This window comes from Styela clava, chromosome 1 (genome assembly GCF_964204865.1).
Source record: "Styela clava chromosome 1, kaStyClav1.hap1.2, whole genome shotgun sequence".
NCBI lineage: Eukaryota > Metazoa > Chordata > Ascidiacea > Stolidobranchia > Styelidae > Styela > Styela clava.
The window spans coordinates 14,863,764-15,082,500 of NC_135250.1; the positions used below are offsets into that span (position 1 = coordinate 14,863,764).

The 218,737-nt window shown below is 35.3% G+C and overlaps 10 protein-coding genes and 2 long non-coding RNA genes across 21 annotated transcripts; 4 read left to right on the top strand and 8 right to left on the bottom strand.

Annotated features, from left to right (window-relative positions):
- Nucleotides 1–8,981: 8,981 nt before the first annotated feature.
- LOC144425064 (uncharacterized) lies at nt 8,982–13,652 on the bottom strand. 2 transcript variants are annotated; one of them, XR_013477240.1, is made up of 4 exons: nt 11,963–13,652; nt 11,507–11,874; nt 9,871–9,943; nt 8,982–9,152 (listed from the first exon to the last, which is right to left on the bottom strand). It is a non-coding gene; the product is annotated as an uncharacterized LOC144425064 (long non-coding RNA). The 2 variants fall into 2 exon arrangements; XR_013477239.1 differs by lacking the exon at nt 8,982–9,152 and having other exon boundaries at nt 9,172–9,943.
- A 2,400-nt stretch (nt 13,653–16,052) lies between these two features.
- On the top strand, nt 16,053–20,696 carry LOC144411618 (uncharacterized). The gene has a single exon (XM_078110371.1). It carries the CDS (start codon nt 16,128–16,130, stop codon nt 19,704–19,706), a length of 3,579 nt encoding a protein of 1,192 aa, XP_077966497.1. The 5' UTR covers nt 16,053–16,127; the 3' UTR covers nt 19,707–20,696.
- Nucleotides 20,630–24,578, top strand: LOC120348646 (uncharacterized). Of its 4 annotated transcripts, none has more exons than XM_039418829.2 (3): nt 20,630–20,765; nt 21,326–21,533; nt 23,234–24,578. In XM_039418829.2, exons 2-3 carry the CDS (start codon nt 21,428–21,430, stop codon nt 23,956–23,958), a joined length of 831 nt encoding a protein of 276 aa, XP_039274763.2. In that variant the 5' UTR covers nt 20,630–20,765; nt 21,326–21,427; the 3' UTR covers nt 23,959–24,578. The 4 variants fall into 4 exon arrangements, with proteins under 4 accessions (XP_039274763.2, XP_039274764.2, XP_039274766.2 ...); XM_039418830.2 differs by having other exon boundaries at nt 21,326–21,515; XM_039418832.2 differs by having other exon boundaries at nt 20,639–20,765; nt 21,371–21,533.
- Nucleotides 24,579–31,040: 6,462 nt separating this feature from the next.
- On the bottom strand, nt 31,041–55,463 carry LOC120348547 (uncharacterized). Its single transcript, XM_039418705.2, has 25 exons — nt 55,317–55,463; nt 54,826–55,061; nt 54,321–54,437; nt 53,887–54,051; nt 50,671–50,801; nt 50,103–50,266; nt 49,796–49,896; nt 48,547–48,728; nt 48,023–48,232; nt 47,611–47,807; nt 45,260–45,481; nt 42,987–43,130; nt 42,403–42,601; nt 39,063–39,176; nt 38,867–38,959; nt 38,127–38,294; nt 37,716–37,851; nt 37,167–37,392; nt 36,577–36,729; nt 35,931–36,106; nt 35,179–35,267; nt 33,577–33,687; nt 32,485–32,718; nt 31,632–31,790; nt 31,041–31,448 (listed from the first exon to the last, which is right to left on the bottom strand). Exons 1-25 carry the CDS (start codon nt 55,331–55,333, stop codon nt 31,305–31,307), a joined length of 3,888 nt encoding a protein of 1,295 aa, XP_039274639.2. The 5' UTR covers nt 55,334–55,463; the 3' UTR covers nt 31,041–31,304.
- Nucleotides 55,464–60,022: 4,559 nt separating this feature from the next.
- Nucleotides 60,023–80,922, bottom strand: LOC120348546 (uncharacterized). The gene is made up of 27 exons (XM_078110411.1): nt 80,588–80,922; nt 79,738–79,899; nt 79,313–79,392; nt 78,818–79,053; nt 77,991–78,107; nt 77,581–77,745; nt 77,304–77,434; nt 76,729–76,892; nt 76,373–76,473; nt 75,477–75,658; nt 74,871–75,080; nt 74,461–74,657; nt 71,023–71,244; nt 69,998–70,141; nt 69,424–69,622; nt 67,908–68,021; nt 67,664–67,756; nt 66,962–67,129; nt 66,556–66,691; nt 66,134–66,359; nt 64,887–65,039; nt 64,158–64,333; nt 63,406–63,494; nt 62,693–62,803; nt 61,660–61,893; nt 61,274–61,432; nt 60,023–61,095 (listed from the first exon to the last, which is right to left on the bottom strand). Exons 3-27 carry the CDS (start codon nt 79,327–79,329, stop codon nt 60,952–60,954), a joined length of 3,888 nt encoding a protein of 1,295 aa, XP_077966537.1. The 5' UTR covers nt 79,330–79,392; nt 79,738–79,899; nt 80,588–80,922; the 3' UTR covers nt 60,023–60,951.
- Nucleotides 80,923–81,467: 545 nt separating this feature from the next.
- Nucleotides 81,468–107,130, bottom strand: LOC120348548 (sarcoplasmic/endoplasmic reticulum calcium ATPase 1-like). 2 transcript variants are annotated; one of them, XM_039418706.2, is made up of 22 exons: nt 106,943–107,130; nt 106,144–106,161; nt 105,712–105,794; nt 104,564–104,668; nt 103,860–103,998; nt 102,665–102,745; nt 102,304–102,389; nt 102,019–102,174; nt 101,717–101,821; nt 100,335–100,538; nt 94,808–95,002; nt 90,390–90,521; nt 90,146–90,281; nt 86,935–87,140; nt 86,294–86,629; nt 85,700–85,920; nt 85,073–85,275; nt 84,085–84,170; nt 83,447–83,580; nt 82,980–83,097; nt 82,444–82,561; nt 81,468–82,005 (listed from the first exon to the last, which is right to left on the bottom strand). In XM_039418706.2, exons 1-22 carry the CDS (start codon nt 107,058–107,060, stop codon nt 81,971–81,973), a joined length of 3,015 nt encoding a protein of 1,004 aa, XP_039274640.1. In that variant the 5' UTR covers nt 107,061–107,130; the 3' UTR covers nt 81,468–81,970. The 2 variants fall into 2 exon arrangements, with proteins under 2 accessions (XP_039274640.1, XP_039274641.1); XM_039418707.2 differs by lacking the exon at nt 84,085–84,170 and adding an exon at nt 84,788–84,873.
- Nucleotides 107,131–121,562: 14,432 nt separating this feature from the next.
- LOC120348591 (uncharacterized) lies at nt 121,563–124,668 on the top strand. The gene has a single exon (XM_039418751.2). The coding sequence runs from the start codon at nt 121,672–121,674 to the stop codon at nt 124,402–124,404; it is 2,733 nt and encodes a 910-aa protein (XP_039274685.2). The 5' UTR covers nt 121,563–121,671; the 3' UTR covers nt 124,405–124,668.
- Nucleotides 124,669–125,535: 867 nt separating this feature from the next.
- On the bottom strand, nt 125,536–140,256 carry LOC120348592 (polypeptide N-acetylgalactosaminyltransferase 2-like). The gene is made up of 13 exons (XM_039418752.2): nt 139,935–140,256; nt 139,402–139,814; nt 138,806–138,975; nt 138,401–138,466; nt 136,269–136,478; nt 134,600–134,687; nt 132,070–132,173; nt 131,233–131,359; nt 130,235–130,327; nt 129,823–129,906; nt 129,402–129,537; nt 128,870–128,992; nt 125,536–127,361 (listed from the first exon to the last, which is right to left on the bottom strand). The coding sequence occupies exons 1-13, from the start codon at nt 140,043–140,045 to the stop codon at nt 127,209–127,211; spliced, it is 1,878 nt and encodes a 625-aa protein (XP_039274686.2). The 5' UTR covers nt 140,046–140,256; the 3' UTR covers nt 125,536–127,208.
- Nucleotides 140,257–146,783: 6,527 nt separating this feature from the next.
- LOC144425066 (uncharacterized) lies at nt 146,784–149,215 on the bottom strand. 3 transcript variants are annotated; one of them, XR_013477247.1, is made up of 3 exons: nt 149,151–149,215; nt 148,451–148,913; nt 146,784–148,104 (listed from the first exon to the last, which is right to left on the bottom strand). It is a non-coding gene; the product is annotated as an uncharacterized LOC144425066 (long non-coding RNA). The 3 variants fall into 3 exon arrangements; XR_013477251.1 differs by having other exon boundaries at nt 146,784–147,802; nt 147,988–148,104; nt 148,451–149,201; XR_013477241.1 differs by having other exon boundaries at nt 148,451–149,201.
- A 4,555-nt stretch (nt 149,216–153,770) lies between these two features.
- Nucleotides 153,771–155,882, top strand: LOC120345780 (uncharacterized). Its single transcript, XM_039415332.2, has 4 exons — nt 153,771–153,920; nt 154,028–154,198; nt 154,423–154,664; nt 154,927–155,882. Exons 1-4 carry the CDS (start codon nt 153,912–153,914, stop codon nt 155,054–155,056), a joined length of 552 nt encoding a protein of 183 aa, XP_039271266.2. The 5' UTR covers nt 153,771–153,911; the 3' UTR covers nt 155,057–155,882.
- Nucleotides 155,883–156,558: 676 nt separating this feature from the next.
- On the bottom strand, nt 156,559–177,132 carry LOC120345764 (DNA-directed RNA polymerase, mitochondrial-like). Of its 2 annotated transcripts, XM_039415312.2 has the most exons (26): nt 176,813–177,130; nt 175,517–175,587; nt 174,674–174,931; nt 174,293–174,382; nt 173,954–174,141; nt 173,798–173,878; nt 173,189–173,342; nt 172,611–172,757; nt 172,049–172,178; nt 171,792–171,933; nt 168,425–168,587; nt 168,070–168,249; nt 165,636–165,783; nt 164,882–165,024; nt 164,323–164,426; nt 163,591–163,714; nt 162,059–162,143; nt 161,751–161,899; nt 161,342–161,506; nt 160,767–160,832; nt 160,333–160,511; nt 158,513–158,660; nt 157,867–158,027; nt 157,410–157,508; nt 156,993–157,148; nt 156,559–156,742 (listed from the first exon to the last, which is right to left on the bottom strand). In XM_039415312.2, the coding sequence occupies exons 1-26, from the start codon at nt 176,898–176,900 to the stop codon at nt 156,619–156,621; spliced, it is 3,543 nt and encodes a 1,180-aa protein (XP_039271246.2). In that variant the 5' UTR covers nt 176,901–177,130; the 3' UTR covers nt 156,559–156,618. The 2 variants fall into 2 exon arrangements, with proteins under 2 accessions (XP_039271246.2, XP_039271254.2); XM_039415320.2 differs by lacking the exons at nt 156,559–156,742; nt 156,993–157,148 and having other exon boundaries at nt 157,447–157,581; nt 176,813–177,132.
- A 6,550-nt stretch (nt 177,133–183,682) lies between these two features.
- On the bottom strand, nt 183,683–205,059 carry LOC120346591 (homeodomain-interacting protein kinase 2-like). 2 transcript variants are annotated; one of them, XM_039416364.2, is made up of 19 exons: nt 204,691–205,059; nt 202,216–202,350; nt 196,480–196,638; nt 195,992–196,183; nt 195,542–195,723; nt 194,876–194,999; nt 194,549–194,755; nt 193,980–194,161; nt 193,508–193,709; nt 193,264–193,361; nt 192,847–192,979; nt 192,274–192,410; nt 191,687–191,812; nt 191,262–191,387; nt 191,027–191,155; nt 190,120–190,349; nt 189,780–189,922; nt 189,469–189,676; nt 183,683–189,096 (listed from the first exon to the last, which is right to left on the bottom strand). In XM_039416364.2, exons 1-19 carry the CDS (start codon nt 204,895–204,897, stop codon nt 189,029–189,031), a joined length of 2,988 nt encoding a protein of 995 aa, XP_039272298.2. In that variant the 5' UTR covers nt 204,898–205,059; the 3' UTR covers nt 183,683–189,028. The 2 variants fall into 2 exon arrangements, with proteins under 2 accessions (XP_039272298.2, XP_039272290.2); XM_039416356.2 differs by having other exon boundaries at nt 189,780–189,940.
- Nucleotides 205,060–218,737: the final 13,678 nt, after the last annotated feature.

The window sequence follows — 218,737 nt, forward strand, 5'->3', positions numbered from 1 at the left end:
CACTGTACGATGATGATACTGTAGGCGCCGTTGGTTCTATTACTCTATTATTCTTCCACCTCGCTGACATTTTCATGTCTTTGTTGGGTTTTTTTATGTTTAATTAGGCTCATTCTTTTTCAGAGTTTTTCTTCCTTTCTAGAAAGACCCTTCCCTCCTTTTTCGAATAAATTAAACACCATTTTCTATAAATGTATTTGGAAGTTCTCTTGATTGGAGTTTTCCACCTGAGGACTGGTATTCTGAAATGGTGTGTAGGTTCTTCGGTGATGCTTCAGTAGCCTTGTTCCTAATTATTACTTATTGAATTATTTAATTAGGTTAGGAAACGACTAAGGCTACTTGCAGTTTGCGTTTCCTCGAAGTGCTTTCTTTCCACGGTGATTTTCTTGACGTGGTGCAGTCTTTGTCAAGATTTTTTCGGTATTTGTTTCTATAGTCATCCTGGGCGAAATCAATATTACCTCTCACATACGTCCTATACAACTTGTCCCATTCTTGTATGATAAAATCCTCTTCGAACGTTTCAGACTCTTGATTATAGCCCTGGAATTTGCACATCAAATCTGTTTTGGCAAGATACCTAGTTTTGTTTTCTGCTATGGCAATCCGCAACCAAACACCCTTAATGTTACTTTCCCAATTCACGGTGTGACATCCAGTACGAGGGATAACAGGCAACCTCACATCAGTCGGTGAAATCCGGTAGCTTAAATCTACTACCAAAATTTGGAGATTGAAATAATCCAGATGATCGATACCTACTTTCGGCTTTCTCGATCTTCCAACAATCGGTTAGTCAAGAGCCATTGTATAACTCTGTTTAGTTTATCTGTGTCCAAGGAGTATTTTCGTCGGCTAATTTCCAATGTGACTCATTATTTTGATTAGTCGTTGAACAGTCGTTTTCACTTGTTTACCATATATTAACAATACGAGTAGTGTAGTTAATGATTATTTTGCTTTACTTGCTATTTTAAAACTAATCAATTGTTACACTTTCCTTTAAAAATTATTGGGAACGTTTAATTTTACGTGTGGGTATTTTCTGCGATTCTGTCAGTCCCAATTTCGTGTTTTGCTGCTAGCTTCACAGAGATCAAAGTTTAAGTAAACTTAGTTGGATAAACCTTTCTTTTCAGATATCAATTATCATGAAAATTGCTTGGGGCAAAAATTAACCTCCTTCAACAGTTCCTGAGTTCAGAGAAACAGTAATTTTATGATCCATCAGGGTGGTCCAAGGTTGCGAGGTTGAAGGGCCGCAAATACATTTGAGGAGGTCTCGCGGGCCGCATTCGGAGAAAACCCAAAAGTGACCAAAACATCGCGAGTTTACTCACTTTAAATATATTTAAGAATGAGACTGTATCGTTTTAATCAGTTTTTCAAAATAACTATATAAAGCCTTTAAATATTTTAAAATTGTTTCCCGAGAAATATCGGGTCTTATGTAGTTTCGTACCTACAGACCTAACGTACCGGTGCTAGTACGGTACTGTAGTGCTGACAGACAACTCGACTACACGGACAACTCACCAGAGACAACTCGACTAGCTAGAGGCCTGGTGAGTTGTCCGTCTTTTGGCATTGTCTACGGTGGTGTTTTAGAGAGAGATTTATTAATTTTTCAACCAAAAAAATTGCAGTCATCAATACAGTAAAAAAGTTAGGTCTATAGAAATGCGTTTTTGATATTTTTGGTGCTCAAATGTTGAGAAAAATACATAAATATGCTCTAGAAAGCATTTTTATTTGTATAAGTGGCTTATTTTGATCATGTTGTATGAATACAAATACAGTCTACAGACGAAATTGGAGTAACGTTAGCGAAGTTAGACTGTTGACTTATAGCAGAGCCATTATAAATAGCTCTGCTTATAGGACTGTGTTCGTTTAATTTTTTGAACTTTATTGGTATTAAATGTTTTGAATGAGCACCTTCAAATATATTAAAACCTTTAGACTTCACAGTAACACTTAAATATTAATGAATGTGAGCTCAGTAGTCTATGGTTGCAGTAGTCTAAACTCGCCTACGGCAGTCGCCCGACAGGCCGTCAACTCACCAGTCGAGCAAACGCTCTGCGACGTGACGTCATCGATGCTCGAAGTGAAGACAACTCGACTACCGAGCAACGAGAGGCAGACAACTCATCAGTCGAGCAATCGCTCTGCGATATCGATGCTCGAGGAGAAGACATTGCTTTGCAAAACGCAGACTCAAGAGTTGCATAGCATTTACTTAGTGCCGACTGATATTAATTGTAAGCCAACTCACCACCTGAGTAGTCTACCAGCCGACGGCTAGGTTCCATCTGCTGGGATACAACAATCGGGTTGGAGTCATGATGGGTGTCATGGGCCTGGTAGCAGTCCAGGCACTCCCACTCGAACGTGACGTCCTGTTTTTTTAATAGCCTGTACTGTTCCCTTGTCATTGCCACACCTGAATTATTAAAACATTTGCGATGAAACCAATTTCGACAGACGTCACAGATGAGTCCCTCCTGCTTCATGGAAACGTTGTCGTCACATCTCTTGCCCATATTTGGAGTCATCTTGAATTCTTGCGTAGTTTTTGTGGAGTTAATATACCGTTAGTCGTCCTCGTTTCAGTATAAAACTGTAATGAAAACGACTTCGGCTAATGAGTATTTACGTTTGTAAGGTGTCAGGCCGGCGATAATGAGGCTTTGAACTCGGCGATAACCGAGTAGTAATCTAGGCGCGCGGCTTCATTATCACCGATCTGGCACCTTATCTAATCTCCGTGCATGAATATCACTTCACTCAGGCCATCATGAAGAATGTGCGTCACAATAATTTTTTTGTTGCCTTATTATTGAATCGGACAATAAAATACCTTCGGCGATAGCATCCCCCACGTCCTCATCAGGTTAGTTTAAATAAATCGACGTTCTCGTGCTGTGAATCTGAAATTTCAATGCTGTGATTATCATATTTGCATTATCATATATGGATTGAATATTACGCTACAAAAAAAGTCATAGGCTATTTTAACCAATGCGCAAACGCGGCGACCGCTCGAAAGGCATTGCATGGTAATTTGAGATTCCCGACGTTGATGCGATTTTACTACCCCGACTTATTGGCCGGTCATATGCAAAAACCCATTTTCAGGCTTAAAAACAGGCCTCGTCTTATTCACCGGGTAGACTTATTCGCCGGAAAATACGGTAATTAATATTAATGAAAAATTTATATTCTGGTAATTAGTATAGGCCATTCGTTCACGTTTATCATCTGAAAGACAATCATGTACTATATATTGCGTAACACTAACTTGATTTTCAGAGATCAAGCCATGCTCCAGTCCATGGAAAATTATTGGGACAGGCGGTAGAAACTCTTATGCTACAAGCTACGGCATCTGCAACTTTCCACTGATTATAGTGTGGACTCGGACATACAGGAATTGATGAAATTCATTGTCTGATTACATTTTGATCCAGAATACATTCAAGGATGAAAAAATGGCTCGTAAGTTGAATACTTTTATAGGCTGATTACATACACTTTACGGCGGTGGTTCCCAAACTTTTTTTTCCGCGACCCCAATTTTTGTAAAATCACAGACTACAGATACTTGCGACCCCACAACGAGAAAACATTAAAAATCAATTTATTCTATTTAATCATTCTGATGAAAATCGACTGTAAGTATGCGGGGCGTCGGTGTAACGTGGTTGTACTTAACTGTTTAGTTCAGTGGTTCCCAACCTTTTTACCCCAGCGGGCAAGCAAAATTTAAAAGAGTTCGCTGACCGGTAACACATGCCATCGTATGAAGACCCCGATGTAAAAATCTCTGAGATTCAGAATATTGGTTTAGTTTTAGTAGAATGTTAAAATATTGCAGATTACTCCATAATTAATTCGAAAGCTAAATAGAACATGAAAGTAAAATAGGTGAAATTACCTTTGCTGGGTCTCATCTTATTGAGTGCCTTTTATTTTTTGTCCAGGGCTATAATCAAGAGTCTGAAACGTTCGAAGAGGATTTTATCATACAAGAATGGGACAAGTTGTATAGGACGTATGTGAGAGGTAATATTGATTTCGCCCAGGATGACTATAGAAACAAATACCGAAAAAATCTTGACAAAGACTGCACCACGTCAAGAAAATCACCGTGGAAAGAAAGCACTTCGAGGAAACGCAAACTGCAAGTAGCCTTAGTCGTTTCCTAACCTAATTAAATAATTCAATAAGTAATAATTAGGAACAAGGCTACTGAAGCATCACCGAAGAACCTACACACCATTTCAGAATACCAGTCCTCAGGTGGAAAACTCCAATCAAGAGAACTTCCAAATACATTTATAGAAAATGGTGTTTAATTTATTCGAAAAAGGAGGGAAGGGTCTTTCTAGAAAGGAAGAAAAACTCTGAAAAAGAATGAGCCTAATTAAACATAAAAAAACCCAACAAAGACATGAAAATGTCAGCGAGGTGGAAGAATAATAGAGTAATAGAACCAACGGCGCCTACAGTATCATCATCGTACAGTGCCACCCCGGCCAAGAAAGCACTCTCTCAAAGTCATGGTGGCCCATTCCGGGATCCCCGAATGCCCAATGATAGTCTTCGAAAAAAGACTTGACCATCAAAAAGTGAAGACGATATATAAAAAAATGACAGACAACATGGGTGTGTTTACGGCAGTGGGCGTACCAGGCCAAGATGTCATCCCCGATAGCAGAGTGCGCCGAGGTTACCTATTAAGAACACCGGGAGTAGAAGAGGAAGGCGAAACAAGAATGTTGCCATCCCAACAAGCAGCGTTGATGCCGAAACGCCAAGTGGCCGCGATAACGCAATGAGGAGAGTGCGCCGTAGTGTTAAGCACAATCAGGAGTCCCCAAAACAGGACTCCGGGTCGATTTTTTAGGATTAGGATCGGAGCAGGAGTGCAGTTCTATGCTGTTCCCAAGAGTCAATCAGGAGTTTCAGTCGACGTTCTTTCGAAATTTATTTTAAAATAAAGAGAAATCATTAATATAATTCATTTGGGTTGCTTTTGGCGTTTTCAATTTAGTCTCTTTTCACTGTACTCACACTCACTGTAATGTAACAAATTTACTTCGTATTTACCGTGCTTAGGCTGACTCGTAGAAAATTTTTCGTCGCGGGCGGAAGCCGCACGTACTGACGTACGGTACCGGTATACGAATAATTTAATCAGGTGTTGATTTAAGGTACGGTTGGTCTAAACTTCTAAATTCTTGAAATCAATACTTAGGAGAGCACCATACCATCGTTGTCTTGGTGTTGTTTTACCTATCTCGGCTCGGCGGTGTGGCGCATCGTGCTAAGCGTTAGGAATACGCTCGCCACCGCATCTCTGATTACCCTTTATGGGTTCGCAAGTTCGAATCCCATGCGGGGATGATCATATGCGAGAGGATTGCTGGACTCCTCGCCGCCGTAGGGTGGTTCACGTAACCGCTGGTCGGTTACGGCTTCCTCCATCATCAAGTCCATGTCTTCGAAAACAAAATAACTGGCTAATTAATCCCATACCCGGTAACCGGACGAGAGGCCGTGATTCGCCATATGATTAAGCCGTCTTATCGGCTTTCCTCTCCCCCTGGATAAATATGTAAATCCTATCCTATCAGTCTTACGGTGATTACAAATTTAAGATTACTGCACGGTACCATATTAGCAAGCCACTGACAGAAGACCATGCCTGAAATTGGTGATATTGAAAGAAAATTAGCGTCGGGAGATTCAGTTGAAAGAGAGGCAAGTGGGAAAAGTGCAGCATGGGAGAATTGTGTTTTGTCGTGCAAGAAGTGGTACTGGGCATATCATAGCACATCAAACCAATTGTGCCAAAACAAGAGATATAGGCGGAAATCAGAGACATAAAAGAGTCACAAGTTTCTTTTCATCAAATAAAACTATAACGCCCTCATTGAAGAGAGAGGTGAACCATGCAGCAGTATCTCTCATAGCATCAGATATGAGACCAATACGTGCCATTGAAGGTGATGGTTCACTAAAACTTATAAATGTTAGCATAAAAATTGGTGCGCAAATTGGGAAGCTTGAGGCCAAAGATATTTTTACCATCTCGCTCCACTGTACAGCGAGAAATTGTGAAGCGTGCTAGCGAAGTGAAGTCAGATATTTCTACAAAGTTAATTAATGCTATTTCTGAATATGGTTTAATTGGATTAACCATGGATATGTGGACTGATATAACAAGAGAGCAACGCTCAAATATATGGACACGTGGACTAGAGCGAAGCAGGGTTTACCTTTGACGTTACCGGTACCGTACCCTCAAAAACTTCCGGGTTTTCAGTCGCAAGAATTTTCACAGTGGGCCGTCACGCTTGGCGGATTAAAAACCGTGTTCCCATAATTAAAAATAAATACAGCGCAATTTTGGATGAAATATTAGATCTCATAAAATTCAGGAATAAATGAAAGTAATAGCCTTCTGGCAAAAAAATCAATCTTGAACCACTGAAAATTCCAAAGCAATTGGTCCAGTATTCGAAGAGAAAAGCGATTTTTTAATGATAATGACGAAAGAAAACAAGAGAGCTATGCTCAAATATATGGACACGTAGCGCCACCCAATGGCAATAATTTTGATGACGTCATAGCGAAAAAAAAAGTAATAGCCTTCTGGAGAATTTTATCTTCAAATTTCAACCACTGAAAATTTCAAAGCAATTGGTCCAGTATTCGAAGAGAAAAGCGACTTTTTAAAAACGTGTCAAAGAACAAGAACAACAACAAGGATAACAAGAACAACAACAACATAATATTGAAACGATCGTTATGTCCACTACGTGTCCAAAAATAACAATAACAACAAAATTTTGAAACGATCGTTATGGCCACTAAACGTGTCCAAAAACTATAGGCACTATACAAGCCTCACTGTTCATAATTTTTCCAATGATACATTCTAGTCCCCCAGGTGTTGGCAGTGGAAAAGTTTCTAGATGAAGCTAAAACTGGAGTTAAAATAAGAAAATGCTTGAATAATATTGTAAATCAATTGGGAGTTTCTTTCCAGTATATGGCACAACATTCTTTCTATGTCACTGATCAGGGCAGTAACATAAAACTGGCATTGGCTAATGTCAACCGTGTCCCTTGTTGTTGTCATATGCTGGCAACTGTGTTACGGGCTTACGGCATACTCTTCAATTAGAAAAAAAACAGCACTGTTAATCCAATTGGCACTGAAGAAGAATTTGTGTATGTGGAATGTATTCGGGCAACGATCAACTGCATTAAAACCGTAGCAGCATACTTTAAGCGCTCCGGCTTGAATAACAAGATTAGTCATAGTCTTCTACAAAGCAATGGAACCAGATGGAACTCTACTTTCATGATGCTGGAATCATTTAATAAAAATTACACTGAAATTCACAATCTTCTTGAAAGTGAGAATCAGCTTTGGAGAATTGATATGGTTGATATGGCCAATGTTAGAATTTTGATTCAATTTTTGTCACCATTTTATGTTGCTTCAAAATATCTTGAAAGCGTATACTATCCCACCATACACAAAGTTATTCTATGGCTTGAGAAGTTTAAACGTCATATACAGGTCAAGTTTAATGACTCAGAGATGTTAAAATTTTTGAAAAAAAGGTGTCAGGCATGCCTAATATCGAAATTTGAAGTTCCTGATATACATTATTTGGCTTTATTTCTGAACCCTAAATTGAAGTCACCGATCGCTGTAGATGAAGAGAAAAGAAACAGCATCCATGCTTACTGCCGTAATTTGCTTGAAGCATTATTTCCCCAAACTTCCAGCAGTGCTGCTACCAATGATAACGACCACTGTTACACCACCCTTCGATGCGAAAAGCGCCAAGGCTCGATTGATGATGAATTTATTGATTGGCAAAAGTGTCTTGAGCAGCCACCAGTAATGGATGAAGTATCGCTGTATGTTTCATTTTGTTTTGAAGGACCAGAAGCTACGCAATCTAATGAAGCTTGTGGTGAATTCAACTCAACAAATTAAATTTTTGGCAATTATCCAGCATAAAAAAGCGCTTTCTATTGCTTTGTCGATTGGTAATAGGTATTTTATCTATTCCTGCATCAAGTTCATCTAGTTAGAGAGCGTTTAGTGCTTGCGGGAACACAGTTACCAAGATAAGGGCAAGATTTGTCTGCAGCTTCAGTTGATTCTTTAATTGTATTGTATTTCAGCATGAAGAAGTAGCATGTCATAGTGTAATAATCTATATAGTTGTTTCCAACCAAACTCAAGTTTACACGAATTGCTTACAAAAGTCATATTGAGCAGTAGCACCAAAAGAAACAGGAGTCATATATTTCCAGCTTCGGAGTCGGACTCCGATTTTCATTTTTGGTTTCGGATCAGGATCGGAGTCTGAAATTCTTGACTCCGCTCATCTATGGTTCGCCGTACAGTGGTTATTCCAGTACCGTGCATGGAAACACCGGCTGGCGGAACTTCATGGCACAGGGATGATGACTTCTTGAGTCCTGATGGCGACGACGAAGAAACGCCGTTTGGAATCAGCTCTCGAATCCCTCAACTAGAATGATGAGAAAGTGATGAGTGACTTTGCAAACAGTTACAGAAAGAGGCTCTTGTTTGAGATACATATGGCACTGCGCCAACTAGATATACAACTGGAGGACGAAATAAGGAAGACCCAAACGGAATTAGACTATTCCGTAATCTCCGAGCTAGATTATCAGAATCCCTCAGGATATCGATGCAAAGCCGCGAGAACTACACGTGAAATGATGTATCAATAGAATTGCATGCGTTCTGGAATTCGGAGTTATTAGATCTGTTTATTGGTGTAAATTAATGTTTTATTGAACACAAGCAATACTTAACATAAACAGATCAGTTGTCACTACAAATAATAGAATATAAAGTTAGACATAAGACACATGTTGCCTCTTTTTTTTTTTTTTTTCTGTTATACCAATGACATTAAACAACATGATAGGCAACTCTGACGTCACTCCATAAGACTACACGCGAAAGATTGTATTTCATGATACGCTCCAATGCACATATTTCTCGTCGCCTTTCGCGACGGTTTTCCGATTGCTTTTGCTACTCGGCGTCTTCTTTACGTGTAGTACCTGCCTTTTTGCGCCTGTAACGAAAGAAAATAATCTCTATATCTGAGAAGTTTTGCTCATTTGGAAAGCTGGAATGGCAGACAAGCTGTAAAGAGTAATTCTGAACATCATAGACGTTTTTTTATCAGAGAATATTACAAACGCGATAGCGTAAAGATTTGTGTGAAACATTTTGCAGATAATGACAAAGTTCAAAGTTAGTAATTTTAATGTTTGCGCTTAAACATTGAAATTTCATTTAAAGAGGTTTTGTCATACAAAACAGCAAAACTGTTTTTACTTCTCTTAAAGGTGCTGTGATACAATTCCATAACACAAAGTTTGCACCTATCGAACTTGTTTTAGTAGGTGGATTTATTAGACATATTACATATTCAGTTAATCGTAGGTAACATTACTGGTACATAATGCCTCGTAGATAGGTTTGTGTCTAAATTTAGGAATTTAGCTCATAGCCCGCTAATTAATATTATCTTCTATGCAGGAGATTGCAGGGCTGATTCAACTTGCAGCCTTACCAATCACCTGACGATGCTCATTTAGTTTGTCTCGAGCAAGTCTTCTTGAAAGACTTGTGTGAATGGAAACTACCTATATGTTGTGCCTTCCTCCGATTTTAGAAGACAAATTCAATCTGAGGAATTTTGCATATAATTCTCATTGATTGTTGGCTGTTTATAATTCCTATTAAATGTGAATTCTGATTATATCAAAGAGTTAAACATTTTTTACGTAATTTACGGGCACTTTTTTCTTGTCAATACTCCAAGCTGAGGTAATAAGCAAGACAATACATTCATGTCATCTGCAAGCAAAATATACACACTAATTAAAAGTTTGACACATTGAGATAATACATCATGACAGAAAATACAAAGATACAGTATGTATGACCATCACATGGTAATTAAAATTAAAAAAAAATTAATAGAGGCTGTGGAGTATGGAAAGTTCAAGACAAAGAAAAGAACAAAAGTTCATAGCTCATGAACTCTCAATTCTGCCTCCATTGCTTTGTGAAGGCCAATATATTCCGAGTGGCTGAATTGGTTTACCTTTATGATAGCAACGGTTTTGTATTTAATATAGCGAGATTTTTTTCAATTTAATTGAAGTGATATTATTTCCCAAAGCAATGCTTGAATCGTCTAGAATAGATCAGTGGTGTCAAACTCATGGGTTTCGAGAGCCGCATTGCATGTGGAAATTGTAAAAAGGGCCGCAAACAGTTTTTGATAATGTATACTCGAGAGATATTTTTCAGATAGTTTTAGTTTGTGACATATATTGTGATGCAACTAATCAGTTGGATTAAGTTTCATTATTTTCTTTCATATTTCAAATGCAATTACATATTAATATTTGCATTCCACTATTATTGCAAGTTACTGTATAAAATTCCATGTACAACCATCAAAATCATTTTTGAACAAGCCTTGGTTAAGGAACGAATAATATATACACTAAAAATGACTTAATCTAAATATATGAACCTAAAATTAACAAAAATACTACAGTATAAACTCAATGTTTTTTAATTACATTTGTCCTGACGTTTGGCATCTTCTTTGTGTCACCAGCATACCAAGGCCAGGCTGAAATGATTTTATAGTACCAACTCTAACTAACGAGGTCACATGATCATGGGTTAATCTGTATCTTTGCAAAAGTTTAATTAATTCCAGTAATGCAAAAAAGTTACTTTTATCATTTCATGTATAGATCAGTAAAAAAACAAATGACAGATTTTTTCGACAAGACATTTCACGCTACATTGCATGGCATAGGATTGCTTGAATTATTGTTGATATTGATTTTTAGTAACTAAGTCGTTGTATATTTATATTAATATACAAACACATGAAAATTTTCTGTTCGGAGTTGGTCTTCGAATTTGTCATATTGACTGCTGAGCTTATTGTGTTTTTCATTGTACTGATGGAAATATGACAAATTAAACAATGTGCTTCAGAATTTTGTGAAATGCAGAAATATTGCAACTCCCATTTTCTTCGAAAATGCCACCTTCTTCGTGTACTTTAATTTAATCACTCAAGTGTTTTATTCAGTATTCTTTTGCTAGCTTGATGTGTATTCTTAATTGAGTCAAAATGTGAACAAAAAAAATTAACTTTCTAAAACTACTTTCAGTAAATTGTTTTCTGTGTGAATATTCAATTTCACTTTAAAAGGTTTGAAAAATCTTTTACATTTAAATAAAAAAAAATTCCAAAATAATATTACAATTATTGTTAAGCGTTCGAGGGCCGCACTGGAAGTTCTCTGGGGCCGCGAGTTTGACATCCCTGGTCTAGATTGAAGTTGTCCAAAATATATAACATTATTTTATCATGAATCATGATTATACCCTTTTCTGAATTTCTTCTATAGTACTACCAAAATTTGATGAACCAAATATAACACAGGTGTAGTCAGTGAACCGTAATCCTCATTTTTCAAAGCTGTTTTAAGTATGTCTGGCATATTTTGTGCCTTTTTACAAAGAAGACCGCTTATGCAATCTTACGCTTTGGAATTTTTAGTTATTTCCCTCAAGCCCTGCAGGATGTAGGGGCCATACACAACTTTACCGGAGGGTCAAATGTCTTTGCATTCCTCCATAGGTTGTTCTTCTATTGCAAACATTTATGGAGTATTCTAATCATATTTCTTGGAATCAAACTGTCACTGATATGTCGCCAGACTTCTGATATCGCCCCTTCAGCTACAGTTGTCCTGTGAATAAATAATAGGAAATTGAGGTTAGATGAATAGTTGAAAGTTTTGTTTTATGTCGGCCTAATTTCTTGATTGATATACTCACTATTATTGCTATTGCCTCTTGTGCTGCAGGAGTCTCACAATGCTTAGACAGGTCTGTCCACAACTTTCACATCTGTAGGAGAGGAGATGTATTAATTTTCGTTAAGAATAAATAAAGCAGTCTATATGATTCAGAATGGAAAAGCTAATAAATCCAATATCTTATGTTTTTTGTAAAAAATGTTTTACTGAATTTGGTATATAAACCAACTAATAAAGGGGTTTAGTCAGAAAATTATAAGCATTCGTGGCTCCAAATACCTGAGAGATCAGACTATACAATATAGACCGGTATGAGTGAAATTTTAGGTGAACTTGTTAACCCGTTGATCCAATACGCAAATAAAAGTGAATGAGCAATAGTATGTTACAGCAATAAGTATATATCCTCACTGATTAAAAAAATCTAAATGGAGGTGCACGAACTATTTGAAACCATAAGGGGTAAGTAAATATGCAATTTCGGCAAATGGGCAACTACGTACCGTACTGAATTAATAACTTCGTAGTATTTGACAAAAGCTGGCTTTTCCGCATGTACTTAACAGTGCGATGCCCGGGTGTGATATACAACAATAGTATTTACCTTACTTTTTTCCGATTTATTTTTACCTTCAATTTTCCACATATCATTAAAAACCACAACAATTGTCGAAGCAGGCTCGAACACCATTCGTGCTATGCCTTGAAAGCTTTAATGTCATTGGTTATACGGATCAGAGTTTGCCGTTTGCTCGACTGGTGAGTTGACGGGCCTGTCGGGCGACTGCCGTAGGCGAGTTTAGACTACTGCAACCATAGACTACTGAGCTCACATTCATAAATATTTAAGTGTTACTGTGAAGTATAAAGGTCCAAATATATTTAAAGGTGCTCATTCAAAACATTTAATACCAATAAAGTTCAAAAAATTAAACGAACACAGTCCTATAAGTCAACAGTCTAACTTCGCTAACGTTACTCTAATTCTGTCTGTAGACTGTACCGGTATTTGTATTCATACATCATGATCGAAATAAGCCACTTATACAAACAAAAATGCTTTCTAGAGCATATTTATTTATTTTTCTCAACATTTGAGCACTAAAATAATCAAAAACGCATTTCTATAGACCTAAAACACCACCGTAGAAAATGCCAAAAGACGGACAACTCACCAGGCCTCTAGGTAGTCGAGTTGTCTCTGGTGAGTTATCCGTGTAGTCGAGTTGTCCGCCTCCCGTTGACGGCCTGTCGGGTGACTGCCGTAGGCGAGTTTAGACTACTGCAACCATAGACTACTGAGCTCACATTCATAAATATTTAAGTGTTACTGTGAAGTATAAAGGTTTAAATATATTTAAAGGTGCTCATTCAAAACATTTAATACCAATAAAGTTCGAAAAATTAAACGAACACAGTCCTATAAGTCAACAGTCTAACTTCGCTAACGTTACTCCAGTTCTGTCTGTAGACTGTATTTGTATTGATACATCATGATCAAAATAAGCCACTTATACAAATAAAAATGCTTTCTAGAGCATATTTATTTATTTTTCTCAACATTTGAGCACTAAAAATATCAAAATCGCATTTCTATAGACCTAAAACACCACCGTAGAAAATGCCAAAAGACGGACAACTCACCAGGCCTCTAGGTAGTCGAGTTGTCTCTGGTGAGTTGTCCGTGTAGTCGAGTTGTCCGCCTCCCTACTGTAGTACCGTAGCATAGCAAAATAATTTTTTCACGTGTCAATCCTAACCCCCACCTGATTACCGCATCCAAAAATTAGGTCACTACGACGTTGCAGTCACGTCATAGAGCTTGCCATGGTCAGCTACTAGAAGTATGTTAGGTACCGGTACAAACGGGTGGAGGCTAACTCGCCATGAACCACTCGCCATGCGACGGCGGTTAACGGGTTAGCCTGCAACTGTCCATGGCGAGTTAGCCGTACAAACTACCGTACGGTACCGGTACATGAGACCCGAAATATCGTGGTACGGTATTTTCGGTACCGGTATCATTTCTCGTGTTTGGTTTTGTAATTTTGTTCAAAATTTATATTCTGTCGTGACGGATACCGGTACCGGTATTACTTAAAAAAAACACCAGACACTGTTTTTTAAGGAAATACGTTTACTTGGGTCACTTTTTTTCGGGTCTAGTATAGTTTAGTACCACAAGTACTGAAGTACTTCCAGGTGGCGTAGCATAACGAATTTGGCACATGTTATTCCTAACCCCCACCTTCCGGTACCGGTATGCCATTCGAAAATTACCTGGTACGTCACTACGACGTCAGAATCACGTCATAGAGCTTGCCGAAATATAGCTACGATCGGCCAAAATGGCATCTGTCTCATATCGGAATCGTTGCGACAACAAAACGAGAGAAATAGCTTGCTCAATCGCCTGCGCGTTTGGACGACCATCCGTATACTTCGGGAGGATCTTATTATGCCACCATGACGTCGTATTGACGTAATTTTTTGGTGACCATACAATAATATTTTGATGAACGATACCACTTTTGTCGCCGATACCGATCGGATACAAGCTAAAAACGCCGATACCGGTACGCCGATACTACAAAAAGGCCGATATTCCGATACCGATACTACCGGTATGTAATTTTACCTAATTAGGTGTGCTGTGTAGGGCAGACGGGTTAAAACAATGGTCTTTGAGCGTTGTTCATAGTACACAATATTTCTGATCGAATGAAGAGGTATCTCACATAATATGAAATTGATGTTGTGTCCAGATGCTTTAACTGACTAAGATACATTTGTACAGTGACGCTAGTAATCTCGGTGTTCAATTAGAAAGCTCATAAGCCGGGATGTCCAATTTGAATTTAATGTTAATATCGCGACCTTTGAATATCGTTATTCGTGTTTCAAAGAATATCGAATATCATCCACACATTCTAGCGCCTACATTCAAATTAAAAGCATTTTACAAATATTTTATTTTGTGGTTAATCGTAATCGTCGACGTAATAAATCAAAACCAACATGAAAGAGTATCAATCAGCACCGACAAGAAGAAGGCCTACCTATAACCGTCGAGGATGTTTTTTTACTTTTTTACAATTGCTATCATATATTTTGAGACAGTCTACTCTAGGTGGTATAATTGTGTGGTGGAATTTAGATTATTGATGTCGACGGACTAAATGACACTTGCATTTGATGACAAACAACAGAATTTATAGCCCTGCAAAAAGTGCATGTGCCGTTAATAAGGACTCCAACTCCACTGTATGATTTAAAACTGGGCGCCTAGTTGCTTTTTGTTATGTGCTGTGTTGATATATTTTTTCAAAATTGTGTAGTTAAACAAAATTAGTACTTGCGTAGAGGGATAATTGTGTCGGAATTTAGTTTATCGATGTCGGCGGACTAAATGACACTCGTGTTTGATGACAAACAGTCAGAATTTATAGCCCTGCCAGAAGTGCATGTGCCGTTAATTCATTCTCCTTTCACTGATCACAGGACTTCATTCCCATTTCTGCATTTAGGATATATATATCTCATATATATATCTTGACGTTTATAGATACAACAATGAAATTCCGTGATTTCAACAAACATCGATCCCGATATCGAGATTAGGAAAATGACTATTCCCAGTTGGAATAGTTTAAAAATAAATCAAAATTATTCTGCTAATGGTTTAGTAGTGTACACTAAAATTGTTCTGGGGGCCGAACGGAATGTGTCGTCGGGCCGCAGCCATAGACTGATATAGCTGAAATTTACTAGTCTATCAAACATCAATAATGCAATATGAACCATCACATGTGCGTTAGTTCTTTGATGCAAATACTGAAATATCCTACAGTAATTAATCCTCTAATCACACCAGTAATACCAAGTAAACTATTGTTATCTGATCCCATAACTTGTTAGTAGCATTCTCCAGTACCTTGTGACTGTCACCTTAAGTCCAGTGTTTCGGATTGATAATTTCGCAGTTTCGGATTGCAAACTTCAATATTACCAAAAATAAACTGATAACTTGTATTGTGTCTTTGTTCATTGGGGGATTTGTCATTGATGAATCACAATAAACATTTTACCAACTAGAAATTTAGTAAAAATATTCTACATTTGGTTTCAGGAAATTTAGAGCTGAAATTGTCTGATATACAAATCTTGTAAATTTCAACACAATCATGCTGGAAATAACTGTGAAAACATTGGATTCCCAATCACGCAATTTTTCTGTTCCGGATGATATTACAGTTCAGTCATTTAAGCAACACATATCACAGACTGTGAATATTCCTGTGGAAAGGCAAAGGTTAATATATCAAGGAAGAGTTTTACAAGATGCTGTGCAATTAAATGCAAGTGGAGACATCAATGGAAAAGTTATTCATCTTGTTGAGCGTTTACCGACAGCACATGTTCAAACTCCAGCTGAGACCGCAAGGTCAGGCCCGAGGGTGCCTGGGCCTCCCCCAAGGGCTGCGACCCCACGTGTCCCAGGACTTGCAGGAAATATATTTGGTCCATTTCCTGTGCCAGCTCCTGGTCCTAATTTCAACTCAAATCAGTTCGTGCAGCAAATGCTGCAGCAAGCTCTCAGTGGTATGTCAAATCCGGTTGGGCCAACTGTCGTCAGAGGTTCGGTACGACATCCCCATATGTCGGAAGGTGATATGCGAACAGAAATTCAGATTCACATAGGTCCGCAAGGTGCACAAGGAAGTCAGAGCAACCAACCAAATGTGAACCAGGAACATAGACACCCGGTTCAGCCTGCCCAGCAAAGCACGGCACAGAGAAGAGTTCAACCTCAGCAAAATACTGCTCCACAAAGACCACAGGAAGTGTTGAGCGAGCCACGTCGTCAGCTGAATCATGTTGAATATTTACTGATTAAATTAGAAGAGCACATCGTATGCTTGGAAACTGGTAATTTTCCCGAAAGTCTTGGTGATAATACCAACACCAGCAATACAAATTTATCAGATTCAACGGGGACTCAGAACCAAGCATCAACAAGTGGCACAGGTTCTATTAATTCTGCAGCTGGTCAAGCAACTTCATCAGAGCCAAACAGTACTAGACACCCATCATTGCCAGATGTCGGTCATGTTTTGCGGCGTGTTACAGAGCTTGAGACTAGGTTTTTACCATTTTTAATAGAATATACAAACTTTCTTGAAATTGACCCGGCCTATTCAAGCACAGAAAGCGCAGAATACAAACGAATGATGGGGTTTGTAACGGCAGTATTGAAATCTCAAAGAGCATTGAGCGTCATACATAGAATTTTCTCTTTGTTGGTTATTCCATTGTCCGAAACTCCACCACGGTCAATGCTAATACAAGGAGAATGCTCGAGGCATAGAGCTCCTCAAGGACGAAGACTCCACAATGTTGCTACTGCTGGGCAATATTTGAATCAACCTCGGATGGGACAAGTTCATCAGGGTGGATCGATCAGAATGCCCATGTTTTTGGGACCATTTCGTGGAACTGCTCCAATGAATATGAGACCAGGGATGATCGGGATGGGGCCGATTCCCCAATCCATGCTCAGGTTTAATTCTCCACCACAGCATCCAATGCCCCAACAAGGTCATCAGTCTGGATTATATGGCCATCCAACTTCCCAGCAGACAAGTTTCGTTGGTCGACATCCAGTGCCTGTCCTTGAACAAACTCAGCCAGCTGCATCAGGCCCTGTTCAAGTGTCCAGGAGCACAACCTCATCTGAACCTGTCAGCGTGGCTGGAGGTACTACTGCACCCACTAACGACTCTGTTGTCAGTCAGAGCAGTGCTAGTTCTCATGGCTCTACTAGAGTTGACATTGCACCCACCGATTATGCTGTCCAAATTACAACTCATATTCAGCCTAACATAAACATTAATATAACACCAGAATCAACTATTGGAACCACGATCCAAGAAGGAGAAATCGATGGGATTGTTGAAACCTCTTTGGAAGAGGGTGGAGATGCTGGTGCTCATATTGATCCAGCACATTCAGATAGTACACAGGCATTTGGTTTTTCTTCGTCGATGCAAGCGGATGACCAAGGAAATATTTCAATACCCCAAGAAATGCAACTTCCTTCTATTCCTGGATTGTCTCAAGAAGCAATGCGCCAAATCATTCAGAGTGTTCAAGGATCTGTGCGGCAAGTCATGAATGTTGTAACGCAAAACAATGGTACAATGACCGGAGAAAACACATCACAGCAACATACTGAAAGAGTGTCAATACAGGGACTGCCTGGAGGAACTAACCAAATCCCGATTGAAATCGCTAATATCATTGGTCAAACTGTTCAGAACATAATGCTTAATCATCTCACTAACTCTGAACCAAATTTTCAGGAAGACCAAGCAACAACTGGAGCGTCAACAACTTCGTTGTCTAGCGGCACAACCTCTGTTAGCACAACTGCAAGTGCTACTATCACACCAACTTCTTCTAATACCACGCCATCAGTTCCAACTACTAGCAGCAATGCATCCTCTGAGCAGCCAGTTACTGAAAACAGATTGGCAGAACTTCTTGCAGAAATTCATAGAGGACATTTTGGAACCATCGCGAATCAAACGTCAACTAGTTCAGAGTCACAACCAGTTGGAGGTACAAGGGAGAGGGTTGTTGGTCAAGCTGGGAATACACATAGAAATTTGCCAAAAATTCAACGAACACCAAATTGTGTGAATGATATTGTACGGGGTCAAGGTTACATGAGTGAGATGTGCCTAACAGGTAATGAAAACATCATTGAACTTGTGTTGTTTTATTGCGGGGAATTGTTATCAATTCCAGACTGCATTGCTTTTATGGCTGGTGCTTCAGAACCTGGAAACCGACTCAGAGGTCCACTGAGACGGGTCCTTTCTGAACGCTGGTTTGAAGGATCTGTACCTAACAGGGATCAGATTGAAGCTGAAGTTGATCGTCACTCGGATGAATTAAGGCCTTTTATTGAAGAGTATTTTCACAATGAGCAGCCCAAGTTACAGGATGTCAGCGTTGTAGAATCTAACTTATCTCTTTATCGCCATGTTTTGCGAAGACTTCTGCATTTACTGTACATTCATGATTCTCAGAATTTTGCTCGTGACATTCACAATCATCTCATTAATAGTTTGGCACTTGCTTTACAACTCAACGTTCATATTTTGCGTGGAACTGAGGAAAGAGTGCAACAATTAGTCATGAGACAATTAGGAGCTGCTTTAGATCCGTTTTCAACTGGGGCAACAAATCAACCAAATCCAATGGTTGAACAAGTGCGAACTATGATGGGAAACCATCTCATACCATTTATCCGTAATCATTCTGTTAATCAAGATCAGATTGACCAGTTTGTTATGAACTTCCCAGCTGAACAAGAAGCCACACTGACAAATGAAGCAACTTGTAGTAATATAACAAATACTTCGAACATGGACGAAAAAGCAAACAAATCTGAAATAGCTCATGATAACCAAGGGACCTCTGAGTCACTCCTACCAATGCCCAGCGAAAAGCAAGAAGAAAGCGAACAACCAGAAAAAGACTCTGGAGATGCTGATGTGATGGAAATTTCAGAAGAATCGAGCACAGAAGATCTAGATGGAGCAAGGGATGATGTTGATTGGACAACTATGGTTCCGGAAGAATGGGTTTCTGTCATAACTGCTGATATCGAGAATCAAAAGAATGTTGTGGAACAGCCACCATACAGCGATGCCTATTCTGTTGGAATGCCTGCTAACAAAAGGAGAAAAGTATGAGCTGAAATATTTTCAAATCATTTACGGAAATAAAGAGAACTTTTATTTTTTCTTGTGGCTGATAAAACTGTGTGCTATGAACATTATAATAATTTGTGTTTGATAATTTCTAACATTACTGCTTAATTCAAATAATTCTTTTGAACTTTAGTTCATCCTCTGATTCTGGCATGATTGTATTGAAATGTAGGCTACTGTACAGTGGGGATGAATGCACATATTTAGTTTGAATTTTTCCATAAATGTCTGTTCTGGTCTTTCTCCATTTTGAGTGAATTGTCATTCATGTGCAAGAGCTGAAATTGGGTTAAGTTTTTCACATCCTCTTATTGATTCGGTTAATTGCAATTCTGTATATTACAATACTTTTTTTCATTGTCAATAGTTGCCGTCCTCAATATTTTATTCGACAACACTATTAATAATATATGCTTCACTTAATAAAAAGAAACATCAGCATTGTCATCAGCAGGTCTATCAGCATTGGAAAAACCGATTGAAGCAAGATGAAAATTGTGCTTTTGATAATTTTATAATTATCATTAATGCGCCAATCCTTTTAGTGATAATAGATAAGGACAATATGTAGATTTTTGTCATATTTTCATGAATCGCTGATTCATAACATTCGTCAATTTATAACTTGTATTGTTTTTATTGGTTTCAGATAGAAAACCCTGCTTTTAATGTCTGTTCTTTGGCATTAACTAATAAAATAATCAGTTTATGCATATCTATTTTATAAGTTTGGAACAAATGATGTTTTTCATGATATAGGAAAAAAACTCTGATAACAGCTAAATTTATTTTCTGATTTCTTCTTTTTGTGAGATATTTTGTTTAAACATTAAAAATTCTGGGGAAGCATTTGTATAAATATTAATAGTAGTTTGATGCTTTTTGAGTCCTATTATGCCATGTTTACTTGACTTACAATTGCTTGATATTCTGTTTCAAAAACATGTAATGTAATCTTATTTCATTTGTCAGCATGCTTAGCTAATATTTGTGTGTCCTATACAAGTAGAAATTTTTTTGGAGTAGAAGAATGCAACATAGGTATGTAAATGGGAACTCCCGAAGTATGTGAACCAAGATGGCAGACACCGGAATGTAGTATGTGTACCAAGTTAGGATTAGGCCATAATTTCAGGTACAAATACAAGTGGAGTCACTCGGCTAGTCCCAAACCCGTAATGGAACTAAAATAAGGAAATTTGGAATAAAATTATGGCCTAACTTGGTACACATACTACGTTCTGGTTTCCGGTTAACATACTTTGGGAGTACCTGTAAATGTATATTAAAGAAACCTTTTCAAGTCTCAAGGCGACCAAAATTTTTATAAAAAATGTTCATGGCATCGATGCATATAGTAAAGTAAAATACACTAAATATAATACATTTGTGGAAATATAAAAATTTCGTACTATGTTATGTTCTGATGCTAAATTGAACGCCTGAATTAGCTTATTGCAAGGTTTGTGACATTTTCTGCATGGCTTTTCGATACCTAGACAGTTTTAAAAAAAATGAGGCGATGTACAACCAGAATTTATATGGAGTATATTTAACTTCAAACCCACATTTTATGCTAATAATTAGTTTTAACTTTTTAGGAATTGGAAAGTTGAGTTCTCTTCATAAAATTTGTAAAATCACAGAACATTGGAATATGTGAACCGACTTGAGAAGTACTTGCTGACAAGGGAAAAACTAACATGGCACATCAGAAGACCAAAGATACCATGCCATCGGATGTGCCAAAGATGCCATCGAATATGCATTGGGAAATAATGACTTCAAATAGTACGAGATCTGATTCAGGTTTTGATATTTTTTGGATGAATAGAACTCTTTATTATAAGGTAATGCGGGTGTATAAGGCTCTCTAAATATGAGTGTAAAGAAAAATATCACATGCTTTTGTTTCTCGCTGTACCTGACAAGCCATGTTTTTGCTGTCTCTACTCTTCGTTTATTTACATTTAGCTTCCAGTTGGGTTATCACATTTCATAATGCACTCCCCATCTAATGACTGGACTTTCACGTCAGGTTATCAGTGGATCTCTCATGAATAGAGCAAAATAGTTTTGAAAAATATGTACAAGTTTCAAAATCGCTTTTCAAAAAAGCGTATGTTGAAGTGTTGGGGGGCATGGCACCTCCTGGCATGGCTATGTACAGGACCGCAATTTACTGAAGTGTTTTTTTGGTTTGGTATCAAAAATTAGTTGAAATTTTTGTTGTTAGTATGTGGGAGAAATTTGGTACCGGTAGTTGGTCCTGCAGAAACCCAAACCATGTGTTTGTTATCAGTGGGATAAGTTTGTGTGATTTTTCATTAGTTTCGGGTTGTAAGAGTGAATTTCTTTCTAATTTTGTACATATTCCATTGCTTCATTTATTACATCTTCTTTGCAGTTTGTATGGCCTAACTGTTTTAATACGCTAGGAACTTCACCAAAATGATTCTCACAATAACAACAGAATTACAAACCCCACGTATACATATATATATGTATGTCAGGAAAATTCAAGACCAAATAACATTTTCTCAAGTTACTCTGTCCAAACCATCGATATCCTGGCATTGTGTTTAGCTGGTAGCAAAAACTTGGAAAATGCCAGACATCCGTTATACACAAATTTAAACACATACATTGTGTTACATCTGTGGCAAGCTGCCAATTTTTTATTAATCCATTCAAAACGATCGTAGGCGTATTGTTTATTAGAATATTACCTTGCAAATTTCGGTACACCCTCCTTAACTTTTTGGTACACCCTGGGGGCCTGGGTGTACTATACACTCTGTTGATGAGCACTGCTTTTTAACAAGTAAATCACAGATTGACGAGGTCATTCCGAAATTTTTAAACTACTACTGTCACCCGAAAATAAGACCTAGCCTGAATTTTAAAAATAATTTTAATATAAGCCTACTCAATAACGTGATTTTTTTTTTTGATCTACTCGATAGCAAGAAATCTTTCCTACACGTTTTAAATGATTGAATCTATGCTTTGCAGTTATTTTGAACAAAAATGTGTTATTTATATGTAAACAGATCTCGGTTTTCATAGTGTGTGTATTTGAAAATCTTGTATTTCTCTACTTTGTAATTTTGATAAATGTTTTTGATGAATGAAAATATAAGACATCCCCCGAAAATAAGGAAAATAAGCCCTAGCATTACCTCGTTTTCGCATTTTAAACCTCATTCGTTAGTTTTCAGTTGTGTTTCGGAAACTTAAATACAAATCAGATAATTCATTCAGAGCCATTATATAACGGATCTGGCTCTGATTCATTGATCAGGGTGGTTCACGTAACCGGCCCCTAGTGTTATTTTTTTCGGAAGAAAATTGAAATAAGACCCATTCTTATTTTCGGGGAAACACTAAGTCTGAATTTTTGTCTAGAAAAGAAGACTATCAGTCTCCAGACACATTTCAAGTATTAGTTTGTTTCATACCCTACTTGTAAGTGTCCATTAAAATTATTTTACCCTTTTTTTTAATAGATGATGGTGTTATTATTACTCCACATGGACTTGTCAACGGATCACATTGTGCTGCTATAATGATGTCTTTATACTTGTTGCATCAGCAGGATCTTCATTGTGATTTTTCGATCATTATTTTACCATCCTCGCACAATGGTTTGAAGGATCCTGTAACATATACTGTCCACAAGCTGATATTTTCAACTTTATCGACTCGCATCCAAGAATTGACTAAACCAATGATAAAAATTGGTGGCAAAGTGACATGCCAAGGAATTGAAAGTGTCATTGAATATGTGTATACTGGCAGAATTACAGACATCCAGATACTTCCTATTGAATTGGCTATTCAGATAAACAGAGCAGCTCTTGCATTGGGAATTCAACTTAAAAGTTATCTTCACAAACAGCGAAATGACATGGTTGAAACATCCACAAAGGTATACGTTGGGCAACTTCACGAATCGGGTAAAGATACAGTTATAGAAAAAGCTAAGCTTACAGTTTCAATGGTTTCCGATTCTGGCAAACTGCTTCCTATGGACGAATGTGATGCAGACACTGTAGTATTGCCAGAAGGTGATGCTAAACGAAAGAAAAGTTTTTCAAAACAGGCTGTAGAAATGCGCCGGAAGCGTCTTAGAGAAACTCCTCAACAAAAATCAATCAGACGAGAAAAAGACAGATTAAGAAAGCAGGAATTCCGAAAACGCCAGCGTGAACTTCCTGACATTTCATCGTAATGCTTAGTATCGCTCTATTGTTGCTTTAAACATACATGAAAAATATTCATATATATTGTACTTCTTCGAATATTTATGGATCCAAGTACGTAACTAGCTTAATTTACTTATACTCAAATCAGATCAATATCATTAAATTTAATAACAAAACAGTTTAAAATGAAAAATTATGTCACTCAAGTCTCATCGCGCCTAAGGAGAAAATAATTGGGACAGTTTTATAGCGGTACATATATATATATATATGAAATTCCAGTCCTGTCTTGTGGGTGGTCTTGATTGAAGGCCAACTACATTATTTCTCTCTCTGACAGATACTTGACAAAAATAATAAAACAGTTTTCTTTTTGTTATTGATGAAGTTGTTATTTACGATGATATGCAACTTTCAGGAAAAATGTAAAAGCTCTCTAGAATATTTTTACCAAAGTTTACAGCCGCAAATGAATGCGTAAAACTGTTTTTCTCTAGTGTCTCTTATTTTCCTCTCGAGTACTGGTTACAGCACTTGTAATAAACCTTCCCTGGGTTTTGCATATTTGCCCGTCTTTTCGTCACCCTTGTTTGTGTTTTTTGTTGTAGTGTAGACGAAAGATCGAAATAAAATTGCATTGTATTTAGGACGTTTCACGATTTAACCAAAGTTTTGGTTGGGATGGGAATTTATGAAAAATATTATAAATTTCTTACGTGTATTGTGAGTTGTGACGTCGTGCAGATGAGGTCGTAAGTTTGGTGTTTTTGTGTATGAGACTACAGTTTGAATACCAATGCAGGTAAAATTATAAAAAAAACTGTTTTTTTGCGGCCCGCTCTATAAGTTTGTAAGCAGACTTTTTATGTATTTACCATGTTATATTTCAATATATACGCTTCTATTTCAATAAGTATCTTTCGTGAATTTGGTTTGATTATTCCTGCCATCCATCTACATTCAAATGCCGGATCAAGTCTTGCACTCTGGTGGACATCGACGTCAGTTATTTTTTATTTCCTCGCATAACTGAGCGTTCTGTTCGACGAACTCGAAAGATATTGTGCGATCATTGAGGACAAACGCTGAGCGCAATTATAGGAAAGAATTTGGAGCCTAAATTTGCAAATTAATTTATTCTGATTGTTTTCTTACGTGTCTGCTTTGATCGTTTTTATTGCCAACGTAAAATAAAAGTCAACAATATCTTTGGTACTGGTCCTGGAACTCGTTGTCCCTTTATGTTCGTATTTTTATCTAATGTTTGGGTTAAATAAGATTTCGGAAATGTCGTCACTGCGTATCCGTCAATAATTCTGATGAAATCGACTTAGTTGCATTGCTGCATATTGGTCACAAATCAGTATATATAGGATATTCGTCCAGAAATCTTTGTAATGTCACTTCATTAAATACTTGTATTGGTGTTTCAAATTTTACGAAACGACCCACATAACTTGATATTCCCGCGACATTGTCGCACATTATGCTCATTTAAACATTGAGACAGTATCATAGCTACTGAAAATGAATGAATAGAAACTCTATAACGCAAATATACCCTCCAATGTCGGCGTGATGTGTATGTTCTCGCGTGGTCGTCAGAAAACCGCAAGTGTCATGTCCACGCCCCGTGTTACCAGTTATTCGATAGTAAACTGCTACTCTAATATTCGACTTGATATTCGAATAATTTGCCAGTCCTACTCGTAACCAGAAAGCAATTTTTAAATTGATTGATTTTATCTTAATAAACTTGCCTTTTATGTATTATGTAAATTACCTACACCGAAATCAGGACTTAGCTGGTATTAATGTTTAGTACAAACGTTTGCGGCCCGCAACGAATTTCGTCACATGAAAGTGGCCCACAAGACGAAAAGGTTGGGCAGGCTTGCTCTAGACCAGGGGTCGGCAACCCCTGGCACGCGTGCCAATTCTGGCACGCGAGAGGATTTCTCATGGCACGCCAAATGATTTGGGGCAGATCCAGACATTTATTTTAGTACTTCGACAAGCATTCTTAATTTAGACAAATAATACCAATTCGACAAATATTATTAGTTAATATTATAGGATTTATATTAAGAGCTTGGAAGCTGCCTTTTCCGGAGTCCTGGTGATAATATAAGATAATTATAAAGTCTATTCAATCAATTTTTACTGTACTAAAATAAATTTTACTCCATGAGATTTTATATCAGACTTGGGGATTTTCCCAATATCTTTTTCGTTTATATTGTCGAAGCAACCGCAGGTTGAATTGAAGACAAGTAAATTATAATAAAGCAAAACACTTTGAATGGATTAAATTATTAAAAGGATTGATAACTTTGCACAACAAAAAATCATTAATATCCGTCGAAAAAGTCGTTCCGCGTGGATTTCGAGGCGATAAATATGTATTTTTGATGTACTTATATACTTGTACATATGTATTCAATTTTACTCTACGATATTTTTATTACAGATTTTGAGATTTCTCCAGCGGCGATAACGAATTCGCAAGATCACAAAAAAGTATCGAAACTAAATATATACAATTAGGCATATTTATCTTATATTTTTATACGTCAACGGATTGAGAGGTATTTTAGACTAGTAATGTTTATATATTGAAGCAAGAAGACGCAACCGCGAGTTACGTTGAACAGTTAGATCTCCGCCATTGCTTGAGGCCCGCGTAATTTCAGTTTACCAACGGATAATAGGAGACATTACTAAAAATGCCAGTTCATTTCAAACGCTGCACGTTGCGTTGACATACTCGCGTGACTGATGTGTGGCTAAGAATAAATAAATGTTCACTAAAATCCCTAGGGATTATCCAGTTTATAGAGTATCGAGACCAAAGACGACTTATTGGAAAGAGTATTATGCTATGCGGAAGGTAGCGTTCTTAAAAATTTCCTAACGATCAGCGCGTTTTTCGTTGTTACCATGGAAACGAAACCCATTTCCGGACTTTCTACGAAACGCATATTACTAGGGTGACAAGATAACCCACGTGAAAAGTTTCATTCAGATTGGTCCAGCCGTTAAGACGCTACATCAAAACAGACAGACAGACAGAATGACTGATAATAAGGGTCTCCTAGAAGCGGATATCCAACAGAAGGAAATTTTATAGATATTCTCTTAGCTGTCATGAATATTTTACTCGACATAAGAGTCGGTATAAGCTGAAAAGGTCAGTTTTTATACGAGCGCGTACCGCGGCGACTGTTTCAGAAAAGAATGGAAATTTCCTGATATTGCACCCCCCCCCCCTCTCTTTTTGAAAATCCTGGCTGATCGAGTACCTCACGGAAGCCAAAATTTTCACCATTTCAGCGTGAGCTACATGTAGCTCTAACAATAATGATGGACTAAATTTTATCCTCTTTAGTTATTTTCGCGTTCACATTGTTTCTGGCTACAAAACTGAGTGGCCTTCATACCTATTACTTAAGTCGTGCAAAAGACAAGTCGAAGGTAGAGATGCCGTAAGCCGAAATCTCTCGTGAGCTAATTTACATGACACGCGAAGGTCCTCATTATTTACAAAATGGCACGCTGAGTTCAAAAGGTTGCCGACCCCTGCTCTAGACCAGGGGTTCTCAAACTTTTGGCGTTGCGGAGCCCTTGAAAAGGTTGACTATTATTCACGGAGCCCCAAAATAAATGTTAAAATTGTTACTTTCCGATTAATATTCCTGAGTAAGTTAAACGTACTTTACTCAATTTAAATACTAAACCCTTTTAATAGGGTTAATACAAGTCATAAATAAATCTAAATTTCAAAGATAAATTGTATAATACTAAAGCTGTAAATTTGACACATGACAAACATATTAATAAATTAGGCGACGAATCTTTTCCCCTCTTGACATTTTTGGAAGACTTAAAAGGTCGCTAATAACGTGCGCGATTGCATTTTGTTACAATCGCCGATTGTTTTCGTCAGCATGGCGTGTTTTTAAACCACAAACATCTTTACGCCGGTGTTTATTCTCACTAAATCAAAAATTTCCTTCGGCATATACATGTATTGTTCCACAATGACGACGATAATTGCTTTTTCGTTCTCGTGGGGAATTACAAGTTCAATGTGAAAAACATGTTACCATATTATAATCATCGGCGACGAAATGCTAAAAATAATAGTTAATAAAGAGGTAAATCCGCAATTCAAATTTCTTGATTAAAAAGCGTCATTCTAAAATATTAGAACTAAAACTTAAAATGGAAGATAACACTATACGTTTTGTTTCAGCAGACTCACGCCAGAATAAAATTTTTCCACTCTAAAACTACCGACGGAGAACAAATCAAGTTTAACAAATCCCAAGATCGCAAAAATACGACTCCAATTTATTTATAGTTGGCAGTTTATGTTATTTTAGAATAGTATTCTTTCATTTTAGTAATCCTAATAGTAATCTGGAATCGAACGTGAGTAACGATGAGCACAATTAAATTATTATGACAAGACACGCTCACATCGGTCATGAATTGAATATTTTACGCAACAGAAATCTCGTCATCCGTTTTTTTTGAATCGCCAAGAATGTTGCGCATAAATTTCCGATTCCAAATTTGAACCTCCTCCCTCTTAAGAATCCTGGCTGCGCTCCTGCTTATAAATAATGTCATTTTTTAAGTCCGCCACTTTGCCATATTTCGAGGCTATATTGTTGTTAAATTTTATCAAAGCTGTTATTGCTTCTAAGAACAGTTTCAAATTAGCCAAGTCAGTATTTTGAAAAGTAATCGAATAGCTCGCGGAGCCCCTGGGTTTCTCTCGCGGAGCTCTGGGGCTCCGTACGGGGCACTTTGAGAACCTATGCTCTAGACCAACCCGTGGGCTACGACGGTTTCCGAGTGGCCCGCGCGGTATTATTCGAAGCCCGATGTCTTTCACAAATCTGAGCCAGTATTGAAACCTCTAATTAATATTCCTTGTCGTTCAAACGCGCGAGAAGCACCACCAAGCCATCGAAAGCTTTTTAAGTCTCTTTGTGGGCGTTATTGCTAGAGAGAGATATTTGAATGTATTTCAATCTGTTTTTCTGTGAAGCTAGAAGAGACAGTGTTCATGACCCCAATATTTAACAGCACTTACTTGTACTAGCAAGTTTTTTTCAGGGATGAATCATGTCAAATCCCCCACGAGATCCCTAATTTCTGACAGTCCTAGGAAAAATTCGCTTCACATTGCTAAAAGGAAATGGGAATATCGGATAAAAGCAGTGCCATACTTCACATTGAAATATCTATGTGTGGTAAAAACTTCGACTTTATTGTATCTTCGTATTTTCATTGCTCTTGTAATTTTGATGTGGAGGTTTTGTTTGTTTTTCCATCAACGATTCCAGTCGGTGTAGTGAAAACTAGAATATAACTACCATGTCAAGTGGCCTGCGCAATCATTCGTAAACTACATGTGGCCCTTTGGCCATAAAGGTTGAACAACCCTGCTTTAGAGAGAAACTCAACTAAACTAGGTGATAAAAGCGAGGCAAAAATGTAATGCATGAATAATTTTAAAGACTCGATTCCAGTGGAACCATTTTCAATTCCTAAAATTCCCACACTTAGTGGGGGATTTCCAAGCGATGTCGGTCAAGAGAGCAATTTTTTTTTTCTAAATTTTCTGGAATCAAATTTTACTTTTAAGTCCAAAATTGAATTGTCCCAGATTCTATAGCCCGTGGCCTACCTTGGTCTTCTGTTTGTTTCGAAAGATACCACAGTTCCTCTACCGAGTCAATTTTTTTCCTTAAGACTATGTATTACCTTGTTCTGTTTCTTTCGTTTGTCATCAATATTTTTCTGATGTTTTATAAGTTAGTATTTAATGTTCGACTTTTTTCCTCAGTATAATTTAATGTTAGACTTCCTCATAGGTGACGATGCTCGATAATCATTACTGGTTTATCGCGTCTCCCTTCAAACTGAAATGCATTTTTTTATCGTTCTTTATCTGTTTGTACAATGTGTATTTTCAGCATGTGTAAAAAGAGACAGCATTACATGGTCCTGTTATTATCAACTGATTCCCATACCGCAACCAAGTTTGATTAGGTAATACCAACTGACCATTCAACGTATTGTTGATGTTACCGCTTTCTACGACTTCTGAGAAACCAACCTTGCCAAACGAAGCAACGCCAGGAATCCCAGTACACAACACGCCTCCACACCCCTAGAATGTAATCTGCTTGGTTACCACGTTTACCTATTTGTTATTCTAGATACATCCCAAACATTTGTCAGGTGGAAGAAATAGGTCGAGTACTTTGTATATCAACTGTTAAAATCGAACGCACCATTTTTCAAATAAAAATACTACACTGGGGGCAATATTATTGATGAATATTCGGACATCTTCGGGCTCTGTGCGGATTTTCGATGCCCCAATTACCAACAGCAATTTGTGCGAAATACACCGGCCTTCAGGCACCGTGCCGTGCAATAAACGTGCCAATGTTGTAGTGCCCTAGTATAGTCTATATCAATTTTATGATAATCCAGCGATGCTGAACTTTTAGATGCAAATTACAAAATCGGGAAATAGCAAGCCCAGCTACACGCTCTACCGTAGTTAGGGCTGGGAATGGTTAACCGATTTTAGATGGTTGACAATAATTAATATTGAATCAGTTTTCGGTCGAAACAGATTGTTCACGATTTTATTACAAAATCGTATATTCAATGTCAACAAACAAGTGCGTAGTTGATGCTGTTTTTCTTTATTTATCTCAAGGTAGAATTTGCACATTAAACACTGAAAATTTGTCACATGAATGACATTTTATAACGGAATCGGGTTTTAACAAAATACTTCCATATGTCCTACCCACGCTGCATATCTCCTGCAGCAGAGCGATCACGAAACTATCTCGATTCGTGAATAATTTTGAGCGATACCGGGATAAGGTCACGCGAAATTGTCTTGTAACCATTGTGACGTCACAAGCTAAAACTATAAATTATTATGTGAAACGTTACGCTGCGGTTAAAGTGTTTTCCCTGAAATTCCCAGCCCTAACCGTAGTATCTAGTTGTTTGACATCTGCAAGCTAAACAACAATTTCATGTTTTACTCCATTAAACACTTCACCAATATGCTTTTATAATTATTTATTGCACATGTTGAGGCATTTGGGGAATCAAATGCAAAAAATAAATTGCGTTTTTAGCGATAATCACTACAAATTATTTGTACTATTTGTCTGAGGCAAGTGTCAATTTTGTAACGAATCATATTCGTAGGAATTTACGAACACCGTGTCACCGGAATCTCTAAAGACAGAATGTTTAACTGAATTGAAAAAAATATATATACATCGTGACTTAACACGAATGATTAACAACTCGTGAAGGCGTGTTATATTGGATTCTCTCTGGGCTCAATCAGTATTTCATTCACTCCGACATGATCAGGTTGTGTTACTGCATATAAGACTGCTCTGCCAACATCATCCGGATTTAGTATTTCGCAGGATTCACTCCCGTCGTATGCATTCTTCGCCTAATAATAATATACCACAATTTATTAGTAATGTGCCAAATTAGGCAAATTATCGTCCACCATAACTATGAGCTAACATATTTTATACATAAACATCATTCCTTCAGAACAAATTGTTTGAATGTCCTATGTAATGATATAGTTATATTATAACTGATAAATCCTTGCTAACCAACAACTCACTTCGTGGTCTTTAGTATGAGTTAATAACTCTGTTTTAACATCGCCTGGTTGTATACAAGTCACTCTGATGCCCTTTCCTTTTACTTCTTGTCGAAGACCTTGTGATAGACCTTCTACAAAAAACTTTGTTCCCGAGTAAACTGCTAGGCCGGCAAATCCCTACAAAATGAAAGAAAAATTGGCAGCTCCAAATTTACGATAAGTGCTACCTTTCAGGCTTTTCCTACCCTGGAAATGTTATGGAAAATGTATCGCAAAAAAATTGGAAAAGTAGCCATATTAGATTGACTTTAACTGAAAATGTACGCTAACATCATATTCATATACAATCAGTGGCGTAGCAAGACTCTCGTGGGCCCCCCGCAAAAATATTTCGTGGAAATGACCCAAAAAACTCTCGGACATAAGCTAAAACAACGCTTTTTTTATTTCGTCAAAAAGCATAACATGTCGCTATTAAAAAACCTACAATTTGCCGTTTATCTTGGTTAATTTAAGTTTTTTCATACGTGCTTCCTCTTCTGCCCTTTTTCTGCGTTTCTGTGCGCCACTGAGAGGTTTTGCTTTCGACATCATTCTGACAGCCTTCGTAATTTTGCCGGTGCGATGAAACCGCAACACGCCGAAAATCGACGACTCCCTGGCATTGTTACGTGACAAAACGATTTGAGCAGAACTAACATCAACGTTATAAGATGTGCATTAATGGTTTTGCAATGCAGCTTTTGGTTTTGCGGCTTAAATTTCTAAATTCTAACCGCTTGTGCCCCTTTGCGCTGTGGGCCTTCCCGCGACCGCGGGGGTTGCGGGGGTGGATGCCACGCCCCTGTATACAATACTTTACAACCCGTACCCTTCTTCCAGCATCAGAAGATGTATTGACAATATGTCCACTGCATTTCTTCAACATTCCCGGTAGAACGGCACCGATACCATTAGATACCCCTCTACAATTCACACTTATCATTTCATCCCAATCGTCCATCATTAGGTTGTGCATATGAGTATAGTACATCAGGCCAGCATTATTTACGAGGATATCGACACTTCCCAGTTTATCTTCGATCGTTTTGACAACTTCTTTAAACTGAAATAGATTAAAACACATTTAAGAGTAACTATATTGAAATAGTTATGATATGGATGAAAATCAAGTGGGAAGCAAAGACAGGTGTTTAGTGCTTTAGAATAAAATTGGCTAAGAAGGATCAAATATATACTGTATATCTAAATTTATTCAATAGACTGGTTAAATTAAAGTATGAACATACAAACACGGCGAACTTCCGTGTTTAGAAACGTTGCAAACTTCTAATATTAGTACTAAAAAATGTAGAGCCTCTAAAAAGAGTCTAAAACAAACCGCTTGGTCGGATGGGATGCGAGCCCTTGACAACACAAGGGCTTTACATTTGCACAAATCTACTGACGTAATTAGAAATTGAGCTTATTTAGCCAAACTGAACAAATCAGTTATCACAAAACATACATCTTGGTCACGGTATTACCCACTTTAGGTTTAGGAAAGATTGAATGTAAACGTAGTTGGATTTAAATTTTACAGATCTGAGATAAACCATGAAAGTCGTGAACTGACAGCACGCCATTTGGCGGATTTTATCATCCAAAGTCGTTCCTATTATAGTTCTTATGCCCATCTCGATCGAAAATACTAATACATTGCACATTTTGCGTTGTATAGTTTTGTTTGTTTCTTGAGAATCTTGTACTTCTTGTGTCGGACTTGTAGAACCATTCAAATCAAACCTAACTATATAGTTCTCGATTTTTCCTCTTGCAATGGAGAGCCAAATAAAAATATGTATTTTTTTTAAATAATAACGAGCAAGTACGATTTTCCTCGCACAACTTCTCCAACTGGTTTTGCATTGAAAACTATGAATAAATAGATAAATATATATATATATATAGACGAATGCCCTACCTGTTTCCTGTCGGTGACATCGAGAGAAAAACTTTCTGCTATTCCCCCATCGACGATAATTTCTCTTTTTATTTCCTCAAGTTTATCAACTCGTCTTGCAGCAATACAGACCTAGATGAAACGCATACTTAAATACCCCTTATGAGATATATTTTCTGAGTATAATAAATCTTAAATATTTAAAACTTATATTTAGCCGCTTGAGCTCGAAAGCGTTGGCAACGCATTATGCAGATGCAGCCAAAACTATGCAATACACACACATAGCCATTCAAGTGACGTATCGTTACACGCTTTACGATATTAGTGAGTGACTGTTCTTTCGTCAATTGATTGGACACGTTATTAAGAAATGTTAAAGTGTCATTATTACTAATTACATAATTATTACTGCACAATAAGCTTTAAAATTGCAACGACAAGAGAGTAATGCTCAAATATATGAATATATGGACACGAAAGACAAAACGAAGTAGTACGGGTACAGAATCTTATAGTAGTCTACGCCTACGGGTAACGGTAAGTGCGAAATCCTTACTGATGGTGAGACATTTTGAATTTTTGTGACGTCATCACACAAAAATTCATAGCGAAAACGAATCCAATCAAGCCCATAGAAATTTTTGCAAATAAATAAAAGTAATGGACTTTTCCCCGAGCATCGACTTCCTTGTTTACTTCGTGACATTGGCCAATCAGCAAGATGCAAAAAGTGACGTAACAATGCCCCCTTTTCGCATCCGCTCAGACACTTTTCTCACTCAGACAGATTTTCAGGCGTGGTTGTAAACATTACCTCGTTTTCGCGTTTTTGAACTTTATTCGTTAGTTTTCAGTTGTGTTTCGGCAACTCAAATATAAATCAGATAATTCAATGACCACTCTGTCTTCCTAGAAGTTTAAATTTAATTGCAGTAATAAAAATTAGTGTAGAAATAGCTGTGATAGACTAGCCTGAAATTCTTTACCGGTACTTTTAAAAAACAGATTGTTGTATGCGATGAATCATAATGATGGTTTGAAACACATACCCCATTTTACAGGCGCCAACTCGCAAAAGCACTCCTAAAATAGCCCCGAAAATTTTGCTATGGTAAAGTATAGGAAGCATTTTCCGGGGGTCAAAGGTCGGGGAAAGGTCCATAGCCTTCTAGCAATAACAACAATCTAACCACGGTAAATTTCAAAGCAATCGGTCCAGTTGATGAATAGGAAGGCGATTTTTGCACAACAACATGAAAAATAATACTAAAACCAACAACAACTTAATAACAAAACGATCTAAAGGTCCATTTTGTGTCCAATAATAGCCGCAACAATCCGTAACCGAGCATGTACGTGGCCTGCAACGAAATTGACAATCACCGTCACCGATCCATCAAGCGTGATCAAGTAAAATGTTTTAGCGATCACTTTCACTAAGCATATAGAAGTACACGGAAAATAAAATAAGATCCCAAACACCGGCGCCTCTCGGCTGTGTGTATCAACATATGTCTAATTTCGACAGGGAAGTAAAATTGATACCACACCGCCAGTGCCTTTGTAAACAAACAAAAACTAGAAAATGTCATACAAATGTAAGTAACTCAACTGACTTACCTTCGCGCCAGCTTGCGCTAGATATTTCGCAACGGCCTTCCCTATACCACTTGATGCCCCCGTAACCAGAGCTACTTTGTCATGTAAATCTGAAATTGAGACAGACATTTTGCAGATTTGAAATAAGCGAACATCCACGCCATGCAGCGTCGTCAGTCGTGTCAGTAAGCAATTTCTACGCTGTAACTACAATCACCAGAGCATGACGTGACAGGGTCGACCTGACTTATTTAATTACTGTTTTTCTGACCGACTATCGCAACATTTAGTTTATAATTCTAAATTTTCAAAACGTTTTGCAGCTTACACCGCGACAGACGATGTAGTATTAGGTCATAGCTCTTGAACAAATCCGTTCTAATATTCTCTTGTCATTATTTAGTTTGACACGTTGAGACTTACACTGCGCGAAATCATTTATAACTGTAGAGGATGATGCGGATTTTGTAAGATAAAAGTGTGTAAAACTGGAGGTACGATGCAGTATAGGTAAAAAAGGTTCGTCTCTCACCACACTAATGTCGTTTTCATGTTTATAGGAAGATGTTCTTGCCTGCTTATAACTGGCTACATGTTAAGCAAATAGGTAGGACATGAAATTAAGTTTTAAATATCGGAGAAAATTTCTGTCACAGGAAAGGAAAAAAATCAATCAATAGAATATACATACACAAACTGTTACTAATTTTGGGTTGTGCATTCAAAAAATGTTTTCGAAAAATTCGTGCGAAGATTATCTCAAATAAACTTACCTCGTCCGTGACGGGGTTTTGGTGTCGGTATGAGTTTTCGCCTCGATAAATTCTTCAAGTAATGATCAATCAGGTTTTGATTCAGAGTTGGGTATTCTTGATTCAGTAGCGTTTTCATAACTTTGTTGAAAACTGCGTTGTCGTACGTTGTAACAAATGAAAACAATGATGTATCTCTGGAAATATTGCAAATCTTTTATGTTTTATCTACGCAAAACAGTATTCTTGAATTCTGCATGGGGGTCATAAAAGGCTCAAAAAGCCGAGGTCATGAGTCGGCGCCAAAGAATTTTCAAATTGAGTGGGTAGTCGTAGTTGATTGTAAACTGTCTTACATGTCGGTGTTCAAATTGTCTTTAATCGGCAATCTTCTATTTGAAGGTTCGGAACTTCGCTCTTCTAGTATATATACCGGTATATGTAAAGCCCATATCTCAGTTTGTTTCATTTCAGAGATCATTAGACTGGCAGTAAAATCCTATACAATATAGTATTTCATTTGGAAGTCATTCCAGTTCAGCCCTTGTAGCTTTTGGCCCATGGGTTTTGACTCCACATTTTTACAATGACGAAAAGGATTTGTACATAATGTTGCTCTTGAACCAGATTTATCGATAATTATGTGTTTGTATGAACGGTATCTTACCTCGATTGAGTGATGGGACCTAGCATTGAACGGGGCGAAGGAGTCCCGGGAGCAAACAATTTTTCATCCATGCCATCAATCGCGTCACACCAATCATCAAATTTAACCATTTGCAACTCGTATCCAGCTGCACAAATCATGGAGAACAGGACGCTTGGAACAAACATATATATATATTATTTGAACGCGGAAATTAGTAACAAGATATTATATTATACTCCATTGAGACTTAAGGATGCAAGATTATATATCAAATATATGCCAAGCCATTATAAGCGATCCGAAAGCGCATTTATTGCATGCGTTATACTATAGAAAAGTTGCGCAAATGAACAAGAGAGCAGAAATAGGCGCATTAAATAAAACCAGCGAAAGTCGAGTCACTTAAATGCTCTTATCAGGTCGGCTGGAGTTCATTTTCATAGAAGTTTTCAATAGGAAACAATCTTGCATCTAGAGTATGATTGTATAGGCTAGGCTCCAACAGTTTTATTTAGTGATTTTTATTCTTAGTTTCATTTCTGGCAATATTCAAATCGAGCATATTGATATTTATATATATAAAGATATTATTGAATGTACTATCTTACCTAGAATCAATAGCTTTGGGGTTAACCAGGTGAAATACTTTATGCATCGCAATTGAAAAATTTTGACTGAGCTGTACGACCGCATTGCTCAAAAAATCCACAGGAGTCATTTCAACACTCCAATTTATATCTGGCCACACTCCAGTTAATATACTCGCTCTTATAACGAGTAAATTGAAATCAGATGGATTCCATCCAGCATTTACGCGATCACCGGACGCGTTGCCTGAAAAATACAAATAGAACTCGTCAGTGAACTTCGATAGTGTTTCACATTCGATAAATATATATATAAAATTAAACGCTATAGGTCGAAGATGTATGCGTAGGTTTTACTTCGATTGCTCCTTTCAGTACGACTAAAGGAATGTAAACATCACCTCTAAAACTTCTATTCATATTTATATATATATATATATAATATGTAACTCAGGGGAATTTTATTCATATTCATTGAATCCGACCAGTTAAGTCACTTCAGTCAAAAAGCATGTAAGTTTATCATCTACTATGTAGAAAAGTGAAAAAAAAATCGCTCCTAATGCTCACCTGGACGATATATTGTGGCCGGTAATCCTCTTTCGATTGCGTGCATTACGAGTTGTTCCGCGACCCATTTACTTTGAGAATATCCATCTTCTAGCTCAGATTTCACAAAGGCAGAAGAAGTTTCTTTGCAGCTTTTCTGTGTACATAAGTCCAATTATATATACATACAAATATACTGAAATTGTAGATATACGTAACAGTTTAGATACGCAAGCTCATGGTATATATATGTCGCCAGGCATTTATTTTCAATTTCATGCTTATTTGGTCTGTTCCCGGCACCGTCACCACCAAACAAGAACCAACGCTTGTATTATATCATATTCGCATTTGATCTTTTGTAATGTATCTAAATACCAATAAAAAAATACTGCATCTATAAAAATGTTTTATAAATTCATGCAACTTCACCTGGTGATTGGGAAACACAGAATTGGTGCTGATATAATGTAACGCTTTGATCTTCCCTGTCTTACAGAACATAAGCACATTTCTTGTGCCATGCACATTAGCGCCTTTTAATGCTTCATATGGATACAATAAGTTGACAAATGCAGCTGCATGAATTACATAATCAATCTGAAAAATTAAAAATACGGCGATGTTTTTTAAATTAATGCCAGTTAGCTATTTCACTCCTCAATTTACACAAGTCAACACTATTATTTCTGAGTTTATCATCACACAATTCTTGTACATTTCTTGACCACTCGGATTTAATTGAAGATGATAAAGTAACATGCTGACATCTCTATAACTAGTGCTAATCATAAGTGAATTATCATACAGAATTGAATTATACCTATTTTAGAAATGAATCAATATTCGAGTGCAAAGTTAAATGCTGACTAAAACAATTTCAGCCTCCTTCGAAAAAATGGAACCTACGCTAATACTCGACAGTTACAGTACAAAACCTGAAAATGCGCTTCAAATATTTGTACAAAACGCACTTGAAAAAAAATTTTAACCTAACGTTTCTCAAGTCATCTCCATTTTGTACTCTCTGTCACAGGAGGTGGATATGCCGTAAATCAAATAATAAGAGAATTGAAAAAGGGAAAGTACACTTGTGAATAAGTTTCAAATTTGATATTGAATAATTTTTTTTTTCTGCTTTAAAACATTCGTGATTACAATACTACACTCACTTCAAACGAGAGATACGCATAATCTTCTTCTCCCATCCCAAGATCCAGCAGAGCTACGTCGCCGGAAATTGCGTGTACGCGTGCATCAAAATCCTATTCGAATCAAAATATATTGGGAGGGTATCAGCACTAATAAAATTTGATAGGAAAAATTTCAAAATACACATGTTGTGTTATTTATGAGGTTTGGGCTAACCTGCTTGAGTTTGGCAGATTCGTTGTTGAAAAACTCATAAAACTTGAAAGTATTTCGTAATCTCTCGGCATTGTCTTCTTCTCTACCTTTTCTCACCAAGCAATAGATTTGGGCCTGATGTGAAATTACTAATTTTATTAACTGGCAATATTTAAAAAATATATAGTTATATATAACCAACGATATGCATGGAAAGTGATTTCATGGTATAACTTTTCACGGTATATGAAAACAACCAATTAATATATATCGCTGATTCAATTATATACATCGCAGGTATACACGTGGGCCCTCGTAAAATGCTTGATTATGTCGTATGCGGACGGAAAGATACAGATACAATAACTCTATGACGACACAATGACTACAAATGGTTCGTCTTGATTTAGTATGGGGGCGACTGCATACCCATTTGTTAAATTTTCTCTTCATTACAGGAATCACCACATTCGATTAAGCAATATTATTTTATACTAAGAGCTACTGCTATTAATATTTGCTATTACTCGGCCTAATACTATTAGCGCGTAATTTATCGCTTTAAAAGTCAGCGAAGCTGACTAAGTATAGTCCTGTCATCATCAAGCGCTGCAACAGGAATACAATTCCTGACAAAACCAATAACGAATGTCTGAGAACCAATGACATTCTTCTATAATGATGATAAAATATTGCCCTCGTTAACTTGCAGGTTCCAGGTAAAAATGCCGAAAGATCTGAATAGTGTATCACGCCAATGGTTTGACCGGTACAATGTCATGTCCTCTACAATCCTTAGCTATGGCGGCCATACATTTGAACCCATGTGTATATCCGCGGGTTCAATCTATATGCGGGCAGAGGCGTAGCCAGCATATTTTGCGCCCGGGGCAAAATATAAAATTGGCGCCCCGACCCCCACGTTTGATCATGTTTTCCATTGCATTTAATTGTATACGTAAAAACAAATCATATATCGTCATGCTAATAACCGAATTGCGTAAGTCATTTTTAGCTGTTTTGAGAAAAACGTAAAAAAAACTTCCTAATGATATTGCTATGCCATTGAGAGTCATTAATTTGTCATAGTTCAACTTTTTGATCGTAGCCAGATTTAAGATAATTTATATGACGCAGTCATTTGACGTCATAATGGCGCACTGTGACTTAGGCAAAAATGTGTCTATGACTAGGGGACATACGCAATTTTGCAACTTGACTATATGTACCAGTCCTGAAAACCAAACAATCCAAAATTCCCAAAATAGCTTATCTGTTTCAATTACATTATTTTTTATGTTTAAAAATATATATTTCATCAATATAACACGTTCTGTACACCCACCGAAACAGGACTAAGATTAAATATAAAGAATAAAACAGCAATGCACCCAGTATAAAAGTCAACCAAGGTGAATTGGACTCAGTGAATATCACAAGTGCACGTCTTCCTATACTGTAGTATAAATTCAAATTAATACGCGCTAAGCTAGAATCCGAGATGCAAAAACTCGAAAATCCTTAGACGAGGTTATTTTGCCTTTGTGACGTCACAATAGTCCTGCGTTAACAATGATAATTCATTATGACGAAACAATTGAACAAATTTGCATATCATACAAAATCTCTATTTTTATGGGTTTCGGAATTCTTAAAATGAAATCTGAGTTAACAGACAGGTGCGCAGCATTACATAAATACCTATTTTATGAAAAACTCAAAACCGCCAAAAATGACTTACGCAATTCGGGTATTAGCGTGACGATATGTGAATTCAAAATTATATGTATTTATATATTTTATTATTTATTCAAAAATATATGTATATGTAAATTCAAATTTTAATGGAACATTTTATTTAAAGAAGAAGCAAAGCTATACAAAATAGAGCATATGTCCCACTCAGTTACTGTCAAAGATGATTTACATAGTCTACAATAAATTCCTTTTTTCAATTTCACTGTCGTAAACTGGTTAACACGTCATCAAAATCTGTTTTTTTTTCCCAATGTTTCTCTTTCAACACTTAGAAGTGCAAGATCACTGAGACGATCCTGTCCCGTTGATGCACGCGAATACGACAAAATAAGTTTGAATTTGCTGAAAGACCGTTCACAGCTTGCAATTGGAACTGGTATTGTTAACAAAATTTGTAGAGAAATTCGCAGATTGGGTAAAACGTCGTCTCCAAAAGACACAATAAAACCAAGAGCCAAAGGAGTTTCTGGTTGACCTACAGTTCTGTTACTGAGCATTTTGCAATCTCCAATTTCGGTGAAAAGTTCGTGGCCATTGAGGTCCGTGTCGAAGAAATTTGCAAAATCTGTGCAATCTCGACGAATTGTCGAAAACGGCATTGGGGTCTTTTAGAACAGTATAATATATTTTATGTAACTTGACAACAAAATACAAAACCACGTATTACTCAAATCATGTATTACCAGCACTTCGCTGTTTAACATCGTTCAACCAAATTCCGTTGCCTTTTGTCTTCAGCACAGAACTAATATCAACTTACATCGGAGTGCGCAGGCAAGAACTTAACGATACAGAACCACGTAATTAACCCGTTGCATTTTGTTACCTAACGTTACCAAATCAAATTTTGCTTTGTTTCCCGGTCAGATTTTTTGGCCATGTAATTACGATGGAAATCTCACCGTGCGCGAGCTATGTGCGTGATGACGTCGGCAGTCGTAAGTGGTCTGACCAAGTGTGCACTTTGCCAGGTACTAAGACTAGATGTCTGCCGCCGGTGCGATCTTGCTTGTGACCGTTTTTTACCCTTGTTGTGAAATTTTTGCAAGCCCCATTTTGGCGCCCCTGTACCTTGGCGCCCGGGGGCATATGTACCCCACTGCTCCCCCTAAGCTACGCCTCTGTATGCGGGTGCTAAAACCCATGGGTTAGGGATAGTATGGGTTCAAATATCCGCCAAACAAAAAAAAATTCCATAGGTGCAATAGTATGCAGGTGCAATTGTCGTGGGTTCAAATGTACGGGAACCCTTAGCCATATGACCCGGTTGTATTGTTAGATAGTTGGAAACTCGCAGATTAGGCGACTTTTCATTTACCCGATGACAAAAAATAATAATAAAAACTTCCTCATGATGAAACGATGTGTGCTTCCGTCAATGTTTTGGGTCAGCCGTTATGATCGAATGTTATCGATGTTGACTGTCTTCACTATCACCCTCGTTTTCGCGATTTAGCCATATGTACTACAATATGCGCTGTATGTATCTAATAAAAGTTCATTTAGTAATTCAGCTCATTTTATCTTGCCTCAAATTCGGAGTTGAAATGGAAAGGCAAAATCAAAATGCTTTGAATACGAATTAACTGATGTTTTTTTTTACCTTTGTGTTAATCAGCAAATCTTTCAACAAGTACGCGCCCAAAAATCCAGTTGCACCGGTGAGCAGTACCCGTCCTCTTTTCCACCGATGGCTGTAGTTTGCGGATCTCCAAAAAGCTCGTAATTGGATGTCTAGATTTGCGCTTGGAATCATGTTTAACTTGACTTCATTTGATAAATCAATAATTTTGGGCTGAATACTGTAGAAAATAAAAAAAATGTCATTGTGCTTTGCAGATATAAATCGATGGATCAATGGTGACGTAATACTTGTATTGGATTGCAAGTTAAAGATCTTGGGTATGATCCCCATGCCCACCAACTTGCTCACGGTGTAATAAGTTGGTAATGCTACATGTTGAACCGGCAGCAACATATAGTAGCTCCCGACACATCATTTACGCATCCAATGGGTCGAAGTTATTTCTTTTTCTGACTCCTCCAGTGGAAAACTTGGACCGTTGGCAAGATCTGTTTTGTTTTCATTTTGATTTTTCAATCCGAATCTCGTCTTTGAACGATATAAATTCTTTCTCTTCTTTTGAACGAAAAATCTATACCGCAGTTTAGGAATATGCATCATACCCGACATCGTTGCCAGTATTTTTAGAATCAATAACTCTTGACAATTCTGCCACAGTTGGATGCGAGAAAAGAGTTTGTACATCAATGTCCACATCGTATAGTTCACGTATTTTTCCAAGTAGTCGAGCAGCAAGTAGAGAATGACTGCAGTGAAAAAATAGAAAGAAATATATAAATCCGCTTCATATAAACAAAGAAGAAAATGTTTACTCAGCCACAAGGCAAATGGCAACATAAGCACCAATACTTATGTGCAAAACGCTGGGTTATCTTTCGGTAACAATTTCCGAATACAAAAGTTGTGGCCATCTGTGATGATGCAGGCGGCATGGTGAGAATAATATATGGTGCAACACTATTATATGACAAATTCATTATGTTTATTTCTGCAACAGGCTAACTTCAATTCAGATAAATATATTATATAGCTTATTTCATTTTTTAACTGTATGTATGAGATTGCCAAATGTAGTTTCGATTCCTCTATTTCTGATTATTAATATTAAATTGCATTATATATAGTTCCTTTCACCATGAGTTTGTTTAGCACTCATTAGTACAATCTTGAAATAAATTGATGTCTAGAGCAGGGTCGTCCAACCTTTTTGGCCGAAGGGCCACATGAAGTTTGATAATAATTACGCGGGTCACTTAACATGGCATTATGTTCTAGTTTTGCTACATTGACTACAGGTTAATGAAAAAAACAAACTATACCCGCACACCAGACTTTCACAATTAATATACCAATAAAACTGTTGTTTCCCAATCATTGATGGGGCGCCATCAGTAGTTATTTCCGAAAGTTTCGCCAAAGACAAGCCATGACGCTTTATCTTTTCCATCATAGCTCCCAACAGACCAATGCCTGTAGCCGAAAAATTAATAGGGACAATGGCTGCGAGCTCCGAGGTAATTTCAAAATCATTATTGACTCCCCGCAAGAAGATTGCCAACTGAGCAGTAACCTTGATGTCAATGCTATTGTCGATTGCCAAGGAATACGACGAAAATACCCCGCCTTTGCAATTAAAGTTTCTGCTATAGAGTTTTCAAGCTTTTCGACATGACGAGTTATGGCCTGTCTTGACAGGGTATTTTTGCAAACACCTCTTTTATTTCCGGACGTAAAACATTGGCAACCCGAACAATACATAATATACATTCCCTAACGAATTCTCAATCTGAGAATGGCTTTGACAGTTTTGTGATAACGTCATATAGAGTAGTAAAAAACCAAGTATGTAAGCGGCTATGGCACCTTTATTTATCGATATCTCCTCCCAGTTGGTTTCGAATCAAAATTGCACTAATGGCTCATTTGAAAGGGCTGGCAGAGCGCAATTAGGGAAAACAAACAAATCGTTTGTATCACTTCTTTGTATACTACATCACTCGAATAATAGTTTACCCCAATTTTTTTTATCCAATTCTGAAACAAACAGCGCGGCCACTCGAAATGCTTCCGTGGGCCACATATGACACGTGGGCCACGGGTTGGACGACCCTGGTCTAGAGCCTCTCGCACCAACTCGGACTTTGTCCATAATAAAGTGGAATTTCGAATTTGATGGCATCACATACGATGAAGCCATTCGATTAATTGACCGTTTCCAATTTAATAACGTTTAATATACCAATATTCAAATCAATTCAATTATTAAAGAGAAATGAGTCATTTGAAATGGTTGATTGGGTGTATACAAAGGTTGGTTACTGTGGGAAACAAATGCGGGCGACACTACAGTCGTGAGATTACATAATAAAGATACGGGCACGTGGCGGTACCTTCGCCAAGCGTTCAAATCTAAACTAAAAGCGCAAAAATTGAAGTGGCGTTGGGAATCACGGTTCGTCAGAAACGCCGTCATATATCAGAGGACAAGTTCACGCATCAGGTTTCGCGCACACGCGCACTTTGGTAAATTAAACTATATTATAGAATAGAGAATCATATTGTTCAAATATCACTGAAACAATCGATGAATATTTACTTTACACAAAACGTCAACCTCGCCTATCATTTTGAAAAGTCGGCTTATTCACAACAAGTGACTTTTTGCTTATTTTATACTAATTACAGTAAAGTCTGCTTTATTTCCTAATACCTGAATACAAAATGAATAGTTAATATGGTTCTGTTACATTCTCATTTAACACCAAGCAGTTTCAGCGTAAGAGTTGTCGAAGACAAAAAAGATAGATTCCCTATTTTGTACAATGCACCACAGTTCACACCATGATGTCAAAATTAGAAGCCCAATTTTACTCACCCTCCAAGATCAAAAAAGCTTTCTTCAATATCCGTGACGCGAAACTGTAAAATGTCGCTCCAAATTTGTGCCAGTGATTTCTCCGTTTCTGTTTTAGGCAGATCACTTTCGTCGTCGTCTCCTACTATTGCTTTTTCGCAACTTTCTGGTGTTGAAGTATTGTCGAAAACGGACGGTAGAGCTTTCTTATTTAGCTTACCAGTTGCCGCTAACATTGGAATTCTGATAAAAGAATCGTATGTACTGTATATCAAATGAGGTTCTTAATTATATGGTATATATACATAGTCTAATACAGTGGTTCTGAACCAGGGTGCCGCGGCACATTAGTAGGCCGGGGAAAGATTTTGGTGTGCCGCGAAGAGATTTCATTTTTAAAATTATTTCAAGTGATTCTAATTTCCAATCCCTTGAATTCCCGAATTCGCTCTTTAATAGCAGTCTTTAACATAATATGCCGCTCATATGAACGCATAGTTCTCCCAGGAATATAAAACCAAACGTTGCGTAAGAAGTAGTCCTTGTAAAAAAAGAGAGGACGGGCGGAAATAACTCACCAACATTAGAATGCCTATAGCATTCTGGATGCCCATTGTATTTGTATTAAAAAAATCCGATATTCGACAATTCGTTAAAAATATTCGAATTATTCGATTCGATAAAAATATTCTATTTTGCCCATTCTTGCGATCTGTAACCATGCCAGTAATCAAGCGAAACGCGTGGTAGCACAAACACTGATGCAATGAAACTGAATAATAAAACCTTCATTAAATTTAGTAAATAGCACTACTTCACGAAAGCGTAGTGGAATTGACAATTATTTAATATCTCGAACACAGAAACGGTTATTTTTCGGATAGTTTCTGCGGTCTGAAAAGTCGAATAAGCGTTTCGACATATTAAATGCTACGATCTTTGCCATCAAGTTATGCTCGGGCCTTGCACGAAATTCAAAACGTGAACAAATTCGTTCATCGGTGAAAATTGTCCATAACAACTTTAAACCTATTTAGTGTTTTTAGCGACAGTAATTGATTGTTGTAATGAAATACGGTTTGTCTTTCATATCTTTTGCTAGTGCCGACAATTACATCGTTGAATGATTTTGGCAATAGGAAAAACATTAAATTGTAACAAAAATGAATTAGGTTGCGCAAAAGTGAGAATACCTGTGATAATAATAAGGCTACACCCAGGGGAAGGGCGAGAAAAATCAAAGCGTAGTCGCGTCACGTATCACCCGTCCGGCCGCGTCTCTTTTACAATAATGTGCGGTGCTCCGAAGGTGGGTCTCGTGGACATTATTGTAAGAAAACAGTTATAATAACGGTAACTATCCACCATCCATTTTAAATACAGGATATGTTATATTAACAAGATTGAAATTTCCCTTATCTATGTTTTTTTATTATTTTATAGCTAAATAGCTTCAAGAGTAGGAAATGTTCCTGTTTTGTGATAGGTGTGCCGCAAATATTTAAATTTATTTTTTTAAATTTAAATATTCCTGTTTTGTGATAGGTGTGCCGCAAATATTTAAATTTATTTTTTTAAATTTAAATTTAAATTAAATTCAAATTTAAAAAAAAATTTAAAAATATTTAAATAGTGTGCCGTGACATAAAAAAGGTTGGGAACCACTGGTCTAATACAACGTTTCTCATGCACACTGTGAATGAGCGCGTGAATGTTGGTGCTCTGCGAAATAGGTTTTGGTAATTATTAAAACAGCAAAAACTAGTGCCCAGTCCTGTCCAAATCATAATAAAAGTTGAAAATTTGACTTCTCGCCATTCGTATCACTCACTAGTCGATTTTGAGCGAAGAGGGCAAAATAAGCGAGTCGTCGTCCCTGGATGCGAAATATGAGGGGGAGAAAACAATCGGTAATATACATTCGGTTTCCACGTGTTGTATTTGATCGACATCTTACATGCGTAGCGTATCGGGTTGCAAAAGAACGTACAGGGATTTACCACGATATTTGTAAACGTGGAATGTCAATGATTTTAATCGATAGCAGGTCGTCACCGCCTTTGAATAGAGATTAATAGATCAGGGTTAAGACCAGACAAAAGTTCGGCATTTTTCGCGTTTTTATAGGATCGGCGAAGATCGGCCATTTATACTCTCGAACTTGGTTTCTGTGATGACTGACGACGTTATAAAATTTGAAAACACCTAAAATATTGCGTGATAAAGGTGCGGAAAAAAAAACTAGTAGTATATATTATATGTAAGGCTGCCCTCAATTTGATCTTCTAGTAATCTGGCAGTTGGAAAGAATATGTCAAGAAAGAATTTTGACTCAGCTAACAGCAATCAATTCCAAAGCATCATAAACTTACTTTTTCAAGAAAACGAAGTAAGATGGAATCATGTATGCTGGCAGTTTATGCTTGAGCTCTGTGCGTATTTGCTTTTTAGTGGCTCCGGGTTGAGGAACGATGTATGCGACTAGTTGTTTATCATCTCCTTCCTCTCCTTTCGTCACAACTACACAAGCGTTTACCACCGAAATTTGAAGCAACGCTGCTTCCACTGCCTTGATGGAAGGATAACGTACGATAAAATTAGTAACAGAGGTCAAAATAGGCAAAATCAGATACAGTCGTTTTTTTTTCAAATATGCTTATGTTTGTATGCAGAACAAACAGAATCAATGGTGAAAAACTGACAAAAAAAGAATGCTATATTAATGCTAAGTCAAATTATGTTTCGTTCATCGAATAAATATTGACGCCTTGTCATCTGACTAACTTGTGTTTCCACACTGTATCCTCTTATTTTCACCATCGTGTCACATCTTCCGCATATTTCTAAGATTTTATTGGGCAGCATCAATCCCCAGTCTCCCGAACGATATACTCTAGTTGTAGAACCGTCTTGGGGCAAGTCAATGAATCGCTCTGCGTCTAGTTTAGGTCGATTTAAATATCCTCTGGCCAACGTAGGTCCACCAACATAAATCTGAAAAGACATGACAATATCAAATTATTTTATGCTTCGTCTATAAATGGATATAGATAGACGCAAAAATTTCAAGTTCTTCCAATACCTGATGAAATCATATAATTACATTTTTAGAATCAGTCAGTTTCATAGCGTGTTATATACAGTCAGAAATATAGGTCGACTCATATGCTCGTGTGAGTTTAATTAATATAGTCTTGCGTTATAATCAATTTATTTTGTCGGCTCAATTCAGCGCTCGCCTTTGCATTACGTACGCGTAGCAATACTTACAGTTAGTTGGTTGCCTAAAATGATTACCAATCGCTTACCTCTCCAGCTACGCCCGCCGGCTGAATATTCAATTCTTCGTCAAGGATATATATGTGTACACCAGGCAGCACTTTACCAACTGGAGCAAATTTTCTTTTGGCCAACGCTTCCACGTCGCTCGTTTGCTCTTTAATATCTATCCAATATTGGCTCAAGTCAGCTGCTGCAACATCATGGCATTCTGCCACAAGACAAAAATATTGAACACTTTGATTCTAAATCAGCTTTTTCCGATTGAAACAGGTATTAGGTAAAATAAAAACAACAAAAAGATGGAAATTCCTATGTCAATATAAAGCCACCGATCACCCAACATTATTTGAAACAACATAAAAAAATGCAATTTTTTTCCTTTTCTTTAAACAATCTGCTACTATCGTGACGTGCTACGTGACAACTTTGTACCTATTTCGCTTCGTCATGCTGGTCGTGTTGAACTCGAAAAATGTCAAAAACATAGGGAGACGCCGCAAAAATCAAAATGAATATCAATCACGAACAGTTGAAATACAATTGCAGTCGTCGCGCCCTGTTTTTGACATTTTTCGAGGTCATCATTACCAGCATGACCGACGTGAAATAGGTACAAAGTTGTCATGTAGCACGTCACGATGTCATGAGAACTGGTTAAAATCATTATACAAATTGCAAGTACTACTACACTTAGCTTCAACATGAATACAGTTCACACTTTCCTGCCAAGTTTAGTCAAAAAATAAATCCAGAACATTTTCATAGACATCTTCTCCCTTTCAATACCATAAAACCTTCATCTACCAAGTCATTCTTGGCTGTGGACTACCAAAAAAAAAAAAAATTCTAAATTCTGAAAGAGCACAAACGTCTATGTACATCAGAATCTTCATACCTACAAATGCCCTTAGGACTTCCAGCGCAATGCCACTGACCAGTCCGAAACTTTCAGGTTGGCATCTGCGAGAACCATCACCAACGACCTGGCCAATACGCCGCTATCTTTGTTATGGCAATAAAACTGACTAGGCATTCCGAATTTCCACAACGTCCCATGCTACCAACATGATGAACATTCATTGATTTCGCTGCAACCCCGCTCATAATTTATCACACGTTACACTTTCGGAATATCGAGGCCTCTTGCATCAACATAGGTTGAAAAAATCTTATATATAAAGTGGATCAAGTGGAACCTTGCCTCCGGTAGATACATTTATCCTATTTTTGTAATTTTCTATAAGTATTACACTCAGTAAATATATATATACCAACCTGAGACACTGTATAAATTTAAAAAACGTGCGGACGGGAATGATTCCACGCATCTACCAAGCAACGACATAGTCACAACTTCTCCACAAAACCAGATTATTCTGTACGAAAAATAGGGTAACATCACAGTGAGTTGGCAATATAAAAAATTGATGTTTGATGATTCCGTTTTGATTTGCTAGTTTGACACGGTGACTCAAATATAGTAACGCGCTATTTATTAACATGTGTTTATGTAAGGCCTCATTCAACGCAAAGATGTGAAACGCATCAAAATACGATTTTTCAATAAATTTTATATATATACCTTAGGCTCAACAAATCGTTCAAATCTACACCATCAGTATCCATTACTGTTTCCAACAAGGAAGGCGTGACGAGTATTCGAGTTATCGAATGCTGTTTAATAAATTTGGATAAAAGCACCGGATCATAAATAACTTCATCTGGTATGATATACATGGTAATGCCCTGTAAAAATATAAATTGATGTTACAAAATACAGTATTTGGTGAATGAATAGAAGAAGCCTAGATTGTGCTTTGTATGTCAAATTGGCCAAGATATTTTTATTTTTTTATTATTTTATAATCGAAATGTAGTAAATTACTTATCATTCTATTAAAAGACAACTGCTGTGATATTTTCTTGGTGGAAAGTTGCAGGCCGAAGCAAATTGTATAATGTAGTCAAGTGTAACCAGCACACCAACACAGGGAATATAGTACGCCAAATCAGACATTTCTTCATGCAATGCAGGAACCCAAATGACTATTTCAATATGCAGCGCGTGGTATTCGAGTGAATGAGCAGTAATTTTATCGTACTCAGTCGCCACGCTGAATAACATTTACCACCTATAGCGTTACACATACCTTTAGCAATGGACGTAACAATTCCCAAACGAAGAAAATGTTGCAGGCCACCCTCTCATTTTCTGCAAACGGATATGCCAAATGTCTCCAAGTGTAAGAAAATACCGATCCTCGATGTGGACACATGATTCCTGGAATAATAGTATACATTATTTTCTTGACGAAAATGACCTCTCCGACAGAAAACAAACAAAAATTTTAAATTCTTTAAAATATTGCGATAATTGTAACAGGAATATATATATTATCAAACTACGAAATGTACAAAACTCCAATATTGTTAAATACTGCATATACCGCCTGCATTTTATTGCTTCAGGTTAAATATGGTATAGACCAGGGGTTCTCAAACTTTTGGTGTTGCGGAGCCTTCGAAGTGGTTGACTATTATTCACGGAGCCCCAAAATAAATTTTAAAATTGTTACTTTCCGATTAATATTACTGAGTAAGTTAAAAGTACTTTACTTCGGTGACCGTACATTTGAACCCATGTACATTTGAACCCATGCGTATATCCACGGGTTCAATCTATATGCGGGTGATAAAACCCATGGGTTAGGGTTAGTATGGGTTTAACTATCCGTGAAACAAAAAAAATTCCATAGGTGCAATAGCATACAGGTGAAATTGTCATGGGTTCAAATGTAATGGAACCATTCACGGAGCCCCAAAATAAATTTTAAAATTGTTACTTTCCGATTAATATTACTGAGTAAGTTAAAAGTACTTTACTTCATTTAATTGCTAAACCTTTTTTAATAGGGTTAATACAAGTCATAAATAAATCTAAATTTTAAAGATAAATTATACCTATTAAGGCTGTAAATTTGACACTTAACAAACATATTAATAAATTAGGGGTCGAATCTTTTCCCTTCTGATGTTTTTGGAAGACTTAAAAGATCGCTAATAACGTTTGCGATTGCATTTTGTTACAACCGCCGATTGTTTTCGTCAGAGTGACGTGCTTTTCAAACCCCAAACATCCTAATGTCTGTGTTTATTCTCCCTCCCTAAATCTAAATTTCCTTCGGCATATATATGTATTGTTCCACAATGACGACAATAATTGCTTTTTTGTTCTCGTGGGGAATTATGAGTTCAATGTGAAAAACATGTTATTTAAAAATAGGTAAATCCGCAACTCAAATTTCTTGATTGAAAAGCGGAATTATGAAATATATATTGAAACTAAAACTTAAAACGAAAGATACCACTATGAGTTTTGTTTCTGCAGATTCGTGACAGATTAAAAACGCTTTTTTAGTCGTTGTAATCACAAAATTTGGTGTTATGTTAGGTTTTCTTTGGTTATCCATCGTAGTAACTAAAATCGAAACACAGTCAATTGTGCGCGTGATGTGATGTAGCTACCTGCAATAAAATAAATTTCAATCTTCGTATTCTGCCCAGACCTTGTGATTTTTTAAACGGCGATATCTTGCAAAGAATCGGAGTGGCGGACCTGCGATGGGGCGGAGTTAGTGTTGAAAAAATGGCTCAAATTTGTCGAATTCGCTATAATCTGCCGCTCTATCTGTCATGATTACGATTTAATCAGGCCGGGCACAAATATCTTATCAAACTACTGGCACCAGTAGTAGGTATGTTCTTTTGTGGACAATATATATATATGACTTTGCTTCTAATATCTTATGATAACAGCGTCGTTCAGGATAAACGGTAGTCCAGAAGAACCTCGTTCACTTAACTTCGTTTCATTGTTTCTCATTTCATGTCCGCGGATTGTCGTGGTAATTTGAGAAGTAATTTTTATTGTCGTGAGTCGGCGCAACTGCAGGTTACATTGAACCCAATTAAACCAATAAACAAGTCATTTCAAAATGCCCGCATCGGTCATGGGTTGCACAATTGTAAATTGTACTCATTGAGTTTTAACGCCGACCTGGTGATTTTTGAAACGGCGATATCTCGCATAATAATAATCTCGAGTGCGAAAGAACAAATCATATTTGACAAATCCCTAAAATACGATTTCATTTTATTTATAGTTGACAGTGTATCACGTATTTTATGGTATTTTAGAATAGTAAACTTTTATTTCAGTAATCTCGAATCAAACGTGAGTAACGATGAGTACCATTAAATTATTATGATAAGACATTTTAAATGCTCGCATCATTCATGGATTGAATATTTTACGCAGCAGAAATCTCGTTATCCGCTGAAAATTTTTTTTAGTCTAGAAGAGTGTTCCGCGGAAATTTCCGATTTCAATATTGAACCCCCTTCCTCTTAAAAATCCTGGCTGCGCTCCTGCTTATAAATAATTTTTGAATTCCGCCTCTATGCCATATTTCGTGGCTATATTGAACAATTACAAAATTAGCCAAGTCAGTATTTTGAAAAAGTAATCGAATAGCTCGCGGAGCCCCTGGGTTTCTCTCGCGGAGCCCTGGGGCTCCGTACGGAGCACTTTGAGAACCTATGGTATAGACTCTCTCTATATATAGTATATGGAGCATAAAATTATATCGCGTGTGAAATATACCCAAGTTCAATAAAACGACACGTTGGATTCTTTGTGTTTTCTTGGCGTCATTCCTTGACAAACTTACAACTTATATGTGACTAGGAGAGGTTCAAAGTTGTGTGCTTTGTGCGCTTTTGCACAGCGGAAGAATACGGTTTCAATATCTTTGCATCCACGTATGTACCCGCAAACTGCACCCAGATATTCCAACCTGCATATTTTTGCGCCCACTGACATTTCCACCTGAATTTTCAACTATGGGAATATGTGTATCAAAGATATTTGCACCCATATGCGTTTGCACTTACGAACGTTTGTATGCGTGTACACATGGACCCTCAGAGTAACCCATTATTGGACTAGGTACTTTGAGCCAATAGTTGTTTGTATTCTATGTAGATTTGCATCTTTGAATAGTGGCGTACCCAGGATATCACATACAATAATTGAAATTTGTGATGTCATATTTTGTATTTTACACAATATAAGGGCTTTTTGTGGCGTCATATAGGGTTCTATGAAATGCATCATGACTTTTATTGAATTGCTCAGCATTCTTATAAACTGTATTATGACTTCATATTGAACTTTCCTATTTGTGTAAAATACAAAATTCCATGTATAGCCAAGATACGTACGTATCTTGAATTAGAAAACAAGTATTGATCTTTAATAACAAATGGATTTTCTATCTTATAATCTCTTCACAAAACAAATTCACCTTTCGGCTTTCCTGTGGTGCCCGAAGAATAACACACATATGCCAGATCGTTCAAATCAGCTTTCTGCAGTATACAATCGCTTGCTGGTTCTTTGAATTTCGATTTCATGTCCTTTTCCCAATCACCAGTTAGATTAACAATATTCTGATTTTCCAATATAATATCTGAATCAAAGTTTACAGCTATACTTAACTGAAGGTTTAGGAAGATTATCGGATCTAAACTTGCGTCTTTACTACTTTGAACACACAAATTTGTTGTTTTTGTGATAAATTCTGTTTGTTTGAGAATTTTTATAAAGAACTTAGAAACTATGAACATCTTGAGCAATTTATCACATCGAAACGTATCCTATATTTAACCAGTAATGAATTGATAAACGTCAAATCAAGCCTACCTGCCGCATCTTGTGACACACTGTTTATGACTTTACCTTGCAAATTCCCGTTCCAATTTGTGTTTGTTATAACACTGCTTGGATTGGCATCCATGAATATGTCTTTCAATAGATTGATAGGATATGTCACATCCAACGGCATGTAAGCAGCTCCTGTTATAAGTTAGAGTTGGTTTATGATACCTCTCCACCCATACTTGTAAATCATTTATCAATGGTATTCATGTCGCTTTGCAATCATTTCCATCGTTAATTGTGTTATTTAATTGTATACCGAAAGAAGGTACTAACTAGAACAAAAATTAAAATAGAGATTTTCCTATACGCATTGGCCCTTACAACTTACCAGACGGATCGCAGAATCTGAAATTGTATTAGCAAAAAAAAATTGTATTATAAAGTTGACTTATGCACATTCATTTTACGTAATTAATGAATTCAAAATTTCAGCTATAATTTCTATAACCAATTCTATCATTTCTTTCTTTAAGTAGTATTGCCTGAGCAACCTAAACTTAATTCTAAATTTGAGTTACATTACCTGATTTAAGTATAGATATGTAGGCGATCACATACTCCAAACATTTTTCCATATATATTCCTACGACTCCATCTGTTCGCGCACCGTTTGAAATTAATTTCTGAGCTAAAATGTCAGTTTTCCTGTCAAGTTCAGCAAAAGTAATTTCTGTTTCCGCAAAAACGACTGCTAGTTTGTTGGGAGTGAGCTTGCATTGTCTTTTGAATATATCGTGTAAATATCCCAAGTCTTCAAACCTAGAAAAATGTGGTTGAAAATAAATAGAAATGGGATTGACTCGTAAACATGGTCGTGAGATTTCTTATATTACACACTTATAAATTCAGATAATGCTAATTTCTAAGTTCATTATTATGTGCACAGGTTGTTCGCCCCGATTTGAAAAAGTAAATCATAATAAGGCGTCACCTTGTAGAAATGGCTTTTTGAACGAAATTATTTGAAATGAATAATTCGTTACACTAAATAAAATGATATGTTGGATGACTTACTCCATTAATTTGTCCATCTTTTATTATGCAGTGATGTGTCGGAGAACACTTCGTGCAGAAATTTTAAAAATGGAGTTTCTCTATAATCGTAAATATTAAGGAGGAAAAACCGAGGCAAGAAAGATTTTATTAATTAAGATGACTACTTTAGCGTCATATTTTAAAAATGCTATGGCAAAAATATTTATTTTAATGATTTCTACCCTTTAGCGGTAACAATTGTCACAACCAAACTATGTTACTTTGTTCACTGCTTTTCTAAGCGCTTTGTTGAGTTATGTGTTTGGCGATGAAGTCCAAAATCTAGCCTGGTTGGAAAAAAGAAACTTTTTAAAACAATAAACCATTGTATTTTTTAAAGCAATAAATACATATATTAGCAATAAATTCCCATATGCTGCTGTTTCATTTAGTTATGTTATCGCTGCAATTATGAAATCGCTGCATACGACTGGTCTGAGTGACCGTCTAACGTTAAATTTCAATTAAATTTCATGGTAAAATAAGAAATGCATAAACGTTGCGTTTTATTTTAAATTTTTTTACCCAAAATCTTATCTTCTAAATGGAGAAAGTCATCAATATTATTATCCAACTCAAAACTTACACTGCTCGAGACTAAGATCTGAACTTCGCTCAATGTACTGACTTCTGCAAATCGCAGAATTCATCGCAGTTTAATGTCAGTAAAGTAGCTGTTAAATATATAATTGATATGTTTGTTCATCGAAGTTGTGCTCTGCGATGGACTTTGATTTCTAGACTTCGTCAGTTTAAACGCGTGGCGTCGTGTTTATTGTAACTCTTATTACGTAATTTTGTAAATGTTCGTATCGTTATCATATTTCGTCATAGAGCGACGCATGGTATGTAATGCCCGTTCGCTTATACTTCTGCATTATAGGTCTGACCTGGTTTTATGCGTATATCACGCTGTGAACAGAATGATCAGAGACTCGACATTCGTGGTATTCTTTTTAGTGTCATATGATCTTATGTGACTATATATAGTTAGGATAATGTTTGTATGGCCTCTGTCGTCACTAGGGAGGTAAGTTTCATCGAAGCGATTCAAATCAGCATCAATCTCAGAAGAAACGGCTTGATTCTAACTTATAAAAAGTATTAATAAGTCACATAACACAAGACAACCGCACGACGCATTGTTTGCAATCGAATTTTATGTTAAATTAAAAGTAAATTAAATAAAATAATTACTTACTGAAGGTGAATGCGTGATTTTGTTTGTTTCGTTGTTTTCTGCAAACATTGTTAACGGATAATCGGTACAATTTGATATACGTGTAAGCACTGTACGCCAAGAGAGTGTTGGTCAATCACTTTTGCATTATCCGGTAACCTGGTAGCCAGTGTTCCCTATCAGCGCATTTTTTTGGGGAAAAGTGCGAAGCACTTTCTCACTTTTTTAGGGACTGTGAAATAGCACTTTTTTCAACTTTGAAGGACAAAAATTCAAATTGACAAATAAATTGTGTACTAGTAGTTGTGCGACCCAATTTTGCATTACATAACGATGTTTGCTGGAACTCTATCTTATGTGGTGCAGACATGGAAGATAAAGCTTTTGCATTAACGGCAAAATTCTTGTTTATAACATGATTATTATACAACCCGCAAATTCCGCTTCTCCCGCAAGAACGCTCGGCGGCGTCGACCAGATGTTGGAGTACGACGCAGTGCGTTTCTTTGAACGAGAGTGGTCATGTGACTATCAATGACATCTATGAATTGTGACCAAAGTGCACGATTTTCAAGTACATGTTTGACGGGTCTTTGTTCCCTTCTTAGTGAATTTATTGGAGCTATTTAGAAAGGTATAATACCCGACACAACTTCGTTTAGCGTTGGAATATAAACTTTGGCCTTTTTTGTTGAGAAGAAGCTTTTAGCAGCATCTAAAAGATTTGCGAAATCACCACATTTACAAAATACACAGGTCGTATAACCAGTCCTTTTATTGTAACCACAAATGTTAAAAGCGCGTGACATTTCCCGGAATTTGGGGATATTTAATATCATCTTGTCATTCACGATAAATCGAACCCAGACCAGGGTCAAAAATCAAATGCAACTAATTCTCATTGATATGCGAGGTTAGGATATTAATGTCGAAAATATTTGTGATCATATCACTGAACGGAAATATTTTCCACTCCCGCTGTTTGCTGAACAACGATTGGTTAAAGTTGATTGATCGAATACACAGGAATTATTTATTCATCATCTCACTGGCCAAAATCAGGATGTTGTCTTTCTTAAAAAATGACTTTATAATCAATGTTCATTTTACTTTTGTGTATTAATTATGATATGTTGGGTTTTCATTTATTGCAAATTCGAAATTGTCCGGGATACTCAAACAGGTGTATAAGTATAATAATAATAGTATAGTGTGATCGAGTAATCAACTTACCAAAAGGAAAGTTTAATGAACTTGATGTTACGGGCGTCGTAACCCCGTTTTGGATTTTTTTGAATTTGATTGTTCTACCTTCTGCTTGAAAAACAACGTCGCTTTACAGTCATCTAATGTAACTCTCGCGACCAAATCTATTTTGCTCTTTATGGCCTCCATTTAGCATTTTCTTGTCAACAGGATTTTAATTGTGTTTTAGGATAAGTTATTTTCTGTTAGTTGGAGCTGATAACGACGCTATTTCCGTATAAAAATGGAAAATTTGAAATGTGTCTGCTAATTGACAAGTGATAGCACAAGATTCAGCAGCAAATAATGAACAAACTTATTTTATAATCATATTTTTTTTAATAAGGATTTGCAAATTAAGGCTGGATATAAAGAGTGTGGCCTGAAATATATAACAGAACCTTATTTATTTTTCAGTCGACGAAAACCCTCTATAATAACGATTGCCGAAATCACAAGAACTTAATATGAATTGTCGGTGACCGTACATTTGAACCCACGTACATTTGAACCCATGCGTATATCCGCGGGTTCAATCTATATGTGGGTGCTAAAACCCATGGGTTAGGGTGAGTATTGGTTCAAATACCTGTAAAACAAACAAAAAAATCCATAGGTGCAATTGTCATGGGTTCAAATGTAATGGAACCGAATTGTCAATTGTGATCCAATGACCGAGAGGGCACATATTCTTCTTTCTGTTCGAAGCTGATATAAAACGAATACCCTGTCGCCGAAAAGCGGTTACGTGTTGTCTTTCTTTAGCCACCAATAGTGGTATATACATATTATACAAGAGCAATAAAGTCCCGAAAGCAATAGTGTTTATGTACAGCGTTTTGAATTATCGGTACATAGTCCTACTCACAAATGTTCAATCCATGGCCAATATACGCGAACAAGAGCATCACTTTAGGTATTTATTTCGGAGCTATGTAAAAGTATTGGACTCGGGACCCAAATACTCGGATTCAGCCAAGCCGAACCTTTTTGGATTCGTTGTATTCCTAGCATTTGGCCATGGCCGCTAGTAACTAATATCGATCCCAGCCTACACGTATCAATCGTTGCCTGTTAGATGGAAGAAGAAAATGTGCAAGGCTTTGCTGTTCACGCGAAGGAGTAGGCTTTGCAACTGACACGGGTGTTTGATTGACCAACACCGTGTCACCGAAATCTCTAGAGACAGTATAGGGAATTGTTCTGCCCTATAGATATATAATATAGTTCGATTGCCGTGTTATTGAATACACGTTATGGGATGTAACCCCAATCTGGACTCCTTCAGAGGTCAAAAAAACACAAAATGTATTGCATGCCGAATGTTGTATATATTGAAAGATGTCCAATCCAATCCGAATATAGATAAATTGAAAACACTTAACTCTTAATACAGTAAAATAATAATAAATCACCAGCCCAATATATTTCAGCACTCTCGGCGTGGCCGGAAACGATACGTCACCAAATTGGGCGCTTGCAAAGAAGGCTAAAGAGTCGCGAATCATAAAGTGACCTATTTTCAGAGAATGTAACATACTATTAATATGAAGGGGTTAAATAACATTATAATCTATTCTATAGTTATAATCCACAGTCGCTGCACAATTCCCCCCAGACAGTAAAAAATTAGCTTGCTAATTTTCAAATTTTGTAACTCGGCCGCCGAGAGATGAAATTACGAACGAAAATACGAATTAATAAACGACGATACGATATACTGAATGATAGCTTAGGCAAACGAGAGAATCTAAGTCGTTTATGCGAGAAATAAAATACGAGAAAAAACACTTCAAAGGTGCTCGGTGTCGCTTTAAAATGCCTATCATATTTGAAAATGAAATTATGACGAAATAAGAAATTGTATGAACATAATAATGGGTGCGGCACTTAAAGGAAGGGACACAAGAACGGTACAATGGTTCTGATATTTAAAGGAAGGGACATATAATAAAACAAAATGGCTGATTTGGTACTTAAGAATACATTGAAAATGGTTTGGTGTTTGAACTTTAAGATTGACCCCAAAGTGGTATAGAAATTGTTTTGAAGCAAAATAATAAATAAAAACTAATCCTGTAAATTGAATAATAAGTAATTTGACGGGTTATTGAACCATTGAATCCTTGAGATTGAACCTGAATCAAATTCTGTATGAAGTAAAATTCATGATATCTAAAAACAATACTGTACATGGATTAATAACAAGCAATTGCACACAAAAGAAAGTACACTAACGATTTTCTGTATGATTTTATAATTTTTAAATTTTTTTTATAGTAAGATTTTTAATGTTTTATAATTGAACAATAAAGAGAAAAATAAAATAAAATACAAGACGAAAAATAAAACGATGCGATACATTTCGACAGGGGTCGGCAACTTATGGCCCGCGGAGCCATACAATCCGGTCCGCGAGGCTTCACTGAATTATAGTATCAAGACAGCTGTTTTGACGACTATATTCTTTACGTAACATAATTTATTTTGAGACACGTGCAGACTAAATTATATTATAACCAAACAAGTATATAATTCACAACTACTCGTTTAATGAGCCTATTATTTAATTATAATTAGAAACAACAAAACGCAGAAAAGTTTATGTAAGTGCAAATGGTTTAATGGCGCAGAAAATATTCAAATGGTCAGTCTTCGCGCGCTGCTCAAAATTTAACTTCTGATCTGTGTGAAAAAATGCGATTCATCTGCCATCAGTTCGGTTTTTAACCTTCCTAAAAATATGTGTGCCCGCCAATGACTTGCAAACTTTAATTTTGGCCCGCGAGCTACAAAAGGTTGCCGACCCCTGCGATTACGAGATACACACTACATACAATTCGCAACGACCGTCGGGACCGAGTTTGCCCTAAAAGGGTTAGGAATAAATTGAAGGGTTTGTTACAAGTCAAACATTTGAGTCAAACTGAGCTTGAGCACTTGCTTTTGAAAATTGCTAGCCACCTTGATATTCTCATCATCCATTTCGATATCCTCTAACTCGTGGATTTCGGGTTGGTCATTGAAATGTACTACAGGTGGTTTTGGTACGTTTAGGAGTCGTTGTAGTGGACTATCGAAATACACAGCAACTATCCTTATGTACTCGCTACAACAGAATGTATAAATGAAAGGGAAAAATATATACATCGTGACATGCACGAATTAATAACAACTCATGAAGGCGTATTATATTGGATTCTCTCTGGGTTCAATCAATATTTCATTCACTCCGACATGGTCAGGTTGTGTTACTGCATATAAGACTGCTCTGCCAACATCATTCGGATTCAGTATTTCGCAAGATTCACTCTCGTCGTATGCATTCATCGCCTAACAATAATATACCACAATTTATTAGTAATGTGCCACATTTGGCAAATTAGCGTCCACCATATCTATATATGAGCTAACTTATTTGTTGACCTTATACAAAAACATTATTTCCTTAAAAAATGGTTTGAATGTGATATATATATAATGGATAAATCCTTGCTAACCAGCAACTCACTTCGTGGTCTTTAGTATGAGTTAATAATTCTGTTTTAACATCGCCTGGTTGTATACAAGTCACTCTGATGCCCTTTCCTTTTATCTCTTGTCGAAGACCTTGTGATAGACCTTCTACAAAAAACTTTGTTCCCGAGTAAACTGCCAGACCGGCCAATCCCTACAAAATGAAAGAAAAGTTATGAGATTGACAGCTCCAATTTTGCGATAAGTATAACTTTTCAGGCTTTCCTAACCTGGAAATTTTATGGAAAAAGAGACTCTTAAACTAACTGCGTATGCCTACACTAAACCCAAAAGAGCAAAAAATTCTATATACTAAATTGGACTTCAACTGAAAATGTACTCTTGTCATTATATTCATATACAATACTTTACAATCCGTACCCTTCTTCCAGCATCAGAAGATGTATTGACAATATGTCCACTGCATTTCTTCAACATTCCCGGTAGAACGGCACCGATACCATTAGATACCCCTCTACAATTCACACTTATCATTTCATCCCAATCGTCCATCATTAAGTTATGCATATGAGTATAGTACATCAGGCCAGCATTATTTACGAGGATATCGACACTTCCCAGTTTATCTTCGATCGTTTTGACAATTTTTTTAAACTGAAAGAAATTAGAACACTTGAGAGTAACTATATTGGAATATTAATGGTATGGATGAAAACCGGGTGGGAAGCGAAGAAGGATCAGATATATATATATATATATATATGAATTTATCCAATAGACTGGGTAAATTAGAGTATGAACATACAAACACGGCGAGCTTTTGCGTGATAAAAAGTTGCAGACTTCTATTATTAGTACTAAGAAATGTAGAGCCTCTTGGTCGGATGGGATGCAATCGATCAATTAACAAAACAAGGGCTCTATATTTGTGTCAAATATACTGACGTAATTAGAAATTGACATTTTTTAACCAAACTGAACAAATCAGTAAATTGCAAAACATACATCTTGGCCACGGTATAACACACCTCAGGTTTAGGGAGAATTTAATGTAAATGTAGTTGGATTCAAATTTTACAAATCTGAGATAAACCATGAAAGTCGTGGACTGACAGCATGCCGTTTGGCGGATTTTATCATCCAAAGTCTTAACTATTGAAGTTCTCACGCACATCTCGATCGAAAATGCTAGTAAACTTTGCTGCGTTGTATAGTTTTATTTTGTTTCCTGAGAACCTTGTACTTTTTGTGTCGGACTTGTGGAACCATTTAAATCAAACCTAAATATATAGTTCTCGATTTTTCCTCTTGCCATGGAGAGCCAAATAAAAATATGTATTTTTCTAAATAATAACGAGCAAGTGCGGGTTGACTCGCACAACTTCTCCAACTGGTTTTTCATTGAAACACATGAATTAATAAATATATATATATATATAGACGGATTCCCAACCTGTTTCCTGTCGGTGACATCGAGAGAAAAACTTTCTGATATTCCCCCATCAACGATAATTTCTTTTTTTATTTCCTCAAGTTTATCAACTCGTCTTGCAGCAATACAGACCTAGATGAAACGCATACTCAAATATCCACCATGAGATATATCTCAGAGTAATAAATCTTGAATATTTGAAATTTATTTAGCCGCTTGGGTTCGAAAGGGTTGGCAACGCGTTATGCAGATGCAGCTTAAACTATGCAATATACATACACAGCCATTCAAGTCACATATGCGGGAGCGTTATTATTACACAATTTACATTGTCAGTGTGTGTATAATCTTTTGTCAATTGGTTGGAAAAGTCATTAAGAAATGCTGTAAAGAGTCATTATTAATTGGTATTAATTACATAATAATCACTGCACAATAAGCTTTGAAATTGCAACGACAAGAGAGTAATGCTCAAATATATGGGCAGGAAGATCAAAACGAAGTATTACATATTATCAATATAGCAAAAGTATCACATCGAAGTATATATTACATATTATCAATATAGCAAAAGTATCACAACTTGTAATATTACAAACCTCAGAGTGAGAGAGTGAGTCAGATAGTATTCTAGTTTAGTCTAATTTCGACAGGGAAAGTAAAATCGATACTTGAGAGCCTTGAGAAAAAATCTATAAAATGTCTTGCATATGTAATTTACTCAACTGACTTACCTTCGCGCCAGCTTGAGCTAGATATTTGGCAACGGCCTCCCCTATACCACTTGATGCCCCAGTAACCAGAGCTACTTTGCCATGTAAATCTGAAATTGAGACAGACATTTTGCGGATTCAAAATGAGCGAACATCCACGCCATGCAGCGTCGTGTCAGTCGGCAATTTCTGCGCTGTAATTACGCTCACCGGAGAATGACGTTAAAGGGTCAAAGTGACTTATTTAATTACTGTTTTACTAATTGCCGTTCGCTATATTTAATCTATAATTTCTAAATTTACAAAACGTTTTTGCATCTTACATCGCGACAGACGGTTATACTTGGAGCTATTGAACAAATCCGTTCTAATATTTCCTTCTCAGGATTTACTTTGACACGTTGAGACTTACACTACGCAAAATCATCTATAACTGTTGAGGATGATGTTGATTTTGTAAGATAAAAGTGTGTTCAAAACTGGAGGTACGATGCAGTAAAGATATCAAAGGTTCGTCTGTCATCACACCAATGTCGTTTTCGAGTTTATAGAAGAAAATGCAGTACTCCTTGCCTGCTTATAACTGGCTACTTGATAAGTAAATGGGTACGAAATGAAATTAAGTTTCAAATAAAGGAGAAAATTTCACAGCTGTCACGGGTAATGGAAAAAATTAACCAATAAAATAGACACAAACTGTTACTAATTTTGGCTTGTACATTCAAAAAATATTTTCAAAAGGTTCGTGAAAAAATTATCCCAAATAAACTTACCTCTTCCGTGACGAGGTTTTGGTGGCGGTATGAGTTTTCGTCTAGATAAATTCTTCAAGTAATGATCAATCAGGTTTTGATTCAGAGTTGGGTATTCCTGCTTCAATAGCGTTTTCATGACTTTGTTGAAAACTGCGTTGTCGTACGTTGTAACAAATGAAAACAATGATGTATCTCTGGAAATATTGCAAATCTTTTATGTTTTATCTATATATGCAAAACAGTATTCTTCAATTCTGGATCGGGGCCATAAAAGGCTCAAAAAGGTCAACTATCACTATAAACGAAGTCGTGATACAAAATAGGAAAACCGATATCCATTTATCTATAAAAACCACGTTTTAGTCAAAATAGCTTCAAAACATATAGATTATCAATCATTTTATACGTGAAGAAGATATTTTTTGCTATCTACTAGGTAAAAAAATCGCGTAAAATACTAGGTCTTATTTTAAAAGGAGGACTTTCATTAAAAGAATTTTCAAAATTCAGGCTAGATCTTATTTTCAGGGTAGGTCTTATTTTCAGGGAAACACGGTAGTAAAACGATTTTTTCCAATACAAAATAGTATTATACTATTTCATATGGAAGTCATTCCAGTTCAGCCCTTTTAGCGTATCATGGATTTTAACTCCACATTTTTACAATGACGAGAGGAATTTGTAAATAATCTTGCCTTTGAATCAGGTTTATTGATAAATATCGTGTTTGTATGAATGGTATCTTACTTTGATTGAGTGATGGGACCTAGCATTGAACGGGGCGAAGGAGTCCCGGGAGCAACCAATTTTTCATCCATGCCCTCAACCGCGTCACACCAATCATCAAATTTAACCATTTGCAACTCGTACCCAGCTGCACAAATCATGAAGAACAGGACGCTTAAAACAAATATATATATATATATGTATGTATTATTTGAACGCTGAAATTGTTAACAAGATATTATATTATACTCCATTGAGACTCAAGGATGCAAAATCATATATCAAATATATGCCAAGCTATTGAAAGCGATTTTAAAGCGCATTTATTGCATGCGTTATTCTAGAAAAATTGCGCACATGAACAAGAGAGCACAAATAGGCGCATTATTAAGTAAAACAGCGAATGTCGATTCACGAAAATGCTCTTATCAGGTCGGCTATAGTTCCTTTTCATAAAAGTTGTCAGTAGCAAGAGTAGCATCTAGAGCAGAGGACGGGAACCCATGGCTCGCGAGCCATATATGGCTCTTTTGGTGACGGCATATGGCTCCCAGAAAAATCTGATATTCTAAGGTCAAGTTTATTATTGTTACTACCAGATTCCAAACCCTTTTATAGCAGAATTTGTCAGAAAATTTGCAAATACGTTTGAGAACGCGCGCCCAGTGCATGTCTATGTTATTTTAGAGAATTACCAGACAGGCATTGTGATAAAAACTAGGGGATTCTGGAACATATTTTATGACATCACAAAGCGATGGAGTCGCAGAGCAATAAGATAAAGCTTTTTGTCCGTTTGTACGTATTAGTTACAGTATTTGTGATATTAAAATCGGACTAGCAAAACTAGTTTTTAAAATACTGCGGAGATGCCTAAACCAAAGAAGGGTGATAAATATCGTAGATTTAAACTTGTGCTGTAGGCCTATGTGAGCAGCCGTTCAAGGCTCGCAGCGACAACGTGCAGCATCAGAAGTCACATTAAATGTATATATATATATTGACAACGTATGTGTTGACTTTTGAGTAAAAATTTCAGGCCTGATTAAGTGAAGAAATGCTATATGGCTCGCACGGAAATGCAGTTGAAAATATGTACCTTTTATGGCTCTCTCGACCAAAAAGGTTCCCGACCCCTGATCAAGAGTATGATTGTATAGGCTAGGCTCCAACAGTTTTATTTTATAATTTTTAGTTTTATATCTGGAATTATTCAAATCGAGCACATTTATATTTATATAAAGATATCATTGAATGTACTATCTTACCTAGAATCAATAGCTTTGGGGTTAACCAGGTGAAATACTTTATGCATTGCAATTGAAAAATTTTGACTGAGCTGTACGATCGCATTACTCAAAAAATCTACAGGAGTCATTTCAACACTCCAATTTATATCTGGCCACACTCCAGTTAATATACTCGCTCTTATAACGAGTAAATTAAAATCAGATGAATTCCATCCAGCATTTACGCGATCACCAGACACATTGCCTGAAAAATAAAAATAGGTTGAACTTGGGTTGCTTCTTGCAGCACCACCAAAAGAAAGAAAACCTCTAGAACTTCTATTCATATTTACATATAAAAAAATATGTAACTTAGGGTCCTTTTATTCATATATATATAAGTTACTCCAGTTAAAAAGCATGAAGGTTTATCGTCTACTTATGTAGAAAACTGAAAAAACCTGGACGATATATAGTAGCCGGTAATCCACTTTCGATTGCGTGCATTACGAGTTGTTCCGCGACCCATTTACTTTGCGAATATCCATCTTCTAGCTCAGATTTCACGAAGGCAGAAGAAGTTTCTTTGCAGTTTTCCTGTGTACATTAGTTCAATTATATATACATACAAATATACTAAATATTAGTTATATATATGCAAGATTTCAGATACGTAAGCCCATGGTATATTTCGCCGGGAATTTATTTCCAACTCTATGCTTATTGGTCTGTTCACGGCATCACCGAACGAGAACTAATGCTTGTATAATATCAAATTCACATTTGATCTTTTGTAATGTATCTAATGACTAGTATGAAAATACTCATTCATAAAAATACTTCATAAATTCATGAAATCAACTTCACCTGGTAATTGGGAAGCACAGAATTGGTGCTGATGTAATGTAACGCTTTGATCTTCCCCGTCTTGCAGAACATAAGAACATTTCTTGTTCCGTGCACATTAGCGCCTTTAAATGCTTCATATGGATACAATAAGTTGACAAATGCAGCTGCATGAATTACATAATCAATCTGAAAAATTAACAAAAATTAATTAATGTTTCTAATTCTTGCCATGTTAGCTGTTTCACTCCTCAATTCACACAAGCATTATTGTTTAATGAGTTTAGCATCACACAATTCTCGTACATTTTTTGACCACTTTTATTCAATTGAAGATGAAAAAGTAACATGCTGAAATACATATAACTGGTGCTAACTGCTAATCATATTTAATTTATCAAAGAGAATTGAATTATAGCTATTTTGGAAATGAATCACAATTTGAGTGCATCCTAACTCTGTTACCAAATCAGCATCCTGCGAAAAAAATGGATGTTACACTATTACTCGACAATTACACAGCAAAAACTGGAAAATTGACTTGATTGATTGATTTTTGTACAAAATGCACTTGGAAAACAATCCTTATTTACGTTCATCTATTCAAGTCATGTCCATTTTGTACTTTCTGGCACAAGAGGCCAGTGAATCAGTTTCAAATTTAATTTTAAATAAATTTTTTATTCTGCTTTCAAACAGTCAGGATTACAATACTGCACTCACCTCAAACGAGAGATGAGCATAATCTTCTTCTCCCATCCCAAGATCCAGCAGAGCAACGTCGCCGGAAATTGTGTGTACGCGTGCATCAAAATCCTGTTTGATTCAAAATATATTGGGATGGTATAAGACTATAAGTACTGATAAAATCTGATAGAAAAACTTTTAACATAGACATATTGTTCCTTTTGTCAAGTTGTAACTCTTAACACAGACATATTGAGTCTTTTATGAAGTTGAAACTAACCTGCTTGAGTTTGTCAGATTCGTTGTTGAAAAGCTCATAAAACTTGAAAGTATTTCGCAATCTCTCGGCATTGTCTTCTTCTCTACCTTTTCTGACCAAGCAATAGATTTGGGCCTGATGTGAAATTACTAATTTTATCAATTGGCAATATTTTGAAAATAGATGTTTATAAATAACCAAGGATCTGCATGCGAAGTATTTCAACAAGTATATAAAACGACCAATTAATATATCGCCAAATCAATTATATTCATAGCAGGTAGTATTTAAAATTACCGTATACCTGGGGCCCGCGTAAAATGCCTGATTTTTTCGTATGCAGAAGGAAGATATAGATACAATAATTCTGTGACGACACAATCAATGACTACAAATTTTTCGTCATAATTTAGTATGGGAGCGACTGCATACCTATTTATTATATTTTAGCGCGTAATTTATCGCTTTGAAAATCAGCAATGTTTACTGAAAATGGCGCGGCGGTGTGGCTCAACGGGCTAAGCGTTAGGAATACGCTCGCCACCGCACCTCTAATTACTCTGCGTGGGTTCGCAGGTTCGAATCTCATGCCGGGATGATCATGTGCGAGAGCATTGCTGGACTCTTCGCCGTCGTTGGGTGGTTCACGTAACCGCTGGTCGGTTACGGCTTCCTCCACCATCAAGTCCATGCTTCCGAAAACAAAACAATATAACTAATTCCATACCCGACTTGGAATGGTAACCGGACGAGAGGCCGTGGTTCGTCATATGGATAAGCCGTCTTATCGGCTTTCCTCTCCCCCGGGATAAATATGTAAATCCTATTCTATCCTAAAATAGTCCTGACATCATCAAGATAGATGAGGCAAGTTTTCGCAAAACTTAGGATAGTTTCATTGATCACAGCTTTTAATCGACAATGATCTAATTTCATAGATCACAATTTTCAGATCATCTTCTTGCTTCGAAAAACTTAATCTGAAGAGAGATCTGAATAGTATACCACGACAATGGTTTGAACGGTAAAATGTCATGTACCACTTATAATCCTTATCTATATGACCCCAATTGTATTATTAGATAGTGGGAGGCGACGTTTAATTAGGCGACTTTTTCATTTACCCGTTGACAAAAAAATTAATCTAACCATTTCTTATGATGAAACGATGTGTGATTCCGCCAATGTTTTGGCTCATTTGGTATGACCGAATGTTATCGAGGTTGACTCTTTTCTATATCACCCCCGCTGTCGTAATTTTACCCGTTGACAAAAAAATTAATCTAACCATTTCTTATGATGAAACGATGTGTGATTCCGCCAATGTTTTGGCTCATTTGGTATGACCGAATGTTATCGAGGTTGACTCTCTTCATTATCACCCCCGCTGTCGTAATTTTGCCATATGTACGACAATATGCGCCGTATGTATCTAATACATTTTCATTTGGTAATTCAGCTCATTTTATCTTGCCTCAAAGTTAAAAACAGAATTTCAAATTCAATCGCTTCGAATACAATATAACTGACGTTTTACCTTCGTGTCAATCAGTAAATCTTTCAGTAAGTACGCGCCCAAAAATCCAGTGGCACCGGTAAGCAGTACCCGACCTCTTTTCCACCGATAGCTGTAGTTTGCAGATCTCCAAAAAGCTCGTAATTGGATGTCCAGATTTGCGCTTGGAATCATGTTTAACTTGACTTCATTTGATAAATCAATATTTTTGGGCTGAATACTGTAGAAAGTGGAAAAAGGTCTTTGTGATTTGCAAAGGAAATCGACAGCTTAGTGGTGAGTTAATACTTGTATTGGGTTGCAAGTTGAGAAACCCCGGTATGATCCCCACGCCCACCATCTCCATGGTGCAATAAGTTGGTAAGACTATTTATTATGTTGAACCGGCAGCAACATATAGTAGCTCCCGTTACATCAGATACGCATCAGATTCAATTGGTCGAAGGTATTTCTTTCTGACTCCCCCAATTGAAAACTTTGACACTTGGCAAGATCTGTTTTGTTTTAATTTTGATTTTTCAACCCGAACCTCGACTATTCTTTCGCTTCTTTTGAACAAAAAATATATCACGTAGTTTAAGAAGATGCATCATACCCGATATCGTGGCCAGCATTTTTAGAATCAATAACTCTTGACAATTCTGCCACAGTTGGATGCGAGAAAAGAGTCTGTACATCAATGTCCACATCGTACAGTTCACGTATTTTTCCAAGTAGTCGAGCAGCAAGTAGAGAATGACTACAATGGAAAAGTAGAAAAATTATAATTCCGCTTTACGAGTACGAAAGTTGTGGCCACCTGTAATGATGTATGCGCAAGGTGACAATGATATATATATATGGCGCATGATATGATATATATATATATATATACATCATATCATATCATATATATGATGGCGCAGAACGTCTGACATTGTAGTACCAATATGTTTTTTCAATTCAGATAAATATATAGTCTATTTCAATTTTAAGTTGTACATGATAGATTGCCAAATTTAGTTTCGTTTCTTCTCTGGCTGAATAATAATATTAAATCGCGTTATAGGTCATTTTCAAGCGTGAGTTTGTTTAGCATTTATTAGGGTAATCTGGAAACATAAGTGAGGTTTAGAGTCTCCCCCACAAACTCGAACTTGCCCACACGAAAGTATAATTTCAAATTCAGCGACATGACATACGATGACGCCATTTGGTTATTTAAATGTTTCAAGTTGGGTTTCGAGAACACATAGTACTTTGCGTACATGAAATATATGAAACAAAATTAGAGAGGAATCGGGAATTCTATTGTTCAAATATATCACCCAAAGAATCGATGAATATTTACTTTACACAAAACGCCAACCTCGTCTACTATTATATTGAAATGTCGGCTTATTCACAATAAGTGACTTTTTGCCTATTTTATAGTAATTACAGTGAAGTCTGTTTTATTTCCTAATATCTGAAATCAATATGAATAGTTAATAGGATTCTGTCACATTTCCATTTAAGATCAAACAGTTCCAGCGTAATGGTTGTCGAAGACACTAAAGGTAAATTCTCTACCTTGTACGATGTACCAGAGTTCACACCATGGTCTCAAAATTAGAAGCTCCCCCGTCCAATTTCACTCACCCCCCAAGATCAAAAAAGCTTTCTTCAATATCCGTGACGCGAAACTGCAAAATGTCGCTCCAAATTTGTGCTAGTGAGTTCTCTGTCTCCGTTTTAGGCAGATCACTTTCGTCGTCGTCTCCTTCCATTGTTTTTTCGCAACTTTCTGGTGTTGAAGTCTTGTCGAAAACAGACGGTAGAGCTTTCTTATTCAGCTTTCCAGTTGCCGCTACCATTGGAATTCTGATAAAAAGAATCGTATATACTGTATATCAAATAAGGTTCTTTAAGGCTGAATTTAAATTAGTAGGTCCCACAAAAGAAAGGATATTAAGCTTTAATGCGTTTTCTGCAAAATATCTTGAATCAATTCAAATACTATCAGTTTTTAATTACCCCGTTATCCCCAATTATAACGATCTTTGAGTGCACTATCACGACTATTTGCAAGACTCAATTTTTCAAACTGATTTACTAGGGTTGGATTATTTGGGTGGATTAGCTTTCGACCAGAAAATATCGGGAGTCAAAATCGGCCCGGGCGGTACCGGAAAATACGGTAATGAAAATGCATAACCCGTACTTTCATGTTACCCATTTCATAGAAAGTTTGCCTTCTGTAGACTTCAAATTTTCAGGTTAACAATTGAATTGATATTAGAAGATGAAACGAGGACCTTTACAGTTGCGTAATTTGGACTCAACACTTAGAATTAAAAAAAAATGAAGAACATACTAGGATGAAATTTTGAAGCTGCCACATCTACAAAAATTTCCTGTCGCGTCCGCAAAGTTTCTTGTCAAATAATATTTCAACGCACAAGTGGTAAAATTAGACACCAAGGAAGGAATTTTGCTCTTTTTATATATATATCGTGAGCACTTCGCATTGAGTAGCAGTAGACATATTGTGTAGCACAAATATTAATTCACTTTTTTATGCTAAATCACTTGAACTGTACAAAAATGGGAATGCTGCTTGCGCATTACATTGGAGAGCAGTCCATTAGAGATTCAATAAATAATATAGTATTCATGGAGAGGGAGGGTTCCAAAATAGGTAAAGGGGGGAAGTCAATGAAAAAGGTTGGGAATCACAGACCCATAGGAAAATTAAAATGCGTACTATCAACAGATAAGATGGTGATAAGAGTATTCTGAAGTGGGACTCTGAGTGGAATTGGTCGACCCAAAGCCTTAAAAATTGGTTTTCATTGTTTCTTGTTTTTAATTCCCATAAACAAATTTATTTTTTTCCTCCACTAGTTGGGATAGATTTTAAAGAAAAAATTGCATGTAAATTATTTTGGCTGCTACCCCTTCGGGGGTCGTGATCCCCAAGTTGGAAACCACTGGTCTACATATTCTAAGACAGCGTTTCCCAACCTTTTTTGGTCGCGGACTATTTTCTCACCGGCAAAAACCTTTGCGGACTCAACGTGCGTTTATTGTAATCGTATCCTGTGTGAAGAAGTAATAAAACCCAACACAGCAGAATTTTAACGAATTTCAAAATCGGAAATTCGCCGCAATTACGCGTTTGTCAAAAGAGCCGACTTTTTTAGTGTATAAATGGCCTTTTGTATCGCACAATATTCAATCCATGATAACGACGAGAATTTAAAATGTCTTTCTATTTTAATTTAATTGTGTTCATGGCTCGCGGTTGCGTCGACTTATGACAAGATGAAAGCATTAGTTCTTCAAAATGCCACGAAAAGTAGCGAACATATTGATGTGAGAATATATGGCCCGATTATATTTAGTTTTGTTAAATATTTTTTGCGATCTTGAGAATTTGTTATCTGCTTTAAATTTCCAGAAAGTACAACTTGATTTAGTACTTATTAAAAACGTAATTAAAGTATATTAGTAAATCAGAAAAAAATATTCATTGCCTTGCTTTAATATTAACTTAATTGAGATCATTATAATAGGCGGTTGTGTTGACGAAATAAAAGCAATACTACTCAGAAAATACCATGACAATCCGTGGACACAAAAATGCGTGGTAAAGTGTCGGATTATATTTTATTTTGATACGTATTTTTATGAATTCGACAAATCTGAGCTGTTCGTACAACACTTATGGGATATGGCGCTCCAGTCCTGTACGTCCCAATGTGGAGGCAGTAAAGCAAAGAATCCTAAGGGAAAATGCCTTGGTAGCACCCGAAATTTTGCGATTTGCATTGTCTAAAAAGCGATTTTAATCGGTAGCGGACCATCATAAGGCAAAACTTATGGTGTTTTACGTTTTATTTTTTGTATTTCCGCTTTTTCATATGAAAAATTTAGGTTGCCACCATTGACACCAGAAAAAAAATTATTCCTCGCTGCTCGAGCTCGCGAGAAACGCCACTTAGCTATCCACGCGTGTGCCGACTAGTGTTTTCGTCGGGAATCCGCAAGTGAGTTGTGAAATCCAATCGTTTGATTTAAGCGACGCGCAAGTTACCTGTCGCTTCACCTGTTACCAAATTTTCGAATAGTAAATTGCTATTCTAATAGTTGAATTTTCGAATACAGTATATATGTCCAGTCCTACTCAGTAACCAGTAATTATTGACTCAATTAATGTTATGTGAATAAACATGCTTTTTATGTTTTATGTAAATTTTAACGTAAATCGTAACTTGGCTGATGGTTAAGTTTCGCAAAAGCGTTTGCGACCCGCAGTGAATTTCTGGCTCGCTGCGGACTCATTCAAATGCTCCGCGGACTCATTTGAGACCGCGGACTCGGGTTGGGAAACACTGGTCTAAGACAACGTTTCTCAGGCACACTGTGAATGAGCGCATGAATGTTGGTGGTCTGCGGAATAGGACTCGATAATTACTATAACAGCAAAAATGAGTGCCCATCAGTCCTATCCAAATCATAACAAAAGTTGAAAATTTGTCTTCTCGCCATTCGTATTACTGGTCGATCCTGAGCGAAGAGGGTAAAATAAGCGTGTCGTCGTCGTTAGAGGCAAAATATGAGGGCGAGAGAACGATCGGTAATATACATTGGGTTTTCACCAATGACGCGTTGTATTTGATCGACATCTTACATGCGTATTGGGTTGCAACAAAAGAGCTTACAGGGATCCATCATTGTATTTGTAAACGTGGAATGTGAATGAGCCCAATCGATAGCAGGGCGTCACCGCCCGCCTTTGAACAGATATTAATTGGCTAGGGTTGAGACCAGAAAAAAATTCGGCCTTTTTCGCATTTTCATAACCAGGATCGGCCATATATATTCCCGAACTTGGTTTCAATATTGTCTGCTGATGGTATAAAATTTGAAAACACCTAAAATATTACGTGATAAAGGTGCGGAAGTAAAACTATATGTAAGTGTGCCCTCAATTTGATCTTCTAGTAATCTGGCAGTTGGAAAGAATATGTCAAGAAAGAATTTTTACTCAGGTAACAGCAATTTCGAAGCATTCGAAACTTCACATAAACTTACTTTTTCAAGAAAACGAAGTAAGATGGAATCATGTATGCTGGCAGTTTATTCTTGAGCTCTGTGCGTATTTGCTTTTTATTGGCTCCGGTTTGAGGAACGATGTATGCAACTAGTTGTTTATCATCTCCTTCTTCTCCTTTCGTCACAACTACACAAGCGTTTACCACCGAAATTTGAAGCAACGCTGCCTCCACTGCCTTGATGGAAGGATAACGTACGATAAAATTAGTAACAGAGGTCAAAATAGGCAAAATCAGATACAGTCGTTTTTTTTCAAATATGCTTATGTTTGTATGCAGAACAAACAGAATCAATAATGCAAAACTGACAAAAAGGGTGCTATATTGCTGCTGAGCCAAAATTATGTTTCGTTCATCAAATAAATATTGACGCCTCGTCATATGACTAACTTGTGTTTCTACACTGTATCCTCTTATTTTCACCATCGTGTCACATCTTCCACATATTTCTAAGATTTTATTGGGCAGCATCAATCCCCAGTCTCCAGAACGATATACTCTCGTTGTAGAACCGTTTTGGGGCAAGTCAATGAATCGCTCTGCGTTTAGTTTAGGTCGATTTAAATATCCTCTGGCCAAAGTAGGTCCGCCAACATAGATCTGAAAATGAATGACAATGTCTAATTATTGTATGCTTCGTTTAATAAGGATAGATATAGACGGCCACAAATATTTTCAAGTTCTTCCGAGACATGATGCAATCATATAATTGCATTTTTAAAATCATCCATTTTTAGCGGGTTAGATACAGTCAAATATATACGGTCAACTCATATTTTCATATGTGTTTTATATATCATTGCGCTTTTTTCAATTTGTAAGCTATCGCGGGAGTGCTACAAATACGCATGCTTTGCATTTGATTAGTGTGTGGTTGCGTTATTTCCTTTACAACCAATACATCAGAAGTGTTGTTATAAAGTAGATAAATATATTGAATCAGCATATCGATGTTCTATGTACTTTTGGCTCAATTCAAGATTACCAATTGTTTACCTCTCCAGTAACGCCCGTCGGCTGAATATTCAATTCCTCGTCGAGAATATATATGTGTACACCAGGCAGCACTTTACCAACTGGAGCAAATTTTCTTTTGGCCAACGCTTCCACGTCGCTCGTTTGCTCTTTAATATCTATCCAATATTGGCTCAAGTCAGCTGCTGCGACATCATGACATTCTGCCACAAGACAAAAATATCAACACTTTGCTTCTAAATTTTCTTTCTTCAATTAAAACAGGTGGTATTACGTAAAATGACAACAACAGAAAACATAAATTTCTATTCCAATACAAAGCCACCAATCGCTCAACCTCATTCGAAACAACATAAAAATAGCAGGTTTTTTCCTTAAGTCATAAGTTTCCTTAAAGTCATAAGTTCACAATGACTCTAACGATTCCCAATTATCATATCATCGAATCGACCACATTCGCCATTAGTATTTGCCACGTGAGCGCCACTGACATCATTGTAATCACAGTCTCCATTTGCAAGACTGGAGATAACACCACCCATGTTTCTTTTGTCCCGCGTACCAACTACCAAACTGCCCACCCTTCGGACCAAACTGGCACTTATAGCACTTTCACATCTTCCACTATCGGAATAACCTTGGCATACGATTATCCTGATTCTCTTTGGAGTTGTACACTCAGTAAAAATGGTGACCGTACATTTGAACCCATGTACATTTGAACCCATGCGTATATCCACGGGTTCAATCTATATGCGGGTGCTAAAACCCATGGGTTAGGCTTAGTATGGGTTTAACTATCCGTGAAACAAAAAAAAATCCATAGGTGCAATAGCATACAGGTGCAATTGTCATGGGTTCAAATGTACGTGGGTTCAAATGTAATGGAACCAGTAAAAATATGTATAAATACTGACCTGTGGCATTATAATAATTTAATAATCGCGCGGACGGGAATGATTCCACGCATCTACCAAGCAACGACATAGTCACAACTTCCCCAGTAAACCAGATTATTCTGAAAAAGAAAGGTAAACATCGTAAAGTAAAAGATTGGTTCTCGATAATTCCATTTTCATTTGCTAGTTTGACAAGTACCAAAATCTTGGTTTCATGTATTACAAGTTAGGTAAGTTTTATGCTGCATTGGTAAGATTTAGATCATCCCAGATAAATAGTAACGCGGCATATATTAGCTTCTACTTATTTAAGGTCTCGGTGAGCGCAAAGGTGTGGGCCGCATCAAAATACGATATTTTTATTAATATCATACCTTAGGCTTGAAAAATCATTCAAATCTACACCATCAGTATTGATTACCGTTTCCAACAGGGAAGGCGTGACAACTATTCGAGTTATTGAATGTTTTTTAACAAATTTGGATAAAAGCACTGGATCATAAATAACTTCATCTGGAATGATATACATGGGAATGCCCTGAAAAAATATAAATCATTGCTACAAAATACAGTATTTGGTGAACGAATAAAAGAACCCTGGATTGAGCTTTGCGTGCCAAATTTACCAAAATATTTTTCATTTTATACTCAAAATTTAGCAAATTATTAATCATTTAATTAAAAGGCAACTGCTGTGATATTTACTGATAGAAAGTTTCAGGCCGAAGCAAATTGTATACTGTATTTATATAGTTAGGAGTAACCAGCACACCAATATAAGATCAGTACTACAACGACCCCATACAAATCAGACATTTCTTCATGATACGCAGGAACCCAAATGACTATTTCAATATGCATTGCGTGGTATTCGAGTGAATGAGCGGTAATTTTATTGTACTTAGTCGCCACACTCAGTAACATTTACCACCTATAGCGTTACTCATACCTTTAGCAATGGACGTAACAATTCCCAAACAAAGAAAATGTTGCAGGCCACCCTCTCATTTTCTGCAAACGGATATGCTAAATGTCTCCAAGTGTATGAAAATACCGACCCTCGATGTGGACACATGATCCCTTGAATTATAGAATAGCCTACATTATTTTCTTGACGAAAATGACCTCTCCAACATAAAACAAACAACAATTTTCAATTCTTTGAAATATTGTGATAATTGTAACGGGAATTTTCTATCTTATAATCTCTTCAAAAACAATTTCACCTTTCGGCTTTCCTGTGGTGCCCGAAGAATAACACACATATGCCAGATCGTTCAATTCAGCTTGCTGCAGTATACAATCGCCTGCTGGTTCTTTGAATTCCGATTTCATGTCCTTTTCCCAATCACCAGTTAGATTAACAATATTCTGATTTTCCAATATAATATCTGGAAGTTTAGAAAGAATATAGGATCTAAACTTGCCATTGCGTCTTCTAACTAAACACACAACATTGGATTTTTGTGATATAAATTCTGTTTGTTTGGAAATTTTCATGAAGAACTTATAACATCTTAGGCAATTTATCACTCCAAATCGTATCCCAGATTTAACCAGTAATGAATTTATAAGTTAATCATTATACTCATAAGCTTACCTGCCGTATCCTGTGACATACTTTTTATGACTTTACCTTGCAAGTCCCCGTTCCAACTTGTGTTTGTTATAACACTGCTTGGATTAGCATCCATGAATATGTCTTTCAATAGATTGATAGGATATGTCACATCCAACGGCATGTAGGCAGCTCCTGTTATAAGTTAGAGTAGGTTTATGATAACTCTTCACCCATATCATCTATTAAGGGTATTGATGTCGCTTTGCAATCATTCCCACCGCCCATGTTATTTAGATCAAAAGAAGGTACTAACTAGCTAGAGTGGTTCTCAACCTTTTTTCTTTCGTGGCCCACTTTCGTTTCATGAAAATTCTGTGGCCCACTAACTTTCTCATGCAAGGGAAAAACTACAAGAAAAACGAGACTTTTGTTTGCAAAAATAAATTCTTTCATTTTAAAATTAGAATGAAAAGCAGCAGCATCATTCATTGCTACCACCATAAAAATTTGACTATAATGACACAAAAGAAACTAAACTTTTCAATAACCGTAGTAATTTTTAATAGGCTTGTGGCCCACTTGAAAAGACTCTATGGCCCAGCAGTGGGCCATGGCCCACTGGTTGAGAACCAGTGAGCTAGACAAAGCGACGAAAAAATAAATTAGAGATTTTCCTAGGTTTTCGACCCTTGCAGCTTGCTTATCAGACTGATCGCAGGATCTGAAATTTGTATTAGCAAAAATCTGTGTATTATAAAGTGGCTTTTGCACATTCATTTTACGTAATGAATGAATTTAAAATTTCAGCTATAATTTCTATAACATATTCTATCATTTATTTCTTTAATTAATTAGTATTTCCTGAGCCACCTAAACTTAATTTTAGATTTGAGTTACATTACCTGATTTAAGTATAGATATGTAGGCGATCACATACTCCAAACATTTTCGCATATATATTCCTACGACACCATCTTTTCGCGCACCGTTTGAAATTAATTTCTGAGCTAAGATGTCAGTTTTTCTGTCAAGTTCAGCAAAAGTAATTTCTGTTTCCGCAAAAACTACTGCTAGTTTGGTGGGAGTGAGTTGGCATTGTCTTTTGAATATATCGTGTAAATATCCCAAGTCTTCAAACCTTGAAAATGGAGTTCAAAACAAATGAAAATGTAATTGACTCGTAAACGTGGTCGTGAGATTTCTTATATTACATAGTCTACTTGTAAATTCAAATTACTCTAGTTTCTAGGTTCATTATTATGTGCACAGGTTGTTCGCCTAGATTTAAAAAATTAAATCATAATAAGGCGTCACGTTGTAGAAAGTGCTTTTTGGACGAAATTATTTGAAATGAATAATTCGTTACACTAAATAAAATAATATGTCAAATAACTTACTCTTTTAATTTGTCCATCTTTTATATTACGGCGATTTTTTTAGAACACTTTGTGCAGAAATTCAAAAAACTGGAGTTTCTCTATAATCGTAAATATTGAGGGAAAACTGAAGTAAGAAAAAACCAAAGCAGGAAAGATTTTATTAGAAATAAACCACTTAACGTCATATTTGATATTTCAAAATGCTATGGCAGAAATATTTATTTTAATGATTGCTATATAAAATTAATAACTATTATAGCTCATGTGTCACCGTTTAGCGGTAACAATTGTCACAATCAAACTATGTTACTTTGTTCACTGCTTTTCTAAGCGCTGTGTTTAGTTATGTGTTTGGCGCCGAAGTCCAAGGTCAAAATCTAGCCTAGTTGAAAAAGAGAAAGTTTTTAAAACAATAAACCATTGAATTTTTAAGCAATAAATACATATATCAAGACAATTTATTCCCATATTCTTCTTCATTTAGTTATGTTGTTGCTGTATACATGTACGGCGTCGCGTCAAAAATACTGCACATTCCAGCGAAATCGCTGCATACGACTGGTATAAACGTCGCCGTAAATCACAGAAGAAAGGCTTGATTCCAACTAAAAAGATAATATTAGTTCAGATAACATGCACGAAGCGACTGCACGACGCAGACGGAATTTTATGTAATAAAATTGGGAGCAAATTATTCCTCGGAATAAAAATGATATAGTGTCCTTAAATCATTTAACGTAGCCCAAACTTTCTGTTCGTGCGTCGACAAATTTTCTGGAAAAAAAACTCACGGCGCACTTGAACGAAAAAAATGTTGTTTTTAAATCAAACTCAAATTTGTGATAGCTAATGTGTAGCCTACGTTATGCCTTTTAAAGTTTGTAAACATGTAGGCCTAAAGAAATGCCCGAATTTCTCTGAAAATATAGACTTCCTTCAAAATAGGAAATAATGAAATATTTATTTTAAATACAATATGTAATCATATTTTAGTTATGTTTAACACAATTCTGTTCATTTTCGCGGTGCCCCCTTTGGGAACCGCTGATTTAACGTATTGTTCTGGCGAATGACAGTACACATTCTTGTACACTCATTCATCCCCACTCCTAACTGAAAGTAAATTAATTAAAATAAACTCAAATATTATTTGAATTATTTTCAAAATAACTATGATACAAATGAACTAGTGTGAACTATCCCAATTGGAATCTATATTCTCATCTGAAATACAAATCAAAAATATCCGAACACATTAATTCTAATAATATATTATATATAGAGTTTTATCACCATAAGCATCTGAAATTCTTGGCAGTAGGAAAAAATTAATGTTCTAATATGGATCCTGATTTTGCAGTGAGTCTTCTTTGAAATGCCTGGATGCCTTCATGCCATAAAGTTAAAATGGTGTTCTTACTACAATACTGTAGAGCTGCGCTCTATTTGCCATAACCTAGGTAAGGATACACGAAGGTTATATTTAATTCAAACCGCCCTATTCAAGTCATGGATTGATTATTTTAAACGATATTTATTATCATCTTAAAGATATAACTATATATATATAGAACTCTGACCCCTGTTTTGGAGTAATTAAAATCACAAGATTTAATTCTAATTCTACTGGGAAACTAAGTGCATTTTGTTCAAAAGAGCAACTCTAGCATAAAGCTCCTTGTTTCAAGTGTACAGTAAATGGGAACGTTCCCGAAGTCTGGTGTAAACCCGGTGCATGTCAGCTACTTTGTCAAAAGCATGGAGAAGACTGACAGGCAATGATTAATCAACAACGGTTCGGTTGATAATCCCGATTGATTAATCTGCAGAAACCAGGTTACCGGAACTACCAGTCTTAGCTAATTTTGACGCTGCGCGTCTCATCTTCCAGCCTAGGGAGAATTTCAGCGTCCTAGCAGGAGAGGACATTTTACCTCGTGTTTGCGTTGCTACCGATCGCCTGAACAATATTACAAAACCTCTTCCAAGGCATATAACATTTTTGACAGATGGCTTTCAGACAGTAATTTCAAGTTTTGAACCATCCAAATATGAAGTATTGGTTCCATCATAAGAGTAATTAATTCCATATTAAAACCACATATTTGTACATTGGTAGTATGACAATAGCTTGATAACTGAGTTCTTAGCCTCTGAAAATACAACAGCAATGTAGATGTCAAAACATGTAATTTTGAAATAAAACGATGACTTCCGTGTCATACAGCAGCACAAAGACAAAATGTGTCATGCATACATAAATAATATATATAACAAGAAAAATATTCTCTATAAAATATATAACTGTAAAGGTAGGACAAACGTATTCATTCAATATTTTCAGCCTAATAGTCTAGCAATATAAAGTGGAAGCACCTTTCAAAATAATGATCAAAATAGACCTACCATGAAAGAAGCAGCTTTAAAACCGAAATTTAAATTTTAAAATCAAAGTTCAGATAATTGAATATCAATGAAAACAAGTCAAAATGAATATCGGATTACAAAAATAGAAAAAGCTTTTCACAAGAATATTAGATTATCTAAATTTGAACGAGCAAAAATTCAGAACATAAAGTTCATGATATTCATATAATTTAAAGATATAGTTTTGATTTTTGACTTCACTGATCACACATGATATTTTATCACGCAACTTCTATATTTATCAAACAATTACTTAATCTTCTTAATGATTTTCTCATCAGTACCTGGAACGGAAATAAAATGATTATGATTCACTGAACAAAATAGCATAACTAATATGAAATGATTTAGTTGTTGAACATTGCTATCCATTTGAGAGGTTATAACTGATGTTTCATTGGATATTGAATGATTGTAGTCAAATATTAATTTGCCTTATACTATGAGGCTGATATTTCAGAAAACATTTCTGGAATGAAAGATATTAACATGGCTTATTTAAGCAGCATGAAAATTGAAAAAAAAAAATGTGACATCGCATTTGCTCAAACTCAATGCAATATTAATCATATAGTAACAAATAATGATTAGATCATTCAAAAATCATACTATTTCAGAATTACTAGTCCCAACCTTATTTTGACTTTTGTCGATACATAATTCTGAAATATCTTGAATAATATGTACGGATATGTCCAAAATATAGAGAAATAAGGTAATACCTTCTACATATTCTCTCGCTATGTATTTCAACGCTTCATCAATTAGAATTACAGGCAGAGATATATTGAGTACCATTCGCCACTCAGCCCAGTTCAATGGGCAGATTTGGAAAACCATCTGTGTGTATTAAAATTATATAAAAAAATGTTACAAAACTGATTAAATAGCCAAATAAGAACAAGCAAATTGCTTCCATTTCGTCTTATGAGCGGAAATAATGTTGATGCTAGGATGAAAAAAACAAGAACACAAGAAACATGGTACGCTGCAACTACAATATATGTCGAAACAAAAATGGCAGTTTCAGCAAAGCCATTAAGGTTTTGATCGTCTTGAAATGCGTTGCATGAATCACCAAATAATGCTATACCAATGTACTCAAAATCAATATTAACAACTGCTCAAAGTAGTCAGGTATATCTTTGGTTCTGATAATCCCATAACCCAGTACCTACTTATCCCAGACTTTCATCCGAGTGAAAATGTATTGTAATGCTGAAGATAAGTTGTAGTCTGAGGACCTAAAGTTACTCACCGGCAAAGGATCAACATGTAAAATCATAAAATGTAGAGCCATGGACAAAATTATAGCTCCTATCAACCACATATTTTGCCAAGGAGGCATTTTCAACAACGACTGGTTCTCAGATACACTGAAAAACATCAGTACAGATAATAATTCGAAAACACACTACTTATACTAATATTGAGTTACGACTTACGATTATCTTGAATTCACAAAGCCCTTACAATGAACATGAAATGCTGACCCTCATGTTGGTCTTGTATAGTTGAGTTTAGTTACTTTTTTTTGAGGCAAAAAATGGAATGAATTAAAGAAATCTATTATCGGTAATTATAGTCTGGATTTGGTGGACACAGATCTGTTTTTTAGTCAGTACAGATCCAAATGCATGAATAATTATTGTCAAGAGCCCTATACTTGGTAGAATACAAGTTAACAACTTGGGTCACAATTACCAAGTTTGTAATAGTACTCACCTGTTCAGGGCATTGCAAAGTTCAATTGTAACAAGAACAGACAAAGCCATCGTCATTGGATGAGGATCCTCAAATATTTTACAATCAATTCCCTTGAAATTTTCCGAATCAGTGGAACATGTCATGTAATGAGTCTGAGAAAATTATCATAATATTGGAATTGATAGCATGTGGCATCTTCATACTATATTGAAACACCATGACACCACAAAAAAGAAATATCTATCTCAGTTGAAATACTGCAAAATAAAAATATGATGGATGCCAAGCTTACAAAAACATGCATTGAAAAACTGACTATAGTGATTGCAGTTTGGATAAAATGTCAACTATTCCGTTGACATGATCCATATTATCAATGATCATGAAGTTAATTAGCAAAAAAGAGCAACAAATACAATCCATGGATCATACATTTCATTGTTAACAGTTTTTGGTAATATAGCGATAATATTGTTCGGCAGGAAAATCTTAAAAACTATTCACTTTCTATTGCAAATAATTCTGTAAAGTTGAAAAATGACGGCAGAGAACTCATAAGCTACATACAATGTTATTAATACCATAAACTTAACACTTAATATGTTAATAGTTACGTGAGATTCCTTCGAAGAATGAACATATTCATTAATACTAACCAGTTGCCACCATGACACTGTGGGTCCATTTTCTGCAAACATGAACCACCAAGAAGCCGCCGCAACAGTCCCAAATCCAACATAGACTGACATAATGAAAAATGCAAGGAATGAATAAAAGCAACATGCAAAATGAAAATAAGCATGGTGTTGTCACTTCTCCATAAACAGCAGATTTGAATATCTTTAATTTTTATTATTAGAGCCCCAAGCAATTTTCGATAACCTATTTTAATGAAAGTAAAAACATTCTCAGCAGCTACATTTTAAGCAAGCATAAGTTTCTATATTAATGAACAATGCAACTCTATGAAAAATTAAGCTATGAACGTCATTCTTCACTTCACTGTTTATTCCAAAACACGATTTTGATGGCTATGAACAAGTCAAATTTCTATACAAATGGTAGTTTCAATCTATTTGAAATCCATTTGTAGATAAATACTCTTAGTTTTGTGAAAATTCGAAAATTATGCTTTTTTTGGTGTCAGATGAACTGATTAAATAAGCTTAATCATCCAAAACTGTTATGTATATGTACCAAGACCAATGCAAAAAGTTATTTAAAAATGTATTTAAATTGAGTAATTTATTCAGTTTTGGTCATTCATAAATACACAGCATTCAGTTGAATTATTAGAACTTGCAGAATATCTCAGCAAACAATCAATCTATGAGTTAGCAGACATGCTCCAACCCTTACCAACTGCCAGTAAGTCATATGAGGACCAGACTCAGCTGAAAGAAACCACCATGATGCAGCACCGACAGTGGCACAGCCGACATAAACTAAGAGAAAAGTGTGTTTTCGATTACACAATCAGTGAATTTGGAATCTAATATTACAAAATACAATATTTAAATATGAAATAAGCAATATCTTATTCATTTGAATATTTTTTGTATACTTTCCAAAATTTACGAAGGTTATTTTCACCAAAATCACAGGGGCAAATTGTCACATGATTTCATCAACTTTGGCACTTACTTCCAATGACACAATATCTGAACAAGAGCCAACCGCTAATGAGGGTATCTTTGGTAGATCGAGGTTTTTTATCCATGATGTCCAGATCGGGAGGATTAAAGCTTAGTGCAGTTGCAGGCAGACCATCAGTAACAAGATTGACCCATAAAAGTTGCACAGGTATAAGGGCTTCTGGAACACCAAGAGCAGCAGCAAGAAAGATGCTGAAAAGAGAAAAGAATTGCAATGAACCGCTCATAATCTTGCAAAACAAAGTATGCATGGGAACCTCAGCCCTTATAAATCCAGGTTTCACATTTAGTCATGGCAAGAAAAGGGCTCACAATCATTGGTTTCAAAGAATTATGTTGTCAAAAGCACGTGTCAACCCAGGAAAGAAAATAACAAGCTTTCCCAAGTATATTCTTGACAATAAGAGGTGCTGACTAATTGAAAGAGCATAAAATATAGCAAGTCAAAGGACCCATGAGATGCAAAAGAAGTGTGATTAATTACATGAGTTTTATTAGCAACTATGTCTTTGGTAAACACCATTGCAGTTTTTTGCTCCATAAGTTGTCAAATGAATTTCTAATTGAGCTAAAATAAGAAAATAAATATCTAACCGAACATAAGTATATTACTCACCATACAACCTCACCAATATTAGATGAAATAAGATATCTAATAAACTGCTTCATATTATTATAAATTGCTCGGCCTTCCTCCACAGCTGATACAATAGATGAGAAGTTATCATCAGCAAGAACCATTTCTGAAGCGGTTTTTGCAACAGCAGTCCCACTACCCATTGCAATTCCAATTTCAGCTTTTTTTAATGCAGGAGCATCATTCACACCATCACCAGTCTGAGAAATAAAAAATCAGTATTAATAATAGTATAAGATGCATCTTGGTAAGTATGCAGTATTTTTACCTGGAATAAGTTTGCTCAGAGTAAAGTCAGAATCAATATATAGAAAGTGACTGAAGTATTATTTTTGTATTAAAGCAGTAGCATTAAACTGGGTGATATCAAGATGTATTTATGAACAATTTGTAAACACAGGCACATTATGCCATTTTCCGTTCTAAAGTTACAATCCTATATTGTTCAAGAACTGTTTTAAAACTTTGTGGGCTCTTACAGGTTGAAAAACTTCTCAGTGATCACACACACAACCGGCTGGACATGGACATGTTAAGAATTTATAACTGAGTAACGTATTGAAATAAACTTACCATGGCAGTGACATCCCCATTTGCTTGCAGATATTCAACGATTTTACTTTTGTGAGCAGGCTCAACACGAGCAAACAATCTAGCTCTAAGACAAGCCTGTCTTTGTTCTTCTGAAGTTAAATCATCAAATTCTCGTCCGGTGAATGAAAGGCCCTCTGTGTTTTCATGTTCATCAAAAACCCCAATGCGACGACAGATTGCCTCTGCTGTTGCTTTGTTGTCACCAGTTATGACAATTACTCGAATTCCCGCACTTCTGCATTGCTGGATAGCATCGAAAACTTCCACACGAGGTGGGTCGAGCATACCAACAATACCGACAAATGTCATATAAGACTGGAAAAGAAAAGTATTAAACTGATGTTCATTTCTGTATATAAAAAAAAACTAAACAACATAGAAACCAGAATTCTGCATAAAAATTTTTACACCGAGGTTTTTGGTTTGGTATATTCAATGCAAATAGTCTGCTGTTGGAGAAATTAGACCATTAACATGGTCAGGCTGCAAGCATGAATGTATTAGGTAATAATAAACAGTATTAGGAAACAGTAATCAGTCCGAACCCCACATTATCATCACCTCACAGGTCGAACAAATAGACTATTACAAATTCATTACAATCCGGTAATAATCCATACTTCATAATTAATAAATTTTGTGGAGTCGACAAGATCCATGTCCTTTGGATCCACAGGGTCATCAATAGTTGCCAGTGCAAGGCAGCGAAGTGTGTCACGTCCAGTACCATATTCAGCCACAAGCTGTAGTATATGATCTTTTAATCCGGGAGTCATTGGTTGACGTTTCTTTCCGATTCGTACATAAGCACAACGATCAAGCATACCTATCAAATTTAGTGTTCATAAATTTTTAAATTTAATTAACATAGTAGTAGAACAATATTGTAAATGTACATCATCATGATTTTCTGATCATTTTATAATGACAAAAGTGTTGGAGCAATCAAATAATTGACTGAGAGGAGTTTTTGTTCATTTGAGTGTTCAGAAATACTCAGCTCAGTGTGCTTCAGTGTTTTAAAATGTGGGTACCGTATACAGTGGCGCAACCAGCGGGGATGGGGGTGGGGTGGGGGGGGTTACGGGGGTCGTGTCCCTCGTTTAAAATTCGTTTTTTTTTTTAATATTGTTCTATGTTCAAACAACGTCGTTCTACGGTCATAACAATCCGGTGAAAACATTTTCCAGTGCTTTATCACCTCGACGTAATTTAACACCGCCCGACTACAATTATACCTTTTTGCTGTTAGTTACGTAATAATCGCTATCCCCGCGTATATGTTTGTATTCGAAAATGAGATATGTTGCCTCAAAAAAGTAGAAATCGCGCTTCGACTAACCTAAGATTTACTATATATGAAAGGCCGAAACCGAAAACGCCGTACACATCCTACCGCCCTCGTCCACGTTTTGATTTCAAAACATTTCACAATTATTTCATTTTTTATCGCAATCGAAAGCAGCCATGTGTGGGACGGCATTAACTAACAGTCGTCGCGAAAGGTTTTCAATAAACTCCGACTTGAAGTGCTTATAAGACGTCGAGGACGTTTTTGTTTGAAAATTTTTTTACATTTGTTATCGTATATTTCAATTTAGTCAAGATATGTTGTGCGCCTCGGCAATAAACTTAAAAGCAAATCCTGCTCTAATTAATTTTTTAAAATTTCTTAATTTCTTGCAATCTATAAAATAGCTTCTAAATATTATTTGGTTTCTGTCGGAGATTTTATCGTTATCCCGACGTCGTTGATAACGATATCGTTCATTTCAAGTTGGAGGTATTGATTTATAATCAAAAAATTATAACACATAACATGAAAAATTTAAATCAACGCCGACTCAAAAAGTAAAACACGTTTTTCCATCTTTATTCTCCATTATTGGCGGACGGAAATTTGGGAATCGGGTGTAACTAATTTGCTTATGATGACGATGGTAAACAAAAGTACACAAACATACCATACGGTTCTTAGTTTTTAGTCGTTATTTCTCTGTCCTTTCTTCTTTCTAAGTGTATATTAAGACCATAAAACGTGTTTTATTTTTGAACTCTGCACTGATTTGAATATTTCATGTCGGCTGTTACGTATTTTTGTTTGTAAATGAATACCGCTAACTTAAACTGAACGATGTTGTCATTAACGCCGGATGCCGACGAAATCCGCGATAGATATTATATACTATTTAAGAGCTATTTTATACGCGCTAAATTACAAGAAATGAAAAAATTTCCTGTTATGTTCGGTCACTATCGAAACTGAGGATGAAAACAACCAATTAAGACACAATTTGCCTAAACCATCTCGACTAAGTTAAAATACACGATAAGAAAATATTTTCAATCAAAAACGTCCTCGAAGTCCTATAAGTTCTTCAAGTCGGCGTTTATCGAAATTCTTTCATGTCAGCTGTAATATATTGCCGAACCACACATGGACGACGACGCTAAGATATGTGCGCCATATTCGGGATTATTATAAACACGAAAAAACAGTATTTGAAGTTTGCGATATTTGAATTTTAAATTCGACATTTAAATTTTAAATTCTACAGCCCACAGGTGTCGCTGACTCGATGACTGTCACAGTCTTTCGCGACTCCTTATCTATTGCTATGAATTCTGATGTGTATATTTAATTTTTTACGATTGTCATTATACACGTTTGTCAATTTTTCGTGCTTTGAATTTTGTGTTAATTCTTGCATGATAGAAATAAATTATCTGAATCTGAATCTGAATCTTCGATTTGGTCATCCCTGCATTAAATTAGTCAGTTTTTAGTTGTGTTTCCAAAAATTAGTTGTAAATCAAGTATTTTAATTGTCATTATGTCTTACGGTGAGCTTCAGTTTAGTTTAGAATTTTTCTGGGGTTAGGGTCGGGAAAAGGTCCATTCGCAAGAAGTGCATTTTGTTTTTAGTCTTAACGAATTCACCCAACGAGCAAGGCGCGGCACGAGGGAAACGTTGAAAATAATTAACAGCTTTTCGTTAGCAATTCACTGGAATGTAATGAACGGCGTTTTGCTACCCACGAGGTGCAAGACATAACGAAGCGCCGTTCATGAACGAGTGCAAGGTAAGCGAAAGGCTGGGATTCAAACGATGGCGTTTCCCTTTTAACCAGGAGCAATTTATCGTGTTTCAGCGGGGCGACACCTAGTGGCGTTGCGACTTACGTCGTGGTTGCACTGTGTAAATTCGGGTCGGACCAAACCCTTACCATTCACATGTACTCTCGGTCGTGTACTGTGGCTGTATCTTATCCCAGGCAAGTACCCCAAAGGTTGAGACTAAATGGCGTTATGGGTCAACAAAATGGAATGCCAACCAAATATGGTCTCCACCAATGATATTGGTTTGAAAGATCTGAACTTGGCACTAAACACTTGACTTTAGATGCAAGCTGTTCGCTTTTATAAATAATATATCCTGCAAAATGAAACTGTAAATTTTGAAATTTTGGAAAAGTTTACAGGTAAAATGAGCCAGCATACTCGAAGTCTCTACGCTTTTCCGAGTTTATGATACAGATTTCAAAAAAGCAATGTCATGATCCTACCAATTCAATAGTTCAAATACTGTGTTGGTGTTATGCAGTACCTACTGACACCCTTTATCATAATAACATATCTGTAAGCATGTCTTTGTGCATTAGTGTTCTCTTGTGAAACTTAAACAGTTGATGTTGCATCGAAAACCTTCTATTCTGCATGATAACATTTTTTGGTCATGCAAAACAATTACACAGTCAGTATACAATTAATGAAGGAAAAAAGATGATTCAAATAGATGACAGTTTCTTCTCTAAGGAAAAACATCTCACCTTCTGGAGCTCCCTTTACAAACATTTTTGGTCCAGTTCCCATAGTAGTGTCACATGGTACACAATAAACACTCATAGATTTGCGATCCCGAGAAAATTCAAGAGTAAACTTTTTTTCCATTAATTTTTTGATTTTCTAAATAGATATTTTATTTTTATTAACAACCCACAAGCATTGGTGACTGGGAAGAATACTTGAATCATGAGCAGAAGCAGACACAAATAAAAATAACATATTTCTTACTTCATTGCAGGCATTAGCTCTGTCATGCTTAGAATATCGTGACACATCTGTGTCGAAGACGTTGAGTTTTTCACATAAAACGGTCAAAGCGGTTTCAGTAGCTTCTCCAACTTTTTCATAAACTCCCTTTGCCTAAAATTCCAAAATTATGATATAAAAGATACAAATGCTGCATTTAGTGCATTATAACCCAATTGTAAGTTTTTCATAATTTTAACTCAGGTGTTGATTCATGTTTCTTAGATGAAGCATATCCACACTATTTGCTGAAAAAAGGCAGACAGCAGTGTTAACTCTAAGAAAATTATGAGTGCGAAAGTGCTTCGCAGTTGAAAAAAAAGTGCAAAAGTGCTTTTGCCGATTTTAGCAAGTTAGGTGCCCTAGTTTCTGTTTAAATTCTTTTTAAACAGGTAGATACTCGAAAAAGCGCTTCTTTGGTTAATATTGCAAATTAAAGAAGTGCCTTTTTATTAACCTGAGTTTCGTTTAAACCTTTGTTTAAAACAAGCGAATTCATCGGAAACAAAGGACACCTGGTAAGCACACCTGCCGCAAACAAAACTTCGTGCAATCAAACCAACCGTGTCAGTTGCGAACGGTACTCCTTTCCGTAAACAGCAATGCCTCACACATTTTTGTTACTCCATCCATCAGACAGCAATTAATACACACAGCAATCTATATTAGTTACCACCGGCCATAGCCAGAGAGGATGGTCATTTGTACAAAGCAGGCGCTAAATAACATCCCCGGTCAACGATATGGATTGACGTCATGTTTCTAGGTCCTATTTTTTCTTTGAAAGATTACACAAATTCACTATGAAAGTCGGCATCCCGCTATTTTGAGCGATAGGTTGACCTACTTTACAATTCAATAATAGTCATAAAAGGACTGTTATACGCTAATTTAAGACCTTCTCTTCGAACTCCCTTCACAATTTTTTTCATTAATTCAAATCACGGCGCATTAAAACGCAAGATCCAATTTATTAACATTAATTTCGAAGTAAGAGTTACGAGAAAGAATTCACCTACGAGTGCTACGAATGTCGCTGACAGACGGAAACGATAAAAATGAGAAATCTTTCCGTTCAATTCAAGCGCTTCAAAGCCGTTTTTACGTTTAGAAACGTCAAACCAGATAAAGTAAGACAGGTAAATAATGTATTCTACGGAAATTTCCAAGAGATTTTAGGCGGGAATATTATTCTGACCATGTAGAATTGCTATCATTGTCGATTTATTTTATCAGTATATTTAATTCAAAGCAACACTGAGTATTCACGCAATGACGATTTTGCAAAGAGTTTTATTTATTATTTAATACGAAAATAACACAAAAACGATAGAAATTAAAACCATAAAAAGTCAGCTATTGTTAGCTTTATGAATATTTTCATCACATGGTCAGTAATGATAATATTGTTCGCTAAAAACTAGGGCCGTAATTTACAAACTGTTATCGAACCAGATGATGACATGAAAATAAAATTAAAATGTTTATGAATTCACTACTTAATATTGTCTTTAACATTTTCGCCCATGTGAACTCATAGTTCGGTTTCAAATATAAAAATGACTTCAATGTTCGCCGCTGCGTGAGAATTATTACTTGTGAAAAAAGTGCTTTAAAATATAGTGCAACAGAAATTAGGATGTCGACCGCTGAAACGGTCGCCGTGACAAAAAATAATACGCGATTGTGACAAAATTAGAAAGTAAAAACTCCGCCTTGTTACCGAGTTTTCGGTCTTCAGTGAGTTTCTATTAAATAAAACTGAATATTCAAATTATTCTATTGCAAAAAAAATCCGATTTTGCCCATCTCTAATCACGTGTAGGTAAATACTCATAGAATGACAATAAAAAGATTAACATTGATTACCACGAGTATAGTTTCACACATTTCATGCACATTCAATCGATGTTTTTGTGCATATAAATGATTATAACACCATTGATACTCGCAAGTTTTACTTTTCTCTTGAAATTAATTTTCACTTTTTTTATCGTTTTATTTCTAACATTTCTCACATTTGTTTCTCTCCGGAAATACCTCATTTATGAAAAAAATACGCTACGTGGTTACAACTGATTGCGAATTAAATAATGGTCGAAGATTAGCAAGTATATTCTTGAAATAGGCATACCAAATCTTCACTAAACTACTACAGAGGGAGGCGAGCTACACGAAACTCCGGCGGCCGACACATGTTACCACACATTATTGTGGAACATGCGCGGCTGCACCGGTAATGCGTCGTCTTCTAACACACCGCCGATAACGCGCCTCGATTTTGCCTCCCCGTTCCATGTCTCGCCCTTATTATTATCACAGGTGTTCTCTCTTTTGCACAACTTCATTCATTTTTGTTACAATTTAATATGAAAGAGGCAGACGCGGTGAAATCAAACTATTGCACCAAAAGTGCAATTCACGACGACGTAATGCGTTTGATAAACTAAAATGTACGGTCGTTCACATCGAAATTCCACAGTTACGTGTGTTTGGTGGATATTTTGCAAGGGTTATTTCAAACTTCGACCATTAATCCGTAGTCAGCGAGTACCCGCATTTAGAAATAAAACATTAAAAATCTCGAAAATAACTCGCAGATGTCAGTAGCGTCATAATGGTTTATATGTACAAAAACACGCTCGCATGTAGCGCCGATCAAATGCATGAAATGTGAAGTATTACTTGGAATTTATTGTTAATGAAGTTGTTTTTTAATGCCATTCAATGATTATTTACATGCGCCCTAATTAGTGGCGGGCAAAATCGTATTTTTTAATCGAGTTAATCGAATATTTTTAACGAACACCGAATAATGAGTATTGTCATTTTATCCAACATTAATTGGGATGTCGGCCGCCTAAGCGATCGCCGTAAGTTTTTCTTCCGGATTTTACCAGAAGATTGAAAACTCCGTAACAATGCGGCGTTTTTATTTCATAATTTTGTCATAATTGCAGGCTGTAGTAAATTTTTCGTCACCGCGATCGTTTCGGCGGCCGACTTTCCAATTAATGTTGTTAAACTATATTAAAGCACTTTTTTATTCACTAGCAAATATTAATTCTCACGTAACGGTCGATATCGTAGTCTGGTTTTTATATTTCGGACAGAATTGTGAGTTCACATCGGCGAAGATGTTAAAGACAACTAACTATTTATGGAGTGCATTCACAACATAAATTGATTTTATTCTGATTTTTATCTTCTGTGTAGGATTTGTATCACAGTTTGTAAATTACCGTCCCAATTTTAAGATAACAATATTATCACTACTGACCCCGGGATGCTATATTTGTAAAGCGGATAGTTGACATTTTTATGCTTTTAATTTTAAATCGTGTCCGTGTGACTTTCGTACTAAATAATATTTAAAAAACTCCGCAAATTGGTAATCTCTTGAATACTCAGTCAGTGTTGAGTATTCACGTAACTCAGCTTGGGTTAAAACACTGAAACACTGAATAAATAGGCAATAATGGCATTTCTACGTGGTCAAAATAATATTTCTGCTCAATATCTCCACAAGTTTCCATAAAATACATTATTTACCTGTCTTAGGTCCTTATTATAATTAGCTTATAACCTGTCTCTCCTTTTGAGCGCCCATAACGACGGTAAAATTCGTTTCATGTCTGTTCCATGGAGAGAAAGGAAAATACGCCTTCCGGAATTGCAATCAACAATTAAACATTATTATCATTTTTATTATTCTTAAGTAAACAATGTTATTATTTCTGACACCGGAATGCGGATATTTATGAAGACGATGGTTAACCTTCTTATGATTTTACTATTCTATTGTGCCTGTTTACTTTCGTATTAAATAATAAATAAAAACCCTGCAAAGTCTTTGCGTGAATCCTGAATGTTATTTTGAATTCAAATGATGATTTAATAACTCGACAATAATGGCAATTTTACTGGTCAAATAATAATTATTCGCACAATAATTTGTTACCTTGTTTGACATTTTTAATTTTACGAAACGGCATTGGTGCGCTTTATGCATAACTGAGAATTAAAACAATACCCAAATACGACTCCTCAAGTTTGTCGTTTCTGTTTCTTAGCAAGAGCCGTGAGGTAATTTTCGCAAAATTCAAGGGATCGGTTTGGTGACGCGCAAGTTCCCTGTCCAAGCAAATCGGCCTAGGTACTCGATATATGAGTAGTGAAATGGCATTCTAATACGCAAGAGAATGACATCGAAAGGTTATTGTTTCGCGGTGTTTTTTCGCTAGCGATCCAAGTTCGCCCCCCCCAAAAAAAATTATGGAAAGTGTCCGCCCCTGCCGAAGTGGTACATCAAATAAACTGTAATTGTACTGTTTCTTTTATGGAGGTATTATACAAGTGTATACGATTGATCTAACCAAAAATGTAGTAAGTAACAATACCTCATTATAGTCGAGTGATGAATCATTACAAAGGGCACAAATTGTTGCCATTTCCACACAAGCATCACAATCTCCAGCGTTTACTGGTCTTCCATTTTTGGTGACTTCACCACGAGGTTCATAGGTTGATCCACTGATAGAATAATGTCGGAATTTGATGTCGTCATCTCCTGCTATGCTATCGACAACAAACATCTGGGAAGAAAATGTTCACAAACTCTAAAATAATAATTAAGTTTGCAATCCTTGACTACAATTTAAGAATACATTTAAACTATACCCCCAGTTAAGAAATGACATGAAAACCAGTCCAGAAGCGCAGCCAGGCCTTCTTAAAAAGGGTTAGGATGACAAATCTGATAATTCCTATCCCGCTCTTATATTTCATCATGATCTGGAATAAAGGCATGCTTGGCTGTCTGTAATTTTGACAAGGCTTTTTAATCCATTTGAAACATACAAGAATTAGAGGGCACATTGTGCACACAAGAAACTGCGCTCTTCATTGTCAGTGCATATGAAATTATTTTCTACTGTATCTGTGTGTAAATTTACGGTTTTAAAGTTGTACCTGCCAGTGTTCACTATTAGCGCACTTTTTTGCGAAAATTGCGAAGCACTTTCTCAACTTTTTTTAGGGACTGCGAAATAGCACTTTTTTCCGATTTTGAAGAGAAATAGCACTTTTTTCCGATTTTGAATGGAATAAAAATTCAAAGTTAACAAATATTTTCGAGTATTAAGTTGACAAATAAGTAACATACTGGTACTTTTGTAACTCAATTCTGCATATCATAACGATATTTACCGGAATTCTAACCTATGAGATGCAGACATAGGAGATAAAGCTTTTGCATTAACGGCAAAATTCTTGTTTATAATATGATTATTATACAAGCACACGGATTCCGCTTCTCCCGGGGCGTTTCTTTGAACGAGAGTGGTCATGTGACTATCAATGATATCGATGAATTCAAAATGACTATAAAAAGTGTTAGTAACGTGTTATAGTCACTTTGGATGAATTGTGACCAAACTGCACGATTTTCAAATCAGACGAAACTTTTAGCTGCATGTCACAGATTTGCAAAATCAACAAATTCACAAAATACCATTAAGTGCCATTTTATTGTAATCACAATGTTGAAAGGACGTGGCATTTTCCGGAATTTTGCGATATTTACACAACTATTTCTCATTGATATGCGAGGAGGGGTGGGCAAAATTCAATATTTTTTTAAATCGAATATTTTTAAGGAGTACCGAATAAACGTGGTGGAAACATTAAAAAATCGGCAACAAAGCCTTTTTACTGGTTAATTCCGTTGTAATCGCTGATTGTTCTTGTCACCGATCGTTTTGGCGGCGATATCCAGGTTTTGGGTAATCTATATTCCCGCCCTCTCTTTTTTACAAATATATATATGAATTCTTGTGGGTCGGCGGACATCGAAGTTTTATATTTCGTGTTTACCCGTTCGTTCACATCGGCAACAAATTGACATTTGCGCTGGCTTTAATATTACCTATCAAGATTTGTAAATTTACCGTCCCAATTTTATGCGCATGGTAATATTATTGTCCATACCGTGATGCAGATATTTTTTAAGACGATAATTAACTTTCTCATGTATTTCTATGGTGATAAACTTCGCAAATCTGAAATTGTGCCAATCCTGAATGTTGATTTGAAATAGTGATTGAATAATTCGGCTATAAAGGCATTTCTGCGTGGTCATAAGACGAGATGACGTTAATGAACAGCACTTCTTTTACAGGATATTTTACGTATGCGACTTAATGCTAAAAAGATTGGGCTCGAGTGCTTTTTTTTTTCGAGTGCTCGAGTGCCTAATAGAGGGAGGTCAGGCGCTAATTGTAACTAATTCCCTCAAGTTTCAACGTGTTTACAACAAAACAATACCCCGGCGATAATTATAGCTAAAATGTTACCGAGCAATTCACAATTTTATTTATGGAATTTGCAAATTCACCTGTTTCTTGACGATTTTGATATTATCACGCCCTAAATATTAGTGCAAAAAATACTCCCCTTCTTCCGCGGCGGTTTGACGGGTTCTCTGTTCCATTCTTCAGAAAGTTCTGACACGGGGGATATAGAATACTGAATCCGGAGGGTTGAATCCCTGTCCACTTACTGGTGATTTTCCGTTTTGAAATGCGTGAAACATTCTCTATTTTAAATTAAATGACGTTTCGCGGGCTAGAGTTCTCCCCGAAAATGATGTGTTCCAGACGTTAGTTAGACGATAGATAAAACATTAAATTAATAATTTTCGTGACGCCCCGTTTTCGAAAATACAAAGTTATATCGCGTTATGCGTTATGATACATTTGGAATGAAACATTATTTACGGTGAATTCAGATCACATTTTACTCTCCATGACACCCGGTATCCGAAAATACAGTTGTATCTCGAAAAATGTGTTTTGTTACATTTAAAAAAAAACATTTTTGCGATTAATTTAGATCATATTTTGCTTTTCACGACACCCGTTTCCGAAAATACAAGGTTATATCGCGAAAATGTGTTTTGTTACATTTAAAATAAAACATTTTTGCGATTAATTTAGATCATATTTTACTTTTCAGGACACCCGTTTTCGAAAATACAAGGTTATATCGCAAAATGTGTTTTGTTACATTTAAAATAAAACATTTTTGCAATTAATTTAGATCAAATTTTACCTTTCACGGCAACCCGTTTCCGAAAATACAAAGTTATATCACAAAAAATGCGTTTTGTTACATTTATTTTGCATTCCCAATAAAATACATATTTTCCCTAATTAAGTTCGTCGATGAATCTGTTCCTGTCGTTCAAGCTCGACACACGTTTGGACGAGTGTGGGGCGGTTTTTTGATCGATGATAAATTAAAAAGTTGCCACACGTTATTTGTATAACGATAATAACTGAAAATTAAGATTTTATAATAGAAGTGAATTTGTCTCAAGATGGTATTTTACGATTCCTGCCCACAGAAAATAAACACGCTGACAGGCTTGGTTATAATTGATATTCGTTTAATTTATTTTACACTATTAATAAACGCGCCACACCAATTGCGACCATATAAATTGCAGTCGCATCGGTATGGACTGTATGTTTTTGGCGCTCTCAAATTAATAATAATTTTCAACAACAATTTGTTTACAATTTTAACATCCCGCAGGCCATGTATGGTCGAATAAAATGTTCACATATTCGAAACATGACTTGGCCAAGGATGGAAGGGATCACTAAAGAGCTAATAGAAAGCACATACGCGAGGGTATGATATTAATATGGAGAATATTTGTGAGCATATCACAGGACGGAAATATTTTGCACCCAGCTGTTTGTTGGCAGAACAACGATACGCTAAAGTTAATTGATCGAATACAGGGAAGTATTTATTTATCATCTCACTTGCGAAAATCGAGGTTTTGGCGGAATTGTACGATCATGTTGTCTTTCTTAAATAATAACTTTTTCAATAAATGTTCATTTTACTTTTGCGTCTTTATTATATGTCTGGTTTTCATTTATTTTAAATTCGAAATTGTCCGAAATACTCCAACAGGTGTATAGGTACAATAATAATAGTACTTACCAAAGTACCTAACAGGGAAGTTTAATACACAGATGTGTAAAGGGCGTCGTAACTCCCGTTTATTAATTATAAATTTTTTTACATTCTGCTTAAAAAACAACGGCAGTCATCTCACGTAACTCTCGCGACCAAATCTTTTTTGTTTTGTATGGCATCGTCTTGGCGACGAATTTATTGCCGACTGAATTTTAATTGTGTTTTAGGTTAGTTATTTTCTGTTTGTTGGTTTCTAAACTTTTACAAACTTGGGTAGCAATTACTATTAATGTGAGATTTGTGCATGTGGTCGAATAAAAATTATTTATTAAATGGCTTGGTATTTCGAGACACTCTCAAAATTATTTGGGATCCATTATCATATCATTCGTTTATTTTTTATATTCATGTTTTTCTCAAGAATCACCCTAGTTATATTTAGTGTACCTTCGCAAAAGAAAACTCTTTGATGTCATCGTTCCTATTAGTGTAATTGAAATATATGGGAACCTCGCAAGTGGCGTTGTGATGCGAATATTTGATACTAGGTCAGCAGCATTACAAAGAGTGCTATTTATGAATGCTGAAAGTACATGACATTACTAAACATTTTGCCAATATATGATGTTTTCTGCCCGATTTAAACAACTCGCACGCAAACCAAGGCATGTGGACATTTAAAAATTACTTGTCTTTGGGTAAGCTCTGAAATAGTATAATATGAATGTAAATGAGAAATTAGGTCACGCTAGCTCACGAAACGGGAGGATTTTCAAAGTGGTCTTGTGTAATATTTCGGAGAAAAAAGTTTGAAAGGAAAGTAGGTCAACCTATCTCCTAAAACAGGGGAGTATCCTGCGTAATATTTCGGAGGGAACGTAGGTTAACCTATCTTTTAAAACAGCGGGTTGCGACTTTCAAAGTGGTTCAAAATCACAAATTAATAATTATCAGATTAGGTTTGGGGATGAATCGAAAAGTTGAATTTCCAGCGCATCTAACCCTAATTAGTTGATTGGTATTTATATTTGGGGGGGGGGGGGATTATTTTGCACCGGATTTGTACAAACGATCCACCCTGTAACTGATATGGTTTCCAGCCGGCCTCCTGTCTGTTAGATGGAAGGAGTAACAAATGTGAAAGTCTTTGCTGTTTACGCGAGTAAGCAACTGACACCGTGATACATTGCATGAAAGTTTTGTCCGTGGCAGGTGTTAGCAGATGTCATTTCGTTGCTTGTTTTAATTAAACATGAATTCGCTTAAAGGGAACTCGGTTAACGAAAAGGCTTCTCTTTAATTCATAATATTAACCGGAGGAGCGCTTTTTCGAGTATCTATGCCGTTTTAAATGGGTTATATGAAAGGCTAGGGCACCTAACTTGTTAAAATCGGCAAAAGCACTTTCGCACTTTTTTTTTTGGACTGCGAAGCACTTTCGCACTCATAATTTGCTTAGAGTTAACACTGGTACCTGGTACATTTTTTTGCATCATTTTGTAAATTTAGAAGAATTGAACTGGATAAAACGGGTTTTCAAGATTTTAAATAAGATCTGCAAAGCCAAAGATTCCAATGTGGTATCAACGACAAGAATCAAAAAGATTATCAACCATAGATAGCTGATTTGGATAATTTGGACCAGTAAACATACTTTGCTTCAGCCTACATCACTTCTAGTTATTTTAATTATAGTTATTTTAGTTATTATATTTTTTTGAACAGCTATGTGGCAAGAAACATAAAACCTATGGCTCTTTAAAGGTCATTTTAAATAAATGAAATAAGAATAAAATGATGCAGAATGAAAGTCATTCATTCTATTTACAAAAGACAATTTAGTTTCTCATTACTTCTCATTAGGAGGTTGGATTCAGTGCAATATTATCAAGTCCATGCTTGATTACAAGAAAATGGAGGTGTACGAATTCTCACCCGACACGCTGACATCTGATTGGTGGTTAGGGTCCCTGTTTTATCAGAGCAGATAACAGATGTGCATCCTAGAGTTTCAACGGAGGGTAAACTTCGTACAATTGAGTTCTTCTTGGCCATCCTACGTGTACCAAGAGCAAGGCAGGTCGTAATCACTGCAGGCAGACCCTCGGGAATTGCTGCAACAGCCAGAGCAACTGCGATCTAAATGGAGAAAGCTTAATTTAAAAAATTAGCACCACATATGCGTCACTATCTAGTTATTTTAAGGATGTGATAATCCATTACTAAGTTCACGGAGATGACAGATATATGATGGTATAGGTAAATTTATGCCCACATTTATGAGAAAAACCAATCAAAATCATAGTAGGCCTACCCATATACCACTGAAATTTATTAATAATATGATTTAAAAGCAGAATCGAAGAGAAAAAATTATTATTGGATTATTATACAATTTTCAAATGTATATATTTCAATACCAACACCCAATGAAATATGAATGCACCCACAAACATATATTATGGCAATTGCCTGGTTTTGGATGAATACATTTAAGACTTCCTAATCAAAACCTATTATCGACAATATAGAATAAATAGATATATAAATCCTATTTAAATGTTTAGACTGAAATGCAAATTCAAGAAGGGGAGACCCGTAAAGAATGAGTTGCCTCATTAGGCTTGCACATAATTCACGAATTTACGGAATTTATTCCTAATTACGTTAGCAAATTTACTTACTGCGTAAAGTATTAATCGATGACCATATCTTAGTAAACCATTCTGCAATGTAGTTTACCAAATATCTGTTGTTATGTATTCTAGTAAAAGGCGTATAATTTTATGTCCTAAAGCTATAACAATTCCGCTCCGCTCCGCTCTCTAAAAAATATGCGACTCTTTTTATAATTTTATTTTTTGTAGAATTAAACCACCCATGCATTTTCTTCAAACAGTGTCTCAAAATTATTACTTGGAAGCATTTCGGAATGCAGGATTGTTACCATGTAATTAGTAAAATTTAATTACAAATGGGTTCATCGATGCAGTATTTCATGCTGTCATCAAAACGTCTTAAGCACATTGCAACACAGTTCTTAATATCTAATATTCAGATGGGGAGTACTGTACTAATACTGAACATGGCAGCGATTTAGACGTCTCGCGCATATCAGTTTCGGACATGAAATAAGTTATGAAAAGATATTCACACTTTTTTGAACAATTTTGATATACCGGCAAATAGATTTTACGATGTGATGTTGCTAAAAACGATTGGCAATTTTCCTGTTGTAAACTGACTTTGATCGATCATGTGCAAGCCTATGCCCCGTTATCATTTTACGGTCTCTTGGGACCAATGACCTCTCCCACCTTGAAATAATAAATAGCTCCTTTAAGCCATGAACCTCCATGAATGGGGTCATTAAAATGGCCGATGTTGATAGCCCACACAGCAATGCATATAATGGTGATAATCTGTAAAACAAAAAGCAATTTGACTCCAAAAGTTTAATTTTTAAAAAACTATAGAATAGATCATCATAATATAGTAATCAAATATATCATTAAACACAAGAAAAGCACTTGATAATGACAAACTGATCCATATTCACTCATTGTTGATTTGATATTGGCAATTTTTGCAAGAGGAATGAATTACTTTAGAACATTACCTTTGAAAGCTGTTCACCAAATTCATCTAATTTTTGCTGCAGTGGTGTTTTTTCAGATTCAGTCTCTGCCATTTCATCTCGAATTTTTCCAATTTCTGTATTACTGCCAGTGCCTACAACAACACCAACTGCTTTTCCCGAAGCAATATTGGTGCCCTGAAGAGAAAAATGTACTTCTTATTTTAGCATAGGTGGTAATTGGTAGGATTGAAGGGAAATCAAACAAATCTGAATTCGTTTCATAAAAACTGAAATTGGCGACAAACAATGGAATCATATAGTCACCGAGAAAAGCATGTTCTTTTTGTCTTGATTTACAGCTCTTGGATCAGGCACTGCATCAGTATGTTTGATGATACTGACACTTTCACCTGATAAAAAACAGGCAGAATATTAGAAAATACTGAATGAAATATTTTAAATTTTGAAAAAAGTTTTCATTTCTTACTTTATTTATAGCTAGTAAATTTGATTGAATATTTACATGTTATAGTCATTTAATCTATTTCGACTTTGCAATAAGGCAAAGAAATATCATGTCTGTATCACATTCAACCTGATCTTGTAAAACGCAAGAATGCAAATATCTTCTTTTGCGATTTAACCTATATTTTATATTGAAACACAAATTAGAATATATTTGAACCTGTAAGAATTGCTTGATCAACCCTGAGCGTTGTTGATTTAATTTGAATCAGTCTGATGTCCGCTGGAACCTTGTCACCAACTTAAAAAAATAGTGATGATGGTAAACATAATGGTCTGACTAGATTTTGTGGTTTTAAATCAACATGATACCTTCATGTCATTTGTCTGAATTTTTGACTTGAACAAAACAAAATTTCTAGATATGTGCTACTTCGATTCATCATCATTACCAATCTACCGGTAGTTATTTTAGATTATTTTAATACAAAATTATAAAAAAAAATCTGAGAGCACAATATTGTTCGAAGAGTTTTATGGTAATAAGATTTGTAGAGTACCGATATCAAACATCAGAATAACTTCTATTCTGTGTATGACTGACTAGGAAAGTATGCAGTATGGGTACTATTAAACCCTTGGACTGCTTTATTTATTTCATTATTTACACAGAAAGTTCATGCTGCAAGGTTTGGGACATTCATTCTATATTGATCCATCAGAAAATGGAGTTGTCTGAAATTTTGACTTAAACAAAACAATTTCTATATATGTGCTAGTTTGATTCATCATCATTACCAATGTCGATATTTTAGACTATTTGAATTCAAAATGCGAAGAAAAAAAAATTCACAACATTTGTCAAAGCGTATTATGGTAATATTCAACATCAAGTTGGAAGAGAAGCACTTGTCAAATGTTAACTCTGCCCATTTTCTCAATTGAGATGAGTAGGAGCAACAACTCACAATATTGTTGGATTGCAAAGACCTTTCATAATGTAATATATTTTTCTACATGATTAATGATGCAGATAATTTATCTAAAAAATGTCAAAAATTTGCTAATTTGTTCAATTCAGTTTTTCAGATCAAAAGCAAAGTGAAAGTAAAAGTATATTTCGATCACATGTAAATAATCAAATTGGTCAGCAGATTGGTATAGCAGATGACAGGGACAGGAGGCCAAAACAGTACTTTAAACAAAATATGTATTATTGCAATACCATACATCTAATGTTTGAACAAATATTTCAATGAAAGTAAATGCCAAAGCTTTACAGCCAGACTTGCTAATGGTTGAAGCAACCCAATTGAAATACAGATCAAAATGGAAACCGCTATTATCTACGGTACTTCAAATTAGAGTTACCGGTATAACAATCGCTCACTTATTATATTAAATTCATATCTCACCAGCAACCTCAACAATGTCACCAGGTACAATATCTTTTGCAAGAATTCTCTGTACTGTAGCCTTGTCGCTTCGAAGAACTTTTCCTAGCTCAGGTTCATATTCTTTTAAAGCCTCGATGGCACTTTCAGCATTTCTTTCCTGAACAAATCGAAACAAGCATGAACATGCATAGACTAGAAAAAAAAATTGAGTCAAACTAAGTGGCGCAGCCAGGGTGGGTTTTCGGGGTCGCAGCCTTTTGCTAACATCGCAGTGATTTTCATCATCGTGATGTGTTATTCAGGCCGTAAACGCCTCGACGTTGGTGTTTATTCTCTAAATCACAACTTTGTGCCACGATAACGATGATAATTATTTTGTTTTTGTATTGGCACGGAATTGGGAATCCGGTGAGAGTTATTATACGTTCATCAGCGGCGAGAAAGACAAATGTAGGATTAAATCCGCAACCAAGATTTTTTGATTGAAAAGCGGCAATATAAAATACCAGTACTGAAAATAAAACCATAAACAATATAAGTTTTATTGAGGCCCACGACAGTGAAAAAAACAAGGAAAAAGAAGCTAATTATTGCATATACCTATTAGAACAAATCAATAGTCTTCCGCCAGCCAAGTGATCATAGTCATACAGCGTAATGTTATATTCAAATTGAGAATCACAGAAGAAAAATTGAGAATCACAGAAGAAACAAACAAGTACCTGCCATATGCCAACAATAGCATTTGCAATGAGAATTAGTAATATTACGAAAGGTTCAACAAATGCTGTAACAGTGTCTTCTCCTTCTTCAAACAATGCAAGAACCTGCAATTTTTTGAAATACTCTTAGTATTGAACTTTGTTTATAAAATTAGATAACATAAACTTAATAGATTTTCTGTCGAATAAGGGTATGTCGTTATTTGTGGGATGGAGGTTGTAGAGTTGTATACCATTAACAGTAGTATTGAAACAACTCCAAATTACACACACATTATAGTGAGGCACCTGAGCAATATTTTCCAGAATTTCAAAAAAACTTTCCAGGAAAATTACATCCAAGGCATTTAAACCCATTTGCACCCATAAATATTTGCACCCAAGGACATTTGAACTTGCAAACTTTCGCACCCACAGATCTTTGACTCTGTGGCATTTGTTCCCCCGGGCATTTACACTGCCAGACTTTTGTGCCCATTGACATTTGCACCCACAGACAGCATCAGCGCCTATTTAGATTTGCACTCATGGTAATTTACATCCATGAATAGTTGTGTTTAGATAAAATTATAATCAATATTTGAAATAAGATTAAAATCAATGTGTCGGCCATGAATAAAGAATATACTTATAATTTGAAACTGATCTAGATTTCCAATATACATCTTTTATACAGTGCAATGTCATGGATGCAAATTGAAAATACCCAAAGTTGCAATATGTGAGAATAAATGTGGAATTAGACTGATTGCAAATGTACATGAGTGCAAAGTTACATGTGCAAATTTACTACATGTAGCAAATTCACATGGGTGCACTGTGCACATTTGCAAGTGAAAATGTACATGGGAGCAAACTCACTGTTGCAAATGTACTGGATACAAGGTTAAGTGCAGAAATGTACATGGGTGCAACTGATGCAAAAGTGCTGTCACTCGAATACTACTTCAAACTAGTTAGGTACTTTTAAACAAATAATTCCAAAATATGGGGTAATTATTATGTTTACAGGAATTGAGGCACACCAATAGATCAATAAATTTACTTTTGCTTAAACATGATGTTATTCATTACATTTTATATTCCACCACTGTGAAGCAGTAACTAGAATATAATCACTGTAATATAATAAACATGTATCCACTTACAAAAGATATGACCGCAGCCAAAAGTAAAATTCTAACTAAAAGATCTTCAAACTGTTCCACAACAAGTTGCCACAGAGATTTGCCTGTAAAAAATTAAAAATTATAATTGTGTGATTGAGATTAGAAAAATAGTGTGTGACCAAATAGAAGGACAAAATGTCGAAACTTCATCTATCAAGAACTTCGGCTATATTATGATATCTCTTTACATATACCTAGCTGTTTAACAAATTTTGTGGACTAAAAATGGTTCAAGTAACTTTATAATGAGAAAATAATACTTAACAGTGAAATTCGTGGGCTTGCTTGGGGCAATCCTACATGAGAAAATTCATTAAATTTGCTAGTTATCGATTATATGTCATATATTTATTATAATTCCTGATGAGCTGAAAGCGGAAGATATTATATGTATAACAAAATATTTTTTACCTTCCTCGGCAGGCAATTCTGAAAATAAAAAGGTAAAATAACATTAATTATCAACCATTGGAAAAGAAGCAGGTGATATTCAGAAACTAATTCATAGAAACCTATGGAAAATGTGTTCTTTTTTAGATGCAGATATATAACTGAATAAACTAGTGTATAAAACCCTTGATGACTATTTCACAGTGCAGCTCATTAAACTGATGATCTAGATTTATACTGTTATGTGGTAACATTTGACTCGGCTAGTAGATATGCATTAGCGTCAATGGATTCCAACTATTTCTCATAAATGATGATGGCCAAATTCCCCATCATTAAGTCTTGCGCCGAGAAGAGAACATATTTCATGCGTGGGTGTCATTATCCCATTAGAACAAACTTGATCGCATTGAAAGTATCTAAAAAAATAACTGAATCCAAGGCCCAAGTTGGAGCATTAGAAGACAATAGATTCAATCTCAAATTTGATGACAACATTTACTGAATCAGAAAAGTATGCCATGGTGACAGAGGTATTCGCCACTATCACGTCAGCGAAATCCTACATCGATTTCATGAAAGTGTGTTCCCACTTTGCGATGTATTTCTAATCAATAGCCACGGAAACCCTAACCCTAACGAAAATTTAGACCTCATTTGCTTAGTGCCAATTAGGTAAATTATTTTTTATTCATAAATTTTATAATGAAACACTTTTTATGACACCGTATTTTTGAGCAGCAGGATTTCGCTAGCGTGACAGAGGTAGGTATTCAATAGCCTACTTATTAATTGAAATAATAATGCTCAAAAAACTTGCCATTCGGTCCATATTTTTTCCGATTTCTTTTGACTTGTTCAGCTGTCAAACCAAGACTTTCAGACACTCCAAAATATTTTACAACTTCCTCTTTAGGTTTCATATAAGCATCTTCCATTTTAGTTAGAAATTCCGATTTTGATCAGAGTAAAAAATATCGAGTATGATAAAGACAGAGCTATCTAATAACTGAAAAATGTAATTTTTCATTATGTACATTTGACTTGGAATATATAAGCAATATTTGCTGAAACAGAAGTTATACATTCAATGTGCAACATGAATGAAAATTCAGAATATGAATTTCATCACCCCGTCACAATATAGGAAAAATATTAATTCCTGATATTTAAATTGTTGCAAAAAACAACTAAAAGGGGAATTGCAGGGAATATAGTAGCAAAGGAATTGGGAGTAATCCAGGATACATTTTCTAAATTACATCCTATAAAAATTTGTCATTTTTACAGTGAAATCATGATTTATTGGAAATAGATGAATTCAGCATAATAATCATGATCTTGATATAAAATAGTTTGATTTAGAATAGGCTATACAAAATTATCAGTAATTGCAAGAGAGAATTTGAGAATACTCAGCTATTCGAAAATGGAGATTAAACTAAAACTTGAAGCTATGTGAAATGAGAGCTCAAAATTTCTTTAAATACTGGTTGAATCAACAATTGAAAGTCTAGCAATATGGTCACATCCACAATTTGAATAACGAGAAAACGGTGAAACTATGTATCTTGCATTTGATTCGCGATTAACAATTTAGTGCTTAAACATTTTCCCCTGAAATACTGAAAATCAACTTTTATTATTACCATAGGTCTGTCATTCACTGACTCTAATTATAGACCATTTTAATAAGGTGCGCTACCATTGAAATTGCCCAATCAGTTGTAATATACAAGTCAAAACTTGATTGATATCAAGCAGACATGCTCAGATGTGGGTTGCTTTGCTGCCTTGAGCTTCCAATCTTTATGTATCAATGAAAAGACATATCACCATTGCAAAGATGCATCAAATACAATTATAAGGAGTGTGATTAAATATTTTTGATCAATTTGAGAGAATAACAATAAGTTCAAAAACAGATGAATCCAACTGATTGAAAGGTTTGGAATAGCAGTTTCAAAATCGTAATTCTCTGCATGTGTACAATGCTATTTGACAATTCAAGTAAATTACACTAGAATAAACGGGTAATTATAAATTAACTATGTTCCATATGTCTGCTATATCCCCAGTGGGGCTGGGCAAAATATTCGAATAACGAATCGAATATTAAATTATTCCAATGGCATTTTACTATTCGAATATCCGGTACCACGTGACCTGCGCCACTTTGCTTGGACACGGAACTCGCGCCTCTCGAAATCGATCGTGAATCGCGCGAAGATTCACCCACAGCGCACGCTAACAGACAAAAACGACAAATTTGAGAAATCGTTGTCTTTGCGTTGTGGTGTGATTTGCTTTTTTGTGTCCAACGTATCGTTTCAGTTCCCTATTTTGCAAAAACACGTACCGCACCGTTACGTGAATTAGTTATCAGCCGTTTCATGTAGACCCGAACATAAAAGTGATTATCAAAAATTAAAAGTTGAAATTACGTTTTCGAGAAACTACCGGTATACATGGTATGACGCTTATAAGCTATAACCAGAAAAGAAATGACAAGCCAAACTTCATTTAATGTATTTTCTATGAGCTGCGAGCTCTTTAGTGATCCCTTCCATCTATGACCAAGTAATGTTTCAAAAATGTGAACATTTTACTCGGCCATGCATGGCGGGTTAAGTGATAAAATCGTGAACGAGAGTAGATTGTAAAATCAATCGTGAATTTCGATGTTACAACGCACATTGTCTGGCTTGCGAATTGTTGCGCCTATCACCATCGGAAATGATTACATTCGTTATATTTCGAACATTTTTGCACTAATAATTAGGACATGACATTATCGAAATAGTTAAGTGAAATTGTGAATTTGCAAATTCCGTAAGTAAAATTGTGAATTACTCGGAAACGATTTTAGCTATAATTGTTGCCGGGATATTGTTTCGTTAAAAATAAAACGTTGATACACGAAAAAATTATTTATAATAAGTGTCTGACCCACTTTTCAGCACAAAAGCACTCAAAGCGCATATTGTTTTTAGCATAAGGTCGCATATGTAAAACAAAATATCATTCAAGAAGTGCTGTTTATTAACGTCATCTCGTCTTATGACCACGCAGAAATGCCGTTATTGTCGAATCATTTAATCATATTTTAAATTAACATTCAGGTTTGATGTAATTGCTTTGCGAGGTTTATCTTTTTAATACGGCAATAACACAGACACCATAGAAAAGCATAAGAAAGTTAATTATCGTCATAATAAATATCTGCATCTCGGTATCAAAAATATTACCCCTCGGCCCTCGCTTAAAATTTGGACGGTAAATTTACAAAAGTTGATAAATAAGTAAGACCAAAACCAACGCGAAAAATTGGAGCAAAATTAGTTTTGGTTTCGAAATCAATCCTTAATACTATAACAAATGTTGCCGACGTGAACGTACGGGTATGCCCGAAATATAAAACTTCGACGTCCGCCAACCCGTAAGAATAAATCCTTACAAAAAAGAGAACGGGTGGGAATATAGATTAGCAATTTCAGGATATCGTGGTGACAAAAACAGTCAGCGATTGGGGCGATTTTACCAGTCAAAAACGCTTTGTTGCCGATTTTTCAATGTTTTACTTTATTTTCAAAGAGAATATCGGTGGACGAAAAAATATTCGTTATTTGACTATTCGGTATTCGTTGAAAATATTCGAATTATTCGATTCGAAAAAAAATATTCGATTTTGCCCACTAAAACAATAAATATATCTATACTTAAATAACAATGTTCCTACTACAATGGCGATGTCCACTGTGCCCCTACTACAATGGCTATGTCTGTATGTCCCCACCAAAATAACTATTTTCCTACTAAACTGGCGATGCCCGCTATACCCCTTTTAAAATGGATATGTCTGCTATGCCTTCACCTCAAACTGTCAAATATCACTACTAAGGTGACTATGTTACTACTAAAAAGGCTATGCCCCTATTGAAATGACAATGTCCCTACTAAAATCGAAACGTCCCCACTGAAGCAGGAATCTATGTGTTAATAGAGACATTGCCATTTCAGTGAGGTGGAGGACAGTTATTTTATTGGCAGATTGGGGACATAGCCTTTTTAGTATGGAAATAGTGATTTTACAGTTTTGGGAAGAACATATTTGTAGTCATTTTAGTAGGAACATAGCCATTTTATGAATATCACAATATATCAGCACATTCCTAAACTCTCCAATGCTGTAATCCTAACAAAACCTGAAAATCGCATTGCTTCACATTACATTTGATTGAATGTAATTAGCTGAATCCTTTTTAAATAACATGATTTGTAAATACCGCTATAACTTTTAGATCTGTAAATATGGCTACAACTTGTACATTTGTAAATATCAAAATATCACTACAACTCCCATATTAACCCCCACCTTCATCTTACAGCAGCACAGATTTAAAGTTCATAACTCAATGATAAACTTGTTCATAGCCTTGTATAAAACACTGAAATAGCAAGATTTAACATAGGCTAAATCCGTGAATATCGAAAATGCTCGCTTCATCTATTGATGCTGTCAAGCACAAATGAACCAACCCGGTGCTGCAGCTGCATGAAATCAGTCCAAAAATATCAACGCCAGATCAATGTATATTTAAATACAAACTCCCCGAAGACAGAAAACAGTTCAATGACCAATTCAGCAACACAGACGTAGAACCACACTCTAATGAGCCTAGGTTAATATTAGTCAGGTTACACTGCGAATGAATTCCCTAGGTATTGTCCAGATACCGTATATAATTACCGAAGGGTCTGTTCAATGTCACACGGATGAATGATGACAGACAAAACCTGACATATTTTATGTCCGTAAGGTACGATGTGTTTTATTTCTCAAATCGAATTGATCAGAACAACGCATTCATCATAGAACAGGATAATATTTGACAAAACAAATAACGGTGGCTTAGCGCAGATTTTTTTATATTAATTGCTTGCAACACTCGACTAGAAGTGCAGCACATGTAGGCGCATTGGTGAAACCAGGTGAAGCTAGTCTATGACACCTCGCGACAGTTTCTGAATGACTATTTCTAATGTCCGCTGCTGAATGACTCGACTGCCGATTTTATGGATGTTTCCCCGAGCATCGATTTCCTTGTTTATTGGACACGAAGCGGAGATATGGATCGTTTTGTTGGACACGAAATGGACCCAGCGCCGGATTAACCATTAAACAATATAAGCAAGTGCTTAGGGCACCAAGCAAACAGGAGCACCACAGAAATTTTAGAGCAGAATTTTATATAGTTTATCGGTGTTTAATAAATATTACGAGTTCACCAAATGACTCAAACTTCAAAATGTTTGCTTATTTTTTTTTGGTCTCAAAATATCATATTAACTTTCTTTATTAAAAAATAAACACTGAAACTTATTTATTGGACACGAAATGGGCCTATGAGTCGTTTTCTTGAATTGTTGTTGTTTTTTCTTTCTAGTATTCTCCTTGTTGCTGCATTTTCGTTTTAAAAAATTTTTTTTTCAACAATTGGACCAATGAACTATTCACACTATGTGGCGGTTCCACCGTCGCATTTCAACGATCTTGTGATCAGCGAAGTCGGGAGTTTTTTGATTCGTTGCTTATTAATTTAAAGTAAGTAAACTCGCGATATCCCGAAAGTTTTTGCGGTCCTTCAACCTAGCAACTTTGAACCACCCTGAGGTAGACTACTATAGGTACCGGTAAAATTTCAAACTACAGTTGTGACTTGTATCCTTTGGTATTTCGATTCACGTTGAGATTGGAGGCATGAATAACAGTTAAAAAACCTAAAAATGTTCGTAGAAGTCGTTTCATTTACTACTGGTTGTGATTATTTTTGATGAATATTACACTTATATATGGTCTATTGTTTTTATAATTAAATTACACAAGAGGGGACACCAAAGTCTCCAGTGCTTAGGGCCACCAAGGGGCTTAATCCGCCCCTGAGTGAACCTACGGATCGTTTTGTTATTATGTTGTTGTTCATGTAATAGCCTTCTAGCGAAAAATACAATCTTTAACCACTGCAAATTTCAAAGCCATTGATCCGGTAGTTAACGAGAAAGCCGATCTTTTCACAACAAGAAAAGGAAAAGAATGTCATTGTTTGTGGAGATAAAATTCCCCTCTCTCTCTCTTTTTAACCACTGAAAATTTCAAAGCAATTGGTTCAGTAGTTGATTAGTTATTGGGAAAGCGAATTTTTCATAACAATAAGAAGAAAATATCAACAAAAACAACAACATAGTAACAAAACGATTCATATGTACATACCACCAATTTGACTGTCGTAACTACGGCATGTCGGCTGTAATAGTAGGGCTGCCCCCGATGATGATAAATATTGGGTAAGCTGGAAAGCTTTTTCTTGAACGCTATGAATACAGTTTTCATGTATTTGGTGTTAGGTTTAGGTTTAAGTAGATATAATTCCGCATGATAAACTAAAATATTGTACATGACTTTGTAAATATACCGGTAATAGCGCAATAAAACCATGGCAAGAGACGCCGCGGTACGTTCGTGGCAGGAGCTGCCCTGAAGTGGTAAAAACTGCGCCTCGTTCCGCGATTGCATGCCAGCGGATCTCGTGCTACGCAAAAGTATAAATGTAACGCTAAGCGGGACTAGGTAGGGTAATGTAAAAGTGGCACAATGTGCTAATGGTTAGGAATACACTCGCCAACGCACCTCTGATAACCCGGCGTGGGTTCGCAGGTTCGAATCTTATGGGGGGTTGATTATGTGCGAGAGAATTGCTGGACTCCTCGCCGCCGTAGGGGGTCCACGTAACCGCTGGTCGGTTACGGCTTCCACTACCATCAAGTCTATGCTTCTGAAAACAAATAACTGGTTAACTAATCCCATACCCGACATGGACTGTAACCGGACGAGAGGTCGTGGTTCGCCATATAATTAAACAGTGTTATCGACTTCCCTCTCCCCCGGGATAAATATGTAAATCATATTCTATAATCGGTATGGTGAGTTACCGTAACTGTTGCTCAGTTCCAGCTTCGTTCAGAACATGATTTTGGGGGAAATGTTAGCATTTTTAGTTAGTATTTTTATCAGATTCTCTTTTTTTTCTGGCAAAATCACGAAGTCGTGTCACATTTTATTACGTTAAACAATGCGTTAAAACTGAACAAAGCCAAACCAGTTGTCAAGATTTCATTCCTATGGACAAACAGTCGAAGTCACGCTTCCCCAAAGATTTTCAACGTATGTTGTTTTGAAAAGCTATTTTGCGGTATTTGCAGTGAGACACAAACTCTTACGTCATGTAGAGAGCTTCTTTAAGATATCATCAGAGATCAGATAGTAGTGACTCATTGTGTCTGGCCTTGTTCGAAACTGAATGAGTGAGTAAGTATCGTATTCAACAAAATTGCCCCTTCTCTTTGGGCTAGCTACTCTTTTGTTCCATGACACTGCTTAGGTTGTGAATATGATTTTATACCTCGTTAGAATCTAAAAACATCGAAATAGGATTACGTGTGAACATTTTGTTACAAAGCTAAAAATGTCCCGTTTTGTCACAGAATAGAAAGAACAACATTATGTTACGATTAAAAGAAATGGGTGTTCAATGGGTTAGCAACGGCTAGCTAAGATTTACTGTATTGATCAAATTCGAAAATTCACACCTTCCCAGTATTGAGTAAAGAATTGGTCTTGAAACTGCTAATTTTGCAATACCGAATGAAGCCGATATGAACATTGCAGATATTCGCGAACCTCATGCGCAGGCCCGTATCAGTCGCAGAGTCACATAGAGTGATTGAAAAACGCTGGCCAACCTGATAGAGAACCAAACCTAATCACTGAGAGTCAAAACGACCAAGACGCAGTACGGTTCAGAAAGTTCAAATGTCTTTTTACCCGAGCAAATGCAAAATAAATGAGCCGCTTTCTGAGGCCAAGATGCACCATTTCAACAGGACGCAATCCGTTGTAATATTTTATATTTTCGACTTTACCGCACTACCAAAACAGCACAGCAACATGGATATAATATCATTTCGATCTGTTGCCTGGTCGCAGTGAATTTTAGACAATTTAATATAAACATACTGAATGAAGAATAGGCATTTGGGAGATAGACACATGCTCAAAACTGAATCTGATACTTTGTTCATGAGATAGATAGATTTATTGATTTGTCAACCAAAAACATGAACGAAAGCATACATACAATAAACAGCACAACATTGCTGATAAAGACTGGAAGGGGCGATACGGCCATTCAAGTCAGCTTCAGCCCTTATCCACTGTTATGTATGGGATTCACAGTTAATGGATTTTTATATACGGGAAGGCTAATTTTAGAGTATCGAACATTTTCACCACAGTGTGAGAAGATAACGAGCACAAATATGACGAGAGTTACAAATTGATCTGAGATCTCAATTTAAAGGCCAATGTTACAGTCACCAAATAGAAGATTCAAGTGTAACGAAAATAGAACTCTCAGCTAAAAGTAATCAGTTGCCAGGATCTACTCATATTCGTATATATAACATTAGATATTCAACGAGGATCAAATTACATCAAAATTTTAGTCAAGTTTCAGCACCCACTTCCTGATTCCAATTTTGATGTATCACAGATCTCTTGGAATTTTGTCTCCAGGGGGCGTAGTTTGGGACAGCTATAGTTATACCCAATTACAAATTATCACCAGAACAGTGTTAACAATATAAATAACGCGATTGAATTTATAAAATATGAAAGAGATTTCACCAATATCGTATAGTCACATGCTTGAAATACCTGAATCAGTGCTATTGATAAGAAATGGAAATACTGTAATATATGTGTCAATTAGTAAAATTTTTTACAACTAATCATGGCAACAGAAACTATAATCATATTGATCTGTGTTGGGAAATTGTTATACATTGATTAGAACACTAGCTTGACATCAAATTCTCCAAAAGTAATTATAATATAAACAAGAGAGCAGTGCTCAAATATACGGACACGTAGACCAGAGCGAAGCTGTTCTTACCTTTGATGTTACCGGTACAGTACCCTCAAAAAACTTCCGACTTTTCAGTCGCAAGAATGTTCACAGTCAGCCGTCACGCTTGGCGGATTAAAAACCGTGTTCCCATAATTAAAAAGTAATACAGCGCAATTTTGGATGAAATATTAGGTCTCATAAAATTCATAGAAAATTTAGGAATAAATGAAAGTAATAACCTTCTGGCAAAAAAATCAATCCTTAACCACTGAAAGTTCCAAAGCAATTGGTCCAGTTATCGAAGAGAAAAGCGAGAAAAGAAGAAGAATATCAACAAGAACAACAACATAAAATCAAAACGATCCATAGGTCCACTCACGTGTCCAATAAAAGGGTTGTGCTGGTTCACTCAACAAAAATGTCGAATGTGAATATTATACTATTCCAAAAACTTTTTTAAAAACTGTTTCAGGGTATTCAAGTCCAAGGTTGGGTCATGCATGAATAGAGAATTATTATATTAATCAAATATTACAATGGTATGCAGAATACCAACATTACTAATTTGATTTATTTTATTTTTGCAATGTAAGATCCCCGAAAATACCCAGATGACAAATTTTAGATTGATATATTAATATTCGATCAAGAATTAGGGAAATCTCAAATGTAGTTATCCATCCGAAATTCACTTCATATCTTCGGTAAATAGTATAGGATAGCCTTTTAATGACAGAAGGAAGTTTTTTGTTTGAATTTTTAACATATCAACACTCACCAAGGCATTTCAAGATATCATTTTAAGAACAAGTTGTTTTTGTATTCAGTGGCGTAGCAAGACTCTCGTGCCACCCCCCCCCCCCCCCCCGCAAAAATATTTCGTGGAAATGACCCTAAAAACTCTCGGACATAAGCTAAAACAACGCTTTTTTTTATTTCGGCAAAAGCATAACATGTCGCTATAAAAAGGCAATGGTAACCTAAAATTTGCCGTTCATATTGGTTACTCTAATTTTTTTCATACGTTCTTCCTCTTCTGCCCTTTTTCTGCGTTTCTGTGCGCCACTGAGAGGTTTTGCTTTTGACATCATTCTGACAGCCTTCGTAATTTTACCGATGCGATCAAAACCGTAAATATATACTACTACTACGACCAAACCACAAGACGCCGAAAATAATAGCATTGTTACGTAACAAAACGATTTGAGCATAACCATCATCAACGTTATAAGATGTGCATTACAGTACTTGTTTTGCACTGCAGCTTTTGGTTTGCGGCTTAAATTTCTAAATTCTAACCGCTTGGGCCCCTTTGCGCTGTGTCTGTGGGTCCTCCCGCGACCGCGGGGGTTGCGGGGGTGGATGCTACGCCACTGTCTGTATTGATTACTTCAGAAAGCATTTTCTTTTTCTATAATGTCAGTTAATAAATTGCAACTTCAGAGTCGGTCAGAACGTGGGACTTGAAAAAGTTGCGTTACAACAGTACTTTTGTAGATGACCAATAATAAACGCCTGAATTTTGTGGCTGAAGTTCTCTTTCCAGTTCTTCAAGCTGTACATCCAACCCTATAATTTCCATTTACCTATCTGCAGATTCAACTAATATAAAGTTCTCATCTGTTTTGGAGTCGCTTCGTATTGTGTATCCTTTTCTATTTCAGTATTTATCAACTCATTGTGTTTGGTGTAAAACATTACATTCATGCTAGAAAATAAATATATAAAACTAGCAATATTCTTAATCAAACAGCAAGTACTCTATAATCTCAACGCAGCATTAATATAAACACTCGATATTGAGTTGCAAAATGTACATATGTTATAATGTTAGAAGAGTTTTTCATTTACACCAATGCTGTATTTATTTATATTTGACGAATCAACAACACACATAGGCCGCGAGCCGAGGCCATTTATCTTTCAGTTTCGTAGCGCACATAAGGTAACTACCTGAAAATGATTTTAAAATGTTCCTTAGAAATTACTGCTCGCTTTTGCGTTGAGTAGCCTTTCCATAGTTTTTTTTTTCAGTTATTATTAGTTCAGTTATTCTAAGGAGGTGTTGAAAAGTATAAGTAAGATATTAAACACTTGTATATCCTTACCATAAATAGCAATTTTAGTTAAGCACTAGCTCATAAGATGTTGTTAAATAGGTACGGTGCGGTAACTCTAAGGAAGGCTAGACCTTGAATAATATGTCACAAACAACGATATTTTCTGGCTTGCATGAAATGTTTATGATTAATTTAATGACTCTCCTTGATTATTCAGCAGACTTATACTACTATATAGGCCACAGCATATTTGGAAATATAAATTAATGGCTGTTTCTGTAATGCACGGTTGTGTGAAAGAGAAGAAAATAATCAATTTTACTAATGTCGATTGGTCAAAATCTAAATTCATAGAGTCGACAAGAACCTGGGAAGCAATGATAAGTTATGCCGGGGTGGAAAGAAAGTAGCATTGGAAACGATTGAGAGGTGAGAAATCAAGTTGTAGACAGACAGTTGATGTTTTAAAATATAGTCTATAGTCCATACTCATACTGTCATAGGGCATTTCAGACTGTGATATATCAAAATTTAGTGTAGATATAGTCTAGTAATGGTATGCAAACACTGCTGGACTGTAGTACATGCAATGAGCATATATACGCTCATTGAGTACATCAGATAAAATGCATTATGTAGTCAAGGTATTAGTTAGTATTTAGTGGTATTTTTACACTTATGCTGTTCCAAATATGATTTTCTTCCTCATTTTAGATACTGTACTACAAAAGAAAACGGCAGTGTTCCACCAATCCGACCTAACGCAGGCTCTAATCCCTGCTGTTATCAGTGCTATAAAATGGATTAAACAAGAAGTCTTGAAGCGTAACGGTATATGAGAATCATAATAGTTGCAAACAGCTTAGATGGGCTATTCATAATGAAATACTTTAGCACTTTTCTGCAATTGGAACTGCCCATCAAACTCATGTTGGAGACTTCATTGAGGTTTTTAATTCATTTTTTTCTCAACTATGAAGATCTTTTGAGGTTAACGAGGCATTAATAAATAAAGCTGAGGAATTTGTTTGTTCACTGTATGAAGAGGATATGAAGAATGTAAATGATACCAGGGCACGTCTATTTAACACTGGCAAACATAAGGATTATACTCTGCCACCCAACAATGATTCACTGGAGAAGCATGTGGCCCTCAAATCAGTTCTTGAGTTGGCAAACTGCAAGTGTAAGAAAAATAGTAAAAATAATTTACGCAAGTGTGCCAAAATTAACTTAAATTGCACAGATTTTGTTTTTGTATTGACTGCAAAAATCACAGTACACTTATAGAGGAAAAGTCGATTTTCGAGATAGTGGATTCCGAAAATAATTCAGAAGAAAGTGAATTAGATATTGCAGTTGATTTAATAAGTATCATTTTTTTTTTCGGACATTTGTTAGTGTCGTAGTCCTGTTTCTAGAAATAATATTGCCTTCGTTCAAATACATAACCACATAAACTAAAAAAAGACTAATTGTAATATTTCTGTTCGCTATGTTATGTACATATTGTACATTCATTTAATTTTCTTGACTTTTCCGGTAAATTTCTAAGTGAGAAATAACTGATTTATTTGTGTTTTCGTGCTCACGATGTTAATTTGTGACTTCATTGCTTAAAAATAAATACGTTTGATAGCTTCTATAAAATGGTTGAAGCTTTTTATGCTGTTCTTGTTGTAAACTGCTTGTGGTTATTACATAAAATTTATTCGCTAATGTGAATCAGCGTTATTGGTGTCGCTGCTTTCGAGGTCACTCGCGACTCCTGTCACACAATTAAAGTATTTTTTGTTGTTGGTTGTGCCATATTTTTCGTAATCTACCTAATAAATTGTGATTGACTGAGGAAGTCCGATTTTGGTCAGGCAAAACATTACAGGAATACATTTGTGTTAGTGTGCTGTAGGGCTCTCGAATTACATAGTTCTTATGTATGTGTTGTAAACTTATGGTTATTGAATTTCCGGGAATCTCTTATATTCAATTTCGCATCAGGATTGTGGAACAAGCTGTAATGCATTCAGTATGTTCATTTTCACACAAAACTGAGGAATTTATTTAGTTACCAGATGTGCGCTACGAAACTCACTTTCTGGGCGTTTTCATGGCTTCGTCTCACGGCCCATATCTGTGGTAAGGATCTACAAGTGTTTAATAACTTACTCATACCTTTTAACAACGTCTTAGCATAACTTAACTAATAACAAGAGAGCTATGCTCAAATATATGGACACGTAGAGTCACATAATTTTGATGACGTCATAGCGAAAAAAAAGTGATAGCCTTCTGGAGAAAAGTTTTTTATCTTTAACCACTGAAAACTTCAAAGCAATTGGTCCAGTATTCGAAGAGAAAAGCGAATTTTTAAAAACGTGTCAAAGAACAATCACAACAACGTAATATTGAAACGATCGTTATGTCCACTACGTGTCCAATAACCAAACAGGGCTATGGAAAGGCTGCACAATCAACGCAAGATCGACCAGTAATAACTAAGATTCATCCGCTCGCTAACAGCTGATTCGATTCAATTGTTACGTCATGCACAAGTCATTGTTCATTGCCGGAAATGTAGAGAATATAGGACAGATCGTAGCACATATTTCTTGTAGTAAAAGCGTCTTGTCCGTAAAACGTGCAACTTTTGGAAGTGGGAACAAGGCAATATTTGTTACTGAATTTTTAAGAAACATTTTAAAATCATTTTTAGGTAGTTACCTGATATACGCTACGAAACTCACTTTCCAGGCGTTTTTCATGGCCTCGGCTCGCGGCCTAACATGCAATAAACTTTTGTCAAAAAAATTTCATCAGGACGAATAATTTGATACCAAATGAATTTATTCAAGGTAATCATAGAGTGCTCTACGATAAAATCGTTAATTCTTTAAATGGTTCTAGATTAGTGTTTTTACGTGGTGGAAGTATAGAGAATTCATGCAAGAGTATTCACAGGAAAATACTGCCAAATTATTTGAAAACTTTTGATTACAAACTTATGTGGGAAATTTTACCTTTAAAAACCCATGCAAGAATAAAGTGGATTTCTGGAAATGATTTGTGTGCCCTCTGTAGCAAAGAACCAGAATTTATATCACATTTATTTTTGAGATGTGAATTCACTCAACTTATATATGATTATATTTTTTCTGTTATTAGGAAAATTAGTAATTTAAGAGAAGACTATTTGACCTGCATTTTATTAGATTTTTCCCAAATGAACAGTGTATTTTTTTCAGATTTTCATGAAAACATTATAGTATTACTTATATCAATAACAAGATATAAGATCTGGTTAGAAAGAAATGCTGTTATATTTCAAAAAAAGATACCTAACGTTCAAACAGTCATAAAACAGATACAAACTTCAATAACATGTCGGAGAAATATAGAAAAAGTTCGGGAATTACCAAATTTCATAAAGGAATTAGAATTTTTAACCAACTGTCTGTGATTATATTTTGAGTAAATGTATAGTTGCTAATATTATTTTTTTTCTATTTTTATGTATAACAAATAATGCTTAACTAATGTATTATTAACTTGTAAACATCTTGATATCATTGAATTGATATTACGGATTATATATGGATTATTGAACATTGGAATACTGAAAAATGGAAACTACGTCGGATATTATGGATTACAATTTGGGATAATAATGATTGTAAAAATTTTTTCCCCATTATTTCTATGATTATTACTGTATCACATTTAACACATTTGTGAGCGTTTAAAAAAAAAGAAAAAAAAAGTGTGACGCTGACGCCACGATACGTCAAAATTTGGACCCTTTGCGTCATCTTGTGGCGATTTTCAAAAAATCCCGGGATGTTTTGGGCATTCGAATGTAGTACAAGCAGTAAATAAACTGTTTCTAGCTTCTAGAAAGGTAGATACGGTACCGTACTGGTGAAAAAGACCGTCATGAAGTACCGGTACCGTAATGTAGTACAGTAGTAATGCGACTCGTCGTCCTACCGGTACAGTCAGGCAGTCGTCAGGTGGTAGGATTCCTTCACCATCAAGTCCATGCATCTGAAACAAATTAGTGGCTAACTAGGCTATTCCCATACCGACGTGGACTGGTACCGGTAACTGGTTGACGTGATTCGCCATGTTATTACAGGATTAAGACGTCCTACTGTACCTTAACTTTCCTCTCTCTCGTGATACCATAAATAGGTATTTACTGTTATTGTGTTAACTTAAATCCTATCCCACTGCAGCACTGCAAGACTTGTAAGTTGTAAGCTGATGTTACATTTCTAACCTACTGGCTTAAGGCTGCAGGCTATTTCTGTATTTAGTATTGCAGTGGTTCTCTGCTGTCGGTGTTCCAAAACCTGAAAACTTACCGGTATTCATTCAGTATTTGTAGTTCTTTTGTAGCTAGATCTGGCGTTTCAAAATACATTCTGACATTACAGCATTACTGGTGGTATTTCAATTAAGCTACTGGGATCTCAATATCTGCAGAAAATATTGATTCTCATTTTAATTGTGAACTCTTACTGAATATGGAATACTCGTCTCCACTTGATGAAGAATCAGAGAACACAACCTCCAACACTTTGAATATCACTGACATTGCAACTGCAAATAGCATTGAACATTTGGGTACAAATCCCGATCATTGGTTGCAGGCTTTACAAAATCTTGAACAAACGGAAGATGTGGCAAGAAAACGAAAAATATTGAAGCACTTCTTTGTTAAGTCAGGCAAAGTTTTAGACCCGATTACCCTGCGGAACAATCGTAACTATGCGGTGCTTCTTGGAAAAGAAGCTCTTTTCCGGGCTGAACTCGATGTAGAAGATGCACGTAGCATGTTTGAAATGGCTCTCACACTTTGCCAGAAATCTTCTGTTCTTTATTTAATGTTTGCCCAATTCGAATTGGATCAGGGCCGCAAAAACAAAGCTTTAAAAATACTCCATCATGGTGGAGTTTGCATCGGTGATTCACCTGAAATCACCATAGCAAAATTGAAAGTACAACAAGGCTGTATGAAAATAGATGACATATTGAAGTTGCAAAGAAGCTCATCACCAATGTTGAATATAACTAGTGGCACAATAAAAGAAACCCAATCCGAAGCTACCGTTTCGCATACTAAAAAGTTACCTGTGCAACCAGAATGTGTACTTTTGAATGAAGGTTCAACTGAGAGTTTGTCACGCATTCCTAACTCTTCCTTGAAAGTTGAGGATCTTTATGTTACAAAGTCTCACAAACCAATTTCTCCTCTTCCTAATGAGCTTCGTCCACAAGAATTGGAGGTAAACACAGCATCTACAGCAGCATCACAAATTGAAAAGAAATGTTTTCAAACACCACCTCCATCCAAAATTGACAACAACTTCAGTTTAAGTCTAGATTTCCAATCGCCTGTTTTCAAGGACACAAGTTTAACCTTGATAAAGAAGGGGATTCCTCTATCAGGTCTAGTTAGAGACAACTGCACAAGTAGTTCATCAGTCGGTTCTGGTAGAGATATGTTGAACAAAACTACACCTAGTAACAGACGGGAAAATTTACAGACTCTCACTCAAGAAAACTCTTTAAAACTGCCTACGTCAACATGTATGATATGGAGTGAGAAAAAGCATTCATTGGTTTCTACAGGGAAACTGAAAGATTTTCAGACTAATTTTCCTACTAAGAAAGCATATCGAACACAACTACCAATGAGGATTCCACGAAGAGTTTTAATACAGAATGAAAGCTCTAATTTGGGTTCTGCGGAAAGTTTAGATCTTGCGGACGTTAAGCCGCTTGAAAAATCACCCATGAGAGTGAGGACTGAGAATCTGGTTGAATCATTATCTTGTGCAAGTACACAGAGCACAACATTAAACAACACAAACCAAATGAATGATAAAGAAAATATTATGCCAAGACGATCTGGGGATAATGCTATTTCACAGAGTGCTGTTTCTGAAAAACTTTCTCACTCAAGTGCTTTTCACCCACACAGTAATGATAAAGCGAGCGGTTCGCCAGTACAACCACAAAGTACGGATAAGCCATCACCTCAGAGTAATTGTGATAATCGAAAACAATGTTATCTGGATGAGAAACAAAATACTGACAATCTATCACCACAAAGTAATTGTGGTAATATGGGACAAAATTATTCATATGATAAACAGTTTGCTTATAATGGTAGTAACCATTTGTCAAAATCCACAAATAATATATGTACAGAGTCTCGTCCTACTATTTCAAGTGGCAACAGACATGATGTACATCATATGAACCATAATGTTCGTCATTCCAACTATCATTCAAAGCAGATATTATCAAGTGAAAAATTTGAAAACTTTTCAATTCAACCTATCATGGAACATCCAGTGCATCAAGATTCAACATGGATTCATCCAGCTCACAGAATAATGCAAGAAAAGAAAATATTGGAAATTAATGGAAAACCTTATATTTTACTGAAACTTTTGGGTAAGGGTGGATCTAGTAAAGTCTATCAAGTTCTTGACCCTGTGACATGTGAAATATCTGCTGTAAAACAAGTCAACTTGATTGGATGTGAACCTTGCGTTCTTAAAGGTTACAAAAATGAAATAGAATTTTTAAAAACATTGCAAGGAAATCGACACATCATTAGTTTACTTGATTACGAAATTCGTGAAAAACATCTTTATCTTGTAATGGAGTGTGGATCTCTTGACTTGTCTGCATTCTTGAAAAAACAAAAGGCAGATCATGTACATTTAGATGTTATTCAGATATTGGCATTTTGGAAAAACATGCTTGCAGCTGTAGAAACAATACATAAACATGGCATTATCCATCTTGATCTCAAACCAGCAAATTTTATGCTTGTAAATTACACTCTGAAATTGATTGACTTCGGAATTGCAAACGCAATACAGGTTGATGCCACCAGTGTTATCAAAGATACACAATTTGGAACTATAAATTACATGGCACCAGAAACAATTAAAGACATGTCAAATGGCACTTCCTCTCATGCTCCTATGTTTCGTGTAGGTCCAAAAGCAGACGTTTGGTCCTTAGGCTGTATACTTTATTGCATAATGTATGGAAAGACTCCATTTCAACACATTCATCATCACGTGAAGTTATTTGCTATTACTAATGAGGATCACAACATAGAATTTCCTGATTTTCCACAAAAACAGCTGGTTGATATTGTAAAATCATGTTTAACGAGAGATACGAAAAAGAGGCCTTCTGTTGAATTTCTATTGAAGCATCCATTGCTGAACTGATTATATTCTCTGAAAGAGTCCAAACGGTGATCTTTTTCAATCGATCCATGGTATATTAATCCCTGCTTTTTTTCTATATCGCACATGATTGTATTCCAAACATCAACAATATTTTATTTCAGAGATCTTCATGATTCATCAGATCAAGAGATAATTGAAAAGTTAAAAAATTTACATACTTAATTGACTGAAATTATTTACATAAATAGTATGTGTCTACACTATATATTATCAGTTCTCTCTTTTAATAAGTCCTCATTATAAGCATGTGTTTTTTGGGCTGTGCAAGTGTGATTTAGATCTGAACGGCCATCCCTGAGTTCAATATAAGCAAGGTATATCATTCTTTCAAATCCGTCAACCAGGCGTGGAGTTCCCACTAATGTGGAACTTTACATAATAATTATGCAAGAGATAGGATATGTGGTATAGACAGTCTTTGCAGTTATGTGCCATTAACTTGGCCTCCAACTCTAAAATATGGTCACGTTGAGCCATGTTGTTAAATAAGAGAAAGAGAAAAAGGTTCTCTTTTTGCTTGTGGCGCACTAAGCAAATGAGAAATTTGCTGCACACTAATAAAGTTAGCTTCAATCAAATTTGTTATGCAAATGTTAATGTGTGCTTGTTTCAAGGAACAATGAATACTGAAACGAGGTTCTGTCGTGTCAAGCACACCCTATTTTTGTTATTAATTCCAAGAAGTCCTTTTCTGATTTCAGTCAGAGCAAAAAAATCTATGCTCACAGAGCCACGAAGATGCAAATGGCCAGGTTATTTTGATGGCTTTTGCACAGATAGGATAGTCTTGTTTGCAAATTCATTATGACACGACAATCCATTACGAATTCCGATTTGCTTATTTTCTAAAATTTAAAAAAGTCCTTTTCTGATTTCAGTCAGAGCAAAAAAATCTATGCTCACAGAGCCACGAAGATGCAAATGGCCAGGTTATTTTGATGGCTTTTGCACAGATAGGATAGTCTTGTTTGCAAATTCATTATGACACGACAATCCATTACGAATTCCGATTTGCTTATTTTCTAAAATTTAAAAAAGATCCCACACAGTTTGAGAAACGCTGATCTAACTGAACCCATTTCCATATAATCAATCAAAAAAAACTTGAAATAAGTTCTTCAATATATTATTTGTTTATTATTTTCAATACATCAGACAGGCAAATGAGCTTTCCCCAAATATTAATTCAAGCGAGCCTACAATTTCATAAAACAATACAATAAATATTTGCACTAAAGTAACGAACATTGTACTGCTTTTCTTTGCAAAGCACAGTGTGTACAAGGATGAGAGCTGTTGCATGTGATTATAATCATTGATATGAAAATTTCGACAAATTTAGTTTCAAGTTGTTACAGCTCAATTATACATTTTTTTCCCAATTTACAAACCAGAAGATGAATTTATATTGTTTAAAAACAATTTATGCACCTTTATACCAAATTCTACATGCGGTATACTATGTTAAACTTGAATATTTAAAATAAAATAAATATATCATTTCAAACCATTAAAAACAAACATTTTACATGGATAGTATCAATCAAAAACTATTTTCAATTCGACATGGTTTGGGAGTGTGAACGCATAATTAATTTAATCAAACATATATAATTGGGCTGGCGTAATCAAAGACAAGTTTTAAAATGCCAATAAAAATATATATAACATCTAGATATACAAATTGCACGATTGGGCAAGCATGAAAAGTTGTCTTGCCTGAAATAAAGCCACAAAATGGCATGTCCGGCCTGCGACAACACAAATAACATTTTCTGATGGAGTTGAAAATCACATCCACTCTTATGACAGTTAGCAAATTATAAAAATTATTAAATGATTATAAGGAAGTTATAATATTTGGCAAGTGAAGTCATGAAAATTTCAACTACTACATTGAAATGAAAAACTAAATAATTTATTGCAACAAAAATTAGATAAAATGATTTATTCAAGCTCATACAATAACGAGTTTTACTAATTTGTGTACTATTCCACGATGTGATTTTTATACTTCCAAAATCTTATACATTTTAGTAGCTTTTTGTTGAAAGAAAAAACGTAAATCACCCCACAAAAATAGACACCGGTAGGTTGAAAATAGTATCGATTGTATTAAAAAATAAAACTATTAGAGAAATAACTGCAAACTTTTTAATCGAAGCCGACACAGATCTATGTTTTTTGGTTTTGTTCAGACTAAAGTTTTTTTTCGAACACAAGTTATCTACTTCATATAGCAAATGATATTGTAAGTGCACTATTTAAAAACATCGAAATTCAAGATCATCCCATAATAGAATAGACTGGCTACTGGCTTCTATAGAATCTACAAAGCTAAATGTTATAAAGAAAAAAATTATGAAACTGCATTATTCCCATGTGAAAAGTTTAACCTTATAAAAAATGTACTGCTTAATAAACTTGTAATACATGAAACTCCAATTTCACAGTTGTCGGCAGTTGCAACATCATAAGTAAATAAGGTGTTAGGCAATAGGTTTACATGCGAGTTTACTCAAAGCATAAACAACAGAAAAGTATAAGCAAAATAAAAAGCTAACATCTAGCTGAGTGAGAAGCGCTTGTTTTACAACCCAGTGAAAATCAACATTTTTCCTAGATATTTAGATGAAGCAGAAGTATACTAGAACAAAAATTATCTACGACATATTTCCAGCACGATTTATCATCAGAATAAATTTAGGTGAAAAAAGTACAAACACAGCAGAATTACTTGGTCACATAGGAAGTTGTTGAACAAGGTGATATGATGAAGTAGATCAGGTTTGTAGATTGTTCATGGTAAATGACCAAGATTGTGATAATCTGTTTGAACACTTCGCTAAAGTAATTCCTTTTTCTTCAACATTACGACTATCAAGGCATAAGTTGAGACCTTTAACTCGAATTTCGCTGTTGCTGTTATCAAATTTCTGCAATAAAAGAAATTTATGAGCAATTTAACATTCAGTCAAATATCTGATCTCCAATAGTTATAGAGATGCAGTATGAATACAAATGACATCAAAACATGAATATTTTAAAAATTCATCTGGCAATTTCATTCGATTTCCTGTTTGTAGGAGTTACTATACATGTTTACAATACCACATCAATGAATGCTTTAAATCATAATCTATATCTGTTGAAGCATTAACTGAAAATTATCACCTTGCTCATGGTGTAGTGCATGGTAATAGCCCTTTTAACAACTAACCGATTTGTAATATTGTTAAAATTAGAGATGTACCGATACCACTTTTGTCGCCGATACCAGCTAAAAACGCCGATACCGATACGCCGATACTACAAAAAGGCCGATATTACCGATATTCCGATACCGATACTATGTAATTATTACTTAATTAGGTATGCTGTGTAGGGCAGACGGGTTAAAACAATGGTCTTTAAGTGTTGTTCATAGTACACATTATTTCAGATAAAAAAAAAAGATATATATATCACATAATATGAAATTAATGTTTGGTATCCATATGCTGTAACTGATTAAGATACATTGTACAGTAACGCTAGTAATCTTGGTGTTCAATTGTTAATATCGCGAGCTTCGAATATCGTTATTCGTGTTTAAAAGAATATCGAATATCACCCACACATTCTAGCGCCGCCGTCCTACGTTCAAATTAAAAGCATTTTACAAATATTTAATTTAGTGGCTAATCGTAATCGTCGACGCAATAAGTCAAAGCCAACATGAAAGAATATCAATCAGCACCGACAAAAAGAAGGCCCACCGATAACCGTTGAGGATGTTTTTTTACTTCACTATTTTATAATATTTTACAATTGCTATCTTATATTTTGAGACAGTCTAGGGCTAGGCGGTCAAGTCAATATATCTATAAAGAAATCGTGTAGTTAAGCAGAATTAAAATTAATACCTGTGTAGTGGGATAATTGTGTCGGAATTTAGTTTATCGATGTCGACGGACTAAATGACACTCGTACTTGACGACAAACAGTCAGAATTTATACCCGTGCCAAAAGTCCATGTGCCGTTAATAAGGAAGGACCCCAATTCCACTGTATGATTTAAAACTGGGCGCCTAGTTGCTTTTTGTTATGTGCTGTGTTGATATATTTCTTCATAAAAACTATGTAATATTAAAAATGTCAATATAAAAATTTGACAGCGAAAATAGCCAAATTAGTTGAGCTAGTTTAGCTGATAAATAGCTAAAAACACGTGAATCCTATTCTCTCGCGGGGGTGGGGACATGTATGGCTCATAGCTCACGATCTCTCCAGACAAAAATAAATTAAAAAGTAGTATTCCAACTTATCTTTTAAAACATTCTGGACCATATCAAAAAGGTAAATATATCGGCAATATCGGCCTTAATCTAACCGATACCGATACATGGCCGATACCGATACCCGATACCGATACATCGGTACATCTCTAGTTAAAATCTCATACCTGTAGGGCTGAGTTCTCATTGCACTTCATCAATTTAATGACAGAGCCCTGTGATAATCCATCAACCGCCATAAAACATAAATGCAAATGCATAATTTGATCTTTTTTGTTCAGTGAGAATTCCTGTAGAAGAAAGTTTTCAGCCTAGATAAGCATTTGACTTATCAGTCCAATATAAGCATACACTGGACTGGTTTAGATAACAATTCCAATAGCATTCGAAGCTTGAAAAGCAAAAAATGCCTATACTTATGGGGGATTCAAAATTTTACAACATGTGTGTGTAGTGTGTGTACCAAGTTAGGGTTAGGCCATAATTTTATTCAATTTTCCTCATTTTAGTTCAGGGACTGACTGTTTTTGTTAGCCAAGTGAATATACCCCCTTGCCTATAGGCTTCAGTCCTTTATACAACTTACTTAATGTAAAGCAGCCTTACTTACGGTATGTAATATATATAAAATGATAAATGTAGCAGTACATATCTAGCATCAGTGTTTGTTAACTCCAACCACTCAAATAAACAACACACCTGATTTCCACCCGAATCGTGGCATTCATAAGTGCCGATTTTTCCTCCCTCTAAACTTCCAAGTGTATCCATACACAACGATCCCGAAGATTCTTGTTTAATTGCCCCGAATGCAACTGCTTCTTTGTTTGGCACCCTGACAATTTTCATAGTGATATCAGATCATGAAGGTTAAATACATTCAAAAAGGTAATTATTATTTTGTATCATTTAGCAAGGCATATTGTTAACATCCCTAATACATTTGCTGAATAGCTATATATTGTTAAAAACAAATATTGCACTGTATAATATCAGTACAGTTAATCGGATCTACATTTTTAATGGGCTAAAACACATTTAGAGTCAACGAAGCATAAAAATACAATGGCATACTACGCAACCCACTTCAATCAAATAATTTTTCTTTGAAGCAGCCTACCTTAATTCAGGATACACATTTTCTAGATACCATTTGAACGGTTTGCAATGATTTTTTCTTCGTACTTCTAATCTGTCATCAATGCTAAAAAGGAAACATATTTAAGAAAGACTATTCAGATTATTCGACATTTAAAGGACCTAAACTCAACATAATATATATAAATATGAAACAGGTTTAAGAAAGCAAAAAATACCTAATCAATTTTGGAACATTGAGTATGTTATTTCTTAAGCTAAAATTACTGTTTATTTTGCATGAATTATAATCCAGTCACATATTTATTCACGTTTTATGGCAACACTGAGAGAGCAGTTAGGTGTGCTCAAAACGATTGATCCCAAATAGCACACTTGCTAGACTTAACGTAAAGGGGAGAAAATTGCCTCATACAAAAAACATTGTAACATACTTTCCAAAAGATACCATTTTTGCTGAGGGTACGGCCGAATAATAAAATTCTTTGTATTCATCCATCCATACTTCGGCAGCTCTGCGTGTGTTTCTGGATGAAAACAAAAGCAATTGTAAATAGAATCATTTACAGCTTTGATTATTAGCAAAATTCATGCTGAAATCATGTAATGTGCTAATGATATTTTGAAAAAATCCTAAAAAATTCACGTCAAAAAACATCATTTAATACGCAAACAATCCAATCATATTCTGCATATTAAGATGAATTCAAAATAACGAAAGGTTGCCTTCAAACATCCATCAACAATTATATATACGTATCAGATATGAACTACCTGCATTCAGGGATATTACACTGGCGTATCTACCTTCTATACAAAGCCAGCAATGGAATGTTTGATGCATCACAAAATGATCAATCACGTATGACATGTATAGTTATCCACTGATGGAAGGACTATAGCTAAAGAAGCTGGTTTGCCTACAAAACAACGAAATGTCGACCGATCAACTAATAACTTAGTTGCTCAAGGTATTTGCGGGGTAGTATTAACAATCAATTTTGCATATTTTTGAGAATTTTTATATCTGAGAAGGCTGTAATTTGAATTGAAGATCTCATAATTTAATTTTAGTGAAAACCCAGTGAATTAAACTTTGGTAGATTGGTTACTACGTCCGCTTTCACCACATCTGATTGGCCCTGTTATTGTATGAAATTTCATTTGCATTTGAATGCTGTCTAATGTGAGGTTAAATGCTAATGTTATTTACTGGTCAAGATGCTTCTTCGGTGCCCTAAAGTGACCATGCATATCTGATTGCTGATGTCTTGAACTTGACTAACCCCTTTATTTCATAATAATCAGAACTTTAGGGAATCATCAAGATTCAACTAATAGACAGTTGACCACTGTAAAACTAGCAAGGACTCAGAATTTCCAAATTAGTCTAGTGCAACCACAAACAAAAATGAATATGAGAAATACATACCGAGTAAAAACGTTACCACTTCCACCAGGGAATGTGTATGGATGTTGTTTCCTAAAGACATGGCCGACTCTACTGCAAGGTATAATTTCAAGCCGACCTCCACACTGCCATACCCTGAATGAAATTTCTAAACAAAAAAATAAAACAGTATATCATCAGATTGAAATTAATGGAAGGGTATAAGACAGAAAGCTTACAACGGGGTGAGAGTAGTCCCGATATTTGTTTCTGCAATGTGGCGAAATAAGCAGGAGAAAAAAATAAGAACACACGATTCATAGAATGGTTACACCATTTGACAAGATAGTTCCAGATGTGATAACAAGACTACAATGACTAAAACGTGTTTTTTGCATTTCCAACATGAGGTGAAACTCTCAAAGAGTAAAAATTCTTGCAGTTTTTGCAGTTCCAGATGTGACATACTTTATTCTATGAATAACTACAATGACTAAAACGTGTTTAAAACTCTCAAAGAGTCGGGTCATGCTCTTAACCCACTACTCAGATTCCTCGAATGCACCTTACACAGACCTCGTCCAATCCATAATAATTATGGCTGTTTCTTAAATGTGTTCCCTTCCCAGTTTGTCTATTTGATAATAAAATCTTACAGACTAGTTATATATGCTGGTTCACAAACTTGAGATGACCGAAAAATAAATGAAGTACCGGTATTCTAAAATTCAACAATGATATACATTTACATTGTTCCACAAAATCAAATTACAGGAAATTGATTTACAGTGCTAAGCTATATGATGCTATCAACATCCTTGCAGTTTTGCAAGAATGCAGTACTGTAAAACAAGTATTATCAATCATAATCATACATACCCAAATTCTCTCCTCCCCACACATCCATCTTTAAGTCATATTTTCCAAGTGCGTTAAAGTAATTCTTATCCATTGAAAATAGACCACCAGCTATCATCGGCGTTCTAGAATAGAAAATATTTTTGATTGAGTAAATGCAAAACACAGATTCAAGATCATGTGCGATCATCTAATTTTACAATTAGCTTTTGCACTGGTAGGAAATCTGATCAAATGAGGATCCGTCAAGTACAATCTCACCGAGTAAACATCAAATCATTTCCAAAATAGGGGATCATAATTTTTTTCTGGCACAGACATCTTGAAAGAAGTAACTAAAACTTCTGATGAATTAAGCCAAATTCATGATTCTCATGAAATTACATCGACCGATAACCAGCCTATGGTATTGTTTCAACAAAATAAATTAGAATGGGGATATATTAAATAAAATTGTATCAGCAAATAAAGTGGCTATATTATCATAAAATAAAGATTTATACCAGATCTTATTAAACATTCCACCAGCCCCTCATACCAAAGTCAAAAACGCAAGCATGTAATGAAACAACATCCTTAGCAATTATAGCCTATAGACATGCCACGTGTCTTTTTTGAAACCCACGCAAGCCAGCAAAATTGAACGCACCAAATTTATAGTCACTATGATACTGTTTGTGAAATGATATTATTAACATCCTGTGAATAGTTTACTATGCTCATTGATCAAGTCTCAAAAATTGTTTCGATACATACAAGCTGGTAGAAAATATATAATTGTAACTTCGAAACACAACTTATGTAAATATATATATATTCTCCAATTATAAATATATTAACATGACAAATATATTCCATTGCGCAATAAAGAAAAAATCCAATGACTGAGTGATCTTGAATGGGAAAAACTTGCTTACGTACTTAATTTTAAATAGTTTTGCTTAATTTTGTTTTCAGGTGTGTATCGGATGTTATTATAAGATTAACTACACAATTTCTAGCATGAAAACTGGAGTCATTCACCTTTCTAATCATATGAATATGAGTCAATAGCTCAGACAAACAACCCCGAGGCATTTTGGTTGGTTTCTTCACATCTGATACACTATATTTTGATAAAGAGAGCTACTAAATGTCTATGCTACATAAACAGTACCATGATGAATAATATGGAAGGCAACGAACAAAAATATCATTTTCATCACTGCAGGGTTCAAACACTATGTTCATAATCCAAAATGACCCAAAGCTGCTTAGATTGAAGTTTGCAAGTTAAGTTGACAAAATTAATTGTAAAACGTAACTATTTCCAATAAATAGGCTGAATAAAGTGAGAAAACTTGCAAAAAGGCTGACAGATTGTTGGCGTAAAATAATTTGAATATGTTTTCGGTAGGATTCTGCCATTTAACCTGGTATTAAGAAGAAGGTATATTCTAATCTACCAGCATATTTATAATTGTGATTTCATAAGATGTTGTTACTGAGAAAATGAACAATTTCACAATTCATTGTATTATCATAGTGATGAAGGGATTTTAATCACGATAAATCGGCTTTGGAAGCTTCATCAAACCAGTCAGATTGAGGCACAGTTTCCAAGTTTAATTTAATCACTTTAATTTTAAAAATTCATGACTTTTTTGTCAATATCAAATGCACAAATATCTGACCATTTAGTGGCCTATCGATTCATACTTTTGGACCATTATTACAAAATACTTTAATATCATAGGAAAAAGCTTCATTGCTTAAAATTTGACAGATAATGTCTAAAAATGCACTTAAAATATTCTATAACTATTACGTAATGTTTTATACTTTTAACTAAAGATTTTAAAACTGGAGTTCACCTATGAAATGCTTAAAAATATTGCCTATAAATCTTTGGGACAGCATATATACTTTCGATAATAACAAGAATAATAGCAACATGTGATTATTAAGTGCTTTTCTTAGTTGGGTAATGATGTCATTAAAACTTTACATACTAAAAACTGGCATAGGGTAGTCGAGACAACATGTGTTGTCTGTAACAGCTAACAATGGCAATATTTTTCGTATTTTCTTTCAGTATATTGCATATTACGCCAGGATCCCAGGAGAATTCAAAGTAAAATAATCAAAAGGATTCACACATGTATATTACTTGGATAATTTGTTACATACAAGCTACTGTTTAAAATGGCCCTGACAAAAATCAGAATATATCATCGAGACAAGAAAAATGAAATGTTGTAACTACTATTTGATCAACTTTTAATATCAAGTTATCAAACCTCATTTCAATAAAAATACTTTTGAATCAATAATAATGCAATTTTTCATTCATAAATACATGTAAAAAACATTATATAATTAGTCGGTCTATTTATATAGAGGAACTATTGTAGTATTAGAGCTTGTTAAGAGCAATGTTTTCATGATTTGAATTGAAGCGAGGATATTTCCCTGCAGAGATCTGAATTAGGCCTGGATCTTAGGCTCCACTTAGCTTGTATTGTTTTATAATAGAAATTGAGAAGAAAAGTTATGACAATGAAAATCTTACGCAATAGGTGAAACTGGATTTTGTCTTCTCGCCTTTCTCTCTTCAGCTGTCATGTAATCCCACTTAAATACAAGATTCCAGTCAAAACCTGTGAGTGAAAAATGTTTACTTGCATTAACAATATATTAATAATTTATTATGTTAAAAGGGATGGTTGGTAAGTCAGAAAGAAAAAATCCAATCACTGCTACAAAAACATGGAAGAGTCTTTCCGAACAATTTAAAATATGACTCCGGCTTAGATTACCATATGACAAAAACATTTTGACTTCTTCTTACGACTCAAGGATGAAAGCGATTTTAACTCTCTCTAACTCCACGTTGATAACAAGAACTGTCATGTGCAAAAAATCTTGCCATGTCTTGGAAATCTTATGTCTTTTACCATCACAAAATGGTGTATTTTCACAGATTACATGAAATAGTGATTCGATTTGTAAATACAAAGCAATTGAATCTATGGAATGAATAAAGGAATGAAAGCGATTTTTTTACCTTAATAATTAAAAAAAATATAACCGAGTAGAAATATGGATAGGAAACGCAGCGATTTGATTACTACTTTGATATACAAGTTTCACTATGACGTGATTAGGCTTAAAGTAACCATCCCAAATATGAGTGAACCATGAGCAACAAAAACTAATAATATTGAACAAAAAATATTCTTATTGTTTAAGTAAATTAATACCGAATTTATAACAATACATGAATTTATATGCCAATTGCTTCAGTGTCTGGCCAGATGAGGACAAGCTGATCAGATTATCACAAAAGCTTATACAATGAAGTTCATGTTTAAAACTAATAATGACGTTACTAGCTTGAAAAATAACTAAAACATGTAGATGTCTCTTGACATTTCAGTTACAGACAGACATTACTTAGGTGATTTCCTTTTTCAAAAGAAAGATCAATAATCACAAACAAATTTAAAGCCAATTATGTGAAATATCAAAAATTTAAATATTCAAATAGAAGCTATCTTTTAACCTCCAACAAATTGCTTCAATAGAAACAAACTAAGTGAAGATATACAAATTCATTCTAATAATCTAACTATTTGCATTTTAATAATCTAAATATTCGAAGATTTTAAAAAACGTATCAGGTATTAGGGGTTGCTATAATTTCTGTCAAAGCTGACGTTAACAAATTATGCAAGAACTCAAAATTCCAAGTGTCCTACTAAAATATTATATAAGTTTTGCATTGTGTGAATTTTCAATTTGTTGTGCACATGGAAAAATTAATTTTTCAGCTAGATGACCGAAGCTGGTAATATGGCCCACCGACAAAACAGGAACCTGAGGCAATAATATTTAATGTGATATTTGAAATATATTACCTTAATATATGTTAAACTATTGACGCGATATTTTTCTATTAAACCATACATGTTCATTGCGAACCACTTGTTCATTTCTGGTAATTTTTTTGATTTATAAAATATCAAGATGGTTGAATTGCCGCATAGTGTTGCTGAAATAATCATGATAACAAATATGCACTGCTTGCTGTTCACTGAATAATGATAAATATGAAATGTTAAGCTGCTATGATGGAGATTTTGACCATATGTTAAATGCTATAGACAGCAATATATTCATGGTATTTAAAAAAAGAATGAAATTGGATAAAGTTTCAAATCAAAGTAAAATGGTCCTACCTCCTTTCAAGTCCGCACTTGCACCAATATATTGAAAATTATCCATATTAATAACATCTATAATGGGACAGACGACAGCTTTGCTATTGTCAGCAATTCGCTCTAACAAAGGTTCGAGCCAATTTATGTTGCACTCAACATGCGAATCGAGAAAAGTGAGAACAGGAGCCGTTGCAAAATCAGCACCTCGAACTCGAGACCTCATCAATCCTGAAATAACGAAAAGGTATGAAGCAAAAAAAAGTGGAATAAGAGGTAGAGTATTGTGAATTCCAAAGTAATAACTAGCGAGTGCCGAAGGCTAGACACACACTACAGATTAGCATACAAAATATAGCTGCACTTACCAGAACATAAATATAATTTAGAATATAAATTTCTGACAGTAAGTATAAAATGCAATCAATGACTAGAGAATACTTTGGTGAACAACCCTGCTTTGCACATGAATTGAATTGGGGACGAAAGTTCAGTTCCATTAATTGAATTCAACTGAAATTCTCATTCCTATTTAATAATACATTATTATTAATAATCATTTTCAAAAAAGCTCTGAATTCCCATTGTCGTTTTTATTTTTAGAAGTATGAGTTTTTGTTTTACACAAGAATATGCACAGGTAATAAAAATGTAATCAAAACAGTTTATATCTTGTTTCGTTGTTTTATTAACAATATTGAGGAACCTACTTTTATTACTTTTTATTATTGATTGTTATATAAAAGCTTGAATGAATTTTAACATGAATGAAATGTAATATTTCGATTTTGTGATTACAATTAAATACTGTTACACATTGTATTAAAATAATTGGCAGCCTTCATTGAACTACAAAAGTTTTTTGATTTCATAGTGACAATGATGTTTCTACCTACGGTAACTTAAATATTATTTCAAATACACAAAGTATCACCTCTAATGTAAAAAATTGCCACAGGCAAAATTGAAGCAGACTCGTTAACAGTTATAAAACTATCTATAATTGAGAAACACCTTTCGATTGTATCAGACGGCAATGAACATTTTAAATAGATTCTGTTTAAAGTTACCAGACGATTCAATTTCTAATTTCAAATAAAAAATCAATACATAAAACATGTATAGTAATTCATAGAATCAAATATTAAAAGAAAGAATCTAATTACCTAATACCTAAGTAGAAATATAAAACTTGTTTCCAATAAAATACTGTTAATTGATTATTTTATTAATAGATAATATCACTTCTCAGTATGATTGCTTGAAATAGAATGACATGATAACGTGAGGAAGTAAAACTAATTAAAATAGATCAAATATGTGAAAAAGTGTAATGGTACAATTTGGACATTATTAATGGAAACAACATCCTAAAATATATACAAATTTTAAAAAGAAAACCCAAGACTTTAAACAGATAGAAAAGTTCATACTTTGAGTTTGATTAAAGCCATTTACATTAAAGTGCAACAAAGTACTGAAGCTGTTGTGATCTTCATTAAAATAACTGACATGATTGTTTGTTGCACAAAAAATGCCAAATAATTGGCTCTAAAGGTAAATCATTGGATGGATATAGAGTATTTAAAATGATAATTTGATTTCCCTGTAGAAACAGTGGTCAGCCATGATAAATAAACTACCGTAAATGGATTTTAATTTACTTGATGGATAGAAAAATTTATTCGATTTTCAACTATAATGATTCTAGGAGCCTGACATGTTTTTTTCAGATATGCACAGCACTTAGCATTTTAAAAATTCACTTCTGTACACTGTATGACTCATGACATAGGGTTCAATTACCAGTTGGCATACGATAGAATATCAATGCTAATAGAATTTTCTAAGTCAATGAAATGAAATTTCGGAGTTTTAAGCCAATCAATAAACAATTGGATAGTGAATACTTAAATGCTTTTATACATAAGATGCCAAATATAATTCATCAGAATCATCACAACAGATTGGGTATGATATTTTGCAGTGCTTGGCGAAAGTTATATGCTATGAAAATTTAAATTTATCACTCAGGTATTTGAATAAGATCTCCCATAGCAGCAAATTTAAGTCAAATTTCTCCAAACACAATTGGGGAAATGTAAAATAAGACTTTATTATTATGATTAAATATCATACATAAATGACCTCACCTTCTCTTTTCTTGTTACGTAGAACATGAACTTTTTGGATTTTTTCCATCTCTATGCCATCAGAAGCTGAAAAAATATTTTCAATAAGAAAATTGAGATAATTAATGGCTATAAAGTATTTGATCCATTGGTATATTTTTCATAACACTCTAACAAACAGAATTGAAGAAAAGCATGGAACAGAGTAATAGAAACATTGCTAATGCATTTTGAATTATACAAATAGAATTATTGAATCAACAAGAAATGCTAAAATATATGAAAATGAGAATTGTGAGTTAATTGATTGGCCTGAGAGCTAAGGGTAATAAGCTTATCAATTGAAAAATATAGGCTTTATAACATGGATGCTTAATTTGTCAACTTAAAGTAAAATTTATTTATGAAAAATCCAGTCACACTTACGATCATCACTGAAATCATCCACTAAAATTATTTCTCTTATAAGTTCAGCCGGACTGTTGTTCAATACACTGACAACAGTTCGTAGAAGTGTGGATCTTGCTTCATTATGATAGGTTATGATTACACTGGTTTGCGGAAGTTTTGAAATGTCCCATGTTTGCTTTTCACATCTGTAAAAAGATGTAAAAGTAATGAAAAACCGATTAAAATAATATATCAGCAGGCTTGTTGTTGTTATTGAAAAGTTATGCAAATATCAAATACCTATATATGTCTGTTGAAATTTGCGAATATTAATACAATATGATATCACTACAGAAACCCACTCATCTCACAAAAAAGCAGAATTTTAATAAAAACTTACAAAAAGATAGATAATAAAACCTCATTCACTATTTATGACAAACTAGAACGACCTCAACTAGGTTATATGGACTATTCCTGTATGAGTACAGGGATCTACTTTTCAATAGCCTAGAAAAATGCATAAATTAGAGATTTCTTACATAGTAAGCATTATTAAATAAATGTATATTAAGTGATGTAATCATATTCGAATTAAAAATGCCCTTCACAAATATGAGTTACAATATTACCTAGCATGCCTTGTATCTGGAACTTTTCTATCCATTGGTATATTATCAGATGCTTCTTGATTAAATTTATTACGTTTGTATTTGTCTCCTCCAGCTTTAACACGTTTCGGACCAATATAAGATTCTCCATCAAAATTTTTCCATGAAACCCCATCATGTAACGAGGATCGTTCAAGATTTGTTTCAGGCGCTTGTGTAGCATGAAACTCAAAAATGTTAACAAGCGGCTCTTGATTAGAATTCTTGTTTTGCATTAGCTTGTCCATAATAGCACCATTTTTATTATGATTGTCGAAAGTTATTGAATTGAAATGTATTTTGTTGTCTTTTTCATTTGCATTGGCATCTGCATTATTCCAATGTAAAGGTTGTCGATTTGAATCGCTCTTGACATGAGCATCATCATCATCACTCTAAAAAACAAGCATAGTGGCTGTTGTGACAAACTGATATAGGCTAATATTCATCAATGTGATATTCATCAGTGCCATCAATGTGAAGTTAGCGAGTTGAATTTAAAAAATATACCGTACCCATCCACGAATCTCTTTTTGATCTTCTGACGTTGGTGATTTCATGTAATAAATAGTTCCAGTCAACCACATGACACCAACCACTAATATAAGTTTATTATTTCGTCTCATGTTGAAGAAATCTTTACAATTGAAACGTATTTATAGAATTCAATATAATATCAAGTCTGATATAGCTTTAGTACATCCAAGATCAATTATATTAATCCTGCATCAACCATCGACCATTTTTGATTAATAAAGCTTCACTTCCATGACTTTGAAGTTGTTAGTTATACTCAATGATTGGATATTTTGGAATAGAATAATAATCTGTAACAAAATGATACAATAATGACAACAGGCTGGAAAATTCCATCCAAGAAACGCTTTTAAGAATGGGTAGACCAGTATACAGATAGAAAAATTCCATCCAAGAAACGCTTTTAAGAATGGGTAGACCAGTATACAGATAGAAAAATTCCATCCAAGAAACGCTTTTAAGAATGGGTAGATACAGTATACAGATGGATAGATGTTTCGGCCCAAACAGGCTAGAGTGTGAAGATACGAAGAGCTGGATCATGCTTTTCAGATGCCCTAAAAACTTAAGGCTTTGATGCCCTGAATATAAAAAGTAATCACAATAAGTAAACTAGCGTTCTATGTTATGGTACCTGAAATTGAATAAGTTTTGGTATTCATTACTGATCTGAGACTAAGTCATGATTAATTTACATGATATTGTTTAGAAATGTTTTTTTTTGAAATACTGATCAAAGACATAAAGGCCTACGCTAATCATGCTAATGTATTTTTGTCTAATAGGTATAAGTATATCAGCAAAACTTGATTTTCCCGCAAAAAAGCATACACAAAACACAAACAATAAACGCACAGAAGATTGGAAAAATGCGAAAAACTAGCAAAACCTTTATGAAGGTTTAATACATGTAAATATATACATGGCGCCGACGATAAAGACTAACTTCATCGATCTCTCTCATAGTCATAGTGGGATCGTTGCAACGAGAAAAATAGCTGTTCAATTTCGGGTGCTCGTCAGTCGTCTGCGCGTCTTGGATAGTTTGACGGGCTCTATTTCGTCACTGTGTCGTCATTTTTGGATGGCGTAGTCAGGAGGGGGTTAGGATTGAAATGTGAAAAAATTGTTATGTTAGGCCCACTAGAAGTAGATTAGGTACAAAACTACATGAGACGCGTTTTTACCGTACTTGATGATTCGCGTTCGCTACGCGATTCAAGTCGTTTAATGAAATTAAGTACTGGTACCGTCCGAAAGTAAGTAGCCTACAGCAATGGTTCCCAACCTTTCTACCCTGGCGGGCCAGTGAAATTAAATTAAATGTACTCGTGGACCGGCAAAAATTGAAATGACCGGAACATAAAAGAATAACATATATTTGCGTAATACAATGCAATGTCGGGCACTCAATATGCATCTAGACAAAAAAGTCACACTCAAAATCAGCTCACACGAAGAAAAACTATCAAATAATGTGCCGACCAAATATATTTGCGTAATGAAATGCAGTGCTGGGTACCCATTATGCGTAAGAAAAGCATACATAAAACATCTCACATAAAAAACATGTACATGCCAAATTATGTACAAACGCGATTAACTCTAGTGAAGATTTTGCTGCTGTTTAGTTTCCAATATAGGATTGCAAACGATGCCTCAAGGAAGTTTCTGCAACACGTAGCCCCGCAGCGGCGTGCAGCCAATTTCCTTGCTTCGCTTTAATTAAAGCTAGTGATGAAAATATTTTTATATATAAGTAATAAAAATATAAGTGACTCGTTGAAAATACGGACAACAGTTTGATTGCTCGATTACTTAGCGATGGGTATTTGTTATCAAGAGATATCCAAAATCGTGACAGTGTTTCTTTTTTAAATCTGGACTGTAAAGTAGAATCACAATTTGAATCAAGCTTTTTCATTGGGTTTATCATATTAGTCCCTCTGCAGTTGATAGATGCTTCAAACAGGATGAATTTACATTACAATGACAAAGTCAAACATTTTGACAAAGGTAATTTGGCACCAGGCTCAAAATCCTACTTTGTCTGCTCAAGATACTGGAAAAGATCTCAGCGGCCCATGCTTTTTTGCGCTCCTCGTGACCACCTGACTCTACTGTTTTTTGGTTTGAACAAAGAAATATGCATAACGTTTTATTTGGATGGTCATATTAATCAGAAAAGCATGCTGTACATAAAAAGCATGCGTGCCAATTTTTAGGTTTCTGAATCTTGCGAGATTTGACGGAGCGCATTCACGATGAATCGTAGCCTAAAAAGCAAAAAGTGTGATTCATTGGCGCCAAGATGTCGCGAAAGACGTCGCATTATGACGGCGGAAGAGAAATTGCGAAATAAATCAACCTTGTCTTCGGTTAAGAGATCGGAGCGCATTCGAGATGAATCAGAGCCGAAAAAGCAAAAAGTATTATTACTCGGCGCCAAGATGTCGCAATATTAAGGCGGAAGAGAAATTGCGTAATAAACCAACGCAACCTCGTCCTCGGTAAAGCGATTTAGACGGCATAAAAACAACAAAACACCGAAATTTTCACGCGGACCGGCAAAAAAGCTTCGCGGACCGGCACCGGTCCGCGGACCGGCGGTTGGGAACCAATGGCCTACAGCATGCCACAGGTCTGGTTGGATTAGTCTATATCCGGTTCCTTTAATTACCGGAACGGACCCTAAATTACCGAAACGGACCTTTAAGTTTCCTGGTTTCCGTTCCGGTACCGTAATTTAGGGTCCGTTCCGGTACGGTAATTAAAGGAATCCGTCTATATCAGTAAAGTTAACGTCAATTACGATACTGGTGTAGTTAACTTTTCCCAACTCAAGTAGGTACCGTACCGGTACCGTACGGTAAGTCAGACGGTACCACTTTTGATATAAGTTACCGTACCTGTATACCTGTACCTGTATTATATACGTAACGTTAACAGAATTCCATAAGTACGGTACCGGTAATGGTGGAACCACTATACTGGGTGATATAGATTCTAGGCCTGTACCGGTAGGCCGTCTTTGGTGAAATTTAGACACCACTGTGCGTCTGTCCCTCTCTCTACCAGTACCGTATCTGCATAACGCCTCAAACCCACTATGGTTCAGATAAGGGGGCAACGTCACCGCACGAACAGACGAAAGAGTCGCAGTCACAGAGATATATAAATATATTTCCAGTTCAGTGGTCGCAGTTCTTCAACTTCTTACCACTTCATGGCAGCTCCTGCCACGAACAAACCAATGGCGGCTCTTACCATGAGTTATGGCGCCACCACCAGTATATTCACAAAGTCCTGTACCACATTTTAGTTTATCGTGTGGAATTATATCTACTCAAACCTGAAACCTAACCCCAAATCCACAAAAAGTTTATCCATAAGAAATATGTTCCAACTTACCCTATATTTGTCACAATCGGGGGCAGCCCTGCCATTACAGCCGACATGTCGTGATTACGGCTGCAAATTTCTACCCGCCATTGGTATTCAATTTACCGCCGTGGTAACGGCATCTCGCCATTGGTTTGTGGCAGTAAATGATGTACTACATAGGTTCTCAAAGTGCTCCGTACGGAGCCCCAGGGCTCCGCGAGAGAAGCCCAGGGGCTCCGCGAGGTATTCGATTACTCTTCAAAATACTGACTCAAAATTTTGTAACTGTTCAAAGAAGCAATAACAGCTTTGATAAAATCTGACAACAATATTGCCTCGAAATATGGCAAAGAGGCGGAATTAAAAAATGACATTATTTATAAGCAGGAGCGCAGCCAGGATTCTTAGAAGGGAGGTGGTTCAAAATTGGGATTGGAAATTTCCGCGCAACATTCTTCGCGATTAAAAAAACGGATAACGAGATTTCTGTTGCGTAAAATATTCAATCCATGGCCGATGCCAGCATTTAACGTGTCTCTTCGTTATAATGTAATTGTGCTCATCGTTACTCACGTTTGATTCGAGATTACTATTAGGATTACTAAAATGAAAGAATACTATTCTAAAATAACATAAAATATGTGATAAACTGCCAACTAGAAATAAATTGGAGTCGTATTTTTGCGATCTTGGGATTTGTCAAACTTGATTTGTTCTTTCGCACACTCACAATGTCTGGGCAAAATACGAACAATTGAATATTATTTTATTGCATTAGGCTCCGTCGGTAGTTTCAGAATGAAAAAAGGTACATAGCGGATCGCGCGCACAATTGATTGCGTGTGGGTCCGTCGGTAGTTTCAGAATGGGAAAAGAGGTACATCGCGCGCACAATTGACTGTGTTTCGATTTCGCAGTTACTACGACGAAAACCTAACATAACACCAAATTTTGTTATTTACAATGTCTATAAAAGCGTTTTCAATCTGAGGTGAGTCTGCTGAAACCAAACGAGTGGTCTTCCATTTTAAGTTTCAGTTTTAAATTTTAGAATGCCGTTTTTCAATCAAGGAATTTGAGTTGCGGATTTACCTCTTTATTAATTATTATTTTTAGCATTTTGTCGCCGATGACTATAATATGGTAACATGTTTTTCACATTAAACTCATAATTCCCCACGAGAACAAAAAAGCAATTAACGTCGTCATTGTGTAACATTACGTGTATATGCCGGGGGAAATTTTTGAATTAGGGAGAATGAACACCGGTGTAAAGATGATTGTTTTTAACACGCCATGCTGACAAAAAATATCAGCGATTGTAACAAAATGAAATTGCGCACGTTATTAGCGGCCTTTTAAGTCTTCCAAAAATGTCAAAAGAGAAAAGATTCGACCCCTAATTTATTAATATGTTCGTCAAGTGTCAAATTTACATCTTTAGTATAAAATTTAGATTTATTTATTGCTTGTGTTAACCCTATCAAAAAAGATTCAGCATTTAAAATAAGTAAAGTACTTTTAACTTGATCAGGAATATTAATCTGAAAAGAACAATTTTAACATTCATTTTGGGGCTCCGCGAATAATATTCAACCTTTCAAAGGCTCCGCAACACCAAAAGTTTGAGAACCCCTGATGTACTAAGCATATGGTGTACCACGACTTCCCGTCCTGTTACCAGTATCATATCGGGCATGAAACTAGTTAGGCAGTTATTTGTTCCCTTATGCATAGACTTACATGGCGGGCCCGTCATAATCGACCAGTGGTAACATGTACCAACATAACGCGTCGATGAGTCCAGCAATCCCCTCTCGCATGATCATCCCGCATGAAATTCGAACCTGTAAACTTTCACAGGGTAAGCAGCGATGGCAAGCATATTCCCATCGCTTAGCACAGGGGTGGGCAACCCTTGGCACGCGTGCCAAACTTGGCACGCGAGGCCTTGGAAACGGGTTCATTCTCCTTCAGATAGAAAACTTCAAGACTCTTGATATTATCTGATGAAACTAGGTGTTCATTTCTTCCTAATCGTTTGTTAACAATTCGGTATTTATTTAAATTCTTTTTGTTCTTTCATGGCATATGGCTGCAAATACATTATGACGTAACTAATGAGTGAGCTTTTGTGAAATTTAGTCGAAAAGGGCGCAGCTTTCATTTGACTACACTTTACGTAATATATCTGTGCCACCCTAACAATCTGTGCCACCCTTTTTCTTCATTTCCGCTTGATTTATGAAGTCCTACAGCTCATCGTGGTTAGAGTTACTTGCTAACTCATAAATTGATTTCGAAAGAATTTAAGCGATAAGAGCAGGGAATACAATAGAGAAGTGCAGAAAACAAACTATTGCGTGATTGGGATGCCATTCCCGAAAATTCTTCGTGTCTTAAAAACTTTGCAACTCCATTACTCTCCATGTTTTCATCTGCATATGCTTGTGAACCCAGTTCTCAGTTGCGAACTTTATTAAGTCTCGAAACAGGAGTAGCCCGGAAGATGAAGCCAGTAGTTCGTGTATTTCTTTGAAAGTTATAAAATATAAACCCAACGTAAAAGCTCTATCAGCTGTAATGAAACAGCAGAAGTCTCACGTATATATGAAAAATAAGAAAGGCAATCAAATCTATTTGTCGAGCTGATATTTTCCTGAATATGAATCTGTTTGTACACGTTTAAAAGGTTTATTCTTGTGTATTTTTGCTTTTAGAGTAGCGAAGCATTGTTATTAATTTTGGTCGGCACGCGGAAGAATTTTGTCGTTAAATTTAGCCGATTTTGGCACGCGAGCCTAAAAAGGTTGCCCACCCTTCAGGTAACTACCTGAAAATGATTTTGAAATGTTCCTTAAAAATTTAATAACAAATATTGCCTTGTTCCCATATCCAAAAGTTGCACGTTTTACGGAAAAGACGCTTTTACTACAAGAAATATGTGCTACGATCTGTCCTATATTCTCTACATTTTCGGCAATGAACAATGACTTCTGCATGACGTAACAATTGAATCGAATCAGCTGTTAGCGAGCAGATGAATATTAGTTATTACTGCTCGACCTTGCGTTGAGCAGCCTTTCCATAGCCCTGTTTAGTTATTATTAGTTAAGTTATGCTGAGACGTTGTTGAAAAATGTATAAGTAAGTTATTGAACACTTGTAGATCCTTACCACGGATATGAGCCGTGAGACGAAGCCTTGAAAACGCCCAGAAAATGAGTTTCATATGGTAACTAAATCAATTTTTGTTTCAGTTTTGTGTGAAAACGCATTACAGCTTGTTCCACAATCCTGATGCGAAATTGAATATAAGAGATTCCCGGAAATTCAATAACCATAAGTTCACAACACATACATAAGAACTATGCAATTCGAGAGCCCTACAGCACACTAACACAAATGTATTCCTGTAATGTTTTGCCTGACCAAAATCGGACTTCCTCAGTCTATCATAATTTATTAGGTAGATTACGAAAAATATGGCATACATGTAACCAACAACAAAAAATACTTTAATTGTGTGACAGGAGTCGCGAGTGACCTTGAAAGCAGCGACACCAACAACGCTGATTCACATTAGCGAATAAATTTTATGTAATAACAATAAGCAGTTTACAACAAGAACAGCAAAAAAGTCTACATCCATTTTATAGAAGCTATCAAACGTATTTATTTTTAAGCAATGAAGTCACAAATTAACATCGTGAGCACGAAAACACAAATAAATCAGTTATTTCTCACTTAGAAATTTACCGGGAAAGTCAAGAAAATTAAATGAATGTACATAACATAGTGAACAGGAATATTACAATTAGTCTTTTTTTAGTTTATGTGGTTATGTATTTGAACAAAGGCAATATTATTTCTAGAAACAGGACTACGACACTACGACACATCAGTTATTTCTCACTTAGAAATTTACCGGGAAAGTCAAGAAAATTAAATGAATGTACAATATGTACATAACATAGTGAACAGGAATATTACAATTAGTCTTTTTTTAGTTTATGTGGTTATGTATTTGAACAAAGGCAATATTATTTCTAGAAACAGGACTACGACACTAACAAATGTTCGAAAAAAACAAACAAACAAATGATTCCTATTAAATCAACTGCAATATCTAATTCACTTTCTTCTGAATTGTTTTCGAAATCCACTATCTCGAAAATCGACTTTTCCTCTATAAGTGTACTGTTATTTTGCAGTCAATACAAAAACAAAAATCTGTGCAATTTAAGTTGATTTTGGCACACTTGCATAAATTATTTTGACTATTTTTCTCAACTTGCAGTTTGCCATCTCAAGAACTGATTTGAGGGCCACATGCTTCTTCAGTGAATCATTGTTGGGTGGAGAGTATAATCCTTATGTTTGCCAGCGTTAAATAGACGTGCCGTGGTATCATTTACATTCTTCATATCCTCTTCATACAGTGAACAAACAAATTCCTCACCTTTATTTATTAATGCCTCGTTAATCTCAAAAGATCTTCATAGTTGAGAAAAAAAATGAATTGAAAACCTCAATGAAGTCTCCAACATGAGTTTGATGGGCAGTTCCAATTGCAGAAAAGTGCTAAAGTATTTCAATATGAATATCCCATCTAAGCTGTTTGCAACTATTATGATTTTCATATACCTTTACGCTTCCAGACTTCTTGTTTAATCCATTTTATAGCACTGATAGCAGCAGGGATTAGAGCCTGCGTTAGGTCGGATTGGTGGAACATTGCCGTCTTCTTTTGTAGTACAGTATCTAAAATGAGGAAGAAAATCATATTTGGAACAGCATGAGTGTAAAAATACCACTAAATACTAACTAATACCTTGAATACATACCGGTAATGCATTTTATCTGATGTACTCAATGAGCGTATATATGCTTATTGCATGTACCACAGTCCAGCAGTGTTTGCATACCATTACTAGACTATATCTACACTGAATTTTGATATATCACAGTCTGAAATGCCCTATGACAGTATGAGTATGGACTATAGGCCTAGACTATATTTTAAAACATCAACTGTCTGTCTACAACTTGATTTTTCACCTCTCGATCGTTTCCAGTGCTACTTTCTTTCCACTCCGGCATAACTCACCGTATCATTGCTTCCCAGGTTCTTGTCGACTCTATGAATTTAGATTTAGACCAACCGACATTTGTAAAATTGATTATTTTCTTCTCTTTCACACAACCGTGCATTACAGAAACAGCCATTAATTTCTATTTCTAAATATGCTGTGGCCTATTTAGTAGTATAAGTCTGCTGAATAGTCAAGAAGAGTCATTAAATTAATCATAAACATTTCATGCAAGCCAGAAAATATCGTTGTTTGTGACATATTACTGTATGATTCTAGGTCTAGCCTTCCTTGGAGTTACCGCACTGTACCGGTACCTGTTTAACCGTAAATATATGTTTAACAAAGTCTTATGAGCTAGTGCTCAACTAAAATTGCTATTTATGGTAAGGATTGTCGCCAAAAGCTTCTTTTTGATTATCTTCTCCGTCAGTTGATTGATTTACTACTTCGGTATATATTGCGCTCCGACTGTCTAGACTCCGATATAAAACAATTATATTAATCAGAAGTTATACGAGCTCAATTGGGAGTTCCTGTTAATTTTATATAACAGATCGACTCAATATCTTTACTTTAATGTTATTTTATTGCTCCGTACTTTAAACCATTACAATTTACATTAACGAGAAATTATAAAACACGACTTAAAGCATAAAATACAATTTACACCCTAAATAGCATTGTTCCTAAGGTAAAGCATAATTATAATTGTACCTTAAATAGTATTGTCCATAAGATAACAGCTGGATTAGCCAGAACAGCTAACCTTTCTCCTACCGTTCACCACTCCTCTCTCTCTAACTTCTTTGTTCCGATAAGTCTATTTATATGGAATTGGGGGTTTCTCAATTTAGAGGATAATTTTTCTATCTTTATTCATTACTTTTCCGGGAAGAGGGTTTTTCTTGACCAATCATATTCAAGTTTGTCTCGTTTTTGATAGGAGGAATTTTGGATGCGCACGATAATTTCCTATTTCATCAGCATGGTTATTTAGGTCAATTATCTTGTAAAGTTATGAAATGACCTAGTTTTATGTCTAAAAATAGCAATGATTTCATTGGTCCCATGAGTATGAATCATTTTACGCTCGTTGAAATTTACAGGTGCTAAGTCGAAAGTCAAGGTTTTAAGATTAATTGTGGTAATATTCGATGATTTAAAGTGACAAATTGCAAATTTGTTACAGGATATACAAGTGTTTAATATCTTACTTATACTTTTCAACACCTCCTTAGAATAACTGAACTAATGATAACTGAAAAAAAAAAACTATGGAAAGGCAACTCAACGCAAAAGCGAGCAGTAGTAGTACATCTGATATTCATCCGACCACTGGGGATTCACCTACAGCTGACTAATTTGTTTGTCACGTCATGCAGAAGTCTGCGTTCATTGGCCCGTGATACCGGAAAAGCAGAGAAAATAGGACAGATGGTAACACATATTTATTGTAGTAAAAGCGTCTTTTCTGTAAAACGTGCAACTTTTGTAAGTGGGAACAAGGCAATATTTGTTACTAAATTTCTAAGGAACATTTTAAAATCATTTTCAGGTAGTTACCTTATGTGCGCTACAAAACTGAAAGTTAAATGGCCTCGGCTCGCGGCCTATTGTCACCTTTGCCCTTGCCTGCTTACGCTATTTCTTGCTTGTACTGCATTCTGCTAAGTGCTTTGATGTCTATGTTATATCCATAATATACTCAAGCATCCTAAACAGTTGTGTGTTTACCCACAAACAAACATGGTGTCAGAATCGGGATTGAATTAAAGTTGCTTGTTAAATTCTAAAAATCGCGTCAGCGAGCATTTTATTTAAGGATGGCTGATTCATCATTGAACAGACCAGATCCTCTAATACAGCGTTTCCCAAACTGTGTTCCGCGAGCGTCTTCCGAGTGTTCCGTGGAAAATAAATCGAAAATACGTCTAAATGGGTCGCCATGGCGATCTAGGGATCGTGAAGTTGTTGCCCAACTGACCGTTCAATATCGTGTCACCGTTGGCCTAAAGCGGACTAACTAAGGTAGAGTAGGGGCATATTCGTTAACCGTCGGCCTAGCTTTTTGACTGTCAAGTTCATTATCAAGTTTACAGCAATCCTTTTGGTTTTGCTAAAGGCAAACAGGTAGGTCTTGAGAATAAAGGCAAATGGTCAACTCTTCTTCCGTCATCTCTGTCTGATTTTACTTTGAAATGCTGAAAAATTTACTCATGTTCGCTAAACTCGATTCAGCAGATCAATAAACTGCAGCTCGCGAAGTTGCAGAAAGTACGTCTATCTCCATTAGACGTAACATTATAGAGGCAAACACTACGTAATGAAAAGTAAACGATATAGAAAGGTAAAATGAATTTGTTGATTCATATACACAGCATTCAAATTGAGAAACAATAAAACATTTACAATAAATGAAATATGTAAAATATTCAATCATATTTTTGGTATGTTCAACATAATTCTGTTAGTTTTTGCGTCGCGTTTGGCAACTCGCCACGACGAACCCATTGGGAACCGTTACATTACACCGTTTTTCTTTATCGATTTTACCCTTTCATTTTTAGTGTTCCGCGAGGCGAGATAAAAAGTGTAAGTGTTCCGTGGCCGGAAAAGTTTGGGAAACGCTTCTCTAATATTTGATGGAAATATTGCTGAAAACTGGAAAATGTTCGTTCGTGAATACGATACGTTTAAAGGAGCACTACACAGTGATAAAACTAAAAAAGCTAAAGCTTGCACATTACTTAATTTGATTGGGAAAGAGGGCATAGAAAAAGAAGAATCTTTTACATATGAGACAGCTGAATGTGACGTTCCTGCTGAGTCTCGTGATGATCCAGAATGCCTGAAGAGAAAATTTGCTGAAATATGCTTACCCAAGTCAAACATAGGACTAACGAGACGTCACTTTAACACGAGAGCACAGACGCCAGGTGAACCTATTCAATCATTTATTGTAGACTTGAAAAATAAAGCCAAGTCTTGTGAATTTGGTGATCTCAAAGTTGAGTTGATTAAAGACAGAACTTTGACTGGCGTTCATGATGCTAACCTGCAAAGGCAATTGCTAAAATAAGCTAATGTTATATTGAAAAAAGCTATATGTGTAATATATAAACCTACAAATGAGAGAATGAAATCCATATCGATGAATGCAACGAAAGAAAGTTGATTCTGTATCTTAGCATAAAAGATACACACGCTACAGTTCAAAATTTAGACATAACAAGTTCGCAATGAACAATAGAACATTTTGTGCCAATAATGACAGATTTCATAAGCATGATAGTCATTTTCAGAGTGTGTCTAAATTTAATTCTGCTTGCCAGTATGGCTGCGTCCGTTAAAAAATTTTGTTTGTAATAGCATCAAATTGAAAAATTATTGATGACTGTCATAATGCAAAACCGGCACATTTGAGTCTATCGCCGGGACGGTGGAAAAACACGCTAAAAGCGCGAATGTCCCCGCTAAACCGGGACGTATGACAAGCTCACCAATGTCCGTGTCGGCCGTTGATTAGTCGTCTGACGCGCTGACCGCGTTTCGATTTTACAATTGTTCACTATACTGGGATTTCTCGAACGACATGCATCGCAAACGCAGGCATCAATTTAATCTTGATTTAAAGTCATTTTATTTTTTTATCACAATCTTTATATTGAAGAATATAATACTCAACCGAGGACTTACCCGTTTTAAATAAGAGCCTTAAAAGCGGACCGTTGAAGAAGCCAGTTTCGTTTGTGGGCCACTCCCACGTCAGTGGGACATGCAGCTTCAATTTTGAAAAATATTTTCTAATTGTATTTTGGGGAAATTTTCATAATTTACTTGTATTCTGCAATCAGTATTTGTGATTATTCTACAGTTAACTTCAATTTCAAGGAAAAAGTTTTTTGAGACAAAACTAGTTTGTTCAAGCCACAACGTAAGCCTGCAAGGTATAGTTGTATGTATATACAGTGGAATCTTGAAAAGTCGTAAACAAGTTTTGACCATAAATATTATCGCAGGTTTAACTATTATTGCGGGTCCTCTCGGACACAAATATACCAAAATAATATTTTACATCAGTGTGGGATTTTCGTAATATTGCATTCAACTCGATTGTCAGTTCGATTCCCATGTTTCTACTATGGTATTTGTTAAAACCTTGCTTTTTTATACGTTTAAACCTAACCTATGCCCACGCGTATTGATATGCAATTTTACAACCAAATAAAAACCATTCTGGTATATGAAAGCTTCTTTAAATCTGAAAGTATGTTGTATGTTCATCCAATGCATCTCAAATTTTCGCAAAAATTTTAAAATATTACTTCGAATTTTAACGTAATACTCAGAACTAGTGTGTAGATTGCATAGTAGGACATGCTGTTGATTAATGCATTGTTAACTTTAAAACGCCGGTTGCCCAACTTCCGCTCGTACAAGAGGAAACTAGCTGCTTGGGAACGCCATTCCTATTTTAAATAATAAAATTAAAAAATTACTTGATTACGTATGTGTTATAAACCCGATTGACTTCGAGGTTAAACAGAACACTAAACTGTAAACAATGACAAAAACATCCTTTCTACTATTTTCAGGCCAAAACATAAACAATGTATTATTTCTAAACAAAAACATTTCTTGGAAATATTTTCTGAGAACATTGTTGATATACAGTATACCTAATATGGTTATTTTTGTAAATATAGATGCTATTATAAATATTTTCCTATGGGAAGCATTAATTTATAAATATCTCACTGAACTTTAAGCTCGTTTTCTTGGTTTTGTATGTGTGTGCAGAAAAATAATAGGACAAAAACATGAAGATACAAAGTTCTTTCAAAATGAATATCAGTTTTTCAAACGTCAAGTTTATCATATTCATGTAGTTGTATATGTAGCCTACATATTCCCAACTTATTCATTACGAATAATCACGTAAAAATCTAATCCGACGATGTTTATATATATCATGGAAATAAGAATTTTGAAAACAAATCTTCAATTGAGTTTGACCTCAATAACAAACTCAACCCCAGTCAGATTACTAAACAACAACAAAATACCGGAAACCGGTTCAAAGAGACACTTTCATGTTTGTTTTTATCACGTTCTGCCAGATGCTTTTTAACATAATGGACCATGCATAATTTGACAATGGGTATCGCAATTGAGGCATGAAAATGAAGAAATGTTTTTTCAAGTTCGCTCGTCATATTTCATTTCCACCGAAACCAACTGGTTATTTTTAAATTCGTCACAAAAATATCCTAGATCTTACGTCAGAGCTACATCTATTTGTTTTGGCAACACCTGTAAACGCGTAATGCTTGTAAAATCAATAACCTTGAGGCCTTGTAGTAGTCTGTATATAAACTGATTGTATCTTAGCGATAACTTAGTTGGCAGCACACTGCATTTGAAGTATCAACCTACAACCCTTATTAAGATTTCAGAATTCACAAAGAATATAAAATGCAAAAGGTAACTATCGAATCTAGATGTACCCTGAGTGGTCTCAAATACGAATGCATTTCTAGGGTTCTATCTAATGTTCTTTGTGGAACTGAAACGAACTATTTTTTTTGTAGGCGATACACATAGTTGCAGCAATCGTTTTCGCGTCATGTCTCATCAACAAGGTAGCATCATACTGTTACATGGAACCCACCTGCTTGCCACCCATGGATGAGGATGGTTATTGGTATCCAGAATCGAAACCGTGCGACGTGTGTAAATGCTTCGTTGAAAAAAACTATGTTGTGAGTACTCCACATAGTCTACTCACAAGTTACGTTAAATTTTCCAACGTCGACCAATCGATTCTAAAGATTGCAATATTAGATCACAAACTATTTATATACTTTTCGATAATTCATAAAATGCATTATCCAAATAATAGATATATTTTAATGTTACTGGAGTTCCAAGTTATCTTTGCAACCGGTATTAAACTTGATCGACATATATATTCTACATTTTTCAGCGGATATGCAAAGAGGCAAAACCAAAACTTAGCTTAAAGAAGAGCAGCATTACCGCTGAAATAATACCCGATCCCGAGTTGGTAATTGACGAAGTCGAAATCACAAAAGAGGAAGCAGACGCATTTAAATGCCCTCCTGCCCCTGGTCACACTTTGAACTACATTACAATGACTCTTGAAGAAGTACCACACCAAGAAGTTTACTACTACTACATTGTATCATATTCATCTTGCTGTAATACGTAAGTAACTGAACAGTCTTATTCACGATTCTCCTATGATATCATTAAAATTTCTAGTTTAACCTATTTGGTTTCCCTAATATGCTGAGACAAGTATCTGAATAGGGAGCAGTCACTTGGATAGTCAATGAGATCAATATTGGGATTTGGAACCAGAGAGAGCGCGCAATTTAATACTAAATTTTTTTGGATGCAATATGAGTTTGGGGTATCTTGTCAAAATATTCATCAAACCACCTGATCGTGATCATTTTTTTTGCAGTGAGATGTATTACTCAAGCGTACCACCAGAATGTGAAGTCGTGAAAACAGGATGTACCAGCGAGTTCTTTCTCAAGGGTACGTCGCAACCATGTCCCATGGATGCAGGAGTAGCCACGATGGTCGGATAAACTATAAATACTTTTTTTATTATCGATCTTGCACAGATCGTGTTCAAGCATAGCGAAATTTACATTCCGCCGCTAATTTGAGAATCAACTTGTTTATTTTTCAAAATGTTATACTTTTATATTTAAGTAATATCTAACTGAAGTAACAACTTCCAACTTTATTTTCGAAATTACCAGCCTATTATCTTCAACATGGCATTTCATTATTCATGTTTTTTCAAACGTCCAAGCTTCAGTAGAACGCAGATAAAAAAATTACTACTATTTTAAATTTAAAGGGCGGTTTAACTAAAATGAAAAAATACTAGCGAAAAATATATCGTACATTACCGAACGCGAAATATTTTATTCTGCACTTGGACAAATAGTTTTTGGTTCGAAATTGGATTTTGTGTGGCGCATTATTTACTTTTATGTTATTATAACGTTTTTATATATGTATTGTTTTTTTTATTTACGATACTCTATTTTTTTCAAGTCCGTTTATGGATTTTTCCTCGTATTTTAACCGAAATAAAGTCTTAACTACTACAATTAAAACATCGGAAAATGTTAGGGTATTCTAGAATAGTAGATTACTCGGAATTGTCCATCCTAACTCAGCGGGTTTATAAAATTCTTGATCTAGTGAATAGTGAGAATCCATCCATCACATCGCTGAATATAAATCTTCAAAAAGCAAAATTGTAAAAGTATCATTATTCATTAGTGTATTTGTATTTAAATATAACGGGAAACGAACTAAACACGAGACGACAGAACGTGCAAAACACTAATTCATTGTTTTGAACAAATAGGTTAAAATCAGTTCGATTTCCTGGTTTATTTAGCGAAAAGCCATTTGTAGGTATTTATTACAAAGATGTGCAAGCTATTCATGGGGGATTCATTACCATGGTCCCACACACACAAACAGTACCAAATTGTACTTACGAAGATATATAATGACAAGAAACAGAATTGTAAAGAGATAAAGAGTTAACATGATCACGTAGAAGGTAAGATTCCAACACCATCAGACAGAAAACACGCAGGCATGACTAACAAAATTAATTTCACCCAAACATATAAATTCGGTACTCCTGTAGTGTGTGTACCAGGTTAGGTCATAAATTTATTCCAGTTTTCCTCATTTTAGTTATATTAAGAGTTCGGACTGTCTCTGCTAGCCAAGTAAATATACACCCTGCCCAAAGGTTTCAGTACCTTTCCACAACTCGATGTAAAATAGTCTGAACAAAATTAATTACCTCCATATTGGCATACACACTTCTGGAGCGCCATAAATTCTTATATAATTATATTACACCCCGATCTCGATCTCATTTAGAGTCATTTTCTGTCACCTACACAGCAACAGCAACCTAACTTGTCCATGGACTGCATTATCTGCATAGTGGTGGATCTGGTGCAAACTAATGACTTCAAAAATTCCCTTCAACTAGCTGCACAAGTCCCCTCATCGATAGCCTAACTATTTATCTCATCAAAGATAAGAGCTATTTCTGTAGAGCAATATTTTAATAAAATATATGGCAGTACTTATTCAGTGCGAGAAATTGCTAACTGAAGAAAAACGTAGAGTCCTGAACATCATTTAGATCGAAATGTCCCTGTTGGGGAACATTATCTAATAGATCCAACAGCTTGGCTTCCAGTGGGGTTGTGGTGCTTTCCTCAGTATTTCTTAAAATGAATGATAGGGATAAATTGATCCAATAGCATTAAAATATAAAAAAAAACATGAGGTGCAAAGTGAATTAAATGCGAAACATTTTATTTCCTAATTCTTGTTATATTATGATTTGGTTTTTGCATGATTGAACACTTGTACCTGAAAACGGTCTTTGGAAACAGCCAATGCAATAATGCAGCTGAGCACACTTGAGGCAACGGACTCAAAAAAGATCGATATGCCTTGAAGTAGCATACTTACTGTGGCAGATGTTTTCTTAGGTGATTAGCAAGATGGTGCAAAATAGGTTGAGAATGAAGTGCTATGAATTGCTTCCGACAAATTTTACTCATAGTTTCAATGGAAGACGCATGTGTCCAGAAACAGTCATGTACTGATGCAAATGTGACTCCTTCTCTGGAAAATTAATTCGAAACAAAACCTAGATCATCTTTAAAAACATTCATTCTATGCCAGTTGTAACAAAGTCTCAGATCTCAAAACCAAGTTCTATGAAAAATGAAACTTGATGAGCTATTTAAAAACTAATCAGGATCTTAACAAATTTGCCTGGTGAAGTTTTTCATATATTTAGAGTATGAAAAATTATATCAGTCCTAATTTAATTTTCGTTATGTTACATTATTCCAAGCAATTTCATAGGTAAAAATGATCTACCTGTAACAGTATAATGCAGTTAACATCATATGTGTAGAATCCAGAGAATGAATAAAATTGGGTGGAAATCCGTTTCTTTGCTTTCTTGAACATGGCAAACTAAATTTTTTTAGAAACAGTTTAAATATCCAAATGAGAATGCCATAACATGAAGTTTCCCCATTCTATATAACTGGAACAAGTATAAGTTGTTTTATTGAACATTAAAGCAAATAGTTGATATAATAAAATACTTTTGTCACAGTGATTCACTACACAGCCTAACTGTCATTCAAAAATACATTTTTGTTCGGCGGCCAAGACCTCTTTTCTTTGGACATAATTTCATGATTTTTCAAGCCAGATCGTGCAAGCTCTCACCAACGATTCAAAACGCACATGCGTAATGTACACTATCTTAACAAGTCTATTAAATGCACTAACGATCTATTTTCACATATTATTTTACATAAAATACCTCAACACATTTTCATTGACTTGTAGACGTTGTACAGGCGATAAAATGAATTTTGATGTCTGTTTGTAGTAAGGTTGCACTACATTCATATTGAGTGGAGTTATCCAGTCAACTGGGTAACCCAATTTACTAACTACATCCGCAATCTGTGTAAGCCAGGCCTGAAAAAAAAATGTAACCAGTTACCACCATAAGAAATATCACATATACAAAAAATGCAAAATTTGTACAATTTGAAAATTTGCAATGCTTTTTCATGTGTTTAGCTCTGAACCAGTCTTATACAGGCAGCCTCTAATATCTGAAGACAAGTATGGAACTACTCTTATTTTTCCAATTTATTACACCCTCGATGTTGTGTGGGCATTTAAAAAAATTATCAAAGTTAATTGTTTTTTCTTGGAAATAAACAATTTTCCTCCATATTTACTAATTTCTGGAATATATCATGACTTGCTTAATTCAATTAAAGCGATTTTAATTCTGGGTCCATAATCTTCACAGATTCACAGGTTCACAGGTTTATGTTATGAAAAGCAAATATCACTTCACCAATACCCAAACCATTCAATAGCTATCCTCAATAAAAGTATTTTAACCTAAAAGCAGTGAGCTATTAATTTAAAAAGTTGAAATATAAACATACTTGTATGCTTCTTGCCCCGGAAAACATTTCATCAATACTGTTCAGCACTTTATCAACAAGATAATTAGCGCCTCTGAAACTTTCACTTCGAGGAAATTCATCCTCTAAATAAGCAAGCTGCTTTTTGATTTGCTGTGTTCCACCATATCTGAGAATAATTATTGATGAATTATGGATTACATGTCATATTTACGACATCAGCAAGATATCCTTTAGTGTCAGCACTCTGAGGATTCAGAGTGTTCTAAAGAAGTACGAGGTTCAGAAACCATATGATCTGATCCTTGTGTGCATTAGACAAGAAAATAGTATTCAATTGGTATGCCTGTATATTGACTAGTAACTCGCCAAAGCGATGAAGTGGTAATGGACAATGTGAGGTGCTTGTTGCTAATTTACAGTCTTACTGAGTGGTAGTGTTTAAGTTGTATTTTATTAGTGGTACATGCTTGACTGTTATATGTTACACCAATGGTGGTGCACAAAATAGTACAAATAGTACGCTTCAACACCTTGGTTGGTCACTCAGAGACCACTACAGTATAGCTTCATAATTGCATAACCTCAGAATTTTAAGAAATACCGAAATTTTGCCTTCAAAACGAAACGAAACACACGTTTGTCATAAACAGTAAAATATGATACCATTATTACCCATCGAATTTAATGTATAATGACATATATTTTCCACAATCAAATCCACAAAAGGATAGCACTGGATGCTAATTCGAGAGGATAAAACAATAATGATAATTCCACGAATGTTTCTGCTCAATGACAAAGCAGCGGCCAAATGGCACCAGGATAATGCACGAATTACGTCAATGTTAGAGATGGGGCTCACAAGCAGCATAGCATGGGGCCTCTCAACGCGGCCCTGCCCTCATCCAATGTAATGGGTGGGGTCATTTTCTAATTTATCCGATGTCACAAATCCTTGTGATCCAGTGTGGTAATAATACCAGGGAGAGCCATAACCGAGTACCTGACTATTTCAAATACATTCTGGAAAAAGATATTTTTGAATCTTCTGAATTCCGAATACATTCTAAACTCCAGGAACATAGGAATTGGGCTTTCATTGAAATTAGTTAATTTTTTGCTCTAAGGAAATAGACTTGGTAAACATTACAGTATTTATGAATTGTGGTGTATCGTGGCAAGCACAGAAAAAAGAACAACTAGGTGGAATGTTTAAATTATACAGTAAAATCAACAATAACTCGGGTTTTTGATACGGCTAATTTTCGTTATGACCCTGACTGTTTATCGTCAGCGTGACATCGACATCGTTGAGCTAGATTTGATTTGATTTTAGATTTATTGCGCAGTTACCCAGACTATCTCAACTATGTTGGAATATACCATAATAATTGTAAAATATTTTCAATTAAAAACTTCCTCGACGTGTTATAAGTAAGTACTTCAAGTCGGCGCTGACTTAAATCCTTTTATGTCGGCAGTAATTTATTGCGCCTCGCAAAGAATGTCTTCGAATACGATTAAAACATAAAATGAAATGATTGTAAAAATTTTCAATCAAAACGCGGACGGCGGCGCTAGGACGTTTGCGCGATATTTAATATTTTTATAAACACTAAAAACGATATTTGAGAGTCACGATATTCGAATAAATTTTGATATTAAATTCGAATTGGACATCCCTGAATGATACCTTGACTAATTTCAGGTTGCATTTGCTATGACGTCATAATATCTGTTTCGAAGGTCGAAACGCCGCCGTTTCGACATATCAGTGTTTCGAAACGCCCAGCCCTACCTACAAGCCATCTACACTACTTCAAGTTAATGTTACTGACCTTGTTACACCATAAACAGTGGTCATTACAGTCTGTTTAACAATTTTACGTCGAACATATCCTTCTAAAGAATTTGCAATGGCATGACCATTCTCAGCATCAATTTTTCGAAGTTCTTCTGCTTTATCAGCAACACCAGTATATACATCTTGAGGAACAATTGATGGAGACAAATTCACCTTTAGAATATTGTATTAAAATTTTATTCTATTTCATCATATCATGACATTTTGATAGGCGAAGAAGTGCACACAAACAATTTTGTATGATTGGAACAACAAATTACAAATTTTAGAACATGGGAAAATAGTTGTTTCAAATTTGAATTCTTCAAAATGCAGTATTATAATATCACCATTTCCATGATAGGTTTGTATAAAACTCATTCTTTTTGTTCACCTTTGTTTTAAACTAGTAAGTATATTAAAACATACTTGTTTGGCTCCTAAAACATCTCTTCCTAGTGCAGCATAATGTTGTAGTCCATTGCATGAACCATCCTGGAAGCAAGAAAATAGAATATGTGGAAACTATTTAATAGATAACGAATAGAGTCGTATTTAAATATAAATTGCAATTAAAAAAGGGTTTCCATTGTAGATGTATCAATGTATTGGCAATATCGGCCTTTTTCTTAATATTAGTACCGGTAATTGTATTGACATTTCTATCGGCCCAACACACCGAGTTATCCGATATATTCAGCTCTTTGATCTCATCTAGAATGTGATGCTAGAACATTATTGGTAATTACACATACTTAGAATATCGGTGTCGGCATATCGACAATTTGAAGTTTCGGTGAACCAGACTGACACATTTTCATTGGTATCAGCAAAATATGATGGCGGCACATCTCTAGTTTTCACTTCATGGAAATTTAATTAAAAATTAATTGTCTGACACATAATTACCAAAGTATGACTTTTTAAAAGTTATTATTCTTATTTTTATTAAGTATCCTGCTACAATAACCTCCATCTAAAATAGATTAACAAAGCACACTTACCTGATGGACAGGCAACCGAGATATGTATTTGGTGTGGTCCGGAGATCTACAGGCAGCTGTTATTTCAATACATGCTGCTAAAGTTTGCCACGGTTTGTCAGATGTTTTCCACCATGCGTCTGGCTTTTCAGGATTGTCAGCAGAATCAAATATTTTATGAATAACCTATGTAATAAAGACTTTAGTTGGAATATTACTGATCTATATATTTCAGCAAAAATGAAGATCCTTGCTAAGTTGAAAATGAGTGTTATTCAGAATTATTTAACAATTTAATATATCATATTAATTTGGAACAAACCGGGGTGCAGCCTCTCAGAATATTCAAATGTCTCGTGCTATGATTATGACATATCTCATATTTGAATCACTTGTTAATTTCTTATACCCAAACTGCAATTCTGTTTACCTCATTTGCATATGAAAGTCTGTCTTCTATACAATCTTGTTTTTTGAATTCAGTAAGATTTATGCAATGAATTTTGAGCCAGTCTAATCCATTTTCTCCCAGTTGTCGTCCCTCAGCAAAGAGGAAAAGTGACCTGTAAAGATCACTTCCTAAAAGAATAATTCATCACTTTAGTAGGAAACAACCAAGCAAACTTGCTATTATAACGCTTTCATTATTGATTCATAATAGGGTGTTGACACCTCTTTCCTGGAGTGGACACAAATTTTTTATTATTTGGTTTTAAATTAATTCAACCAAAATCATACCCATATAATTGAGATGTCTTGCAACTGGATAAAATCTTCCTCGAAAATCGATGTTATGAACAAACCATATAATATTATCCCGATACTGAAAAAAGGAGAAATAGGATTCAATTACAGTATTTAAACTGACTCATTACTGGGGCTGTCCAAAATCGAATATTTTTTTGATTCAAATCGAATAATTCTGTCGAATCGAACCAAATAATCGAATATTATTACGCAATCCTAAATCTGTTTCTATTGTACAATAAAAACTCCCTCTTCAATAGTGTAATAATGTATACGCGGTTACATCTAAATTACTGCTGATATATGTCAAGAGGTATAAAAAAAAAAAGAGATCACATGCCCATATGAATTGCTCAAAAAAATGAGAGATCTCCAATATTAAGTTTTGTGAGTGTTGTGAGTTGAAAATTGCAAAGACTTTGAATACGTTATTTACTCAATTCCAATAGATTGCTTTAATAGGACATGCGAAGCCTGTAGGTGCTATTTTATTGCTATTATCGTTAGTTTTAATTCTTGAGGTTTTTTGTGTAATCTTCCGCAAAATGATAAACAACCATTAATATAAATACGAGAATATCGGTCAGAGACCGAAGACTTAGCGGTCGAAATTTAAGTGATCCCCCAAAACAGCACTCCCACTCCATAGTGACACCTTGTGTCCCATCACTAATTAATTAATAACCCGCTAATTATACGACATAATTCATCCAAAATCAATAGGCTTCTGGTCCGACATATGATGAATGCACATGCACATCTGGAGCAGATTCAATCTCGCTTTCGTGAGATATCGCGTGCATCTAACAGACAGACATACAGACAAATACCTATCAACATACTTACCGATTAAAATTGATAAGTAAAAACTGTTGCCCAAGACATTCAAAATTGTAGCTAGTTTGATGACATTATTATATGATGAACTTATTGTTACTGTACAACAGCTACCCATATGCAAGAGTGCAAGTCTTAGTAATAGATCCATAATACTAAGAATTGTCATCATAAGAACCCCTCAATGCCTGTTTCAGCCGCAAGTAAGCTGCACCATGTTGCTATGATTACTAACTCAAAAACTTCAAATCGATTCTATTTATAGAATTAGTGTTTTCTGTGATATTAAATTGCCTTTTTCACCTTGTGTACTCTCTCAAAAAACGTCATTGCCGATAATTATTCTTTAGTTATGACCATGCATGAAATGGCTATGTAAATGCCATCAGTATTACAAAAGATACCTTCTTCCAGCAAAGCGAGAGAAATATCGGGGAAACTCATGCGCAGCCGCTTGCCCAATAAACAGCCGCTTGCCCAATAAAAAACGTCGTATAAAACAAAAAGTGGTCCTTGAGACTTTTTCCGCTTTATGTAGCTAATTTTAGAGATTCGCAAATAAGCCAGAAAAAGATTCAAATAATTTGCGATTAGATTCAATTTCGAATATTTGGTTCGCTTAGACAGCCCTACTCATTACTACTATTAGATGTACGGTAAGCATTATTAAATAGAAAAAGACGTACCATGTTTGCAATAGATAACTTGTACAATGCTTCCATAAAAAGGCTATGCATCTCGCACCTTTGTTTTCGAACTTCAATCGCCTTTTCTCTAGCTTTGGTGTATTTAGCTGTTTCATTTGGTGATCTTGCAGAAGAAAAAATGAGAATATAATACTATTAGTTTCATTTTAATAATCTTTATATAATAAATCATTAATTTTTAGCGGTTGTAATTTACAATCTTATGGTATTCAAGAAATGATCTAATATAGCTGATAGCTCATTGATGAACTTTACTCATCACCTCATAATTTGATACCAATACGAAGGAGGCTGAAAATGAGCTGCTTTTCATATTTGATTCTTCAAAATGTCAAATATTTGTGCTACATAAGACCACAAAATTTAAGTTTACATACAAGAGCGTTAAAAAGTTTATATGAATCTAATGATATGCTTGTTTGCTACCAGTCCTAGTAAATTATGAATGCTATACAGGTACGCATTTTACAGAAGCAAGCAATTAATACATGAGTATGGTTTGGACAATATGTCAGGTTGCAGCAATAGTGTCACCAGCAGTACACACTGAACATCAGCACAGCAACTAAAAAAACACTGATCTGAAAGCCTTTCTACTTTTTAAAAATCAAAGGCTGAGAACCCTAGTGTTCAATGAGCTCAATATTATAACATATTATATCACTATCCAGCTATTTAACCTTAATTAACATACCAAAATACAACGCTTACATCAAAGATAAATCAGGAATAGCTTCACTTTGACTTGAAGGTTGTGGAATACTCAACTCCTTGCTTCCATTATTTCGAAAATACTTTATTTGAAGATCGAGAAGCTGGAATATGACATGAAAAAAGATTATTCCATAAACCAAATTATCAAATCTTTCCATTTGAGACACATGTAAGTAAATCCAGCTGGTGTGCCGTGAATTGACAGATTGAGAACTGTAGAACAGCGTAATCTGGCTTGGATGCGGAGTGAACAACATGATTGAGCGTAATATAAAAATAGGTACCGGTATATAATGAGATTGAACAGCATTCAACACAATAGTCAAATTTTTGCATATATTTTTAATTATTTTTTAAAGTTATGGTGGTCAATCTACAATGGGATGGTAAATTTGAAATATATTTTCGGTATAAAGAGAAATAAAAAAAAGATTATGTGCTATTATAAATATGCCGTAATCAGCTATGTTAAATTCATTTAGACGGATTTCCATTAGGGCAATATAATTTTGACGCGCAAGGAAAATGATGTAGAAAACATATGGTAGCATCTCACTGGCTTATTCAATATCCATGCAACAGATCCAAGCACATTCAATGCATCAAATACTGGCGCCAGTTTTTTATCTTCAAGACCCGATGACTGCTTAATGTTTTCTTCAGATTCTTCATCCACTGCACCAGATCGTACAAATTCAACTATTTTGGAAACAAAAAGAGTTGGGGCTTACAACATGACACTTTTGGTGATATATGATAGTCATGCATATTCTATACATAGACAACACATATCGTAAGTATGTTGAACCTAACAATATGAGTGTTATATCTTATATGTTAATAATTTGTTATTGGAATCCCATGACCACAATTTATCATCAAGATAGTAAAAGATGAGGGACCATGTCAAACTAGAATAATAACAGTTCTTCAAAGACATAGGAGCTATTTACAAATAAAAGGTTCAACGTCCAATTTCTTATTGTCAGAAAAATAAGTGTGAAAATCCTGGTATAACAATTCAACAATAAAAAATACCCAAAAACAATAAAACAATAAAATATATCCAAAAATATTCTGATGTGTAAGCTTAATTTTTAAACCAGCCTATAAACTTTAGAAATTTTCCAAATCCCGCATGAGTTTGGTACAAACTACTAAATACCATTCAATTCACAGACCCTAACAGATTCTAAATTTTAGAACAATGCTATTTAACTCGGATAAAAAAACAAATCATCTGATGTACTATCTCACTATATGAATTCACCTCACATAATTACAAATAAATTCTCTCAAACAGATGATACCTTGATTAACAAGCAGACCACCATGTGATATTCCACACCATGGCCTGGGCGGAACGACCATGGGAGCAACTTCACTTTCGAATATCAGTTTATCCAGTCCTTCTCGCAAAAGAACTCGGAACTGTGGATGAGGTATTGTCATTCCAAACTGTAAAATAAATATAGTTAAATGATAAATTCATGTATTGATTATCAAAAGTGAGTATGATAACCAAACATGTAAAGAAAACTTTGTATGTAGGTTCATTAATTAAATCAAAAGATGCAGTCAATATTATACATTTGATTCATTGATAAAATTGTTCGGGGTCGAAACCCCCGAACAATGGAAATTTTTTAAAACTGAAAAAGTCGCCAATAACGTGTGCAATTGCATGTTGCTAAAATAGCCAATTGTTTTCATCAGCGTGATGTGTTATATAGGCCTTATTATCAGCCTTTACGTTGGTGTTTATTCTCTCTAAATCACAATATCGATGATAATTATTTTATTTATGTACTCTCACAAAATTGTGAATCGGCGAGAGGTATTATACGTTCATTGTTTGTGAAGTAAATCTCTCTCTCATCGGCAGAGAGATGCTAAGGAAAAAATGGAGTAAACCGGTGACGCAAATGTTTTGATTGAAAAGCGGCAATATAAAATACTGAAAATAAAACTGTGAACAATATAAGTTTTGTTTAGGCCCGCAACAGTCTGAAAACGCTTTTCTAGGCATTGGAGAACGCAAAATTTCGTGTAAAAAAAACATACTAAAACGTAAATACAGTTAATTGTGGGTGGGATTTGCATTTTTATCCATTACTTCGAAAGGCCGCCGAAAATTTTCGTGGTAACATTATACAAATACAAGGTTGGCAACGCCTCTTTTTCCCGGGTTGTGATGATATTATAAGATAATTAATCCAATGTATATTCAATCAAATTTTATTGTAATGGCACGGCACACATTATCTTGGATCAGTGTTCAGAAACATATCGTCACTAAAATCGAAACATGGTTAATTGTGGGCGCGATTTGCCTTTTTATCCATTATATTGAATTGCCGTCGGAAATTTTCGTGTTAACATTATGCAAGGTTGGCAAGGCGAAAATTAATCTAAAGCAGGAGTGTGCAACTTTTTTTGTCGGCGGGCCATATAATCAACTTCTGACATCTAGCTGGGCCATTCATATAATTCAATTTCTTTCAGGTACACAATGAATTAAAAAATTCTCACCACGAAAAGGCTATAGCTTAGTCCTACAGTAATAAAGGCAAAAAGACGAAAGACTTGAACTTATGGATTTTAACCCGTGTGTTCGCTTTTTTAAACAAAAACTGTCAGGTTAGAATTTGATGCTTAGTGGGAAAATATCTGAGTGTTGACAAGGGCCACACTTATTGTCTTGGCGGGCCGAGTTATGGCCCGCGGGCCGCCTGTTGCACACCCCTGATCTAAAGTATATTCAATCAAATTTTATTGTAATGGAATAAATTTTACTCTGTGAGATTTTACAGCGAATTTACGAATTTTTCGAAAGATTTCATCTTAAAAATGATCACAGAGTGGCAGCATTGCGATTGGGCGGAGTCAGTGTTACAAATACATCTCAAATTTGTTGAATTCGCAAAATAGCAAAAATACGAATCAAAACAATATATAATCGGGCAGTTTACCACACATTTTTATGTCCGCGGATTGCCGTGGAATTCATCGAGGCGATGAATATGTATTTTTGATTTACTGATATACTTTTTTATCTATTTTCATTGTATGAAGTAAAATTGTACTCTACAGGATGTTATATCAGATATTGAGATTTTTCTAACAGCGATAACGAGTTCGCAAGATTGCAAAAATACGTATCAAAATCAAAAACATCAGGCAGTTTTTCTCATATTTTATGTCCACAGATCGTCGTGGTATTATAGGGTAGACATGTTTTCATTTTGGCGTAAGAAAACGCAACCTCGAGTTACGTTGGACACAATTAAATTATTATAAGGACATTTTAGAATCTTGTAGTTGTCATGAATTAAATATTTTATGCGATAGAAAAATCATTATACGCTGAAAAGGCAAATCTTTTAATTAGCACGTAATCGCGGTGACTGTTACAAACAGTAATGGGAAGTTCCAATTTTGACCCCCCCTCCTTTTCAAAATCTTGGCTGCGCGCCTGTTCCAAACTATCGCTTGTTCAGAACAAAATGTTTTTAAATACGTGGTATGAAGAAGATCGCCAATTGTCATGTTAATAATCCAGAGTATTAATGCATTTTGATAATATGGTAAAATCTGTCAGTTGTCAAATATAAAATATCACATATATACACAATTCAAATGTAATACATATGCTAGATATGAAACAAGGATTTTTGCAACAATTGTGAAATCATTTTTAGATTCGACAATATTTTGTTAAAATAATACCAAAATGTTATTTACTTGTTTTCTCCCACGAACAACATAAGAATTAAATATGGCTGGTACTCTTTCTACATTAGAGTGTAAAATTCCTGTTCTCCAGTATTTCTGAGGTATGAATGTCACAGTGTTCATTACTTCGATTAACTTCATTCCGACAGTTAAAACCCAGTATCGATTCCAAGGTAAAACTTTTTCTTCCTGTTCAGAATAGGAGATTAAAAATGTGGTAACAGTGCTAGAATTTAAAAAAAATGAAAATGAATATCACCAAGAAATCAGCAAAATAATCGTATGTTGCCAGAAAATTGGGTAGTTACCTTACAAGTCAAATGCTTGTTCAATAAATGCAAATTACACACTAAGCATCACTCACCAAGTTTGTCAAACCATATTTATTCTCCAACTCCATCCATAATTTTCTTGGGATAAATGTGGATAATTGTTCTTGTGGATTAGTGTATAACGATGTATACTTTTTATAAACTGTTTGTAATCTAGGATAAATACCACTATCTTTAATCCTGCGCAATAGGAACCTGTAATATTAAAAGAAGTGAGTGAATAAGAAAATCAAATGAAAATAATAAAAAACATATTAAACTAAACTTAAATATAGTCAGAACGTTGTAATTTCAATTTCAGTAGTTTCGTTCCTGGTGGGTATTTTAATACACTGCTTTCTTGACATGCATCAATCAAAATGAAGACATAATATTCTTTTGTTGAATACCACAAACAATTCCCAACCCAAACGTGCAACTTGGTAAATAAACTTTCGAGGGCGTTAAAGAGGCAGAATACTGAAAATTCAAAAAAATAACTATCAGTTGGGGTTACTCCCTCTATCTTTCCTCTATGCCAGGCCTGCTCAACCTTTTTCGTCTCGCGAGCCAATTTAATGTGACGGAATTCGTTGCGGGCCGCAAACATTTGTACCAAACATTAATACCAGCTAAGTCCTGATTTCAGTGCAGGTAATTTATATAATACATAAAAGGCAAGTCAATTTAATAATTGCTTTCTGGTTACTGAGTAGGGCTGGCAAATTATTCGAATATCAAGTCGAATATTAGAGTAGCAGTTTACTATCGAATAACTGGTATTACAGGGCGTGGACACAGTGGCGCAGCCAGGGGGGGTTTTCGGGGTCGAAACCCCCCCCTTTGAATTTTTTTGAAAACAGAAAAAGTCGCCGATAGCGCGTGCAATTGCTTTCTGCTAAAATCGCCGTATGTTTTCATCAAGGCGGCGTATTATTTAGGCCGTAAACGCCTTCTCGTTGGTATTTATTCTCTCTAAATCACAAATTTGTGCCACTGGAACAATTATATTTATTTTATTTTTGTACTCTCACGGAATTGTGAAAACTGGAAAAGCGTGCAATTGCCTTCTGCTAAAATCGCCGATTGTTTTCATCAGTGTGTTATTTAGGCCGTGAACGCCTTTACGCCGGTATTTATTCTCTCTAAATCACAAATTTGTGCCACGATAAACATGATGATTATTTTGTTTTTGTACTTTGCAAGGAATTGTGAATTTGGTGAGAGTTATTGTACGTTCATCGGCGGCGAGGTTCTAAAGACAAATGAAGGAGTAAACCCGCGATCTAAATTTGACTGAAAATCGACAATATAAAATACTGAAAACAAAACCGTAAACAATAGGCTATAAGATTTGTTGAGTCCCGCGACAGTCTAAAAACGCTTTTCTAGTCCAAAAACGCTTTTGAAAATCGCAAAATTTCGTGTGCCCACGGCACACATCTCGCTGTTTAGGTACATACAGCCATTAAGATCGAAACACGGTTAATTGTGGGTGGGATCCATTACTTTAAAATTGTCGTCGAAAATTTTAGTGTTATCATTAAACAAGGTTGAAAACGTGATTTTTCCCCTGTTAGTGATGATATATAAGATAATTAATCTGAAGTATATCCATCAATTTTTATTCTACTGAAATAAATTTTACTCCATGAGAATTTACAGCAGATTTACGGATTTTTCGAAAGCTTTTATTTTTAAAAATAATCGGAGTGGCAGCATTGCGATTGAACGGAGTCAATGTTACAAGCACATCTCAAATTTGTCGAATTCGCAAAATAGAAAAAATACGGATCAAAACAATATATAATAGGGCAGTTTACCACACATTTTTATGCGGAATTCCGTAGTGTTTTAGAGTGGCTCTTGTTTTGTCGGCGCAACCGCAGGTTGAATTGAAGACAATTAAATTAATAAAGCAGGACATTTTAAATATGCCCTCATCGGTCATGGATTGGTTATCTTGCGCAAGAGAAAAATCATTTTTCGTTAGAAAAGTCGGCTCTTTTAACAAGTGAGGTAATCGCGGCGACTGTTCGGCGTGGATTTCGAGGCGGTGAACTTGTATTTTTGATTTACTGGTATACTTTATATCTATTTTCATTGTATCAAGTAAAATTGTAGTAAACGTGATTTTATATTAGATATCGGGATTTTACTAACGGCAGCTTATCTCATTGTTTTATGTCCACGGCAGTAATGTTTTTATTTTGACATAGAAAGTCGAGACCACGGGTTGCGTTGTGAACATACACATCGCGTGGACATTGAGGGGTATATTTGCGTTATAGCGTTTCTATTTATTCATTTTCAGTAGCTATGATACTGCCTCAATGTTCAAATGAGCATAATGTGCGCCAATGTCGTGGGAATATCAAGTTATGTGGGCCGTTTCGTAAAATTTGAAACACCAATACAAATATTTAATGAAGTAACATTACAAAGATTGCTGGACGAATACCCTATATATACTGATTTGTGACCAATATGCAGCAATGCATTTAAGTCAATTTCATCATTATTGCGTTCAGCATTCGTCCTTAATGATCGTACAATATCTTTCGAGTTCGTAGATTAGGAACGCTCAGTTCAGCGAGAAATAAAAAAAAATGATGTCGATGTTCACCAGGGTGCAAGACTTGACACATACATAATAATAAGATCCGGCATTTGAATGCAGTGTAGATAGATGACAGGAGAATCGCATCAAAATCCCGAAACATACGTTAAGCCTATATATGGAACTTTAACATGGTAAAAACATAAAAAGTCTGCTAACAAACTTATAGGGCGGGTCGCAAAAAAAAAAGTCTGGCGGACCACATGCGGCCCGCGGGTTTGGCAGCCTTGCTCTGTGCTTTTGCGCTAGCGCATTCATATGCGCATAATGCAAGGATGCTGTAGCAGGAATAAATTTTATTACACTGTGTAAGTTATAAGTCTTGCAACATGATTATACAGCACAGATACTGTAGTGTTTTGTGTGACCAAAGTCAGACTACCTCAGACAAGCAGTTTACAACATTGCAACAAGAATCCCAAACTACTATTACAAATATTACAAATGAAATAAAGCTCTTCATTCTTTACGCTCCACATGTCTCATACCACAATTTTGGAATAATATTTGAAAAAAAGACAAATTGTAAAGGTAAAATCTTGATATTCAGCCTCACTACAATATATTTATGATACAATTACTTGTTATGTGGCAAATCGAAAAAAGGATCAGTCAAACACTTGGTACATTTTGCATTTTTTCTATTCATATATGACAAATTTCAAAACAATTTTTTATTGACAAATCTTTGTGTGTTACAGAAATAAATTGCCAACAAATAATTTTGAGGGCTGAAAAGTGGTTCATTTTTAAAAAAATATAACGACCATAGCTTAAATTCTACAAAGAGAGTTAGTTACCTGTGATAAACCTCTTTGCCCAATTTGTGACTTGTCAAAGCAGTGAAATCACCTCCATTTATTGTGCTACATAAATGATTGATAATAATTTCAATGTATTCTTCATCTGGTAACAGGCACAAAAATGGATAGGCTTTTGCTCCTTAAAAATAAGAAAACTCTCATTGTGTACACTTGTAGCAAAGTCTAAAAATGGATATATTCTCAATCATCTTCAGACATATCTACAAATAAAAAATAATGTTATATTTTCATACCTGCACCAGGCATATTGTCATCATTCTTCCCTGGCAAGGTATGTTTTAGTCTTTCTCTCATTTTCAAACTTCGAAAATTCAAAAGTAAAGATTTTCGCCATTCATTCAATAGATCATTGAGTAGGCGTTTCTATACAAATAAAATAAATTTATTATAAGAATGATAAGAAAAATAAAACGCTTACCGGTAGCTTCAAATACAAACAGCATGTTTACAAATATCGAAACATTGATACAAGTTTTCTGGGCATATCCAACTCTCAAGAATGAATATTTTAGAGAACGCATCACGTACTTATATATATATTATGTATCATCAAAATAATTACTAGCACGAGCCTAGATCTGTATATTGTGTATTATTTTGTCACTGAAAAGATAGGACTATATTGAACGTCCAAAATTATTGAATAATGCCCAATTACATTTAGCCTACTATGTACTTTTACTTAGAAGTCATAAAGATATCTGAAGTATGATATATATTAAAGTTAATAATACTGATTCGATAAATTTTCATTTCTTTTCAGTCATGAATTAGGAATAACATTCACTATCACACCTTCATTGCACGATCAGTCGATTCATTCCCATAATCTAATATATTATCCACTTCAAGAAGTCTATTCTTTTCCAGTTCAATTTGTTCATTGTAGTTAGTATGAAAATTCATTGATGAAGAAAGATGTAGTGCACTCGGGCTGCACTCCTTTACACAAACATAGACATAAACGGATATATCATAATTTCAGAATAGAATGTCAGGATTTTATTTCATATGAAAACAAATATAGAAATGTTATAGATTCTATTATATATTGGTATTATTTGCAGTGCTTTTTAGCCAAGCTAAATATATATTAATTTTTCAATTAATCAATTAATTTGTCCAACTTCAATTGACCAGTACAACACACAACTGTCTGAAATGAACTTCATCATGGGACTATTGAATATATATATTTATGAAATAATTATTAGATGGTATGAGTGGCTGTTGGTAGGATAATAGCTTATTTTTCATGCTCCGTGAAAAAGCATTAAAATTATTGAAAAGTTAACTGACATAAATACATTGATTGAATTTATTGATAACAAAAAATGTAAAAGATAAATGAGTAATGATAACCATGAATTTACATTCTTATATATATCTTCAACTAAAACAGGTATATCTTCATCCTCAACATCATAATTTGATTGATGAGATGCCGTTGAAAAATCTTCCATTTCGGTTACTTGTTTAATCGCATTTCTCACATTTTTTGCAGACTTTGAACCTGGTATACTCGATCTGTAATCACAGTCATTAATATATCCTTCATTGCAGTTCAACAAATATTAACAATATGTGAATCATCTTACATCCTGTTTATACAATATTAAACACATCTTAGTTTCTGAGCCATTTAATGTAGTGGATGATGTTTTAATTTGGATTCGTGCTGTACAATTATTGCAAATATAAAAATAACTTCTTTATGAAATCTTAACCTATTTGTAATAAATGAATTCTTTTTGTAGAGCATACAACAATACTTTAGAAAACAAAAAGATATGAAGGAACAATAAATGAAGCAAATTTTGCCAATAAGTTTGTTATAAAACAGAATACATAGGTATAGAAAATATGTAATTTGTCAAAATGTCAATTCTATAATTAGCCGACTTAATAAATAGAACATGAAATTATCAGGCATATTAACATCCATTAATATCTTTATGATTAGGCTGTAATAATATACATACCTAATTATTTCATCCAAAGTATATCCATCTTCTTTAATCTGTCGCAAGCAAAGGGAGATCATCATTTTTTGACCCAGTGTTCTTTAATTTGAATTGAAAAATGTGAAATTATTATGTGGACAATATTGTAATAGAAAATGTCTTAAAGATACATACTTATCCATTGCTTCCAAAGCTGCAGCATAAGCAGAAGGTGATGGCTTGACATTTAATCTTTGCATAACATTAAAAAGTTGCCGAATAATGTCAAGAGGATGTGATTCTTTAGTATTTTGCATTAAATTACAATTAATTGTAGCTGTAGGAGAAATGGCGGCGAGTCTATTTAAAATTATGTCGTAGACCTGAAAAATATATAGTAAAACAAGTTATAGATTCAAGAGTTTTTCAATCTTAAAAAATTAACGCCAGTTAAGTACAGTTAACCATTCAATGTTTAAGAATCCCTTTTACATCACTTTACATCAATTATAAAGAAAAACAGAAATACTATACTTGCGGTTCGAATGCTGCTTTTGATGGTTGCATTCCTGGCCGATCCAAAGATTTTATTCTATCATCAAGCAAATTTAGTGCACGGGTTATCTAAATGAAAATAAAAAGTATACATTTCAGTATACACAACAATGTGTAGATCCAGTGTGAAAGAACATTTTTAATGAATCTGAGATTGTAGAAAATTATTTATTATTGATTTTAACAGGGTTATATATACTTTTGCAAAACCTCGAAAACACGGTCAACTAAATAGAAAATACTTTTTTCTCAATACACAGTCGAAAAAATAATTTCATAATAGTAACGTATTTGTCAACCAGACCCAAATTATATATATATATAGTAATTACAGGTCGGATGACACATAATAAAACTTACCAAGCCGGAATGTAGACATGCCTGTATGTAGTTGCAAAATACAATGGTGTAATTCTGAAAACGTTCCTCAAAAAATGCTCGATCCTGCTTATTGTTTGAAGGGGATTTCAAAACTGAGGATTTTGAATCATATTTCAAAACTTTTTGCACTCCAGCTGTCTTCTTAATATGAGAAATTTTTGAAGAGTTCTTGATAACTTCATTGAATTCCTTTATTATGCAAGTGTCTTCTTGATGTTCTTCCTTCATCACATAATCCTGAATATATTAATATATGATAATGAATTCCATGCCATTCTGTATGGAATTCATGGAGAGTAATCAAGCATCGTCTCCGAGTATTGTTATGATAAAGCTTCTTTATTCATTTTACTTCTATCACAGTTATTCTTGGTGCACTCTGTACTGTATAATCATCCAACATTCTTTTAGAATGTCTGCATTCTCAATGAATAAGTTTGTTATTAAAATTGAAAAAACTAGTAAAAAAAAGCTTGTAGTTTTTATTTTCTGGCAGTCAATATGTGAAATTGACATCAACATATTATAAACTACAAACCAAAAACTTCTAGAATCATTGAAAATATTTGATTCACTTTAATGATACCAGTGCCAAACAACACGAGTGATCCAACATGGCCAAATTAGCACTGAGCTAGATATAAGTTGATTACCAAATTCATTGCCCAAATCTTAAATAAATGCCATATAAAATATTGGGTTCTGTATGGAAAGTGAAAACACAGTCACTATGTCATAATTGTTATGGCTGGTATTAAAAGATATATAAATTCCAGTTGATTGGCTTCCTGTTTAAAAATTAGAAAGAACAGTTGAAATTACCCGGTCGAAGTGTTCCATATTTTGACATCTTGCTTCATTTGATACTAATCGCCTCTGTGTCACATGGCAATCTTAACGCGAATAAAAACCAAATTAGTTGCAACTATTTATCTGGTGTTAAGGGTTTTATTTGTGGTGATCAAATGATCCAATTGTAAAAAAAAATTTGAGAAATTGAAATAATACCACTAACAGATGGAACAAAATGAACATTACTTCAATTAACAACATATATCTGTTTATTGCTGTATCAGTGTACTGAGTTTCAAAAAGATTGAGAAATTAAATTTTATATTACTGTATTACCATTCTTCAAAACATTTAAATTAAAGCGTAGACTATACTGGTCTAGTATAGTTTAGTACCACAAGTACTTCCGGTGGGCGTAGCATAACGAATTTTGTATATGATATTCCTAACCCCAACCTGACTATGTCATCCAAAAATTATGTCACTGCGACGTCACAATCACGTCATAGAGCTTGCCAAGTACAGCTACCATTGTCCGAAGACCGAAATGGCATCTGCGCCGACGACACCGAACTCACTACCGCCAGCGGTCTCTCTCATATCGGGATCGTTGCGACCAGAAAACGAGAGGAATAGCTTGCTCGATTTCGGGTTATCGTCTGTGCACTTTGGACGACCGACCGTACACTTTGGAGGTATTTATTACGCCACTGTGGCGTCATTTTTTGGTGGCATGGTCAGGTGGGGGTTTAGGAATGACATATGCAAAAATTGTTGAGCCAGGCCAACTAAAAATGCATGTGGTAATACTATACCTGACCCGACTATACTGTAACAGGATGAATTGGTTGTTATTAGCTCAAGTGTATAATAAAACAGCCAGTAAGTTCAATACATTTGAATATTTTTTGATTTCTGTCTCAAATCTCAGAGCCTTGTTTAACTAGCTTTGTGTCATTTTTCTTGAATGCGTGCTAGTCAGCTAGTGCAGTAGCGAGTGGGTACATAATATTTTTCAGGTTTTAAACTTTTTGCGCGCTCTCCAGAATTCTCCATTTTAATTTGTGTGAATCATGGAGTTTTAAAAATAAACTATATTCTGATCTATTTAAATTACTGTATTTATTTGCCTTAACTCGCAGACTTGTGACAGTCAGACAGTCCAGCGCTCTGAACTCTGGAATTTGTCATCCCCATCCTCAGATCCTACTGCTCAATTTTCAGATTTTTCAAGTAAAAAACTTAGGGTCTAATACAGATACACACACTATACGGGGAATCATCACATATTTTATAACACAGTACAGCAATAGACATAAATCTTACCTGTTCTGACTTTACGTTTATGTGGCCGTCTCCGTCTTGAAATATATAAAAGAATATTTGGCAAACTATCGGTACCTTTTCTCAGCATGATATCAATATTCTGATTTATGTGTCCATAGAATAAGTATCGGTATTATTTTATCGGTAAGAATTTGTTATTTCAGTATTTTTTTTCAATGTGATAGCACGAAAACTGTTGCAACAATCTACTAATCACACCGTGAAAAACAACCGAGACATCGTCGCAGAGAGCTCCCGCCTCGAGTTAAGATTTAGCCAGCCTCATGGTATATATCACGTGGGGCCATCTACACCAGGGTTAGGATTTGGGAACTTCGAGATTTCTCAGGATTCTGGGATTTTCGATTGAAATATAAGTTTATTGCAACCCCATAATAATCATAACAAACGATAAAATACAGGTAATTAATATAAAGAAAAAATAAGTAAAACTGTTCACAGGACACGAAAATGATAGATAGTTTATTTCGAAAACTCCAAACACATATGGATTATTTTGTTATTGCTGCTAGTCTTGTGGCCGGGCGACTTTTTCCTTGTAATTAATGGATGTTTCAAAGCACCGATTTCCTTGTCCAATTCCGTAATAGTCCGGCAGAATCGGGCCTTAACATTGTTTTGGGACATAAAGTTTTTTTTATTGTTTAGATATAATGTATATGACATATATAATGATACCCAGGTGCAATGTTCCCTCTAATTTTTGTAGTATGTGTGCGCAGAAATTTTGGTGTGTGCGCACTTTTTTGGAATTGACTAATATTTGTGCAAAAACCATGGAAGAAATTTTGACTTCTAACCGGGTAATAAGTGGGCTTATTAAGAAAATTTTGGTTATTCATTAAGTTTTTCTATAGATTGTAAATGCTTTATTAAAGGCTATATGTTATCAGTAGATAACAATGAACATAAATGGAAACTAACAAAGGAAATTGATTGTAACAGATGGTTTTATTTGAATTCAAATAAAGGGTGAAAAAAGAACAAAAGAACATTGTTACATTACATCGAAATACGTCTGTGCGCAGTAAATCTATGCGTGTGCGCAGCCTCTGAAAGCTGTGTGCGCGCGCACACGCGCACACCTTAGAGGGAACACTGCCCAGGTGGGTGCGGAGTATATAATGTTGAGCAATTTTTTTAAGTGGATTTGAAGTATTCGGTCCAAAATGACGCACATGCTGAACCCTGACCTGGTAAACATGCAATGTTCATGTTGTGCGCCATCTTGGTATGAATACTTCAGGAGCGCCTTTTTGTAGAAAACAATTATTTCATAACTACATGGTTTAGTTTTGCATACATAGTAACATTGAATCTCCTTACAATGTCAGAAATTCAATTTTAGTAGACTAAATGGTAGTTTATTTCACTAATACAAGCCAAGATCCATCGACAGCATCTAACCACTTTCTATTGCGCTCTTCAGACTACATTTGCCGCGCGCATTTCGTTTTCATAGTTTAAGCTTAGAAACTTGGGAAATATTTTATTAATTGAATTGGATTAGAATATTTGACCTCGTCTTTCACTCCGAACAAGGCCATGTAAAACCATCAACTGGTATCTAAAGATGTGTAACGTGTTTTCTTTTGGAAGAACCGCAACCTTTCAGTGCTGCATTGACTTTGGCAAAACTAATATATCCTTGTGAAGATAGAAGGTATGCGTATGCGATAACGAGATGTGCACCTGTTATGCCAACATAGTTGAGTCAAACGTTTTGAATACTAGTACATCACACACATTTTCCTGCGTGCTTCGGTTGTACGTAGTAACGCGCACATTTTTGCGCACATGCATCAAATTCCACTTGATTATTGAGCTATAGGTTTTTAACGAGCTTTTGTGTATGATTTCATTTCATAGAATTTGTATGCTCTTCTAAAGAATTCTAATTTCAGCTTTTTCATTCATTCAAACCGCGTGTTGAAAGTAAGTTTTGTAATATTGCGTGTTGGTTTCCAACATCTCTAAATCGACGATGCCAGTAAATCTTTAATACAAAAAGATCAGTAACATCTGCAATAAAAACAGCAGTACCCACTCAAATGACAGCTGGGAGATGGATACTCTTAGTATCTGCTCTATCGCGTGTCTTTTACAGTCTTACCAGTTTACATGAGTGCCAATTGGTATCTAAGCTCAGCCAGAGACAAAAAGTTTCGGACTGCAGTTGGCGTGACGAAATGTTTCTAAATATATATTCTACAATAAGATTATTTGATTGCATACTACTGAAAGTTCCGCCTTATATGTATTTTCCCATTGCACTAGTCCTTTACTGATATTCGATAATATGACGCTAATCTGACATAGTTCTTAAAGTGTGTAGATGGGTATAATATTTTCCACGCTGTTCAGATGGGAATGCGCGAATATATATAAGAATTGCTAATATTGGTTTGCAATGCGATGGAATCCCATCTTGGCATTTCTGCCTCTCGCAATTGCTGCGTATACTTATCGGGGAAGTTCTGTGGCGTGGTTATCAAATGAAAAAAAAAACATGAGAGTATTTTTTCTACTTCTCTACTACTATCAAACCTTGACATTTTGTGAAAACATTTTTTTCGTGCAATCTTTTTTTAAAGCATCCCCAACAACCACAATTAATTCTGTTATTAAACTTCCGAAATAAACACATAAAATCATCAACAGATGCATACCACCAACTAGTTACTAGATATTGCTGAATTGATCTTTGTTTTACCATTTTTCATGTAATTCTTTTTGGTAAACCTGTTATCTATCGTAAATACAGCACATTTGACAATGTTGTAGTGTGACTATTTTGGCCTCACATTTTTAATATTTGTAGTTAGAGCTCTCGGGGCCCTGTCAAACAAAGTTACATACAAAATATTGTAAATTGCAAAACATGATCATGTTGTTGGAATAACTTGGCATTTTACCACCCGTATATCATTCATTGTTGAGAATATTTATAATTAATAAAATTTAAAAATCCGTTTTCGTGAAATTTTTGTTGTAGCTGAATTCCAGGGACAGCATGACAACAGGCAAGAGAAGCACGGTCGCCTCTTTTAGTTTATGACAGGGTTTCTTAAAAGGGGACCCCGTCCTCTTTGGAGGCCGCTGATCGGTTATCTGGGAGCACGAACAAACAGATGGAAATGCGAATATATAATAACAATGTATTTTTATAGAAGAAAAGAAGCAAAAGTGTTGAGAGTCTTTAGTAGTTTGAAAAGCATTGGCATGGAACATAAGAATATAACTACATTCTTTCCCAGGGATATACTATAAAATGTATCAATTTTCTCATTCTTGTTCTCGTGATATCATTATCTTTCACTGCGTCGTCGTGATCATCCCGCTGCATAACAATTCTCGCTAACAAATAATTAACTGTTCTCCACCGGGTGTATATCCACTTGAACCACTGGCGACTGCATTAGCAGTCTTGTATTGTTAATTGCATCAAAAACGGGTATTTTGAAATAGTACTCTTTATTTTACGGTTTGTTTCGACAGTATTTCCATATACTGTATATGGGTCGCGAAAGCTGGGCCAAAGCTGGGCTCAACAAATACCTAAAAGTTATTGATTTTATTTCCTAGTAAATTTGGTGCTTACGAAGTTTGTGCACCAAGATTGCGCACAACCTGAACATAGTATTGTAACAGGTTATGGTTGAGGTTGTGCGTTATTATGATGCACATGTTTGACAAAAAACACTAATACAAATATCTCAATAAATACCTAAAAGGTATTGATTTTATTTCCTAGTAAATTTGGTGCTTGCGTAGTTTGTGCACCCAGATTGCGCCCAACCTGAACATAGTATTGTAACAGGTTATGGTTCAGGTTGTGCGTCATTATGATGCACAGGTTCGACGAAAAACACTGATACAAATATCGAGCCGTAAAAAAAATTGCTCAAGACTCCACACCCATGTAGAAATGATGGGCAATGACCCCAAGATGAATAATCACAAATAAAAAAAAACTTTATGTCTGAAATCAAACCTGGGCCAAAAAGGTCCCCTTATCTGCTGGACTATAACTTGGCCAATGAGCAATAACTCAACAATGACGTATCAATTGCATAATCAAGGAAGACATTCAAGCACGGTTGCAAACATTGCTTCGTTTTGAATCAATCATTTAGTTTTGCTCGTATGCCCAAGGCATGGCGACACTTCACAAAAATAACAAGTCAACAAGGTGCAAAAAACAAGGAGGATGAGCAGTGCTCAAAATAAGGTTAAAAACGTACATGAATACGCGCTCATCCGCCTGGTAGAAAAAAACACCTAACAGCAGTGAAACCGTAGTAGTAAATATTTACGGTGAAACATATATATAACACGAATGCTATGCTATTCTTAATCAGCATGCGGGTGGCCCTTGTTGACAGGTGCAATGCAAAACGTACATGGCGAGTAATGCCATTAGAACACTGGTTCTCAACCAGTGGGCCATGGCCCACTGCTGGGCCATAGAGTCTTTTCAAGTGGGATTACTACGGTTATTGAAAAGTTTGGTTTCATTTGTGTCATTATAGTCAAATTTTTATTGTAGTAGCAATGAATGATGCTGCTGCTTTTCATTCTAATTTTAAAATGAAAGTATTTATTTTTGCAAACAAAAGTCTTGTTTTTCTTGTAGTTTTTCCCTTGCATGAGCAAGTTAGTGGGCCAAGGAATTTTCATGCAACGAAAGTGGGCCACGAAAGAAAAAAGGTTGAGAACCACTGCATTAGAACAAACAAAGTGATCTATATAAACTTGAACTCAAAAATATTTTTGAACAGTCCTAATTCCAGACATTCTACTTGGGAGTTCGGGAAAATTCACTTGTAAAATAGTTCTCAAACTTCGAATAATAATGAAAATAAGTAAATAATTTAGTAAATAATAAAATATTAGTTCATGCAGTATATCGTCATTTAAGATTTGTGAATTGCAAGAAAATTTCCTCATGTGGGGTTTCAGACAACTTTTCTGGTAATGCAGTAAAAGTCTTTTGTGTTGACGACGGGGCACCAAATGAGCCATCACTAAATTGAGTATAGTTTTCTTCCGTTCCTATACAAACAGCAGACTCTCTGATCAAAATCGCAATCACCAACTGTAAACTGAGTTCTGCAAAAATAACTGGTTTTCCTTTTCCAAATGTTTTTTTTGCAGGGCATACAAGCCATACATGATTCGAACTTGTCTATACCACCAAAGATGCCAACAAGAAAATGCATGAGGAATTGCCTATCAAATCTCATAAGATTCATAGAAAATGTTGGAATAATTAAAATATACCTAATAGCCTTCTAGCGACAACAACAATCTTTATTCACTTGTCAGTTTATTATTTGTCAGTTTATAAATAAGTCCTAAATTAAATAACTTTATTGCGACTTTATGTCTTTCGAGAAGCTTCAGTTCAATTGCGATAATAAAAAAAAGCTTTGATAGACTAGCCTAAAATTAGCTATCAGTAGGCCTTGCCTGCAAGAGGCACGTGGTTTATTAATTTTTTTTAATGAAAATGCTGGTTTTAAACATATAAACCCGTTTGTAAACGCCAACCCTTCAAAACAAGAATAACAAAAATTCAATAGTGAAGTAGACTATGTATATATCTATATACGGAAAGAAATTTCCCCGGATCAAGGAAAGGCCCATAGACCAATTAATTTAAAAATATCAGATAGTGGAAGCAGTAGACAGCAGATGCTGTGAACCAAGACTTGCCCGTATAGAAATCAGGAAAATGTGGAGACTTGGTAAAGTCTCGGCGGTGTAGCCTGTAGCGCATCGTGCTAAGCGTTAGGAATACGCTGGCAATGGTTCCGAAAACAGTAATTTATTTTTTTTTCACCATGCTGAAAACAAACAACAGGCTCACTAATCCCATACCCGACATGGACTGGCCGTGGTTCGCCATGATTAAGCCGCGTTATCGGCTTTCTTCTCCCCCTGGATAAATATGCGAATCCTATCCTAAAAGAAAGATTCAGTTCACAGAAAATTTTTTTTGAAGCATTGATGTTGGCAGTCCTATTTACGGTCAAACGCGTGATCGCGATAACTCCCGCAACGATTTTCGTTGAATTCAGTAAGTTATTCATAAGAATAAATCTAAAAAATCATAATCAACAGAATGCGACAGGCGGTGGCAATTTCGGCAACGAATTCATATATCTGAAAATAGTGAAATGAACTATGCCTTCGAATGAATATTTTGAAATATCGAGTAATTTATCGAAAGTTTAGAGGGAAATTTCCTTTGTGGGAGTTGAATATTTTATTTGACAAACTATCCTGCGCAATCTTAAATTTCATCTTTAGAATGTTGTCTATCGGCAGCAGTCTTCTAAGATTTGCTCGTTTCGCTAATGAAAATTTCGAACTTTTACAGTGCGTCCAACTATTAAATAAACAATAGGCATATATTAATTACAACCTGGGTCAACGGATTACTGTTTTCGCAGTTCTGTTGTCATGGGATCAGAATTATCAAATTACAATTATTATATATATAATTTCCTATGGTTTGGATCTTTGTCGACTTTACTAGAAATATGCAATAAATAGGTTTAAATTGTTAAAAAAGGTACCCATATCAATTTCAAATGACAGATGCTCAGTTCCCACAGAACGACAGTAGACGTGATGTTCAATATCGCCCTAACTCACTTGACCTCAACACAGGGAGAGCTCGAATGCAGTCGCTATGTATATCAGTCACCCAAGTCTATACCGAAAGAATCATTTCAACGGCAAAGAGAAGGTAGCGGGCATCATCTTCGGACTGTATTGTAGTCAATAAACTCTGTTTGCTCAAAGCTGCTAATGTGAGCAAGACTCAAAAAAAATGCGAAATTATCCAAACGAACAACATGTCCTTTATTTGTCTAATTGAATAGGTGTGGAAAATGAGTATGTGAATCACAGAAATAAACACACCACTAGAACCAAGAATCAGATCATTCTTATCCAAGTTATTGATGGACAAAATTTGGTTAGAATATCAAAAAATCGTATCTGCCTGGAGATAAAACCCAAAAAACAGTTCAAACTGTGAAAAGACACACAAAGGCGGCGAGAAGGAAGCTAATAAGAAAGTTGGTAAAACCGGTAACAAAAAGATAATGAAAGAAAATTACCATACAAACAACAAATTGTATACACACCCGTATAGAAACTACAGTTTAAATCAAATTATTTATAAATTGTGAAATGATCACTTCAATACCAATACAATCAACAAAAATATTTAAAACACAGAACACACAAACAAGCTTATGGATAATCATGAGCAAATAAAACTACAACAGAAATAACAAAACTAAATCAACCTAAAAAAGAATATGAAAAGAAAAAAATCGAAGAGTACACAGATTCAAATACATTGATAATATATATTGCACACCTTTACAAGCCAACAAACTACAATTATTTTCATTCCTTTATATGTAATGTTCTTAGTATTACAAATGACTGTGACTTACAAATAACAAACACTATAAATACATTTTTAAAAAGACAGAGTTGAGAAGGCAGCGATTAATGATTTTGATGAAACTGAAGATAGTTTGCACAAATGTGTGAGCATTTGGCACATTTGATGCAGATAGTCAACCACATTTACAATCTATTTGCTGAAAAAAAAAAACAGTTTTCATAACTTGTAAAAATTTGGGGGCATGATAGGGCTGGCGGCACAATCTACCGTAAATGAAATTATCTACAAAAGTAGTACCATTTCTCAATTCCCATAGTATATGTCCTTTCAATTATAAACTACACAAGCACAACTCTGTCACAGAACAATCATAAATTAGATTGATTTTGTTTCTCGGATCATCTGACAGGTTGGTTCAATTAATACACAAATCACATTCCAAAACTTTTTGATCAGCCTCGACGAAACTGTAATAAAGAAAACTACAATCTACACAATTAACCAATGAAGCTAATGGTTACAGCCACCATAGAAATAACAATATTCAATTTAATGTTTCACGCTAAATCATATATTTGAAGAGTTGGATTGAATATTATCAGTTTCCACCGCTTTCCAATATACATTCAACCTGGTACTAAATATAAAAAGGTCAATTTACACTAATCACCAGAATGGCTGTGGCCTGGAGTAGAATACAGCTTACTGTGTATTAGAATATAATATGAACGAAGATGAACATAATGATATCAACAAAAAATAACAAGTTGTTTTCACGTCATGGCTAGTCTGAATGAAAATCAGTAATGCAGCTAAGAGCTAACCATAGCCAGATGGTCAGATTTGAATGAAGGTTATTAAATAGACTTTAAAACATTTCTACATTTCCTACTGAATGAAGAAATATTCAAATAATAGAACATCGAATCCATAAAAATTGGCGAAACTAAGAATTATAGAGTCAATTTCTGTTTGGGGCAAAATGCATATACAGTAATGAATTTGAAATCATATTCGAGAAAACTTTACCCCAAGTTATATTGTTCGAAATGATGCTAATCCAAACGCATCTGATCAGTTTTGCGCAAACAACGTTTTAGGGTACTATGGAATTTCATAGGAAATGACAGGATTCAAAGGGCACTACTATGCAAATTCACTTCAAATATTAACTAAACTAGTATAAGAGGAGGTAATAGTATGCTCTCATGTTTACACTACTTTCCTAATGCTAGAAACAATTCAACATAATAGACATTAATCCATATAATTTGTACGAAGTATTTTTTTGTTTTTGTTTCAGTAATATTTTTACTATTATTTTTTTTTATTGGCACGAATAAAACACCAAATTTGCTGGCAGACAAACTTGTGTATTCACATACATTTGTTATCTATGTTTACAAAAAAATAAAAAAATATTAATTATATCATTGAATTTTCACAAACAGAAAAGCCTTTGATGATTTTTTTGATGGACATGCAGAGTTGGATTGGCCAAAAAATTAGTTTTAACAATTAATAATACTTAGAATTGTTGTTCCAAAACGCAGCAAACAAAATCAACATATTCAACATAATTTTAAACCACTTTTTTAAAAGCTATTTTGATAAAATGAAAGCCATTTTTAATTAAGCATGGTCGACATAGATGAATTTACAAAGGTAACTACAAATACTGGCTACTTCACCAAGCTACACATGAGAAAAAATAACGAAGGCAAAATCATACAATCAGCAAAAATTACTATCATTAGCTTGAAGTAAAAATCAAAATAACTTTACTGTAATTTATTTATTGTTAAATGAGGTCGTTTCACAAAAAAATGTACCTAGCTAACACGGTAGGTCAAAAAGGTTAGAATGACAGGGAGTTGGAATTACAAGTCGTCATCACCACAGTGAAAACGATAGCTGAAAGAGTGAAGGATAAATTTACCGAATATATAAGTAAATTCTAAAGTGTTGTCTGTAGTGAAGCTCACACGACCATGCAGTTTATATTTCTTGGTTGTTTCAATATGACATTGAAAATTACAGGCTAACCAGAGAAATATGATATCAAATTTTCATGAATAATTTTGATGACAAATTGAAATTTCGAATTTGAAAAAAAATCATCCAAACATAAAACATCAAAATAAGGGGAAATAAATGAATTTTGAACATTTGTGAGAATGTGAATGAGAGAATCAAGTAAAAGATAACTTTACAACAAGAACAAAAAAATTAAAAACAATCCATATAAAAGTGAACCCAACTAACATCAATGTTAATAATAATAAGTATAATAATAAAATGGTATCAATTATAAGTTTTAAGCACCATATATTGGCAAATTCATGATTAATGAAGAGACACCATAAAATTCATCAAAACCTACTGTACATAGGTCCTAACAAAAATTTCTCCGAGGAACAAGCTGATTCTTGATAGAATTCACCTACCCCAATAAAATATAAAACAAAAAAAACATGAAGAATTTCTACCAACACTTAATAATATAGTTTTTCAACCAACTACCTACCGATCAAATGACCAATTTAACTCATCTTTATAATTAGATGCTAATTAGCCGTAAACATGAATTTCAGTAGGAATTTCAGTAGGAATTTCAGATAATAGGGATTGTGTACTTTGACTACATCTCAATTTATTTGTTCATTGAGCTTTAGTTTGTACAATTATAAATGTTTAGCGGAGAATTTTAAGTGAATATACCATTTTTTATACATTTTGGAAAAAAGATTCTGATTTCCTAAATTCACAAGAGAATATCATACACCTATACAAGTAGTTCCCTTTTTAGTTTAGAAGAACATATTTAAATTTGACACCACGTCTGACGACTTCATTATTTCAAAAAACTAAGTTGAAATTTACGGCTGTAGCTTTATGCCAAATTTGTTTCATGGCAAATGCATGCAATATTTTTGGAAACTGGCTTATGCATGTGCAATATGAATTTATTGTTGAAGAATTTTACTTGCCCACTAGACATGAAAATCAATAAGGTTCGTGCAAAAAAATTCCAGATCTTCCAGGTACTAAAAATTCTTGAAAAATAGAATTGAACATAATTTCCAATTCAACATGACATCAACAAATCGAAATAAAAATGCACAATGTACGATTTACGTCATATTACCAAAAAAATGAAATTCAGCCTTTGTATTGAATATGCTGCTATGTTAAAAAAAAACTCTCACCGCTTCGGACATGAATCCAGGCGTATGTTTCAACAAAAAAAATTCTGGAAATTTCTATACAGGCAAGTTGATTAAGTAATGGGAAGGAAAGTAAAACTAGAATGCCACATGGCACGGCAAACAGGCCAATATACAGATATTCAAATATGCTACAACATTACTGATAATCACTACAAGGATATGAACACTTTGTACCAGGTAAAATTGTAGCTACTTCATATAAAATGATTTTACATACAATTTTTGAAACACAAACATTCGAATGGAACCGAAGTACAACAAAAACATTCTTACATATCCACATAAGTTGTTATTCATCCCGAATTACAATTCAATGCAAAAGCATGCATGCAATTACACACAATCATTCTCAATTTCATGAAAAATTTTCAAAACAAAATTTACATGGAATAATATAGACGAATCCTAATTTGAAACCAAATCATAAAAGCACAAATGACGTGGCACAGAGTTTCAAAAAAGTGATAAAACAATAATTGCAAAAAATTCCAAAGTAATTACTATTCACAGCAAAATTGAGTGCGGTATCATATATATTTACAAACACGGGAAACTTTTCTTGTGTTAACATAAACACACACAGTTAAAATGGTAATAATGATAACAATGGAAATAAGATGGATATGTGGTAGCTTATGTACAATGCACACTGCTGATTACAAATAGAAGTACAAATTAGGGAGCAAACGTTACAAATGATAACTAGAATAATAAAAATTGATAAAAACAGAACGCATGTGCCACAAACTAAAATTGCTAAAATTTTAAAACCTAAGATCAACAAGGAGCGCTAGGATAATAATACAATATAAAGATGCAGAAACTGTTGAATTCATTCAAATATTTATGTGAGATCCAGGAAAACCCATGTAAGTATAAGATGCGCATCATGCCTGTGTATCACAGTCATTTAAGGCAATGAAAAGTAAATGATTTTTAAAGGAAGCATTCTGAATAACCTACTTATATTCTGAAATTTTTTTATAGAATATTTTTATTTTAAAATCGTGTTAAATAGATTTATTTCGCTAAAATGAGAAAATAATAGAACAGAATGCTTGAAAATAAATGCTTAGTTTTCAAGACTAAAAAGGGAACTGAATTTATACATAAATTTTCCAAATCATATGGACCTTCCAAAAAATCTAGAAAATAGTTATGAGAACTCCCTTATTATAAGTGTTCTACAAGGTAGGATGCGCCAAAACATAAATCTTCTGAAGCACAAACTTGACAGTCTGCATGGACAAATATAAAGATCAAATTCATGCATACAACATATTTATGAATCGAGAGCAATCAATAAACAAATTAGTTAAAATATTATAGGAAAGATTTTCTTCTTCAACATACTATTTTTTACGAAATTACAATTAAGTGATAAAAAGTCAAGTTTTGCAGAACACCCTCTAAAAACTACATCATAGTATTCGAGATGAAAACCGTAGGACAACAAATCCATGAGATCCATGGGATACTAAACAAACAAATCTAGAACTGAACAATCAAAATCCAGAACAACATCGGCTTGTGTCACGGTTGATAGAAATATTGGTAAGCTTGTGGTTTAGTTGGGCTTATTGGATATGTTGCGAACATACCTGCAAAACAAAATTTAATGCTTTATCGTTGCATTCCATTGTGATAATTTGACAAAGTCATTTGGGGTAAAATACAACTCAGTTGAATAGAGAATTGACCTAAAAAAAGTAAATTCAAGAATTCTCAAGTCGCCCGGCAAGTTAGATGAATGTGATGAATTGTAGGGATCAGGATCTGATGTAACAAACCAAAATCATAACACCATTGCTTCAAGAGATTAGAAATACTTGCTATTAATTGAAAGATTGATATTTTGGTCAATGAAGGTTTTATGGTAATACCAAAAAATCTATTACTTTAACATCGTTTTTCTTATCATAAATAAATATGCATTTGGGAGTTATTTGATTCTAAGCGTCCCTGGACCTTACCTGGGGTCGGAGATCCAACATATGTCGGTCTTGCGTATTGCTGGTACAAAGCTGCGGCCGCAACATTCATACTATTGTGTGCTGGCGTAGAAGCCGCAAGATGGGCTGCATGGCTCAAGGCATTCCCAGGAGAATGGATTAATGTTCTTTGTGCCAAGTGAAGTTGAGGATGGGTCATAAGACTGGCAGTCGAAAACTGCGGCCGTACCTGAAAAAAAAGGGAAAGATAATCATATTGAAAAATTTGTACATAATAATAAGCTTATAACATATACTACATCCATATGACCAATATACAAATTGGTACATACCTGTGTTAAGTTTAATGGCTGATTCTGAACGGCGTAATATGGTGTGGGTGCAGTTATGGCATTCTGGATACTTCCAGTATGATGGTGTGGTTTAGGTAGAGAATGGCCAGCTGTTGTACGAGAGCGACTTGATTTTGATGTTCCTGGTTGATGGTAATAACCTGGGTTGAATGTGAATCATTATAATTGCATGGACAAAGTTTTCATGATTAGGAAAAAAAACAGGTCAAACAGCGCATAGGGTGCAAATGAAAAACGAACAAATTAAGAAATTCATTCTGGACTATGAGCTCATTAGGTGGGCCCTGCCCTTTAAATACTAGAAGATAATACCAAATACCTTCATCCCCATCTTTTTTTATGGCCTTCCAATGGCCAGATGATGGATATGCTTCTGGATATTGATGCTGCATAATGGTGCTGAATGAATTACATTGCGCAGCTGCAGCCAAGACGGCCTTATCATCAAATTTACTCTGGAAATGCGGATTTGATGAATGATGGGGTTGTGATGATAATGGAAACACAGTGCTGTGGCTAGGGCCGCTGTCAAGCACTTCCATTTTTGTGCTGAAGACAAAGAAAAAAAATTATATGAACACATTTCATCAAACTAGTTTGAGACATTTCAGTTATACATAATATCAAGCAGAAATTATTTCAATATATATCAATATATTAATTTAAATTGCACCCAGATAAATTCAACTGGAATTTTATTTCACTTTGCCAGAACTAATCCCAACAATTCTTAAGCAACTACACAATAAGTAAATGCCTAATACAATATTTGGTCCAAATAAATTGAAATGCACTGGAAAAGTTTCACAATTTTTTAGCTCCTAAATTATCGTATTAGTTGACAAAAAAAGTCTAACGCCAGTTGCGGTAAAATACGAAATTGTTTGGTTTAAATTTGGGAACAGAAATTCAAGTACCTCGGATTGGAAGAAAGCGAAATGTATGTGTGCTGAGTTACTGGTACGGTATCAAAGTTTTTGTGATAATCTTCATTATTATATTGTAGTATTTTTGCATTGCAACATTGAGTTGCCAAACAGTTTTAACTCAGATCTAGAGCGTTAGTGTTGCTAACAATAAGGTCTACCACTGCTTAACTATTGAATAAGATTTTATTTTAACAGGTGTGTGGACATCAGCTTCAAATAGAATGCATAAAAATAAATAAATGGTATTTCTTGAAGAATTATTATATTGAAAAAAATTAAATAAAAAAATACACTCACCCAGCAGAGGGGTCACTATTGGAATGGGACAAAAATGGATGTCCTTCAACCGTCGATGACATGATTGATTGTTCTTGATCTGCAGGACTGTCGCGTACAGTCACACAACTTATAACATTGTTTCTTTGTCTGAAAATAAAAATATTACATTTTATTTATTTGCTACCTGTAATCATAATTTAAATGACATACATAATATAAATTAATTTACATCTTCACCACCGTTAATACTTACGTAGAGGACCCTGGTATAATCTGCGTTTCATCCTCACTATCGCTGCTTATTGTAATAACACTGACAGCTGGGCTTGGTGTGTCATCCGCTATAATTATGGCTTGAGAATGAGGTGATACACCGTTGCTGAAAGAAAATCATCAAATCTATTAATTCATAAACGGAAAAATGATATTTGAAAATAATTTTTATATATTCTGGCATCATGCCTCGACCACAATTTACAACGGTTATCTTTACTATTAGAATTAACTACCGAAGTAAAAATTTGTGATTACTGTGTAATATTTAAATTATTTGAAGTCTCGTAATGGCGGAATGCTAGTCGATCCCTGAACACAGACATATCTGTATTTTTTTTATAATTTTTCTTCTTCCTCTCCTACAGCCCTAAGTATAAATAAATAAATATTGACAAGACTTACTATTTTCTTTTGGTATGTGAGTTGCCTGACCTACGCTGTGCATACTGCTGACGTCTATTAGATCGGTCATGGTAATTTGATCCTGCATCCACAGCTCGACCTTGAACAACCTGTGGTTGTGGCCTTCTATAGCAAACATATTGAAATCAAAGTCAGACACATGAATAACAATCAGTGATAAAATAAATACTTGTGTCAGTTGATAATAAACATCAAGTATGTTTTATTGAAAGCTTTGGTCATTTTGTGTTTTAATATATTGACTCGATTTTGGAAAACTATATGACAGATCTTGTTTGCCAATAATTTAGAGTTGATCTAATGTGATTATATTTAACCAAGATAAAATAGAACAATATTATGTAATGGCTATAACAATAGACACATTCCAAAGAGCAGTGCCTGTAGACAGATTTCAAATGATAGACAATCCCAAGAGAAATAGAGTTGCTTCCTTTAATGCGTCATAATTGTCATGTTTACAGCGAACTGTCAAACTGTTTTATATAGCAAGTGAAAGTACAACTGAGAATTTCATGCACAAAAGTTTGAATTCCTACACAATATATAATAAAACATTGTCAAACCTAAGAAGATCACTTTGTGCCGCCAATACATTTGCTTCTGTCATGAGATGCTGTTGATAACTTCCAGCTGCTGTCGCTGCCATAGCCGGTAATGTCTGCCACGCTGGTACCAACATTTGTCTGGTGTGTAACGAATTCTGTAAGGAATTAAAATAATAGAAATAAAAGTAATTTTAATATTTAGTAGTTTGCTTTTGCTCACAGAGGAAAAATATTCCAGAGTAATGGTAATTGAAACACAACTGCAGGGTAATATTGTCAATGTCAAGTCAAGAATGATCCGATGTTGTAGCGATGTTTTGGTATCACCGGTTACACATCTTCAGGGCATAATAAATCGGGTAAGCAATGCCCAACCGATTCCGGCCCTTCCAAAGATAGCAGCTTCTTTTATATCTCAGTGGCTACTTGTACAAATCCTCGTTAGACGAGAGAAGCGTAGTATAAAAAATGACGGATACAACTCATACAATAACTATGAGTTGAATTCCAGCAGACCCTTTGTTTTAAAAATCATTTAAAGTGCATTTGTGGATCTGTATTAAGCTTGCTTTGAGGAATCAACCAACAAACCTGTGCCAGTAACTGACTCTGGAGCGTTATATGAGCTGCAGATCCAGGAGCAGGCATCGCTAAGGGCTGCATCAAAGTTGCGGCCGCTGCTGCATGATGCCCAAAGCTTGTATTGGCATGCTGTGCATGTGATCTAAAAATAAACATTTTAAAATAATAGACATAATTTGGAAAATAATAGATGGATAGCTGAAAGATTAATGAGGGCGAGAAAAATGTAACTGAAATGGTATAAACCGTATAATATTTCTAGTAGTCTTTGAAGTTTTAAGGTTTAAACATACAGAAACTGCATTATTGTATTTGTCATATACGCCTGTAACACAAGTAGATAATTCAACCAGATAATTATTCACATATTCCACTGGTTTCGTAATCATACTACAGGTCCCAAGAACATAAAAAAGCAATTCATACCTTGGACTAGTTGGTAATGTAGGATAGGTTGGACAGATAAAAAATGAAGGCTGTATAGCATCAGGACGAGGATACGAATGTGAAGCGTTCCTTGAACTCTGAAAAAATAAGATATTCAAAAGAATAAGAAGTTGTAGGTATTTCCCAATTATATTCATAAGAGTCATAATTGCAAGACAACTTGTCAATAACATAAGAAATCCCAGAAGATGTAACTATAGGATAAGTATTCATAAAATAATACCTGTCCACCGAATGAGTTTGCTAATGATACTGCCATGCTTCCAGCGAGTGGATGGCTTGACACTCCCGCAGCACCAGGAATAAATCCAGCAAGAAACGGCGATGCTTGAGCTGCTGCTGCGGCAGTTTGTGTTTGTAACACATCGTACATTGTGTGATGATTTCTTCTGCATACTTTCATTTTTTCAACAATCGATTTCACTCTGTAATATAATAATCACACTCAATCACGCAACACAAAACCATTCATTCCAGAGACTTCTAGTTCTTTGGTGAATATGATTACGTTTTTGAGGTGAGCAAACCTAAGACTAGCAGCATGACATAATCCTTTATACGTATAGACAACAAAAAACTGGAACTGAAATGAAACTGAACACAAGAAATTGCTTTTGATATTCATGTGCCAATAAATATAAATAAAAAGCTCCTTAGTCTCCGGTTATTTTTTTGTTACAATAAATTGAACTCACAATGGCGTGTGTGCATATTCAAATAAATGTGTCATATTGACAAAAGGATGATTAAGAGCTTCTCCGGGAGTTATTCTTGTTTCTGCATCCAAGACCAACATTCGCTTCAGCAATTCCAGAAACTCTCTTCTGTCTGCTTTTTCTGCCATCATGTCTGCACCCTCGTACCCGGGAGTGTTTACCTGAACAGTTGGTTTATCATTATCATTGGATCATTATAAGACTATGATGAATGGCTAGTATAACTAAGTATATTAGTTGCCTTCGATAATGAATCTACAAATTTACAGAATTCACTGCCAGTTGTGTGTGGAAATTAGGAAATACATTTTTAAAAAGTTAAAATTAGATTTCTGACGCAGAATAATTTTGATATGAACAGTTGTTATTCCAATGCAATGCTACAAACATGTTTGTCAATTTGGCCGTTTCAATCAAACCATAACTCTAACTAAATTTCACGGAAATCCAGATTCAGGCATCAAATATGAGATTTACTTGTAAGTTGTAATATTATACTATATAACAATGTTCATATTTAGCAAAAAATGATGAAGATAAAAACATACATGAGCCATGTCATCCAAGCAATTGAAAATATATTTTCGAGCTTCTTTTGACTTAACTCCAGTCTCTCTTTCATATTCTCCTGGCGTTTTAAGCCGCCACAAAGGATAGACACCTTCTGCATGCTTCAAGAAAAACTTTGAAGTCTTCGTACCCTCATTAAGCAATTGCTGTGGTGGAGAACCTTGGGTTTGTGAGATATATCGAATCTGAAATATTTGTTTTGAAAAGTGAGACATTTTCCTGCTGCTCATTTGTGAGCCCAAAAAACTTATTGTCACTATTAACAGTATAACCGATACTATAATAATCTAGAACCAATTTCTGACCTGGTCATATTCGGAGGCACCTGGATACAAGGGCCATCCCAAGAACAACTCTGCTACTACGCAACCCAAAGACCACATGTCAATCTTCTCAGAGAATGCAAGCCCTAAGATAATTTCCGGAGCTCTGTATAAAAATAAAATTGAAAATTAGAAAGGTGAATCTCACAAAAAGTTCCCAGTATGAAAAGAATACTAAGCATTGGTTCTAGCACTCTTTTTCATGTCATGCACAACAATACCAAGAAAAAGAATCTATTCAAAGCTATATCAACAATTTGGCAGGCACACTGTGGGATACAATTTCAGTGCAAAAAAATCAATATAAGCCATCATGTAAGTTGTGTTGGAATCAAATTGTATTCCCTAATTACTCACATTTTAATTTCATAATCACACACATTATTGAAAACTATATTGATTAATGCGAGGCATGTGAGAATAGCTCATTGATAAACTTTCCTATTCTGAAATACAGCGGTACCGGTAATATGTTAATAATTTTTTGTAAAATATAATATGCCATGCTTTGAATGCTGTAAGCAGCTGCACAGTTCATCATGTGGTTTATGCAATGTTGACAATTTTATCATTTCCCAGACGGCATCTTGTCAAAAAGGATTCGTTCCGAGGGGATGATGCAAGAAGGTGGTAAAAACACACACAAACCTGTAATAACGGGATTGAAGATAGGTAGAAGGAACTGCCTTTGAAACATGACTTGCCGAACCAAAATCAATAACTTTCACGCGATACGGATGCTGAACTGGATCAACAAGCATGATATTTTCTGGCTTCAAATCAGCATGGATCAGTCCCAATTGCTTCAGTTTAAGTAAAGCTGTCATCACCTGTGAAATGTATGGGCCAAATGAAGTAATTTGAAAAACAACTGAACTGACTATGACATAGGCTACTTCATGGTAGGTCTATGAATTAGGATATGTCATAATATTATTCACTTCAGCGCATGGCAGCTAATTTTTCGGCTTCAAGGAATGGGCAATTCATAATATCAAATCTGGAAATCTCGATTACACGATTCACATCTTCAGCTGAATTTAATTAAGGTAGCAATATAATGTCACACTTAATACCATGTAGAAATGGGATACGTACTTGATGCATTATTGGCCTGATATACTTCAGTTTGAGAGGACAGAATTTATTTTGCTTCAAAAAATCGTATAAATTTTGTTCTAGCATTTCAAACACTAAACATGTATGATTCTTGTGCTGGAAGCATTCATATGCTCGAACAAAATTGCATTCTTCAGCATTCTCTCCAGACAATCTATTCAATATGCTGACCTAAAAAAAATACCAATTTTTTAGTAAAATTGAAAAGCTTAAGCTGATATTTAAAATGAGATGCATACTTATATTATGATATTGCAATTTTATTGGACAAAAGGATAAAGACTCTATTTATTTGGCATAGCTTATCTAATTCACCATAATCAAAATTTAAATCCTCATAAATTACAATCACAATTTTGTTGATTGAAAAAATGATCAAAATAATTAGTTTAAAAAATGTTCTTCATGAGTATCAACAATGCACAAGTAGTTCAATAGTAGTTTAATTTAATTAATTATGAACTCACTTCAATTTGACCCTGTCGTGCATACGATGGATGGTTTTTCAAAATTTTAATTGCTACAATCTCATTTGTACCATGCTTCCAACACTTCACAACTTGTCCAAATGTACCACGACCAAGAAATTCTAGCACTTCATATTCATTTGACAAAGATCTCAAAACCTGTAATTATAATAATAAAATAAAATTAAGCAAAAAAAAATATTTAAAAACATATATAGCCTATATACTGTATATCGAAAAATCTAGGGACAATTTGCAATATTCTACCATAAATTGTAATAACTGTATTTCTCCATGTATAATACGCACCCAGGTTTTAGTACATTTTTAACAAGAATTTTTCAAACTTCATGCATAATACGCATATCAAAATTCCGCCCTCTCTTGCCTTGCAGGTGTTTTACCGGACGTTTCAAGCATTCTGTCTGCTTGCCTTTTGTTAACTAGATATATCTGGTAATATGTTTTATGTATTTGCCTGTGAAACATCTGCCAATCATGATGTGATGTTATTTGACATTAAAGTATCTTGTAAAGTTATTTGTCCCTCCCCCTTTAAAAGCTGACAAGGCTCAATATTAGGACGTGTTTCCAGACGCCAATGACAGCAGTTAAGGGATGTACAGCATGTTTTTATCACTTTATTTCACCATTTTTTCTGCCCCTTTATCAACACCAAATTGTTGTTGAACTGGGTATGCTTCTACCAAACCAAGCATGATATCTGATACTGACAGACTTTGCCACATAAAATTAAGAACTTGAGATTAATAAACGTGACAATTATTATCAGTTAAAGCACAAAATGGGAATTAATATTTTTTGATATTTTCTAGACCAATGTATAATACGCACCCCCATATTTCTGAGACTAAATTTGACCATGGAAGAAATACGGGATTTTCAATGCAGCGACAATTTGATATTTTGCATAGATGATAATAGTCTTTGTGAACAAAAAACTTTAGAATATGTACTATGTCCTTGTGTAATATTCAAATACACAATGATATATCATTGATAACATATCACATTAAAGTCCTCTTGAAAGTAAATGCTTGATAATAGTTAATAAGAGATTGAACTTCTAAGCATTGAAATAAAGGCATAAATTCTGGGGAATTAATTTAAATTAGTACTATTATTTTTTTCAACAATGATGCTTAAGACATAATATAATACAGGATATAAATGTTTCGGAACTGCAGTGTGCTAATATTCAAATAATTTAATATAAAAATTCTGATATTTTGCCACAAATTCAATGCAAAATCAGGTAACTACAAAATCGAATGGACCCGTATACATTCGCAGATAGGTCGCAAACATTTTCCTTGAATTAAAAAAAAAAAGATGGGTGGGACCAATCCGCCTAACATAAGTATATACGTGTGTATATGTTTTTGTCATTTCTCAAACAGGGTTGAGGGTCTGAATGTACTGACAATGATATACAGGTTGGTAGCAAGTTGGTTATTAATGAAAATCGTATGGTCCCCGCTTGCGTACATCGGTACATGCACTTATTATCGCTCACAGGTGTCATTAAACATATTTTGATTATATTAATAAGCCCTACAAAAAAAAATACGAAGTTATCTATGCAAAAAAGCTAGGGAAAGAGCCTTTTAAATAACTAGATTTTCAGTGCGACTTATGTGCGAGTCAACTCTAAATTAAACTTTTTTAACACAAAACTAATAGTGCGCCCTGTACGGTGGCGTGACCTATCGGTGAGTATACTTGGTATTTAACGTGAATCTAACAAAATATTTGAATCATACAGTTTTTGAATATTCTGAAAGCGTCAACACTATGTAAAAGTAGTGTATTTTGAATACAAATAAAAAAATAACTGTCCCAGTCCAGTAGGGGAAATTAAAATTGCAAATAGGTACATGATAAAGTCTATTTCGCTAAGATACGGATCGAGTTTATTTTAACCATTCAAGCTACTATACATTGAATCTATGAAGTTTAACATAGCATGTCAGATCCCGTTTGAGAAAGATTGATTATTATGACAGGTCAATCAGAGTTCAATGATTTCCAGGGTGGAAGAAGTCTTATTAAAGCCGAAAAGCCAGAACCCAACATCAGAATAATTTAACCAACAAAGAATGGCCGAAACTATAAAGCAAGAAAGTGAGCACTTTATCATATAATTACCGGTACTCTTAATTCCAGACTGCAATTTTGAATATAATTGTATTATTCAAAATCATCACTGAATAGATATAAAATTCGAGAGCTAAACCTGACTTTGAGAAATGTCTTTGTAAAGTAGAATTGTTCATAACAACTGCAATTTCCAATCTACAGCTCTTAATAACTTGTGATCCTAACCACAGAAATCATGGCATACACAAACCTAAATCAAAAACCACATTCATAAATTGTAGGATTTGAGCAATATTTAAATTCTCTCGATTATTCAACAGTCAGTCTTTTTGATTATGATATTGTTACCAGAAAAGTGACGAAGCCAATAATAAATTTCCGATCCAAGATCAATATTAACCAGAATTAGAATGATGTCAATCAGACAGCATTTCGAAGAATAAACATTGGTAATGAAGGGATATGTAGAAGTGGGCAAAATCGAATATATACCGAATCGAATGGAATAATAATAAATGGAAGGAATAGTATTTTCGATGAATATCGAATATTTTAATCTACAGCTTAATTAAGTCAAGGCCAGGATGCTGGGGGTAGAGACTTCTTTTGTAAATAACTAACAGACAGAAACAATCCTTAAAAATGCACAATGCAAATGCTTTTTTATTAATCAGGTTCAGTTTTTTCATAATCGCTAATTGTTTTTGGTCGGCGTTATTACTTCACAACCAACACAGGAAGATATCTTTCGAACAGTTTTCCTTATTTCAAAAGTATTATGTCTTTCGTTCATTTTATATATTTCTTACTTAGCTGTATGTTCAGTCAGACAAACCCGATAGTTATTAATATCACTGTGGGTCAATGCTCCCAACTTTAAGTGAACAATATTGTCATTGTTATCTCGAGAAAGTGAATATTTTCGACTTGCATATTCCAATCACGTTTGCAGTCACCATTAAAATTGTAAATGAAGGGATTCCTATGTGTCAAACTGATATTTCCTTATATAAAACTCGTTGAATTTTCATATATTACCTTGCCCTGTTTCAATGTTTCTAAACTTACAAAGTCGGCCAACAAAAATTGTTTCAACTTGCTTAAATTTAAAAATTGAAACAATATCATAGACACTGAAACAAACTCCCATGTCGCCAAGAGGAGTAATCGGTTTTGACATCTCTGTCTGTTCGCAAAAATTGTGGGCAAAATCTCGTGGGTTCGAGTATTTCATTCGGCGAAGTGCAAGTTCTGTGTAAAAACGGTGAAGGTCTGTGTAAAAGTGGTGTGGGTCTAGTGTTACCAGATATTCCAATATGCCATTCGAATAATATAATCAAGTCACTATTCATTTCACACAGAAAGTTACAAATGTATAGTTCCCAACACCACTTCCTACTTAGAAGTGAAAGATGAACAAAATTCACTACAGTTTAACATATAGATTCTTATCCAATGCAGAACAGGTGCCTGATATTTGAAAAGTTGCCAGTAATTATTCCAAAGCATATATATATATATATATAATCAGATAAAGTTCTTATAAATATTCAAATTAAGGCAAACATTTAGCAGAGATTGTAAATATGTACCGATTGTTATTCATTTCAGTCTACTCTACTAATAATAGCAAAAAGGACAACAATCAAACAGGAAAACTATTTGAACAGGCTGTATTATTAGGCCTCCATTAGCAACATAAGAAATCATTTACTTAGAATAGGCATGAGAAAAATTAGAATAGAATTGATAGATTAGCAGTAATGGTCCATAAAACATTGTAATTCACTTTACATTTGACATATTCTCTGATTTTCATAAATGCTCCGACAAATTAATTACTTGCTACAAATTAATTTGAACAGCTCAAACGATTTGATACTCAAACAATTCCATAGACGCCCAAAAAATTCTAGTCAAAAATGCTGCGGTACTCAAATGGGAATTTGGTGCTCAGACACCAGAGTGGGCCGACAAGTGAGATGACGCTGCCTCTTGACCACTCAACAAGAGACTGATGCTCAAATATATGGACATAAAGACCCAGGGGCGCAGCCAGGATTTTTCCGACGGGAGGGTAAGGTGAAATTAAAACATTACACCAAAAGTGTAATTCACGACGACGTAATGTGTATGATAACCTAAAACGTATGGTCGATCACAGTGAAATTCCCCAGTTACGTGAAGCGCGCCTCTCTTTGCTCGTCGGTGTTTGGTGGATATTTTGCGAGTTCTATTTCAAATATTGACCACTGATTAATCCGTAGTCTGCGGGTACCCGCATTTAGGAATAAAACATCAAAAATTGCAAAAATTAATTCTGGAGAGAAGAGAGAACTATAACTCACAGATGTCAGTAGTGTCATAATGGATTATATGCATTAAAACCACGCTCGGATGTAGCGCCGATCAAATTTATGAAATGTGAAACTATTACTTGGAATTTATTGTTAATGCAGTTGATTTTTTTATTTCCATTCAAAGATTATTTACATGCGCCGTGATTAGGGCCGGGCAAAATCGTATTTTTTAATAGAGTTATTCAAATATTTTTAACGAACATCAAATACCGTAATTAGTATTGTCATTTTGAACAACTTTACTTGGGATGTCGGCGGCCGTAACGACCGCCGTGACAGTAAATATATTTTTTTCGGATTTTATTAAAAGACTGAAAACAATGCGGCGTTTATTATTTTATAATTTTGTCATAATCGAAAGCTGTAGTAAATTTTTTGTCACCGCGATTGTTTCGGCTGCTCCCATTAATGTTGTTAAACTGTATTGAAGCACTTATTTATTCGCTAGCAAATATTAATTCGCACGCAACGGCAAATATCGTAGTTTGGTTTTTATATTTTGGACAGAATTGTGAGTTCACATCGACGAAGATGTTAAAGACAACTAGTGCCTTCACAACACAAATTAATTTTATACCAATTTTTATCTTCTGTGTAGGATTTGCATCACAGTTTATAAATCACGGTACCGATTTTAAGCGAACAATATTATTATTATTGACCCCTTGATGCGATATTTGTGAAGCGGATAGTTGACATTTCTATGCTTTTAATTTTAGATCGTGTCCATGTTGCTTTCGTATTAAATAATAATAAAAAACTCCGCAAATTAGGAATCTCTGGAATACTCAGAGCTTTGGGTTAAAATTTACACATTCTTATTTATCATTATCAGCGCCGAATAAAAAAGAATAAAAAAAGATAACATGTCGTGGAGACGAAGACGAAAAAATCTGGCGGTGTTAATTGCGTTACGGTGATAACACACTGAATAATATCGTTTTGACCACGAAATGCGCGATCATAAAACGACGCTGTTGCTTTTTTACAGATAAAATTTAGCATGAAAAAATTTTCTCAAATGGGGGGTTACGACCCATGTAACCCCCCAAAGCTGACTGCGCCCCTGTGAAGACCTACCGGTACGACAATCTTCATGACTAACGCGAAGAAGAAAACACCATACAGTGTGGAATTTTTGATGTCATCGCACACATGAATTGCACATAGCATGTGAGAACGAATTAAAATAAATATCATTATTTTTCATGGCAAAATAAAACTACCTAAGTATCACTGTATATAATTTAATCACCTCATGTTGTACTAGTTTGTAATCTCCTTCATTTGAACTTGAAGAACTTTGTTGATCGGTGTTCTTAGTTTTGTTTGAATGTTTTGTTGGAGTATTCTCACTATGATGTCGTTGAGAACTTGATGCCACTGCCATCTGAAAATACAATTTTAAATAAAGGAACCACTGCTCGGACAAAATTAGTCATCATACTATATAAAAATAATTCATAAAGATATATAGTATTGGCATAAAATGACTCGACCTTGAATCCTATCTAAAGAACAAAATACAGAGCATGAAAAGTGCTAGAATATCATTCTAATCGGTATGTACGGTAAGTTGTTAAAGCTTTCAACTTAGAGAATGTACTGAATATTCTTTGACCACCAGCCCCAGGCTTTAGATCTATAGACCTTTGACACACAAACCTGAATCAATAAATATTGTGGCAGCTTCATTGATAATTGCAAATTTTTTCTTGCGAGACATGATATGATGGCAGGCCAACAGTAATGAAATGGCTATCATTAATATGTTTTTACTTCATTACTACTCAGGGTTGTCCAAAACGAATCGAATATTCGAATGTATTCGAATATCAAAGTATTCGAATACCTTTTCGGCTGATTTTCGAATAATTCCGAATAGTAGCCACTTTTCGCCATAAACGTGGTGTTTCGTTTTACATGAGTCTTCAAATGACTTTTTACGTTGTCTCACGTATTGTAATGACGATGAAATAGAATCGGCACTTTGATTGTTTATATTCTGTGCGACCGACCGACCGTACGTCGCATAGTGTTGCGACATATTTGCAAGTTTGCTGGGTGGACATTGCCGACATTCGTCTACGAGGCTTTTAATTTACAAATTCATTTCCATTACGTCGAAAAATTGGCGTCGAAATTATTTTATTTCTATGTGGCCTGCTTATTATTTGCATGAGTCTTCTCAAGCATGATTTGTGTAACCTTATATTCGGGTCTTAGGGTCTGCCAATCATGATATTTTATCGCAGGCCGGTTATCGTTACCTCAAAGAGAAACCTGGTCACCGAGATAAAGTGATTTGCGACCCTTTCGTTTTGCGGATTCAGCAAAACACGACAGGGACAGGAAAACACAGCTGTGAAATAACCCGTGGACGTACAGTGTATTACTTATCACATTCCAAAATTATTTCAATGTTCGGGTTAATAGGTTGTCCAAAATGGTTACCGCTTTACAACTTAAATTTACCGCTCAATTGTTAAAAATAGTTAATTCTCTGAGTATGATTCTACCAAACTAACATGATCTGGTTCTAAACATATAAAATTATTAGCGCATATCAGCATAACTGAACAACAGGGACACAATTTTTCTACCCGTCTTATTGGAGGCCTATATGGAAAAACCCCTTTTTGAGTGCTAAAAATAGACATCGTCCTATTTGCCATGTGGACTTATTAGCCGGGAAATACGGTATTCATAGCCGTCATTGTTACGATGTTCAATAAATTGTCACAAGTTGGAAAAACAAGTCGATTTATTAGAAAATAATTTCTGGCAAATAATTCTGATAACGATGGTTAAAAGTATCGATCCTTTACCAGGATGATTTTTTGTTGCGCAAAATAATGCAATCCATGACTGGTACCAGCTTTTAAAATGTCATGCCGTATTAATTTAATTCTGTTCAACGTAACTCATGGTTGTATCGACAATCTGTAGACATAAAATGTGTGGTAAACTGACCGATTTTATTAAATATTGATTCCTATTTTTATATTGATAAAATAATGAAAGTATTGATACCAAATACCACGGGTATTTGTGGACATGAAATACGTGGTAAACTGCCCAATTATAATTAATTTCGGATTCGTATTTACAAAATAATAAAACTATTATAATTCTAAAATGCAATGGCGATCTGTGACCTTGAAATGTGTGGTAAACTGCCCGATTTGCCAACATTTGAGTTATGATAATAGAATTAAATTAACATGGTAAGGCATTTTAAATAGTGGTATCGGTCATGGATTCGAATATTTTGCGCAGCACAAAATCATCCTAGTAAAAAGTCCATACTTTTAAATACAAACCAATGGCAACCATTATCCAAATTAGTTCCCAAGAGCGGGATAAAGTATAAATTCTTTTTCTGACTTGTGACAATTAACATGACTCATGGTATATAAAATATATACTGCAATAATCTGCAAATATGAAATGCCTGGTAATATAGCTAGGTTGTAACTTGTAGATAGCAGTTATTCCATTGCTTATTGTATGGAAATTCTTACATACATTTAGATAAGCTTCAATTAGTGGATTTTATTTTCGAAGTATTCGAAATTTCATATTCGAAAAAAATAATTTTGAATGTATTCGAAATAGTGAACTATTCGGTATTGGCCATCCCTGTTACTACTACTATTTTACATGTCACTATGAAACAGTTGCGAGTTATTCCTGCTATGTAACAATTCAAAGAACATAATTACCATACCTGCTGGCCATGACCATTACAATTTTGCCTTGGCTGATGGACCTGATGATAGTGTGACACACGCTGTGATAAGGATTGAGACGGTTGATGCATTTGTCTCACTGGCAGATGCTGATGCATGGTAGGTTGGTGGGTAAGAATACTAGAAAATGTGTTGGTTGTCATGGTAGGCTTTAGGAAGTATGATGTCTGCTCATCAACGTGCATTTTTTATATGCTCAATTTTTGTACTTCGTACAAAAGTACTTATAATACCTTCACAATAGGGTATCATCGGAAAGATGGAGTATTTCTTAAAATGGAGTGCATGGTTGTAGTGATCTGTGTCAACCCAAACATACCAGGCAACACAGTAAAATAAAGTCTTAAAATCCTGTAAATTAATTGAAAGAAAATTAAAAATGTGAACCAGTAAAAAGGTATATCTGTAAGGCATACTTTGCAAATACTGGGAAATTTGCGATATTCAAGGACTTCAAATATAATGATGAATGGGCTGCGAAATAAACTAAAACAATTCACAATCAAAAAACACCCAAATTGAAATCCTAAATAAATTTTTTTTTACCGCAGTGATTAAAAAAGCAATTGGCAAGATTGAATGCATCCCAAAAATGTTTCCAAATACATTCTAAATCCAACAAAACATTGAATATCGCTGAATTATAAAATTCAATGATATAGGAATTAAACTTGAATAATATTATCATAGTAAAGCAGAAATAAATAAAACATATGACATTTGTGGTACTTTGGAAATTTGAATCGTCCTGAGTAAGAAAACAGGAGGGTATCAAGGTATTATTAAACGTTAAAACATATGAATTGTAGCTTGTACGTAGGCAAGCACTGAAATAATAGTTGCGCTCATTTTCTCTTATCATATCTTTGGATCATAGTGTCTCTTAAATCACAAACTATGGTATATTCACTCATACCTTCATAGCTAAGATAACAAAAACACGGAAAAGTGATTTAAAATAAAAGTTAAAACACGATAAAGGATTTGTCATACCACCTCACAACGAAACTCACTTGCAACAATGTTTTATTTGTTGCTGGTTATATCATATATATTCACTAAATATAATTTGGATTGACCAAACTATGGCTGTCCAAAAATTTTTCTATGTGAACTATGTTTTAGTGCCAAATAGGTGGAGTAGTTTGAAATCGCTAATGAGAACGTTTTTTGTTAATTGCCATTTTCAATATTTTTATCTGAATTGATATAAATTTGCGACATTCGACGCTCTGAATTTGAGATCCGAAGGAAACTGTTCGTGTCTATATTTGAGCAATTGCGACCAAATCAATCAAGATATCATCATGTCTAGCATCGAATCTATAACAGCGACGCAATGTGACGTCAGCTTCGATTTGATATATTAAATATTTTGATAAAATTTATTTATTTGAATTTTTGATTTTTCTTGAATCTCCTACGGCATCTCGCAATCAGTTTAATTTTGATTTGCATGAGAACGCCGGATAACGGTATTTTGATGAAGTTTGCGTCAACATTAGAGCCGCTCGAAAATTGTCACTTTTTTGGTAAAATGTTATTTTTTTATTAAATAAAATAAATCAGACTGCGCAATTAAATATGACAACAGAACCAAAGATATCGGTATGAGGACTTACTACTGTACTATAGAAACCGCAAGGAGCACAATACAACACAATTTAGTCAAGATATAACAATTGGAATATCATCCGGAGCTGCGAGGTATCCGACGTTCAGATCATCAGAGGTATTGAAGTTCAGATCGGCTCAGCGGTGTGGCACATCGTGCTGAGCGCTAGGAATACCGGTACCGGTACTGAAAACAAATAACTGGCTAACTAATCCCATACCATAAAAGCATCCAACTTCGTACAAAATTGAATTCTCCACACGGGTGTATCTAATAACTATCGATTTTGACTTCGAAGCGTAAAATAGTTGTTTTCGTCAGTATACAGTGCCACATGGACATTGCATTTCTCTAGTTTTATATTTTCGAATCTTGACGACATTGGTTACGTAAAAAACGTATTCACGTTAATGTGATTTTGGCATATGTTCACACATGGACCGAACAAAATACAGAAATATTACACTGGAATGCGTCTTTACCTTAAACGGAAATTGCTAATTTGGTGCTGTTGTGTCGAGCGTCAAAATTCGTTTCCGCGACGCAGTGTGACGTCGTGTCGGAAGTCAGTGAAAAATGATCTACGCGAGGTTGACGTAACTTTTGACGCAGCGTGAAATCTCGATAATTTTATGAAATTCACAACTCCGAATTTTATGTTTTATTTGAATCTCGTATGACATCTTGCGATCACTCTGATAAATTATATACATTGTTATTGCCCTCTACCGGATGATGGTATTTCGACGATGATAGCTTAAGTAGAAGCGACGCTCTGTGCCGTTGAATAGCGGGCAGTCATTTTTCAGCAATATTTCCGTTTTTCAGAGAAAAAAATAGTTATACAACTTTAAAAAGGTTGAGAATAGATGTATATATTCCTAACACCTCTACCTATAAAAATTAAAATTGGCAATATACGACGCTTATTAGTCAAGATATGGCCATTTAAATTTTTTGTCCGAAGTTAGAAACTGTCGGAAGTTAGGCGCTTTTACAGTACCCGACCTGGACTGCTGGACTGGTAACCGGACGAGAGGCCGTGGTTCGCCATATAATTAAGCCGTCTCATCGCCTTTCCTCTCCCCCGGGATAAATATGTAAATCCTATCCTATGGAAACGTCTGAATGTACCGTATCATAGCCAAATTGCTTAATTGTGTTCAGTGCAGCAGTGTGTTGCTGGAAATCCCTGGATCCTGAGATTGACATCCTGACATCAGCCAATTTCGGAACTACGGTACCCGGTATGCTGATTTTTGGTTCGGCAGTTGGGTACAATGTTAGCAGAGCTCATATCCAGCCTGGCTTTGCGGCAAGGGCACATGGGATGTGATTCGCCTGCATCCTGACATCGGTCTGTCGCTAGCCTAGTCTCACCGATACAGCGATACGGTACCGGTACCTACCGTAACTGTAGAATGAACCAAGCTAGGTATCGGTAGGCTAAGCGATTTTGTCCAGCGTTCCAGTGAATAGATCCCATAATTATAAACTCAATCAAAACAAACATTTTAATACTAAGCAAGCACAAAGACGACAAACACAAAAATATTTAGCTGACTAACGACCCGCGAGTCGGGCATATTCCTTAGGCTTGCGCGACGAGCCCCGGATGTGTTAGTTGCCGTCACGTGACAAAATCTCGCGGTAGCATGGCGTGGTTTACATGGGTAGTAGTATATATTTACGGTACTATCTCTCGTTAAGAATTAAAAACGGTTACAGTATTTCGACATGAAGTGCACACAGTGCCGTGCCTAGCGGGGGGTAAGCGCAATTATACATGTTTTCCCCAATGTGCTTTTATTTAATTAGAAGCTGACATTGTGTGTGTGCCTTGTATAACTGACAGTGATGATGGTGAGTCAACAATGGATGTTTCCTCGACCCTTGTCTCCACAAAAATTCTTCCTATATTCTAGAATTGCAACATTTTTGGTGCTCATTCTAAAAGTGGTTTCGCGAGTTAGCACCTCAAAAAACTGGTTTATAGGTTACAAACAATCATTTAATTCAAAATATGCAACCCTGTTATTCAAAATACCTGTAGAAAAGTTTAGCCTGGTCTGTCACAGTTATCTCTAGACTAATTTCTGATTAGCAACAATTAAACTAAATAAGAAGACAGAATAATCATTATTTGATTCGTACTGAAATTTTCGAAACTTTTGCGAAAACAAACAAATTGCATGCGAAAACAAGAGAGAGAGAGAGAGATTTATTGATTCGTCAACAAAAACAAATATAAAAGCATAACTACAAATAAATAAAACACTGTTTCTGGTAAAGACTGGAGGGAGCGATACGACCATATCCAAGTCAGCTCCCCCCATATTCACTGTTATGCATAAGATTCACAGGTATTGGATGACTATGTGTGTAACGGCTAATTATAGAGTATTATACACTTGAATAAGTATAAAAAAATGCACAATCACAGGGGGCTAATGATTGAAGTCAGTTATCGGGTTTGTTGATCCATGCATATTAAGAACAAATTTTCAAGGGTCTAGCTAGAGAAATAATAATATGGAAAAAATTGTGGTAACTATACCAAATTAGAATATTTGAATAAATATTATGGTTTATGAAAAGGAATATAAATGGAGGAAATAAATAAATAAAATATTGGATTTACAAAGATAGGATAAACCTTGGGTTATGATAAACAATTATAGCACAATGTGAAAATAAAGATTAATTTCAATGATTACTAAAGAGAATTTCTCAGTGTACAAGAAGGGTAGAAGAAGAGTAATCAAATATAAATAACTAATATCATTAATTAACAAAGGATGAAAAATAGAACTCTGGAAACCAATCGGGGTCTGTAGAGATCTAAGTTCTAGTGTCTACAGGTGGTGTAGGCCTACTGTGGAACACGTGTAGCCTACCCATTTAAAAAAAATTCACCAAACAACAAAAATCTCAAAAGGTAATTGAATATATCAAATATAAAGGGAAGTTCCAGCCATATTGAATTGTCACATAGTTCAAATACCTATATCAGTGCTGTTGATAGGAAGTATTTGGGTATTTGTGGCAATTTGCCAATATATAGTGAAAATTTTACGAGGTAATGTTTACAACCATGCCAGAAAATCATGCCTCTGGAAATAAATAAGCTACCTGTCCAACTAATCCCATACCCGACATGGATTGGTAACCGGACGAGGTCCGCCATATGATTAGGCTTTATTTTGGACTTTCCTCTTCCCCGGGATAAATATGTCATTTTTTTTCTTTATGGCTTTTTTCTTTATCGTGCTAAGCGTCAGAAACACGTTTCTTGATACTATGTTTATAAAAACCATATGTGATAACATGAATTCGCATACATATGGAGGGAGCATTTCACTTATTATTAAATTATTCTATCCAATTAAAGAGTCCAGCTGCACACTAACACAAATGTATTTCTGTAACGTTTCGTCCGACTTCCTCAGACAAGCAGTTTACAACATGAATTGACAAAGGCATCATTTTGATTTTTATGGTTGAAATCATTTCACATTTATCGCAATAATGCGTGAATTGACGGTCTCTGAAAAAAAAACGACCGTCAACTTTGTCACTCGCGGTTCAGTCGTAAATAGTCTCTGAGATAAACAAGGTGAATTTAATTCTAATGAAAGTGATATCAACTGTCTATCGACAACGAGAATTTCACTTTTCCCAAGTAAATTTCGCTTCTTGGATTTCCGTTTACCTACCTCACTCAGACGGAAAAAATTTGACCCACTTCTTTTTTTGAGCTTCATACTTCAGTTGTCGAACTTTTTGTCAGAAGAAAAACTTTCATACGAGTCTTTCTTTTGGGTTCAGTCTTTTTGTGACCCCACCCCATATTCCGCCGAGAAAAAATTTCATCCAATTCTTCTTTTAGTGTTCATATTTGTAGTGACTTCAACCACACCATCTCTTCCTAGAGAAAATTCATCCACTTCTTCTATTCGGGGTCAAGCCTTTTAGTGACTTCAACCTCCTCGTAGTCTGACCTCGTGAAGAATTATTTGAAAGTACATTAAAAGAACTATGTCCTGCCATTTCTTTTCTGGTCATAGCTTGTTCACGTTATACTATGTATGGTTTCACGCAAAAGTTAATTCAACTTTTAATTTTCATTAAAGAAATTTATGTTTGGTTCATGCATGAAACGGCTAATCAGGTGCCGCCAATCATACGGAGTTTAAAATCTGGAATATTTATTTTAAATACCTCATCTGCTTTAACGTTTCTAAATTTAGGGAACGGTGTCGGTACATCTTTGTGCAACATATGGAATTGAAATGAACGATCGAAACGCAAAGAAAACAAATAACACCACAACGCAAAAACGATTTTTCAAATTTGTCGCTTTTATCTGTTAGCGAGCGTTGTATGTGAATTCTCGCGCAATTCACGATCGGTTCAGAGACGTTCTGTGTCCAAGTGAAGCGACGCAGATCACGTGGTACCCGATATTCGAATAGTAAAATGCCATTCGAATAATTTAATATTCGATTCGCTATTCGAATATTTTGCCCAGCCCTATACAGAACCACGTAATTACCTCCGAGCATTTTGTTACCTAACGTTACCAAATCAATTTTTGCTTCGTTTTCCGGCCAGATTTTTTTGCCATGTAATTACGATGGAAATCTGACCGTGCGCGAGCTATATGCCTGATGACGTCGGCAGTCGAGGTAAGTGGTCTGACCCAAAGCGTATATATAATATAAGCGAGGCAACGCTCAGACAATGGACGCCATCTTGTGCCTATTGTTCTCGGCAATTTAACACGACGCCTTATGAAAAGTTCCAACACAATTATTGAAACATACCTATTATTTTCACTAATATTTTGAGTAGAAAAATTTTGAAGGTCGCGTTTTGAAGTAGAATCTTAGCCGTACATGCTTATATCCTTTCATGTTGGCCGAATTACATTTATAGTACATTAAATTGTCTTTGAAGACAAGTATACCGGTTCCGAGTTGCTTCCGAAGTGAATTGGCCATTCCTATTGTCATATTCAACCATTTGACAATGGCGTTCCTTATGACGTCACAGATGAAAAGTTGTATTTATTCGTCGAAATTACCGGCCGACCCAACTTTGCTTCAATAGCCGTTTCTATTTTCTGGTTAACATTTTTCGTCTGTCAAGCTCCACAATGCCCTACTGCTCAGTTCCAAGCTGCGCTAGAAGAACAAATGACATTGTAGGATTGTTGCGGAGACATTTTACAGCCTCAAATTGGCGTATCACTATAAAATCTTTGAAAAAATGACCAAAAATGGTTCTACGCTGTGTTTGTGGTCAAATTTAACGCATTAGATAGTTTTTTATTCCTAATTGCATATTTAGATAGCATATATCTTAAAGTTCAAAATCCACCCTTCAGTTTCATTCTAGCCCTTATAACAGCGGACTTATTCGATTCGGTACAACAACACGACGAAAATTTCCCATAAGACTCCATTGTTTCGCGTTTCCCAAATATGGCACAAGATGGTGTCCATGAACTTGTTTAACATTAGGCAAGTTGGTTGCCGGCCGTTGGTCTGACCAAGTGTGCAGTTGGCCATGTACTAAGACTAGATGTCTGCCGCCGGTGCAATCTTGCTTGTGGCCGTTTTTTTACCCTTGTTGTGAAAATTTTGCAAGCCCCATTTTGGCGCCCCTGTACCTTGGCGCTCGAGGACATATGTACCCCATTGCAGGACCCCCCCCCCTCTGTTCTTGTGTCGACAATGTGTATTTTTCCGGTTATTTTTAGGCCGAAACAATGCCAAACGGCTTGATTCTATTTAAAAAAAATAATTTAGGTAACACGAGGCGATTGCACGACGCAGCAGCGTTGTCTCATCCAACAAAAACGTTCATTTTCCCTACGCCTACAGCGTTCCCAAGTCGTAACACTCCGAGGGTTGTTATATTTCATATGGGTCACGTCCTCAGAGGACCCAATGGTTTCGTTAAATTGGTTTTAGACTATTCAAAATGTTAAGAAGTTCTACAAATATGTTATTATATGAACATGTCTATAAAATACTTAAGTTATATAATGTCATTATATTAACAACAATATTCCGCATTAAAACATAGGTCTGCGATGCTTCCTTCGTTATCATTTGCTTTCTTTAAAATCACGGCGCAAGCGGTACTAACGCATATTTCACTGACGTTTATCATTTAGATGAATTTAAGAAGAAACCATCACTATAAATCCAGTATTGTTTGCGAACATAAATTACTGTAATAAGTTAATATAACTGATTGTAACTCTATATAGCCAAATTACATATTACCTAATATATTATGTAGTTGAAGCATCAATTTAATGTTTTCTTCTACTAACTTCACTCATTCCTTAAGTTCATTATTGTTATTTAACCACTCATTTTGCTACAGTTCTTTCAAATCTAAGGAGAGTTAAAGATAATATGATGTTACACTAAATAGAATCAGATTCGAAAATATTCGAATCGGAACATTCCGATTCGGAATTCAATTCGAAAATAAAATATTCGAAACTTACATCCGTAGTTTGGACCACCCTGCTATAGACATAGACCAGGAGTTGAACTCGGCGTGCCAGTTAATGAATAATGAGCACCTTCGCGTGCCAAACATTTTTATGTGTATGGTTTGCATAGCCAACTACCTGATTTGAATAGTAAGCGGATGAAAAACAAATTCATTTTATTGGATAACGTGCATGGAAACTAGCTTACTAGAGATTTCGGCATACGGCATTTCTACATCCGACCTGTCTTTGGACGACTTAGGTAATAAGTATTAAGGCGATTAGTTTTGTAGCCAGAAACAATGAAATCGCGATAAATACTAAAGAAGATAAACTTTATTTTGATACTCTCGTAGTATGTGCACCATGATGGCGCACATCTGAACGTAGTGTGTGTCCCAGGTTAGGGTTAGGCCATATTTTCAGGTACAAATACTACAGGAGTCATTTTGGCTAGTCCCCAAACTCGTAATAGAACTGAAATAAGGAAAATTGGAATAAAATTATGCCCTAACCCAAACTTGGTACACATTCTACGTTCCGGTGTCCGCCATCTTGGTGCACATACTACGGAGCGCCTTTATTTCATCGTTTTTGTTAGGGCTACACTTAGCTCACGGTGAATGATGAAAATCAGCCAGGCTCGCAGTCAGAATTTTCGAAAGGGGGTGTTTCAAAACCGAAAATTTCCATTCCCTTATGAAACAGCGCCGCGATTACGCGCTCGTTAAAAAGGCCGAGGTTTTCAGCGTATACCAACTTTTCTTTCCAGTAAAATATTCATTTCATGACAGCTACGAGAATCTAAAACTTTCTTCTATATTGATATAATTTTGTGTCCAACGTAACTCGCGGATACGTCTTCTTGCGTCAAAATATAAACATTATTAGTCTGAAATACCACTCAATCTTTTGATTTAAAAATATGAGATAAACATGCCTAATGGCTAATTGTATTTAGTTTCGATTGATTGTATAATAACTCTCAGTGAATTTCAGTTCTGGGAAAAAATAAAGCAATTATTATCGTTGTCGTGAAATAATTGTTGTGATTCAGGGAGAATAAGCACCAACTAAAAATGTTTACGGCCTAAATAACACGTCACGCTGATAAAAACAATCAGGAATTTTAGCAAAAAGCAATCGCACGCGGTATTCGCGACTTTTTCAATTTTCCAAAAATTTGAAAGGAGGGGGATGATCGACTGCACACGCTTACCCACACCGATTTTAGCTACAGATTTCGGCATATCGTCGATTGCAGTTAAATATTGCATGTTTTTTAAATGTATTTGTCGATTTGTTATTTTTTTTGTTTAATTGTAGAATGTTTGCCGCACTACGAAAATATATATCTGAATATGGCTTAAATCGCTTGGCGTGCCATGAGAAATCTTCTCGCGTGCCACAATTGGCACGCGTGCCAGGGGTTGCCGACGTAGAACATAGGTGACGAACTCGCGACCCGCCAAGGAGTTTCGTGTGGCCCGCGAAGCATTCAGGCGTATTAGTGTATGTTTGGCTTAAGTATAAAACATCGGGGATTGTACATAGAAATCGGGAGCGCTGGTAATATTTATATTATTGGCAACGCTATTTCCAATACATCTTGTTTTGTTGGGTGAGCAATGGATCAAAACAACGATTGTCTTAGTCTAGTTATGCTGTCTTATCGGCAAACGCATATTGTCTTAAGTCTAGTTATGCTGTCTTATCGGCAAACGCATAGGGATTAATGGAGGAAGGTTAGACTTACTTTATGAAAAAGTAATACTTTGGCGCATGACACACGGGATATCAGAAAGAATGTTTATAAGTTCCGCTCAATGATTGAAACAATGGAAAATCTTGAAAAATTGCCTAATTTCAAACTCGGTTAATCGATGATAGGATTGTTTCCTTTTTTAATTTCTGTAACCGAAAGCATGCGAAGTACAGATCTTTTGTACAAAGCCCTCGCAATTGATTTGATAATTTGAATTTCCGCCGCAATCTGCATTCCTAGCCCTCACCCTAAAACCGTAATTGGATTAGATTGAAATACGTTCAAGGGCTCTGTCAGAATTACCTAAGTGTAAATTGGGGAATTTTCCATAAAATTGTCGCCGCAATTGATCAGGCAAAAAATAGCCCATATTTTCGGCGGATATTGTTTTTTTTCTTCTGTTATGTTATCGGGTATTGATCTTGGCGCTCCAGAAGTATGTGCATCAAGATGGTACGAATCTGGTACACATACTATGTTGAGGTTGTGCGCCATCTTGGTGCACATACTTCTGGAGCACCATGATTGTTTGCAGCTGCGTAAAGTATTCAATTGGCGACTAATCGGAGTTTATTCAATATGTATTGTTTTAATTGTGTGTTTAGTGTAATCTGCGGTTACGTCGACTGAATAAGTACGTTACTATAAAATATCACAGTAATCCACGGCCACAAAAAGTATATTGGTCATTATATAAAGAGCTCAGTAAAGAAAAAAAGGTTCAGAAAATTGCACTAAGCAAAACATGCATTAAATGTTCTATTTTTATTTTATGCTGCAATATATTATAAAATAACTTCAGTTGTATGGAAGCAGTTGTTCGTTTTTGCTGATGAAAATTATTAGGCACAGGGTGGCACAGTACATGGTTTATCGCTGGACATGAAAATAAAAAGTCTTCTGACAATTGTGATAGAGAGGTTACTGGCGTTATTCAGTTTGTTAACAAACTCGCAGGTGACATTACGAGTTACCGTTGTTATTATTGGGCAAGCTCTATTTCGTTATTGTGACGTCGCATTGACGTAATTTTTAGATGATGAAGTCAGGTGAGGGTCAGGCATATTATGTGCAAAAATTGTTACGCTAAGTTAACTAGAAGTTATTGAGGTACGAAACTACATCCATAGCGGACACACAGGCGTATTTATCACGATTGCATTATGGTCGCTATTATTAGGCAAGCACAATTTCGTTATTGTGAAGTCGCACTGACGTAATTTTTGAATGACGAAGTCAGGTGAGGTCAGGAATATTATATGCAAAAATTGTTACGCTAAGTTAACTAGAAGTTATTGAGGTAAGAAACTACATCCATAGGTGGCATTACTAGTAATCGTCGCTATTATTGGGCAAGCGTTATTTCGTTATTGTGACGTTGCAGTGACGTAATTTGTTGATGACGAAGGTTGGTTCTATCGGATTAAAAGAGAAGTTTGAATGTTTACCCTCTTTCAATCTGAATATTAGAAGTTTGGCAGCTCTGGCTTTTGTTCCCATTAACGAGGTTGCCGAAGTCTTCACCTTGCTTTGCAACACTTTCGAAGATTCGCCCGAATGCAATCAACTTTTTCAATATTTTGAATCTACCTACATTCGTGGACCTCAAGTGGGTTCACGTCCAAGAGAAGCAAGATTTCCCCCTCGATTGTGGAACTATGCCAAAGAGATTGAAATGATGCCTTCGGCCCCAAGAACAACAAACGCTGTAGAAGGATTTCACAACGCCTTACAAGGAATGTTAGGATGGGGTTTGCTGAATGGCCTACGAAAAGACATTGCGGTCCACAAACTGACTGCGGCAAATGCTCATGTAGGAGTTACGGCCCACCAAAGATCAAAGTATGTACAACTTGCTGTTAGGTTGTCAGTTAAAGTTTTTTCTTACGGAACTGGAACCGACAAGCTGAGGTATCTCCACTCAATAGCTCAAATGCAGTCTATTTGATTTTGACTTTGATCGTGATATCGTAAAATTTCGTTTCTCGTCATTATTTTGATTTGTTGTTTTAACTATTGTATCATAATTGATAAATTCCTATTTCGTAAAACGTCCATAGCTAATCTATGCCAAAATTGATCGCCCATTCGACACAAATTTGTGAGTGATAACTTTATTGAGATATTAAAATAAATGTAATCCGTAACCTATGACGTCGTTTGTAAATTGCAATATCATATTTAACAGACCCTATATGCTGAATATGTTCGATTTACTCTAAATAGTGTAAACAGCAAAAACCATTTTTGGCCACGATAATGATTGTAAAACTTCTTCACTTTCGAATATTCAACATATTTACATGACTTAAGATTTCTATGTATAGTTTTGTTCTGACATTCTAATGAAACAATACTTCAATAAAACTGGCATTTGGCTATGAACATGTTGTTACAAAAATGGCATAGTTTCATTATCTTAATTTCATATTTTCTTAGAAACGAAGAATCTGTGCTTTTATTTATTTATATACAGACAATAGTATTCAATTTATAGATTGATTTTAGGAAAAATGGCAAAACCTGATTTGAGACAACACTCATTTTCAACAGTAAAGCGTGGTCGTGTATGCATACATATAACAATTTTGTAAACATGCTAGCAAGAAAACATGAAGTGCCCACAGAGCTCCCAAATCTCATGCTGGGCGGGATATCATAGTAGGCGTTTTCGGTGCAATAATTTCAGAACAAATTTATAGGAGTTGACCACTAAAAATATTACTGTAAAGCTAGTTTTAGTAAGACCCTCATTTAAGACTTTCGCTTTCTAGGTCATCGTCTGTTTTGGAGATCGCGGCTAACGAATGAGATAAGGATTTACAAATGTCAATGTAAACAGCAAAAGAAAAAAGACCTTGGCAGAACAATGTTGTTTATATCGTTAAGAGATGTTTATCCCTCGGACTACAATGACACTCAAAAATGCTTGCTTCGTAGAAGCGGGTAAATGCATATACATCAAAACTAACTACAAGTGAAACAGTGTTGAAATTTAGAATATTGAGCTTGCGCCTGTAACATGAAAATTATTTGCGACTGGAAATTGCCGTTGGGGAAAACATTTTTTGTGAAAATGTACGTGGGTTCAAATGTACGCGGGTTCAAATGTACGCGAGTTCAAATATATTATACGTTGGTTCAAATATACGCGGGTTCAAATGTCCGTTGGTTCAAATGTACGCGGGTTCAAATATACGTGGGTTCAAATGTCTGTGGGTGGAAATATATATGGGTTCAAATGTCCGCGGGTGCAAATGTTCGTGGGTTCAAATGTACATGGGTTCAAATGTCCGCGGGTGCAAATGTCCAGGGTGCAAATGTTCGTTGGTTCAAATGTACATGGGTTCAAATGTACGCGGGTGCAAACGTACACGGGTTCAAATGTCCGCGGGTGCAAATGTACATGGGTTCAAATGTACGCGGGTGCAAACGTACACGGGTTCAAATGTCCGCGGGTTCAATCTATATGCGGGTGCTAAAATCCATGAGTGGAAATGTATGGGTTCAAATGTCCGTAGGTGCAAATGTCCATAGGTGCAATAGTATGCAGGTGCAATTGTTCTGGGTTCAAATTACGGGTTCAGATGTACGGGTTCAAATGTACGCGGGTTCAAAGATAATGGAACCGGTAGCACAATACATGAGCTATTGCTGGACATAAAATAACAAGTCTTTATGTGTGTGGTACCCAACTTCAACCATTGCGTGAATTAATATGTCCTTTCGTCTGGTCTAAAGCCTTGTTTAGAGCGGTATCGTATACATACCACCCTATTAATAGATTGTAGCAAGCACGATACATGGGCTATTGCTGGACATAAAATAATAAGTCTTTATGTGTGTGCTACCCAACCAACCATTGCGTAAAATAATATGTATTTTCTGCTTGTCTAAAGCCTTGATTAGAGTTGTATCGTATAACGCTCTATTAGATTGTAGCACGATACATGAGCTATTGCTGGACAGAAATCAGTCAGAATGGGATATCGTGAACGTTCCTTGGCGACAATTTAATCGCTTGTGATCCTTGTTTATTTTGAGCTCTGCACAACGACCCCAATAAGAGAGAGGTCGCTGACGTATTGAGTTTGTTGACATACTCGTAGGCGCCATTACGGGTGACCGTCG

Coding starts and splice junctions, on each gene's coding strand:
- LOC144411618 (XM_078110371.1), top strand. CDS start 16,128: ATGCTGGAAATAACTGTGAAAACATTGGATTCCCAATCACGCAATTTT.
- LOC120348646 (XM_039418829.2), top strand. CDS start 21,428: ATGGCACATCAGAAGACCAAAGATACCATGCCATCGGATGTGCCAAAG. Junction 21,534..23,233: donor TAGTACGAGATCTGATTCAG/GTTTTGATATTT, acceptor TTTTTTTAATAG/ATGATGGTGTTATTATTACT.
- LOC120348547 (XM_039418705.2), bottom strand. Junction 36,107..36,576: donor GGTCCCATCACTCAATCGAG/GTAAGATACCGT, acceptor CAATATTTCCAG/AGATACATCATTGTTTTCAT. Junction 35,268..35,930: donor AAAACCCCGTCACGGACGAG/GTAAGTTTATTT, acceptor TCTCAATTTCAG/ATTTACATGACAAAGTAGCT.
- LOC120348546 (XM_078110411.1), bottom strand. Junction 77,435..77,580: donor CACCACAGGAAAGCCGAAAG/GTGAAATTGTTT, acceptor CTATAATTCAAG/GGATCATGTGTCCACATCGA. Junction 61,433..61,659: donor CTTCTGATGCTGGAAGAAGG/GTACGGATTGTA, acceptor TTCATTTTGTAG/GGATTGGCCGGTCTGGCAGT.
- LOC120348548 (XM_039418706.2), bottom strand. CDS start 107,060: ATGGAAGATGCTTATATGAAACCTAAAGAGGAAGTTGTAAAATATTTT. Junction 100,539..101,716: donor GAGCTATTTATTATTTCAAG/GTGGGAGAGGTC, acceptor TTCTCCATTTAG/ATCGCAGTTGCTCTGGCTGT. Junction 87,141..90,145: donor TGTAAAGGGAGCTCCAGAAG/GTGAGATGTTTT, acceptor TAAATTTGATAG/GTATGCTTGATCGTTGTGCT.
- LOC120348591 (XM_039418751.2), top strand. CDS start 121,672: ATGGAATACTCGTCTCCACTTGATGAAGAATCAGAGAACACAACCTCC.
- LOC120348592 (XM_039418752.2), bottom strand. CDS start 140,045: ATGAGACGAAATAATAAACTTATATTAGTGGTTGGTGTCATGTGGTTG. Junction 138,976..139,401: donor CCAGATACAAGGCATGCTAG/GTAATATTGTAA, acceptor ATCTTTTTACAG/ATGTGAAAAGCAAACATGGG. Junction 138,467..138,805: donor GGATGATTTCAGTGATGATC/GTAAGTGTGACT, acceptor ATATTTTTTCAG/CTTCTGATGGCATAGAGATG.
- LOC120345780 (XM_039415332.2), top strand. Junction 154,199..154,422: donor TCGTTGAAAAAAACTATGTT/GTGAGTACTCCA, acceptor TACATTTTTCAG/CGGATATGCAAAGAGGCAAA. Junction 154,665..154,926: donor TATTCATCTTGCTGTAATAC/GTAAGTAACTGA, acceptor TTTTTTTTGCAG/TGAGATGTATTACTCAAGCG.
- LOC120345764 (XM_039415312.2), bottom strand. CDS start 176,900: ATGCTGAGAAAAGGTACCGATAGTTTGCCAAATATTCTTTTATATATT. Junction 160,833..161,341: donor CTCGGTTGCCTGTCCATCAG/GTAAGTGTGCTT, acceptor TCTTGCTTCCAG/GATGGTTCATGCAATGGACT. Junction 157,149..157,409: donor ACTGCATTATACTGTTACAG/GTAGATCATTTT, acceptor TTAATTTTCCAG/AGAAGGAGTCACATTTGCAT.
- LOC120346591 (XM_039416356.2), bottom strand. CDS start 204,897: ATGCACGTTGATGAGCAGACATCATACTTCCTAAAGCCTACCATGACA. Junction 193,362..193,507: donor CAAACTCATTCGGTGGACAG/GTATTATTTTAT, acceptor TTATTTTTTCAG/AGTTCAAGGAACGCTTCACA. Junction 191,388..191,686: donor TCACATACCAAAAGAAAATA/GTAAGTCTTGTC, acceptor ATTTTCTTTCAG/CAACGGTGTATCACCTCATT.